General features: G+C 41.0%; 2 protein-coding genes and 1 long non-coding RNA gene across 3 annotated transcripts; 2 read left to right on the top strand and 1 right to left on the bottom strand.

Annotated features, from left to right (window-relative positions):
- The first annotated feature begins 74,242 nt into the window (after positions 1-74,242).
- Positions 74,243-106,625, top strand: OTULIN (OTU deubiquitinase with linear linkage specificity). The gene is made up of 9 exons (XM_032219861.1): positions 74,243-74,368; positions 76,111-76,333; positions 79,154-79,462; positions 86,871-86,947; positions 89,089-89,192; positions 96,590-96,733; positions 97,518-97,643; positions 99,982-100,251; positions 106,250-106,625. Exons 2-9 carry the CDS (start codon positions 76,134-76,136, stop codon positions 106,442-106,444), a joined length of 1,425 nt encoding a protein of 474 aa, XP_032075752.1. The 5' UTR covers positions 74,243-74,368; positions 76,111-76,133; the 3' UTR covers positions 106,445-106,625.
- On the top strand, positions 82,903-86,861 carry LOC116510344. The gene is made up of 3 exons (XR_004255633.1): positions 82,903-83,184; positions 85,154-85,233; positions 86,740-86,861. It is a non-coding gene; the product is annotated as an uncharacterized LOC116510344 (long non-coding RNA).
- A 7,159-nt stretch (positions 106,626-113,784) lies between the features above and the next one.
- ANKH (ANKH inorganic pyrophosphate transport regulator) lies at positions 113,785-220,246 on the bottom strand. Its single transcript, XM_032219910.1, has 12 exons — positions 219,254-220,246; positions 142,805-143,021; positions 141,658-141,776; positions 140,405-140,488; positions 136,562-136,732; positions 135,407-135,541; positions 132,178-132,270; positions 129,819-129,914; positions 121,046-121,175; positions 120,276-120,399; positions 117,583-117,682; positions 113,785-114,967 (listed from the first exon to the last, which is right to left on the bottom strand). The coding sequence occupies exons 1-12, from the start codon at positions 219,347-219,349 to the stop codon at positions 114,851-114,853; spliced, it is 1,482 nt and encodes a 493-aa protein (XP_032075801.1). The 5' UTR covers positions 219,350-220,246; the 3' UTR covers positions 113,785-114,850.
- Positions 220,247-280,995: the final 60,749 nt, after the last annotated feature.

The following is a 280,995-nucleotide window of genomic DNA, read 5'->3' as shown; positions in this document are numbered from 1 at the left end:
TTTCACTACATTTTACAAGTTGGCCACACCCACCCAGTCACATGGCCAGCAAGCCACTCCCACAAAGCAGGCCACACCTACAAAAGAGGTTCTAAAAATTTTTGAAACCTACCACTGAGACAAATGTAGTGCTGGATGGTGGGCACAGAGTAAAAGATGAAATTATAGCAATAGCAATAGCAGTTAGACTTATCTACCGCTTCATAGGGCTTTCAGCCCTCTCTAAGCGGTTTACAGAGTCAGCATATCGCCCCCACAGTCTGGTCCTCATTTCACCCACCTCGGAAGGATGGAAGGCTGAGTCAACCCTGAGCCGGTGAGATTAGAACCGCTGAACTGCTGAACTAACAGTCAGCTGAAGTGGCCTGCAGTACTGCACACTAACCACTGCGCCACCTCGCTACCTATTGACATCTTAGACATCAGCAAATTGAGATGGATTGGATATGGACACCTGCATTCAGAAGATCATGCTCTATACTAGGGTCCCCAATCTTGGACCATGAACTAGCTCCAGTCCACATCCCACTAGGAACTGGGACAAAGCCCCATGCATGCTCAGGAATGAGACAACATGCAAAAACATGCACTCCCCAGTCCATAGAAAACTGGCCTCCCGTGGAACTGATCTCTGGTGCCCAAAAGGTTGGAAGCTGTTGCTCTTAATACTATTCACAACCCTGCAAAGAATCCAGAAAAAGGGCATTGGTATCATAGTGAGGAAAATACAGCAAAGATACTTCTCAGGTACAAGGCAATCTATGAATGTCAATTAGATTTCATAGACAACTGTTCTGACCCCCCTCGTCCTACACTAAAGCACGCCGAGACAAATATACTGCAAGGATTTATTAACACAGAGACAGGACCTTGGCAGCAATCCAGCACAAACTAACCTTGGCAGCAATCCAGCCTGCCAAGCTAGCCACGAAAGTTCTCCAACTTTAGTGAATATGTTGACTCCTGCAAAAGGGCGTGTGCACAATCATTCCTTTTATAGTCTTGAGAGGAGCCTAATTACCACCGGCTGAGTGCAATTATCTCCTGTAACTGCGCAACTGTTCCTTACGCCTATTAGCTCTTTGATGCCGGGCATCCAGGAACAACTCCCTTGGCTCCTCCCCACTGCTCCAATGCATGATGTCCGGATCACACCCCCTTGTCTCCTCTCCACTGGTCCAAGGCTCAGGCGCCTCCTGGTGGCCAACTAGCCTCTCTGCGCCCTACTCGGAGTTGGAACCCTGTCCAGGGTCCTCCACATCCTCCAGAACCGACTCATTGAGGCCCCTCGCTGTCGGAGTCTGGTGGCAGCTCCAACGGCTCCTGCTGGGCCACAACAGACAACCTTTTAATATAGTTATATAAGTTTATGCTTCAACAACTGAGGCAGAAGAAGAAGAAGTGGACAGGTTAAATGTTGAGTTCAATTTGACTTTATACAATTGCATGCAAAATGTGCCATTTGTAGTTTGAACCTGGAATGCCGAAGTTAGAAACAGTAAGGAGGAAAACACATATTGCCTAAGAAACTAAAATGAAGCAGAAAGATTATCGATGTGTGACTATCTGATTATTTCTTAAGAGCTAAAACATTCTTCAAAACCAAAAGGATGCCTATAAACACAGACATCACTGGATGGAGTACACACCAGTGGTGGGATTCAAATAATTTAACAACCGTTTCTCTGCCCTAATGACCATCTGGGTAGGTGGGGCTCGGTGGTCATGTGACTGGGTGGGCTTGGCCAACTCAAGGTCACTCAGTCGATGGGCACTTCGCCTTAGCTGTTACAATGCAATAAGGGTTAACCGGAGAGGCAGTTTCTGTAAGCAGGGCAGTAAAGATTAGGCTAGAAACAACACCAGAATGCTTCCTTCCTGCCTTCCTTACAGGATTAGCCCTGTAAAGTGGGGAGAAAACAAAATGAGATTTCTTCCAACAACCGGTTCTCCGAACTACTTAGAAAGTTACCAATCGGTTCTCCCGAATAGGTGCGAACCGGCTGAATCCCACCACTAGAGTACACCAAAATCCAATGGACTATACAATTGTTAAAAGGGAGTGGAAAAACACACAGCAGGAAAGGCATGATTTGGGACTGATTGTGGAACACATTATGACTTGATCATGTGCAAGTCCCAAATGAAGCTAATGTGGAATAACAAACACAAACACATTCTACGATATAGTCTTGAGCACATAGTCACCATTTTCAAGGAGGATATGAAAATCACTATGAATTCCTCGAACCCCCTTTGACAGGGAAGCGGAGCAACTATGGGTTGGATTTAATTAAGTAGTTGAGGATGAAAGAGGCTGCCAAAGAGCAAGAAGCGCAAACTGGATGTCAAACAAACTATGGACATTTACAGGAAGAGAAGGGGAGCCAAAACTAAGAAAGATAAAGATATGCGGAAGGAACTTAACAAAGAAGAGTTGTTAACAGAGACAATCACTAATCTAAAAGTATATCTGTAAAGACACCGAGATTGGAAACAGACATGGAGAAACAAGGAAGGTCTTTCAATAAATCCCCAAATTCAGAAGGAAGTTCAAATTGGTATGTTAAAGGTTGATAATAACAAATAGTAAAGGATTCCAAGAATATCAGACAAAGATGGAAGAAGTATACAGACAGTTCTCACTGAACAACCTGCATTCAGCAACTGTTCAAAGTTAGGACAGTACTGATCTAGGGGGATTTAAGACTGTTGCTCTTAGTTGTGGCTGTTGCAATGTCCGTCCCGTCCTGTCCCATTCCCCCAGTCACATGAAAATGAGGCGAGTATTGGCGGTTCCACCACAAAACCGCGGTAGACTAAAGCGCGCTCGACGAAAGCGCGTACCTGACGTCATCACAGCGCGACGAAAACATCACGCTGTGAGCGGTAAAGTTAAAATTAACGCGAAAACCTTACCCTAACCCCCCCAAACCTAACCCTAAACCTAACCCTTAACCTAACCCTAAACCTAACCCTTAACCTAACGCTAAACCTAACGCTAACCCTTAACCTAACCCTAAACCTAACCCTAATGCTTAACGTAACCCTAACCTAAACCTAAACCTAACCCTAACCCTAACCCTAAACCTAACCCTTACCTTTACGTGAATCGGCTTGCTTTAAAAGCGCTTTTTAAAGCGCCATTTTTTCTCCGCGGTCGTATTTGTCGCGCTGCTGATGACGTCAGGTACGCGCTTTAATCGGGCGCACTTTAGTGGACCGCGGTTTTGTCGTGCCACGGGTATTGGCAACCAACTCGCAACCACAGTATCTCATAGTCATGTGTGATCACCATTTGCAAGGGTAATCTAATGTCTGTCCCCGTCCCTAAACCCACTGATTTAGATATTGTTTATTGTTGTACTTGCAAAAGCAAAAGTTGAACCTACTGAGCGTTTTCCACTTGAATTCGAGCATCTGATTTCCTCGTATTTATTCAACCTTACTTTTTCCTGTTTTACCTTTTTAATGGACTTCGCTTCCTTCCGAACTGCAAGCTTTAAGGCTCTCGAAGCCTGCTAAAAAAACAATGCTACTTTTGCCCAATTATCATTCACACACAGACACATAGACACACACACACACAGGTGCCTTGACAAAACATCATACACACACACACACCCACTGTATGCTAAAAATAGGTCTGTCTTGAGATAGTCATAATGTAGATAGTTTAAGCAGAAACTTTTGGGTCCTCCCCAAAAACCAAACGCTTTGTTTAAAGTTTCTCATGCTCTGCCCATTAAAACAGACGATGACATTTGGTTTTTCACAAAGAATAAATTCAATGTGCATTCTGACTATGTGTCCCAATCTTCCTGCCCAGCCAAGCTTTCTGGAATGTAACACAAAGGAGACTGCTCAAATTATGCAAAAATGTAGAGTTGGGGAGTAGGGAAGCTAATTTTTTTTCTTTAATTAGAAGTGATTTTTCATTGCATTACCCGAAGCAGGTTTTTTTTTTTAAGGGGAGGGGGGAGACCAGATGCTGAAATGGAGCAGAGCCTGCCTTTTCTGGGCCTCTCCGGGTTTACGTAAGACTTAAAACAATGCAAAACCAGAGCCCTGTTCAAAATCTTTTCACATTGCCTGACCTTACAAGGCATGCAAATCCTGAAGATTTCATTATGCTATACATTCAATGAGAATCATTAAAGCCTAAGATATATACAGTGCAATAAAACATGAGCAAGGTGTTCCAATGTTCCCAAAGTATTGTATTAAGCAATTGCATTCTCTTTTCCATTGATTAAGCAGACAACAGAGTTAGGTTCCAGGTCTTAAATTTTTTGTTGGTTCAGATTTCTGTATTATCCCTATATCATCTGCAGGTCTGTCTGTCTGTTTGTTTGTTTGTTTGTTTGTTTGTTTGTTTGTTTGTTGGATTTATATGCCACCCTCCTCCCAAGGACTCAGGGCAGCGTACAACATTAAAAAAAACCACATATTACAAAAGTTAAAAAAAATAGATAGAATATCCAAAAAACAAGCCAATTAAGATTAACAATAACATTTACAATTCGATTAAAATTAACAATAATCATCATTTATTTTATTTTGTCCAGGCCAGGCCGGCTTGCTGGAAAAGCCAACTTTTTAGGGCGTGTCGGAAGGACCGGAGGTCGGGGATTATACGAAGCTCCGGGGCAGCTCATTCCAGAAGGATGATTATAGATGGTCTTTGCTAAAAAGGAGAAAGAAAGAAAAAAGAAAGAGAAAGAAGAAAAAGAGAGAGAAAAGAGAGAGAAAGAAAGAGAGAAAGAAAAGAGAAAGAAAGAAAAGAAAGAAGAAGAAAGAAAGAAAGAAGGAAGGAAGGAAAGAGGAAGGATGAAGAGGAAAAAGAGGAAAAGAAAGAAAAGGAAGGAAAAAGAAGAAAGAAGAAAAAAGAAAGAAAGAAAAAGAAGAAAGAAAGAAGGAAATTCCCACTCTTAGACTAGAAAAGAAATAATTTTGAAGCAGTTGTTTAAAAAGCCTTCCAAAGTGGATAAATATATAGAGATATAAACAGGAAAATATTTTATTTATGCAGCTGTTCTGTCCCCCCTTCTCCACTCGTTAAACAGACGACAGGCAAACAAACTTAAAAGGAACTCTCTTTATCAGTTCTCGGCTCAGACTGGCTGCGAGCCCAAAAATAAACATAAATAAAGTCTCTAACTAGATAACAGAATACCAAACAAAACTCTTACAAAGCAATGCACTTCTCCAAGTGTCTCCTTGAATCAGGGTTACAGAAAGCAAATCACTTCTCCAAGTGCATCTCAAATAAACCACGACCGATGATCAATCAATGTTGAACGAACCAAGGAACGTTGACTCCTGCAACCAGGGCGTGGCACCATCCGTCCTTTTATCACCAGAATACGCCACTAACGAGCCCCAGCTGCATTGGTAATCTTGCATCCTGAAAGGCTCACAGAAGACGTCGGTTGAGTCACAACATGCAGCTGTCCATCTCATAAAGCAACATTAAAAAAACAATACAAGAGAAAACAATAAATACAATGACAAGGGTAATCTAACCAACTGATATAACAACAGCCACATTTTTAAAAAAACCACACTGACAGGTTCACACTGTCCAGATGCCATGTCCAAGCAAACATCCACATCTTCAAAGATTTCCAAAATGGCAAACACTGAGGGTAGCAGTCAGAGGTGGTATTGAGGCGGTTCTCTCCGGTTTGGGCGAACTAGTAGTGGTGGCTGTGGGAGGCTCCACCCACCCACCCTGATGTAATTTATTTATTTATTTATTTTTTTTTTGTATGCCGCCCACTCCCGGAGGACTCCGGGCGGCTCACAAAAGACAAGGGAAAGGGGGGAACGAGACAAAGATATATTAAAAACAAAACCAACTTCACAATTTCCGTGGAGGTAGATGCTTCTCAGCTCCCCCCAGCCTGCTGGAACAGCCAGGACTTGGTGGCTTTGCGGAAGGCAGGGAGGGTAGTAAGGGTCCGGATCTCAACAGGAGCTCGTTCCAGAGCTGCAACAGAGAAGGCCCTCCCCCGGGGAGTCGCCAGCCGACATTGGCTGGCAGATGGAATCCGGAGGAGACCCAACCTGTGCGATCTAATTGGTCTGAGAGAGGTAATCGGCAGGAGGCGGTCTGTCAGGTACCCAGGTCCGATGCCATGTAGGGCTTTATAGGTAGCGACCAGCACCTTGAAGCGGATTCAGAGACTAATAGGTAGCCAGTGCAGCTTGCAGAGGATAGGTGTAACGTGGGTATACCTTGGTGCACCCACAATCGCTCGCGCGGCTGCATTCTGGACTAAATGGAGTCTTCAAACACTCTTCAAGGGCAGCCCCATGTAGAGCGCATTACAATAATCCAGTCTTGAGGTCACAAGGGCGTGAGTGACTGTCTGAAGGGCCTCCCGATCCAGGTAGGGTCGCAATTGGTGCACCAGGAGGACCTGGGCAAAGGTCCCCCTGGTCACAGCTGACAGATGATGTTCTAGAGTCAGCTGTGGGTCCAGGAGGACTCCCAAATTGCGAATCCTCTCTGAGGGGTGTATAATTTCACCCCCCAGCCTGAGAGATGGAACAGTTGGACAATCTTTGGGAGGGAACATCAGAAGCCACTCGGTAATGCACAAGCACTGCGCATGCACAGAAGGTGGTGCGCATGCACAGACACGGTGCACTTGTGTTTACAAACCAGTAGGGAAGGTAAGTGAATCCCACCACTGAAAACAGTGGTGGACTGAAGACGACTTCACTTTTAGCAGAGTCAATGACAAGTAGAAAGTGGAGCCAGTGAATGAATTGATTCCCCAAACTCCTCCTCCCCAGATTAAGGAGACGACTGGCTTGCCCAGAGTGTCTTTACAGATGCTCCTTGCAACAAGACCATAAAACAGCAGCCTCCACCAGTCCCAAAGATGCTTTTTTTTCAAGAGGTAACTGGACTTTCAAGGTGGCGCAGTGGTTAAATACAGCACTGCAGGCTACTGCTAGATCAGCAGTTCAGCGGTTCAAATCTCACCGGCTCAGGGTTGACTCAGCCTTCCATCCTTCCGAGGTGGGTAAAATGAGGACCCGGATTGTTGGGGGCAATATGCTGACTCTCTGTAAACCGCTTAGAGAGGGCTGAAAGGCCTATGAAGCGGTATATAAGTCTACTGCTATTGGTTATTCTTTGAAGACATTTCACTTCTCATCCAAGAAGCTTATTCAGCTTTGAAAAAAAGCAATTTTGGGACAACCATGACCTGGATGACTGAGAATCTCCATAGACAATCAGTTTCCATCAGGTTTTGCTGGGAGCCTGGATAGTCAGCTCTGTCTAAGCTATGGTTTGGAGCAGTGGTGGGTTTCAAAAATTGTTCGAACCTACTCTGGGTGGTCCTTTGTGGGAGTGGCTTGCTGCCCATGTGACTGGATGGGAGTGGCTTGCCGCCCATGTGACCGGATATGAAGATGCCGACGACACTTGTCAGAACCACCTTAAATTACCTCACACACAGCACTGGCATGCATAAGAATATGATGTAAACTTGTTTTTTAAAAGGCATCTTTGGTTGCGTTAAAACAACTTCAACACACGCAATGTTCTGATTGCACCACAAAACGCAGTAGTCATCCTTACCTTTCACAGAGGCACTGAGTTTATAAATATGAGCATGATAGTGTAGAATAATTATATCCAAGGACCAGTGGTGGGTTTCAAAAAAGTTTGGAACCTCTTCTGTAGGTGTGGCCTGCTTTCCGGGTCCACTGGTGGAACCTCTTCTAACCGGTTCGGTAGATTTGACGAAGCGGTTCTACCGAATAGGTGCGAACTGGTAGGAACCCACCTCTGGTTTGGAGCCTTCAAAGGGACCCTGGGTTCACTGGCTTCCCTTCTTTATCAGCTTTATCAGCTTGTAAATTGGTTTCCAGATATTAAGCACCTTCATAAGGACAAGTTTCATTACCAGGGTGATTTTTCTTCAATCTGAGAAAGACGCTGTTTGTTCGTGTTTCTTTCTTTTTAATTTTTCTTTCTTTTAATGAATATTTTCAAAAGAACATTTGGCAAGATATAATCTGAAATATTTGTTGGTTGGTTGCTGGTTCCTGGCTCTAAAAATGAACAAAAATGTTTCTCAGTTTATCATTTCTATCTTCAATCCTAAGAAAAGAAAGGGGGGGAAATCCAAGTGCCAAGGAAGTTACTGTGTCATTAATTACATTGGAATCTTCTTCTCTTTCTACAAAAAATGCTGAAGAAGTATCTTTCTTACATTATTAGTAGCTGAATAATCAGCATTCATTCATACAGTTGCTGATGTCACAAACGCGATGGCCTCAGTGGTCATTTTACTATACTATAAAATGAAATAAAATGGAGAACAAAGAAAGAATAAAATTTCCTGAAATCCTTGAGATTAAAGAAAAAGGAAAAGAAAAGAAATCTGAACTCTTTGACTTAAGCAGAATTAACCAGTTCCCCCCTTTTACCAGGCTTTTTAGCTCTGTTTAGTTGAGATGAGTTTTAAAAGATAAGGTGAACCACAAATGTAAGTAAATCTGGATTACATTTTGGGGTATTTTAGCAGACAATGTGATTTTGTCCAAGTGATGCCATTATTTCTCAGGAAAATTAAATGCGACAGCTCTCTACTTATGGCAAAGGGTTAAAAGCACGCTCCTATATTATGACACATTAACTCAAATGTACAGGGCTTGCATGGATATATTCCAAATTGAATTCTTGGAATATCTGGTTAAAAGGATCAGGCAATTGGAGAGAACTCAGTTCAAGATTTTAGAATGGGAGAAAATGTTGGCAACTGCAGTCATTATGAGTCTACATACTGTCAAAATCCAGCAGCATAATGACTGAATTATAATACATTTTTTTAAAAAAAATATAAATATAAATGGGTATCTCAAACCACGTGGCCTCTAGGAGTCCATTTTCCTATTTCCACTTGGGAAAGAGCAGAAAACTTCCAAGAGTGTGAAAAAAATAGGCTCAAATTCCAGAATTCTTCCAGGCTTTTAAGGAAAGCTGCCTGTGATCAGGAAGTCACTTGAGGGGACTGAGATGAGGCTGTCAGAACCTCTTCATTAGGTAATTAGGAAAGAAGACCACGAGACGCCATAGGTAGAAAGCAAGTGTACTTTTACTAATTATAAATGATTAAAGGCATAGCGAAGCGAAGACTGATTATTTAGGCGCGAAAGCGATTGATATAGAATAACCCATTCCCCACCCCTTGGCATCACAGCTACAGTCCAATCATAATTCTCCCAAGTGTCAGGTGTGAGATAACTTCAAAGGCATCACGAAGATGGAATGTCGGTGCCGTTACTCCTGGCGGGAACCTCATACGCATGCATAGTCCGACAGGCAGCTGAGCTCCAGAATCTTCCTCCAGCACAATTAGTAACCCCTCCCAAATACCATGCCCTCCCTCCCCGTTTCATGGCAGCCGAAGCGCCAGCAAAGCAGAGGCTGACAGAGGGCTTCTATTCCATAGAAGATGTGCATCTCGTTTTAGCCAGTGAGAGCAAACAATCATTAGATACACAGGGTGGGCAAGGATAATTGACGCGCAAAATATAGCCTCTCATTATCAAGACAACCCCTGCCTTCTCGAGGTGCCCACCGTTTTCCAACAGAAGGGGCTCTGTCACTCTTGGGCCCGGCGAGCTCAAGTAGTACTCAGCCTAGAATCATGGATCCCGTTGATTCGGGATCATGCGACTCTACAGCGAAGGATTGGCGATGCCGTACCGACGCTAAAGACTTAAGTCAAGTCAAGTAGATACACAGCTTTTTATGTGATCTAGAATTAGCTCCCTCTTTAGATCATTATAAACAGTTTAATATGTCTTTGCCAGGTGAATTATTTCACTCACCTGCCACACAAGTTTAAACAGAGTAAAAGTTTGATAGCAAAAGAATAAGAGAGCACAGGCCTCTTTATGAGGTACCCCGATTTAACACCTGCTTGTAATGCAACATTACTCAGAAACAAGATTCTTCTAGCCTGATCTAATCCATAGACAAAATTTGGAGAATCACATTTTTTTTTGCATTGTTAATTGATAAGCAGCATATACAACACTTCATTCTTTTCCCAGCGTTGAAGCAAATACTGTAATTTTTACAATATTTTTGAAAAACTCAGATTAAGCCAAGATTTGATTGTTATGCAAATTATAATTTCATAACAACCAAAAGAACCTCAATGTGCTTACCAATAAATATGTTGGTGCCGCAAAGCAAAAGCAATTTAGTCCTTTGCTCTTGTGAGAAATGGCGCGTGGGCCAGCAGAGAGAGCTCTGTTGCAACCTCTGGCATGCGTGCCATAGGTTCACCATCATGCTATAGACCTTGTAGGGGCATGATTGTGTAGCCTACAGCAGGAGTCCCCAAGCCCCAGTCCCTGGAACAACCACCGGTCCGTGGCATGCCCCATCCACAGGATGCAGGCAGTATGAAAAACCATGCCCCCTTTGATCTGCCGAAAAAACCTTTCTCCATGGAACCAGTCCCTTGTGCCCTAATGGTTGGGGTCCGGTGCAATACAGCATTTGGGATATCAATTTAGTTTTAAATCAACTTAATGGCAGCAGGAATGCATCCACATGGGTAGAATGAAAAAAGTAACGGTAAGCTTTACCCCTTTGCAGAATTCTTCTAAAGCCCACAAAATTATCTTAAGGTCCACCTGTGTAAGTGAGTTAATTGCTGTGTTGTGCACAGATAGCAGCAATTGCCTATCCTTGAGCCAGGGCCGGATTTTCCTATAGGCTAACTAGGCTTCAGCCTAGGGCCTCAAGATCAAGAGGGGCCTACATTCAAATTGTTAGCAAAATTAAAATTACACTATTCTAAAAACAGTGAACACTAAAACACTGAACTGAAAATAAGGAGAAATTCTACGCATATGACTAATAACAAACATAAAATGTATTGGTTAAGATTGTTCCAGCGCCGCGGCAGTTGGGGAGCCCGCCCACGTTCCCGGCACCGGCGGTCGGGCGAGAGGCGCGGTCGCTCCCAGTAGCCGCCCCGTTGATGCGGAGCCCACCAGCGGCCAGGCAGGTGAGGGCGAGCGGGCCGAGCCGGGCAGCTGAGCGCAGCAGGGAGGCGGCTGGCCTCGCTGCCTTTGCCGCAGAGCAGAGCCGCCCTCCATCAGGAGGCCAGCTATATATATTGATATATATTGATATATATCACAGTAATGATGTATTTTATTGTCTCTCATGTAATTTACAAACTAAAAATGGGAGGTGAAAGGGCCTCATAAGTGGAATAGCCTAGGGCCTCTTTTCATCTAAATCTGGCACTGCCTTGAGCTTGGAATGTGTGATGTTCTGGTTAGAGCAACCACCACTGAATTTATATAAATATTAAACAGCCACACTTTCCCTCCTCAAATGATTGGAATGCCTGTGGTAAGATAGAGAGCTTTTTATTTTATTTTATGTATTTATTTATCACGCATGGGAACTGTCATCACCCTCACAGTGTTAAAAGCATCAAAACAAAAATAATATTTAAAATAGAGGCAAGGAGAGTTAAAGTTGACATTAGAAGTTAATTAAAGGGTAGAAGGATGGCTTTCGGGGTTCTAACCAGTCTCATGGCTGCGTACCTGTCTGTGAATTTATTTTAATAAGTTAAGCAAATGGGGTTTCATACAACATCCTAATTAGTGAAAGTATTGATGGAAGGAGAAATTTCCAGTGGTATGTGTTCTGTCCCCCCTTCTCCGCTCGTTAAACAGACGACAGGCAAACAACTTAAAAGGAACTCTCTTTATCAGTTCTCGGCTCAGACTGGCTGCGAACCCAAAATAACATAAATACAGTCTCTGACGAGATAACAGAAATACCAAACATAAACTCTTACAACGCAATGCACTTCTCCAAGTTGATCCTTGAATCAGGGTTACAGGAAACAAAGCACTTCTCCAAGTGTATCTTACATAAACCACGACTGATGATCAATCAAGTGTTGAACGAACCAAGGAACGTTGACTCCTGCAACCAGGGCGTGGCACCATCTGTCCTTTTATTCCCCAGATATGCCCCCTAACGAGTCCCAGCTGCATAGTTAATCTGCGTCCTGAAAAGACTCACAGAAGACTGCTGCTGAGTCACACAGGTATGTATATGTTAGGATGGAATCGAAGGCTGGTTTTGAATTGTTAAAGCAATATATTACTAGCTTCAAGCATATTTTCTGTTGAGAATTGCAAGATGGCACACTGATCCATGGCAGATCGGCCATCTCTGAATCATGTTTGTTCCTCTGCAGGAAATTTCTCTGGTTTCTCCTCAGATTGGATAATTCTGTTGCTTTGGTTCTTCTGCTCATACAGCAACAGAGTTATGATACTTAGAGGCAATTATTGTCATAATATTGGAGCTTGGCAAGCCTCTGGTAATCAAGTACTTTTAAATTCTCTGTCTTTTCCTTTTAAAGTCATATTTTTCCTGATTTACAATGAAGACGCTCACACGCAAAGTAGTAGCTGTTAAAAAATTCTTCGTAAAACCCAGACAGTAACATTATATCGACAAGCACAATCCACAATGCCTCTATTAGGGCACAGCCAGACAACCACATAAGTGTTTTCCCCCTAGTCCATGAGCCAGAAGTACGCCAGCATACTCTGAGCTATGATCACATCCAGGCCCTTTCTGTCTCCGAAACAAGGCCAGTGAATGGTGCTATGCTTACAGTTTTTTAATTAAATTTTTTCGATATAATTACAGTTTCAATGGACAAAATTTAAGGAAATCGGATGGCAGATTGTCCAGCTTTGTTTCCCTTCCACTGAAGGAAAACTTACTGTTGGATAAAGAACCACCATCACTTTCCTAAATACATGGGGAGGTGGGAATGGAAAATCTGGAACTGGTGGTTTCAGTAGCAGATGTAGACTCCAGCCAAATTGCCTAACAGGTTTCAGATTAGCCATGTCAAATAATTGTGAGGAGCATAGGAGCTGCTCTGAGAGTTCCCTCTCATCTATCTTAACATGGCTTTTATATACCTGTGATTTATTAATTGGCTGTTTGGGGCGTGGGATTAGGGTCTTTTGAAAGAACGATGGATCTGTGTTTAGAAGTAACCAACTTGCAGGCACAAGGATGAAAAAGTATTGCAAGACATATTGGAGGTATTCCCTCCTGCTTCACTCTGTGCTCTCTTCACTATGAGTAGGACTGAGAAATGCAGAGCAGAAGTGATGTGGGAGGGAGACATTAATACTAGTGACCTCCATCCTCATGGAAATGTCAGAGCTGGTGGCAAATAGCCATGAGAAAGGGCATATGAGTATGCAAAATTGTCCCCCCCCCTTCTACTCTCTCCTTAAGAAACTCCACTGCAACACAGGAAAACCTATAAAGTACAGTATCCATGCAGTGTTGGGTTTCAAAAAATTGTTCGAACCTACTCTGTGGGTGTGGCCTCCTTGTGGGAGTGGCTTGCTGCCCATATGACCGGATGGGAGTGGCTTGCCACCCGTGTGACCGGATATGAAGATGCCGACGACACTTGTCAGAACCACCTTAAATTACCTCACCCACAGCACTGGCATGCATCAGAATAGGATGTAAACTTGTTTTTAAAAGGCATCTTTGGTTTGCGTTAAAACAACTTCAACACACGCAATGTTCTGATTGCACCCACATCGCAGTAGTCATCCTTACCTTTCACAGAGGCACTGAGTTTTATAAATAGGAGCATGATAGTGTAGAATAATCATATCCAAGGACCAGTGGTGGGTTTCAAAAAATCTTGGAACCTCTTCTGTAGGTGTGACCTGCTTTTCCGGGTCCACTGGTGGAACCTCTTCTAACTGGTTCGGTAGATTGACAGAACAGGTTATTATTTATTTATTTATTTATTTATTATTTATTATTTATTTATTTTTTATTTATTAGACTTATATACCACTTCATAGGGCTTTCAGCCCTCTCTAAGTGCTTTACAGATTTTTAAAGCAAATTGAGTCGGCAAATTGCCCCCACAGTCCGGGTCCTCATTTCACCCACCTCGGAAGGATGGAAGGCTGAGTCAACCTTGAGCCGGTGAGATTTGAAACCGCTGAACTGCAGATAACAGTCAGCTGAAATGGCCGGCAGTACTGCACCTAACCACTGCGCCACCTCGCTCCTCGGGTCTACCGAATAGGTGCGAACTGGTAGGAACCCACCTCTGATCCAATGGTGACAGAGCTAATACACAAATCTGACAGGACACAACTCCATTTTCCCAGCTTGGCTCTGGGGCACCACACATCTAGCAGTCTCTTAATGAATGCTAATCCGGTTTTTCAATATAGCACTCTTCCAAAAGGACACTAAAGTCATGTGCAAAAGGCCTTAAAAGTGCTGAAAATACAAATCAGAGCAGAAGCCAGATGTCTGTGTGATCATTCATTGCAGCTCATGCTGAAATGGCCATGAAGGGCATTGCCCAGAGGGAAGGAAGCAATGCCAGTAGCAGCCTGAAAATTATCAACATTTAGCTAAAGAAATCCCTACTCCTGACGTTGTCCTCAACGACGTGTTCAGTGAAGCATCTATATTGAATCCATGGAAAACGTTTTATGGGACAGGGGGGAAAACCAGTAGGTTAATACTAGAATAGCTCAAAAGAAGTTTAAGCTGCCTCTACTGTGGACTGGGGATGAGATAAGAGAACGTCTAGAGTCACTTGATTGCAGTAGCTGAAAGAAAAAAGAGAAAGGCAGGGCAGGCAGGCAGGCAGGCAGGCAGGCAGGTAGCAAGGGTGGGTTCCTGCCAGTTCCAATCTCTTCTGTAGAAGAGGTTCCACAAATCTACAGTGCTGTTTAGAACCGGTTCCAGTTCCTTCCCTGTCCGTCCACACATCATCAAGATGAAGAGCGAGAGGAGGAATTCTGGGAGTTGAAAGTCCACAAGTCTTAAAGCTGTCAAGTTTGAACACCCCTGGGGGTTTTTTTTCTAAAGGGTTAGGGGAGCAAGGATCTTGTAACTTGACAGCTTTAAGACTTGCACACTTCAATGCCATAGTTCCTGAGCCAACATGGCTGGAGGAGGAATTCTGGGAGTTGAAGTCCACAAGTCTTAAAAGCTGTCAAGTTTGGACACCTCTGGGGCTGTTTTTTCTAAAGGATTAGGGGTGCAAGGATCTTGTAACTTGACAGCTTTAAGACTTGCGGTGCTTCAAATGCCAGAGTTTCGAGCCAAACATTTTGGTTGCTAAGCAAGAGCGTTGTTAAGTGAATTTCACCACATTTTATGTTGGCCATGATCACCCAGTCACAAGACTTCCAAGCCACTCCCACTCAGTCACATGGCTGGCAAGCCACTCTCCACCTGGTTACATGGCCGGCATGCCACTCCCACCCAGTCACATGGCCGACAAGCCACTCCCACAAAGCAGGCCACACCTACAGAAGAGGTTCTAAAAAAATTTGAAACCCACCACTGGTAGGTAGGTAAGTAGTAAGAAGGAAGGAAGGAGGAAGGAAGGAAGGAAGGAAGGAAGGAAGGAAGGGAAGGAAGGAAGGAATGAAGGACTGACCTATAATAGAAAACTCCAGCATTTTATTTCTTCTTTATGATATCCATATGTATCAACTGGGTTGAAATTTTTTTAAAAAAAAGAAGGAAGAAAAATTTCAGCTTCCTCAAGTTTTATTATTTTTTTTCTATTCTGTTTTAGTCAACAGCTGATGCTGATGATTAACATCTTGTCATTGGGGGCAAACAAACTGTTTATCTGCCACGGAGGCTTATGGGAGAGCGCCTTTGCTGTATCCAGATGGTGCTTTTAAAGGCAATGCATAGAATTAATTGTGACAATTTTACATGCCTCAGGTGATGCGATCTTTCTATTGTAACGGAGACCATATTTTACCCCTCTTAGCCAGAAAGACCCCATATACAATTACCAAACAGTAAAGCGAAGTTATAAATTTCTACAGAATTAAATCCATGAGTTTTGGCACGATGGCTAATTTGTCAGCAGTGAATATCATTTTTCAATTACTCATCCTAGTGCCTCCTAGGTAGCTGCCTTAGGTATGCACATTGCTCTTGCATTTATTTTCACACTGTGCAAAATTCAAGAGTGCTGAACTTTGAACAAACAGGGAAAAAAGTGTGTGGTCAAGTAATCAATTTCATACAAACATTACTCAAACATTAAGTGCTGCTAACGGGAAGTAGAGGAGAAAAACACAAAGAGATGTGAGCAGATGAGAAATTAGAAAAATACCTTGTCGTTATCTCTCTAAAAATCTGGACTGAAATACAGAGAGTTTTCAGTATGAATCAGGGTGGGTTTCAGGCTGTTCGCAGGCGGTCCCCGCGAACCGGTTGGTCGGCGAACCCAGAGTAATTAACTTCCGGGAACGCCGAAGGATCCACCTGCCCGCCCGCGTTCTTACCTGGTTTTGACGAGTTCTGCGCTTCCACGCATGCGCAGAACGCATACAGCACCTGCGCGATCCTCCAGGAGCAGCTGGAGCATCGCACAGGCGCTAGTACACATGCGTGCACTGCGCGCGTGCACAAGGACGCCGCCGGCCCCTTTCCAACCGAAACCAGTTGGAACGGGGCGAGAAACCACCCCTGGTATGAATGTATGAACACAACAATAAGAAAAATGGAAACATAATCTCACCGTAATGATTGACATGTTGTTGGTACAACTTAAGTTTTTATTATAGAAAAGACTGATTATTTGTGAGCCTGTGTCTTTCTTCCTTAAAAAATAAAGCAAACAGAAATATTGCAGAGACATCCGGTGCGCTGAATATGAAAAATGTATTGTCTGCAAGAAGAGCAAAATATCCTTCTTTCCTCTTCTTATTTCTGCCGTGCAATGAATGTAAAGAATCTTGGTTACTAATAAACAAGCATGAAAGATTATACTGCTTTTTTTTTTAATCTAATAATTTTACAATGTAAGCTTACACACTGATGGGAACATTTATCTATATAGTGCTAAGATCAAAATGGACTTGCTGGCAAATAATAAATCAATCTTATGCATGGATGGGCTGTATATAAAGGTAGGTAGATGCTAATCATTTCCAAAAACCTGCCAAGGATTATCAGTAAGGATGAAATATAACAAAAGCTCTTTTTGTTTTTAACAGCAGTAAAAAACGGATTTGGACGTGATATAAGTCTATTGTTTTATACTCCCTCGGTAAAGCTCTTTATGCCCCATCCATTAAATGTATAGTCCCTGGCTGATTCCGCAATCCATAATTGAGAAAGTTGAGTGCTGATTTTCGTATACAGGTTTCAGAAATCTTCTATACTATGAGTGACTAGTTGACAAGAAATGACCAGCTTTCAAATTGAAGCCCATGCGACCACCTTTGCAAATTCCTATCCCTCTCCTGTTGAGTATATCCAGATGAGTTAATCATAATAGTTATGTTTCTCTACCATATGATAAAACTAGGTTTTTTTTAATTAATTTTTTCTCTCTCTCCTGGTATACCAAGAAGAAGAAAACAAGAAGGTTTTTTAAAAAAATAATTGATAGTACTGTCTATAGTACAAATACAACATCACACAGTTCTACTGAAGTTCACTAGGAAAAATTGGACTTGGGATGGGCTACTAAATTCCAATCAAAGAAATCTCTGTACATAATATATATAATAAAAGGTCAATGGAACTTTTTCCCAAGTACTCTATAACACATCTCAATGTGAGACCTAAATGGAAATTGGTAATAGCAATGTCCGTGAGAATAATCTGACATACATGACATCAGTTTAAGCAAACTGTCATTTTGATCTATTATTTTAACCTAAATATCAGTATCTTTATTAAAAAAATATTATAACTGCAAAGGTTCCACAGTTTGAAGTAAAATATCTTGAAAGTAAATCCATGGTTATGTTGTTTCATGTGCTACTTTGATATATGATGATTACTAAGTATGGCGTTCTTTAATTCCATTTAATCCCTCCAATTTATATTATATTTTTATGTTATAAATTATTTTATGCTATCCATCTCCTCTTTCTGCACCAATACAGCAGCAAAAATGCCTAAGTATTTTGGCTGAACTCAAAATACTAAGCATGGTCTGTGTTCTGACTCACCTCGTCCCACACCAGCACACTCCGAGCCAAAGATAAGTTTATGGCATTTAATTAACAGACAGACAGGTCCTTGGCAGCAAACTGGCACAGAGAAGCTTGGGCAGCAATAAACACAGATAAGGCTTGGCAGCAATCCAGCCTGCCAAGCTCACAATAATGTTCTCCAACATTCGTTCCTGCATTGACTTCTGCAAAAGGGGTGTGTGCACAGGCATTCCTTTATAGTCTGGAGAGGAGCCTAATTATCACCAGCTGAGTGCAATTACCTTCTATAATTGCGTAATTGTTCCTTACGCCTATTAGCTCTCCGGTGTTGGGCATCTAGGAACAACTCCCTGGCTCCTCCCACTGCTCCAATGCATGATGTCAGGATCACACTCCCTTGTCTCCTCCCCACTGGCTCAGGTGCCTCCTGGTGGCCAACCAGCCTCTCTGCGCCCTGCTCGGACTCAGAACCCTGTCCAGGATCCTCCACATCCTCCAAAGCCGACTCATACGGCCCCTCGCTGTCGGAGTTTGGTGGCAGCTCCGATGGCTCCTGCTGGGCCACAACAGTCCTGACTTGGTTAGGATGTGAAAAGGATACAACTACTGTAGAAATCCCCCTTGGCTAGGAAGTAAAATAAAGAAAAAAGGGGGAAAAAAATCTCAAAAGAAGGAAATGGCAATCCACTTTCATTTTTACCTAAGAAACTACAGAGACATGTTCATAATTCCCCAGGAATCAGCCTTGAATCTCGCTCTTTTCCTCCAGAACACAAAGCAGTGAATATGTGGTCTTATCTATGGTTCTATTTTATCCTCCAAACTCTACCTGTGAGATGCGTTAGGGTAGGAATGGTGATTAGATAATAATTTGAGCCTATTTATTTCCTCTCTCTACTTCTCGTTGAACATTACATATAGTGAGACAGACCTACGGGTTCACATCAATCATACAAAGGAGCATTTTGTGATCATCTTTCCACTCTGTAATGTCTTTATTTACAGGAACTTATATGGCCATCTGTTCTGTCCCCCCTCCTTCGCTCGTTCAAAGACGACAGGCAGACAGACCTAAAAGGAAATAAACTTATCAGTCTCAGCTTACGCTGGCTGCGAGCCCAAAATAAACAGTAGATAAAGTCTCTTGCAAACAAAGGTTACGCAGCAGAAGGCGAGAAACAAACTCTTACAGCACCAAGTTTTCAAGAAGCAAAATCACTTATCCAAGTGTCTCACAAACTCAAACAGGAACGGAACTGAATTCTCCATACACGAACGACGACCCACGAACGAACGATGAACGAAGAGTGAACGTTGACTTCTGCAACCAGGGCGTGGCACCATCCGTCCTTTATCTCCAGAAGACAACACTAACGAGCCCCAGCTGCATTGTTAATCCTGCATCCCGACTCACTCACAGCAACTTCTGCTGAGTCACAACAGCCATCTATCTCATATAATGATTCCAAGCAGCTCACATAATCAACGAAGACAAAAATCCCTTTTCCCCTTCAGATGCCAGACCATATAGTCTCCTAGTTCAAAATGCTTGTGGGGGAATCCAAGGGTTCACAGCCTTTCCAAAGGATAAAGGCGAATCCTTGGGTCCCAAGTGGGGGACTATTCCAAAGAACAACCAGTAAGATGATTTTCCTTCCAAAGTTCCATTAGGCGACAATAATCTAAGGAAGAGAGGACATTACTCACTCTATCTAACCTAGTAAAACAAGCACAGAGGTGGTCCCGCAAATAGAAAGGCATAGTAAGTTATACAGATGTGTACATTCAGTACTGTAATTTCAAGCATTCCAGAAAATGATGGTTTGTTGTTGTTAGTTGCGATGTCTGACCCATCACAACCCCATGGACAACGTTCCTCCAGGCCTTCCTGTCCTCTACTATCCTCTGGAGTTCATTTAAGCTCAAGTCTACTGCTTTGGTGACTCCATCCAGCCCCTCATTCTCTGTCATCCCCTTCTTCTTTTGCCCTCAATCTTCCCAGCATTAGGCTCTTCTACAGTGAGTCCTTCCTTGTTATTAGGTGGCCAAAGTACTTGAGTTTCCTCTTCAGGAGCTGGCTTCTAAGAGCAGTCAAGGTTGATCTCCTCTAGGACTGACCGGTTTGATCATCTTACAATCCAAGGGACTCGCAGGAGTCTTCTCCAGTACCATAGTTCAAAGGGCTCAATTCTTGGCTCTCAGCCTTTCTTATGGTCCAACTTTCGCAGTCATCCATTGCAACTGGGAAAACCATCGCCTTGACTATACACATTTGTGTTAGCAGGGTGATGTCTCTGCTTTTAGGATGCTGTCTAGATTTGCCATAGCTTTCATCCCCAGGAGCAAGCGTCTTTTAATTTCTTGGCTGCAGTCCCCATCTGCGGTGATCTTGGAGTCTAGGAAAATGAAATCTGTCACTACCTCAATTTCTTACCCATCTATTGCCAGGAATTGAGAGGGCCGGACGCCGTGATCTTCGTTTTCCTTAATGTTGAGTTTCAAACCAACTTTTTCACTCTCCTTTCTTCACCCGCATCAAGAGGCTCTTTAGTTCCTCTTCACTTTCTGCCATTCGAGTGGTATCATGATGGTTGGGATTATACATTTCACATAGCCTCCTGCCCATCCCTATTTCAAGCCATGTTTCATTTTTAAAAAAATACACGGTGTTAAATAAAATACATTTTAATTTAAGACTTAAGTAATTTGTGAATTTCTGTACTGCCCCCACAATTACTAAATAAGAGAAATGAGGAAAATATTACAAGTTAGTTTTTCCTCTGGATCTTCGAATAAAACAAGGGAAACTTGGTAACCTGCAATTATGTATGAAAAATCTATTTGGAGGGTGCAATAAGTATTTCAGGCATTTCTGAAATTTCCATGCTAAACAAATGGCATGTGCAAATACTTAAAAGCTGGGGGTTGGGGGATAAGGTTTGGTTGTATCTTAAAAAGAAAATTGTTGATTTTTTTTTCTCCTTGAGTGTTTCTTTTTTTCCAAAGGCATGTTTTCATATTGCATTTTTGCAAAATGCACCCCATTTTTTTGCCATAAACAAGCTTGAATGTGTAATTGAATGTTTAAGTTGTTGTTGTTGTTGTTGTTGTAGTTAAGTCATGTCCAACATATCGCAACCCCATGGACAACGTTCCTTCAGGCCTTTCTGTCCTCTACTATCCTCTGGAGTCCATTTAAGCTCAAGCCTACTGCTTCAGTGACTCCATCCAGCCACCTCCTTCTCTGTCGTCCCCTTCTTCTTTTGCCCTCCATCTTTCCCAGCATTAGGCTCTTCTCCAGGGAGTCCTTCCTTCTCCTTAGGTGGCCAAAGTATTTGAGTTTCATCTTCAGGATTTGGCCTTCTAAAGAGCAGTCAGGGTTGATCTCTTCTAGGACTGACCGGTTTGATCGCCTTGCAGTCCAAGGGACTTACAGGAGTCTTCTCCAGCACCATAGTTCAATGTGCAATTTAACAATCCTCAAATATAGTTGGTACATCTATTGAAACTAAAAAGGCAGCTGTTGTGTCTTTTTTATTGGTTGAACAACACACCCTCCGAGCAGAAGTATGCTAACTGAAATGCACACAAGCAACCCAAATAAATTGCATAACAAGAGTAGAACATCATAAGCATGTTTAATCAACGTATAAGAACCATAATAACTCAATACTTTATAACAGCTATAAGAGAAATAAATTGCTGATCCTCACTTAAAACAGTTCATTTATCTAGAGCTGACCAACAGGAGATCGAGGAATTAAGTACTCTTCTGCACATGGAAAGACAAGATTTGCATGTCCATATAGCATATTATATTCTTGCAGCAGAAGATTACGAATGATCATAAATTTTACTCTTGGTACACTTTAAAATAAAATGGCTGACCCAATTCATCTTTCTTCCTACTGCGTAGAAGAAATCTTAAAAGTGGCAGAATTGATTGCAACACAATATGCAACTCTTACTCAATCATTTTATGATTTTGACCATCTCCCTTCCTTTCAACATTTCATTTGCAGTCCTGTGTGATGACTTCATTCTTAGACAATTCGTTAAACAATTTGATTTCAGCCAACCCTACTGTCGATTTGGGTCTTCTCTCTCCACTTTCCCCATGCATGAGTGGGTTTTAGCCTTCTTTAAGTATGTGCTTTGTATAACTTTTTTCTATTCAATAGCTTGCTACGATTCGGCCTACGAAGGAAATCACCTACTGAGCTCTGAGCAGATTACATTATAAAAATGTTAAAAATCCTAGTTTGGAGTTTTGTACCTAGGAGAGGCAGAGATCTCTTATCCCTGTTCGGCGGACACAACGGTGGGAAAACCATGATAAAAAAAATGGTGAATTAGGCTGTGTCTTCTACTGGTTTATCTTTTAAATTTATTGTGCCTTGTTTAAGCGTGTACTCCTTATAGTATAAACCTTTTGATGCTCAAGGTCCACATTTACCATTGCAACTTGTGTTATAACAACACAATTTGCTTTTATTAGAGTGAGCCTTTTGACTTTCTGCAGAAATTGCTGGATGAGTCTTACTATGTATGTATGTATGTATGTATGTATGTATGTATGTATGTATGTATGTATGTATGTATGTATTTAGTGTCACAACCCCTGGTATGCCCAAATATGGGAGGAAGCTTACTGCTTCCTATCTCTGTCTATCGGCTCGTCACAAGAGACCATCCAGACAGAAAGCCAATATTTTTACTGTTGCCTTTGTTACATTTGTGTTGTATTTGTGCTGATAAATAAATAAAGGGAGACTAGTATAGATCTATTTCAAGCTATTTAGTTCTCATCAGCTAGCCATACCCTTACTGGGATTCGAACCTGCGCTGTATTAGAACCTGTGCTGTATAACACATAGCTTGAAATAGATCTATACTAGTCTCCCTTTATTTATTTATCAGCACAAATACAACATATATACATATACATATACATATACATATACATATACATATACATATACATATACATATACATATACATATACATATATATATGAATGAATGAATGAATGAATGAATGAATGAATGAATGAATGAATATGAGTATATGCTTAAGGCACTATGTGTGTTTGTGTAGTATATATGTCAGTGGTGGGTTTCTGCCGGTCCTCACTGGTTCTCGCGAACCGGTTGGTCACCGGACCCAGAAGTTCCGGAAAGCCTGCCCCCGGCCCTGTATACCCGGACGGTATTTTGTCCCTTCTGTCTCCCGGTGCTCAGAAAAGCAACTTCGGGAAGGTCCTTTGCTAGCAGGCAGGTTCTAGGACCTTCCCGGAGTTGCTTTTCTGAACACGGGGAAATGGATGGTATGTGTTTGTGCTTACAAAAGGCATACATACATAGAGATCATTTACACACAGAGCGATACACAGAGTAGACATACGTGCAAAATTAAATTTATGTGCACAAGGTAAAAGCATCAAATACACATGGATGCAGGTACAAATACCAACTATAACATAAAAATGGCTTTTTAAAATCCTTGTTTATCTCTAATGTCTCCTAAATCTACATTTCTCCAGTAATGCTACAATAGCACAGGGATTGCAGCATCTTGAATAGAAGATTGCAGTAGAAAAACCTGATAGAAATCTTTTCTGGGCTTTTTTGTAAAATAAAATAAAATAAAATTCAATGATGTATCACTATGTTATTTCTCAAATGGGATTCAAATGGCTGCATAAATGACAATACCAACTTTCTGTTTACAAAGGAAGTGTCATAGCCCTTGTGCTATTGTAGTACTATTGGTAAAGACAATTCTAGAAGACATTTAGAAATTATAATCATCTTGGATTCAGTTGTGACGGTATATTCCCCCCCCCCCCCGCTGCAATATTGCCACTGAATTGCTTGAGTTAGCGTGTATCTTGATGTGATATAGAAAGGAAAAAAGCGCTTGAGACCATAGCAGGAAAATGAGCACAGGGATCACACTTGCAATGGGAAGATGATATGAAAATTTTACTCATTTATTTTTCATTTTGTGTAGCCATCCCTCTCAGTCCAATCGAGAGGGATGTCATTCTGCCTCCGGAACAGAGGTGGGTTCCTACCAGTTCGCACCTATTCGGTAGAACCGGTTCGTCAAATCTACCGAACCGGTTAGAAGAGGTTCCACCAGTGGACCTGGAAAGCAGGCCACACCTACAGAAGAGGGTCCAAATTTTTTTGAAACCCACCACTGGTCCTTGGATGTGATTATTCTACACTATCATGCTCATGTTTATAAAACTCAGTGCCTCTGTGAAAGGTAAGGATGACGACTGCGTTTGTGGTGCAATCAGAACATTGCGTGTGTTGAAGTTGTTTTAACGCAAACCAAAGATGCCTTTTAAAAAAACAAGTTTACATCATATTCTTATGCAGGCCAGTGCTGTGTGTGAGGTAATTTAAGGTGGTTCTGACAAGTGTCCTCGGCATGTTCATATCCGGTCACATGGGTGGCAAGCCACTCCCATCTGGTCACATGGGTGGCAAGCCACTCCCACAAAGGAGGCCACACCCACAGAGTAGGTTCGAACAATTTTTCAAAACCCACCACTGCTCCGGAAATGCTCATTGGCCCATTTTGTCAATGGGCAACTAGTCAGTACAGAAAACCCCTAAGACAGGTGTCAAACCCAAGGCCCAGGGGCCAGATCCAGCCCGCAGGGTGCTTAGATCTGGTCTGGCCCGTGGGGCCGTCCTAGAAACAGCAAAAACATCATGTTTTATCTTTTCTAATATTGGTAGAGCCACAACTACAGTCTCATTGCCTGTTCAGAAACAGATACCATCTAGCACATCTGGTGGTAGTTTACAAAACAATGTGCATATTTGTTCAACATGTTAATGCTCTGGGTGAGTGGCAAGAATGCAAACAATGTTCTAATATATTTAAAGACATTTACAGTTTAAACAATTGAATTGTTTCTCCACATCAACATTTTTTATTTTCAATACAAAAAGAAGAAGACGTGTTACTTAATTGAAAAGAAAGAAAACTAGGGGAAAAGCTGACATTGAACCATTAGAGTCAAAATATAACATAGCTACAAATATGAAGACATATTTTTCCCTGTTGGAATGTTACCAAGCAATTATTATTTGAACGCAGAGACAATTTTTATGCAAGCCAATATACAATGATTTACATAGAGCTGAGTACACATGCCTTTTGTTTTAATTCCACGGGGCCTTAACATACCATTTAAATGTTAAACTTTAAAAGAAGTATGGGTTTGCAGCATGCTATTCTTTCACAAGCAATCAACATCTCTCTTTTTCTCATTCTCTCTTTCACACCATTTGATTTTTCCTTCCACCTTTTGTTCTGGAACACAAAGCAGCCTTAATGCTCCGTTTTCTCACTTTCCCTCATAACAACCATCCTATGAGGTAGATTGCAGAGGGGGGTTCCTACCAGTTCTCACCTATTCGGTAGAACCGGTTCGTCAAATCTACCGAACCGGTTAGAAGAGGTTCCACCAGTGGACCCGGAAAGCAGGCCACACCTACAGAAGAGGTTCCAAGATTTTTTGAAACCCACCACTGGTCCTTGGATATGATTATTCTACACTATCATGCTCCTATTTATAAAACTCAGTGCCTCTGTGAAAGGTAAGGATGACTACTGCGATTGTGGTGCAATCAGAACATTGCGTGTGTTGAAGTTGTTTTAAACGCAAACCAAAGATGCCTTTTAAAAAACAAGTTTACATCATATTCTTATGCATGGTAGTGCTATGTGTGGGGTAATTTAAGGTGGTCTGACAAGTGTCGTCGGCATCTTCATATCCGGTCACATGGTCAGAAAGCCACTCCCATCCATCACATGGGCGGCAAGCCACTCCCACAAAGGAGGCCACACCCACAGAGTAGGTTCAAACAATTTTTGAAACCCACCACTGGTAGGTTGGCTGAGAGAAAGTGATTGGCCCACTGTCGCCCACCGAACCCCCCCAGTTGAGAATGGATTAGTATGTCAAATAACAACCACTACACCACTCTGCCTCTTACACAGACTCATTGGCAAAAACATGTTTCGTGGTAAGCAGCATAATCCTGCCTAAATTGTGCATACATTCAGCATTGGTTTTGTTCTCATCATCATTTCCCCCGTTTTTAATATCTATTCGAAGTCTTTTATCTCCCCCCCCCTCCCAAAAAAATGGCTTTTGGCTAGCTAAGCCACATCACGGAAGAAAAGGCGCATCTTCTTAAATGAAAAAAAGGTAATTTTTCTGGACTGCCATCCTATCAGAAAGGGATCTTGATATAGAGGTTTGGATGGGGTAGCCTTTGGTTAGATGTTGATGTTTGATGTTTAATGAATTTATAGGCCACCCAATCCTGAAGGACTCCGGGCGACTTACAACAATACATTTAAAAAAATAGAAAAGTTAAAAACACAGAAAAATAGATTTAAAAAAGACCACAACATACACCCAGTCTAATCGGGGCTGGACCTCAGTCATGAGGTCAACAGCCCGAGGCCTGCCGGAATAGACAGGTCTTAATAGCCTTTCGGAAGGCCATGAGAGTGGGTAGGGTCCGGATCTCTGGGGGCAGTTTATTCCAGAGAGTCGGAGCGGCTACAGAGAAGGCCCTCTCCCGGGTGGTTGCCAGCTGACATTGTCTGGCTGACGGCACCTGGAGAAGGCCTACTCTGTGCGATCTTATCAGTCGTTGGGAAATATGTGGCAGAAGACGGTCTCTCAGATATCCAGGTCCTATCATGTCTGAAATATATCCTGGTCACATTTATGACTTTACAGTAATGGAGCTCAGAATCTCAGAACTAAGAGTTGGTCTCCTAACAGTTTTAAATAACTTTGCAAGCAAAAGCTAAAATATCTGTTAGAAAAAAAGGTAATTTCTCCTTTGCTCATATCAAGCTTCCTTGGCTAAACTCCCCAAAAGTGAACTACTCAAGAATGCCATTTGAAGAAGCACCTTCCAAGAAAAAAAGGCATGGCTTTCTAACCTGATATTAGCATTTTTTTTTTTTAAAAAAAAATGTTTCCTTAGTTGTTCCTGAATTGGTGGGGGGGGGGGGAGTTAGGGAAAAGTAGTGTGAAAATCCTTCCATTGAGCTTTTGACTGTTTCCAGATGTTCGAGGCGTTTAAGTGAGAAAAAGAACTATGTGGTGAAATGAAGTAATTTTCAATTGTGTAATATTATAAAAAGGAAATCCATGTTCCTTCTTGTGCCAAGTCATCTTCATAACAATTTGACATATGCTTGGTCATGGGGACTGATTGTTTAAAAACCAGATGTTAATAAGTAATGGCTAGTTTATTTATTTTTTTGTCCTCTCCATCACCTTCAATAGCAATAGCAATAGCAAACCAAAGATGCCTTTTAAAAAACAAGTATATATCATATTCTTATGCATGCCAGTGCTGTGTGTGAGGTAATTTAAGGTGGTTCTGACAAGTGTCGTCGGCATCGTCATATCTGGTCACATGGGTGGCAAGCCACTCCCATCTGGTCACATGGGTGGCAAGCCACTCCCACAAAGGAGGCCACACCCACAGAGTAGGTTCGAACAATTTTTGAAACCCACCACTGCACCAGTATATAGATAATTTCAGTTTGCCTAATGAGTTGAAGATCAGATGAAGGCAGCATTATGGGAGCACAATAGAAAAAAAAAACAGAGCATATTTGAACTATGATTAGGCTAGATATTTATTTATTTATTAAATTTATAGGCCGCCCAATCCCGGAGGACTAGGGCTAGATAGAAATGGACACAGGCTCTAGGATAGCCAATACTTGCCAAGCTTCTTCTGATCACAATACCTTTAAGGAAACAAAAATTCCATCTGAATGAGCACCTACCCCATTATACTTCAGTAAAAGTTTCAGATGAAAGCATATGCATATGTTTTTAGTTATGAGGCCATAGATAATGAATATAGGGAAGGAATGTGATGATTTCCATATCATTCAACAAACTTGAGAAGAAATTCTATGTAGCCTGAGTTGGAAAGTCCTTGATTTAAGTCCTTGAACTCACTATGTTTTTAAAGCATACCATAAGGTTGCAAGATTTAGTATCTGTTTTTTACAATATGAAAATTTAGCAATGGACTCATTATAAAGCCTCTTTAAATTAAAAGGCAAACCATGCAGAATAATGCTCCTGAAAGCAGTGTTATTCAAAAACTAGTTTTACAATGCTTAAATAGGATTGTAATCTATTTAAAGCTATATATGACAAAGGAAACCCATAAACATTTCAAATTATCAGACATGGATAGACTTAAGTGGGGACTTAAAACAATAGTAACCATGACAGACTAACCCAGAGTACTGGGTGTTAAACTGTATACAACAGGGAATAAGGGTTAAAAGATAATAAAAAAAACTTATACGGCTACTATAGAAAAGATGACCAAAATGGAGGGTGGACAAAATGGAGGGCAAATTGAAATGATGGGTTTTATTAGATGGGATCTATACTAAGGTGACCAGATGTCCCGATTTTGGCGGGACAGTCACAATTTCTAACAATTTGTCCCGTGTCCCGGGGCGTTTTTAAAAAGTCCCGATTTTCTGGCTTCATGTTGAAAGCCCAGTAGTTTGAAATGTTTTACTTCAATTTATTCTGTGTGGATTATTTTTTTAAATTGTCTTAGACAAATTTAAAAAAAGATTCTATCCAAAATACAAAATACCAGCTGCAGTTATTCACTTACGAAATGTGGCAAGAAAGTTGGTATAGTGACCAAAGTTACAATGGCATTGAAAAAAGTGACCGATGACCATTTTTCACACTTAGCGACCATTTTCACACTTAGCGACCATTGCAGCATCCTCATGGTCACACGATCAAAATTTTGATGTTTGGCAACAGTTACAATTTATATTTGTAAATTGTAGTTATGTTGAAATAAAAAAAAATATTACAATACTATTTTTGCGTTATATGAAAATTTTTGTTGCTCCGTATAAAATTTTTAATCAAGCCCCCCCTCCCCCCCGGGTCAAAGGTGTCCCTCTTTACTAATCTGAAAATCTGGTCACCTTAATCTATACAGAAATGCAGGTAGTAGCATTCAAGATACAATCAGAGCAAGCCTCATGAACAATCTCATAAAATGTCTATATTTGGATGAGAGTATATATTTGTAATATAATATTCCATAAATGCGGCTAAGTGACAAGAATTCATATCAGAATTTATCATGCGGTCAGAGCCTCAAACAGATTCTCAGGCACGGAACAGAGAAAAGTGAGGGTGAAGAATTATTGGCCAGATTACTAATGAGACATTTAAAATTGCCTATCTTGATTGAAGAGTTCTACAGAAAAAAACTATGGTAACTGTAGCTCCTACGAAAATATTTTGAATTAGTATCGGTAATGGGACTGTTTTCCTCATCTTGATTTGAAGCAGTCAGTTTAGTCCACCGCCGTGGCTGCTAATAATCATGATGAAATTGTGTTCAAAATTTCCTGGTAACTCAGAAACCCAGAGCTGAAATTTAATGCATGGATTTATTTATTTTTTTGGCCGGTGTAACAGCAAAATAAATGTCAAACCTTTCAGTTTAAAATTCATTCTCATGCTTACAGTTATTCCTGCCTAGTGTTTTATTTCCTTATTGGTGAAGCTGCATGCAGGAATCATCAAGCCTAAAGTTTCTGACTTGAGAAAGCCATCAGTCAAAATGAAAGGGAGTAATTTAATACTAACACCAAATAATAAGGTTGGTTCTACCGATCCATCAAACAGTACAATATGCTGCTCAGGCTGAGTTTTTTCAGCTAGCTGATTTGCAGAAAATTCTCTATTAATATGCCCACTACCAGGAACTCTTTTAGTTAATTAAAATGGCAATTGTAAACTTAAAACTAAAACATGAAGAATGTAATATACGTAGGTGGCTGCCATCTACCACAGTTTTGTCCCTAAATGTTGTCTACAAATTATTCTTGAGTCAAAATAGCATTACATTGAGTGAAATTAACTTTTAAGTAGTTCTTTAGTATTGCAAAATTCTAATCAGACAAATTAGCTATTAATCCTATGGATGACTACAAAGTTGAAATATCATTTTATGTGGAGAAAAATACGAAGAAGCCATTCTAGAGATAGTGGTGTAATTTGAAATAAACTCAAGAAAATCTAGATGGAATAACTGAATGATAGACATTAAGAAGGTAGCTTACTCCCAAATCTGTTCTAACAAAGTTTGCCATACATAAACTGCAAAGATCCAGGTGATCAATAGATGGCAGCAGAGACCTCTGAAATGTATTACATTGTGCCATCATTTCATCCCAGATGTGCAAACATCATTTTTCCAAAAACAAGCAATACAACCAATTGCAACCAATTTTATATTAATTAAGGTACTACTGAAAACAAATTTCATTTACTTCAGAAGAAGGGCCCCATATATGAAAACGTGCTTTATATATATATGCTTTCAAATGGGGACTTTCATACTAAAATAGCAATGGCTCCTTCCCATATCTTTGGAATCACAACTCTCACAAACTCTTGCTATTACTCAGCTAAGGTCACCACATTGCCTTTTTCCATTTTCAATGAAGGTCTGCCCAATCGGGGCATCCCCTTGAAGTGTAGACTAGAAATCCCAGAATTTCCCAGCCAGAGTGACTATTGGGAAGAGTTTTGAGATTCACGTTTACTCATCTGGAAATTGTCAAAGTTGGAAAACATTGGTTTAATCGGAAACATTTAAAGGTCCAGATTATTCTGTTTAAGGATACTCAGATATCTGCTTAATTGCCTGGATGGAAAAACACCTAACTATTCTGATTAAATTATTCATATTCAAACTGCCAAATTATTTTTCCCAGTTACTATCCCACAGTTGAGACGTGCTAGAGTCCACCATAGGTTAACAATATGTATGTGAGCAAGCAGCTTCTAACTATCAGCGTCCATATCAGAAGCAATGCATCATTATCAATCAGCTGTTATACCAACCACTGCCCTAACTCACGCTCATTCACATATTGTCTGATTTATTTTGTAAGAAAACGTTTATATTGTTTTAGTTCAAAAAGAATGCAGTAATTGAATCGATTCAATAGTTCTCAAACTAAAGAATGCTGTACTGCACATGTAAATTTTTTCTGAGGCTTTGAGAATGTACTGTATGCTCCATCTAGATCAATGTTTCTCAATCCAGAGGGGGGTTTCAAAAATTGTTTGAACCTACTCTGTGGGTGTGGCCTCCTTTGTGGGAGTGGCTTGCCACCCATGTGACCAGATGGGAGTGGCTTGCCGCACATGTGATCAGATATGAAGATGCCGACGACACTTGTCAGAACCACCTTAAATTACCACACACACAGCACTGGCATGCATAAGAATATGATGCAAACTTGTTTTTTAAAAGGCATCTTTGGTTTGCGTTAAAACAACTTCAACACACGCAATGTTCTGATTGCACCACAAACGCAGTAGTCATCCTTACCTTTCACAGAGGCACTGAGTTTTATAAATAGGAGCATGATAGTGTAGAATAATCATATCCAAGGACCAGTGGTGGGTTTCAAAAATTTTTGGAACTTCTTCTGTAGGTGTGGCCTGCTTTCCGGGTCCACTGGTGGAACCTCTTCTAACCGGTTCGGTAGATTTGACGAACCGGTTCTACCGAATAGGTGCGAACTGGTAGGAACCCACCTCTGGGTCTATCTCAGCAACTTTAAGATGTGTGGATTTCAGATCTCAGAATTTCCCAGCCAGCATGCTTAAAGTTGCTGAAACTGAGAAACAGGGATCTAGATTAATGTAGCCACAGTCACCTAAGACTTGAGAAGCAAAGGCATCAATTATACTCAATCCTCTAATCTGTTTGGCTCGAAGCCTGATGTAGGGAATGATACAGAAGTAAGTAACTAGTATTGTAAATCTCTTTCATTTTTGTAGACCAGAGATGCATAATTTATTTCAGGCTTAAGACCACAGTTATATGGCATGATATACTAGAGCAGTGTTTCTCAACCTTGGCCACTTGAAGATGTCTGGACTTCAACTCCCAGAATTCCCCAGCCAGCATTCGTGTTAATAAATCCTTGAAGTATCTTTTTCTCGGCGTGCTTTGGTGTAGGACGAGGGGGGTGGGGTCAGAACATTTTAAGTACACCTAAAACATCCTTTCAAAATTCCAAATGTGTTTATTAGGCTAAAAAAAGAAACCTACCCCATCACTTGCTTTTCTAAAGACCAACCTCGCAAGATTCATGCTGTTCATCTAGAACAGGAGTGTCAAACTTATCACGGAGTCATCACGTGACTTATCACAACTTTTCCCACTCCGCTAAACCAGCTGTGGGTGTGGCCAGTGCATGACGTATCTGGCCCATGTGCCACGAGTTTGACACCTTGATTTATGTAAACTAGCTCTGGATCGCAAAAATGTGAATGAAAGCTAGATGGCAGCACAGTGTATTTTCTGCCATCTAGTGGTCATATAGATTTCTGTAGCTCCATTCTGATAGACTGCTATTCTTCATCCCTCAAATCTATTGATACTATTAAATTATCACAATGTAAGAAAGTGACTATTTAATTCAACATTTATACTCAATTCCCACAGTAAGGATACAACAAAATATGTGTCAAATATTAACCTTGCTCCTATTTCAATTGTTTAAGCTACAGCCACATTGACTTTTATCGTATCTCTAAATTTATTGTGCTCAATAAATATATAAGAGTTTGTATATAGTAAAACTGAGGAGATAATTGCCACTGTGACACATAGCATGACTTCATAAGATAACTTTAGCAGAGCTAAGCTTTTAAAAATGTGACAGTCTTTTCTACAATGAACTTTCCCAGCCCAGGTTTGAAACTTGGCAATAACCATGAATTGTGTTTAAAAAGCAAGGACATATAGAATTATGTGCTGGCACACTGCCCCGGAGCTATGAAAGTTTTCTTGGACCCTTTTTAGAAATCCTGCAAAACTTTCTCCGTGTTTGCTTGTTACACTTTTCCTCTTTTACAACGCACACTGGATAAAGCCCTGTGCTCTTAATTCTCTTCTCCCAGTTTTGCTTCTGAAATCGATATGCTAATCTGACATCTTTTGTATTGAGCAAGGTGACAAACTTGGAGTTTTGAACAAGTTGGCGGCATGAGGATGAGACAGGTGTCAGGGTACATATATGATAGAAGCTCTGGTCATGACCATCATTCATTCCATAACTTTGGTCGCAACCCGATTTGGTCATGGCCCGAACCTAATTTTGGAAATCTGGCGTTTACAAAAAAAAAATGGTGCGGAAGGGGAAATCGGCCGGGGCGGGGGGGGGGGAATAGTGGGGTTTTTTTTGGCCAGAACCCAATTTGATCATGGTCAGAAGTGTTCGTGACCAGAGGTTCTACTGTACATAAAACTCATTTACAATAAGACAAATTCCTGAAGTGATGAGGATCCAAATCCTCAATTTAATTTATTTTTTAGTTGTAACTGATTGGACTCTCTTTCCAACAGAATGTGGCTACACCACATTTTATACTGAAAGAATAAAATGATCTCTCTGAAGTTCAGAGAAAAGATAGATTGCGTTTCAGAGTGGTCCTTTGTAGAATAAATGTTTCCATATTTTTTTTAAAAAATGAAAGAATCTTCAAACATCAGGTAGGGTTAGGGTTAGGGTTGGGGTTGGGGTTAGGGTTAATTTGCCCCACCCGAGTGTTGAATGTTGAATGCAAGTTGTGTTTTTATTACTTTATTTTGCTCACATATTGTTTATTTTGAATTGCACCCCCTCCCTAATGATTGTAAGCTGCCCTGAGTCCCCTCAGGGAAAAGGGCGGCCTATAAATCCTAATAAAATACTAAAAAAAATACTAGGGTTAGGGTTAGGGTTAGGGTTAGGGTTAGGGCTAGGGCTAGGGCTAGGGCTAGGGCTAGGGCTAGAGCTAGAGCTAGAGCTAGAGCTAGAGCTAGAGCTAGAGCTAGAGCTAGAGCTAGAGCTAGAGTTAGGGTTGGTGGGTTAGGGTTAGGGTTAGTGTTCTAACCTCCACCTTGTCCGTTCAGAAACGAAAGCCAAACAGAACGTTCAAAGGAATGTCTTTTTATCAGTCCCGGTTCTTGCTGGCTATGAGCCCAAAATAAACACAGATAATTGCTCTGGCAAAAGTCCTATAAATCATAAACTACTGCAAAACAGGATTATATAAATCAAGTCACTTATCCAAGTGGGCTTTTCTTGATGTTTGCATGCAAACGGGGAACGTTGACTTCTGCAACCAGGGCGTGGCACCATCAGTCTCTTTTATCAGCAGGAGGAGATCCTAACAAGCAACAGCTGCTCGTTATCATCTCCTGTAAGTACTTCGTTGCTCTTTACGCCGGTCAGCCCTTCTCCTGCGTGCATCCTGAAACAACTCACAGGAGGTTTCTGTGTCAGTCTCTCTTGTCTCCTCCACACTGATCCCAGACTCAGTCGTCACCTGGGGACCATCTAGTCTCTCTGCCCCTGCTAGGAGTCAGAATCCTGTCCAAGGTCCTCCGCCTCCTCCAGGGCTGACTCATATGACCCCTCGCTGTCGGAGTCTGGTAGCAGCTCCAAAGGCTCCTGCCAAGCCACAACAGGTTAGGGTTAGGGTTAGGGTTGGTGGGTTAGGGTTAGGGTTAGGGTTAGGGTTAGGGTTAGGGTTAGGGTTAGGGTTAGGGTTAGGGTTAGGGTTAGGGTTAGGGTTAGGGTTAGGGTTAGGGTTAGGGTTAGGGTTAGGGTTAGATTGGTGGAGCTCACTAAATGAAATAGTGATGGGCACATTGGTGCCTACAACACTATTGTGTTTCAAAACACAAAATTGTGTTTCAAAACACAATTTTGAAACCTAGTAATAATTTTACTTTGTCGTGTCTGTTACATTGTGACTGTTGTGCTACATTATTTCCACATGTCCACATTAAGTCCAAGCCAAATGCTAAGTGATCACTTTCTGGTCAATCTATAATATCAAAACATTATATACTAGTGAAATCAATAAGGGCAACATAAATATATAATCAGTAACAGCTCCTCCTCTGGCAGTAAAAATCTCCAAACTGATTCCATTCTGATCCATGTAAACTATAGATCTTATCATGTGATAAATGATCTAGAGGGAAAATGAACCCATTTTTTAAAAAAAGCTTTTATCCTTTAATTTCAATATTTCCAAACCTTAGCTGATTTTAAAATACCCACAAATAATTAAATCTGCATTTGTGGAATGATGAAACATAATTTCTGTTCCATGTGATCCCAATTTATCTGTTGTCTAGGTGGTACCAAAATGTTAACACATATTAACTTTCTGACTTTATAACTATTTTTACTGTATGGTCATTAAGCAAACCATCATAATCATTAAGCAAATCACATGGCTGAGTGGATCCAGCTTGCCCAATTCACTTTACTTGTCAGAAGCTATCTGAGAAGGTCGCAAATTATGATCACATGAGGGCAAAATGCGGCAGTTGTTGTAAGTGTGAGCCAAGACCCAGATTTAATCACATGATTGTGGGTCTATACAGGGGTCCTCAACTATGACCCGTGGGCCGCATACAGCCCTACATACAAAGCCATCAATCTGGACCACAAGGCTGTCCCGCCCACATCTCCTCAACCTATTTGCAGGCCCCCACCTCTCTTCTGAAGGCAGAGAAAGCCAAAAATTGGAATGCTCAGAGCAGGCCTCAGGAGACCAAAAACGGGCTCATTTTTGGATGGCAGAGTGGTTCTGGAGGGCAGGGAGCAGGGGTGGGTTTCAACCGGTCCGTGGTAGTTCCCGCGAACTGGTTGGCCGGTGAACCCGGAAGTAAGTAACTTCCGGGAACGGCGAAGGGCCCACCCGCCCGCCCGCGCTCCTTACCAATCTTTGAAGGCTTCTGCGCTTCCACGCAGGCGCATGGCACATACAACGCCTGCGCGATTCTCCGCGGGCAGCTGTATGGCACATACAGCACCTGCGCGATTCTCCGTGAGCAAGACACATGCGAACCGGTTGGAATGGGATTAGCAACCCACCACTGGCAGGGAGGCCGAAAATGTGATGTACAGAGGCCTCAGGAGGCCAAAACGACCTCATTTTTGGACAGCAAGTGGTTCTGGAGGCTGAGGAGGCCAAAAATGGTCCCTCCCCAGCCGAGAGAGAGGGGGAAGAGGGAGGGAGAAAGTGAGAGAGAGAGAGAGAGAGAGAGGTCCCTCAAACATACCCCAAGGCAGCCACATCCCTTCACTAACCTGCTTTCCACCCCCAGGAGCGTAACAAATTAAAGTTTAATTTGTGTGTATTGTTTAATGGACCGCTAAATTGGCCACACCTACCCAGTCACATGTCCACCTAGCCATGCCCACCCAGCTGGTCTGGGCCCCCAACAGTCTGAGGGACCGTGAATTGGCCCCCTATTTAAAAAGTTTGAGGACCCTTGGTCTAGTACAAAATTTGTAACTTCAAGGATGGGCTGTGAGTCACTCTTTCCACGGCTGTCACAACTTCAAACCATCATTAAATATAATGGGTGTAAGTTGAGAACTTCCTGTATTAGAATTTCATCTTTTTATCATAATTTCCAGGATTTGTTTCTTGTATTCTCCTAGCGAGCTGTACTCTGCAGCAAGCTGCCTTTAGCATTCCCCACCTTTCGTTCCCTCTTGGCCCATTTATAGAACACATATGGTCAATTAATGCTATCACATTATTTTCCATTTCTTGGAGAGAAATCATGCTGTAATCTTGTAGAAATTGAAAAACAAGACATCTATGTATTTATCTGCCCAACCAACAATGTTGCATATTTCATTGCAAAGTATTTGCTTGTTGAGTTGTTTTGCCAACTCTGCTGATTTAACCACATTTTGAATTTGGATGTCATGTGTATTTTGTCTGTTTCCCTGCAAATCTGTTGTTGTGTTGGAGTACAATATATCTTTTGGCCTCTGATACTTTTTTTCCTTTGAAATATTTGAGTCATCCTCCGACCATCTCACTTGCTTTATTACGTTTAAAATTCCTTGAGCGTCTTCACAAAAACAGAATTATTTTTGTAACCCCAGGGATATTTGGAGTAAACTTATATGTTGTAGCCTGGGCTGATTTGAAGCATCTGGAATTCAATTCTAGTTCTAGTTGCTTTCTTCATTGCACTTCTACAGTAGTCTTATAACTTCTGCACTATTCATCTCCTTTGTCTTATCTTTCTCAGCTGGCAGTAGATTTGGTGACGCTCTATGAATCACCTGCTGTTCCAGATTATGTCCATTTGTATAACTCCTTTCATGGTCATTAAGAGTGTTCACATTGCTTTGTCAGAACTCTTTTGATAACACACTGATTATTGGGAGATTTACTTCCGCACGAGTTAGGTTTTCCCCATCTTTGTTTTTTTCAATCCATCCACTTACTTAGCCGAGGTGTTATGTCCAATGTCCCCCCCCCCTCTTGTAATAATATAAAAGTCCAGTTGTTTATGTTTTTGGTATTTATTGATTCATATTTTCATAAACTTCACGGAGAATGTAGTTTTGGAAGTATCTTGTTACCCCAGTGGAAAATTTGTTTAACACACTCCTTCACCACCAAACTAAGTGTTGCTATATAGTCGTGATGATGAACCTTTGGCACACCTGCCACAGGTGGCACATGGAGCAATATTTGCTGGCATGGCAGCCTTCAGCACCGGTGCACTGGGCAGCTGATTTTCAGCCTTCCGGAGGGCCGGGAAAGGTTGTTTTCAAACTCCCAGGCTTCAGAAAAGCCTCCAGAGCCTGGGGAGGGTGAAAAAAAGGCCCAGCGGGCCAACCAGAAGTTCATTCCTGGGAATGAACTTCCGGTTGGTCCATTGGGCCATTTGTTCCCAAACTTCCAGTTGGGCCCTTGGGTCATTTTTTGCCCTTCCCAAGCTCCGGAGGCTTTCCTGAAGCCTGGGGAGGGTGAAAATGGCAACAGCAATAGCAGTTAGACTTATATACCGCTTCATAGGGCTTTCAGCCCTCTCAAAGTGGTTTACAGAGTCAGCATATCGCCCCACAGTCTGGGTCCTCATTTCACCCACCTCGGAAGGATGGAAGGCTGAGTCAACCTTGAGCCAGTAGGATTAGAACCGCTGAACTGCAGATAACAGTCAGCTCAAGTGGCCTGCAGTACTGCACCCTAACCTACTGCGCCACCTCGGCTCATTAAAATGCCCCCACCCAGGTTTCAGGGGGGTCACACGTGCATGTGGAGGGGCCGCATATTCATGCGCAGTTGGGGGGTGATGCGCACATGTGCAGGTGGGGGGCACATGTGCATGCGTGATGATACGCACGCACACAATTTGGGCACACCTTTAGAGAAAGATTAGCCATCACTGGTATATAGTTTCAAATTTCATGTATGCTTTGGCATTTACATAGTTATAAAATCCATACTCAATTTCACATATCTTTTGAGGAGAAGTGAATTACATTTGAATCAGTGGTGGGATCCAAAAAAATTTACTACTGGTTCTGGTTCTGTGGGCGTGGCTTGGTGGCAGTGGTGGGTTGTAGGCGGTACACCCTGGTACAGGTGTACCGGTGCCTGCCCGGAGCACTGAGTACCGTTCCGGTATGGTGCTCCGGAGGGCCCGCCCGCCTGCCCACCCGAGCTCCTTACTTGAGGAGCTCTTCAGTGCTTCTGCGCACGTATCTGAGCTCTTCAGTGCTTCTGCGCACGTGTACGGAACACACGGCGACTGCGCGACGCTCCACCAAGCAGCTGGAGTGTCGCGGAGGCATCGGAAGAGGTAAGGATGCATGTGCGCACTGCGCGCTTTCATGTAGTGAACGCCGGGCGCCGTTGCAACCATACCGGTTGCAATGGGATCCGGAACCCACCACTGCTTGGTGAGCATGGCATGGCTGGGTGGGCGCGTTACTGTAAAATCTCCCTTCCCTCCCCACTCCAGGCTGGGAAGGTTACTGCAAAAAGCCCATTTCATCCTGATCAGTTAGGACTCAGGAGGCAGAGAAATAGATGGCGCAGTGGTTAGGGTGCAGTACTGCAGGCCACTTCAGCTGACTGTTATCTGCAGTTCAGCGGTTCAAATCTCACCGGCTCAAGGTTGACTCAGCCTTCCATCCTTCCGAGGTGGGTGAAATGAGGACCCAGACTGTGGGGGCGATATGCTGACTCTGTAAACCGCTTAGAGAGGGCTGAAAGCCCCATGAAGCGGTATATAAGTCTAACTGCTATTGCTATTGCTAAATGAAAAATATTTTGTTCAATCCTAATACTTATTGCACAGTTCTTAAAAGAGTTTACCGTATATACTCGAGTATAGGCCGACCCGAATATAAGCCGAGGCACCTAATTTTACCACAAAAAACTGGAAAAGTTATTGACTCGAGTATAAGCCTAGGGTGGGAAATGCAGCAGCTACCGGTAAATTTCAAAAATAAAAATAGATACCAATAATGTTTTTGAATATTTATTTCGAAGAAAAACAGTAAACTAACGGTGTATTCAATGAAATACTTCACTCACCTCATGATGCTGATGTCCCGCTGTGATGATGATGTCCCGTGCAGCCGCGGTAGCGATGTCCCGCCTCCTATGACACACGGCACAGTGATTCCTATCATTGGATCACTGTACCAGAGGAGGTGGGACATCGCTATGTGGCTGCTTGCCATAACAAGGAGGAGGTGGGACATCGTTGCAGAGCGGCAGGAGGGGGAGGAAGGGGAATCGTAAGACAGCCCTGCATTACATTAGAACGTGAGGAGGGGGGATGGTGCGGTGCGCGCTGCGCGGCAAACTGACACAGAGGGAGGGGAAACTCACAGGGGCACTGGGCCATTCACGAGTGTCACCCAGCGGCATGGCCCCGCCCCTTTTTCTCCTCCATTTCGGGCAAATTTTTCACTGACTCGAGTATAAGCCGAGGCGGCTTTTTTCAGCCCAAAAAGTGGGCTGAAAAACTAGGCTTATACTCGAGTATATACAGTACTTCAGTGGAATAAACCTGTGTGTTAAATTTGTTAAAATCGAATGTCGTTTTTCTTGATTGCCTCTACCACTCTTTGTATTCAATTGTTTTTTTAACTGCTTCTCATTATTCCCCTTTATTATTCTTACTTATTACATTGCTAATTATATCACGGACCTAAAGGTAGATTCTTCCTGTCTTTGTTAATCGACTGAATCACTCTGGCTTAGAAGAAAGAAAGAAAAACCTATTTCCTGCTCATTGATGTAGAATTGTAGATGAACACGTAACAAAGCAAGCTGCGTTGTTTTTAATGACTGCCAGGAAAATACAAAAACGGATTTTGATAGATGGTGCTGTTAATATTAGAGGGGAATAAAGTGAACTGACCTCCGAGGTCCCTTCCAGCTCTGTTTTGACTGATTGATTGATATGGACTATTGCAGTTTTATATGAATTTTGCGAAAAATCTATGGTGGCTCAGAAATTTGTAGACAATTTTACTCTAGGAAAGGACAGGCTGTATAATAAAAGGTTCATCGGTAACTTTCATAAGCAGCTGGCAATCTTGGGATTAGAGAAAAGGATACTCCAACAGTAAACATCCCTGATTGGTCCTTGATGGGACCATGTTCTTCCAAGTGCTAAAGTCAGGTCTGTATTAAAATCTTATTGTTATTGTTATTAAAAATCTTATTATTATTGTTATTATTATTGTTATTAAAATCTTGGTTCCACCACAAAACCGCGTTCGACTAAAGGGTGCTCGACGAAACCGCGTAGCTGACGTCATCACAGCGCGACAACAGCGCGGAGAAAAAAGCACGCTGTAAATGCTAAGCCTAAAATTAACCCCTAAACCTAAACCTAACCCCCCTAAACCTAATCCTAAACCTAACCCTAAACCTAACCCTTAACCTAACCCTAAACCTAATCCTAACCCTTAACCTAACCCTAAACCTAACCCTAACCCTTAACCTAACCCTAAACCTAACCCTAACCCTTAACCTAACCCTAAACCTAACCCTAAACCTAACCCTTACCTTAAGTTGAATCGGCTTGCTTTCAAAGCGCTATTTAAAGCGCCCTTCTTTCTCCACGCTTGCTGTTGTCGCCCTGTTGATGACGTCAGCGACGTGCTTTAATCGGGCGCGCTTTAATCGAGCGCGGTTTTGTCGTGCCACGAAAATCTTATTATTATTGTTATTATTATTATTGTATACCGAGTCACTTGCTATTTTCTAGGCTGTCACCTTGGGGAACTCTAAGTTACAGGAGAGATCAGCCGAAATGGAAGATCTTTTGTATGAATAGGTTTCATTGAACCTCTTGCTTGTACAGATAAACCCACTGAACAGGGGGATTATTTTCTGGGTTTATGTGCCTTTGGAGCTGACAGTGTTATACTTCAGACTTATTAAACATTAATTTGCCAGTGAAATCAGTTGTATTGAACGGGAGTGCTCAGACTAGCAAGCAACTTTGTCGAAAGGGCAAAGATATATTTTGCAATCCCAGCTGCTGTAGGAGCGGGAGAGGTCTTGGAGCTGCTGGGAGTTGGACAGCTTACAATTGTAACAAATATTCTAATAAATAAAACGGGTTTTTTGTAATGAAAAAATCCTAAGCATCAGATAATGGCTGTAGGACACAAACAGCCTCCAAAATATAGCTGTGCTCTCCTCTGTTCCCCTGTTCATGTTCATGGGAAATGGAGGGACAGCCTCCCTTCCCCCAGGCCATCCTCTGCCTAATCAACACTCTGGCGGGCTCTTTGCCAGGCAGTATCTGTCGGTGATCATTCCGTTTATTGTGCATTTGCTGCAACCCCCCACTCCCCATATTCTTCGGCTGTACAGTACTTGGCGGGCATCTGTTTTTCTTTTCTTTAATACTGCAGATTGGCTTGTACAGGAGCCAGTGGCCCGCGGCCCTTTCAGTGGAAGCGTGGATGGACAGACGCTTCTTCTCAATAGCTTAATTGCCTCCTGCTTCATCAGCTCTGTTGGCTGCTTGGTGCAAATTGCAATGCCTCCAGTAGCGAGGCCTACTTTTTGTCAGTTGGGTTAGCAATTTTATACGGTACCGAAAAAAACGTTTCAGCCAAAATGGAAGATCTTTTGTATGAATAGGTTTCATTGAACCTCTTGCTTGTATTCAGTGTATAAGACGCACCCAAATTTTTACCCTCTTTTTTTTTTTAGGGAAAAAGGTGCATCTTATACTCTGGAAAATATGGTAGTTATAGAGAGCAATATGAAGGACAAGAATCTAAAAACCAATTTATAAATTCACCAGATAGTGCATTCTTTTTCTTTCTTAACATAGCAATAGCAATAGCAGTTAGACTTATATACCGCTTCATAGGGCTTTCAGCCCTCTCTAAGCGGTTTACAGAGTCAGCATATTGCCCCCGAAAATAATCCGGGACCTCGGAAGGATGGAAGGCTGAGTCAACCCTGAGCCGGTGAGATTTGAACAGCCGAACTGCAGAACTGCAGTCAGCTGAAGTAGCCTGCAGTGCTGCATTTAACCACTGCGCCACCTCGGCTCAGTCAATGCTTAAACGCTGCGCTAAAACACTCATTTTGTCTAAGGCAGAGATGGCGAAGAATTCTTACAGACAAACAGGAAAGCGGGGTGTATATGAAGCAATTAGCGCGGCGGTCGGCCACTGTGGTACATTGCAAACAGCAAATATGGTTTTTCCAACCATTCCAAAATATACATTTTTTCAATCGTGGTAAAATGGCTTGATTCAATTCTAGGGCTTAAAAGCAATCTCATAGTCATGAATCCTAAAACTACAGACCCCCCGCCCCCTCACTCCTAGACTTAAGCTGGTGAATTTATAAATTGGTTTTTAGATTCTTGTCCTTCATATTGCGCTCTATAACTACCATATTTTCCAGAGTATAAGATGCACCTTTTTCCCTCAAAAAAAGAGGGTAAAAATTTGGGTGCATCTTATACACTGAATACAGCATTTTTGGCCTACCGAAACCCCACCCCACCCCCTTTGCAAAAATGGACATGCAGAGGGTTTGGGAGGCTTGCAAAGCCTGGGGGCTGGGGAGGGCAAAAATGAGCAAAAAAATGGGCCGTTTTTGCTGGTTCCCCCCCCCTCCAGCCCCCAGGAGCACTCTACATGCCTCCCAAAGCTCTACATGTCTCCCCCCCCATTTTTTGCAAAAAACGAGGCGTGCAGAGGACTTGGGAGGCATGCAGAGTGCAAAAACTTTTTTTAAAAAAAAAATTAGCTCTTCAAAATCATGGTGCATCTTATAGTCCGAAAAATACAGTCAATCAAGTACAGCTGTGTGTCTTTCCAAGTGCGTACTTCGTATTTCAACACATGCTCTATGCATATACTAGTAGCCATAGGGATACGACAATGGTCATGCAATGGTAAGAAATATCCATCTGGTTCAGTTCCGAGCTGGGAGGAAGAACTGGAAACATGGAGGCTGATTGAAAAGAGGGTTTAATGATGAACAGAACCACCAAGCACACGGTTCTGGTTCAGCTGACAAAATGGAGTTGAGAGTAGCTAGATTTTATACCTTCTTTTGGGCTTTGTATTTGAGATTCCTGTTCCTGTGCAAGAACATGTATTCTATTGGTTGTTGTAGGGGTTATGTAGGATCCTAGCCGGTCCTACAGGTTGTCTGAGCTCCCAGCTTCCCTCTGAAAACTCCATTTGCAGTTTCCTGGGGTGGGGGTATGCAACTAAAAGGGTGTGGGGCAATTCCTATTGTGGCTGAATTTTTACATATTTAGTTTGCTAATTTAGTTTGCTAATTTACACATGTATTCATCAAGGCTATACCGTAGATTGGTGATATATATATGGTATTTTTCTTTTTTCTTTGGCAACTTTCTTTTGTCTAGAATTATTTGGAAGAGCACTTCCACATCAACACCCCTAACAGAGAGGCACAATGTGTTCTTTTTTTATTCTTGAGTATTCTTCTGACCTTAGGTGATGTTACAGTTTTTGGTCTTTGCGATAAAACAACCAAAGAATGCCATTTCTAGCAAAATTGTCTTAGGCAAAAATATCCAATGCACAAATATACTTTTCTCTGTCACCCATTAACTTTCGTTTCCCCACTCTCTGATACATGCATTTTATCTCTCCCACACATTTTTTTTCCATTTATTCCTCTTCCACACATGTGTGTGTGCATGGAGAGAGGGGGAGGGAGGGAGAGAGAAAGAGAGAAAGAGAGAGGGGAGAGAGAGAGAGAGAGAGAGAGAGAGAGAGAGAGAGAGAGAGAGAGAGAGACTGGGATTTTGGGCATGTCAGCTGGAAAGAAAATAGAAGTTTCTATATCTCTTTGTTGCCATCTTGTGGTTGATATTAATGAGATTTTGAAAGATTTTTCTCACTGTGGTCCCTGGTGACCATACAGTTCAGTAGGCAGGACAACACAGATCTTCCCATTCTTGAACAGTGGCTGAGTGGTTCCACCACAAAACCGCGGAGGACAAAATCGCGCTCGCCGAAAGCGCGCATTTGACGTCATCACAGCGCGACGAAAACATCGCGCTGTGATCGAAAAATGTAAAAATAAAGCGAAAACCTTACCCTAACCCCCCCAAACCTAACCCTAACCCTAACCCTAACCCTAACCCTTAACCTAACCCTAAATCTAACCCTAAACGTAACCCTTAACCTAACGCTAAACCTAACGCTAACCCTTAACCTAACGCTAAACGTAACCCTAATGCTCTAAACCTAACCCTAACCCTTAACCTAACCCTAACCCTAACCCTAAACCTAACCCTTACCTTTATGTGAATCGGCTTGCTTTAATTTTAATTTTATTTCAATTTTTAATTTTTTTCGTTGCGCTGTGATGACGTCAAATGCGCGCTTTCGTCGAGCGCGATTTTGTCCTCCGCGGTTTTGACGGGTCACGGGCTGAGTACCAGGGCTGAATTGTTTTCTTTGTTTGTTTTTAATATATTTTTATTTTCAAAACAAACATACAAATCCTCCTCCTTCACATACTGTAGAAAGTGCATCAGTTGGTTACAAAAGGCCTTTGTGCATCTCTTCCACCGTCATCAAATATAATTCATATTAACTCTAACATCTTAACTTGGATATTTATTATATTACCATCATCATACCTCCACTTTTATTTGACTATGATTATTTAAACGCCCTTCACCATAAAATATACCAAGATTTAATACATAACCACATACTGGCATTTCATTTACTTATTTATAAAATCCTCCATTAACATTAAATCCTCATATCCTATTCTAGCTAAACATCCATAATATTTAATACCAAATTTTTCGAATCCTCCTTTCCAAATCCCTGTTTACCATTTACATCCAATTCCCTTATATCAGTGTTTCTCAACCTTGGCAACTTGAAGATGTCTGGACTTCAACTCCCAGAATTCCCCAGCCAGCGAATGCTGGCTGGGGAATTCTGGGAGTTGAAGTCCAGACATCTTCAAGTTGCCAAGGTTGAGAAACACTGCCTTATATTATACTCATAGCATGTATATAATTTATTATCATTATCTTTTCTTTCTTTAACTATATCCGATATCATAACATTCCCCCCCCCTAATAGTTAAAACTTAGCTGTGTCTAATTTTGTTCTTTTTTTAATTGTTATTGTTATTAATAACCTTTATATATAGTCCAAAAGTATTTATAACCTTCCCGTCACGAGTAACACTCAATATTCATATCCAATTATTACTTATCATAACACTAAACATTGTATACATTACTATCATTATCAATTTTCATTTCTTCCCATTCTTGAGCAGTGGCTGACTACCAGGGCTGAAAGGTTTTCTTCGGGGTTTTTAAAATATATTTTTATTTTCAAAACAAACATGCAAATCCTCCTTCTTTACATACTGTAGAAAGTGTATCAGTTGGTTACAAAAGGCTTTTGTGCATTCCTTATGTAGATGAGGCACGTGGTTCTCTTGCCTCCTCCTGTAGAGGGCACTTTTTTTAGAGGCTTTTTTAAACAGTTAAGCAGAGTCATCCATTGGAGGCTCTGGCAGCAGCTAAACCAGCCTGACCTCAGCAGCTCTTGCCTTTTTCCTTTTACATTTTTACATTTTCATGACGGCAGACAAGAGCAGAGTTTAAAATCTCTGTGAGCAAGTAAGTAAGTGAAAGGGACAAGCATGCTCAAGACAAAGATGACAGAGCAAAAAGGCTGCGTGAACACAACAGGCAAGAAAGAGAGATGAGCGGGGGCCTCCCCGAGAAGCAGAAAGCCACCACCTCCCTATCTCCGTGGATCAAGCCCTAACAGATCCTAAAACTATTGGTCAAATCCCACTTCTTCCCCCACTTTCATCCTCACATTCCCATCCCTCCTAACATTATGGAAGGCAATATGTCAGGTCCCCCCCACACACACACTCCTGTCAGGAAATCCACCAATCAATTTCCTTGTAGAAATTGATAGAGCCGAGGTGGCGCAGTGGTTAGGGTGCAGTACTGCAGGCCACTTCAGCTGACTGCTATCTGCAGTTCGGCGGTTCAAATCTCACCGGCTCAAGGTTGACTCAGCCTTCCATCCTTCCGAGGTGGGTGAAATGAGGACCCAGACTGTGGGGGGCGATATGCTGACTCTGTAAACCGCTTAGAGAGGGCTGAAAGCCCTATGAAGCGGTATATAAGTCTAACTGCTATTGCTATTGCTATTGTTCATATTGAACTGTCAAGATAGCACCGTTTGTCCTTTTCACTGAGGCCAAACAAAAAACAGGTTGTTTTAGGAGGAAGCAAATCATGCCAGCATACTAAGAACTGCCTTCTAGACTGGAAGAAAGCGCATGAACAATTTCGGCAGAGCGCGGCACAGGAGACTAGTTAAAATAGCAACAGCAAGCAATTGTGTTGGCAGCAGGCAGAGCATGAGAAAGACTGAGGCACCAATATGGGAAGTGGGAGAGGTCCCAATTTTTCTGAAATCTAGGGCTGCAGCATATGATGTGACTCTCACGAACCAGCTCTGAATAAGGAGAACCAAAAGAAGATGCTATAGATTCGTGGCCCCCTCCCCAACCTTTTGGGTACGAGGGACCGTTTTTTTTCACAGACTGGAGGGGTGTGTGGCCATCACACAAACACTGTGAATTACATGTTTCTGTCAGATGTTCAGAATATACATAATCAAGTTTAGATGACAATCACCACCAACATTTTGTCATTTGGGCATCACTTTGGACTACTGCCAATGCCCCTGGCCTTTAATTTTCAGAAATTAAAAATGAGATTCAGATTTTAACAAAATGGAAGTTCCCAATCACACTTGGCCAATAAAGAATTCTATTCTATTCTATTCTATACTATTCTATTCTATTCTATTCTATTCTATTCCATTCCATTCCATTCAGTGGTGGGTTTCAAAAAAATTTGGAACCTACTCTGTGGGTGTGGCCTCCTTTGTGGGAGTGGCTTGCCAGCCATGTGACCTGGTGGGAGTGGCTTCCCGGCCATGTGTTTTCTTTCTTTCTTTCTCTCTCTCTCTTTCTTTCCTTCCTTTTGTCTCTCTGTCTCTTTTTTCTTTCATCTCTCTCTCACTTTTTCTTTTTTTTCTTTTTTTCTTTATTTCTTCCTTCCTTTCTTACTCTCTCTCTCTGTGTCAGTTGGTCTGTCTTTGTGTGTATGTGTGTGTGTGTGTGTGTGTGTGTGTGTTTAGCAGTGGTGGGTTTCAAAAATCTTTGGAACCTCTTCTGTAGGTGTGGCCTGCTTTCTAGGTCCACTGGTGGAACCTCTTCTAACCGGTTTGGTAGATTTGACGAACCTGTTCTACCGAATAGGTGCAAACTGGTAGGAACTCACCTCTGATTCCATTCCATTCTATTAAGATAAGATAATGCTTGTTCTCCTTATGGAGGCAATCATTTAATTGTATACACCGAATTTTAGAAGATTAACAAATAAAGCAAAAGGTAACCCAATCAAAACATCAAGCTCATTTGTTATATTTTATTCTGAGGAGTGATTCATCACTGAAGCCGAAAGGATTAACCAGCATTAGCTGACAAAGTAATGATCTCTACGACCTTTCTGTGACTACAGGAAATAAGGTCCATCAATTCAGATTTAGCCTCACTTAGAAAGTGGCAGGATTACTGCCTTCACTGAATCTTGTAAAGAAATTAACTTTTAACTGAAACGAACTAGGAGTTTAGAGTGATTGAGCAATGACCTCTTGGCCCTTTAATCCACAATTTCCTCCAGCGCTGAATCAATGCTGGTACTTATTATACAGAAATAAAAAATGCCAAGTTCATATGTGTGTATCCATGTCCATGTCCAGATCCAACAGGAATTGTGATGATGCTTTTCTGAACTTTAAGCAGTCTTACTTTACATCACATTCCCTGATGTTATTACATCTTACAATTAGTAAATTAATAGCTTGTGAATTTCACCAACAACTGAATCTAAGTTAATTTAACTTACAGCCCCACAATTACTGCCTGTTGAATACAGCCTCTGAAAGGATTTTAAAGACTTAAAATAAAAATCGCACAGCTATGAAAAACAACGTGAAATATGGTATTTTCTATTTGTTTCTCTTTTCAGAGGAGCTTTATATTTCCTAAAAAGATGGCACCCAAAGTGGATATTTAGAAAAAAATTTTTTTTACTAAACACAACAATAATTGAAAATGTTAAACCCATGCAACATGAATAAATAGAATAAAATAATAATATGTTCTCAGGTTCATCACTCCAAATTCACTTGCTGATATATTGTACTTCTCCAAGAACTTAAATCATATATCTAACTAAAATAAATACATTAAAAAACCTTTCCCTCTGTTTAAAAAAAAGCATATGGCATCCAGCTTGGGCTTCAAGTTCCAGACAGCTGAAATCAATAAACCACCCAGAATAATATTAAGATGGCCAAAATACCCAGCTATTATTAAATGTCAATGCTGTTAGAGTCTGTTTTTTATGCAAAATACTTGAATACTTTTGCATTCTGTTCACTGAGAAACAGTTAACATTGTAAATTCTCCTTGCAGTTTTTCCTTGCTCAGCTACACATAATATAATTGTCTCACTTGTTGATTTGCAATACAAGATTCTTAAAATAAAATATGGAGAATTATACCAAATGTCACTTAATATATAGCATATCTTTCGTAAACTGAATCAAGTTCATTGGCAATCAAACCAATGTATTACTTGAAATAAAGGAGGAAGGGAACAGAATATCTAGCTTGAGATTGAAAGCCTGAGATTAATATTAAAATGGAATGGAATGGAAACATATAAGCAGAACAAATTATGTAGTGGAATTGATGGAGTCCTGTAAAAAGGAATCAATAAAGAGATGTGATTTCACTTTTCCAGAATCTTTAGAACCATCTGACATAGTTATGTGTTCTGACCCCCCTCGTTCCACACCAAAGCACACTCCGAGCCAAAGATAAGTTATGGCATTTAATTAACAGACAGACAGGTCCTTGGCAGTAAACCGGCACAGACAAGCTTGGGCAGCAATAAACACAGATAAAGGCTTGGCAGCAATCCAGCCTGCCAAGCTCATAACAATGTTCTCCGACATTGATTCCTGTGTTGACTTCTGCAAGAGGAGCGTGTGCACAAGCAGTCTTTTTATAGTCTGGAGAGGAGCCTAACGACCACCAGCTGAGTGCAATTACCTCCTGTAACTGTTCCTGACGCCTATTAGCTCTTCGGTGGCATGCATCCAGGAACAACTCACTGTTGGCGTCCGGATCACTCTCCCTTGTCTCCTCCCCACTGGTCCAAGGCTCAGGCACCTCCTACTGGCCAACCAGCCTCTCTGCACCCTGCTCGGAGTCGGAACCCTGTCCAGGGTCCTCCACATCCTCCAGAACCGACTCATAGGGCCTCTCGCTGTCGGAGTCTGGTGGCAGCTCCAACGGCTCCTGCTGGGCCACAACAGTTATGCAACCATGAAGAAACGAAAGATGGTAAATAGGAAGTGTATCAGCTACCTTCAATATGATTTGTCAAATGAAGGAACTAATAAGATTTCTTCAACCACTCCCACAAGAAATGTGGAGTCATTGAACTGTGCAATGAACTGCACCTCTAAAGGGGCATTTGTAAACAAAGGATACTCATCTCAAGAAAAGACCTGCTGACAATTTTAAATAACTGAAATCAGCAATAAATCTCAAAGGAAAGAAATAATGACTTTGCTTTAGCAAACTGTAACCCTATAGCAATAGCAATAGCAGTAGACTTATATACTGCTTCATAGGGCTTTCAGCCCACTCTAAGCGGTTTACAGAGTCAGCATATCGCCCCCAACAATCTGGGTCCTCATTAGCAATAGCAATAGCAGTTAGACTTATATACCGCTTCATAGGGCTTTCAGCCCTCTCTAAGCGGTTTACAGAGAGTCAGCATATTGCCCCCAACAATCTGGGTCCATACTATACTCCATGTATCTTTTTAAAATTATTTGCAGATTGTCGAGTGTAAAAAGCTGGATACAATAAGAGAGACATTGATAAAGCCATCAGTATCAGATGCTCAGAGTCCTTTGAGCTTAAGTAATAAATACAGTAACTAAAATTCTCTATTTAACAATGTGACAAATTAGAGCACCTTTCGGAAGAAAAACACCAGCCGTCCTCAGCCACCATGCCCACTCCTATGGACCGCACCTGTTTGAACCAACAGGAGGCCATTGGACCCTTCCTCATAATGGCACATTTTTTCTTGATGTTATGTACTGGGATATAGAATGATATTTTATCCTCAGTGGTTTATAAATTATAATTTTCAACACTAATGGATTTTTTATTTTATTTTGCAGTACAATTTACTTAACTTCACTGCATTTTTATTTTCTTAAAGCTTACTTTAAATAATTAACATAGTAACAGAATTCATTTAAATGTACAAAGAAAATTGGGCTTTTAGTTTGGGTCACAATGGAATCCCAGTCCTTTGATTTAGGGATTGGGGGATAGAAGATAGAATCATTAGTGTAACAGACATTCTCAGGGTGTGTCCCTAGGAAGTTCTCTTCTTCATCATTTCTGACGTCGAATCAAAGAGTCTGCTTTTTGAAAATGGTAACGAAGAATGGAAAATCCAGTGATCTATGTTCCATTGTTTAAAATTCATCTGAGCTTGTTCCACAAAGTAGAAAAAAATAGTGTGTTTTTAAAGTATTTTCAAAATGCCTTTATCACATTTACATTTTATTTTTACCCTTAGATCAACGTCAGCGTACAAATTTAGCACCCACCCTTCTCCCAGAGGAATGAAATATTCTAGGAAATATTAAAAAGCCAGAAAATTATATTTCCCTGGATGATAAATGGAGAAACATGTTTTTAGGCAGGAAGCAGGCCAGGGGTGGGTTTCAACAGGTTCGCGGCGGTCCCTGCGAACCGGTTGGTCGGCGAACCCGGAAGTAAGTAACTTCCGGGAACGGCAAAGGGCCCACCCCCCCGCCCATGTTCCTTACCCGGTTTTGATGAGTTCTGCGCTTCCACACATGCGCAGGACGCATACAGCGCCTGCGCGATCCTCCAGGAGCAGCTGGAGCATCGCACAGACGCTAGTACGCATGCGTGCACCACGCGCATGCACGAGGATGCCGCCCGCCCCGTTCCAACCGAACGGGGCGAGAAACCCACCCCTGAAGCAGGCTCACTCTTAATAGCCCCCACCCTCCTCAATAGCCCACAGCAGATGTCGGCATTTAAGAGATAAAGAGATGGCTGGGTCTATTCATAAGCAAATACCCTCACCCAAGATCTAACAAAGGTAGGATTAGCCCTCAGCCATAATAGGAATTGTCCAACCCCTCTTCATTATATCATCACCCAGCAAGATTCAAACAAGCCTGGGACTCAATCTACAAAGTTACCCCTGCATGGCCCCATGGGAATCTGACAACCAATCAGGATATCTGCTCTTACACAGGAAGAGGAAGCTCTAAGGCCAAGAGAGAGAGGGCGGAAAGGGAGAGTGTATTCTCCATTTGTTCAACTGCCCAGGACCTCAAACCCTGTGGTCCTGTCCATCTGTCCAAACAAATCTATTTAATTTCCTTTTAATACAGGAGACTTTTCATTGGTACAAAAGCAGTATTGGGTTAATGGGTGGATTATTATTGTAAATCTACATATCATATAAATTCATCTGAACAAACAAAACAGAAAGACATGTAGTTCACGAAACCGCGGCAAGAAAACCGTGAGTTCGAAATTGCGCCGACAAGGAGCCGAGGTGGCGCAGTGGTTAGGGTGCAGTACTGCAGGCCACTTCAGCTGACTGTTATCTGCAGTTCGGCGGTTCAAATCTCACCGGCTCAAGGTTGACTCAGCCTTCCATCTTTCCGAGGTGGGTGAAATGAGGACCCAGACTGTGGGGGCGATATGCTGACTCAATTTGCTAAAAAAAATCTGTAAACGCTTAGAGAGGGCTGAAAGCCCTATGAAGCGGTATAGAAGTCTAATAAATAAATAAATAAATAAATAAATAAATAAATAAATAAATAAATAAATAAATAAATAAATAAACAGTGCGCCATCAGCAAACAACGCGAAAACAAGGTAATAACCCTAACCCTAACCCTAACCCTAACCCTTACCTTATCCTAATTGTGCTTTTGTCGGCGCGCTGTTGTCGGCGCGATTTCGAACTCGCGGTTTTCTTGCCGCGGTTTTGTCAGCGCGCTTTTGTTGTGCGCGCATTTGTCGGGTCACGCTATCAGAGATACATCATTCCAAATGTAGGCATTATGTAAATAATAACAAATCTTTTGTGACCCTGCATATTGAAATAAAAATAAAAAAGTGCTTTTTAAATGTATTCCAGCACATTGTGTTAATCAAAATGTCTCATTTCTTTACCCAAATTTGTTTTCTTAGCAAAAATTAGAAAAATCTAAGTTCCCCTTTATTCATGGAATCCCTTCCCTTTAGTTCATTATGCAACGTTGCATAGGAACACGTTTCTCCCAAGTTAAGAAGACAAATCCTGATTCTCACTGAAATGGTAAATTAAATTAAAGATTCAATTTTAAAATCCAGTAATGGCCTTCTGAATATAGAAGCAGATGCTATATTTACAGCACTTTATAGGTGCAATAAACATTGGTCTGTTAAAAAAGAGAGGAGTTAGGGGATTTGTTTTTAAAAGGGGGGGAAAAAACTTTACATGAGGTATGATTTAATGACTCCCTCCCAGATTTCTGAGGAAAGTCACAAAAATACTTGTCCACTTTTATTGCTGCTTTCTAATAGTGCCTTTATATATGGGTTTGATATGTAATTTCAATGTGTGTAATCATTCATTGAAGCATAACTTATATTTATTGCTAATCTAGCAATTTCTGCTTTTTTTGCAAAATATTCTTATTAAATTTAATAAAATACAACATGCAACTGAAAATAAAGATATTGGGAAAGGGGAAAACCAAAGAGTAGGGTAAAGTGAAAAAAAAAAGAGGGGGGAAGCATTAATTTCCAAATCTTTTCAACACAATAGAATAAACTTAATAACATTGCAGTCTCGGTTCTTTTTCTTTTAAATACCGCACAATATGATTTCAAAGTCAAACCCATAATATTTTTATTTCATTTTTTTACAATGTCAAATCCATAAACTTAAAAAAAAAAAATCTTATCTGAATCTTTCACTCAATTCTAAGTATGTAAGGGAAGTGTCAGAAATGTCCTTCTGACTCCAATTCTTATTTGGATTTGAGATTAGGTCATCTTGATTAAAAAATATTATTTGGTATAAATCCACCAGTCTGTCCCTCACCCTTTTTTTAAAAAAAAAAGCCCCTTGAAGTGATACCCCAAGAGGTATCTTTGTAGAAAACCTTATTTTATATTAATTCCAAGCCCTTAAGATGGAAGACCTTAACAAGAATGATTCTTAAATCAGTGTTTATTTTAACCTTGTAATACCATAAGTGGGTGCGCCATTCAAATCTTAGTTCATGGATCTCTAGTTCAAGTAATCTCTTGTTTTGGGAAGGAACGCAATCTTTTATCCATTGCAAACAGAAAAACACTTTCAGATCTGGTAAACTCAAACTTCCGCTTTCTTTAGCTAATTCTTCCTTTTATATGCCCCTACAACTCACAACAATCTAATTTTTAGGTTGTAGGTTTGTAGGTTTATTGGATTTACATGCCGCCCTTCTCCCAAGGACTCAGGGCAGCGTACAACATTTTAAAAAAAAAAGATTTTAGACTGTGTTTGTTAAAAATCCATACCGTGTACGGGTTCTGGGAAGTCGGGGGGGGGGAGGAGGAGGGGGGTTGGGGGAGGGTGGAGGGAGGGAGGGGTATACATTAGGCTAGACAAGAATTTGGTGGTAAACAAGAACTATTTTGACACACAAAAAAATTGTACTCCGATGTCTCACTGATTGAGGAATGATGAAATGTTTGTTTTAAAAGAAAATAAAACTTTTGAAACACACAAAAAAATGGAAAAAAAACCTACATATTACAAAAGTTTAAAAAAATTAGATAGAGTATCCAAAAAACAAACCCAATTAAGATTAACAATAACATTTTTTTAAAAAATTCGATTAAAATTAACAATAATCAATAATTTATTTTATTCTGTTCAGGCCAGGCTGGCTTGCTGGAAAAGCCAAGTTTTTAGGGCGCGTCGGAAGGACCGGGGATTATACGAAGCTCCAGGGGCAGCTCATTCCAGAGTTGACCCTAGTAGTTGAATTCACACAACACTCTAGGTCAAAGCTAAATAAAGTCCTAGCTTATCTCAATGTGTGAACCTAATCGCTATCTTCCCTTTCACTTAGAATCTAGATGATGGGTGTAAAATTCAATCATGTCATGGACTGGATCATGAAGTATCGTGACATTTTTTGCCTTTGCGGAGCTGGGGTCGATGTGGCGTTCACGTGATGTATCCGGTCCTGTGGGCCACCAGTTTGACAAGGCCTGGCTTAGATAGTCAAAGAATCTTTTGAAACCCCACCTTCAGGTTGTGAAATGAGGACCCAGACTGTGGGGGCGATATGCTGACTCTGTAAACCGCTTAGAGAGGGCTGAAAGCCCCATGAAGCGGTATATAAGTCTAATTTAAATAAATAAATTCTCAGCTGGTTCAGTCATGATATGTTGGTTAGAAATTCTGCAAACTGTAGTCCAGGGGTCGTCAACCTTTTTATACCTACCGCCCACTTTTGTATCTCTGTTAGTAGCAAAATTTTCTAACCGCCCACCGGTTCCACAGTAATGGCGATTTATAAAGTAGGGAAGTAACTTTACTTTATAAAATTTATAAAGCAGAGTTACAGCAAACCCTTACCGCCCACCATGAAAGCTGGAACGCCCACTAGTAGGCGGTAGGGACCAGGTTTGACTACCACTGCTGTAGTCTAAAACATCTGGACAGGACTAGATTGAAGGAAGCAATAAGAACAAGAACAAGAACAAGACAATAACAATAAGCTAACTCTGCCATGGAAAAAAATATTACAAAAGTTTGTTTTCCACATATATTTCCCTCTTTCCTTCACTTATGCAGAATAATAAAGTAGACACTTTATGATGAATTGGAAATCCAATGGCATTTTACAAAATCCATGATGATTATGCCAAAAATTGCAAATGTGTTTACGGGAGGGCAATTACTGAGCAATATTTAATACTGCTATTAAAGCTTTATCCTGCCTATCTAACACATCGATTCAAGGTGGGGAACGTACCTAATCCTTCAAAGTCCTATTTTACCCATAACAACCACCCTGTAAGCCTGTAAGTAAGCGCTCTACATGGGGCAGCCTTTGAAGAGTATTCGGAGACTTCAACTCGTCCAGAATGCAGCCGTGCGAGCGATTGTGGGTGCACCTCGGTACACCCACGTTACACCTATCCTCCGCGAGCTGCACTGGTTACCGATCGGTCTCCGGATTCGCTTCAAAGTGCTAGTCGTCACTTATAAAGCCCTTCATGGTATTGGACCTGGGTACTTGAGAGACCGCCTGCTGCCAATTACCTCCCAAAGACCCATTAGATCACACAGGGTCGGCCTCCTCCGGGTTCCATCCACCAGTTCATTCCAAAGGGCCGGAGCGGCCACAGAGAAGGCCCTCCCCCGGGTAGTGGCCAGATGACATTGGCTGGTGGATGGCATACAAATAATAAAATTCTATTCTATTCTATTCTATTCCCAGCAGTAATGCGGAAGTGGGTGGTGTGGGGAAGCGCTCCCTTCCCCCGACTGAGTGCCAAGCACAAAAGCCCAGGAAACCCTGCAGAAGTGCCCCCATTGGCTAGTCATACAGTGGAGAGGCCTGGCCTGGCCCTCACAGTGGGATACTCTTCGGCACCTCCAGACACAAGCTGTCACCTTTGAAATGCACCGTGCCTTTGAGGAAGCCAGGCAGCGATGACTGTAGCCATTGGGGGGGGGAGGGAGAAGCGGAGGTGTCAGGGATGCTCCCATCCCCTCCTCAGCAAACTGGGTCTGGAGGAATGTGGAGGGTTGCAGGCCAAGTGCCGAAGGGTCAGAAGATGCGCTCCGATGTCACCCCAACATGCATTTCCAGCACACGCTCCTCTGTCCCGAAGTGGGATTGAGTTGGGCGTAGAGGGAAGGGGAGGGGATCTTCTAGAAGAAGAAGCCCGGCTGGCTTTCCTTTTGGCATGGGGCGGAGAGACACTGCGCAAAATGTATGCTTAAATCTCATGCCGGTGCAAAGTCCTGATTACGAAAGACAGGGATGGGGAAAAGATGCTGTTCCTTTCCCAAGGACCCAGGGAAAGCCTAATAAAAATAGGTGTGTGTTCTGACCCCCTCTTCGGTCCAGTAATGAATGCCGAGAGAAGCTTAACTGGAATGTACTTTATTAGCACGAAACCAAAACCTCGGTGGCTGAAAGCCAAGCATAACAAACAGGTAAGGCCCTTGGCAGCAATCCAGCCTGCCAAGCTAGTTACAAAAGTTCTCCAACTTTTAGTCAATGCGTTGACTTCTGCAAGAGGGGCGTGTGCACAAGCAGTCCTTATTATAGTCTGGAGAGGAGCCTAATGACCACCAGCTGAGTGCAATTACCTCCTGTAACTGCACAACTGTTCCTGACGCCTATTAGCTCTTCGGTGCCAGGCATCCAGGAACAACTCACTGCTGGCGTCCGGCTCACTCTCCCTTGTCTCCTCCCCACTGCTCCAATGCATGATGTCATGATCACTCTCCCTTGTCTCCTCCCCACTGGTCCAAGGCTCAGACCCCTCCTGGTGGCCAACCAGCCTCTCTGCGCCCTGCTCAGAGTCGGAACCTTGTCCAGCATCCTCCACATCCTCCAGAGCCGACTCATAGGGCCCCTCGCTGTTGGAGTCTGGTGGCAGCTCCAACAGCTCCTGCTGGGCCATAACAAGTGGTGGTGGGGGTGGGGGTAAATAACCGCCCGGGATAGCCACAACCAACAGCTGCTGTTATTTTTGCTGAGAGCTTCTAAGCAACACAACATTATTTAGTAAACACTAACAATAATGAACCATAATATATAGGATTAAAGGAAGGAAGGGTGAAATCAGAGGAGAAGGAAGGAAGGAAGGAAGGAAGGAAGGAGGGAAGGAAGGAAAAAGAAAGAAGGAAGAAAGGAATAAGGATGTGATAGCCCTCCAGAGGCTACTGCACTACACTCCCATCATTATTCAGGTTAAATTGCCGTGTTGGCACTTTGTGATAAATAAGTGGGTTTTGGGTTGCAGTTTAGGCACTCAGGCCCTAAAAGGTTCACCATCAGTGCCTTAGATTGTATTTTAGATTGTATCTCTGACAATCGGTTCCATTCTGGTCACTTAAAACTGAAACACAGTTGGAATGGATTTCTTCTTGAACTAATGCCCCTTGACGATTCTAACTTTGCTAAGGATGACTTGACTGATTTGTGAGTGAAGGAAATATTATAACTGAGTTATAAAAATTGGTAATTTCTGGTGCTTCCTAGCTGATGCTTATAGTTCTCTTGGGAAGCAAATCTTGGAACATCCCATTTGCCACAATTTGTGACATCTGGATTTTTGGTGCTAGTTTGATCAAAAATAAATATTAGGTCCAACTTAGTATTTGGGATTGTAGTATATGCACTTAGTATATAGCAATAGCAATAGCAGTTAGACTTATATACCGCTTCATAGGGCTTTCAGCCCTCTCTAAGCGGTTTACGGAGTCAGCATATCGCCTCCACAGTCTGGGTCCTCATTTCACCCACCTCGGAAGGATGGAAGGCTGAGTCAACCTTGAGCCGGTGAGATTAGAACCGCTGAACTGCAGATAACAGTCAGCTGAAGTGGCCTGCAGTGCTGCACCCTAACCACTGCGCCACCTCGGCTCTTCTCGATATGTACATTGTTATGGAGAAAAACAGGAAAGTAAGGCATTTTGAGCTTGGGAAATATTGATTTTGCAAAAGTTGCCCTGACTTTAACCATTCTGACTGAAGAAAAACAATATCAATATTGCCACTAAACCCTTGAGGGTGGTAAAGAGATGAGTATTGCAATATATCCATTCTTTTCTTTGTTTGTTTTTTTAAAAAAAAACCTGGGAGCTTGTCGCTGTTTTACTTTCATAATTAACAAAAGCAAAAAAAATCTTTCAGGCTATGGAGATTTAGGTATTTCATGAAATTTGTTAACATTAAAGTGCAAGCAGCTTTTGATTTGATATCTGGTGATAAAGGAAAGAACGAAAGAAAATTGGTTTAAGTGCTGGTGAAAATCAAAGCTGCCAAATCTACACCTTTTAGGGCAGAGGCACAAGGAATTGGCTGGCTTCCCTAAGGATGGAAGAACCATGGAAGTTTGGGAACCTGTGAATTAGAATAGAATAGAATAACAGAGTTGGAAGGGACCTTAGAGGTCTTCTAGCCCAACCCCCTACTTAGGCAGGAAACCCTACACCACTTCAGACAAATGGTTATTCAACATCTTCTTAAAGTGTATTAAGGCGTCTTACTTTCTGAAATACTACATAAATTAATAATTGTTAATTATTTTAAAAAGAATAAAAAAATTAATAGAATGAAACAGTGTTTCTCAATCTTGGCAAGTTTAAGATGTAGGGACTTCAACTCCTAGAATTCTTCAGCCAGCTGGATGGGAAAGATTGGTAACAAATGCTAATTCTGAAATCAAAGACAATACTATCAGTACGTAACAAATTCATATTTTAAATATATATTGGCTCAGCATACACTTCATGAACAAATCCCCCAGCCTTCACTCTTAGTAAACAAAATGACAGATTTACGATGAAACGTGTTGTATATTATATTGGACCAATGAATTTCCTTAAACACTTCTGTCTCCCTGATATTTATGACATGGTATGCTTTCTCTTTTTCACACTTTACTTTTTCTAGGTATAACTACAATATGTGAAGCCCTCAAAACTGAACAGGCTGTCCATTAGGCACGAATAGCAACGATCATTCCATTAAGCAAAAGTTTTGGAGAATGTCCCATTTCTCCTCTAGTTGGGCTAATCTGGTTTTTCTGGGGATGATCCACAGATTTCCTGGAAGTTTTTTTTTTAATGGAAACTTTTTTTTTGGGTTCCAGACATGTTGAATCCCCTAACCATCTCTATTTTGCTCAGAATGTCACATTTAGAGCATCATAGAATTTCCCCCCCAAAAAATAACATGGCCACCCAAGAAATTGTGCAGCCAGGAGAAGAAAACCAGACATTCTGAGAGTTTTACAAAAAATTGCTACCCATATTTTCAAGCAACATTTTAAATCTACAGTAAGTATAAATTGATGTTAACAAGGTTTCCGGAAACTCCCCAAAAGTTTCAAGTTGAGAGTTCCCCTTTCCCAAAACTGAATTTGGGTAAATGAGGATTTAAGCAGTAGCAAGACCACCCTTGCATAACAGTGTAAAGGAGTGTGACAATGTTTTCCTCAATTTCCTCTCTTGCCTTCTCAACAGAACCTATGGGGTATGAGTTCAGACTATTTTATCCTATGTGTTTTAGACTAAGCTTCAATAGCTTACACAATTACCAAGAAAAGACTTTAGTTTGGACTTCACCCAAAAGAAACAGCACAGCCTACTAAAATATTATTGCCAGTACTCCCTCCTGGAATTCACTTGGCCTGTGCAAATGTTTGGCACAATGACATTGTAGTGAAGTTTGTACTTTAAGTATTACAGCTTTTAAAAATATAAGGGGTACAGTTAATAAGTTTTTAATGCAGTTAGTTGAAGCCTGTGCAGCTAGGAGAAACCTTACAAAAATCTAGCATGAAGAAAAATGTTCACTGGAGACAGAAGACGCTCTGTGTTATTTTGGAGAAGCAGATCACTTTGGAATAGCATGGTATGTCCAATAAGCAGGTTGCCATGCCAATCCAGGAAATAAGAGCAATCTAGTTTTAAGTGTCATCCAAGAGAAGGAATACCTAAGTATGTTCATTAGTCGGAAGTTATGTGTGATGAATTGTGCAGCCGAAGGAGGAGGTTCCACCACAAATGCACGAACGACAAAAGCGCGCCTGACTAAACCGCGGTGACAAAACCGCACCAACAAAACCACGCCGACGAATGAGCGCTGAAGCGTGCCAACAACAGTGCGCCGACAGAAGCGCGCTGTAACCTAACCCTAAAAATAACCCTAACCCTAACCCTAAACCTAACCCTAACCCTAAACCTAAACCTAAACCTTACCTTAACTTAAATCGCGCTTCTGTCGGCGCGCTGTTGTCGGCGCGCTGTTGTCGGCGCGCTTTTGACATCGCGGTTTTAGTGCCGCGGTTTTGTTGGTGCGCTTTTGACGTTCGCGCTTTTGTCGGGTCACAGAAGAAGGAGAGGGAGGGGATGTTGAAGTTTCACTAGAGTTTCCCAGGGAGAAGGCTAATTTTTTGTTAGTGCATTGCAGTTTTCTACAACTATTCTGCTTCTTTGTTCATAACATCTGGATTTTCAGCAGCTGGCTTTCGTTCTGGATAACAGACAGAAATATTAACCTCGGTTATTTATTTTGGTGTGATTTGTGAACAGAAATCATTTTTCCAAATGAAGCTCTACTTGAGTTTGGGCAGATGAGACGTAAGCAGGACATCTGTGTACCATTCTGATTATTTCTATAAACTGCTTTTATAGGAGGTAGAGATTCTCAAGGCAGTTTGCTACCAAGCGATTCAAATAATTAAAAGCTGGACAGAATAATCTTATATTCAGATACGGTTATGAGCTCAACTCAGTTCTCCTAGAGTAATCCAGAAATTCCCCGCTCACTTTTCCAATCCAATTAAAAAAAGTTTATAAGATCTCAGTATTTAATATATTTCCCAAATATTTCCAGGCATAAAGGTTGCATTGCTTTTGATTTGGACAGTGTTTGTATTTCCTGAATTTTACTCGTATATTAATATCTGTTTATTCCTTTCTTCCAAATCCCTTCGGTGAATTTTTACCTTTAGATGGAATAAACAAATCTGTTTTGTAATCTCTAACTGCTTTGAGATCCACAACAACATCTAGAATATGATGTCTGGCATGTGGACGTGAAGATGATTTTTCAGTCTTACCCTTAAATGACAATTTCTAACCTTTCTCGCAATGAATCTATCCTCTTTTTCCTCCTTATTGCTGATTTATTCATATTCTTAATTCATTCTTAATGATCCTACAAATCCTTTTGTCTTCAACTTAAGCTTTCTTATACTTCTCGTAGTGCCGTAAGAGATAGAAGGATAGCTATTACAGCAATTGTGACCTACTATTTGGTGGAAATACATGTTTCTCTTCTTATAAATTGAGCACGATTTTGATTTTAATATAATAGGAAGAATGCTGTTCTTTGGCAGTGTGGTGGTCAAATTCAACTAATTAATTGAATTTTAGCCTTGAAAATCTTCATGACTTACAAAACAGCTACATTCTAAAAGCTAAGAGATCAAAAAAAGCTGTTTGGAGCTTCCCCAACTATTAGTCTACTATTCTGGAACTGCTCTGAGATTCTTTTTAAATTGGAGGCAATATAACATGATGGTAAAATATACCTCCCATTCACATATGAGCTGCATTTGCTACTAAACCTATGAGATTCTCACATACTTCCACACAATATATGTGAATTGTTTAAAGTGTCCTTGTAAGAAAATATTCACAGCAAGTGGATATTTAATTTAATTAATTAGCGATGGTTGGGGGGGGAGATTCAGTTAGGGACCTGTTGCTCAGTAAATCTTATCTCAAAGACCCCCAACAGTTTTGTGCTGTGAAACAGAACAGAAAGACGTGGTTATTGATATCATGCCATCTAGCTAAGACCAGGAGATTGCCAGTGATACAAAACTTCACTTCAATGCTTTCTTCACATTCAACATTTATTTTATATTTTGATTCAGTGGGATTATGTTTTAGAAGCTCAAGTCCACTATCATACTCAGACACAAAGTGCTTGAAGGCAAAACCAAATTGGTGAGCATCAATAATTTACTATCTCATCTGGTCCATTCAGGTCTCGTTTAAGCGAATTGCCGTTAATGCAGCTGCACTGAATCCAGTGGTGGGTTTCAAAAATTGTTGGAACCTACTCTGTGGGTGTGGCCTCCTTTGTGGGAGTGCCTTGCCACCCATGTGACCAGATGGGAGTGGCTTGCTGCCCATGTGACCAGATATGGTCGGTCCAAGTAGCTATTCAGAAGTTAGTGGTTAGAAGCAATCGTAAAGCAAGATATGGAATTGAAACCAGAAATATTTTGTTGGCTATTTGAAAGGGAGTATAATATATATTTAATTTTACAAACGTTAGCAGCTGCTGGAATTGTGTTTGCACAACAGTGGAAAAACAGAGATATGTAAATGAATAAATATTACAATGGGCAGGAATAAATAAATTGACAAATAAATAAATAAATCGCCTTTGTGGGTGCGCTGTCAACATCGCGGTTTTATTGCCATGGTTTCGTCGGTGCGCTGTTTTCGGGCGCGCATTTGTCGGGTCACGAATTCTCACTCAAGGCACAAATGGCAGGATTAGATTATTGCATCTTTGGACATATTATATGATCTAGCTTTCTTGAGTTGCCTGTATTTAGTAAAATAGATGGAAAAGAAAGGGGGTGGCAGCAAATTGTGAGGATACAATTACAGCAGTTTTGGGGTGTAATGTGCAGTACATGAAGAGGTAGGTTAGGGACAGCTCATCCTGGAGAAGCTCTATCTATGTGGTAGCTAATTGTCTATTACAACTTAGTGGCACATAATCAAATATCAGGAAATAAGTATAAATATTTTCACACAAGGTTTATTCTGTATATTGTTTTGGAATTAAACAATACAACTATGTCAAGATTTACATCATTTATTAGATTAAAAGTAATCTTGGCTAATTTATTTTGAAGATTTGCTCAAGGTTTCAAAAGGCATAATAGAACAGATTAGATAATGTACATACTTAAATAAGCTTTCTTTATCTTTTTCTTTAACTAAACAGTATGTTTACCTTGTATCATCTGTGTTCATCCACAGAAGAGTTATTGACATCTTGTGGCAGAGTTTAGAAATACAAGTTTTTTTCTCATTTGGTTCTTTGGAAAGAAGTATTGGATTCATACTGAATAATGCAAGCACACATATCTATTTGCTGAGAGACTGAATTCTTCAAAACTTACAAAAATATCTCATAATCTTCCAGAATACTATTGATATTTACTTGGTATGTTTGTTGGTTGATGCCTTTATACTGCTGTTTAGAAGTAATAAAGTTTTCTTTTGATTTGATTCCACAGTGTTATTAATCTACGGAAAACCATGGAATGATAATAGAGCAATGTTGTGGCCCAGCAGGAGCTGTTGGAGCTGCCACCAGACTCCGATAGTGAGGGGCCCTATGAGTCAGCTTTGGAGGATGTGGAGGACCCTGGACAGGGTTCCAACTCCGAGCAAGGTGCAGAGAGGCTGGTTGGCCACCAGGAGGTGCCAGAGCCTTGGATCAGTGGGGAGGAGACAAGGGAGTGTGATCCGGACGTCAGCAGTGGGGAGGAGCCAAGGGAGTTGTTCCTAGATGCCCGGCACCAGAGAGCTAATAGGCGTAAGGAACAATTACGCAATTACAGGAGGTAATTGCACTCAGCTGGTGGTCATTAGGCTCTTCTCCAGACTATAAAAAGGACTGCTGGTGCACACGCCCTTTTGCAGAAGTCAACACAGGAACTAATGTTGGAGAACATTATTGTGAGCTTGGCAGGCTGGATTGCTGCCAAGCCTTATCTGTGCTGGATTGCTGCCCAAGCTTGTGTGTGCCGGTTTGCTGCCAAGGACCTGTTTGTCTGTTAATAAATGCCGTAACTTATCTTTGGCTCGGAGTGTGTGTTGTTGTGGGACGAGGGGGGGGGGGTCAGAACAGAGCAATATGAAAAGTAAAGACAATGATGTGCAAAAAATAATAGTGGAAATTGATTCTAGAGCTCCCCCCAACCTCCCCCTTCTTTGCAATGTGTGTTTCCTCAATCTGCTTGTCAATGAAACAGTGAGATGCTGGCTCAGAGCAAGCAGTATGTTTTACTCAATGCAGTATGTTTATAGGATTTTCTCAAGCTCAGTATGCTATTGGGACGTTGTGACTCACCATGTGAATTCTCCAACTTGGCTTAATAGACAAGATAAGAAAGTTTCATTCATACTTTGCAGCCTACGAGTTTGGAAACATTAACTTCCAATAATACTATCTTTGTTGGGTCATCTAGTAATACAGTATGCTCAGAGACAGCAAGCTCTTGAGCAGATAGCATTTCCAAGTCCAGATTTATGACTTCACTCATTATCTTTTCTACGATTACCCTAAAAAGAAAAAAAAAATGGAACATTTGTTCTACTATTCAAAAGATGCAGCCAACTTTAAAAAATTCTAGAGGAAATCAGAGTGACGAGATTCAAAAGAGGAATGACAGATTACTTTAGGCTTTCCAAAGAACTGCGTTTTCTGACCAAATCTGAACCACAGTCCACATTCATCCAAAATGAGCAGTTTTCACATGAAGGCAACACACCCATTCGGAACCCGAGCAAAGATTCGAAATGAATTTAATATTGCCGTTTCCTCAGTTGATCAAAGATGTCAATGGATGTAGTTGCTGGACTCCTATTTGGCTTTTTCTAAAATATTCATAATTTATTAAAGAGAAAAGCAAACAAGATTTTTGTATAAAACTGGCTATGGGATTAACGCTTGGGAATTCATAAACATTTGAGGCTAGAGTGAGTTATAGGCTTTTTCAAAATGACCTAGGAAACGCTTCCTTCCTTGAGAAGCAATAGTGTTTGTAAAAATAAACTCATGGTCGATCACTACTGCAATGTGCTGTACATGGGGCAGCCCTTGAAGAGCATTCGGAGACTTCAGCTTGTCCAGAATGCAGCCGCGCGAGCAATTGTGGGTGCACCTCGGTTCACCCACATTACACCTGTCCTCCGCGAGCTGCACTGGCTGCCTATTGGTCTTTGGATACGCTTCAAGGCGCTAGTCGTCACTTATAAAGCCCTTCATGGTATTGGACCTGGTTACTTGAGAGACCGCCTGCTGCCAATCACCTCCAATAGACCGATTAGATCCCACAGATTAGGCCTCCTCTGAATTCCATCCGCTGGCCAATGTCGACTGGCGACCACCCGGAGGAGAGCCTTCTCTGTGGCTGCTCCGGCCCTCTGGAACGAGCTCCCTGTGGAGATTCGAACCCTCACCACCCTCCAGGCCTTCCGCAAAGCCCTCAAAACCTGGCTGTTCTGATAGGCCTGGGGCTAATGAGCTTTTGTCCCCCCTCGAATGGTATGGTTGTTGTGTGCTTTTAAATTGTGTATTGTTCTGTTCGTCTTTTTTTATCCCTTATTTGTAAACCCCCCCCCCCGCCCCGACTTGGATTGTGAGCCGCCCTGAGTCCCCTTGGGGAAAAGGGCGGCATAGAAATATAATAAATTCAATTCAATTCAATTCAATCACTGGAGTCTTTAATTCTGCTTGGTTCTGTAGCATGTGTAGAACATACCTGCTTAAAGTTAAAACTGATAAAAAGAAATCAGTGCAACAATGATGCACACAAGGCTTGTTGGGCTCACCATAATAACAATAGGGCATGAAATAACTGGAAAATTATTCTAAAGGAACTAACAACTAAACAAAACTTAAAGCAAGAAAAGTTATGTTTGAAAGTACAATTTTTTTTTTTAAAATTCAGGTTATTTGGTAATTTCTAGGAGTCTTTACCCATCCAATTCAATCCAGCAGATTGGACGCAAATCCTGTCAGTCAAGAGTATTTATTCGTGGGAAAATAAAAGACGAGCTTCTTTGCTATAAACCCTGCTTTCTCCCCCTCGAAGATGAGATTATGATTTTATAAACATAAATGCACTTGAGGGTCAGAATGTGTTAAGGGCCCTGTTTCTTGGCTTTACTGTTGTTGGTTAATTAACTACCTTGGCTGCTGTACTATTATTATTTTTTTGCATGCCTGTATGGTTTTATTGTTTGACTGTTTTATGATTTTAGAATTGTAAAGTACCCAGAATCAATTGTTTGAGATAGGTAGCTGTTGTGGCCCAGCAGGAGGCGTTGGAGCTGCTACCAGATTCTGACAGTGAGGGGCCCTCTGAGTTGGCTCTGGAGGATGTGGAGGACCCTGGACAGGGTTCCGACTCCGAGCAGGGCGCAGAGAGACAGGTTGGCCACCAGGTGACACCTGAGCCTTGGACCAGTAGGGAGGAGACAAGAGAGAGTGATCCAGAAGCCAGCAGTGAGTTGTTCCTGGATGCATGCCATCGAAGAGCTACTAGGCGTCAAGAACAATTATGCAATTACAGGAGGTGATTGTACTCAGCTGGTGGTCATTAGGCTCCTCTCCAGACTATAAAAGCTACTTGTGCACACGGTCCTCTTTGCAGAAGTCAACGCAGGATTGAATGTCGGAGGACAGTACTGGGAGCTTGGCAGGCTGGATTGCTGCCAAGCCTTATCTGCTTGAGTTTGTCTGAGTAGCTGCCAAGGTGCTTATTTGTTTGTTATGCTTGGCTTTCAGCCACCGAGGTGTTGGTGTCTTGCTATTAAAGTACATTCCAGTTAAGCTTGTCTCGGCATTCGTTACTGGATGGAGGAGGGGGTCAGAACAGGTAGCTATAGGAATTGAATAAATAAATGCAAATTAATATTGATTGAATAAGGTTCTTTCATCTTCCTGTTGTCGAGGCTTTTGCGAGTTGATACCCATACTGAATATGTGGGTAACTAATAAAGAGTCCTCTATCTTAAGAAGATTATGATGAGCCATATTCCACTGACAAATAACAATTTGCCAGATGGAGGATGTGTGTAATTGTTTCCTTTCGTTTCTGCGATAAGAAGTGAGAAAAAGAGAAGATGCTTAGAATATTAGGAATAGGGGGAACATGTAATAAACAAATTTCTAAATGATGGAGATAATTTGAAGATTTAAAACTGGAAGAAATGTATCCACTGGTTAACTATAGACTGGGATTGTGTTGCAAAAACTACTAAGCCTTAACCACACTTTATTGAAGCAAGCTATTCCCAAAAGTGGTTTAATAATTTGAGTTATTTCAATAAAAAACAACAAAAGAGAAGACGAAAGAGAAGAATGGCTAGAATTCAGATTATGGATATAATAATAAAAATGGATCAACACAAAATCAAACCAAAAGCCAATCTTCTTTGATGTTGTGGGGAGTTATCACCCAGCCCTCTCCCAGAAAAATGAAATATCCTAGGAAATATTGAAAAAGCAGAATATTTCTCTGGATGTGAAAAGAAAGAAACATGCTTTAAAAGACAGAATAGTTGCCTGTAGCTTCCTGCCCATCCACACTTTGTCAATAGGCCATTGAGAAGGCCAGGCTAGCCCACTTTACGTAATAAAGACTTCTCCACTGCAGCTGTAGGGGGAAGGGATATTACTCAACTCTCCACATGGCATCTGAGAACTCATCTATGGATTCAAAACAGCCTAGAGAGTAGCCCCTTGCATGGCACCATGGGAGCCTGACAACCAATCAGAATACATTTCTTACACAGGAACAGGAAACAGAGAGGTGGGATTAAACAGGTTATAAAAAGCCTAACAAGCCCCTCCCTCAGCCCTTCTCTTCTACTCCACCAACATTGAAGCATGTGATCCCCTTTTCTGTTCAGGGCTCAAGCCATGTGGTCCTGTCCACCAATAAACCATCTTTCCAAGCAGCCTCCATGTCTCCAGTGTCTTCTTCCCCACTTGGAGCTGAACCCAGAAGGATGTTTCTTTCAACAATAGAAAATCTTCTTTACCCTGTAATATGTCTGTCCATCCATCCGTCCGTCCATCCATCCATCTATTCCCCCCTCCACCTCTCTCCATCCATCCATCCATGTCTGTCTATCACTGGAGAAGCACTTGCCATATTTATTCTTGTATAAGCATACAAGTACCGAATTCTAGCTGTGCTGGAATGGTTCTTCTAGCCTTGAAAACCTCAGATGCGAAGCGAGACTGGTATCATGTGAAGATTCTATGTATTTCAAACAGTTTGGATTACAAATTGCACTTCCAAACTCTCTCTCGAGGGGAAAGCTAATTTTAAAAACACACACAACAGCGATGTTTGCTCCTTCTGCTTTCCCCATGACATTATAGGAAAGCAATTTAGAAAGAATAACATTGGTCGTCTAGACATACTCTGGTGGATTCCCCAAAGCTGGAATTTAATTAAGTCAAACGGAATTTCTTGGAAGAGGAAATCACTATTTTACTCTGGTTTGTTATTAAAGATACAGCCTTGTGTGAGGATCTCTGTTTTTGAAATCTGATATCTGGTCAAAAAGGAGGAGAGATTGTCTTGGGATTAGGGCACATGTGTTGCAATTTCTAGGAATTATACTTTTTATTGGAAACAGATGGTGGAACTGAATTATGTTTTGTGTTTGTTAATAGAAAGCAATGGAACCTTTGGGGTGGGGGAAGAACATTCTGCTTTTCTTGTTCTTTTTGTAAAATCTCTAGTGTTTTCCACCTCTGTTGTATACTCAGCTGCACTTTACACTTAAAACACTAGTAGGCTAATTTGAAATCGACTTTCAAATAATAAAAGGGAAAGATACTTTCAGATTAAGGTCAGTTCTTATGACGAGATGGAAAGCAATGAAAGCAGTAATAAGTGGGAAGTATATTAAGCAAAGAAACATAATGAAATAGAAAACTTAATGCTTCTCTGGTAAACTACATTTTAAAAATTAAAGAATTGGTAGCAAAATATGACAACGCTCAAAACCGAAAAATAATTAGATATCCTGATGATCAGTACAATGTATTGCAGCTTCTATATTCCAAACCCATATGCTGTGAGTATGATAAATAGAATTCTACACTATTAACCAATACACAAAAAGGTAAAGTAAAATTATTCATGAAAAGAACCTAAAGGTCAAAGAATTATTAGCATTGATAATAATAATATTGAAATTGTAAGTTTATTAATATATATATATATATATATATATATATATATATATATATATATATATATATATAGTCTTTTTTTAAAATTTGTGCTGATAAATAAATAAAGGGAGACTAGTATAGATCTATTTCAAGCTATTTAGCTCTCATCAGCTAGCCATACCCTTACTGGGATATTTATTTATCAGCACAAATTTTAAAAAAAGACAAATATAACAAAGGCAACAGTAAAAATATTGGGTTTCTGTCATGATGGACTCTTGTGACGAGCCGATTGACAGATGATGGAAGCAGTTAGCTTCCTCCCATAATTGGGGCTTACCAGGGGTTGTAAAAATCTAATATATATATATATATATATATATATATATATATATATATATGTATATGTATATGTATATGTATATGTATATGTATATGTATATGTATATGTATATGTATATGTATATGTATATGTATATGTATATGTATATGTATATGTATATGTATATGTATATGTATATGTATATGTATATATGTGTGTGTGTGTATATATATATATATATATATATATATATATATATATGTATATATATATATGTATGTGTGTATATATATATTTATTTATCAGCACAAATATAACACACACACACACACACACACACACACACACACATATATATATATATATATATATATATATATATATATATATATATCCAAAAATCCAGCACCAATGGAACATTAGAACTAATTAAATAAATTGGAATATTGGCTTTATCAACAAGACATTCATTGTTTAGACTAACCATTCACACAATCTGACTTAACAGCTTTGTTACAGTAGGAAGTCACCTGGACCAGATTAATTAAGTAATACCTTCTATAAAGAAATATCTAGAGTTAGGATAGTTAGGAAATACATTGTCATTCTTATAAACCTATATACACACACACAGACACACACACTAATGCCAGTTATAAAAGTTTTGCATACCGAAAGAATCAAGCTAGACTCACCACAAAAAAAGTGATAGGTTTGCTTACTGTTCTGAAGATTGAACTTTCTAAGGATAAGCATGGAAAGAGGTTTCCACTCTATAGGTTCATTCTTAACCAAGATCAAGTTTGATGGGAGTTTTATACATTCTGGGCCTTCTTTGCCTATCCCTTCCTAGTCTTCCATGAGACAGTACAGTATAGGAAGGGAATTTCCTTCCTAGCTTTCCTTAAAAAAAAAAGAACAGCTAAAAGTAACAAACCTAGCAGAGATGGATAAAATATCAGCATATCTCAAGGACCACTCCAATGAGAGATATAAATTGGAGTGGAGAAGATGGATTGACTATACTCAAAATAAATATGGGACTAAGAAATTCCAGATAGTTTATGACTGAAGAAACAAGGAATGATATAATCTGTTTAGAGTTAGCCTAGCAAAGAGGAGTTAAAGCTCAAATGAAAGATTAAGTTTATTTTAGAATATCTTTGTTAAAGATTTATACCCTGTATTTGTTCTGGGAAGTGGGGGGGGGGGGAGGTTGGGGGGGTTCGGGTGGGGAGACCAGGGGGGGGGGAGGTAAATATTTGCAAAAGGTTTTTTTTTTCTAAAAATTTTCAATAATAAAAAAAAAGAACAGCAACCTTTCTACCTATTGCAATAGTGATACTGGCGTGGAAACTGCACTTAAGAGAGAACATTGCTATTTCCTAAGCCTTGGCTTCCAGGAGGCGGGTAAAGGATTCTGCCAGGGAGAGGGCAACGCTTCCTAGGGCTCCACTCCGCCTCCAGGATCCGCCTTTCCCAACTTACTTACAGTTTCCCATTGTAGTAACTTTACTTGGTCTTCCATTGTAGTAACTTTACTTGGTCTTCTTGGGGCTTACTTACAGTTTCCCATTGTAGTAACTTTACTTGGTCTTCCTTTGTAGTAACTTTACTTGGTCCTCTTGGGGCTTACTTACAGTTTCCCATTGTAGTAACTTTACTTGGTCTTCCACTGTAGTAACTTTACTTGGTCTTCTTGGGGCTTACTTATAGTTTCCCATTGTAGTAACTTTACTTGGTCCTCTTGGGGCTTACTTACAGTTTCCCATTGTAGTAACTTTACTTGGTCTTCCATTGTGGTAACTTTACTTGGTCCTCTTGGGGCTTACTTACAGTTTCCCATTGTAGTAACTTTACTTGGTCTTCCATTGTAGTAACTTTACTTGGTCCTCTTGGGGCTTACTTACAGTTTCCCATTGTAGTAACTTTACTTGGTCTTCCATTGTAGTAACTTTACTTGGTCTTCTTGGGGCTTACTTATAGTTTCCCATTGTAGTAACTTTACTTGGTCCTCTTGGGGCTTACTTACAGTTTCCCATTGTAGTAACTTTACTTGGTCTTCCATTGTAGTAACTTTACTTGGTCCTCTTGGGGCTTACTTACAGTTTCCCATTGTAGTAACTTTACTTGGTCCTCTTGGGGCTTACTTACAGTTTCCCATTGTAGTAACTTTACTTGGTCTTCCATTGTAGTAACTTTACTTGGTCTTCTTGGGGCTTACTTACTTTCCCAAGTTCCTATCCAGCTCGGTCTTTTCGAAGCTGCTGCTATCCAAGGCCAAAGGGAAGAGTGTCCAGCTGGCCCCCCCAAATCCAAATAAAATAAAATAAAATCCTTTATACCAGGGAGAATCCAACCCCTAACAGGGCTCAGGAACCTACAACTCAGATGTCAGAGTTACAAGAGGTAGCTGTGAATGCGGAAATCCTAGAGATGGGGAAAGAGGAAAGTTGCAAAAGGGTTGCTTTGGGGGGTTGCTTTAGAACAGGGCTCTCCAAACTTGGGAACTTTTAAGACTTGTGGACTTCAACTCCCAGAATTCCCCCAGCTGGCTGGGGGAATTCTGGGAGTTGAAGTCCACAAGTCTTTAAGAGCTCCCAAGTTTGGAGACCCTTCCTTTAGAAGGAACACTCATCCTGTTCTATAAAATCAAATTAAAAATAAAAATAAAAACTGACTTTTATTTCTCTTGGGGGGGGGGGGAATAGAAGTCGCGCCAATTAAAAGGAAACCCTAAAACCCGGTATTTTAAAGACTCCAAACCTGGAGTAAACAGTATATATTTACTGTTAACTATTTAATCGTGGGTTTCAATGCAATTCTCTTCCTGTCCAAAGGAAAGCGAGATTTCGTGCATTTGGACCGTTGCAATTTGCAGGAAAGCTTTTTTTTTTAATCTAAAAAAAAAAAACACGTTGTTGCAAAGATCAAGGATTCCAGTAAACGCTATTTACCATTACTATTTAATCGTGGGTTTCAATGCAATTCTCTTCCTGTCGAAAGGAAAACGAGATTTCGTGCATTTGGACCGTTGCAATTTGCAGGAAAGTTTTTTTTAAAAATTTTTTTTTAAAAAAACACGTTGTAGTAAACGCTATTTACTATTACTATTTAATCGTGGGTTTCAATGCAATTCTCTTCCTGTCGAAAGGAAAACGAGATTTCGTGCATTTGGACCGTTGCAATTTGCAGGAAAGTTGTTTTTTTTTTAATTAAAAAAAAAACACGTTGTAGTAAACGCTATTTACTATTACTATTTAATCGTGGGTTTCAATGCAATTCTCTTCCTGTCGAAAGGGAAACGGGATTTCGTGCATTTGGACCGTTGCAATTGCAGGAAAGTTGTTTTTTTTTTAATTAAAAAAAACACGTTGTAGTAAACGCTATTTACTATTACTATTTAATCGTGGGTTTCAATGCAATTCTCTTCCTGTCGAAAGGAAAGCGAGATTTCGTGCATTTGGACCGTTGCAATTTGCAGGAAAGCTTTTTTTTTAATCTAAAAAAAAAACACGTTGTTGCAAAGATCAAGGATTCCAGTAAACGCTATTTACCATTACTATTTAATCGTGGGTTTCAATGCAATTCTCTTCCGTCGAAAGGAAAACGAGATTTCCTGCATTGGGACCGTTGCAATTTGCAGGAAAGCCTTTTTATTTTAATTTAAAAAAAAAACACGTTGTAGTAAACGCTATTTACTATTACTATTTAATCGTGGGTTTCAATGCAATTCTCTTCCTGTCCAAAGGAAAACGAGATTTCGTGCATTGGGACCGTTGCAATTTGCAGGAAAGCTTTTATATATATTAAAAAATTAAAAAAAAAACTTTCCTGCAAATTGGCAACGGTCCAAATGCACGAAATCTCGTTTTCCTTTCGAAATATATATATATATATATATATATATATATTATATATATATATATATTATAATATATATATATATATATATATATATATATATATATCATCTATATCTATATCTATATCTATATCTAATCTATATCTATATCTATATCTATCTATCTATATCTATCTATCTATCTATCTATCTATCTATCTATCTATCTATCTATCTATCTATCTATCTATCTATCTATCTATCTATCTATCTATCTATCTATCTATCTATCTATCTATCTATCTATCTATCTATCTATCTATCTATATATATATATATATATATATATATATATATATATATATATATATATATATATATAACACGTTGTTGCAAAGATCAAGGATCCCAGCTTGATTTATACCTGGCGGTGTCCGTGGTGCACACACTGAAGACACACACTTTTCTGCTTCCTGCTCTGGGCTATTCTCGTGGCTGGTTTTTGTGTGTGTGTGTGTGTGGTTGTTGTGTTTTTTAAGTACATAGTAAACTCTCTCTGGGTAATTCAGAGCGAACTCGGAAGTGAAGCTCTGCTACGTGTAAGGTCTGTCTACCCTCGGCAGTCTACGGAGAACACGGAAGCAAAAGCGATTCCGCAAAACGCCCCTGCGATCCTTTCTGCTCTCGCCCCACCAAACCGGACTTACTGCAATAAAAGGTAACGTTACAGATGCTCCGCTTAAGCTGCGGTTTCCGTTCCGGTCGCGCTTTAAGGGAGTGTGAGTAATTCGGGGGGGTCTCAGAACACAGCCCCCCCCCCACCCGCCCACCCCGGTGGATTCTTTGCAAAAGTTTCCTGCCCCTTTTGCGCCTAATGGGACGTTTGCAAACGAGAGCGAGCAATTCAGATCTTTTGAGTTTTGAGGTTCCCCCTTCGTTCCTTTTCCCACGCAGTCCTTACAACGAGGACTTCCTCGGCTTCAATAAAACGCAGTTTACTTAATAGTAACTTGACTTGGTCCTCTTGGGGCTTACTTACAGTTTCCCATTGTAGTAACTTTACTTGGTTTTCCATTGTAGTAACTTTACTTGGTCTTCTTGGGGCTTACTTACAGTTTCCCATTGTAGTAACTTACTTGGTTTTCCATTGTAGTAACTTTACTTGGTCTTCTTGGGCTTACTTACAGTTTCCCATTGTAGTAACTTTACTTGGTCTTCTTGGGGCTTACTTACAGTTTCCCATTGTAGTAACTTTACTTGGTCTTCTTGGGGCTTACTTACAGTTTCCTATTGCAGTAACTTTACTTGGTCTTCTTGGGGCTTACAGTTTCCCATTGTAGTAACTTTACTTGGTCCTCTTGGGGCTTACAGTTTCTCATTGTAGTAACTTTACTTGGTCTTCCATTGTAGTGACTTTACTTGGGGCTTACTTACAGTTTCCCATTGTAATAACTTTACTTGGTCCTCTTGGGGCTTTCTTACAGTTTCCCATTGTAGTAACTTTACTTGGTTTTCCATTGTAGTAACTTTACTTGGTCTTCTTGGGGCTTACTTACAGTTTCCCATTGTAGTAACTTTACTTGGTCTTCTTGGGGCTTACTTACAGTTTCCCATTGTAGTAACTTTACTTGGTCTTCTTGGGGCTTACTTACAGTTTCCTATTGCAGTAACTTTACTTGGTCTTCTTGGGGCTTACTTACAGTTTCCCATTGTAGTAACTTTACTTGGTCCTCTTGGGGCTTACAGTTTCTCATTGTAGTAACTTTACTTGGTCTTCCATTGTAGTGACTTTACTTGGGGCTTACTTACAGTTTCCCATTGTAATAACTTTACTTGGTCCTCTTGGGGCTTACAGTTTCCCATTGTAGTAACTTTACTTGGTCTTCCATTGTAGTAAACTTTACTGGGGCTTACTTACAGTTTCCCATTGTAATAACTTTATTTGGGGCTTACTTACAGTTTCCCACTGTAATAACTTTACTTGGTCTTCTTGGGACTTACTTACAGTTTCCCATTGTAGTATCTTTACTTGGTCTTCTTGGGGCTTATTTACAGTTTCCCATTGTAGTAAATTTACTTGGTCCTCTTGGGGCTTACAGTTTCCCATTGTTGTAACTTTACTTGGTCTTCCATTGTAGTGACTTTACTTGGGGCTTACTTACAGTTTCCCATTGTAGTAACTTTACTTGGTCTTCTTGGGGCTTACTTACAGTTTCCCATTGTAGTAACTTTACTTGGTCCTCTTGGGGCTTACTTACAGTTTCCCATTGTACTAACTTTACTTGGTCTTCTTGGGGCTCCCTTAACGTTTTCCAAAGGCTTATAGGGTTGTTATTTTACGGAGCCCTGTTAATTCCCTGTATGCATTACTGTGTCTATTATATATGATGTGACTGGCTGGTTTTCTACTTCTTGTAAGCTACTTAAAATCCTGTGTTTTTGCCGATCTTCTCCTATTAGTCATTGGGCCAACCCTCTTAGAGATGAGCACAGATAAAGATGAATTGTTACGCAAGGTAGTTGATGATGAAAAAGTTGCTGTGATAGAAGATGAGAATAAACTAACGAAGCAGAAATCTCACCCCGAGAGTCGGGTTTATGCTGGTCCCCACAGTACCATGGTGACAGAGGATACTAAGCGATTTAAGTCGAGTAGCATCCAGGTACCATCCATCCAAGAAAGGTAAGCTCCATCATCAACTAAACGAAGTAGTACCTTTAAAGAACAAGCTCTGCTTGTATTATTTATTTATTTATTTATTTTGTGTGCCGCCCACTCCCGGAGGACTCCGGGCGGCTCACAAAAGACAAGGGAAAGGGGGAAAACGAGACAGAGACAACATATTAAAAACAAAACCAACATTCACAATTTACCAAAATTGTATTGCCAAAAAATCACCATATTTTGGTTTGGGAGGAAATGTACATTAAGTAATAGTGACCACTTAATAAAAACCCCAAAAAAGAAACACCACCACCAAGATTTATGGGAAGGGATACTTTTTGCTGTTTCTTCTATCAGATTCTCTTCTCATTTCTGGTCTGAATGGTTTAAACAAGCTTAGCTACTGAATTCTTTGGATATTTGTAGAATGGCAGCTGAGAGTCCACCTTGGGCTAGTCCCTGCCTCTCAACTAGATTTAGATTTAGATTTAGATTTGTTTTATTTATATGCCGCCCTTTTCCGGGAGGGACTCAGGGCAGCGAACAACTCAAAGGGGGGAAAGGGAACATAAAACACAATACAAGTAGTTAAAATAGCCAAGAATCACAAAGCCACACAGGTCGAGAGGGGAGGGGAACTCGTCAACCCCAGGCCTGCCGGCACAGCCAGGTTTTGACGGCTTTTCGGAAGGCCTGGAGAGAGGTGAGGCTCTGAATCTCTGCGGGGAGTTTGTTCCAAAGGGCCGGAGCTGCCACAGAGAAGGCCCTCCCCCGGGGAGTAGCCAGATGGCATTGGCTGGTAGACGGAATCCGGAGGAGGCCGACCCTGTGTGATCTAATGGGTCTTTGGGAGGTAATTGGCAGCAGGCGGTCTCTCAAGTACCCAGGTCCAATACCATGAAGGGCTTTATAAGTTACGACTAGCACTTTGAAGCGAATCCGGAGACCGATCGGTAGCCAGTGCAGCTCGCGGAGGATAGGTGTAACGTGGGTGTACCGAGGTGCACCCACAATCGCTCGCGCGGCTGCATTCTGGACGAGTTGAAGTCTCCGAATGCTCTTCAAGGGCTGCCCCATGTAGAGCGCTTACTTACAGGCTTACAGGGTGGTTGTTATGGGTAAAATAGGACTTTGAAGGATTAGGTACGTTCCCCACCTTGAATCGATGTGTTAGATAGGCAGGATAAAGCTTTAATAGCAGTATTAAATATTGCTCAGTAATTGCCCTCCCGTAAACACATTTGCATTTTTTGGCATAATCATCATGGGTTTAGTAAAATGCCATAGGATTTCCAATTCATCATAAAGTGTCTATTATTCTGCATGAGTGAAGGAAAGAGGGAAATATATGTGGAAAACAAACTTTTGTAATATTTTTTTTCATGGCGGAGTTAGCTTATTGTTATTGTCTTGTTCTTGTTCTTATTGCTTCCTTCAATCTAGTCCTGTCCAGATGTTTTAGACTACAGCAGTGGTAGTCAACCTGGTCCCTACCGCCCACTAGTGGGCGTTCCAGCTTTCACGGTGGGCGGTAGGGGTTTGCTGTAACGCTGCTTTATAAATTTTATAAAGTAAAGTTACTTCCCTACTTTATAAATCACCATTACTGTGGAACTGGTGGGCGGTTAGAAAATTTTACTACTAACAGAGATACAAAAGTGGGCGGTAGGTGTAAAAAGGTTGACTACCCCTGGACTACAGTTTGCAGAATTTCTAACCAACATATGACTGAACCAGCTGAGAATTTATTTATTTAAATTAGACTTATATACCGCTTCATGGGGCTTTCAGTCCTCTCTAAGCGGTTTACAGATTCAGCATATCGCCCCCACAGTCTGGGTCCTCATTTCACCCACCTCGGAAGGATGGAAGGCTGAGTCAACCTTGAGCCGGTGAGATTTGAACCGCTGAACTGCAGATAACAGTCAGCTGAAGTGGCCTGCAGTACTGCACCCTAACCACTGCACCACCTCGGCATTGGGGAGTAGTAGTTTAATATAACCTAAGGACAATATGTTGGAGAAAGCTGCTTTCCTTATTCAGAAATATGAATGGCTGATAAAATATGGCACTGATTTTAAAGTTAAAACTCATAAAAAACAAGATTAATTTTCCAAATCTTGAATGGCATCTTAGATATCCATCAATAGACTGAATTTTTTCCTAGTTTGTTCCTTGTTCCTAGGCCAATAAAGTTATATTCAATTGCAATTAACTTTTAGTTTCCCCATTTTTGTTACAATAATCATTTGAAGAGTAAACATCATATAACTTTCAAAATGATAAATTTTCCTGTGCTGGAATATTTTCTAGCCGTATCTCTGTCTCTACTTTTAGTCATTTCTGGCAATACAATGGATGTTGATTGATTAAGCCTACGGCACGGTTCACCGACAAAAGGGCGCCCGAGAAAAGCGCGCCCGACTAAACCTCGGTGACAAAACCGCGAGTTCTAAATCGCGCCGACGAATGAGCGCTGAAGCGCGCTGACAACAGCACAACGACAGAAGCGCGCTCTAAACCTAACCATAAACCTAACCCTTACCTTAACTTAAATCGCGCTTCTGTCAGCGCGCTGTTGGCGCGTTGATGACGTCGCGGTTTTAGCGATGCAGTTTTGTCGGCACACTTTTGTCGTGTGCGCATTTGTCGGGTCACACTACGGCACGGAACTAGCCACAAGTGACAAACTGAGAAGCATCTGGCCATCTTCATCCTGGGGGATTTGGTTGGTCAGGTCTGGCCAATCCCCTCCCCTCAGAGGCCTAACACTTGCCTTAAATTTAATTGTATAAGTAATGCAGCACATACCTATATATATGCCTGTTTTTCTCATAGCCCTGGAATGACACAGCCAAAGGCAAGGAAGGCATCAGGGCCTCCGGTTATCCCCGAAGAGAAACGGAGAAAAGGGATTTTTAGTCTATCGTTTTCTAAAAGCAAAAAAGAAAAAGGCCCTCCTTGTGATAAAATGACAAGCACGAGCATCAGCCACAAATTAATTGCCAGTGAAGATGGTGCGTATCACTTGCAGAGGGCTCAAGCCGATGCCTTGAAATCATCTGCAGTCCATCAAGAGAATTCTCTCAAAAGGAAAGAGCTGCCTGCATCCATCGTCCCTTGCCCAATGGAGTTTTCTGCAGACTTGTGAGTCCCTGCGATCAGTTTTGTTGTGAATGTATATTTCAAAGTTTGTGACTTAGTTAGTAGAGGTTTTCTAGGTGTTTAATATATGCATGAAGTATTCTGGTGGCTTATATGATGGTAGGATCAAAATGTTGCCTGTCTGCGGGCTGTTGTACGAAAAAGAAACATCAGTTGCTGTATAGCAATAGCAGTTAGACTTATATACCGCTTCATAGGGCTTTCAGCCCTCTCTAAGCGGTTTACAGAGTCAGCATATCACCCCCCACAGTCTGGGTCGCCATTTCACCCACCTCGGAAGGATGGAAGGCTGAGTCAACCTTGAGCCGGTGAGATTAGAACCGCTGAACTGCAGATAGCAGTCAGCTGAAGTGGCCTGCAGTACTGCACCCTAACCACTGCGCCACCTGTCTCCACTTCCTTGCATAAATTCTGTCCACATCCCCATTATTATATTTAAGATTTCAGACCATTATTAAGTGTATGTATGTATGTATGTATGTATGTATGTATGTAAGTAAGTAAGTAAGTAAGTAAGTAAGTAAGTAAGTAAGTAAAATCTTTATTACGGTCAAAGACCAGCAATACATATTAGTTTTTACACTATATTAAAAAATACTAACATTAAAATATAATTTAAAAGTATTGACATTAAAAGTGGATAATAATAACATAATGGTCCAAAGATTGTTAGAGGTATGTCCAGATAATTGGTACAAGATGACAACTATACTTCTGTAGACAATTTTTTCTTATGGACATTGCAGCAGCACAGAACTTTGCCACTGCATACGTGGTAACCGGGTTAGTGTCCTAGAGGAGAAAGCCTAGATAAAAATTGTCTGCCTTCCTTGGCAATCTCTCTAATAAGGGGAGAATGTGTGCAGACCTACAAGCTCTGTTATTAAGTGTATATATTTATTAACTTGCAGTTCTAACTCCTTTGAAGCCTTGTTTTTAAATCTAAAATTGATTTAGATTTGTCTATTTTCGTTTCCTTTCATTGAATTTCTCTATATAGGGATTAGATTTGGGGGAAAACCCTATTTTCAGTAAGTCTGCCTATTTGTCATTCTAATTCTTTTTGATCTTTCAGTAATTACTAGTATTTTAATGACTTGTAAAGCTATATAGGAGGGTAAAGATTTGTGTGATAACACCCTGGTTTTTTTCCCCTTAATCCAAAATGTTGAGCCATAATACAAACTTTTTCAAAGCCATTACTACAAATATAAAGAAATGTAAGACAATGTGAAGCCTCCACAAACAGTTGTGGCCAAAATTTCTCCAATAGTGATATATGTAACTTATTATACAGTCTGTTTTCTCTAAGGTTCAATCTACTAAAGATTATCAAGAATTAACTGTCGCCAAAAGAAAACTATATTTTGCTGTTCTTTACACTGTTCCAGTGGTGGGTTTCGAAATTTTTTGGAACCTACTCTGTGGGTGTGGCCTCCTTTGTGGGAGTGGCTTGCCACCCATGTGACCTGGTGGGAGTGGCTTGCCGGCCATGTGTTCTCTCTCTCTCTTTCCTTCCTTTTGTATCTCTGTCCCTTTTTTCTTTTTTTCTTTCATCTCTCTCTTTTTCTTTCTTTTTTCTTTTTTATTTATTTATTTCTTCCTTTCTTTCTCTTTCTCTCTCTCTCTCTCTCTCTCTCTCTGTCAGTCTGTCTGTCTGTCTCTCTCTCTCTGTGTGTGTGTGTCAGTGGTGGGTTTCAAAAAATTTTGGAACCTCTTCTGTAGGTGTGGCCTGCTTTCCGGGTCCACTGGTGGAACATCATCTAACCAGTTCGGTAGATTTGACGAACTGGTTCTACCAAACTGGTGCGAACCAGTAGGAACCCACCTCTGCACTGTTCTTACATTTACTGTTGATCTAGCATTATATTCGAGAGATCCCTTCATCAAACTACCATATGCGTGTTTCTGTGTGTGAACATACATGCAAGGATTGATCATAAAGTTACATTTTCAATGCAGCATAACTTCAAATGGTTGCTAAATGAGATGGTTTGTCATGGTCATTTGTATTTAGAGATATACACAGACATACCTCTCTAAATACACATGACCAACTATCTCATTTAGCAACCTGTTCTGACCCCCCCTTCTTCGCTCATTCACAAATGACAGTCAGAAAAACTTAAAAGGAAATAACTTTATCAGTCCTGGCTCAAGCTGGCTGCGAGCCCAAAATAAACATAGATAAAGTCTCTGGCCAAAAGGTTACGCAGCAAAATGCAAAAACAAAACTCTTACAGCAAACCAGGTTTTCAGGAAGTAAAATCACTTATCCAAGTGTCCCTTTGAATCAGGGTTACAGAAAGCAAATCACTTATCCAAGTGCATCCCACGAACAACGAACCACGACCGATGAACGACGTTGACTTCTGCAACTAAGGCTTGGCACCATCCGTCTTTTATCTGCAGAAGATGACACTCATTTCGTTTTGTTTATTGGTTTTGTATGCCACCCACTCCCGAAGGATTCCAGGTGGCTCACAATAAAACAGGGGAGGGGATAAATAAGACAATACAAACAATATTAAAATACACAACAGTCACAATTGAAGCGGGGCTGGATACTTCAATAGCCTCCAGCCTGCCGGAACAGCCAGGACTTAGTAGCTTTACGGAAGGCCGGGAGGGTAGTAAGGGTCCGGATCTCCACGGGGAGCTCGTTCCAGACACTAATGAGCAACAGCTGCTCATTATTCCTGCATCCCGACTCAACTCACAGCAAACTTCTGCTGAGTCACAACAGCAACCATTCGATGTTATGCTGCATTGAAAATGTAACTTTATGATCAATCCTTGCTTTTATAACCTGGCACAGGGTCCCTGCAGGCATGTATTTGCTGTTTGGACATTTGGCAACTAGAACCCATTTTTTAAGACCATCGTAGCATCCTGTCATTTGTGTACTTCACAACTGGCTAATCAAAATTGTCAAGAACTGTCCAGATACATTGGAATGCAACTTTTGAAATTTCTAGTGAAGATCGAAGTAAAGTCTGAGGATGCTAGACTGGTGAACATTGAAGTCAACAGCTGATAAAAGGGTTCCACCACAAAACCGCGGTAGACTAAAGCGCGCTCGACGAAAGCGCGTACGTGACGTCATCACAGCGCGACGAAAACAGTACGCTGTGAGCGATAAACTTAAAATTAACGCGTAAATCTAAACCTAACCCCCCTAAACCTAACCCTAAGCCTAACCCTTAACCTAAACCTAACCCTTAACCTAAACCTAACCCTTAACCTAACGCTAAACCTAACGCTAACCCTTAACCTAACCCTAAACCTAACCCTAACGCTTAACGTAACCCTAACCCTAACCCTAAACCTAAACCTAACCCTTACCTTTATGTGAATCGGCTTGCTTTAAAAGCGCTTTTTAAAGCGCCCTTTTTTCTCCGCGGTCGTATTTGTCACGCTGCTGATGACGTCAGGTACGCGCTTTAATCGGGCGCGCTTTAGTGGACCGCGGTTTTGACGGGTCACGGATAAAAGGAGTTCAGGTGCTTCTTAGGGATTTAGGCTTTTAGACAAAGAAGTGGAGTATCAGCCTGTGAAACCTAAAAGCTACTTTTGTTTTTCAAGTCTTTAAAAATCACAGATTGCTGTCTTCTTCTGTCCAATGAGATGACTTAGCATGCATTTTGATGGTGATGGTGCAACTACTATTGAGCATCCTTGCAATTTTGCTCATTAAGACTCCTGTAAGTAATTCTATGTTTATTTTACTATCTGATGCACATGGTAACACTTTGACACCAAGTTGGATGTTGATATTGTTTTTTTCCCTTTGAAAATAGCTAAATTATTATTATTATTATTATTATTATTATTATTATTATTATTATTTTGAGGAGGAGGAGGAAGTGGAGTGGATTCAGAGATACATTTCTCAGAATTTAGAGAGTATTATTAGTATTATTTGAGAACTATGGAAGATTTATTTTTTGTGATACAGGCATGTTGGACCTCCATATAACTTGGGGTGCTGTGCAAGCGTTTGTGCAGCAGCTTGATGCAACAAAATTAAAATTGGTTTTCCTGGACAATAGCAATAGCAGTTAGCAATAGCAGTTAGACTTATATACCGCTTCATAGGGCTTTCAGCCCTCTCTAAGCGGTTTACAGAGTCAGCCTATCGCCCCCACAGTCTGGGTCCTCATTTCACCCACCTCAGAAGGATGGAAGGCTGAGTCAACCTTGAGCCAGTAAGATTTGAACAGCCGAACTGCAGAACTGCAGTCAGCTGAAGTAGCCTGCAGTGCTGCATTTAACCACTGTGCCACCTCGGCTCGACAAGAGTTAGAGAGGTTAGAGGAAGGTTATAAAAATACCAGTGTTACTCCACTGTTGTGGGTCATTACAACATTTCCCAACGACCACCAAGATCGCACAGGTTGGGCCTCCTCCGGGTGCCGTCGACCGGACAATGCCGGCTGGTGGCCCCCCGGGGGAGGGCCTTCTCTGTAGCTGCACCAGCCCCGTGGAACGATCTGCCCGTGGAGATCCGGACTCTTACCACTCTCCCAGCCTTCCGTAAAGCCACCAAGACCTGGTTGTTTTGACTGGCCTGGGGCTGTTGATCAATATCCAGCCCCACTTAGACAGAATGGATGGTGTGCAATTTTAATAACTGTATCTTTTATCTTTAATTTTTTTTAATGCTTTTTTTCTTGCCTGTAAGCCGCCCAGAGTCCCAAGGGAGTGGGCGGCATACAAATCTTATTAAATTGAAATTGAAATAAATACAACAACATTTGAATTATTACTCTGGGTATTCATTAATATTTTACCTGCCCAAATCCAAGTTATTTTTTTTAAGCTTCATATTAAGTTGATATGCTAACTAAAAAACGTTGGGAGTTATTCTATCTTCTAGCAGGCTGCGAAAGTTTCATTTGAAACAATGTGGGTTTAGGATGCAATTTGTTATTGTTTATGAGTCAAGGATCCAGTTTGGGAGTGACACTACTGAGATGCTTGTGTAAAACACAGTCTCTCTCCCTCCCTCCCCCCCCTTCTCTCTCTGCTAATTGCATAATTTGAGACTGAGAAAAGGAGTAATAGGGTAGTACAGTTTAAGAACTTTTGATTTAAAATGACACAACGTTGCAAAATACCATAAATCTACCTGTGGGAAAATTAATCTTCCTGTAACTTCCTTTGAACTAAATAAGAATGTTTTTTTCCCCTTCATCTGATGTATTTAAAAGGACTATCACCAAAAGTAAAAACGGGAAAATATTTAATGCAATATTCTGTTAAAGCTTTTCAGATGCACCAATAGGATTCTGTGTTCAGAATATCATGTATTCTTATTTAAATTATTTAAATTGATTAGGAGCTCAGCTGCTCTCGATTAACTGAACATCCAATGTAGAGCACAATCAAATACTCTAAGAGTAGAACATCAGGGCTTCCTTTCCTTTCTCTTTCGAGGATGGTATTTTTTCTGCATTTTTCCAAATATACTATAGAGGTGCCAGTGCTCTGGTATTGATTTTGAGGTTATATTAAAGTTAAGTGTGAAATCATTTTCCTCCTCATTCCTTGGATGGAAGGCATTTTATTGTGCCAAGAGATTACTAGGGCAACATTATTATATTTATGTATGTATTTTGGTGGAGTATTAGCTGCTTTCTTAATAAAATCTAATTTTAATTCCCCTTTAAGGTTTTGCAATCACCAGCAAAATGCATTCTAATCTGGGAGGCAACAATCTGTTAGAGATTTTATAGTCCAAAGGAGTAAAGGTATGTCTTCAAATTATTTCCTTTTGAGGATATATAATTTGGAGTACTTGTAATGTGTTTAAGGAGTTCCCCCTCCCAATAAATAAATAAATAAATAAATAAATAAATAAATAAATAAATAAATAAATAAATAAATAAATAAATAAATAATAATGGATGGATGGATGGATGGATGGATGGATGGATGGATTAGATAGATAGATAGATAGATAGATAGATAGATAGATAGATAGATAGATAGATTAGATAGATAGATAGATAGATAGATAGATAGATGATAGATAGATAGATAGATAGATAGATAGATAGATAGATAGATAGATAGATAGATAGATGATAGATAGATAGATAGATAGATAGATAGATAGATAAATGTGTGTGTAGGTCTTTGGTTATTCGGGTTTTCTCCCGCGTAAAATTGGAAGTGTCTTGGCGATGTTTCGACGAAGTCTCATTCGTCATCTTCAGGCTGGTTTGCTCAGCTTGGTCCTTCCAGGAGCAATGTGAGATCTCGGCTGTTTCTTCCTTTTAACTGGCAGTGGGGGTTTGAGCTGATTGGGTGGGAGCTTGGCTGTGTTCTGATAGGGTGGAGGTGTGTTCTGATTGATTGGGGGTTTGTGTTTCATGTAAGGATAGGAGGGGTTTAAAGTGGCTACTGGTGCAGTTGTGGTCTGGCTTCTGGTTCTTGGTCGTGCCTCATCATCAGTGTAGATTTCAGTCTGCTTTCTGCGTGGATGTGTGGTGGTGACGTCCTGTGTGGCTCTTGTGAGTGTGGGTCTGGTGTCATTCCTCATGTTAGGGACTCGTTTGTCAATAAGGGCGGGTTTCCATCAGAACACAGCCAAGCTCCCACCCAATCTGCTCAAACCCCCACTGGCAGTCAAAAGGAAGAAACAGCCAAGATCTCACATTGCTCCTGGAAGCACGAAGCCGAGCAAACAAGCCTGAAGATGACAAATGAGACTTCGTCTAAATGTCGCCAAGACACTTCCAATTTTATGCGGGAGAAAACCCGAATAACCAAAGACCTACATACTAACACCTGCGAAAACCTCAGAAAATATACGTGTGTGTGTGTGTATATATATATATGTATGTGTATATATATGTATATATATGTATATGTATGTATGTATATATGTATATGTATATGTGTGTGTGTGTGTGGTATATGGTTATGCACTCTTTGCAAATAATTCAGAAGCAGTTGAAAAATGAGATTGCTACTTTAATTGAGAATAGAGTAGAATAGAAATATGTGCTTTCCTAATACCCGTTACACATGGATTTAAATGAGGGGATCGGGAAAAATTCTTCAATACGCTGGAAGAACTCCAAATTATACATACGCCTGGGGAAAAAAAAAGATGGGTCTGCTTTAATTGTCACCCAAGTCGTCTCTTTTTTGTTTTCAAGTTTGGGCAGAAGCTTGAAAAATGATTCAGTTGCTTTAATGAGCCAAAGAGGAGGTGCTGCATGAGTTCTGAAGCCTTTCTTCCAAATCAGTTTTGCAGTCCTGACCACCTTAATTTGCAACTATTGCCTGGGAAAAGCTGCCTAGCTCCTCTTACTGAGAAAGCTATCTCTATGAATTCAGTCTTTCCTGTTACGTGAAGTGTATATCAATGTTGTTGCAGTGAGGAAGACCTGTACCGTGATGCGGATGAAATAGAGAGAGAGAAAGTGTTACTTGAGATTGGGACAGATGCTTCAGGTACATTTCAAAACTATTTCTTCATGGCGTAAGGCCTACGCTGGATAATGCATAAATCAACACCTAGCACTGGTAGATTTTACTGCTCTTCAAAATCAAATGTTTTTTTCTTAGGGCAGCTTACAAAATAAAAATTTGGAATAAAGACTAGAATTACATAAAGAGGGTCAAACAAATTGAATTCCACAATGTACCGTGTTTCCCCGAAATTACGACATGTCCTGATAAGACCATGCCATATTTTTCCTGTGGGCAAAAATATACGCCCTCCCCCAATAATAAGCCCCCTGGACAACTCCCCCCTCCAGCCAGGCAGAGTGCCACTCACCAACCTAGCTACCCCAAAGGTGCAAAGCCGCAGGAACCGGGGGGAGGGGGGCAAAGGCACTCACATTGCTTGATGCCTTTGGGATACCACTAGGTTGGTGGGTGGCACTGTGCCCAGCTGGAGCGGGAGGTTGCCGGGCAGCTGCTCTCACGAACAGCCACCTGGCAACACCCCTTTCCAGCCAGACAGAGCACCACTCACCGACTCAGTAATATCCCAAAGGTGCTAAGCCGTATGGCGTTCTACCCAGCTGGAAAGAGAAGTTGCGCGAGCACTTGTTCTGCCTCCAGCTGGGCCAAGGTGCTGCTGCCACCACCGCCCCGCCGCCACCGCCATGCTCTGAGCATAACCGGCTTCCAAACTGGAGATCCGCTGCCGAGTCAGTGGCCGCTGCCGAAAGACTTGGCAGTGGATCTCTGGAGTTTGGAAGCCGGTTTTTGTCAGAGCATGGCGGCGGTAGTGGGGCTGTCACGGCAACGGAGCCATGGCAGCGCCGGCGCCCTGGCCCAGCCCTGTAGGGAGAATTGGGCATGGTGAGGCAGGGAGGCACACGAGCTGGAGGCAGAACAAGTGCTCGCGCAACCTCTCTTTCCAGCCGGGCAGAGCGCCACGCGGCTTAGCGTCTTTGGGATATTACTGGGTCGGTGAGTGGTGCTCTGCCTGGCTTGAAAGGGGCATTGCCAGGCCTCTGCTCATGAGCGTGGTCACCTCATGATGGCTTGGTTGCGCTGCTGCGACAGCGCAACACAGCCGTTTGCCCCTGAGGCTATGCCCGGCTCTTCGGGAGCCCACTCGCAAGAGAGTAGCCACCCGGCAACCCCAAACCAATAAGCCCCCCTTGATAATAAGACCCAAGCAAAATTTGGGGGGGGGGTCAAAAGAAAATAAGACTCTGTCTTATTTTCGGGGAAACACGGTAATAAATAATAAAATAATAATTAGATTCCTATGCAAATATACAAGGCATACTGAATTGGTCAGTAGTTTATCTAAACTATATCATCATATTAGAATTTGTAAGTGTCAGAGAATAAGTAAGTTACAGAATAGAGCTGGAAGGGACCTTGGAGGTCTTCTAGTCCAATCCCCTTTTAAACCAGGAGATCCTATTTCAGACAAATGACTGTCCAGTTTCTTAACAGCAGACTTAACAGCACTCAAAGTTACTGCACTTAAAAATGTTTGCAAGTCATGTGTCAAACTTGTAAAAAAAAGTTTAGAAGAAAACAATAGATTCCAACATTTTATTTGATTTATATTGTCGATGACTTTAATGCACCCTGTATATTTAATACTGTTTACAAATGACCACTTTGCAAGGCTGTTTCAAAGAGGTATTTCATGCAAATATTCAATACCGGGAAAGCACTTTTTCAAAGATCTGCACAACTGTCATTCAAAGCACTCAGTTCTAATTAGCACTCTTGATGCAAATTTACGTACATAAAACATTGCAATGTTTAAATGAGTAATATTGAAATTGGAATTTTTAAAACCAGACACTGGATTTTTATCATGGAATGCTTTGGGGTGAATGCACATTTGTTTTCATATTTGTTGCATCTGTACGCAAGAAACACCCTTATGCTAGCAAATGAATGGGAAGACGTAGAATGGGAACACATTTGACAGATGAAAAGGGTAAGTGTTTTATTTCAAGGAGGACCAAACATTCAAGATTCAGGGAATCTGCAAATGATGGGAAAGCTTGCCTATCTCCATCTGCAGGTGGAAATTACATTTAAATAAATGTAGAGTGGAGTTTTGTGATGTTTAACTTAAAACGTAACTTTCTTGTCTTAATTAAATTCAGATTTTCTAGAAAGTAAACTAAGTATTGAACCTGAAGTAGATATCATGGATTATTGCCAAGAAGAATGGCGAGGAAACACGTCGCAGGCTGAATGTATTCGGAAGGTCTGTTCTGTTTCTCTCTGTAGGGAATTTCTCTTTTCAGGATCTAAACCCAGATTGTTCTGTTCTTGAAAACATAGTAATAAATATAGACATATATAGTAATGAAACCTCAATGATTAGTATTTTTTTTTTAAAGACAGTGTATAAATTGCTTATCATGTTGTTCTTTGCAAGATTGAAACATTAAGTTTATTTTTGGAAGTTGTAAAAGATATGGCCTTTAATTTAGATTTAATCTAATTTATATGGTCATTTCGTACAAAGATGCAGTGTAGGAATTATTATTGCATGCAAATAGTTCAAGGTGGACCCAGCTCTTCTCATTGTCAGTAAGTAAGTAAGTAAAATCTTTATTACGGTCAAAGACCAGCAATACACATTAGTTTATTAAAAAATACTAACATTAAAATATAATTAAAAAGTATTGACTTAAAAGTGGATAATAATAACATAATGGTCCAAAGATTGTTAGAGGTATGTCCAGATAATTGGTACAAGATGACAACTATACTTCTGTAGCCAATTTTTTTCTTATGGACATTGCAGCAGCACAGAACTTTGCCACTGCATACGTGGTAACCGGGTTAGTGTCCTGGAGGAGAAAGCCTAGATAAAAATGGTCTGCCCTCCCTGGCAATCTCTCTAATAAGAGGAGAATATGTGCAGACCTACACGCTCTGTATAGCTCGCAGTGTAATAGAACATGTGAATTATCTTCCACTTCTCCTTCACCACATATACAAACCCGTTCGGCTATAGGTGTTCTCTTATACCTGCCCTGGAGGAGTGCTGAAGGAAGAATGTTAAATCTGGCTCTGAAGAAAGCTATCCTTTGTTTTGGGGGAGATCAGGTCATTTAGATATCAGCTCTTCTCATTGTGATGTTTCAGTGTGGCTTATGTTTGCAAAAGATGCGGTCGTGATTGGATTCCTTTTTGTTAAGACTTGAAGGAGAGGTTTCTCTGAATAGATGAGTTATAAGACGTTAATTATTTAATTTTATCTAGCTACCCAATTTTAAAATTGCATCTCTGACCACCTGGAGGATTTAAACACACAGAAAAAGATACGGCATGGATATGAAAACCATGAAAGCCACTACATAAAACGACATAAATTGAGGCCAAAGCATTTTTCAAGAGAGGGAGTTTGATATAGTGGTTAAGATACCAGGTTTATAAACTCAGAGTCGATGAATTCTAGTAATGCTTGAGGAACAAAGCCATCTTGAGTGATCTTGGGCCAATCACTCTGTCTCAGCCCTAGGAAGCAGACAATGGCAAACCACTAATGAAATCTAACCTCTCCCCCCCCCCCCCAAATGCAGGGACTTATGTAAGCAGTTGCCAGAAGTCAAAAACTGACTTAAAGTTACAAAAAACAAAAACGTTTTTTTCAGACGGGTTTTAAAAGAGCCGACGTGGCGCAGTGGTTAGGGTGCAGTGCTGCAGGCCACTTCAGCTGACTGTTATCTGCAGTTCAGCGGTTCAAATCTTACCGGCTCAAGGTTGACTCAGCCTTCCATCCTTCTGAGGTGGGTGAAATGAGGACCCAGACTGTGGGGGCGATATGCTGACTCTGTAAACCGCTTAGAGAGGGCTGAAAGCCCTATGAAGCGGTATATAAGTCTAACTGCTATTGCTATTTATCCAAAATCCTGTCCCAATGCTCGGGGGGGAAGGGGGGGGATTTAAATCCTTGCAGAAGCCAACAAGCACACGTCCATCCAAAACTTAGGGCAGGGATGCTATTCCAGGTGCAGTGACACAGATGCCATAGTTTTAAAGAGGTAATTTGAAGCATAGGCAGATCTTCCAGATCTTGTGGGATAGGCAGACACAAAAGTGACCCTTCAAATAATCCAGGCATGATCTCTTGACCTGGGCATCTTTAAGAATTTTGCAGATTTGAAAAATATAGGAAATGGCTAAGGCATCATAAAGAATTGCTATCAGTTTTGATTCACATAGTAACTGAGAATCAAATCTTGCTTTTAATATGTAAAAATATAACTCCGGGGGTTTCCAGTTTTGGAAGTGGGTGGGGATTTTTTTTTAATTTTTTTTTAGCAATTGTAATTCTACTTGAAGCGGTTTGTCAAAATGTAGAGCAATGTTTATCAAATTTGGCAACATTAGGATATGCAGATGTCAGCTACCAGAATTCAGAAAAAACACTGATGTAGACCAATTATGCAAGTTAGCTATAGAGCAATTGTTCAAGTAAAATATTTATTTATTTATGTATTTATTAATAAAATTTATGGGCCGCCCAATCTTGAAGGACTCCTGGTGGCTTACAAAGCAAAAGGAAAGGCGTTAAAAATAAAAGAAAGACAATTTAAAAACATCACACATGCACTCAATCTGAACGGGGCTGGACCTCAACAGTGAGGTCAACAGCCCCAGGCCTGCCGAATAGCCAGGTTTTAACAGCTTTCCTGAAGGCCATGAGAGTGGGCAACGTCTGGATGTCTGGGGGAAGCTCATTCCAAAGGGTCGGAGCAGCCACAGAGAAGGCCCTCCTCCGGGGAGCCGCCAGCCGACATTGTCCGGCTGACGGCATCTGAAGGAGGCCCACCCTGTGGGATCTCACCGGCCGCTGGGAGGTATGTGGCAGTAGGCGGTCTCGCAGGTACCCTGGTCCTAAGCCATGTAGGGCTTTAAAGGTAATAACCAGCACCTTGAATTGCGTCTGGAGACCAATAGGAAGCCAGTGCAGCTCGCGGAGGATAGGTGTAACGTGGGTGTACCTTGGTACACCCAATATTGCTCGCGTGGCTGCATTCTGGACTAGTTGCAGTCTCTGAACACTTTTCAAGTATGGGAGCCAATTTGGTCTAGTGGTGAAGGCACCAGGCTAGAAACCAAGAGATTGTAAGTTCTAATCCCACTTAGGCATGAGAACCGGCTGGGGTGACTTTGAGTCTCTCTCTTAGCCTAACTCACTTCAGAGGGGTTGTTGCAGACAAAATAGGAGGAGGAAAGAATATTGGGTATGTTTACTGCCTTGAATCTATATGTAAAAAATAATAAAAATGGGATTTTTAAAAAAAGGTTTATGATTAGAAAAAGAGTCTTTCTGCATCAGGCAAATATCTCAGAAGTGTTTATTTACAGCCTCATCTTCTTCCATAGCATAGTTCTCTCATCATCCCTTCCCAAAGGTGATTCGTGATTCCCAAATCTTGTTTTGTCATAACAAGATTGTTTAAACTGTTACCAACTTGAACATATATCAAATTACTGCTTTATCTTGGCTTGTTTAAAGATTAGAGCTGAGCTTAGAGTGAAGCTCAGGTTCTTCTTCATGTGGTTAAATGAAAAGTGTCATTTATCTTCACGTCCAAAAAGAAAAGTTGAAGTAGGAGGGGAAGTTGTGATTCTAAGGCCTCTCCGGCTTCATTTCCAAGTTGGGTCTAAATCGGGAATTAGATTATTGTTTACGATTGTATAAATGGAGCTGTAACATTAGTAGCAGTCTTTTCAGGGTGTTGTGGCAGGATTTGAATTTGTATGTGACCCGTCAAATGCACGCCCGACAAAAGCGCGCTGACAAAACCGCAGCGAGAAAACAGCGAGGATGAAATCGCGCCCACAGAAGCGTGCTGATAAATGCGCGCCGACGAAAGCGCAATTAGGGTTAAGGTAAGGGTTAAGTTTAGGGTAAGGGTTAGGGTTATTACGTTGTTTTCGCGTTGTTTTTTTTTTTTTTTTTCACAACTTAAGGTTCTCAAAACTTTATTTTTTTTTTATTTTTTTATTTTTTTATTTTTTTTAAAAATATATTTTATTCATTTTTCACATTCCATTTGCAATCACTTATATACAGGGTATTTACTATAAGAAAAGAAAAAAAGAAAAAGGGAATAAAACGAACAAATAAAAAGGAAACACAACTCATCATTCACAACCCCACCTAACCCTTCCATCCTCCATACACCCCATCTACCCCCTCCAACTTTCCTTTCCTCCCTCTAACACTCCCCTCCTACTTCCCTTTCCCCTCAAGCCTTCCTTCTCCCCTTACTCCCCGGACACCCTCCTTACATTCCCCTTACTCCTTCCTTACTCCTCCCTCTTCTTTCCCTCTACCTCCCTCCTTGGTGTATGCCTTTATTCGAGTGTTGTTTGATCTGTTAAAAGTAAAATGAACCAAGGGAAAAAAAAAAAGAAAGAAAAAAAAAACCACCGTATATAAATACATTCTTGTTCTTATTAAGACTATGTTAACACCCCCCCACCCCCCCCCCCCACAAATCCCCATCCCCAATCCTCCCGACTTCCCAGGGCCCACACCTGGCACTACCTTCTGTCTAAAATATCTTGTATACATATGGATTAAAAAATAAAAGTAATATGTCAAAAGAAAGAAAAACAGAAAAAAAGAAGAGAGAAAAGAAAAGAGAAAAGAAAAAAGAAGAAAAAAAAAGAAACCACTCTTTGTGTTGATCTCAGCCCCCCATCTTTATCTATGCTTAAATAGTATAAATCATTCTATCTATATTTTATTCTCGTCTCTTACTTCTTTGCTATTTACCCCAACCTTCTGTAGACTCTCCCGTTCCTCTTCCTAAACCTCATGATCCCTTCCGATAAGATTTAAGCAACGTGGTTCATGCCACATATTCAAATATGACTTTACAGAAGAGTAATCAAACTTTCCCTTCTAGTAAAATTTAAACAGCGTAAATGATCTTTCTTAACCTCCTTTTCAAACAGTAATTCAAAATAATCTAGCCAAGCTTCCCCTTCTTAGTAAAATTAAGCAGCGTAGATCAAATATTACTTTACACAGAAATCAATTTCTATCTTAAGATAATTCCAACCGACTTTCTCTTCTAATAGGATTTAAATAACGTAGTTCATTCCACATGCATTTTACCCTCATCCCTTACTTGTCTGATATTTACCACTATCAAATTTATACTAGCATTTGTTTAAAATCTAACTCAAAGCAATTTCAACCAACTTTCCCTTCTAATAAAAGTTAAATAGCATGGATCATTCCACATATTCAAATAATACTTTCAGCAAGAGTCAGTTAACCTTCTGTTTTAAAATAGTCCCTTCTAACAAAGTTTAAACAACATAAATCATTCCGCATTCTTTTTACACTTATCTTAAGATAATCCCAACCGGCTTTCTGTTCTAATAAGCCTTAAACAACGTAAATCATTCCACATATATTTTACCCTCATCCCTTGCTTGTCTGATGTTTACCACTATCAAATTTATGCTAACGTTAATTTAAAATCTAGCTCAAAGTAGTTTCACCCAGCTTTCCCTTCTAATAAGAATTAGTCCGCTTTTTCTACCGGAGAGAGGTCTCAAACCCCCATTCAGTCCTCAACTTTGGCGAGTATTTTAAAATGTCTAAATTCTCGATCTCCGTTTTTCTGCTTCTCCGAGGGAGGAAGGGCTACCCCCTCCATCTTGCAACCACATGGCCTGCCGTTTGCCTTCTCCTTCCGCTTGTCTCTCCTCTCTTCCAAGCGAGTCAGGAAGTCCCGCCTTCAGAATCCTGCAATAGAAATCTTGAGCCTCCGAAACAGAGTTAAGACGAAATCTTTGATTCTCAAATGTAACCGTGATGCCGGCAGGGGCCTCCCATCTGTATCGAATCTGTTGACTCCTAAGCTCCTTAGTTAAAAAGGTGTAATCCCTTCTTGCTTTCAGCATCTGGAAAGGAATATCTTTGAAGACAATCAGGTCTTGGTCATCAACTCGGAGACTGTTGTTATGAAACTTTTGCACAATCGCGTTTCTAGATTCTTTTGTAGAAAAATGTATAATTATGTCCCTCGGGAGCTGTCGCTGTTCCGCTATCAATGAGTTCTGGCGATAGATTTTCCGAATCTGCCAATCAAAGTTAAGTCCCGGGCTTCCCACCGCATAGCTGAAGGCTTCAGCAAAGGTCTGTTTCAAATTCTCTTGCTCCTTTTCACGGAATCCTCTGACTCTTATTGCAAATGCCTTCCTATTAAAATTTATCATCATGAGCTGTTCTTCATTGTCTCTAATTTTTTGTTGTAAAATTTGAATATTGGTAGTCAAATTAAAATTAGCCTTCTCCAAACTTTCCAATTTGTTCTCTATTTCAGCAGAGTAATCTGACAGGGCAGACACGGCTGCAAACGTATTCGCCTTCATTTGATTAACTTTAGACTTTAAATCATCATATAGTTCCAATACAAATTCCTTAATTTCTTGTTTAAAGGCATTAAACATTTTAAAGAAATATTCCTGTGTTAGAAATTCTCCAGTAGAGGGCATAGGAGACAAAGGCTGTGGTTCCAGTAAAAATTCTTTAAATTCTTTAGACACATTTGTAGCAAGACGCTTCTTTGACCTGGGTGCCATAATAAATAAACAAGTAAGCAGCGCTTTGCTCCCCTCTATTTCCAAAGAAGAAGAGTTTATTTTGTTAAGGAGCGGTCTGCAGGAAGGTAAAACCGGCTAAGTACATCCACTATCAATCATCCACGGAGAGAAATCGCCATTTTGAAGTCCATTTAGACAAAGAAGTCTCTAAGACAAATGGTGCTGGTATTTAAGATAGTAATAAAAGCATAAATCTCACAGGGGTGGGACCCGCCCGTATCAATTCTAGCTTGAAAAAACTTTGTTTTGTCCTGGGGGGGGCTAGCCTGTCTGGGGCTGCCAAAAAAAAAAAGGCAGCTGAGAAGAACTGGCTGGAGATAAAAGCTCTGCTCCGGCTGGATCTAATCTCTGTCCACAGCCAAAAAAAAAGAAAAAGGCTGTGGCTTACGAATAGACCCTAGCCTACAGAGCTACTCCCTGCCCCTTTTTTAGCCAAAAAGGGGTGCTATCTATGATCTTATTTAGATATACAGACCAGATCTCTGAGGAGCTCGGTGGAGCCCTCCTCGGCAACAGGCCACGCCCCCAGGAAGCCCGTTTTCGCGTTGTTTGTTGATGGCACGCTTTCATCGGCGCGCATTTATCGGCGCGCTTCTGTGGGCGCGATTTCGCCTTCGCTGTTTTCTCGCCGCGGTTTTGTCGGCGCGATTTTCTCGAGTGCGCATTTGTCGGTGAACCGAATTTGTATGATGGTAATGATGCAAATGTCTACAATTCAGTCAGATTTTGTAGATTGCCAAGTCTCAGAAGATTTCAACCAGTTCTAAATACTTGTTTTATTTCATATTATTTCGGGAGGGTGTCCAAACATGACATTTGGGGATTCTATGGATGATAATAGTCATAGCGCATGTATTCAGCAACAAGTTAGCCCTTATAGTTTAATGGGTGATTGTCAACTTCTGGCAAATGTTGAGGATTGGCTTAGAACTCTAGGTAACTTCTACAGTTCCAATATTATGTTGAGTTAGGATCATCTAATCTATGCGATCATGATTTTTATTTTTAATACAGGGCTATGAAGCTGTTTCACATAAATTTATTTCAATAAGAAGAGTGCGAGGAGATAATTATTGTGCTCTCCGGGCGACACTATTTCAAGCCCTCAGCCAAGCTTGTCACCTTCCTCAGTGGCTCCAGAAAGAAGATCTAATATTGGTAAGCCTCAGATTCAACCACTTTATTGCATAGGCAGACTTAATATCATTTCTGCTTTGGAGTTTTGTTCATCAGCCCTATATGTGTACTGGAATATTTATGCATTACAAAAACCTTTAGATGGCATATTAAATATCCTTAGGCTTCTGGGAATAAGAAACTTAATTAAAGTGTGATACCTAATTGTTCTGACCACCCTCGTCCCACACCAACACACACTCTGAGCCAGAGATAAGTTACGGCATTTAATTAACAGACAGATAGGTCCTTGGCAGCAAACCGGCACAGACAAGCTTGGCAGCAATAAACACAGATAAGGCTTGGCAGCAATCCAGCCTGCCAAGCTCATAACAATGTCCTCCGACATTCGATCCTGTGTTGAATTCTGCAAAGAGGGGCGTGTGCACAAGGAGTCTTTTTATAGTCTGGAGAGGAGCCTAATGACCACCAGCTGAGTACAATTACCTCCTGTAACTGCTCAAATGTTCCTGACGCCTATTAGCTCTTCGGTGCCGGGCATCCAGGAACAACTCACTGCTGGCGTCCGGATCACTCTCCCTTGTCTCCTCCCCACTGGTCCAAGGCTCAGGCGCCAACCAGCCTCTTTGTGCCCTGCTCGGAGTGGGAACCCTGTCCAGGGTCCTCCACATCCTCCAGAGCCGACTCATGGGGCCCCTCGCTGTCGGAGTCTGGTGGCAGCTCCAATGGCTCCTGCTATGCACAACACCTCATCATTTTTTCAACTTTCTAACACATGCTAATATTTAATATCTGAACCTTTTAGTTACCAGAGAAGCTGATGGTCAGATATGAATGGATCACTCAGTGGCGACTGAGGCACACATGGCCAAGTAAAGTGGAGAGCCTGATGGATGAAATTAAAGATTGTTTGATGTTACTAAAAAGAAAGGTATGAGAAATGATGTATGAAAATAAAATAGTTGCACATTAGCAGTCTTGTCTATGCAACTTGATTTCAAAAGAGATAAAAAGTAAAGCGTGTTGGAATTAACTAGTTCCATAGTTAATTAACTGGATTATAATTAATTATATTATGTATTGGACATAATTGGGTGGCCCTTTGTTATATTGTTTTTTTAGATCCTCTTCCAAATGTATATTTAGTTAGTAATACAATCAGAATTTTGTAGTATCTTAAAGAGAAACCAGTTTATTATTGCATTTCATCCTAGTAAACTTGGTCTTTTTCTGGATTAATAAATCTGCAGTAAGTACATTATTAAGGGAATGATTGTCAGAGAGAGATGAAATGCAGAAAGTACTGGTGATTATTCCTTATTTATCATGGTTGCTGTCCAAGTAGTTTTGGATGATCCTACAGCCACTCTCTTATTGCTGAGCAGAAATATGTGTGCCTCGAAAAAACACTTGGACTCGTACCACAGATTGGACATATTGATGAATCCCAGGGTTTTTCGTAATGGAATCTACTTTAAATTCCTTGTGTTCAAAAAAGGTTACCAAAAGTCATTGACAGTGTAATGAAAGGTTAAAATGATCTCCCATTTAATAAATATCACACTTTTTTTTTAAATATACTTTTTTATATTCCATTTTCATAACATACAATCACATGTATACTATTACATAGCCAGTATCCTATTGTATTAAGTAGTAATTACATCAGTTCCTCTTGTCATCAATGCCCAAAAAGATAACAACCCATTATTAGCTCTTCTGCTCTCCATACACCTCTTTCTTCTACCTCTCTCCTACCTCCTTTCTTCCCTCCATCATCCTTTCCTACTCTACTTGCCCTTCCTTTCTCCTTCTCCTCTCTCTGGATTCCTTATCCTCCTTATCTTCCCCCCTTACCCTCTCTCCTATCCCTCTCTTCCCATCTTTCTTCTCCCTTCTGTTTCCCACTCTTCCTCTCATTGGTGTATTTCCACTTCTGAGCAAACTCCAATCTATGTTGATGGTATTATACTTCCATAACAATATACTTAACATATCCTAGTTTTAAAGAAAAAATAAGAGAAGACAGTATACATGTGCAATCATATTACATTAAAATCTAAATAAATATCACACTTTTGATTACAAATCCACATCCATGTATTGTTTTGTACAGAACCTAACAATGTTATCCTGGGTTAAATGCAGTTGGGCATTGCTGACAAATAATGGAATATATTGGAAGAGAAGAATATCCTTCAAAGTGAAATATAATTCAGAATTCTAATCTAAAACTCCTTATTTTAATATTTAAAATGAGAGAATTTATATGCAATACATGCATATAAAAAAACCATGTTTCCACAAAAATAAGACAGGTTTTTTTTTTCTTTTGACCCCCAAAATAAGGGCCTTATTTTCAGGGAGGTCTTATTATTTTTGAGGTGCAGGAGATGGTGAGCTGGCTGTCACCTCATGGCTGCTGCTGTGTTGCAATATTTTCAGGAGGGCGTATTTTGGGGGGAGAGCCTATTTTAGCGTATGCGCTCAAAAGCCCAATTGTGCTTAATAGTCTTATTTTCAGGGAAACAGGGTACATGCAAATGTTTATCAAAGCTAATCTTAAATTTAAATGCTAAATAATTTTTGCAACACATATTTCTGCATTCCATCATGATAAGTCAAGCTGTCATTAACGATATGGAGTTCCTTCTTAATATATAAGGCACATGCCTTTTTAATAAGAGATATATTTCATAAAGTAGTTATAGCTGATCACGACAATTCACAATAATTGGAGAATGATAAATTGCAATTGGAAGGATTTTTCCCTCCTTTTCTCCTCTGGATATTTTAAATAGCTTGAATTCATGGGTTGGAAATGAATTCATTAGCATATTCAAATAATATTCAAGGGTATCAATTGATTAAAGATGTTAAGTAGTTGATGGGCTTCAAAACAAGGTCTGAATACCAGTTGTCTCAGTTAGAACGTGACCCGACAAATGCGCGCACGACAAAAGCCCGCCGACAAAAGCGCGGCACTAAAACCACGACGTCATCAACGCACCGACAGAAGCGCGATTTAAGTTCAGGGTTAGGTTCAGGGTTAGGTTTATGTTTACAGCGCGCTTCTGTCGCTGTGCTGTTGTCGCCGCGCTTTAGCGCTCATTCGTCGCCACGTTTTAGAACTCACGGTTTTGTCACCGCGGTTTAGTCGGCTGCGCTTTTGTCGTTCGCCCTTTTGTCGGTGAACCCAGTTAGAAGGATCTCAGTTAGTTTCATTAGGAGCATCTTTTCATCCCACTTACGTTTATTTCCTGTTGTAGTGGAAAAATATGAGTGACATAAAGACCTTTGTAGAGAGACAAGCAGCCTGTGATGAGCTTTTCAGAAGCGAAGAAGAAGAATACAAGCTGTATGAAGCAGTAAAGTTTCTTATGCTGAGCACTGCCATTCAACTGTACGAAGACAGTGAGAAGGGCAAAGAGGTCCCCGTATTCTCTTGGCTTTTGTTCGCTCGAGACACATCTAGCAGTCCTTCCCAATTAATGGAGAACCACTTGAATCAACTTGGTCACACGGGAGGTCTTGAACAGGTAAGCACAATTCTTGCATTTATGGAACCGACTGTTTTAATTCCTACTGTAATGTTAAAGATTAATCCAGTGCAGTCAATAGCTGTAACAGAATCTGGGAAAGACCTTGGGAGAATGGGTGAAAAGCCATGCTAAGGGAACAGTCAGATAAAAGACAGCATAGTCTGAAGATTGATAGTGGGCAAGGTTCAGAAGACACACACACACACACACACACGTGTTGTAAAAAAAGGCTGCAAAGGAGAATTGTCCTTTCAGGTTTACCAGATTATGTCAACGTAGCTTTACGATAAAGTAGAATTAGCTCATCCGGTTGTGATTCCTGTCTGGTTTTATCTAATGAGGCCGACAGTAACTTGGTTTGGTTTATTAGATTTATATGCCGCCCTTCTCCCAAGGACTCAGGGCGGCGTACAACATTAAAAGAAACGCATAATACAAAACTTTAAAAAAAAATTAAATAGAATGTCCCAAGCAAACCCAATTAGAATTGATTCTTAAATCAGTGTTTATTTTAACCTTGTAATACCGTAAGTAGGTGCGCCATTCAAATCTTAGTTCACGGTCCTTTAGTTCAAGTAATTTCTTGTTTTGGGAAGGAACGCAATCTTTTATCCACTGCAGACAGAAAAAGACTTTCAGATCTAGTAAACTCAAAACTTCCTCTTTCTTTAGCTAATTCTTCCTTTTATATGCCCCTACAACTCACAACAATCTAGGTTGTAGGTTGTAGGTTTGTAGGTTTATTGGATTTACACGCCGCTCTTCTCCCAAGGACTCAGGGTGGTATACAACATTAAAAGAAACACATAATACAAAAGTTAAAAAAAATTTAAATAGAATATCCAAAAAACAAACCCAATTAGAATTAACAATAACATTTTTTTAAAAAAAATCAAATTAAAATTAACAATGATCAATAATTTGTTTTGTTTTGTTCAGGCCAGGCTGGCTTGCTGGAAAAACCAACTTTTTAGGGCGCGTTGGACGGACCGGACAGAAAGTAGGGGGGTAGGGGGGCTGATCATCACCAGAATCCAAACTAAGGAGCTGCCAGAAATTTGTATAGCCATTGGCCTAGTTCATGTGATAACCTCTTGGCTATGCTATAAACACCTGCCCTTTTCTCCATTCCGTCCAATAAGGGGGAAAAATTAAATTATTTAAATACCAAATAATGCCACCTATCTGTAAAATATTCCCAGACGGTATTCAGTAGAGATCACTTCTAATCCAATTAAATAATTAGTTCCAATTACATTCGGAAAAAGGATACATCTATGGGTGTGTCCAGGTCACTGGATAATTCCATATACATTTGATTTGATGATTCAGTTCAACTTGCCAGTTTAGCCAGATGGATCTGGAGTCTCTATCGGATGAGCCCGTGATCTGATTTTTGGATCAGTGTTTAAAAGTACCATTAATATAACATAAAATATAAGCTGAAAGAACATGATAATGGCCATGAGTTATATAATCAGATGCCGAATAGAAGTGTCTTCTGCATACATCTGAGATAGAGCAAGATTGGCTTACGGTGCAATTCTGCTGGAATGCTGTTCCAGAGAATAAGCACCACAGGATAGATTCCAGGTATGAAAAGTGTTGTGGCCCAGCAGGAGCCGTTGGAGCTGCCACCAGATTCCGACAGTGAGGGGCCCTATGAGTCGGCTCTGAAGGAGGTGGAGGACCCTGGACAGGGTTCCGATTCCGAGCAGGGCGCAGAGAGGCTGGTTGGCCACCAGGAGGCACCTGAGCCTTGGACCAGTGGGGAGGAGACAAGGGAGAGTGAGCCAGAAGCCAGCAGTGAGTTGTTCCTGGATGCCCGGCATCGAAGAGCTAATAGGCGTCAGGAACAATTACGCAATTACAGGAGGTGATTGCACTCAGCTGGTGGTCATTAGGCTCCTCTCCAGACTATAAAAGCTACTTGTGCACACGCCCCTCTTTGCAGAAGTCAACACAGGATCGAATGTCGGAGAACATTGTTATGAGCTTGGCAGGCTGGATTGCTGCCAAGCCTTATCTGTGTTTATTGCTGCCCAAGCTTGTCTGTGCCGGTTTGCTGCCAAGGACCTGTTTGTCTGTTAATTGAATGCCGTAATTTATCTCTGGCTCGGAGTGTGGAACGAGGGGGGTCAGAACAGAAAAGAATACCCAGAGTATATCAAGTGGTCTAACTAGAAGCAGGAGTAAATGGAAGCAGAAGTCTCCAATAATTCTGTTTCCAGATTAAAACCTTGTAATTACATTTCCAAAAGTTTACACGTTGTAGCAAATGGATCACAGTGCAGTTCCATCCAATGCAGTATTCAAGGTGGCCGTGTGCACAGAACAACAGTCTTCAAGTTGAATGTAGTTTTTATTCCTATTTTCACACCGTACATGCAGGCAGCCCATCACGGAGAACAAAATAGCAATCAAGATGTGACATTGTGATGTCGGAGTCACTGCAGCTAAGCGATTTCTGTCCGGAATGACAATAGGTAGCGTATACACTCAGTGTTGTAAAAGATGTTAGTGTCATCACAACCACCTGGATCCCTTGAAGCAAGGAGTTGTAGGAGTAGTCTGCAAATTCGCGACCCGACAAATGCGCGCACGACAAAACCGCTGCGACAAAACCGCGCCACTAAAACCACAAAGTCATCAACGCACGCCACAATGTCATCAACGTGCCGACAACAGCGCGCCGACAGAAGTGCATTTTAAGTTAGGGTTAGGTTTAGGTTTACAGTGTGCTTTTGTTAGCGCGCTGTTGTTGGCGCGCTTCATCGCTCATTCATCGGCGCGGTTTAGAACTTGCGGTTTTGTCACTGCGGTTTAGTCGGGCACGCTTTTGTCGGGCGCCCTTTTGTCGATGAACCTGCAAATTAGATATCCTTTATTCCGCATCAAATTCAACGTTAAGATTCAGGAACTGCACATTCTCCGAGTCTTTGTTTCAGTAGGCTCAGTTTCTAGTCCCCATTCAGTCCATTGTATCAGACATTTTGGAACCTGCATAGTGTGGTTCTAATTTATGTGGTACTCGTTGATAACCCGGCGTTGCCCAGGTATTTATTTAATAGGGGGAAAATGTCCGCACCAAACGTAATTTCCAATGTTGGATTTTCCCTCTTACCAAAGGGAGACCCCTTGTGAAGTACTGTGAAGTCGTTACCATGGCAACTGCACTGCGCTGTACGGTAGAAGCCATTTTATGGCAGTACAGTAGAAGCCATTTTAAGGCACACCAGGCTGTATCTTAACAGAACGCTCACCCCGAGGGGTGTTAGAGGTGTCTTACCCCCGCAGTATTTTTTTCCCAGAGAGTAAGTCATCTGTGTACTAAGTTTGGTTGAAATTGCTCGAGGTGTTCCAGAGTTATGCTGGAACACACACACACACACACACACACACACACTTGCATAGTACAGAGTCAGCATGCTGATAATGCTGCTCCAAATCTCTTGGTGACTTCAAAGGTGGGGGGGAAACGGTACATGTAACAAGATGATACCTTGTTGAAATCCCTCTCAGGATTAGAGATTTTAAAAATTGTCCAAAGGCTTATATAACGCTGAGTACCAGAGCAAAGAAAACTGCCTGGCACAGATTTCTGCACTTAAAACGTGCCAATGAAGATCTTTCTGCATATATTGCAAACCCATTGACAGTGGGTGGTATGCTGGTTACAAGTCAATAAGGCAGATCATCACAAATCTTTACAGAGATTAAACTGTAGAAGAGAGTATATTAGCTTGGAAATATCTTAGTTATAGCCTTGTTGAAGAATCGTTCCTTCGTGTGAGGAAGGAGCAAATATTTGAAGAGTGGTAATCCTAAAGCATTCTCTCTTGCCACTAGTGGGGGGGGGGGGGACTTTGCATGTTGTTGTTCTGGTCCCGAGAGGTGGAGGGCACGGATGCTCTCAAGAGCCTGGCGGGCCTTCTTTATGCATTCCCTCCCATTCCCCTCATTCCCCGGACGGTCAGAAAGATAGTCAGGGAACGGGCCCAGATCATCCTACTCGCCCCCTACTGGCCCAGGAGACCGTGGTTTGCAGACTGGTCCAGATGTCGGTCTCCTCACCATGGAGGATACCTCGGGAGGAAATCGCCCTGTGTCAGGGGGTCCTGGTACATCTGGAGCCCCAGTGGCTCCACTTGACGGCCTGGCACTTGAGCGGCAACTCCTGAGGACCGCTAATCTGTCAAGATTTATACAGGAGCAAGGTTTTGGTTCACCGACAAATGCACACTCAACAAAAGCTTGCCGACGAAACCGCGGCGAGAAAACTGTGAGGTTGAAATCGCACCAACGAATGCGCGCAGAAGCGTGCCGACAAAAGCACACCAACAAAAGCGCGCCTTCAAGAAACAAGTAATAACAAGCTAATAACCCTAATCCTAAACCTAACCCTGAACCTAACCCTAACCCTTACCTTAACTTAAATCGCGCTTTTGTAGGCGCGGTTTTGTCGGCGCGTTGTTGTGGGCACGTTGATGTCATCGTGGTTTTCTCGCCGCACTTTTGTCACCGCTCTTTTGTCGTGCGCACATTTGTCGGGTCACGCAAGGTTTCTACTTCAGTAGTATTAGTAACAGTTTCTTATATTAAAAGTGAATGTAAATTTTCTTAAGAAAGCAAAGGATTAGAATATGAGTATGAAATTTGTTTTGCCAATAGATTGGCATGATTGACTAGAAGTAAAAACGAGCACAAAAAGAACAGGTATGCCTAGTACATTTAACTTTTCTTTCCCTTTGGGTAGTCAATCTGCTTTCATACTTCGTATGAAAGTACCTCAAGAGTCATTATTCAATGTTTGAACAGCAGTGTGTTCATGCTTTTTTGAATAAGAGATATCAGAGCATTGTTTATGAGTCCCCTTTTTTTAAGTGTAAGAATTGGTTGCCTTTAAGTGTCGCATGGTTTACTAACAATAGTTTTATGCACTATGAGGTTATTTGGGGTTCTTGTATGAGAGCCAGCCGATGAGAACGGGAGCCAAATTTTTGCATTCTACACAATTTACAGCTAGGTGGAATTTTAAAGGTCACCCCATGAGAAAGTGTTCTAATTATATTCCTTGGCAGTTACAAATAGACCCGTGAGTTTGCAGACTCCCACTCGTTAAAAAAATGATTGAGGGCTTTGGCCAGGGAAAACGAAAAGTTAAACAACACGCAGAATCGAAAGCCTGACAAAGAAAAACTTGAGGTTAACAAAAAAGCGTCAGTGGAGTTGGAAGATCAGGAGCTATAAAGAAGAAGCAGAGCTGCAGCTATAGAACAAATATCTGGGTGAGAAGACTCAGATGTAGGAAGGTCTCCAATCAGATTGTTAACTGAAGGGGGAGTTGGCTTTCAGAAGTTCATAGGAGTCGTAATAGAATTTAAGGTAGTTAGCTTGATGGCCGCCAGATGTTGTCGGGGTAAAATTATCAGTCTTTTCTCCTTTAGCGTACTGCACAGAGGCGAGGTGGCGCAGTGGTTAAATGCAGCACTGCAGGCTACTTCAGCTGACTGCAGTTCTGCAGTTCGGCTGTTCAAATCTCACCCGCTCAGGGTTGACTCTCAGCCTTCCATCCTTCCGAGGTGGGTAAAATGAGGACCCGGATTGTTGTTGGGGGCAATATGCTGACTCTGTAAAACCGCTTAGAGAGGGCTGAAAGCCCTATGAAGCGGTATATAAGTCTTAACTGCTATTGCTATTGCTTAGACTGATGGGAGTTGAAGTCAAAATAGCCAGAAGATACCAAGTTATTTATCCTTGCCTAAACTATACAGTGATGGTTTCTTCTTGGGACGAGTCATAAACTTAACTATATCCACATATAGTAGGGCAAGGTGCAGCCTTGCATGCTTGACACTGTGTGTAAAGCTTCCTACCTAGATCAGCAGTCCAAAAGCATGGGGAGAAAACTTATTTACCTATTCAATTAAATCAAAACGACCTCAACGTTTGCCTCTTTATAACATCAGATTTTGTTCTCCCTCCCGTCACTCAGGTTGAAATGTTTCTCCTCGCCTATGCTTTGCAGCACACCATCCAGGTTTACCGATTGTATAAGTACAAAACGGAAGAATTCATCACTCTTTATCCCAATGATCCCGAAGAAACCTGGCCCATGGTAACCCTTATAACAGAAGATGACCGACATTACAATATTCCTGCCCGAATGTGTGAAGAGACCAGTTTATAAGCAATATGATTCCCGTCCAGTTACATAAAACTGAATAAATGATGTAAAAGCAAACTTCTTAGTTGGTAATATTATTTGGATTGTGACAGTTAATTTAACAACACTTTGGAACATTGAATTCAGTTAGATTTACTCCCAGATTGGTCAATGCTTTAGAGGTAGAGGGCATCAATTGGAAATAGGGTATCTCATTGTTGATCATATTGCATTCTCTCCTTCTCTTTCTCTCCCTTCCACCCACCTCTCCTTACCTCTTTCTTCTTCCCTTGCCTCTCCTCCACTCTTCCCTTCCTACTATCTCTCCTCTTTCTCTCCCTTCCACCCTCCTCTCCTTTCCCTTCCTTCTTCCCCCCTTCCCTACTTCCTTCCTCCTCTCCTTCTTCCCTTACCTCTTCCCTACTCCTGCTCTCTCTCTTCCTCTTCCTACCCACTCTTTCTCTTTCTCTCTCTTCCACCCTCCTTTCTTTACCTCTTTCTTCCCTTCCCTTACCTTAGAGCCGAGGTGGCGCAGTGGTTAAATGCAGCACTGCAGGCTACTTCAGCTGATTGCAGTTCTGCAGTTCGGCTGTTCAAATCTCACCGGCTCAGGGTTGACTCAGCCTTCCATCCTTCCGAGGTGGGTAAAATGAGGACCCGGATTGTTGTTGGGGGCAATATGCTGACTCTGTAAACCGCTTAGAGAGGGCTGAAAGCCCTATGAAGCGGTATATAAGTCTAACTGCTATTGCTATTGCTATTACCTCTCCTCCACTCTTCCTCTTGCCTTCCTATTATCTCTCTTTCTCTTCCTTCCACCCTCCTCTCCTTTCCCTTCCTTCTTCCTTTCCTTCTCTACTTCCTTCCTCCTCTCCTTCTCCTTCCTTCTTCCCTTACCTCTCCCCTGCTCTTCCCCTTCCTACCCTCTTCCTCTCCCTTCCACCCTCCTCTCCTTCTCTCTTCCTTCCTTCCTTCTTCCTCTCCTCCTCTCCTCCTCTCTCCCTTTCTTTTTCTGTTGTTACAGGTGTCACTTTCAAATCTCAGTTTATGTTTTCTTGGGGATGGTATTTCCACAAACCCAGATACAGTTTCATATCATTTCCTTTTTTTCTCTTTCGTTCTACAGTCTATATGCCAGCCATCGTCCTGATTTGTTGGCTTGTTCAAAATAATTCCATCTGACTACTTTAATTTTCTGGGCTAATTCCTTTTGAGTTATTAAATTGATCTGCCTACTCATTTGTGTTGGTCACATTGCAATTATAGTATCATCTGTGGTCAATTTTTACAGGGCTTTTCTTGGAGGAATTGTACCCCAAAAGCGGGGGGGGGGGGGTGTTGTTGTCCATTCCTCCAATATAGAACCGCTGAACATTGTTATTTGGGGGACTTGCCAGTAGGTGTCACTGCAGGAAAGAGAGAGACTTATATGAAAAGTTCCTGGTGGCCTTCATAAGATAAGTTTCATAAAATTTCCATTGGGGAGCTCATGTTTAAAATAAAGCTTGTTTTCTTTTATGATTGTCTACTTCAGTCTATAAAGTGTGACTAATCCAATGCACAGAATGGATTATCAACACCACAACAATGGCTGCTTGTTCAAATGTTTGCCAAGCTGCCCCCATCCAAACGTGCATAATCCTATTTTGTAAGGATGAAATCATCGGGATTGAAATCCGTTGTCTAAATCCCGAGCGTATGAGGAGAATTGGCAATAATGGAACCGGCTCATTGGAAGGGCGAACTATTATCTTTAACTATTTCAAGGAGATGGATCCAGAGTGCAAGAGGCTTGAGTTTTGGATCTTTACAAATTCTCATTTAGATAAAACAATTTTCTTCTATAAGTGAATTATTTTTAGAAGCATTCAAACCATTCAATATCTGAATCAAGACTTACAATTGGATTCTTTTTCCTCCGTATAATTTAAGGTGATCTTGCTGGTTTCCTTTACAAAAAAAAGCCCTCTGGCTTTTTTTATAAGCCATACAGGGTCCTCATCAGTGGTGGGTTTCTGTCGGTTCGCACCAGATCGGGCGAACCGGTTGGTGAATTTTACCAATCCGGCGAGAGGAGGTTCAACCGATGGACCTGGAAGTAACTTCCAGAACGCCTGCCCCGGCCCTGTCGTTCACTCGCCTGTCGCAGCTCGCTCGCTCCCCCGCCCGTCCGCACTAAACTAGGCTAGCCAAGCCCAACGCTCACTGATTGGCTGGAGCCAATCAGTGAGCAGGCTGGAGGTGACCCATTTAAAAGTGGCGTCAACGGCCAACATTTCTCTCTTGTTCCTGAGCTGACAGCTTGCTCATCGGTCCTCCCTTCGCTTCGCCTTCCTCTGGTAAGCAACTAAGCATGAGGGGGGGCGGGGGGAGGCTAGTCCATAGCAACAGCACCTAGACTTACATAGGTATTAACAGTGCTTTACAGCCCTCTCTAAGCGGTTTACAGAGTCAACATATTGCTCCCCCCCCCCCCAATAATCAGGGTCCTCATTTTACAGACTCGGAAGGATGGGAGGCCGAGTCCATCTTGAACAGGTGAGGATCGAACTCCCAGCAGTGAGCTGAATTAGCCTGCAATACTGCATTCTAACCACTGCGCCACCCCAACTCCATCATGTTCTTCAGCCAGGCCTCGAAGAAGTCGTACTATTCAAAATGTGGCCAAAATGCGTGTCTCTGCTTAACGTCACGAATAATTTTTTTTAGAGATTCACAAGATTGGTAGTCTGGACTATAGTTGATTAATTTGTGGATCAGGGCTTTGTACAAATTCAGACTATTCAACCAGTATGGATAGTTGGTAATTCTGTATACATTGCAAATATTGGAAGTTGGGTTAATTCAACAAGCCATGAAATAACCATGGCTCAAGAGTGTTCTGCAATCATGGCCATTCTACATTTATTAATCCTGCCTTTATTTTTATAAGTGACTCAAGGTGGGCAATATACCTTATATACTTCCTTCCTATTTCCCACATGAACAATCCTGAGAAATATGTTCGGCTGAGATAAATGACTGACTCACGGTCACCCAGCTGGCTGTCATGCCTAAGGTAGGACTAGAACTCACAATGTCCTGGTTTCTAGGCCCACGCCTTAACAGCTGCTCCAAACTACAGATAATCTTCAACTTACAACGGTTCATTCAATGACCATTTGAAGTTACAATGGCCCTGAAAAAAGGGACTTATGACCGTTTTTCACACTTATGATCGTTGCGGCATCCCCATTCTCAAGTGATCAAAATTCAGATGCTTGGCAACTGACTCATACTTATGACATATGAACTGTCCTGAGGTCATATGACCACCTTTTGCGACCATGTGACAAGCAAAATCAATGGAGAATTACTGATTCGCTTACCGTGTTTCTCATTTAACAACTGCAGCGATTCATTTAACTGTGGCAAGGTCATACAATGGCACAAAACTTACTTAACAACAGAAATTCTGGGCTCAGTTGTGGTCGTAAGCTGAGAACTACCGGGCACCTTAAGACTAATTTCTAACAAATATGTTGGGCTCTGGTGTAGTAGTGGCACGTTTTCTAAAGATTACTCTGTTCCCTGCATCATTTACACTGTGCTGCGTGTAGAGATAGCCTTGGCCCCTTTGGGAAGGCAGTGAAAGTTCTTTATTCCCTTTCTTTTCTATGATCTGTTACGGAGGGGTGTTCTGACCCCCCTCGTCCCACACCAAAATACTCCGAGCCAAAGATACTTTACGGAATTTATTAATAGACAGACAGGTCCTTGGCAGCAAACCGGCACAGACAAGCCTTGGCAGCAATCCAGCCTGCCAAGCTAACAATACAGTTCTCCAACATTAGTTAATGCTTTGACTTCTACAAGAGAGGCGTGTGCACAAACATCCCTTTTATAGTCTGGAGAGGAGCCTAATTACCACCAGCTGAGTGCAATTACCTCCTGTAACTGCGCAACTGTTCCTGACGCCTATTAGCTCTCAGGTGCCGGGCATCTAGGAACAACTCCCTTGGCTCCTCCCCACTGCTGACGTCCGGATCACACTCCCTTCTCTCCTCCCCACTGGTCCAAGGCTCAGGCGCCTCCTGGTGGCCAACCAGCCTCTCTGCGCCCTGCTCGGAGTCGGAACCCTGTCCAAGGTCCTCCACATCCTCCAAAGCCGACTCATAGGGCCCCTCGCTGTCGGAGTCTGGTGGCAGCTCCAACGGCTCCTGCTGGGCCACAACAGAGGGGTAATATTTTTATTTCTTTTTTTAGCTATGTAGCACAAGTAGTCCTCAACTTACAACAGTTCATTTAGTGATGGTTACAACAGCACTGAAAAAAGTCACTTATGACAATTTTTCGGGCTTACAATCTTTGCAGCATCCCCATGATCATGTGATCAAAATTCTGATCCTTGACCACTGATTCATACTTATGACCACTGCAGTTTCCCAAGGTCATATCCTTTTGCAACGTTTTGACAAACAAAACCAATGGGGAAGCGAGATCCATTTAACAACAGTGTTACTAACTTATCAACTGCAATGATTCACTTAACAACTGTGATAAGTAAAGTCATAAAATGGGGCTAAAACCCACTTAACATAAATTGATGGGCTCAAATGTGCTTGTAAAGCAAAGACTGCCTGTATTTTTATTAACTCTATTAATAATTGCTTTTATTAGTGCAGTTTGGAGATTATTGTTAACCACTGTTGATTTAGTCCGATACAATTTATATACGAAATAAATAAAATATCTAGTTAAATAGTAAATCATTTCTGCGGAGAACCCATCTTACAAATGCTTCCCTTCATTTAAGTTCAAGTCATAATGCAGGAAAATGGGAACATTTTGGGTGTGCATAAGCAAATTAAAATAATACCGCACATATATTCACATTAACAAAATAAATTTTTTAACAAAGAACCCGATTGTTGAACAGATCTGAAAGTTTTTATTTCACTAGGGGTGTTTTGCTTAAGCTATTAATCATCAAACCATTTCAGTTGACCGCACATTCAATAGTGATTGGTTGATTACCCAGGATCCTCTTGGTTTTGGGGCATTCACTATTATAACAAAGAGTCTCCTCCACATATTTTTCTTGTTCTTGGGTTGGCCCTGGTGGGTTGGGTAATATTATTTGGGTGGGACAGATTTAGCTCTGAAGTTTCAGAAGCTGTTCCTAAACTGAATGTATTCACCACTTATTCTTATTTCTGTGTGCAGAACACAGTATTGATTTGCCAAGATAGGGTGGGGGAAAGTAGTACAATTAGTAGTATCATTTAGATCCTAAAAAACTGGCTTTTATGTATTCGAATTTACTACCTAAATCCTGGAGATGTGACTGTGTTGATGCTGCTTACTTTTATATATGGTGGACTTGCAAAAAGGTTAAAAGCATTTTGGCTAAAAATATGGTGGATTATGCAAAATGTTCTTTAAAAAAGGATAAAGTTTATCCCTCAGTTATTTTTGTTAGGTATAATTACTGATTGTACAGTTGTAGAGATTAACTTGATTTTGCATTTAATAACCGCAGCTAGACTCTTGGGGGCGCAATACTGGAAGAAGGAAGATTTGCCTACGATTCAAGAATGGACATTGAAAGTCACAAACCTAGCTGAGATGGCTAAAATATCTGCATATCTCAAGGACCACTCCAATGACAGATATAAACTGGAGTGGAGAAGATGGATTGACTATACTCAAAATAAATACGGGACTAAGAAATTTCAGATAGCTTATGACTAAAGAAATTAGGAATGATATAAATTGTTTAGAGGTAGCCTATCAAGGAGGAGTTAAAGCTCAAGTGAAATATGTTATTAACTTTTTTTTTCTTTTTAAGCTTATTTAGGAATGCTTTTGTTAAAGATTTATACCTTGTATTGGTTCTGGGAAGTCTGGGGGGGGGAAGGTTTGGGGGGGAGGGTGGGGGAAGGGAAGTAAATATTTGTAAAAGTTTGTTTTTTAAAATTTTCAATTAAAAAAAAAAGAGTGCTCCCAATGGTTTGTGGCTTCGTGTTCTGGCAGGGAGGAGAGTGGGCTATGTGAGCAACAACACACGAGCGGTGGGGCGGCGCACAGGCAGCCCACCACTGCTGCAAGTTTTGCAAGTTGAACTGCATGCGCATATGCGCCGGCCCGCTGCTCATGCGAGCAAAACTGTGTGTGTGCACCAACCTGCCACTTATGCAAGTCAAACTGTGTGTGTGTGTGTGTGTGCACACCAGCTTGCTACTCAGGCAGCCTGCTTCCCTTCCCCTCCTCAGCCAAACTTGCACGTTTGAGCTGTGTGCGCCGGCCATTGTTTGTGGAAGTCAAGGTGTGTATGTGTGCGCACCAGACCGCCATTCACATGGCCCGGGAGTTGGGGGGACCCCGTAGTACACACTTGCAGGAGGGAGGAGGGGGTCTTTCCCAAAGACCAGAGGCAGCTCAGTATGGAATCTTTGATCTATAGGAAGCGAGTCAAGAGTTTTGCAGATTGGCGCTTTAATCTAGCAAATTTCTGTGTATAGATGAGCTGCAATAATTTAAAAAAAAAACATCTGGAGTAACTCCCATCATTCTTGCTTCCTTGCGACAATTTACCAAAAATAATATATATCTTTAGTGTTAAATTTCACCACACAAACAAGCTCCGTTTTGCATTTTTTTTTTCTTTTTACTGAGCTTTGGGAAGAAAAAGACATTGCAACCTAAAATAAATTACATATAATGTACAATATATATATATATATGTATATATATTTATACACATCCAGTATGTATATACACACATATATTGATATAGGATCTTTAAAGATGTCTTCTGATCAAAACTATCCACTTCCAAAAATCTAGAAAACAGCTTTGTGCAAAATTAAATAAAATCATTTCACGGTTTGTAAAGCTTATAGAAAAATATAATTTTGTCTAAAGAAACCTTGAAATGTTTCCGTGTGTTTTGTTGTGTGTTAAGAGTGTCATGTGAAGTTACCAAATTAATCATGGGCACCGAGGGTCCCACTTTAGCTCCCTTAATAGTGGACAGCTGCATGATTGACAAAAAAACAGGAAGTTCCCCCGAGCAGCAACTACGGGGAAATCATTTTCACTTTCCACATCAAGAGCTGGAAGCTGGGGGTTTTCCCCGTGTTAAAGCTGCGCTTGGATTGCAGTAACCCACGTTAGCTGTATAACTGCCAATCCATGAAAGCCGATGGCCTGGCCAAGGGCGAGCTCCGTAGCGCATCAAAGTCACCAAAGCATTAAGTAGTCCGATCAGGTGAGAATGACTGACAAATGAAAACACTGATTCCACTGACAGAGACCCTTCCACAGCACCGCAAGATTTCCGTTTCGACCATTTTCCCAATGTAGGTTTTGATTTACTTAACAAGCATATTCCTATCCAAATTTTTCTCAAGGAAGAAGATATATTATTATATTCGTTGTACAAGTTAGCACATATAGCCGTTTGTACAAATAGCCTTATTTCTCCCCCTCCCCTGTCCCACAAGAGATTACTACTTTGGTTTAAATATTGATGTGCGTCTGTGTGTGTGGCCACATTTCTTTTTGGAGAGACCCCCTACTAACAAATGCTTGTCCCTCACCTCAACTACAGTATCCTGCATAGCATCAAATATGAGAACAACACTATCAAATATAAAGTTTTAGATAGGACACCAATATTGTAATAGAGCTTCTGATTTAAAGGTCCACAATTGTTTTTAGGAAACAGTTACAAGGTTAGTGTAATACAGATGGTTCACGGTTGACTACCAAAGGGAAAACTCTCTTTTGTATTATAGTAGATAACAATTAACCTTAAACAGAAGCGTTACCCTGTATTTAGTGTTATTCTGTATTTATCAAAAGTCTCTTTTAAGATATTTCATCTCTCACTCTTTTTTCGTCTTAGGATCCTGTTTGGTAGTCTTAGCAATATACAATATATTACACTGAATAATAATAAGAAAGCCAATCTCGGGGCTTCACCATGATACAGATCAAAGGAGTAAGGTCATGTTTCAGCAAGCAAAATAAAGCTAATGTTCCCCCCTCCCCACAATCCCCAGTTGTATCTTGATATTTCATTAACAATAATAAAAAGAAGCCGGGCAGGTATAAGAAGATGATGCAGGATGGCAACACAATCCATGAATCAACAGAGAGACTTTGGTTGACCAAAGATAAAAGATAAGGTCCTCAAGAACGTAAGTTTCCTCTACTGAATAGCTGCATTGTCTTTTGCTATTGCGTGAAATGAGAAAACAAAATTCAGTTGGAAGGGGAAGAAGAAAAATAGAGACTGTTCCTTTAAGTTCCTCATCCATGCCAGCATACTTGGTATGCTATGAATTCATTATCTGAAACCTTCAGAAGCAAGGCCTCGTCATTAAAAGTAAAGTGTGGGAGGAGGAGTAAACTTCCAGTTTTCCCTTGCAGAGTGTTCATTTATTATTCATTCTCTTCTCTCATTTCTACAATGTCCGTTATTTCTTCTGTTGGAGGCATGTCGGTCATTGCTGAGTCTTCACCTTCCGTCGCAGTCTCATCATCATTCCTCTTCTTTTTCTAGGGGTGGGGTGGGGAAACAAAACAAGTTTTGTAGAAGATGACCTGCAGGCAAAAGTTGCTTCCTTGCCTGCCTGCCTGCCTGCCTGCCTGTGTTCCAGCCATTCCTAGATCTCTAGATGGCTTAGATAAACCGTGACCCGACAAATGCACGAACAACAAAAGCGCGCCGACAAAACCGCAGCGCTAAAACCGCGATGTCAAAAGCGCGCCGACAAAAGCGTGCCGACAGAAGCGCGATTTAAGGTAAGGTTTAGGGTTAGGCTTAGGGTTTGGTTTAGGGTTAGGGTTACAGTGCGCTTCTGTCGGCGCGCTTCTGTCGGCGCGCTTCTGTCAGCGCGCTCCAGCGCTCATTCGTCGGTGCGGTTTAGTCAGGCGCGCTTTTGTTGTTCGCGCATTTGTGGTGGAACCAGATAAACACACACGTAAGACATAAAATTATAAAGTGCTAAAAGTAAATGCCAAATCATTGAACTCTTAAAGAGATTTTAATCTCTTTTTAAAATATTACTATTTAAGAGGAAGTCAGCCTCATCTGCAAGCGCAATTCATTCCACCATGATTGCCTTGCCTTAGAAGAAGCAGAATTAGTTACTAAAGTTGGACCTATTCATGGTGAGTTCTATACAGACCATGCTCTTGAGGAGGGCAGAGCAGACTTTACAGGGGATCCTGCAGGTAACTTGGCCACGTACATCTTTATACTAAAGTGAGCAACCTCAACTGGGTTTGGAAAACAAATGGCAGCCTGTGTAGATTTTCCAACACATGGGGTGAAATGGTATCACCTAGGACATCTTCTAAGGTAGGTAGGTTTTCAACTCCTGCACCCATTTATGGGGAGCTTTTCCCTATGGAGATGTATCTGAAAGGTTGTAAGTTCCTCATCTCTTTATTAGAATCAGATGAGCAAAGCTTCTCAAGGATTCAGGTAAGAATGAAATATAAGCTATGCTCTACTGCAGAGAGGTCACCAACCAGTGGTCCGCGAACAACTGGCGACCCACAGCGCAGACGGGCTGAAGCAACAGGTGTAGGCAACTTGCATTTCTTTCTTTCCCCTGCGGTGGCTTCCAGTTGGCTTAACCCACCCATGGCTGGACTCACCCCTCGCCCTCCCCGCCCACTCACTCCCCACCTGGCCTGGGAAGGGAAGGGTGGGAGATGGAGATTCGCTCCATATTCCAGAACGGGGACGAAGCTTCATTTCTTGCAGGGTCTCACAGGCGTTTCTTCCAGGCCTTGTCGGTGCTCTGCACACCTCGGTCCCTCCGGTTGATGTGCAACTTCCTCTCAGCCCTGAGACACTGGCCCGGCCCGGCCATTTCTCTCCGCTGCTGCTGTTGGCACCTCCATGGCCTGCCCGCTGCTCTTGCAGCACAGTTAAATTTAGCGTGATTGACAAATGGGGGAAACGGCATCTCCTCTTCCTCCCGGAGTGCCTTATGATCTGGAGCATGGCTGCAGCCGGGTCAGGAGAGTGTGTCAGGACAGAGAGCAGGCCGTGCGTCTCCCTGAGCAACCGAGATGCATCGCGCACCAACAAAGGCCAAAGAAGCACCTGCGAGACCCAGAGAGGGCCGGAAAAGCAGAATGAGAATGAGAGAGAGAGAAAGATGAGAGATAAGAGATAGATGGGCGGGGGCAGACAAAGATACGGGGGAAAGTGACAGACAGACAAAGAGAGGAGGAGCAAGAGATAGAGATGAGAGAGAGAGACAGAGAGGAGGAGAAAGAGATGTGAGAGAGACAGAGGAGAAAGATGAGAGAGTCAAAGAGGGAGAGTGAGAAAGAGAGAGGGAGAGGCAGACAAAGATACGGGGAAAAGAGACAGACAGACAAAGAGAGGAGGAGAAAGAGATGAGAGACAGAAAGAGAGGAGGAGAAAGATAAAGATGAGAGAGACAGGAAGAGAGGGAGAGGGAGAGGCAGACAAAGATACGGGGGAAAGACAGACAGACAAAGAGGAGGAGAAAGAGATGAGAAAGAAAGAGAGGAGGAGAAAGAGAAAGAGATGTGAGAGAGACAGAAAGAGGAAAAAGATGAGAGAGACAAAGAGAGGGAGAGGGAGAAAGGGAGAGGGAGAGGCAGACAAAGATACGGGGGAAAGAGACACAGACAAAGAGAGGAGGAGAAAGAGAAAGATGAGAGAGACAGAAAGAGAGAGAGAGAGAGAGAGAGAGAGGCAGACAAAGATACGGGGAAAAGTCAGACAGACAAAAAGAGGAGGAGAAAGAGATGAGAGAGAGAGAGAAAGAGAAGAAAGAGAGAGAGAAAGAGAGAGAGGGGAGAGAAAGAGAGAGAAACAGGTAGCCAAGCTAATTGCCTGAAGGATCCCATCCTGTCACTGGGAATCCAGGCACTTCAACGAGCAGTGCTCTGGATTCGTATTAGTGGTCCGTGGGATTTAGAATGATGAATTCAGTGGTCCCTGAGGTCTGAAAGGTTGGTGACCCCTGCTCTACTGTACACATCAATAAATTCAGTAACATGCCTGTAGCAAACAGTCTTCAGCTCAAAAGACCATTTCTGGTCTTCAGAAGTCATCACCGTTACTGTAGGCTGAAGGTACAAGCAGATAAACAAGAGGTCTGTTCCTCGAGAGAACGTCTTACCTGTTTTTGATAGACATAACAAGCTGCTATTGCAACCATAGTTGATTCTCCTACAAAGCCAGCGAGAAGTGATCCTACTCCTAGAGTAGCTCCATGGACCCTAAGAACATCAGAAAGAGATACATGCTACTCTCTCATTTCAACAATAAAGATTACTAGAATGATCAAAGTTTGGTTACATTCATTGTCTAATGTTCTTTCCGTATAATGTTACAAACTAAAACAATTGCCTCAATACCAGTCCCCAAAATTTCCCCAGGTACAGTCATTGATTGTAATGTTAAAGTTTGATTACTACCAGCACAACAACATGCAGAAAGGTTGTTCTGGTTATTGGGGGCGAGGGAATGCAGGGCTGGGGAAACCATATCTTCATGATGGGAGAGAGGCCCCAGGTAGGAAGGACCTCGGGGGCCAAACTGATGACTGGTAATATAGACAATGTAAGGGCTGTGGATGTTATAGGAAGGAATAGGCTATTAGGGGGGGAAAAAAGCAAAATTTTCAAATATTGAAACAAAAACTGTATGGCCAAAGAATGTGTATATACAATGGAGGGCTAGGTAGCCAAAAAAGGACATGTGGTAGTGTCATAAGCAATAATACAGCGTGACCTGACAAATGCACGCCCGATAAATGCCCGCCGACAAAACCGCCGTGACAAAACGGCGACGTTGAAAGCGCGCCCGCTAAAGCGCGCCCACAAAACCGCGCCCACAAAAGCACGGTTAGGGTTTTTAGGTTAGGGTTAGGGTAAGGGTTGTTAACGTTGTTACCATTGTTTTCACGGTTTTTGGTGATGCGCTTTTGTCGGCGCGCATTTGTCGACGCGCTTTAGTGGGTGCGCTTTCAACGTCGCCGTTTTGTCGCGGCGGTTTTGTCGGTGAACCATAATATAGAACTACAGAAGTGCTCTACATAGGTTGCATTCCATTTTGTTCGCAAGTCCGAACAAGTATATGTATGTAATGTGCTGTAAACTGATCTTCCAACTTCTGGGACCTCCTAGGTTAAAGTTTCAGACAGATCTGTCCATATTGATGAAAGTTTGTAACTCAAAAATTCATAAATAGTACTAATGTCTGATTGCTTATTCCTCCCAGCTGCCATGTAGATGAGAAAGTGAGTACGAATAGCGGGTGCTACCATGTATGTATGCCTGATTCTTCGCCTGCCACACAACCTAATCACAAAATCTATGCTTTAGAGCAGTGTTTCTCAACCTTGGCAACTTGAAGATGTCCGGACTTCAACTCCCAGAACTCCCCAGCCAGCGAATGCTGGTGGGGAATTCTGGAAGTTGAAGTCCGGACATCTTCAAGTTGCCAAGGTTGAGAAACACTGCTTTACAGTCATCTTCCAATATCTTGCAATAATAGTTTTCCTGACAGAAAGAAAGAGAACTATGCTCACTCTTACAATTCTGAAATGTGTTTCCTCCATGCAGGAAAATCCCTGCCCCTCCATCATATTACTACTGTATCTGGATTGGGGTTTCCATTTGAAAATTGAATATCTATATCTATATCATCTATATCATCTATATCATCTATATCATCTATATCTATATCTATCTATCTATCTATCTATCTATCTATGTATATATATATGTGTGTGTGTGTGTGTGTGTGTGTGTGTGTGTGCGTGTGTGTGTGTATGTTTTATTTGTGCTGATAAATAAATAAAGGGAGACTAGTATAGATCTATTTCAAGCTATTTAGCTCTCATCAGCTAGCCATACCCTTACTGGGATTCGAACCTGGGCTGTATTACATCTTAGGCAGATGTCCCAAAGTCATAATCTAATCAGTCATTTTAGTGTGGCCAAAATGCAGCAAAGCCACACATTTGGGAAATAATGCACAGAAACGAGTTTCTTTATCAAAGCTTGTTGCAGATAAATATATATATCAGCCAAAATTAATGCGGGGGGAAATAACTGAGACAAGCAACAGTTTCAATCAACTTTTAGGGGCACTTCATCAACTCTAAACCTCAACTGCAACTAATTCTAGATCCAAACCAAGTTTGCTTGGCCTAGACTTAACTACTTCCAATTCTTTGCAATTCTTTGGAATGTTCCTTATGGGTTTACAAAGCTCCATCCCCATTGAAAATATTGGCTCTGTCCCGGAAGAAATGCAGAGTAGTCCTTTCCATTTGTGAAAGCAATTGAGAAAAACAGAAAGGTGGCCCATGCTCAGAAAAAGTTTGTCTGCTCCAGCTGAAACAAACCCTGATTTAAATTATCACCACATACACAAAGCATTTAATGTGGAAAGCTATCACTATGGGGTATAATTGTTGGGCAGTTTCCCAATAAATCTTTTCTGAGATGACAGCATTCCTCCCTCCAGAGGTGGATTCCTACCGATTCGCACCAGTTCGGTAGAACCGGTTCGTCAAATCTACCGAACCGGTTAGAAGAGGTTCCACCAGTGGACCCGGAAAGTAGGCCACACCTACAGAAGAGGTGCCAAATTTTTTTGAAACCCACCACTGCCTCCCTCTCTCTGTCTTTCCTTTCAACCAATAAGCAATTCTATGCCGGGTTGAACTGTGACCCAGCCAAGTAGCAATTGGATGTGGATGGAGAATATTGTGGTTGAATGCAATGGATAGTATGACTTTGTGTTACAGAAGACATGGCATCATTGACAAAAATACAAAAGGCTAATAAGAGTATAACTTACCCTAAATAAGGCAGGACAATCAAACTGGTGATGAGCACAATGATGCGCAGTACTGAGCTAGGAGCTAGGACAAAAGTCTTTTTCAAGGTCATCAGCCATCCAGTCAAGTGCGCTCTCACTGTGACTAAAGGAGAAGAACACGGAAAGAACGATTACTGGTAGCAAAAGCTCGGATACATGCTCAACCTCTAAGAGACAATTCTAGTTTTTCCTCTAGGAAAAAAATACATGATTGCCTTCCTTTCTCAGGTGTCATGTGAAGGTCTGAACTACGTAAGAAAATGAGCATTGTTCATGATTAAAGAAGCTGCAAACACATAAGTAAATACCTGGAATTACGATACACTATCGGTAGCAAAATCTGATTTCTCCTGTTGCTTAAAAAATAGGATTTTCCAATTAAAAAAACCCTTTGGCTAATATGCTTCTAAACTAAGATCCTTGTAATATAGTTTCATGCCCTCTCAAAATAATACATTTCTAGTAAAGGTTTGAGCCACCTTCTTCAACCTAAACGATGGGGCATTAACACAACTGACTCCAGGCTTGGGGAACCTTGAAGAAGTCATTTTTTCATGAACGGGTCAAGTTGGGGACCAGTGGTGGGATTCAAATAATTTAACAACCGGTTCTCTGCTCTGATGATTTCTTCCAACAACCAGTTTACCAAACTGCTCAGAAAGTTTTACAACCGGTTCTCCCGGACTGATGCGAACTGGCTGAATCCCACCACTGGTGTGTACCATTCATTTCTTCTGTTTTCTACATACCTGGAACTGGAAAGAAGGAGAAGATCCGAAGAGGAATGACACAGAGTTCTGCAAAAGCAAAATCAACTCCAATGATGTCGATCAAGATCTTCTCCGATACATTAGGCGTCCAAAACATCACAAAGCAGAGCTGGAAGAATCAGAAAATAATAGTTCATGATTAGATATTGTCTCTTAATTAGCTAAATGTCCCATTGGTTTTTGAAATATAGAACTTCAGCTTTCAAACCACCTCCAACTTACAGTATGTTTAGGGATCTGCTATGATCACTGGAGGTAAGTCATTAGACTTACAAGCCTATTATTTTATTTAAAACAAAATTAATATTTTATTTACAATAATATTCTTGCTCCATATTGCCAATATTTCTACCTGCATGAAAAATTCCAGGTTTAACTTCCCCTTTGAGAGCCCCATAACTCCATTTTGCCTGCTGACCTAAACTTCCCTGTTAAAATGTAGTGAATATGTGCTTTTAAATCCAGATTAACATTTCCTTGTTATATTTTTGACTTAATCAATATGCTGCTAATGTTCTTTTATTTTAATATCTTCGGTCATTCATTTTCAAGCACAATTGAGAGGTTTGCAGATTTCATCAAAAAAACACTTCTAGTTTTTAAAATGAAATCTTCCAAGAATATCACATTGCACAACCCTACTAAATATGTTTTTAAACTTATATAAGTACAACCATACATGCATTTATAATAATATATGAGTCTTTCTAAAATATTGAACACTTCATACATTTCTTGTAGCAGTTTATTTATTTTAGTTTTTTAGGCTGCCCATCACCACCTAAATCTGTAACTGTCAGAATCTAATAACCATTTAAAACATAAAATTAAAAGTTTTCATACTAAAATAGAATTAACTTTATTTTAGAAAGGTTGATGTTCCTCTTGTTTTTGGCATATGTTCCTTCCCTTTTTAAGCTTAACTTAAAACTTTAAAACTGTAACTTGGTAACTAAAACAGTTTTATAAATGTAGTTAAATTAACTAAAATAAGATTAAGAAATTGCCTTTCTCTTTTGGAAGTTAAGTATATTTCCTTTTCTAACTTAACATGAGAATGAATCTACTTTCTAATGACTGAAAATGAAGAAACTGTTGTTCATCTAATTCAATTTAGATAACAAACTGTGGGGTTAAATAGGGTTACTTCTTTATTAAGAAATAACAAAAAAAAAGGAAATTCCAATAGGAATATCTTCAGACAAAATGATTCATTATTTGTTGATCAAGATCTCAGGGTGAATTATTAAAATTAATTAGACTGAAGTGAGCCATAATCCACAGAGTTCTTTGATTTTAAGGATTTATTATAGATTCAGAGATTTGTTTTAATGATCTGACTAACTCTGGATCTGAGCCACACTATTGAGAAAATATTTGGAGAGACTTTTAGCCAAACCAATCAGAAAATATTTTAAGATAGAATATATATATATATATATAGTTGTTCTGACCCCACTTCTTCGCTCGTTCACAGATGACAGTCAGACAGACTTAAAAGGAAATAACTTTATCAGTCCTGGCTCACGCTGGCTGTGAGCCCAAAAATAAACATAAATAAAGTCTCTGGCAAAAAGGTTATGCAGCAGAATGCAAAAACAAAGAGCTCTTACAGCAACACCAGGTTTACAGAAAGAAAGCAAATCACTTCTCCAAGTGTCTCTTCGAATCAGGGTTACAGAAAGCAAATCACTTATCCAAGTGCCTCTCACAAACAAACCATGACTGATGAACGACGAACGACGAACGAACGTTGACTTCTGCAACCAGGGCATGGCACCATCAGTCCTTTTATCTCCAGAAGACACTAACGAGCCCCAGCTGCATTGTTATTCCTGCATCCCGACTCAACTCACAGCAAACTTCTGCTGAGTCACAACATATAGTATATCATTTCATTTAATTAGGCTACAGCTCTTCTCATGTGAAGTAATGTATGTGGCAACGTTCACACATCTATGTCAATATGGCATGTATTAATTCTTTCAACCTAAAAAGGTAAACTAGTGCTAAGAAATGAACAAGTAACATTTTTTTTAAATGCACCTTTATCTTAACACAAAGAACACAACGTATACAATCAGGACTGCTTCAACTTGATGAGAGGCCTAAGCACAGAACAAACTGTTCAGCCTACAAATCTGTTATGTCAACTTGTACACATCCATCTCATAAATCATTCCAATGTCCAGCAGATACTCTCTCATTACCTAATGCAGTTTCTTCCATCTGTTTCTCTCTACAGAGAAAAAACAAAGGCTTCTGTCTGATCATATCAAGTCAGCCTATTCTCTCGTCTACCTCAACAGCTTCTGTTCAACAGCTCTTTAAAGCTTCAGACTTTTCCAACTATCTGCACATAGGAGACTTTTCCTACTATGTGCAAACACAGGACCCCATAGTGATAGTTAATTTCTTTTTTTTTTTAAATATACTTTTTTATTTTCATTTTCATAACATACAATCACATGTATACTATTACATAGCCAATATCCTATTGTATTAAATAGCAATTACATCAGTTCCTCTTGTCATCAACACCCAAAAATATAAAAACCCATTATTAGTTCTTCTGCTCTCCATACACCTCTTTCTCCTACCTCCTTTCTTCCCTCCAGCATCCTTTTCTACTCTACTTCCCCTTCCTTTCTCCTTCTCCTCTCTCTACATTCCACTCCTCCTTATCCTCCTCATCTTCCCCCCTTACCCTCTCCTATCCCTCTCTTCCCATCTTTCTTCTCCCTTCTGTTTCCCACTCTTCCTCTCATTGGTGTATTTCCACTTCTGAGCAAACTCCAATCTATGTTGATGGTATTTATATTTCCATAACAATATACTTAACATATCTTAGTTTTAAAGAAAAAATAAGAGAAGACAGTATACACATGCAATCATATTACATTAAAATCTAACACCCCTCGTCAAACCTCCCTCCCTTCCATCCTCCCCCACAACCCCCCCCCCCAGCCTTCCCTCCCCTGTCCCAGAACCCATACACGGTATAAATCTTTAACAAAAACAGTCTAAAATATATTGGAAAAAAGAATAGAAAATTGATAACATCTTTACATTGAACTTAGCTCCTCCTTGCTAAGCTAACTTTAAACAATTTATATCATTCCTGATCTTAATCGTAAGCTATCTGGAATTTCTTAGTCCTGTATTTATTTTGTATATAATCAATCCATTTTTCCCCGTCTCATTTATATCTCTCGTTTAAGTGGTGATAGTTAATTTCAACATACATATCCCCCCCCCCACAAAAAAATTATATGCAGCTTGCACAGCTGACAGGAAAAGCTCTTCACAAAATAGAAGAGGGTCTTGCTTATGCTCCTCTGAAGCTGATGAGGTTGACTGAAGGACATCTCCTCTCCTGGCTACTTATGACCCTCCATGACATATGTCACTGCCTAATTCGTTTTCTTTCCAGATTAAAATTTGATCTTCCTTCCAATAAGAAGGGAAAGAAGCTCAGTGGTGAAACTGCACCACTTCCCATGACTTTAGACTGGATAACCTGGCCTTTCAGCCCCCCCCCCCCCCCACAAATGATTATGTGATCAGAAATCAGAAGCTTGGCAACTGGTTCATGCTTATGACGGTTGCTGTGTCCCAAGGTCATGTGATCATCTTTTGCAACCTTCTGACAAGCAAAGTCAATGAGGAAGCGAGATTCACGTCATAACCAGGTTACTAACTTATCAACGCAGTGATTCACTTAATAAACTGTGGCAAGGAAGGTCATAAAATGGGGCAAAACCCACTTAACAACATAAATTTTGGGCTCAATTGTGGTTGTGAGTCGAGGACTACCTGTGCATTTAGAATTTATTTAGAAATTTTACTTTTTAAGATACAACTGTGTTGTGGCCCAGCAGGAGCCGTTGGAGCTGCCACCAGACTCCGACAGTGAGGGGCCCTATGAGTCTGCTCTGGAGGATGTGGAGGACCCTGGACAGGGTTCCAACTCCGAGCAGGGCGCAGAGAGGCTGGTTGGCCACCAGGAGGCACCTGAGCCTTGGACCAGTGGGGAGGAGACAAGGGAGTGTGATCCGGACGCCAGCAGTTCCTGGATGCATGCCATCGAAGAGCTACTAGGCATCAGGAACAATTACGCAATTACAGGAGGTAATTGCACTCAGCTGGTGGTCATTAGGCTCCTCTCCAGACTATAAAAAGACTGCTTGTGCACATGCCCCTCTTGCAGAAGTCAACGCATTAACTAATGTCGGAGAACATTATTGTGAGCTTGGCAGGCTGGATTGCTGCCATGGCTTATCTGTGCCGGTTTGCTGCCAAGGACCTGTCTGTCTGTTAATTAAATGCCGTAACTTATCTTTGGCTCGGAGTGTGTGTTGGTGTGGGACGAGGGGGGTCAGAACATAACTGCTATCAAAATGGCTTACAAATGTCATTTACATTTCTCTATACATCAAAACTGCAGAGAAAAATCTGATCTCCTTCTTCCAAAATTATGTGTCCTGGGGAAGAGAAAAGGAAGAGTCCATTTAGTCCTAGAACAAGACTCTGGGTTAGTCTCTGTCTACCTTTCTCCTTCTTTTCTGCAATGCTTTTGGCAATTTCTATGTGAAAGCAGTATTAAGAAGCAAGACAGAAGAAGGAAAACAGTATGATCAAAATAGAAAAATTTCCTCCTTTTCTTCTCAACATTAGGTATGGGGTCAGAATAGAACATTTTCATTGGAAGAGTCAGTTTGAGCTAACAGAATAACAAAGCTGGGAGGTACCTTAGAGGTCCTCTAGTTCAACCATCTCCCTGTCCAAGACCCTAGATAAGTGATGGCTAACATTTTTTGGCTCGGGTGCTAGAAGTGCATACAATAGCGCGCATGTGCATGCCCACACCCATAATTCAATTCCCCCCGCATGCCCCCCACACATGCACACACGACTCCCCCCCATGTAAGGGTGCACAATTCTCCTGCTGTCCCCCTGCACATGCGCACGCCCACCCTTCCTCCTGAAGCCTGGATGGGGCAAAAACGGCCTCCCACAGCACCCCAGAAACCGAAAACAGACCATTTCTGGCCTTCCAGTATGTCTGGTAGGCCCGTTTTTTGTTCCCCCCAGGCTTCAGACACTTTTCCAAGGCCTGGGGAGTGCGAAAACAGCCTCCCCCCCAGGAAGTGGCCCATTTCCAAACTTCCGGTAGGCCTGTTCTTTGCCCTCCCCAGGCTTTGGAGGCTTTCCTGAAGCCTGGGGAGGGCGAAAACAGCCTCCACTGGCGGCCCTCTGGAAGCCAGAAATGGATCGTTTCTGAACTTCTGGTAGGCCTGTTTTTCACCCTTTCCAGGCTCCGGAGGCTTTCCTGAAGCCTGGGGAGGGTGAAAACAGCCTCGCCCGGCCCTCCGGAGGCTCTTCGAAGGCCAAAAATGCAGCTGACCAATGGCTCACATGCCCTCAAAGACACGCATGCAATAGGCTCATCATCACGGCCCTGGATTGAGCAGGAAAACCTAGAAGAGAACGCCTTGGAAATTCTGGGGCAGGGGGGAGGGAAGAGTCACATTCTGTGTACGGGGGCCCTGTTGTAACTTTGAATGGTCGCTAAGTGACCAGTCATAAGTTCAGGACTACTTTTAGAGAGAGAAGAATGTGTCCCAAAAAAATAGAAAGACCAATTATAATGGGGGAGCAATATGCTAAACAATCTCTTTTTTTTTCTTAAAAGTACACCTGGAAGTTGCTGAGAACTATCCAAGCTGTTTGATTCCTAGTCCAAAAAATGGATTAAGAACCTGTTTGACTAGAATGTAGGCACTGTGTGTTTATTATAAGGGTAAAAACCAGACTTCTCCTAGTCCAATAACATAAAGTACTTTGCTAAAAGTAAAATATTGAAGGTAGCATTTTATTGAGTTCACCAAGCTTCCCAAGGTAGCTCAGGATTTCACAAATATTGATAAAGAAGATTATTTATAGCTCTGGGTTGAAATGAGGGGTCCTTGGTGCTCTACAGGAGAACAAAATGACTAAAACACCTCCCCATTAGCAATCAACCCCCAGGTGAGCATAGATTAATCAAGGGATTGCCAAACGAGCTAATAATAAACAGCTCAACCAAAGAACCTCCAAGGCCACTCCCACCAACGCTGCAGGACAAAGTACTAGAATATAAATTGAGAGCAAATCCTACTCTCTTACTAGCACTCAGTGTTACCTAGTTTGGGTAATGAAATGTCTGCAAGAAAACAAATAAACGCAGAAAGCACCAAAGACCTATCATTCCACATATTGGAAGGCCCAGGATACCTGCGAGACCACCTACTGCCACCGGTAGCCTCCCACCGTCCAGTGCGATCCCACAGAGTTGTCTTCCTCAGGGTGCCGTCGGCCAGACAGTGTCGACTAGCGACCCCCAGGGGGAGAGCCTTCTCTGTGGGAGCCCCTTCCCTCTGGAATGAGCTGCCCCCGGAGCTTCGCATAATCCCCGACCTCCGGTCCTTCCGACGCGCCCTAAAAAGTTGGCTTTTCCAGCAAGCCGGCCTGGCCTGAACAAAACAAAATAAATGATTGATTATTGTTCATTTTAATCAAATTTTAAATGTTATTGTTAATCTTAATTGGGTTTGTTTTTTGGATATTCTATCTAATTTTTTTTAACTTTTGTAATATGTGGTGTTTTTTTAATGTTGTACGCTGCCCTGAGTCCTTGGGAGAAGGGCGGCATATAAATCCAACAAACAAACAAACATATTGTTTAGGATTTATTTATCAAATTGATATAGCTGTCCATCTCATAAATGTGACTTCAGGTGGTGTGCAGTAAAACCAACAATGACAAAGTCTTAAATAAATATTAAAACAGGAATCAGTAATCAGCGATCATATTTAGTAGAAGCCAACACATTTGTACGTGTCTTATTCAAGGTTTTCATACACAAGCATTTTTAATTTATCAACTTAAAAGACTTCAGGCAGATAATGAACAGCTGGGAGACTCAAGGGTAAATAAAGGTCCTGTCTAATTAAGAAGATTAATGAGATTTTTGATGAAGAATAAGCCCTAACTCACAATGAATATCTATTTTTAGAAGCCAATCCCCTATATATAGGCAACCACACTTGCTGAAAAGGAAAGAGAAGGTAATGGGAAGTGTTAGATGGGGTGATAGAAAGGCACACTCAGGCTTAGGCAACAACATCTCTTTATTGTAACCGAACGAGATTGAACCTCTGTTCCCGCCGGAACAGAGGACCTTGGTGGAAACTATTATAACAGTTGCTAATATCTAACAAGAAGATTAGGGATGGAGGTCAACTGATAACTTTTTCATAAAAGGTTTGAATGTTATCGTTGTGCCGTCTTATGCTATAATATAACAATGATAACAGTCTAAAATAGCCAGTATTTATTAGCAAGAATACCGCATAACTATGAAGTTCCTTTTCACTTTTTTATTTACTCAAGAGGGGCTGCATTGCAATTCCTGCTTGTAAGATTTCAGAGACCAATATTAAGTCCATCTGAATTCTTTAAAGTTAAATTAGGGAGACATAACAATGTGCACATTATATTCCTGTAATTATATTACAGGTTTCTTTTATTCGGATTCCGTTTGCTTTTGTCTGATATTTATTTATTTTTTTTCTCAGTAAAATTGCCTTGTGACTGATTTGAAGGAGAAAAGACAAATTTAGAAGGATTTTAACATCAAATTCCCAATGTCTACACCTGTAATTTAAAAATACTATTCCGAGGAACAACATCCTAAGAAAGCACCTGCTTTGCAAACAAGGACAGTTCCAAGCATCTCCAAGTCAGGATGGAAAAAATCCTTGTGTTTTGTTAATCAACACATACAATCACTGCTCTTTTATTTACTTTTGTATTTTGCATTTTATATTACTTTATAACCTAATAAAAATTTATTGTGGTGAAAAACAATAAACTCAAGGTAGCTTGACTTTGAATAAATCTCTTGCTATACAGGTCTTTCTAATTTACAGAAAAGGGTGAATGATTCATTTTGCAATCAGTTCTTGGAAATCTGAATGCTGAACGTGGCAATCGAAAGAGAATCCAGCGGCCTGAAAACATCGAATAGCACAAAAAATATTTCAGAACATCACTTTCACCATATTCAATAATCGAGTTTGCTAGCAATATAGAGAAAGGTAAACATTCTGAAACTAATTTTTATTCTCCATATGAGAGGCTCCATCTATTTAAAAGGGAAATTGTATCTGAAATCTAATGCAATTGGATTAAAAAAAAAGTATTTTCAACGATTTCGTTGTATCTTGTAGAGATTTACTGTTTTTTTGCTTTCTCAAATATACTGAACGGATCAAATTCATAATCTCAGTGGCAGCATTCTTTTCTGCAGACTGTCTAAAATGAAGAACCACAACAATAGTGGCCAAATGTAGGGATTGCAATCAAACAAATATTTGGTGCTGACCTATTCAGTAAAAGCAAGAGGACAGATCCTACACGTGGTACTTATGCTCCAAAATGTAGTGTTTACTGCCAATGGAGACACTGACAATGGTTCTGGAAAATAATGGTTACAGAATTTCCAGCCTGGAAGGCTATCAGCCAGTTTCCTGATAATTCTTCTAGTATTCTTCTAGTAGTTCTGGAAGATTAGAATAAAATGTTGCATACCTAACAGAGGTGGAGTAGTGGATAGATACCCATGTATATCCTGGTACAGAATGTGGAAGGAGAGTGGTTTAAATGGGGTTAATTTTAAAAGCAGTAATAAGACAGTTGATTCCTTACCGTTAGCGAGAGGGCCATGCAGACAAAAGTGAACTTCTTGATGTGGGTTCCTGTGACAGTACTGCTGGAATTCACCATTTTATTGCTGGGATTGTTCTAAGGTGAAAGGGAGAAAAACCAGTGCCATTAGTCTTAGGAGAGCAAATGTACCGTATTCTTCGGACTATAAGACGCACCTTTCCCCCCCAAAAAAGAGGGTGAAAATCTGGGTGCGTCTTATACACTGAATACAGTATTTTTGGCCTGCCGAAATCCTGCCCCCTTTGCAAAAATGTCCATGTAGAGGGTTTGGGAGACTTGCAAAGTGCTTACTGCAGATTGCAGCCACAAACTCATAAAGCTGTTTTCTATAGATCCACATCATTTCTTTCTAATCAGTGCATTTGCAGTATTTCATAATTAGGATCCTATATGTAGACAGGCCTCTGAATCTGAGCTGGATCTCTTCCATTCAATAAATTAAAGCTTTTCACATAGCCACAGAGCAGTACCTTCCAACATATTGCAGCATAAGTGATAACGCTGATTTAGTGGGACTTTTCTCTGTTGATTGGTTACTGCCACTGAACGTCTAAATCGAATACATATAAGAAATGGGAGGTTGTTTTTCAATGCCAGTCACTGTTGTATAAATTGGTTAGAGATCTGTTGTGGCCCAGCAGGTGCTGTTGGAGCTGCCACCAGATTCCGACAGCGAGGAGCCCTCTGAGTTGGCTCTGAAGGAAGTGGAGGACCCTGGACAGGGTTCCGACTCCGAGCAGGGCGCAGAGAGGCTGGTTGGCCACCAGGAGGCACCTGAGCCTTGGACCAGTGGGGAGGAGACAAGGGAGAGTGAACCGGAGACCAGTAGTGAGTTGTTCCTGGATGCACTCCATCGAAGAGGCTCAGGAACAATTACGCAATTACAGGAGGTGATTGCACTCAGCTGGTGGTCATTAGGCTCCTCTCCAAACTATAAAAAGCTACTTGTGCACACTTCCCTCTTTGCAGAAGTCAACGCAGGATTGAATGTCAGAGGACATTACTGTGAGCTTGGCAGGCTGGATTGCTGCCAAGCCTTATCTGTGTTTATTGCTGCCTGAGTTTGTCTGAGTTGCTGCTAAAGTCCTTATCTGTTTGTTCTGCTTGGCTTTCAGCCACCGAGGTGTTGGTGTCTTGCTATTAAAGTACATTCCAGTTAAGCTTGTCTCGGCATTCGTTACTGGACGGAGGAGGGGGTCAGAACAGAGAGCATTAAACCTTCTCTGCTTGTCCATCTTCTCTCCAATTTCCTACACTTTAATGGGAATTTATCCAAACCCAGCCCTGCAGTTTGATGCAGCAAGATGCTATAGCAGATGCTGAACACGCAATATAGTAAGCTCTTATTTATTTATTATGGTAGGGGTGTCTGCCTTATTATAATGTACCTACTGAATTTTCAGGCAAAAGTTTCCAGATTCCTAGAGATCTATTAAGCCCAATCTGATCTATATAACAGTAGTTGTTTTCATAGAGAAATATCCTCTCATCTCTCTCCGAAAGATCTAAATCACTGTGATTTATCCTACCCCTAATTAGCAATAAAAGAAACCCAAATAAAATGAAGGCCTGAACATCTGGTTTGCATTCACTCTAATGATTTGTACACATACTAAGTGACTTGATGTTCTGTTCCTAACAAAGAAATTCCAGATATCCCTATGCAAATATTTAAAAAAAAAAAAACCATTTCTCTCTCCCTGAACCCACCCTCTATCTAGCTAGACAGATGGAGCTTCTGAAACAGAAGAAGCTCCATCCTAGAACAGAAGAAGTGTTCATCCCAAAACAGCTGAAGCGCTGATGTCATTCTTAAAGGGAGCTATCAATAAAAGGAAGCTCAGGGACATACGCATTTGTATACCCATCTTTGTGGCATCATTTTCTTAGTTTATTAGTTGTAAGTCAGAGACTCAAGGGAAAAAAATACCCTCAATAGCTCTTTTACAGTACAGTGTAAGAGAAAGTTTGTTGCCCAGCACAGAGGCTCTTCTTATATTCCATTTTATCCTCTGTGCTCCATATCCTTTGTGGACACATAGAGACACAACAGAGAAACAATTACCTTACAATTTCTTAAGCAAACAAAGGATTAACCTTTGGGCCCGGAGGTCATTGTTCCAATCTCTTCGTAAGGAATAAAAGAGGTGGAGTTGTTGAGCAGGATGGGACAAGATCCATGTATAAGTGACAGTATCAGGAAAAGCAATCAGACTAGTTTTTTTGTTGTTGCAAATTCACTCCTCACAAAGCCTATTTCTTACAGAGACACCTCTTGGCCAAACTGCACTTGAAAGGAAAACTAAGGATTTGCTCTCAACGCAGAAAACAAGCTCACCTTGTCGAAAGCAGGGTAAACAGCTCGGATCTCTGTCAACCAGCCATATGGCATGTGTCCCACTGGATACGTAGCTGTCAAAATTGCAACTGCCTAAAGTGTGAAGGAAAGACAGAAGATTACAGATCAAATCTTCAGAGGCAACTTGCTCTTTAACTAATAGTTGAATACTTCCATCACGGTTAAGAGCAGCAGTAATTTAAGACTGCCAAGCACGCACCTGCTCCGTGACTACAGTAGATGCCAACAACTGGCACTAAGTAAATGAATACCTGGATTCACGTATTATATTAAGCCATAATATTACTTTCATGTTGGCTTAATATGGGTGAATCCCATAATTATAGGATTTACGGCTGAGTACGCGATGGCTTCTCTAATAAAAAGCAGTTAAAGCAGACCACAGCGCTGGTGAACCTTTCTTGGCTTGTGTGCCATAAGCGGGGGGGGAGCGCAGGGGGGTCGTGCGCGGGCATGCCACACCCATAATGCAATGCACAACACCCACCCAGCGCGCATGACAGGTGCTCCCCCCCCATTTTTTGCATGCTTTTTTCGCCCTCCCCAGAGGTTTTATAGGAGCCTGGGGAGGGTGAAAACAGCCTCCCCCCCCCCCCCGGAGGCCCTCTGGAGGCTCCAGGAGCATCCTCCGGAGGGCTAAAATCAACCCTACGAGCAATCCGGAATTGACTTCCAGTTTGCTCATAGGATAGTTTTTTGCCCTCCGGAGACTTCAGGAAATCTCTTCATCTTTTCAGTTTCGTTCTAAGGGAAATCACTTAAGAAAACAATAACAACATAGTCTTATGGCTTAGAAATAAATTCTATTTAGGCTTGCCAATTAAAATATGCTATGCAAAGTAGCAGCACACTTCTCTAGGAGTGTAAATAAATATTGTTATACACAGCATGGTTATTTAATCAATTGCAGTGTTGCGTTTGAAAAAGGGAAATGGATTTCACAGAATTGCAAAGAGCAGTTTACGCCATCAAGTTGAACTCTCTGATCAGTACAGGAATCTAAACTAAAAAAAAAATCTCTGATAGCTGTCAACTTTGCTTGAATACAGCCAGTGAAGAGAAGTCCTTCGTAGCTAAACAAGTGCACACTCAAATTGATTTTTGCAATTATGAATAGGAGCTTTTTCTGATATTCAATCATAATTCATGGGACCTAAATGTACTCTGAATTAAATAGACCATTTTATTTTTTCAAATATTTGAAAAGGTGTTTTGCATGCAAGAAAGAAGAAGTAATATATGAGCCAACAACATATGCCTCATAGTCTAACTGTGGTTAGAAATTCAGAAGCATTAAACCTGAATTGGGCCCAAAACACCCATCAAGTAAATCCAGCAGCATTTATAAGGTGAGAATTGCAGTTACACTCTGCTTGTGTGCCAGGATTTTCCAAACTGTTAGCGCTACCAGTGCTTTCTCTTTTAGCAACGATGTTTTCAGAAACAGAAAGCATCAGAACACATGAACAATAGACAGCGATGAAGTCAGTTATCAGCTGACAAGATGGGGACACATTTCAACAAGAGAACGTTGAAAGGCATTCTTTGCTTTCACAACGGAAAATATGTCCAAATGGGTGGTTTAAAATATTAATTACACAACTTGTACCCAGTAAAAATTAACTGTTCAATTAAGTACATGCTGAATGTCTTAATTCTAGATTTTACTTCTTTACATTACTTTGGTATACAAGTATATTAGATAAAACCTCAAAGGCCTTCATTTCCATGAAACAGAATTATATTAAATATCATGCTAGAATAAAGGTTGCACGTTTATACTGATCCTATAAATGTGAGTGATTTCATAGTGGGGCAGAATTCTAAGTATCTGATCAGGTACCATATTTGCAACAGTGGAAAATATCTGTAGAAATATATAGAAAAGGTGCAGCTCCTATACTGCCTCAAGTCTGAAATTATTGGGGAAAATACATAAAGTTTCTTTCAGGTACAAACAAAAAAATCCAGTGTAGGTTTTTTTTTAATCTCCATCTATTTCTTTGGTCACAAACTTTTGGGAACATTGCCCACCTGCAAAGACCAAGTGTAATCTTCAATTTGGAAAAAAAAATGTGCATCCCTCTTCATTAAGTGAAAAGGAAGTAGTAGTCAAGTGATTTTTTCCTGAGTCAAAATCACACAGAAAAATAGCAATAGCAATAGCAGTTAGACTTATATACCGCTTCATAGGGCTTTCAGCCCTCTCTAAGCGGTTTAGAGTCAGCATATTGCCCCCAACAATCCGATAGATAGATAGATAGATAGATAGATAGATAGATAGATAGATAGATAGATGATAGATAGATAGATTGCAATAGCAATAGCAATAGCAATAGCAGTTAGACTTATATACCGCTTCATAGGGCTTTCAGCCCTCTCTAAGCGGTTTACAGTCAGCATATCGCCCCCAACAACAATCCGGGTCCTCATTTTACCCACCTCGGAAGGATGGAAGGCTGAGTCAACCTTGAGCCGGTGAGATCTGAACAGCCGAACTGCAGAACTGCAGTCAGCTGAAGTAGCCTGCAGTGCTGCATTTAACCACTGCGCCACCTCGGCTCTAGAGAGAGCAAACTTAGTTAAATAAAAAAGAAGACTTGGTGACAATTTTGATTGTAAAGTCTTTCAGGGATCCTAATAATATCAGAAACGAGAAAAGCCAAGTCAAGTCATGTTGGCTAGGAACTGCAGGAAATAAATCCAACAGAGCCAGTAGCATGGGTAAGCTACCAACGGAAAATTAATATATTTTCAACAGCTTGGCGTGATGCGTTTTTAAAGGACTGGGAAGAAACATAGTTCTTCTCTGCATAAATACCATATTTTCTGGCGTATAAGACAACTTTTTAACCCCCAAAAATTATTTCAAAAATTGGGGGTCGTCTTATAGGCCAGGTATACCAAAAAACCAAAACAAAAGAAAAAGCAACACAGCGAAGCAAAAAGCCGTGCCGCCACCAGCTTTTCAATTGATAACCTTGGTGCTCCTCGGATGGATGAGCGCTGGAATGACTTAGTAAGGTCTGGCTGGAGGTCTGGAGGAGGAAGGCGCTGAGCTCAAACTACGAAAGCCCGCCAGCGCGGAGGCCTTCAGCCGGATCGTGGGTGCCTGAAAGTAGGGGGTCGTCTTATATGCCCAGAATATACGGTATAGATCTGCTATTAGGAACAAATATTAGAAAATGAAAGCAAATTGGACTCATACCTCCGTGGCTGCCGAACTGCCACCAAGATCACGGGATACAAAGAGGTTCACAATGGGCCGACTGATTCTCTGAGTGGCTAAAATTAATGCCAAAGGCCACCAGAAACCTAGCATCTTTTTAATCGTAGCATCTCCCTGCAGATAAAATGAGAAAAGTCAGTGTTGTTAAATCACAAAGCCAGAGCACACTCATTAGAGGAGCTAAAGAAATTATTTTACAAATGCTCAGACAGTTTCAATAAATAATATTAAATAAGCATATAAATAAAAAAGGAACTACAGATTCTTAAAAAACTTTGCCTATGGAAGTACAGGAATATTACTGTACTGGGGCATTCAAACCGTGTTTAAGGATTTGCTGAAGAAAAGTATTGTACTTTAGCTACAATTATGCAAGGTGATATTTTAAAAGACAGTTCTTCTCATACATTTTTCTGCAAAGAAGCATCTTCGAAGATTAATGACTTTCTTCACTTCACTACTGGTTCTGCATTTCTTTTAGTTCTATGCTCATTTCCTTGGCTTGATGCTGATTTGTTTCTTAGTGTCAATACAAATAAGAATGAGACAAAAACTATCGGAAACAGAACCACAATATATATACTTTGGTTTTAGAGATATTTAGGAGAAGAATGATCAAGTGGCCTTATATATACAAGACCTAACATATGCTACTGAAACTAGAAAAGAATAAGTTACATTGAAGCCATTGCCTAGCTATGAGTATATAACTACTACTACTACTACTACTACTACTAGTAGTAGTAGTAGTAGTAGTAGTAGTCTTGTACTCAACAAAAACCCACAGGCATATTTATAGGAACTTTCCTAAATACAATTGATTACTTACTATTATTATATATTTTTTATATTGGATTATTTTTCTCATTACATTTTTCAAACCTATCGAATAGCAAAATACCAATTAAATTTAAGGAACATCTTTTAAAAAGCATCCTTTAGTAGCTAACAGGAAATACTAGAAAGTTTTGGACATTTTTTTTAAAAAATCAACATTGCAGTACTCAATCTCTATAAAAAAATTTTTTTTAAAATCTAAAGCAGCATTACCGGAGTTTGAATTATAATGCTATAATACAAATGGATGTATTAGATGCAATTCTACAGGTAACGTATTAATTTATCCAAACTTACTCCCATCTCTGGCCCGCTATGGTCAGGAATGATATCATGAATGTTTCTGTAATAACCCAGGCATAACGTGGTACATCGGACGAGGGCTCCCATGTACAAAGACAGGATTGGGATGAGAAGTGGTTCCCGGCATTCCAAGTGACTATGTAGCAAAATAGCCACAAAAACCACCTATCCAGAAAAAAAGAGAGGAGGAAGACAGCTAAGTTAGGAACAGCTAAGACAGTCACAAGGCTAAGTCACTTGGGGCATCATTTTCCAAACATGAGATATGGCTTCATTATAATCTCCGAAGTGGCTAAATGCAGATGGTATATATTGGTTTTCCACCTTGACAAGAAATAATGATTGATTTCTCTTACATGTCTACCGGGAGGCCCTACCTAGACCGGGAGGCTCTCACAACAGTCACTCGAGCCCTTGTGATCTCTAGGCTGGAATACTGCAATGGGCTCTACATGGGGTTGCCCTTGAAGTGCATCCGGCGGCTACAGCTAGTCCAGAATGCAGCCGCGCGAGCGATAGTGGGCGCACCGCGGTTCGCCCACGTTACACCCATCCTCCGCGGGCTGCACTGGCTACCTGTTGGTCTCCGGGTGCGCTTCAGGGTACTGATGACCACCTTTAAAGCACTCCATGGTAGTGGATCTGGGTACTTGAGAGACCGCCTTCTGCCGATTACCTCCCTAAATCGACCAATTAGATCGCACAGACTGGGCCTCCTCCGAATCCCATCTGCCAGTCAATGCCGACTGGCGACCACACGGAGGAGAGCCTTTTCTGTGGCAGCTCCGACCCTGTGGAACGACCTCCCCGTTGAGATCCGTACCCTCACCACCATCCAGACCTTCCGCGCAGCCCTCAAGATCTGGCTCTCCCAGCAGGCCTGGGGATAGGTTCCTAATTTACCCGCCCGAGTGTTTGATTGCTGAACGAAAGTTGTGTTTTTACTATTTTTTCTTTGTTCACATTCTGGTTTTTTTTTTTTTTTTTTTTTTTTTTTTACGCTGCACCCCCTTCCCTTGTGGTTGTAAGCCGCCCTGAGTCCCCTCAGGGAAAAGGGCGGCCTATAAATCCCAATAAAACTCTAAACTCTAAAACTCTAAAACTCTACCACATTCATTTGAGAAATTGCTCCTACATGGGGCTGCCCTTGAAGAGTGTTCGAAGACTTCAGTTAGTCCAGAACGCAGCCCCGTGAGCGATTGTGGGTGCACCCAGGTACACCCACGTCACACCTATCCTCCACGAGCTGCACTGGCTACCCATTAGTCTCCGCTTCAAGGTGCTGGTCGTTACCTATAAAGCCCTACATGGCATCGGACCTGGGTACCTGAGAGACCGCCTCCTGCTGATTACCTCTCTCAGACCAATTAGATCGCACAGGTTAGGTCTCCTCCGGATTCCATCTGCCAGACAATGTCGGCTGGCGACTTCCCGGGGGAAAGCCTTCTCTGTTGCAGCCCCGGCCCTTTGGAACGACCTCCCCGTGGAGATCCGGACCCTTACTACCCTCCCGGCCTTCCGCAAAGCCACCAAGTCGTGGCTGCTCCAGCAGGCCTGGGGGCTTGTGAAATATCCAGCCCCACGGAAACTGTGAATGTTGCGTATTTTAAAGTGTTGTTTTGCTTATTTATCCCCTTCCCTTGTTTATTGTAAGCCGCCCGGAGTCCTTCGGGAGTGGGCGGCATACAAGATCAATAAACTCAAACTCAAACATTTCTGTAAGATAGGTTATCTCAATATTGCTGATGAATGGCTGAACTGAGAGTTCTGCTTAATTAAACGAATTAATGATTTCATTAGGACTCCAAAATACTGATATTTAAAAGGCATAATGGGTTCTATATGATCTGTGCAGAAACCAAAATACATGCAGTACATTTTGCAACAGAGCACATATTTTTACACAAGGAGTTTAAACCTGAATTTTTGGTTCATTTTGTAGTAGTCTGCTTATCTATGTGAGTCAAGATAATTCTGGTTATGTTCTCCCTATTTCACAGGATTTTCACAGGACATAAAAATACAACGTATTTATACAAATAATCAGAACACAGATGAAAACTAGAGTTAATTGTTTCCGCAACAGTTTGGGGAACACAGTTTAGCAATTGTGTTTAAAAGCTAAAGAATGGAACAAGAATAGTCAGTGTCCCGTTCCTTTCCATCTGATGACATACTCTTTATATTTAGTATAATTATTTTAATTGCAAAGAGCAACTCTTCAAATAAATATAACCAATAAAGTAGGTTTGGATGATTCTCTTGAGAAAACTTTACAATTCGCAGCTAATGCATGTGAATCTTGACACATTCCACATATCTCCAAAGAAAGAAAAAATTAACATCCACGTGGGCTAGTTAATGAATTACTGAATTAATGTCTTTAATGAGAGTGATTACGATTTAATGGAATATTTAAGCAAATATACTGCAGTCTGTTACATTCCTATCCACTTAGCTTTATATATTGTTTAATATGCATTGAAAGCATTAACTGAGCTGAAAGATCACGTTAAGATCTTTCTTAACCTGTTAAGAAAACCTGTTAATTTGGAGTATTGGGCAAAGGAACAAAAATGAAGTGCACTTAAAGATCAATTGTTAAAACAGAAATCTTGAGGTAATCATATTCAGGATGTGGTAATTTGTAGGTTTCTGTCACAAAACTGTGGCGATTGAAAACTAACAGAGAAAATCTCTCTGGGTTGCCTTTCCGATCCAAAAATTATTGTGTGATTACTCTGAGAGAATAGTAGGGGGAAAAATAAAGGTTGAATTATAGCATTAGTTTAAATACAGTCAAAAGTATATGTAACAGCATCCATTTTATCACCATCTAACAGTTAGATGAGTCATTAATGGCTATTATGACACAAATGAAAAAGAGTAAGCAACAACGCTGTAATTATAACATTATAGTATAATAGTACATGCTGATGATAAACATAGAGATCAGTAACATTATGTATATTTGTGTGTGTAGTTATGTATAAATGTGTGGTGTGTGTGTGTCTAGTCTTCAATAGATGTAGCAACGCCCAGTAAAGCAATATCAAGAAGAAGGATTATGAGAAACTGGAGAAGTACTAAGTCCCAAAGGAGGAACTGGAGCCAAAATGGTCCCATTCGTGATAGGAGCACTCAGGTCTGTGACTCCTAAACTGGGACAGTGGCTCCAATAAATCTCAGAAATCTCCCTGTCCAGAAGATTGCAGGCAAAGGAACAGCTAAGGTCCCATGCAGGGCCTCAAACCTCCAGGCCTCTGGTAGAGGACCTTAGACTGAGGAAGACACAGATCTTAAGGCTGAGAAGTAATTTTGTTTCGTGACCCGTCAAATGCGCGCCCGACAAAAGCGGGCCGACAAAACCGCGGCGAGAAAACCGGGAGGTCGAAAGCGCTCCCACAAAAGAGCGCCGACAAAAGCGCACCCACAAAAGCGCGATTAGGGTTAAGGTAAGGGTTAGGGTTAGGTTTAGGGTTAGGTTTAGGGTTAGGTTTAGAGTTAGGGTTGTTATGTTGTTTTCATTGCTTTTTTAATGTCATGCTTTCGTTGGCGCGCATTTGTCGGTGCGATTTCGACCTTGTGGTTTTCTCGCCGCAGTTTTGTCAGCACGCTTTTGTCGAGCGCGTATTTGTCGGTGAACCATTTTGTTTCAATATTAGCTCCTTCTTGCCAATGTCCAGGAACGGCAGCCCAGAACGTCTAGCATCAATTCATGTGTGTTCAAACATATAAATTAACAAATACTTTTTCAAACATGGAAATGGTATTCATTTAACTGCACACTTCCCAACTAGTTGGGAAGCACTAGTTGTAACTTGAACAAACTCTTACCTGAGCAATGACATCTGAAATGGAGGCACATCCAACCAGAAAGCTGTATTTGTGTTTCAGAAGGATCCCTGCGTGTGTCCAAGCCTAACAAAAAGGAAGAAAAACAGATCATCAATCGGGATGAGTTTTAATTCTGGAATACCAGTAAAACGAACACAGATTGCACAACCACACTATCTGGTGCAATGGAACCAACACTAAAAGCCATCATTTCTTTCTCTGTTCACAAAGGTATGAATCTCATTCTATTGTACATTAAGATGGGAAAATGCTTTCTAGCAAGTTAACATTGTTCAGCCTTGAACACCAGATGTTTGATTACAAGTTTTATCCTGCCTAGCATGATTACTAGTCAGGAATTACAAAGGTTAACCCCCATAATTATCTGGGAAAGATTCCATAAGCATACAAAATAAACTATAGATACAGGCATATACAGCATTACTATCAAGTTATGTATAATTATTTGATTATTGTTTGGGACATAAGCAAACTATTTAAACTGACGGGGAGGATGGACATTTGTTGTTGAATTACAGTCAAGGAATGAGACCAGAGTAACTGGAGCGAATTAACTTCTGAAAATTACAATAAACCCTCAACAGACTGGACTGTGAATATAAACAGCACCTGTTAACGCAAAATGTCCATTAAATTCAAACAGAATTTTATACATGCAGACATCTACAGTGAACAGACAGATCTTGACCACCGTATCTGAAACCCACTCAAGGAAGGCCCATTAAAACAAGGGTTTGTGTAATAATTACTTGTGAAATAAATGAGAGATAGTGAGGCAGTTATTTTTGTTTTTTTAAAAAACCAAACAAGGCCTTTATAGACATCTTTGAAGAGGCTGGGCTTGTACTAAAAAAAAAGACCAGAAGATGGAACAAAGTTAATTTCGTGGAACAAACTACAGAACCTAAAGTAGAGCCGAGGTGGTGCAGTGGTTAAATGCAGCACTGCAGGCTACTTCAGCTGACTGCAGTTCTGCAGTTCGGCTGTTCAAATCTCACCGGCTCAGGGTTGACTCAGCCTTCCATCCTTCCGAGGTGGGTGAAATGAGGACCCGGATTGTTGTTGAGGGCGATATGCTGACTCTGTAAACCACTTAGAGAGGGCTGAAAGCCCTATGAAGCGGTATATAAGTCTAACTGCTATTGCTAATAAACCAAAGCTGTAAAAAAAACCCCACCCACTATTTTAAAAGATCTCCGAGAACAAGAGAGCAATCTCTTCCGCAGACTTACCATGGCATCCATGAAAGGAAAAGCTGCAAGATAAAGGAAGGCCTTGCGTGTTTTACTTCCCACGGAATCATCAACATGATGCAACTTGTTAATGATGTAGTATCCAAGATCACTGTATGCTGCAGAATAATAACAATAATAGGAGCAATGGGAATACTTCTGAGTAACAATAATAAGTAGCAATAGCAGCGATGTTCAACAGTTCGGTATTTTAAGACAGAGACAAAAACAGGAGTATTTTTCCATCGGAGATGCTGAGTTTCTCTGGACAAAATTTCAGTACTTAGTAGGTTGTAAAAACCTATTACAATAGAACCCAAAAATGAGGGATCATCCATTTTTCTTCCATGAATTACAACTGATGGAAGGAAAATGAGAGTCGTTGAATGAAGTAGATTTATGCTCCTTTCTTTGGCACAATTATGTATTAGAGCCGAGGTGGCGCAGTGGTTAGGGTGCAGTACTGCAGGCCACTTCAGCTGACTGCTATCTGCAGTTCAGCAGTTCTAATCTCACCGGCTCAAGGTTGACTCAGCCTTCCATCCTTCCGAGGTGGGTGAAATGAGGACCCAGACTGTGGGGGCGATATGCTGACTCTGTAAACCGCTTAGAGAGGGCTGACAGCCCTATGAAGCGGTATATAAGTCTAACTGCTATTGCTATTGCTATTATACTATAAAGGCTCTTGACTAAAAGCAAATAGCTGTTACAATGGAATAAGGGTTAACGGGAGAGGCAGTTTCTGTAAGCAGGGCAATAAAGATGAGGCTAGAAACAACACCAGAATGTTTCCTTCCTGCCTTCCTTACAGGATTAGCCCTGTAAAGTGGAAAAAAACAAAAGGAGATTTCTTCCAACAATCGGTTCTCTGAACTACTTAGAAAGTTACCAACCGGTTCTTCCGAATAGGTGCGAACCGGCTAAATCCCACCACTGCTTGGAACCCAAATATATTGTTATTGGTGACAACATGAGGATGCCTGAGAGACCTGGCTTCAATCAAAATTTGGGGAGTAAGGGAGGGAATTTCTAGTTCTGGCAAAATTATAATGGACAAATGCCTAAGGAAACTGGATGAACAAAAAGATGTTATGTGTTAGCCAATCATTTGAGCAGAAGTGCCATTTCGATAAAAAAGCAAACTTACCTATCAAGGTATGAAACACTGCAGCCACAGCACCAGCCACAACCATACACAACACTGCTTTGGTTCTATCTCTTTTACTGTTGACAAAAACCAGACCCACGTTTTTGAAATCGCTCATCGGTCCTGTGAAAAACTTCATGAGGGAGTATGCCAAGCCATAGCTAGCCAGCATTTCCACAGCATCTTCCTTAACAGCTGCGATGCCTCTATTCAAGGCCTAAAGAGACACAAGAAAACAGAAAGGAGAAGACAATTAACATACGCGGAATATTACTAAACATGATTCCTAATTTTTAATCAAATAAAATAAAAAAAAAAAAGACCCGCACGTTATTTTATGTGGCTCAGAAAAGGGACGGTTTCCGCATGATACGTTGGTGCGTTTCTATTTCTTTATTCATAAAATTTAAAAATATCACTATCTTCCATTTGCAATCCTCCTGTTTTCTTACCACAGAAGTCAGCAATATGGAGTAGCATAGCACCTGTTGCTCCCAAAAAAAAAATGCAATCCTAAAATTCAGTCAGAGGAATAGGGCAAAATCACACATGGAACCTCTGGACATTTCAGTTCTCACGTGAGATCTTAGAAGCTTTATTTTGGCAGGTCGTCAAATACATTACATCACTGATCATCCAACCTTGGCAACTTTAAGACCTGTGGACTTCAACTCCCAGAGTTCCTCAGCCAGGAACTCTGGGAGTTGAAGTCCACAAGTCTTAAAGTTGCCAAGGTTGGAGACCACTGCATTACATGAAAGCATCCAAGGGCTGACAAAACTGTTACCCAAAAGTATAAACTATGTATTAAAAAAGGAAATAACATAACAATTGATACATATAAACATCTGCTTTATGAACTATGAACCTAGAAATATCCTTGTATATTGTACCATATACCTGGTGCTCTGCTTGTTTTTTCTTAAAACAGTTATATATGTAGACAATTAGAGATACGACCTTGACACAAATACAGATAGTCCTCGACTTACAACAGTTCAATAGTGACCGTTCAAAGGTACAATACTGAAAAAGCGAATTTGGTTGTTTATCATTATTATATACGACCATTGCCGCATCCTCTTGGTCACATGATCAAAATTCGGATGTTTGCAACTGGTTCATGGTATTGGACCTGGGTACTTGAGAGACCGCCTGCTGCCAATTACCTCTCAAAGACCCATTAGATCACACAGGGTTGGCCTCCTCCGGGTTCCGTCTACCAGCCAATGCCACCTGGCTATGACCCAGGGGAGGGGCTTCTCTGTGGCAGCTCCGGTCCTCTGGAACGAACTCCCCGCAGAGATTCGGACCCTCACCTCTCTCCAGGCCTTCCGAAAAGCCGTCAAACCTGGCTTTGCCGGCAGGCCTGGGGTTGATGAGTTCCCCTCCCCGCTCGACCTGTGTGGTTGTATGATTGTTGGCCATTTTAACTATGTGTATTGTGTTTTATGTTCCCCTTTCCCCCCTTTGAGTTGTTCGCCGCCCTGAGTCCCTCCCGGAGAAGGGCAGCATACAAATAAACTAAATCTGAAATCTGAATCTGAAATCATATTTATGATGACTGCAGTGTCCTGGGATCATATGATCACCTTTTAACACCCTTTGAACAAGCAAAGTCAATGGGGCATCCATGCTACTAATTTTACAAGTGCAATAATGCACTCAACAACTGTGGCATGAAAGGTTGTAAAATGGGGCAAAACTCACTTAACAAATGTCTCAGTTAGCAACATAAATTTTGGTTTTCAACTGTGGTCGTAAGACGAGGGCTACCTGTACACAAGAAACTCACATAGGCAAAGGAGGCCGATGCATTCTTTAACCTTGTAACAAGGTTAAGGCATTTGGAAACACACTTCAGTTAAACTAAACACCTCCCTGAATCAGTGCAGACACAGCACAAGGAGACTTGCAGAAAAATGTTAATATAGCCTATCTCAAGAAAGTGTTCAGCTAATTTGATGTCCTTTTCTCTCCAAAAGAAAATATCGTGACCCGTCAAAACCGCGCTCGACTAAACCGCACCCGATTAAACCGCGTCGCTGACGTCATCAACAGGGCGACAACAGCCAGCGCGGAGAAAGAAGGGCGCTTTAAATAGCGCTTTGAAAGCAAGCCAATTCCACTTAAGGTAAGGGTTAGCTTTAGGGTTAGCTTTAGGGTTAGCTTTAGGGTTAGATTTAGGATTAGATTTAGGATTAGGTTTAGGGTTAGGTTTAGGGTTAGGGTTAGGTTAAGGGTTAGGTTTAGGTTTAGGGTTAGGTTTAGGTTTAGGATTAGGTTTAGGGGGGTTAGGTTTAGGGGTTAATTTTAGGTTTAGGGTTTACAGCGTGCTTCTGTCTCCGCGCTGTTGTCGCCCTGTTGATGACGTCAGCGACGCGGTTTAGTCGAGCGCGGTTTAGTGGCGGAACCAGAAAATATATCTCAACATACAAAGTGAGGAAAACTAGTCTATTCGTAGAAATAAGTTACATTTTCCCACTCTAAAATGTTCATGAAAAATGAAAGCACGCCAACTAAACTTTATATATTAAGCATATATATTAAGCAAACTTCTTTTGTGTGCCAGCTCCCCAGAGTTTCAATAGTGAAAAACGCATTAATATTGCTTTATTCCATTATACGCACTACATGATGTTAATAAACAAAATATAAACCATTCACAAGTGCAATGTTTGTTTCCACCCACATGTAACCATTTTTTCCCCCGTCTCGCTTGCTTTTAAAACAAAATCACTGGATTCACCCAGGAGCATTTATCTCCCTTCTATTTTCTATTTGTCTGCTGAATTTCTGGCTGTCTGACTTTTAAGATAAAAAGATTTAAAGACCATTTCCCTGTTCCATGCTCTAAAGTTCTCTTAATGTTCCTTTATATATCTGTACCTACATTTGAGTAGTACAGTCTTTTCCATCCTTCCAACAATATGATTCAGTGTCAAAGCACATAGAAAGTGAATTTATTACTAGCAAGCTGGCAGCCTGATGCAATTCATCTGACATAATACTCTTGCTCTCTGATTGCCCAGATTAAAAAAAATGATTTAAGAACAGGATTTAGAGCATCAAAGCACAGAGAGAAAATGACTGACTCTTCGCATAGTATTTTGCCAACAGCTGCAGGAGAAGAGTCATACTGTAGTATGGTAAGAGAGGTGGGGAACCCATGATGCAATGGAAGAAAATAACAAGTGTTAATTTGGCTGTGACTTTACAATGACCGCAGAAGCCTTCGTGTAGAAAGTGTTCCTTTCACCTCTGGCTGCCCTGAGTTTCAAAACATTAGTTTGAAAGAGCAAAACCAGTATGTATTTCCAAGCGAAGGAAAGATGATTACTTGATGATTTTCCGGGGGAATTTAGGGATGAAAAATGCTTAAGAGAGAAAAGGGGGAAATAAATTATGAGGTATATAATTCTCCTCCCCTAACTTAAGGTACTTTGGAGGGACACAAATGTGTATGAATTCAATTTGCTTCGGAAGGTTCGAGCCCTGTAGAATAAGCACTTTTTTCAATTCAGCACATTAAAACTTTTGAAATTCATTGCTACAAAATTTGGAGATAGGTTATAAGCTTAAACGGTTCGCCGACAAATGCGCGCCGACAAAACTGCCGCGACAAAACGGCGACGTTGAAAGCGCGCCCACTAAAGCGCGTCGACAAATGCGCGCCGACAAAAGCGCACCATCGAAAACAACGCGAAAACAAGGGTAACAACGTTAACAACCCTAACCCTAACCCTAACCTTAACCCTAACCTAAAAACCCTAATCGCGCTTTTGTGGGCGCGCTTTCAATGTCGCCGTTTTGTCGCAGCGGTTTTGTTGGCGCGAATTTGTCGGGCGCGCATTTGTCGGATCACGGCTTAAACAGTTATATAAATTCATGACAACTATAGGTTTCAGAAGGTAATTACCCACAACAGCTAAATGGAACCTCTTGTGTTCACAGAGAGCAATTATTATTATTTTTTTTTAAATATATTTTATTCATTTTCACATTCCATTTTACAATCACTTATATACAGGGTATTTGCTATAAGAAAAAAAAATAAAAAAAATAAAAAAAAATAAAAAGGAAAACACAACTCATCATTCGTAACCCCACCTGACACTTCCATCCTCCATACACCCCATCTACCCCCTCCAACTTTCCTTTCCTCCCTCTAACGCTCCCCTCCTACTTCCCTTTCCCCTCAAACCTTCCTTCTCCCCTTACTCCCAACACGCCCTCCTTACATTCCCCTTACTCCTTCCTTACTCCTCCCTCCTCTTTCCCTCTACCTCCCTCCTTGGTGTATTCCTTTATTCAAGTGTTGTTTATTATAATCTGATAAAAAGTAAAATAAACCAAGGAAAAAAAATATAAAGAAAGAAAAGAGAAAAAAAAGGAAAAAAAAGAACAACCGTATATAAGTGCATTCTTGTTCTTATTGAGACTATGTTAACACCCACCCACCCCCCATAAATCCCCATCCCTACTCCTCCCGACTTCCCAGGGCCCACACCTGGCACTGCCTTCTATCTAAAGTATCTTGTGTTCGTATGGATTAAAAATAAAAGTAATATGTTAAGGGGGGGAAAAAAAAAAGAAAAGAAAAGAACAAAGAAAAAAAACAAAGAAAGAAACTCTTTGTGTTAAGCTCAGCCCCCCATCTTTATCTATGCTTAAATAGTATAAGTCATTCTATCTATATTTTATTCTCGTCTCTTGCTTCTTTGTTATTTACCCCGGCCTCTTGTAGACTCTCCCATTCCTCTTCCTTAACCTTGTATTCAGATAAACATTTATCCAAATTTGTATAGACATCAATATACAATCTAGCTCAAAAATAATCCCTTCTAGTAAAATTTAAGCAGCGTGGATCATTCCACATATTCAAATATTATTTTACAGAAGAATAATCAAACTTTCCCTTCTAATAGGATTTAAACAGCGTAAATAATCTTTCTTAGCCTTAATTTCAAACAGTAATTCAAAATAATCTGACCAAACTTTCCCTTCTTAGTAAAATTTAAGCAGCGTGGATCAAGTATTACTTTACTCAAAAATCAGTTTGCATTCTATCTTAAAATGATCCCGACCAGCTTTCCCTTATAATAGGATTTAAACAACGTAAATCATTCCGCATGCATTTTGCCCTCATCCCTTGCTTCTCTGATATTTACCACTATCAAATTTATGCAGACATTAGTTTAAAATTTAGCTCAAAATAATTTCACCAAGCTTTCCCTTCTAATAAAAATTAAATAGCATAGATCATTCCACATATTCAAATAATACTTTCAACAAGAATCAATTTACCTTCTGTTTTAAAATAATCTCATCCAGCTCTCCCTTCTAACAGAATTTAAACAACATAAATCATTCTGCATTCATTTTACATATATACATTCAGTATCACCCCACCAATATATTAAATAATAGAATACAAAGCAGGCCAAGAGAGGACATTTGTACATATAAACATCAGAAATTGAGCAGGATACAGAGGAACCTCTGGTCATGAATGCTTCTGACCATGACCAAATCAGATTCCAACCAAAAAATTCATATATATTTTTTGTTTTGTGGCCGATTTTCCCTTTTGCAGCCTTTTTTTTTTTTTGGGGGGGGGGGGGTAAGTGCCAAATTTCCAAAATTAGGTTCAGGTCACGACCAAATCGGGTCGTGACCAAAGTTATGGAACTAATTATGGTTGTGACCAGAGCTCCTACTGTATATTTTTAGTACCTGATTCATGAAGCATAAATAAAAAAACAGAAATATTTGTGTTTGATTTATAACAATTCTAAAATGATTGGCCAGGAATCACGTTGTAGAACTATATGACATCCTGACCTTGTGTGGCTGTTTACTCCTTGTAGGTTTTTGCTAATCATTAATCGTGAGATAATGTCTCAGCTCAGTTTTTCCAGAAGGAATAGTCCACTGGAGAAATTATGGAAGATCTGACACTGTAATGATGCAATGCAAAGGCTGGTTTTCCAGTGGGTGGCTACTAAAATAAAACTTACCCGGACGTTGGTTGCTGAGTTTAATTAACTACCTCCAGACAAACCAAATGTTTTGACTGACCAGTTCAGCATTTCCTTTTTTAAAGCCAAAGAGAAAGAGCTAATAAATCAAAAATGTCAAATGTTCACTGGTATAGTCTCTAGAAAATCAGTTTTTCCCCAAGCGCTGGAAAGCTGGGTTAGTTCCTTGACCTCATCCAGGTTAAACTTGGAGGATTCATGTCACTCCATATAATGTAGCTGTTCAGATCCTTGTCTAAATGTTTATTTATGTGCCCAACATGGATCTCTCTTTGGGAAAAATTATTCCTCTTTGAACAAATTTTGGAATCTTACAAAGAACAGGGACTTCATGAAAATAAGAAAATAATTCTTATGATTAATAGGCATTTTACTCAAATAAAGATGTTGCAAGATAATTTAGATCCCACCAATAATATTACTTCAATCACAGGGTATACAACAAAAATAACAAAGATTTATGAAAACCAAAACAACACCCGAGGAAATATTAGTAATCCTTACTCTTGGCTACACATGGATAAAGTATTCTTGCAATGAGGAAACTGACTTTTACTAATTTACAGTGATATATACCGGCAGCTTAATATGGTAAGTAATTAGATAGATAGATAGATAGATAGATAGATAGATAGATAGATAGATAGATAGATAGATAGATAGATAGATAGACAGACAGACAGACAGACAGACAGACAGACAGACAGACAGACAGACAGACAGACAGACAGACAGACAGACTAGGGATAGGGATAGGGACAGACAGACAGACAAGGGATAGTGATAGGGATAGGGATGGGGATGGGGATAGGGAGAGGGAGAGGGAGAGAGAGATAGATAGAGAGAGAGAGAGAGAGAGATAGAGAGAGAGAGAGAGAGATAGATAGATAGATAGATGATAGATAGATAGATAGATAGATAGATAGATAGATAGATAGATAGATAGATAGATATAGAGTTAGAGAGAGAGAGATGATAGATAGATGATAGATAGATAGATAGATAGATAGATAGATAGATAGATAGATAGATAGATAGATAGACAGACAGACAGACAGACAGACAGACAGACAGACAGACAGACAGATTAGGGATAGGGATAGGGATAGAGACAGACAGACAGACAAGGGATAGGGATAGGGATAGGGATAGAGAGAGAGAGAGAGAGATGAGAGAGAGAGAGAGATAGAGAGAGAGAGAGAGAGAAAGATAGATAGATAGATAGATAGATAGATAGATAGATAGATAGATAGATAGATAGATAGATAGATAGATAGATAGATACTGGTAGCTTAATTGTATTTTGGGGGAAAAGTGAGATATCAATGTACGCACTTTTTCTATTTCCTTCCAAACTAATTAGATAGATAACTGTCATCCTTATCAGTCCTAAGATCAATTTAAAACTGTAATGGATTGGCATCTACAATAAGGTTTTATGTCTTCCATTGCATAATATATACCCATCAGCAATACAGAATCTCATCTTGCTCCTTGGCTGTTAAAAGCAATCAGATGAAATCATTATCTAACCACTATCTGTAAACAAGTCAAAGTAGGTTGCTGTAATCATTCCCTAATGTGTGGGAGTGAGCCTTAATTTAAAAAATGGCATCTCAAGGTAAGGTAATGAGCATCTTACCTTAACAATATAGGATCAGGAAATCAATAACGGCCCTCAAAGGAAAGCCATCCCAGAAATTAATAGGTGTTAGGCTACAAGAGGCAATACTTGGTTTGCTACTGCCAATCAGACATGATGGGAAGACGGGTAGTTGATGGGAATCGAAAACTTAATTTTGTGCAACCTCAGAGAGACAAGAAAATTACTTAGAAGGCAAAATGCTTTATTTTCTGAGCCAAGAGCAGTTCTCTATATGAAATGTTCATATCTGCTGATAGCAAAAATATTAAGGTGGGCCTGGGAAAGACTATAACAACGGTCTAGAACAGTGTTTCTCAACCTTGGCAACTTGAAGATGTCCGGATTTCAACTCCCAGAATTCCCCAGCCAGCATTCGCTGGCTGGGGAATTCTGGGAGTTGAAGTCCAGACATCTTCAAGTTGCCAAGGTTGAGAAACACTAGTCTAGAAAGATGGAACAATTTCTGGCAAAATAACAGAAAAAACATTATTATACAGGTAATGATGGCATTTTCCATGGAAAAAATAATTTGTATATGTCTCAGTGTGAAATGTTTCATAAAGTTAAAAAATAAATGCAAATAAGTGTAGAAAAAAAATCAAGAAAGGAAGAAAGATAAAGTAAAAAGTGTTCAAATAATGGAGTGGGAAGGGGAAAAAAGGAACTTCCCATCTTCTTTACAGAACTTGTAGACATGCTTGATACTGTAAATTTAATTTGAAAATCACATTATGTAGTTCCCTTCTTTCCAGGTACAGCTCATTTTCATTGATAAATCCAAAAATCACAATTTTTATCCATTTTCAGCACACACACAAAAAAAATACACAGGGAGCTTCTAGTCTATCACGAAAGTTGTTGTTGTCGCTTCCCTAACAAAAAGACACTTTTAAAAATATCTTTCATCACTTTTACAGGTAATCCTTGACTTACAACCCTGACTGAGCCCAAAGTTTCTGTTACTAAGTGAAACATTGGTTAAATGAATTTAGCCGCCCAGAGCCCCTAGGGAGTGGGCGGCATACAAATCTTATTAAAGTTACCCAATTTATGACCTTTCTTGTCACAGTTGTTAAGTGAAACACTGCAATTATTAAGTAACACAGTTGTTAAGTGGATCTGGCTCCCCCATTGACTTGATCAGTAAAAGGTGATCACATGATCCCGTAACCCTGCAACCATCATTAATGAGTCAGTTGCCAAGTGTCTGAATTTTGATCCTGTGACCATGGGGATGATGTAAATGGTTGTGTTGTGGCCCAGCAGGAGCCGTTGGGAGCTGCCACCAGACTCCGACAGCGAGGGACCCGATGAGTCGGCTCTGGAGGATGTGGAGGACCCTGGACAGGGTTCCGACTCTGAGCAGGGTGCAGAGAGGCTGGCTGGCCACCAGGAGGCGCCTGAGCCTTGGACCAGTGAGGAGGAGACAAGGGGGAGTGAGCCGGATGCCAGTAGTGAATTGTTCCTGGATGGCCGGCACCGAAGAGCTAATAGGCGTCAGGAACAGTTGTGCAGTTACAGGAGGTAATTGCACTCAGCTGGTGGTAATTAGGCTCCTCTCCAGACTATAAAAGGACTGCTTGTGCACACGCCCCTTTTGCAGAAGTCAACGCAGGAACTAATGTCAGAGAACATTATTGTGAGCTTGGCAGGCTGGATTGCTGCCACGGTGTATCTGTGCTTGATTGCTGCCCAAGCTTGTCTGTGCCGATTTGCTGCCAAGGACCTGTCTGTCTGTTAATTAAATGCCATAACTTTTCTTTGGCTCGGAGTGTGTGTTGGTGTGGGACGAGGGGGGTCAGAACAGGTTGTAAGTATGGAAAATGGTCATAAGTCACTTTTTTTTTCAGTACCGTTGTATCTTTGAACTACCACTAAATGAACTGTTGTAAATCTAGGATTACCTTTATATGATAGGTATTTCAAATTATATTTAGCATAAATTATATTAAATGTATATAAATTTCATTGTATACATTTATTATATAAACATTTGATTTAAAAACAATTTTAACACAAATGGCAGATCCCAGATTAGGTATTGCAGAATCATTTGACGACAGAGGTCATTGTGTGGGACGTTTACCAGACAGGCAACCAGCCAGTCAGGGGGAGTTTGCTGCCAGGAAGAATCAAGGTGGGAAACATCTTTGTCCTCATTGCCAAAAATAACATATGATCCCAACACAGTGAGTAAATATTTTTAATTCAAGTAGTTTAATGAAGAAGCACCACTGACGGTTTGCTTGAGAATGGCTGCTGCTGAGATACATATCCTATATATCTGCTGAGAAATCTCAAACGGAAGAATCTTAATCCCTCACGATGGACAATTTTACAAAATGTCAAAAGTAGCAATAGCAATAGCAGTTAGACTTATATACCGCTTCATAGGGCTTTCAGCCCTCTCTAAGCGGTTTACAGAGTCAGCACATCGCCCCCACAGTCTGGGTCCTCATTTCTGGGTCCTCATTTCACCCACCTTGGAAGGATGGAAGGCTGAGTCAACCTTGAGCCGGTGAGAGTTGAACCGCCGAACTGCAGATAACAGTCAGCTGAAGTGGCCTGCAGTACTGTACTCTAACCACCGCGCCACCTCGGCTCCTCAAAAAGTCCCATTAGGGGTTGAGGAATTGTAGTACAACTTATTTTTCCCGACTGATGTGCATTGTAGTTACAATTTGCCAAACTCCCTGCTTTGGAACATATATAAATCTATAAGAATATTTGTCCATTTAGTATAAAATATTGGTCTATTTGTGCAGCAGTGTAGCCTGGACAGTTGTGGCTCTCCCAGGTTGCCGGAAGAGCTATTTCCCAGTTTGCTGTGCAACCCTAACATTTAATTGCAGACGTAGGAACTGAACCAAGTGAAATAATTCAAGATTATGATTTGTGTTGCCCTACAACAGACTTGCTACAGTAGTATTGATGTCCCCAGTATTATCTATCTATCTATCTATCTATCTATCTATCTATCTATCTATCTATCTATCTATCTATCATCTATCTATCTATCTATCTATCTATCATCTATCATCTATTTTGTATGCTGCCCACTCTCTAGAGACTCAGGGCGGCTTACAAGTAAAAAAGGGATGGGGAAGACATACAAAAACAAAACAACATTAAAAGGTGCACAACATTCACAACTTAGGATGGGGCTGGACAAAATCAACAGCCCCAGGCCTGCCGGAACAGCCAGGTCTTGGTCGCTTTGCGGAAGGCCGGAAGGGTAGTAAGGGTCCGGATCTCAACGGGGAGATCATTCCATAGGGCTGGAGCAGCTACAGAGAAGGCCCTCCCCCGGGGAGTTGCCAGTCGACATTGACCGGCAGATGGAATCCGGAGGAGGCCTAGTCTGTGTGATCGAATCGGTCTTTGGGAGGTAAATGGCAGGAGGCGGTCTCTCAGGTAACCAGGTCCGATACCATGTAGGGCTTTAAAAGTAACGGCTAGCACCTTGAAGCATGTCCGGAGACCAATGGGCAGCCAGTGCAGCTCGCGGAGGATAGGTGTAACGTGGGTGTACCTAGGTATTATTCTTTGATTTGTGACAGAATGTAAACAAGACATTTCTTTTTCCTGGAAAAGCCAAGATATTCAAGAACCTTCAAGAAAGCACATCACAGTGAACATGGAATGGTTATCAGTGAACTAGTTTGATTTAAAACCAAAATAAAAAGTACAGAATAATACTGAATCTCACAGGATAGGGGGTGACGCCTTCCTGAATGTTTTCCAAGGTATTATTCCAGTATACACGCCAAATTATTCAACGTTCTGTAAATCAGCAATCTCAGGGTTGCTATATCTTAGCTAAGATTTCACCAGCTGTTATTCAACATGGTTAAAAGGAAACTCAATATTTAAAACATCTGTTATTTAGTTTGTTTGTTTATTTAACTAATTTCCATGGCTGTCTACCTTAGCCAAGGATGCTAGGGCAGGCTTACAATTAAAAAAACACATGTTACATTTAAAAATACTAAAAAACATTTTAAAACAGTACAAGTAGCCGAGGTGGCGCAGTGGTTAAATGCAGCACTGCAAGCTACTTCAGCTGACTGCAGTTCTGCAGTTCGGCTTTCAAATCTTACCGGCTCAAGGTTGACTCAGCCTTCCATCCTTCCGAGGTGGGTGAAATGAGGACCCAGACTGTGGGGGGCGATATGCTGACTCTGTAAACTGCTTAGAGAGGGCTGAAAGCCCTATGAAGCGGTATGTAAGTCTAACTGCTATTGCTAAGTAGTAAAACCAATAAGAACTCTACAAAACATCCAAATTAAATATGCAAGATACTACCTGGCCAGATTACAATACAGCCAGGAAATAAGGCCCTTGACACCTTCAGCCTCCTATGTTCGTGAATATAGCCAGGTTTTTAAGGGCCTTACAAAAGGCTAACAGCTTTGGAGTCATTGCGATCTCTAAAGTCTTCCATAGAGCAGAGGCTACTGTGGAAAATGCTCACCTTCTGGTCTCCACCAGCTGTCATTTTTTGGGTTAACAAGATCTATAACATGATCATCTTGTTTGAACAGGTAGAGACTCTTTAAAAAAGGCGACCTCTTTCCAGGTATAAGTATTATTTGCTGCGTTTGTTTGTATGCTGTTGCTGTTGTACACTTTGTGGAGTAAAGGCCTTTTTAGAATTTTTTAGAATACATTCTGCAAATAAATAAATAATTTCTAGAAGCAACATCAAGAGAGGCAATTGCTCCCAAGATGCAGTTTAGGAGTTTCTCAGAAGTAGGTGGAACAGTAATGTTCAGGAAGGAGAATTCCAGATGATGTCTTCAAGCTGAAAAACTATCATATGCACCCATGTAGAGCTGTAGCCAATTTTAGCAATAGCAGTTAGACTTATATACCACTTCATAGGGCTTTCAGCCCTCTCTAAGCGGTTTACAGAGTCAGCATATCGCCCCCAACAATCCGGGTCCTCATTTCACCCACCTCGGAAGGATGGAAGGCTGAGTCAACCTTGAGCCGGTGAGATTTGAACCGCCGAATTGCAGATAGCAGTCAGCTGAGGTGGCCTGCAGTACTGCACTCTACCCACTGTGCCACCTCGGCTCTGTGAACAATGCTTAATTCACAAGCCACTTTGAAGTTTTCACACTTGTCCTTCACTCCACCCTTTCAAAATGTGGCATCTTTGGCCATATTGACTAGGAATTCTGGAAGATTTGGACGCAACAACAATCAGAGAGCATCAGTTGGTGAAGTCTATGCTATTAGGAAAAAACAAGAGGTAATGGTTTCATTTCACAAGGAGTGAATGTTTCATTTCACAAGGAGTGAATGGTTCATTTCACAAGGTGAATATTACCACCTCACTCACTGTTAACTGCTGTAGAGAAAACTCTCACTTGAATTATGGTTATTTTAACCGCCCTTGTGTTCCAGGATCATGAACATCCATGTCACAGTTAAAATAAAACCATTATAACACAATGACCTTTCTTATGAAAGCACAATGTACACCACCAGAACTTTTATATTGTGTTTTTAAAAAAAAAACTAAAAAAAAAACCTAGACTATTTGAAAACTGGCAGCTTTTGCTAGCCCAGTATGACATCACATCCTGTATTTCTAAAGCCATTTTTATCCGACATGATCATTCTTCTGTATATTTTTTCTAGTAGATGTCTCAAGGTTATTAAAGTTCCAGACCATTACTGAACTCATAAGAACTTTTCCTACTGAGGACATCGCACCCACAGAGTAGGCTGTGGTTGTTATGAAAGATCAACATATTAAATAAAGTCTCAAGAAGATTCAACATGTACCTTAACAACTCCGTTACTTGATGCCTGTCATCGGGATTATCAACCAGAATTCCAAGAAGGAGAATGGCAAATTTATACTACACTTCTTCCTTAATGGTGAATCTGCCAATTCTCATTTAAATATTTATTATGTCATTTATTAATGTAATACCAAATATAAAGAAAACAAATATACAAAGTTACAGAAAATCAAAAGAAAATGAAAGAGAAAAAGAAAGAAATGAAAACAGTATATTCATACATAAGATATTCTACACAAGCACATTAAAGACTGAGGTCATATTTCTTTACAATCATCCATCTCTAATCTACATCAATAAAGTACCTTATTTTAAGACGCACATTTTCCCCTCAAAAGAGAGGCTGAAAATCTGGGTGCGTCTAATACACTGAATACAGCATTTTTGCCTCCCGAAACATCACCCCTTCACCAAAATGGCCACGCATAGCTTTTAAAAGGCTTTCAGAGAGCTCCTGGGGGCTGGGGAGGGCAGAAATGAGGGAAAAACTGACAATTTTTTGCCCCCCCAGCCCCCAGTAGCACTCTATAAGCTTCCTAAGGGTTATTCATAACCCTTTTTTTTTTTTAAGGGCCATTTTTGGGAGGTTTGCATAGTGCAAAAACTTTTTTTTTTTAGATTATCCTCTTCAAAACCTTGTTGCATCTTATACTCCGAAAAATACAGTAATTCAATTGTTGGTAACCTCACTTCTGCAGATCATTGAGTAGTGGTGTGTGTTTGTGTGTTTGTGTGTGTGTGTGTGTGTGTGTTTATCATTCCAATGCTGGAAAAAAAGTCTCGGCTATAAGTATATACCATATTTTTCAGAGTATAAGATGCTCCGAAGTATAAGATGCACCTAGCTTTTGGGGAGGAAAACAAGGAGGAAAAATCTGCCTCTGCCTCCCAGCAATTTGCCTCCTTGCAGCAAACAGCAAACAGCACAGATGATATACACTGCTCGTGGTGTTACATTTCAGACTATACTTGTACAGATGCTGTTAAAATTGATGTGGCTTTCTAGAAATACACATCTCTGCTTTTTAAAAGGAGATACAATAGCACTGGGCCTCCTCAGATCAAGCATTTATTTTAAAAAGCCGCTTCATTTTGTTAAGTTGTCTAGAACAATAATAAAGCAGCCTTTTAAAAAAATGAGTCTAATAATTTAAACATTCTTTAGGCATCTATAGTTATTGCCATACCTCCTTGCAGCAACCAGCAAACAGCCTGTTTCAGTTTAGCCTGATTAGCACAAGAAAAAAAAATCTGTCCCTGCCTCCTAGCAATTTGCCTCCTTGCTGGCAAACAGCAAGTTTCACTTTCAATTTCAGTTTCAGCAGGGGCCTCCTGATCAGCTGTTTCAGGCCGCAGGATTGCCATAGCCTATATTGCTACTTCTGCAAGCCCCATTTTCCCCGCTTGCTGCAAGGAGGTAAATTGCTGGAAGAGGCCAAAGGATGGGGGCCAGAGGGGAGGCAGGGCTACATTTGGTGTATAAGTCGCACCCAAATTTTCACCCTCTTTTTTTTGGGGGGGGGAGTGCATCTTATACTCCCCAAAATACGGTACTACATAGCATTCACTTTGTTGAGAAGCCCTTTCCTTGCAGTCAGAACCGAATTCAAAGGGATATGATTATCTTTTGAATATATGTAATAATCTCCTTCTAAAATTTAATCAGAGGACATGTCTCTAAGATCGGGTAAAGGAAAGGCTTAGGCAGCAACAGCTCTTTATTAACAGACGTCAACTATGTACAACCCAGCGATAATTCAGTCTGACAACAGCCCTTTTCATAGGGAGCTGTCAGACCCTCCGACCAATCAGGTGGAATCTCTGTTCCCGCCAGAACAGAGGACCTTGGTGTAAACCATTGTAACTGATTCTGGTATCTGACAATGTCTAAACGTGTATTTAAATGAAGCAATAATTTCATTCCATCCCCAATGGCATCATGATCTACTCAAGCTTTTCCGTACAAATACAGCAGAATTTAGTAACTCACAGCTAAGTTTCAGATTCGCCCCATGTTTTGAATTCATTCAGTAAAGAAAACGAGCTGGGAGCTAAATGAAAGTTAATAAATGACATGGAATTTGTGAAGACCTGAGGAATTAATATGATTCATCCAATAGTCTGTATATACAGTATCTATGTAAGAATGCGTTTATGTTTCTATTTGTTTTTGCACATGCATGCACACCAGAGGTGGGTTCCTACCAGTTCGCACCTATTCGGTAGAACCGGTTCATCAAATCTACCGAACCGGTTAGAAGAGGCTCCACCAGTGGACCCGGAAAGCAGGCCACACCTACAGAAGAGGTTCCAAAATTTTTTGAAACCCACCACTGGTCCTTGGATATGATTATTCTGCACTATCATGCTCCTATTTATAAAACTCAGTGCCTCTGTGAAAGGTAAGGATGACTACTGCGTTTGTGGTGCAATCAGAACATTGCGTGTGTTGAAGTTGTTTTAACGCAAACCAAAGATGCCTTTTAAAAAACAAGTTTACATCATATTCTTATTCATGCCAGTGCTGTGTGTGAGTTAATTTAAGGTGGTTCTGACAAGTGTCGTCGGCATCTTCATATCCGGTCACATGGGCGGCAAGCCACTCCCATCCGGTCACATGGGCGGTAAGCCACTCCCACAAAGGAGGCCACACCCACAGAGTAGGTTCGAACAATTTTTGAAACCCACCACTGATGCACACACTCTTACATGTAAAAGACACTTTGCACTGACTAAAAAGGCCACTCTTCCTAGGACTGAGAAAAAGTGAGTAGCATAAAATCACCCAGCTGGCTTTGTGCCTCTCCTTCTCTCTCCCTCTCCCCACCCTCTCTGTCCTATATATCCATGGGGTGGGGTGGGATTATTGCACTGTAACTAAGAAAAGAGCCAAATATCCGTTCAAAACCCTACACAGAGCAGAACAGTCTTCCAGACATCCTATTCTGATGTATCGGTTATCTTGAACGAAGAAACCAATGTTTGCAACATACCAGCTTGATCTCTTCTTGCAATCTAATTTCATATACCAAACAGGAAATTAAACCTCTCTTTAAATATTCTCTATTGCTGAAGGATGTAACAGGACTGGAAGGGCAACTGCCCCTTCTGTCATCTTTCCCTTTAATGTTAACTATGACTGCAATGGAAATTAATCCATTCAGTTTTCTACTAGTGTGACCTGCATTTAGTCCAAGCTCTTGGCACAAAAGCATTTTATAATTAAAATTAAACTGGAAACTATATTCTTCCCCCTTCCTCCACATAGGGACTTTAAAAGTTCAGTGGTGGTCTTGACCAATAAATCAGTCATTAGTTTTGTGGTTTTTGTGTGCTTTTGGCTTATTCTGTTGTGTGATCCCAGCTACTGCTGTTTATAGACAGGATTTATGATTACACGTAATGTGAAACTATCATAGTTTATTCATTAAACTATAGTTAAAAGCAACAGTTCAATATAATGTGTAACCTCAGATATTTTTTTTATTTTTTATAATGCAATTTTGATGATAACTCAAACATTACTTTTGAAATTTAAGAAAATGCCATTAATTTATATAGCTGTGTATAAAATAATGTTATGCATATAATAGCAATAGCAATAGCAGTTAGACTTATATACCGCTTCATAGGGCTTTCAGCCCTCTCTAAGCGGTTTACAGAGTCAGCATATTGCCCCCAACAACAATCCGGGTCCTCATTTCACCCACCTTGGAAGGATGGAAGGCTGAGTCAACCCTGAGCCGGTGAGATTTGAACAGCCGAACTGCAGAACTGCAGTCAGCTGAAGTAGCCTGCAGTGCTGCATTTAACCACTGCGCCACCTCGGCTCTCTAAAATTACAGAATTAGCCATCTATAATATTTATAATCAAGATTTTTTTTTTCCTGAACAGATATAAACAGATATCCTGCTTTTCTAGCAGAGTAATGCTTCAGAATAGGGCTACAGTACAGTTTTTCTCCTCTCAGGCTGACTCCAGTAATAAAGAATATGAATATTTTTTTCTATGCCACCCTCAAATGCCCTCTTTTCCCTAACAGGATGAGATGTTTTAGAAATTGAAGGCATTTAAGCTAAGCTTCCCATTGTGGAGACAACGTTTTCATTTAGATAGCAATATGGATCATAAGGATTTATGTAATCTTTCTTTGAATATACTTTAACCATTATAATTCACTCTACAAAACATTTATTATAGTCAAAGCTGCTTAACTTGTAGGGTTCTTTTTTAATGATCTTGCTTTAAACTTCCCCTCTAATTGGTGGGTTTGGGTCTTCTATGGCTGCCTTGCAAAAGGAAAACAGCCTCTGACATGTTATTGAGTGGCAGCTGAGTCTAGTTCAGCCTAGCCCCACTTGTAATCAGGCTCCCAGCCATGCATAGCAAAGTCAATAAACCATCTATCTCCTTATGTAGGACAGCAAAAACAAGAAGGCCATTTAGCCTCCGATGCTCCTGCTAGCCTGATCTACGTTGAAAGGAAAAGCACACGAACAGCAAGGAGAATGGATTCCATTAATGCAGTAATAAAAACTGAACATCTAGGGTAGACAAATCATATTGGGCGTCTCCTACGGCGTTGCTAAGAGTTGGCGGTGATCTGACAAGACATTATCCATCAACGCCCTTTTGAAATAGAACAAAATTACAAGCAGGTACGTTCATTTTATCTGGAATGCTAAAAAGGTTTCATTTTCCTTCAAAAGGTAGCCCTCAATTTGCGAACACAAATATCTGTGTGAGATAATTTGTTAAATGAATTTTGCTTCGTTTCATGACATTTCTTGACACATCTGTTAAACCAGTGTTTCTCAACCTTGGCTACTTGAAGATGTCTGGACTTCAACTCCCAGAATTCCCCAGCCAGCAAATGCTGGGACTTGAAGTCCGGACATCTTCAAGTGGTCAAGGTTGAGAAACACTGTGTTAAACGAATCACTGCAGTTGTTAAGTTAGAAGCAATAGCAATAGCAGTTAGACTTATATACCGCTTCATAGGGCTTTCAGCCCTCTCTAAGCGGTTTACAGAGTCAGCATATTGCCCCCAACAACAATCCGGGTCCTCATTTCACCCACCTCGGAAGGATGGAAGGCTGAGTCAACCTTGAGCCAGTGAGATTTGAACCGCCGAACTGCAGAACTGCAGTCAGCTTTAGTAGCTTGCAGTGCTGCATTTAACCACTGCGCCACCTCGGCTCACAGTATCCTGGCTATTAAGTGAATCTGGCTTCCCCATTGCTTTGTCAGGAGGTCACAAAAGGGGATCTTTTGGGATTCTGCAACTGTCATAAATAAGAATCAGTTGCCAAGCATCTGAATTTTGATCACATGACCATGGAGATGCTGCAGTGGTCACAAGTGTGAAATGCAGTCATCATTCACTTTTTTCAGTGCCGTTCTAAGTCAAGGACTACCCAAATGACTTTCTCATCTCTCCTTCAACCCATCTGCTGCCCAAATTATATAGTGCAACCTTCTTTCTGAATGTCTATTGCTCTCAAAAGGCTCACAAAGATTGATTGAAACTTGATGCATTATGAAAATGCAAGTATGGCATGAAACTAATCCTTCTCCCATTCATTTGTTAAATGAATGTGGCATTTCACATTTGATATTTATCACTAGAAGATGTGGTGGGATTTATTTCATAGGCGATTCAGATATCCCTACTTATGACCAAGAATCTCTAATGGTTGGAATGAGAATAGGGGATAAAGGGGGGGGGGGGACTTATTCAACTTGACTGCTTGTATCCTAAGGTTTTCCCTTTATTTTTAGATTGGCTGCCGGCTGTTTGTTTTTTTCTGCCTTTGGTTCTGTGATATGCCAGTAATTTTAATTGGTATGAAAGGAAAACGGATTAAACAAAACTAGGGAAAGAGAGAAGTGGCACAAGACTCGCAGCTAGCTCTAATTCAATCACAAACTTACACGAGAGGAGTTGTTTTAAATATTTACAATCCCACTACGTTTGTGTGATGATTAAAATTGAGATGTTAGGTGGAATATACCGAGCAATTGCCCAATTAGCCATTACAATCTTCCCTCATATTAGACACGAGTTCAAGGTTCCTCTCCTCTCCTTCTTTATGCACTTTCTCACAAGACAAATACAGCAAAGGACATGCAAGAGGAAATGGATACAAAAAATAACCAACACAAGAGCATTCTGAATAGGGTTCAGAATGCTGGGAACTCAAGTACACAAGTACACAACTCACTAGGTAGCTGTGGAAGTCATTCAGGTCATTCTGGATCAATGTCTTGTTGCAGTGGTGGGTTTCAAAAATTTTTTGAATCTACCTTGTGGGTGTGGCCTCCTTTGTGGGAGTGGCTTGCCGGCCATGTGACCTGGTGGGAGTGGCTTGCCAGCCATGTGTTCTCTCTCTCTCTCTCTCTCTCTCTCTCTCTCTCTTTCCTTCCTTTTGTCTCTCTGTCCCTTTTTCCTTTTTTTCTTTCATCTCTCACTTTTTCTTTCTTTTTTTCTTTATTTATTTCTTCCTTTCTTTCTCTTTCTCTTTCTCTCTGTGTTGAGTGTGAGAGTGAGTGAGTGAGTGTGTGTGTGTGTGTGTGTGTGTGTGTTGGGTTTCAAAAAATTTTGGAACCTCTTCTGTAGGTGTGGCCTGCTTTCCGGGTCCACTGGTGGAACCTCTTCTAACCGGTTCTGTAGATTTGACAAACCGGTTCTCCCGAATAGGTGCGAACTGGCTGAATCCCACCACTGGAGCCGACCCACCACATGAAAACTAGAAAACCACCGCAGAGTAAGCAAGCATATCTGCCTGACTTCATTTTTAAAAGTCACTGAGTACAGCTCAGGATTTGTAAAAATGCTTTTGTATGACAAGGCCCTATAATGTGGTATGTTGCTTATGTGCAACTGTCTGACACACGGAGCTAATAATGCCCACAGTTCCGTGCTAAAGTACATGGTTTATATCCAGAGGAAAAAAACATGTCAGTTCAGTCCATGGCAATTACGTTAAGAGGACCTGGGTTACAAAAGGGATCTCTACCTAAGCCTTCAACAGCTACTGCAGGTCAATAACATACAGTGAGAAATAAGCTGGCTTACTGTTTTAATTTCATATGTGGCCGTTTTATAAACACCACAATGTGCAAGGCCCTTTTTTATTGGTTAAAATTTGCCCTACCAGTGGCTGCGTACTATTAGTAATGACTTCACCGTGACTATTCCATGTGTTTGTAGACCACTACCAAGTAAACACTGTTTCAATCCTCCTTAATTGTCTGCCTGAAGGAAGTTGATTTACCAAAGTAAAAAAATCCAAAAATAATGGCTTGTGGAAGCAAGGCAGATGGCACCTGTTAATTACTATGCTGTTAAAGCAGCATCTTAAAAGCATGCTTTGCAATAAAGTTCCTTTTCTCCCTTCAAATCATTTTTGAAGAAGCATAAGTACAAACATTAATAAATTTCAATTTAGTTTACCTGTAGGGTAACCAGTATTTTGGGAGTCAACGGGGACACATTTTTGAACAATAAATAAAATGTAAAGTAAAATATAATCCTACGTAAATTGGGACTGTGTATAATATAGCATGAACATATTAGCAATAGCAATAGCAATAGCAGTTAGACTTATATACCGCTTCATAGGGCTTTCAGCCCTCTCTAAGCGGTTTACAGAGTCAGCATATTGCCCCCAACAACAATCCGGGTCCTCATTTTGGTTTCTTTCCTGATTATTAAATGAAGTAGCATCTGACAGGAACTTAAGAATGAGTTTCACATGGCAGTTAAGAGCGCCAAGAAATAAGATTTCAACGACATCTGTAAAGAGACTAAAGACATGGAAAAATGGGAAGTGCCTTTCAAGAGACTTTCTGAATTCAAAGGGCGGTTTCAACATCAACTTGGTATGTTAAAGGATGCTATATACACATATTAACTGATTACAATAAGATCAAGTGAAGAAAGACAGAAAGAGCATACTGAAATATCATACAATAGAGAATTGTATTAGAAGACTTCTAGGTGAAGTCTGAACACGCCCCCACAAAAGCGGAGCCAACAAAGAACAAAGAATCTCTTTGGAAGATCTCTAGACAAAGGGAGGATGGGTGAGCATCCACGTGCGTTCCAGATGGATGGTCCTTGCAAGGAGCATGGAAGACAGTGGTTTCCTGCAGGTTTGAGCACTGGGAGGTGACAAGAATTCCCACCTAGCTCACAACTGCAGTCTCTGTGCTTGAAATGATACTAAGTTCACTAATCTCACTTGCTGGTCTCTTTTGGAAATTGTTCACTAACTACTTCTTCTTTTTAATTTTTTTTAAATTAATTTTTATTTTAAACACACAAACACATCAACAGAAACAAACACATGACTTAAAAACAACATAGGAACAATAAGTTCCATCGTATACCATACAGCAGTTCTGTATCGGTTTCTTTGCAGTTAGTGTTTTCCCTTCTATACATTTCTATCTTGCGTTCATAATCTCGTTATTCATTATCCATTTTTATATGCATTTCTTTCTTTATTTATACTTAGCTACTTATGATCAAGTATTATTTACCTATATTGTGCTTTATATTTTTACTGTCATTTATTCTCTTACAGTTATAGGTATACATTCACATAGTTATTCTTTTTCTTTGCCATTCTTATATTATCATTATTCCATTTAAAAGGTTATAAGGTATAATTTGGAGTGCTTTGTTTACCATCCTTCGCACCTGCTATGACACCACCTTATTTTCTCTTTCTTTTCTTTTCTCCCTCCCTTCCTTCTCTACTTCCTTCCTTCCCCTTCTTCCTTCCCTTACTTCTCCCCTACTCCTCCCCTCTTTCTTCTCCTTCCTACCCTCTCTCCTTCTCTTTTTCTCTCTAACTAGTTCACTAACTACTTCTAAGCCCTTACAGACCTTCAGAAGTATGAGAACACCTAAATAACAAATCACCATCTTAGGAATTTAAAGTATCTGAAATAAATAGCAAAAAAACTAAGTAAGATTTGCACCCTGGAATGTTATTTACAGAGTAAGGGTCCGGATATATTTAAAATATGGAATCTGAAGATTTTGAAAATCAAGACCTTGGAATTATTTATAAAGAATAACTGTTCTGTGGGAAATAGATCCCGTTTCAATTTTTTGCAAGGCACAACAATGATAATTTCATTAAAATTAAAAACTGGACATTAGAGTAGATGAAAGACCTTAAGTAAAGAGGATTCTAGAAACATTTCAGGTTTCTAGAAAAACAAGAAACCACCAATATACTCTACAGAAAGGCAGCCTCCTTTCTTTCTATTCTCTTTCTTTCACTGCAATTTGAAGAAAGAATGATGTTTGTTATGATACTTGCCTTTCTGCTCCAAGAAAACACTTATCGCTACTGAAGCAGTTTTGTTTCCACCCTGCCTACGCTGAATGCTCCCCCACCAAAAAAACCCATTATTTACCTCTTTTCACCACTAACTGTTCCCATAAAATAGCAGGGGAAAGGAGCTTAATCATTCTTTTTGTTAAAGCAACCTTTTCCGAGTGTTCTTTTTATAGATGTTTATCTGCCTAGTTTTTCCCCACAATATGGTTATGCCTCCCTCCTCTTCTCTTTTGGCTTGAGAGCTCTTAACGCCTACATAGCAAGAAGCTGGCAGTGTGGCAGCTGTTTGGATGAAGCCCATTATGAAAGGAAAAGTTTAATTATACATCCTCTCCTGTTTCCTTTAATATAGGAGAAATTATGTTTACTATCCAATTACTACTATACAATCCTCTCATTTTCTCCCCTCCCCTCTCCAGGTAAGTTATGACTACTTGTCTGCTGAAACTTTCAGTCCCATAATTAAATTTCTGAATGCTGTTTAAGCCAACAAACTTATAATAAATGAAACAATTCTAAATAAACACAAATAAACCTTATTTCCTATTTTGACAGGTATATTACTGATACCAGCAGTAATCATGCAGGTGGATAGCAGAGGTGGGTTCCTACCAGTTCGCACCTATTCGGTAGAACCGGTTCATCAAATCTACCAAACCGGTTAGAAGAGGTTCCACCAGTGGACCCGGAAAGCAGGCCACACCTACAGAAGAGGTTCCAAAAAACGTTGAAACCCACCACTGGTGGATAGGTTCTATGTTATCATCATTTTATTTCCACCCATCCTAAAATAAGACGCCATTCACCCTTGCTGAAAGATGTTGGCCGACACCTGCTTCTAATCTCCTCCTTTTTGTGTGCAAGATTTCTGAATTTCTGAAGGAAACAACAAGCTATTTGGACAAATTTCAATTGTGGTTCAGTATCAATCTCTGTTTGTTACAGAGTCAGACTGAATTCATTTGATTGGTGGGCAGGGGAAGGAAGTCCCTTTTAGTTGAATCTACCATGAAATCATCCTAAATTATCTGGAGAGAGAACATTTGCAAAGCAGTTACAGTGGCATAGCATTTATTTATTTGAATTTTTTTATCATGCCTTTATTACTTTATAACTAAATCAAGGTAGTAAAGGTCAGTGGTGGTTTTCAAAAATTGTTCGAACTTACTCTGTGGGGTGTGGCCTCCTTTGTGGGAGTGGTTTGCTGCCCATGTGACCGGATGGGAGTGGCTTGCCGCCCATGTGACCGAATATGAAGATGCCGCTGACACTTGTCAGAACCACCTTAAATTACCTCACACACAGCACTGGCATGCATAAGAATATGATGTAAACTTGTTTTTTAAAAGGCATCTTTGGTTTGCGTTAAAACAACTTCAACACACGCAATGTTCTGATTGCACCACAAACGCAGTAGTCATCCTTACCTTTCACAGAGGCACTGAGTTTTATAAATATGAGCATGATAGTGTAGAATAATCCTATCCAAGGACCAGTGGTGGGTTTCAAAAATTTTTGGAACCTCTTCTGTAGGTGTGGCCTGCTTTCCGGGTCCACTGGTGGAACCTCTTCTAACTGATTCGGTAGATTTGACGAACCGGTTCTACCGAATAGATGTGAACTGGTAGGAACCCACCTCTGGTAAAGGTACATAATATTCATACCTCCCATTTTCCTTACAACAACAATCCTGTGAGCTGAGAATGTGTGACTGGCCTAAAGTCACCCAGCTGGCTTTCGTGTCTAAGTGGGACTAGAATTCATACTATCTTAGTTTCTAAGACCAGCACCTTAACTACTACACCAAACTGGCTCTCTTTTCTCTCTCTATCTCTTTTGGAGGTGCATATGTGTCCTTCAAATCAATGTTGGTTTCTGGAGACCAACAAAACTCTTTTTGTGTGATGCTAAAGTGATGCTTGTGCATTCTTGTTTGACACTACAAATACTGTTCTGAGATGCCTCTTGGGGACACATTTTTCCAGCATCTATATGAAACCATTGGAAGATATTAGGTGGCTAGAAGCAGAATGTCATTTGCATACAAATAACTAGCATTCATAAGACATGTGTCTGCTTGTCCCCATTTTGTGAAACTATTTATTTTCTGAAGCGTCTCTAACTTCCTCAATTTTTAGTTTTTGCTGGTCTCTTTTAGGTGATTTAGTAACTGGTTCTCAGCCTTCTTAACTTCAGTCAGTGGTGGGATTCAGCCAGTTCGCACCTATTCGGGAAAACCGGTTGGTAACTTTCTAAGTAGTTCAGAGAACCAATTGTTGGAAGAAATCTCCTTTTGTTTTTTTTCCACTTTACAGGGCTAATCCTGTAAGGAAGGCAGGAAGGAAACTATTCAGGTGTTGTTTCTAGCCTAATCTTTATTGACCTGCTTATAGAAACTGCTTCTCCGGTTAAACCTTATTACCATTGTAACAGCTAAGGCGAAGCGTCCATCGACCTGAGTGACTTTGAGTTGGCCACGCCCACCCAGTCACATGACCACCGAGCCCCACCTACCTAGATGGTCATTAGGGCAGAGAACCAGTTGTTAAATTATTTGAATCCCACCACTGACTTCAGTATGCTAATGAGACTGCCCTGGATGCTGAACAAGACTACTATGGGCAATACTTACACATGGGTGATGAATTCCAAGTTATAAGTCATACATAAAACAATGCAATTTTAATTTTCTCCTCTCTATGGACATAAAAGGGGCCAAATCAGATAAAAAAAAGGGATGCAGTGAATACAGAAAGGGGAACAGCTATATTTCCAGCTGCACAATCTCTCTTTCACATAATATGCAGTCACTGAATGGCTACTTCTTATATCATTGCATCATCAGAGCAAAAGGGAATGATCAGAGCCTGAAGGACCATATATCCCTGTTGTGGCCCAGCAGGAGCCGTTGGAGCTGCCACCAGACTCCAACAGAGAGGGGCTCTCTGAGTCGGCTCTGGAAGATGTGGAGGAACCCTGGACAGGGTTCCGACTCCGAGCAGGGCGCAGAGGGGGTGGTTGGCCACCAGGAGGCACCTGAGCCTTGGACCAGTGGGGAGGAGACAAGGGAGAGTGTGCCGGAGGCCAGTAGTTAGTTGTTCCTGGATGCACGCCATCGAAGAGCTACTAGGCGTCATGAACAATTACACAATTACAGGAGGTGATTGCACTCAGCTGGTGGTCATTAAGCTCCTCTCCAGACTATAAAAAGCTACTTGTGCACACGGCCCCCTTTGCAGAAGTCAACACAGGATTGAATGTCAGAGGACATTATTGTGAGCTTGGCAGGCTGGATTGCTGCCAAGCCTTATCTGTGTTTATTGCTGCCTGAGTTTGTCTGAGTTGCTGCCAAGGTCCTTATCTGTTTGTTCTGCTTGGCTTTCAGCCACCGAGGTTTTGGTGTCTTGCTATTAAAGTATATTCCAGTTAAGCTTGTCTCGGCATTCATTACTGGACGGAGGAGGGGGTCACAACATATCCCTAAGCTTCTAAAAAATAATATACTTGTAAGCAAGTTTTGTTCACAAATGATTTATGGTCACATTAAGCACTTAGAGGGAACAATTGCTAGCAGAATAGTTGTCAATGTGACCGGCTGAATGAGTTTGTTGTCCTGTACTTTGATATACCTAACAGAATAGCTCCGGGCCTCTCAAAGGTTCTCTAAGGAGATTTTAGAGAGTATCTTCAAATGTAGGAAATTAAATCTTGACTACTAAACAATTTCAGACTAGCAGCCTGCAAAACAAGCATTCTTCTTATCTGAAATTCACTATGCAAATGCAACCTTCTGCAAGGAACAAACATTTCCAGAAGCTGCCAAATAAATAAAATTAAATAAATAGCTACATACAATAAATCCTTTTTATGGCTCCTAAACAAGAATACACAACATCTATCAGTATTCCTTATACTCCTAAAGTGCCACGTAGAAGTTCCATGCTGCTGGATTTCTCAAATCACTCTATAAGGCAGGTCAGCATGACTATTCCAATATGGCAGACAAAGTTCTGAAAGAAGATGATTGTTTTCACAAAGCCATTTCTTATATTTGGTTCCACCACAAATCCGCGAAGCCCTTATCCGTGGAGACATAAGCGCGAAGACTAATTCGCGCCGTTCTAAGCGCTAAGGAAAAATGCGACCCTACCGCGATGACATAATCGCGGAGGGCAAATTCGCGCATTCCCAAGCACTCAGTACCCTAAACCTAACCCTAAACCTAACCCTAAACTTAACGCTAAACCTAACCCTAAACTTAACGCTAAACCTAACGCTAAACCTAACGCTAAACCTAACGCTAAACCTAACGCTAAACCTAACGCTAACCCTAAACCTAACCCTAAACCTAAAACAAACCCCTAAACCTAATCCTAACCCTTACCTTAATTGAAGTCGGCTTTCTGCCGTGGCGCCATTTTAAAGCGCCCTTCTGTTGCCGCGCTGTTGTCGCAGCGGTGATGACGTCGCGGCTTTAGCGCCGCAATTTTATCACCGCGATTTTGACTAGCGCGGTTTTGTCGTGCCACGCTTATATTTATAGCAATATCTGATCCAGAGTTTTCCTGAGTTCTTCTCAAAACTTTTATTAGGAGAGGAAGTATAATAAAAGTTTTGAGAAGAACTCAGGAAAACTCTGGATCAGATATTTTACTATAATATTTTAATGAGAGACAAGGTCCACCATTGAGAAGGGAGGGAATGTGTGAGATTGTCTTGAATTTTCAAGACAGTGACAAATGGGTTAAACATTATAACAAATCTATTCCTTAAACAATTTGGTGTAGCAGCAAAATGCCCCAGCAAACTTCTACATACCAGCAATGGTGCATTTTTCCATTACAAATCTGAGAGGGAAGTGGTTTTGTAGTCCTCCATTACAAAGAGGTAGAGGAACATGTGAGGGCTTAGCACCAGGACTCCCCAATTAAAATATGCAAATCTGTCAGTTACTATATAGTTGAGTCCTGGGGTTATTAGAATATGTATTCTCAGTAAAAAAAAATAGCCATTACTGGACACATGTTGAATATTTATAAAACATTTTGAAATGCACTAAATTATAGCTTGTGCATGTTTAATATGGTATTATTATAGATTGTGTATTTCTCTATTGAAATATTACAATAGAGATTTACTTTTTCCATCAATGCCCTCTATATGCAGATATACTGCTTCATTTTTCCCTTTATTTAAACTTTGGGTCTAAAACACTAAAATGCCACTCAAGGCTGTTTAATGATGGCTTAAGCCAAAGCAGGTCTAGGGAAATTTCCTACTGTTCATTGTTAAATGTAGTTTGAAACCAGATGTTCAGAAACTGCCCTTTGTTAGTTTTGGATAGAGTCACACCAGTCCAGTGGTGAGATTAAGCCAGTTCGCACCTATTCGGGAGAACCGGTTGGTAACTTTGTAAGTAGTTCAGAGAACCGGTTGTTGGAAGAAATCTCATTTTGTTTTTTTTTTCACTTTACAGGGCTACTCCTGTAAGGAAGGCAGGAAGGAAACATTCTGGTGTTGTTTCTAGCCTCATCTTTATTGCCCTGCTTACAGAAACTGCCTCTCCAGTCAACCCTTATTACATTGTAACAGCTAAGGCGAAGCGCCCATCGACCTGAGTGACCTTGAGTTGGCCACGCCCACCTAGTCACATGACCACTGAGCCCCACCTACCTAGATGGTCATTAGGGCAGAGAACCAGTTGTTAAATTATTTGAATCCCACCACTGACTTCAGTATGCTAATGAGACTGCCCTGGATGCTGAACAAGACTACTATGGGCAATACTTACACATGGGTGATGAATTCCAAGTTATAAGTCATACATAAAACAATGCAATTTTAATTTTCTCCTCTCTATGGACATAAAAGGGGCCAAATCAGATAAAAAAAAGGGATGCAGTGAATACAGAAAGGGGAACAGCTATATTTCCAGCTGACCACTGAGCCCCACCTACCCAGATGGTCATTAGGGCAGAGAACCGGTGGTTAAATTATTTGAATCCAACCACTGCACCAGTCTCATGAAAGCCATAATTCTCCAGAATACCCTATCCCTTGACGATGAGGTTATATTCTTTCTTTGTCACAAAGTCAGTTCATCTGAAACTATGGATGCTAAACTGAGTAGATCAGTTTCCTGACCACGATTATACTTTTCAAAAATTATTTCTTCTTTCAAACTACAGGAATTGCCAAGAGATAGTTGCCTAGTAAGCCTGCATATTTCTCTAGAGCCTTATTCAGTTGACGTGTCCACATGTAAACCCTCCAAAATCAAAAATAAACTAAACCTTGCATTCCAAATAAAATTGCCCTGTGACTTCAGTCATTCCTGTGTGTGGCGGCCCAGCAGGAGCTGTTGGAGCTGCCGCCAGACTCCGACAGCGAGGAGCCCTCTAAGTCGGCTCTGGAGGAGGTGGAGGATCCTGGATAGGGTTCCAACTCCAAGCAGGGTGCAGAGAGGCTGGTTGGCCACCAGGAGGCACCTGAGCCTTGGACCAGTGGGGAGGAGACAAGGGAGAGTGAGCCAGTAGTGAGTTGTTCCTGGATGCACGCCATCAAAGTTCTACTAGGCGTCAGGAACAATTACGCAATTACAGGAGGTGATTGTACTCAGCTGGTGGTCATTAGGCTCCTCTCCAGACTATAAAAAGCTACTTGTGCACATGGCCCTCTTTGCAGAAATCAACACAGGATTGAATATCAGAGGACATTTACTGTGAGCTTGGCAGGCTGGATTGCTGCCAAGTCCTATCTGTGTTTATTGCTGCCTGAGTTTGTTTGAGTTGCTGCCAAGGTCCTTATCTGTTTGTTATGCTTGGCTTTCAGCCACTGAGGTTTTGGTGTCTTGCTATTAAAGTACATTCCAGTTAAGCTTGTCTCGGCATTCGTTACTGGACAGAGGAGGGGGTCAGAACACCTATGTAAAGCAGGACTGTCTGTAACAGGAAGTGTTTACCTCCTTGACCCCAACTAGCCAGAATTCTTTAGCCGTCAGGGTCCAGAGTAGCCTCCTTTTTGTGCGTGTGGTCCCTGCCTTGTGGAACATTCTACCACTAGAGGTGTGAACTGCTCCTACCCTTTTGGTATTCTCAAAGGGTATCAAATATGGTTTGCCAGTTTGGCTTGGAGCCCCAAGCTCACTGCTGAAGTGGTTGACGAGATAAGGACAGGATAATTCTGTAATATTAATTTTGATATTTCTTTTATTAATCAATTGGAACCAATATAATACCTTATCTGTAGAATTAACTTCTCATACGATCCATTTATTCCATGCTGAAACTTTGTCTTTCCTCATAGGTTTTTGAAACATTAAACAATTTGTACTGAATATTATCCTAATTTACCTTAATTTTAGTGCATGTGTTTATATATTTTTAAGCTGTCCTTATGGAATTAATTTCTTATGAAATTAAGTCATTATGAAATGAAATGAAACTATAATGTATAGCATATAGCTTAATATTATAAAACTTTGCTATAAATTCAAAGTTGTCTCTGTCAAATTAAAAATATATATAATTCAAAAGTCACTTATGAAAAAGAAAAAAAACTCTAGTTACTGTTGCAAGATCTGATTAGTTCCATAGTCTTCCATAATGTTCCATGGTTCCATAATGTTCAAATCAGGTCTTCAATTCAATTGTATAGAACGTGAAGGATGTGTGTTTGAGTTTTATTTTTATAGTTATAATGTACACTGAAGATGGCTTTTAATTTCGTTGTACGAGGTGCAATGACAATAAAGTAAACTAACTAACTACCGGTAACTAACTAAATACAAAACTTACAATGGACACTTTTCTCTAAAATATGAATACTTACAAATAAATGGCCCAAAAATAAAAATTAATTTTAAAAGCTCCGTATTTTCTTCCTTCATTATCATGGGAGATGCTTGAACATCTGTTGAAATAGGATTCTAAAGAAACATTTTCAGAGATTCTAATAAATGTTGGCAACTTATGTTCTTGAATGCAAATAGATGAGAAAGGGCATCTTTTTTAAAATGATACGACCTTTTACAAAATAATTTTGGAGAGGACAACTATGGTTTCGTACTTTGGCAGTTAAACTTTAAAATGCCTGTTGCTAAAATGAAAGGGAATGTATGTTTCTTCTTAACGTGTGTTTGAAGAAACATGAGAAAAAATAATCTAATTTGTTTGTGGTTGGCAGTATAGAAATCCTCAGTTTTCCAATACTTGTATTTTGCTGCCTTACTCTAACAAGCCACAGTAAAATAAGCCACTCTTTTAAAGTCTGAAGGAGCGGAACATCAAACCAAAAAAACAAGATCCATCATTTTGTCTGGATTTGTGAGTAATCATCACCGAAGGCAGCTTTTCCACAAAGGACACTCTCTTTGAGTTTCTATGGCCAGGATGTTTTGCCACCAGTATGAAGGTGGAGTTAAGAATTTGTTCTGAGGCTTTTGTGGGTTCATTAATGTGTTTTCCAATTTTAATTTTTTTTTACAGGGCAGAAACACTTCAGTTTCTCTAGATGCAGGCAGGCAACTTGTATTTTTTTTCTGTTGTTTATGCCAGCTCAATCCAGACGGAAAGAGTGCCTCTTTGCAAGAGTCTCCAACTGACTTTAATTAGCATGAAATTGTGAAGTAAAAGTAGCTTTGGCTCTGCTTCTTGGACAGATGTGTGTGTCAGACAGAGGTATTACCACTATGGTGAAAGTGTTTAAGTTGTAGGAAGTTTCTCTTTTTTTTTTTCATTTGATGGCTTCTTTTTTTAATTATATACACAATTGGATTGACCCAGACTCAAAAGAACCACAAAACCACTGGATCTTGGACTGTAGTCTTTATATATCACTAAAGATGGAGGAGATGTTGCATTTTGGGGGGGAAAGCAAGAAATAAGTGAATTATAAAACTTACAATCCATATGTGACTGCTTTGTAATTTCAATTTCTCTGTCTCCTTCCTTCCTTCCTTCCTTCCTTCCTTCCTTCCTTCCTTCCTTCCTTCCTTCCTTCCTTCCTTCCTTCCTATAGTTCAATTATCATACATTGAATTTCACGTGGCACGACATAACCGTGAACGTCAAAAGCGCGCCGACAACACCGCGGCGCTAAAACCGCAATGTCAAAAGCACGCCGACAACAGCACGCTGACAACAGCGCGCCGACAGAAGCGCGATTTAACTTAAGGTAAGGTTTAGGGTTAGGTTTAGGGTTAGGTTTAGGGTTATTTTTAGGGTTATGTTACAGCGCGCTTCTGTCGGCGCGCTGTTGTCGGCGCGCTGTTGTCGGCGCGCTGTTGTCACGCGGTTTTGACAGTGCGGTTTTGTCACCGCGCTTTAGTCACACGCGCTTTAGTCTACCGCGATTTTGTGGTGGAACCGAATTTCATTGTTGTGGAATTATACCATTCTCAATTCTTTGCTGTCTTCAGGATCCATGAAGAGAAAAAAGAAGAAATTTCACTTGCTAGTTGGGTCTAGAATTAAATGTCTGATATAATGATGGATTTATCCTTGAATAATCATAGCAGGATTTAAACCATTTCTCATGGGAAGGACTTATTTGACACTAAACCTGTTTTTGCAATAGAGCCTCACTGTTGCTATAAAACATTAGGTAGAGGTTGCAATTTATCTATCCTGATCTTTCTGTTCATACAGTAGAAATTGGTTGGTTTCTCAAGGGAACAGGAATGCATGCCTATGAAGAGAGACTTTGTCCATGGCAGCAACCTCAGCAGAAATATGTTGTGCAAGATGTGCATTTGTCTCACTCTTACACTGTTGAGGTCTTATTGAAGGTAGGTATTTCTTGTTTGGAGGAATTCTCAGTGTTTGTCACAAATTCTTGAGAATTCTCTTTCCTCCTCCAACTTTTCTTATCTCCTCATTCTGTACCTTTCCTTGTGAAGACATTAAGCCCTTTAATCCTCAGAGTAACTGTTATGTGACCAGAGCAGCGACAGCTTGAAGCAGCCACAATTTTTCCAAACTTCCATTATTCCAGGAGTCATTGGTCCTGGATTATGGACACATTTTGTAGCTTAGCCCATTTGACGTATGTTGGTTCAAAAACTGTTGGCTTATGATGTACCCATTTCACCCAATAAATGGTAAAGACATATAATAGCACTGGCAGTTTTTTGAAGGCAAAACCCACTAGTGAGAAAATACATAAAAATTATGAGCAACACACTCCTACTGGTGCATGCCAACCTTCCTCATTTATTTGAAGACTCAAATAAATATTTGAAGACTCAAGACTCTTCCTCATTTGAAGACTCAAATCCAGGACACCCCCACCGGCATTGCACAACATCTGCCCAACAACTTTCACATGGATTCCCAGTGGAAAGCCCAATGGGTCGCTGAATGCCCAGAGACAGGAAGATGTTCTGACCCCCCCCCCTTCTCCGTCCAGGAACGAACGCCGAAACCAACGTAAATGAGAATGTTTTTTAATCAGTCCAGACTCTCGTTGGCTGCAAGCCACATAAACAAAGAGATAAGCACTCCAGCAGCAAGTCCTACAAAACTTGGCAGCAATTCGCCAAGTTGGTTTCTTTTAATCGTGAACGTTGACTTCTGCAAAAGGGCATGGCACAAGCAGTCTCTTTTATAATCAGGAGAGGATCTTAATAAGCATCAGCTAAGCCTAATCATCTCCTATAATTACGCAGTTGTTCTTTCAGCCGAATAGTCCTTCGACAGCGTGCATCCCGTAACAACTCACAAGTGTTTTCCTGATCACTCCCTCTGATCCAAGGCTCCGGCGCCACCTGGTGGCCAACCAGTCTCTCCTCGCCCTGCTCGGAGTCGACACCCTGTCCAGGGTCCTCCACCTCCTCCAGGGCCAACTCATAAGACCCCTCGCTGTCGGAGTCTGGCGGCAGCTCCAACGGCTCCTGCCGGGCCACAACAGGAAGACATATAAATGACCCCATAAAAAAGGTTCCAGGCTTTGAACTACCATGTCAGCAAAGGAAAATCCCAAATAGGATTTGCATCTCACATGGCATCTGCCAGGACACTCTGTGTAAACAGGGCATAGTATCCTCCCCTCAGTGTAACTAGAGCAGACATCTGCAACCTTAAACACGCAAAGAGCCATTTTGGACCCATTTCCCACAGAAAACACTGGGAGCCACAAAAACTGAGTGGACGTGGCCAACTCAGAGTCACCACCACTCAGTCACATGACCTCCCCCCAACCACGCCTACCTAGGTTTTGTGGCTCCCGGTGTTTTCTGTGGGAAATGGGTGGCGCTCTTTCTCTCTCTCTCTGATTTCATTCCTCCCTCTCATTCTCTCTCTCCATTATTTTCTCATTTCTCTCCCCCCTTCCTTTCTCTCAACTCTCGTGTCTCTCTCGTGTGAACGCGCACAAGTGGGATACCTTCCTGGGCCTGGATTATTATGGTGGCAGCAGCAACTCCTCCTCCTGCTGTCACCGCTGTGTGCTCAGGTGTGTAGCCAGCCACACTGTGCAGGAGAGCCGACACAAAGGAGACCGCGGCTGATGCTGCGCGGGAAGGACGCAGAATCGTAAAAAGCAGCCGGGCGCATCGGCTGCGCAGCTCTGTGGAGAGGCTTGCACCGGGTCAGCAGGAAGCAGCAGGAGAGGCGTCACAAAGCCACATACGGCTCTGGAGATGCAGGTTGCTGACACCTGGACTAGAGGGCGCAACATCAAACTGTGATTGGCTGTAAGTTGAGGGCATATACTGGTCCAGTTATCCGAGGTGGCGCAGTGGTTAAATGCAGCACTGCAGGCTACTTCAGCTGACTGCAGTTCTGCAGTTCGGCTGTTCAAATCTCACCGGCTCAGGGTTGACTCAGCCCTTCCATCCTTCCGAGGTGGGTAAAATGAGGACCCGGATTGTTGTTGGGGGCAATATGCTGACTCTGTAAACCGCTTAGAGAAGGCTGAAAGCCCTATGAAGCGGTATATAAGTCTAATTGCTATTGCTATTTTCAAAAAATATATAAACAATGCTATGCTTTAATGTTAGATGGTCTAGTCACTGGTATTTGAACATAGATCTTTGCAATGTTTATATTTTATTGTGTTTTACTAATCTAGGTGAAATGTTAATATTTACTGCTAGTCCATGATATGCACATATGCTAAATAAATTGTAATGACAACAAGAGTTTTAATAGCACATAGATAGATATAACATTTTACACCCAGCAAGGAAAGGTTTGAATAACACATTATTAGAATAACACAGAATAAGAGAACATATTTTATATATGCTTATAAAGATATTACTCACTACAGTTGCCTATAAAAAATAAATAATGTATCACTTGGATTATCAAAAATCCTAAATCAGGCTTATCATTTCTATACACCGATCTAAAAATCAGTAAAAGAAGGCTTTAAGAAGGAGAAACAAACAATAAGCTGTTTCCAAAATAACCCAAATCTTTGTATTTAATGAGAAAGCAAATAAATGTTTCTACTCAAATTCTGAAGTCGTTTAAACATGCATATATTTCTAAAAAGTAACATTGGAAGGACATTCGCACATGATGGCAAGAAATGGCATCTGTGGGTGAATAACTACCAAAGATCAAGCTTTGAACTCAGATGACATTTCTTCTTAACTCCTCTACCGAGGTATTTTATTCACACACATGCCAGACTGATTCATAATCTCCAGCTGCATTCCTATAGATCATCAGTTGGGGTCAGGTGGTTTGCATTATGTAACAATAATTTTGAGAATATCAACAGCACATTTCACTCGGTATACACAACAGAATTGTGCAATCCATGCACACAACTTAAAAATAGTTAATTGAGCAGAGTCTATTCAATTCTTTTACATATTATATTTACGGGACCGCAAATATATACAGTATTTATGTGATGTTGTATTTGTGCTGATAAATAAATAAAGGGAGACTAGTATAGATCTATTTCAAGCTATTTAGCTCTCATCAGCTAGCCATACCCTTACTGGGATTTGAACCTGGGCTATATTACATACTAGGCAGACGTCTTAGCCATTAGGCCACAGGCTCTTATCTGTTATCAGCGAAGCCAGGGTGAAAGGTATCTATTAGATTTTTATTTATGTGATTCATCTACATCTGCTTATCACATATTTTATGGGGGGGAAAAACAATATTGTTTTCTTTTAAGTCCATCCTTGTCTGGTCTGGCTTCAAACTTTGCTATCACCCAAATACTAGAATATCAGAAATCAATCTTCTTTAAGGGATAAAGAGATTCATGCCAGAAAATCCAGGCCGAAACCAGGATCCCATTCCTTGAACTACTAGAAATCTCTGAGACACCAGGTTAGAAAACAGAGGATCCTGAGTTCTAATCCTGCCTTAGTCATGAAAGCCAGCTGGATGACCTTGGGCTGATTGTTTTTGCTTTCAGCCCAACCAACCTCACAAGATTATTGTGGGGAAAATAAGGAGGGAGGTGTGTTGGATATGTTTGCCATCTTGAGTCATTTGTAAAAATAATAAAGGATACAAATAAATAGATTCATAGAGAAAGAAAGGAAGGAAGGAAGGAAGGAAGGAAGGAGTGGGATGCCCACATATTTTTAAGATTTAAGAGGAAAAAGAGAAAAATCTATCCTTAATCCTCTACGATTAATTTGGGAACACCACTGGCAGTAATATGTATATTAAATGAGACATTAGATAATGTGATAGAAACAAATTCCATGTTAGGCATCAGGCTAACATATACTCTAGTGAGAATTTCATTAAATTTCATTACTTCATCAAATGTTTGTTTCTAACAGTTAAAATGTGTATAAAAACATCACATTAACGATCACATTGAAACTAATAATGAAGACAAAAAAATATCATTATTATAAGTCACTGAACTGGTGACTGCAATTATGGGAATTAGCATACAACAGTATAAGAAATTTATTAGGAAAGTTCTCCTGATCTAGTCTTTTGATACTTACTTACAAATCTCTGCAATACTATGTAATCTATGCTGCTCTTCTCTAACAACACTTAGAGAGCCAAGGTGGTGCAGTGGTTAAATGCAGCACTGCAGGCTACTTCAGCTGACTGCAGTTCTGCAGTTCGGCTGTTCAAATCTCACCGGCTCGAGGTTGACTCAGCCTTCCATCCTTCCGAGGTGGGTAAAATGAGGACCCGGATTGTTGTTGGGGGCAACATGCTGACTCTGTAAACCGCTTAGAGAGGGCTGAAAGCCCTATGAAGCGGTATATAAGTCTAACTGCTATTGCTATTGCTATTTTCTTAAATGTAAAAAGAGGGGGAAAAAATCATCTAACAATCTTTGGGCAAAAGAAACACTAAATAAATTGTATGATCCACAGAATTCTGCATGCTGTATTGCGAGCCTATGAATTGGAAATATTTTGAGGCATTTTAAATGGCTTTTCAGATTAGGAAATATGCATTTCCCTTAGCATGAATCCTTTAGTATGTAACATCTGCATTATGCCTTCAAGTCTATAGCAATGCTGCATTACACGACAGGGTAAATTTTGCCATCTGCTGCTTCTTCCTGTTCAGTATCGCTATAGCAACAAGAAATCTGAAGGAGATGAATATATTAAGACTGTACATTGATATGGATTTGAGGAGAGAAAATAAGTTTTATATGTGGTGGTGGGGAGCAATTTATGTCACACTTGTTGGCAACCTATGTAAGCAGCTAAGTTTTCATGGTGTCACATGGCAGACATACGATTTAAGAGGTGTCGACACATATGATATTTGTGTGCTTCAGATCATTGTACCCCTTCTGAATTACTGCATATCCCTAGGAAATGTTAGGCCCTGATAAGATAAAAAATCAGGAACACCTGGGAGATTTTTTTTGTAGAAGTTATTTTTAAATATTTTTTAAAAATATCTTTGTAGGGAGAATAGACTAAAAGTTATTAAATATAAGAAGCCTTATCTGGTTAGTTTTCAGTACACTGAGAGAGTTTAGATCTTCAAACCTTTTGCTCTTTCGCTAATAAAATCAGCTTTGGTGCTAGCTATTTTGAGAATTATTAATTTACAAGAGAACCACTTCTATATTTCTAATTGAGGAAATATTTCTAAACATACAGGGGTTAGCTTTTCCGGTTTACTCCTTCCCCCTTTCTATAGTACTATGTATGGATCATAAACAGCCAATTCCAGTTTGCAAGAAATGGAAGAGTCGGGCTTTAATCATATACACTCCCACTTCAACCAAAGATTTTCATTGAAACTTAAAGCACAATGTGAACGTGCATTTTTATTAGTGTGAAGAAACCCACTCTCTGTTTGAAAGCACAATAGGAGAGAGTTTAGCATGATTTTTCCAGGTGAAAATGGCTGAGCTACTTCACTAAGTTTTATATGGAAATTGCACGTTGCAAATATCTTTTCTTTAAAACTGAGTTAAGAACACAAGAAACATTCAGAAGTAATTAAGATACCTTGAAGATTCAAGGATCTGTTTACAAAGATGGCTGGGGCAATTAATCCTAAACTGAAAAATAGGTCTTTTAAGGTTCTTAATTCTAAAGACAGATCTTTAAAAAGAATTCCCTTTTTCTCTCTTTCTTTTGACAACTCCAAGATTTGAAACTTCCAAGCTTCTGGGGGGGAGGGAATCAAACCAGGAAATCATTGATCAAAATTTGCACGTAGGCATGCTGAGACTTGTTTTACGAAGGGAATGTGAAAAGTGAGGCTTGTGAAAAACAATCATCTCCTAAATTTGCACAACACACTTGTGGCTGATAATAAATTAGCAGTGTGCCAGTGTGTGCGCTCTTATCTCACCCAAGAGCTCATTCTGGAAGCATGACAACATATTGAAGCATAGGCTCTGTTTACAATGTGTTTAGGACACATGTCAGTGTTGCACAGCTTCAGGATTTGGTTGCGGAAGACATCACACAATGATGAAAGTCTTAGTGTAGTTCTAACATTGTTTAACCCCCCTTTCCTCAACAGAACTCCTGCAACAAGGAGAGGGGAAAAAATCTAGCTCCACCCACGTAAGAATTTATTAAATATATTAACCAGGAATCAAAAGGCTGTTTTCCCTGCTTAGCAGGTTGTTTGAACCTAAGACTCCAGCCAGGGAAAGAATCCAAGAACATGTTTTGGTTCAGAGTATCACCTGCAAGGATTCTGAGTAGCAAAAATATGAGATGGGAAAAGTATTGCATGGTGGGTGTAGCATTCTATCTTATTTCGCCTACTAATAATTACAGCATGAAGTGGATGAATTTTACAATATTCCTCCAAATAAAAGATAAGCCAGGCCCCTCTCCATACTGTACGCCAAAAAGAAGAACTGTGCAGTATAATGAAGCTGCAGAGCAGAATTAAAACAAAGCAAGAAGGTTGCCTACACAAGGGCAAAAATAACTTTCTCTATCACTGATCACAATCACTTCTCCCACACAATAGACTTGCTAAAAATGCATGAAGTCAGAGACTTAGTTCTGGTTTTCATAAAAAAGACACATTCTCACGTATCCGTTCACTTGTGTTTCCTATATACAGTGGTGGGTTTCAAAAATTTTTCGAACCTACTCTGTGGGTGTGGCCTCCTTTGTGGGAGTGGCTTGCCGGCCATGTGACCTGGTGGGAGTGGCTTGCTGGCCATGTGTTTTCTTTCTTTCTTTCTTTCCTTCCTTCCTACCTTCTTTCCTTCCTTCTTTCCTTCCTTCCTTTCTTCTTTCCTTCTATCTCTTTCCTTACTTTCCTTCCTTCCTTCTTTTCTTCTTCCTTCCTTCTTTCTTTCCTTCCTTCCTTCCTTCCTTCTTTCCTTCCTTCCTTTTTCTTTCTCTCTCTCTCTTTCCTTCCTTTTGTCTCTGTCCCTTTTTCCTTTTTTTCTTTCCTCTCTCTCTCACTTTCTTTCTTTTTTTCTTTCTTTATTTCTTCCTTTCTTTCTCTTTCTATCTCTGTGTGAGTGTGTGTGTGTGTGTGTGTGTGTGTGTGTGTGTGTGAGTGGTGGGTTTCAAAAAATTTCGGAACCTCTTCTGTAGGTGTGGCCTGCTTTCCGGGTCCACTGGTGGAACCTCTTCTAACCGGTTCGGTAGATTTGACGAACTGGTTCTACCGAACTGGTGCGAACTGGTAGGAACCCACCTCTGCCTATATACTACTTGAAGGGTCCTAGAAGACAGCTTCATTCCTGCACAATTAATGAAGTCAAAAGCAATCCTGTGGCTACTCAGTAAAACCTTCACAAACTCAAAAATGTGTCTGGCTTTCTCCCTCAACGTGTTAGATTTTATGAATCTTTTCGCAATAGCAGACTCTGTCCACATAAAAAGTACAGCCTAGATTGCAACTTAATCAAAAATATAATTTAATCAGATATAGGAGAATCACTAAATGACATTACCAGTGGAGATAATTTTATTATATTTATTTATTCTTTCATTTATATAATGTCTTTTATTATTTTTTATAAATAACTCAAGATGCCAAATGAACCCAATACTCCTTCCTCCTCCTATTTTCCCCACAACAACAACCCTGTAAGGCAGTCACCCATCTGTCTTTCATGCCTAAGTCAGGACTAGAACTGGCAGCCTCCAGGTTTCTAGTATGGTCCTTAACCACTAGACCAAACTTGTTTTCTATTTGTTTGTTTGTTTGTTTGTTTGTTTGTTTGTCTGTCTGTTTGTTTAAATTAATATCTTCTGTGGAGATGATTATCCAGATGACATCAGTAAAAGAGAAGATTTCCTCCACCTCTCAGTCTTTACTAATGAAAAAGTGCTTTTGATATTGTTTTCCTCTATGGAAAACTGCAAATAAATAAATTCATATGTGCACCATATTACACTTGGGATCAATCATGGCATATCCTTAGAAATTATTGTTTTGATTTTTAGGAGAGAGAAATGTATATTCAGTACACATCTGAGACCTATAAATCAGTGTACACCCATGACTTCATGCTGCAAACGTCATGAGATATATATACTTACTGTCAATATAAATGTCAACTCTAGAATTAAACCATGAATCAAGATAGGATATGTATTTACAGTATGTTAGCTTATTTTATTCCTCTAAGAGGCAGCAAAATGATTGCCGGGGGGGGGAAGGGAAGTTAGTTTACATGTGTAGATAAAGCAGATGTAAGTTATCATGTAAGGAGTAGTTCAAAAATTAGCTCAAAGATTAATATAAATAAAAAACTCTGAACAGTACGGGAGTGGGAGAGTTAGACAGTAGAAAGTTCTCACAGTTAAAACAAAATATCATCAGAAATACAAACAAAATGGCTATCAAACTATCAGCTGATCAGTTAGTTTATTTAGCATACGGCGTATCATAAATAGACTACCAATATGTATATTAAGATTTCACCTACGTTAGTAAAACACAATTAAAAATGTTAAAAAGATCTATGCTCAAATATGAATATCAAACATCATGATCTACAGTTTGACATGGGACCCCGCAGTCACACTGAGGGGAGGATACTAAGCCCCATTTTTCACTGTGCGTCCTGACCGACACAGTGCGAGGTGCAAATCTTATTCAGGATTGTCCATTGTTGACCTGGTAGTTCAAAGCCTGGCACCATTTTTGTGGGGTCATTTATAGGTCTTCCTGTGTTCGGGCATTCAGTGACCCATTCGGCTTTCCATTGGGAATCAATGTTAAAGTTGTTGGGCAGATGCTGTGCTAGTGCCAATGGGGGGGAGGGGGGCGCTTCCTTCATTTGAGTCTTCTGGTTGATAAATGAGGAAGTCCTACACCACCAGTAGGAGTGAATTGTTCACAATATTTGTGTATTCTCTCACATTTTGCCTTTGTAAAGCTGGCAGTGCTACATGGGTTCAGAACAGGAGGCAGCAAGCCAGAACGGTTTTAATGCATCCGCTTATAATCCTCAAGGTGTTGTTGACCCTGGCATCTAACTTACTAATAAGGCAGCTCTTAAGCCATACAAGGTCACAGCATTCTGCTTATTCTGCTGCGGTGTAGATCAGCCCTAGGGCTGATGTCCTGAAGGTGGTAGCTGAAGCTCCCCATTTAGTTTTGCATAATTTCTGGAGTACGTTGTTCCTAATCATCAGTTAGGCCACTATAGAAAGGATCAAAATGACAGAAGCTGGCACAATAGCTAGGGTTTCTAGATTTAAGAAACATATGGATTACAGGTGGTCCTTGATTTACAACTTTAAGAGAGCCTGCTAATTACAGTTTTATGTTAGCAATAGCAATAGTAGTTAGACTTATATACCGCTTCATAGGGCTTTCAGCCCTCTCTAAGCGGTTTAGAGAGTCAGCATATCGCCCCCACAGTCTGGGTCCTCATTTCACCCACCTCGGAAGGATGGAAGGCTGAGTCAACCTTGAGCCGGTGAGATTAGAACTGCTGAACTGCAGATAACAGTCAGCTGAAGTGGCCTGCAGTACTGCACCCTAACCACTGCACCACCTCGGCTCTTGCAACCATCTTAAAGCAGGTCATCACTTGGCCAACACTATTGGGGGGGGGGACATAAATCGCAGTTATGTAACACTGTGATGCTTCAAATGGCGTAAATGCAGGCCAGTTGCCGAGAAAATGTGGTCATGTGATAATTGGGAAACGGGGGAGTGTTTGGCTGTCAGAACTTCAGAACTGGCCCATTAGCATCTTTTGGGGATACACTGCAACTTTGAATGGTTAATAAGTGACTAATCATAAATCAAGGACTACTTGTAAGCTGTATGAAAGCTTTGACTATGGAAACCTAAATTGATAACTGTAATTTGCTTCCATTCATTTCCAGGTGACTGTTCCTTACACAATGCTACCCTGTTTTATTTCATTGCAAGCTATCCTCTTATTGCTTTTTAATTTCTTGAGTGCTCATGTGAAATGAAGTGTTCTGATATTTACAATCATAAATCACAAAGGGGGAAATCTGTTCAAAGCTCAGCATGTCCCTATTCCTGGACAAGGCTCAACAATCCGCTGCTCAACAACAGCAACTTAAAAGATTGGCAGAAAGACAGATGCACAAAGAAAGTAGAATTCCAACGCATAACTTTTGAGGCTGCAGATCTGCTCTGAACACAATGGAAAGACTAGTAACCTTATAGATACTTTGTGCAGCACGGGAGTCCGTTGTAGACGGAATTCCTGGAATTCTTTTGGAAGGCAAAAGAACATAGCAAAGTCCATCACCAACGAAGCAAAACCCTGAAAAGGTGACTGCATATATTCACTGTACTAAAAGCTGTTTCCTTTCATAGATTCCTCCTTTAAGAGGGTTATGCCTGGAGGGATCTTTAATCAGGCACAGGGAACTTCAGCAAGGCAAATTACAGAAAGCTATGAAAATGTTTAGTAATACCGTGTGTGTAGAAAATTAAAATTAGAACATTGCACTAATAATGCAGCACAGCATTATCTCGTTTCCCTGAAAATAAGCCCTAGCATGTTTGTTATATATGCATATTCAGACAAAGTGAGCAAGGAAAAATTCTAAGTATCAACTGTCCAATTCCGTTATTCTATTATATGCAGGCAGGCAGTGCAATAGCCACGATACCTTTTGCTTCCATTCTTCCTTTCTACAGAATTTCAGTACTTTAAGAAGTAAAAGATGCAGACTTCATTGGGCTGGAAAAAACCCAGATCAGCTCTATCTCCCATTGTTTAAGAGAATATATTATTATAACTAAAGAATCAGTATGAGCACCATCAAGGTTAGCTAAAATCTCAACAAATATCTCCCCAAAATGCTGGAAATGCAAATCAATACACGGAACATATTATCATTTATGATGGACCTGTGAGGAGGCAAAAATTTTTTGGAAAAGGATCAAAAATTGGCTGGAGGCAATAACAGGGGTTAAAATAGAATGGAAACCTGAAGGTTTTCTATTAGGAATTATGTCGGTGAAATACAAAAAAGAAATCCAATATTTAATACTACATATACTTACAGCAGCAAGGATTGCCTTTGCCCAGAAATGGAAAAACAAATTAACTCCAAGCGAAGATGAAATAATAAGAAAGGTTATGGATTGTGCCGAAATGGATAAACTAACTAAAGAAATCCAGGGAAAGGAAGAATCAGAATTCTACCAGATATGGGATAAATGGTATAGGTGGATGGAGGAAAGAAACAAAAATCAATGAAAGAATATAACAACACTCAAAAATAATAGTTATGAGTAAAATAAGAGGGTTAAGAATGGTGAAATCTAGATGAAATACGATAGAAGGGGAAATAATGTAAGGTGAGCGATATCGATTGATGATTGCTAATATAAAAAACAGGAATAGCAATAGCAATAGCAGTTAGACTTATATACCGCTTCATAGGGCTTTCAGCCCTCTCTAAGCGGTTTACAGAGTCAGCATATCGCCCCCACAGTCTGAGTCCTCATTTCACCCACCTCAGAAGGATGGAAGGCTGAGTCAACCTTGAGCCGGTGAGATTTGAACCGCTGAAGTGCAGATAACAGTCAGCTGAAGTGGTCTGCAGTACTGCACCCTAACCACTGCGCCACCTCGGCTCTCGGAACAGGAAGTTCCTGTTCGCACTGTATTGTATAAATGTGGCGTACGTCTAATTTTTGTGTGTGTGTGTATTTTACATGTTTGTTAATAAAAATCTTTTTTTAAAAAAAGAATCAGTATGAGAAAATATATGTACCTGAAATACAATGCAACATTTTAAAAATCTCCCTATTGCTCTCTGTTCAGAATCCTTTAGTAACATACTGTGTAAAATACACCGTGCTCAGCTAACTGAATTGCACAGGGCCAGTAACGAAGGGCCATAATTGTTAAGTTTTGAATTATTAGTTCAGCCAGAGAGTTATGGTATCCCCTTCTTCCAATTGAAACTGTATATTTGTCATGTCAGTTGATAATTACTGTACATGTTGGAAATTATATGGCACCAAGCCCAAATGACATCTAGTTTTCCTATATTGTTTTGCTACCATATAATGCCAATTTTTTTTGCAATTCGGACCTGGCGATGTGTTTGGTTGACCTCACAATAGTCTTACTGCTTTTTCCACTTTGACATCAGGCCCTTTGCAATAAAATTAACCTGCCTCCTGCAGCATTGAAAAAGCACTTCTGAAAAACCATGGCGTTTTCTTCCTCCTCTCTTTATTATGTTTCTTTCTCAGATTCTTTGTAGAAAGATTCAGTAGGAAAAAAAAATCTCATAGTGGTTTCTCTGTAATATTGATTGCAACATGTTTTTTAATAACTAAAGCCTGGTTTCTGCGGCTTAAAATGAGTTTATGAAAGGGATGAAATTGCCCACATAACGCATGCCCTTTGGGTATTCAGAATGCCTGCAATCCAGGTAGGTCAGAAATGAAATCCCAGTAACTTGACCCAGGAGATTACAGATCATTTTTTTTAAAAAATTAGTGTTTTGGCACTGATGCCTGGTGCACCAGTTGCGTCCCTACCTGAACCGGGAGGCCCTCACAGCAGTCACTCATGCCCTTGTGACCTTTAGACTGGACTACTGCAACGTGCTCTACATGGGGCAGCCCTTGAAGAGTATTCAGAGACTTCAGCTAGTCCAGAATGCAGCCGCGCGAGCAATTGTGGGTGTACCTCGGTTCACCCACGTAACACCTATCCTCCGCGAGCTGCACTGGCTGCCTATTGGTCTCCGGATACGCTTCAAGGCGCTAGTCGTTACTTATAAAGCCCTTCATGGTATTGGACCTGGGTACTTGAGAGACCGCCTGCTGCCAATTACCTCCACCAGACCGATTAGATCCCACAGATTAGGCCTCCTCCGAATCCCATCCGCCGGCCAGTGTCGACTGGTGACTACCCGGAGGAGAGCCTTCTCTGTGGCTGCTCCGACCCTCTGGAACGAACTCCCCGTGGAGATTCGAACCCTCACCACCCTCCAGGCCTTCCGCAAAGCCCTCAAAACCTGGTTGTTCCGACAGGCCTGGGGCTAAAGAGCTGTTGCCCCCGTCTCGAATGGTATGACTGTTGTGAGTTTTTAAATTATATATTGTTATCTTGTTGCTTTTAAATCTTTTTGTCTGTATTCCCCTCCCCGGTTCGAGTTGTGCGCCGCTCTGAGTCCCCTTCGGAGGAAAAGGGCGGCATATAAATTTAATAAATTGAATTGAATTAATAAATTAAATTGAATTGAATTGAATTGAATTGAATTGATACTAGAACATAGCCTATCATTATAGGCTGAAGAATTAAGCAGGATGATAATGCAGGAATTCCTTTCAACTTTAAGTGTTGATTGTAGGGTTGTTTTGAATAGACCTCACAGCGTTGCCTCCCAAAAGTCAACTACTAAAAATATAACATTCTGTAAATGTAACGTTCTACCTATGAGTAGAAAGAAAATTGGTTCAGGGATGGATAAGCATGGTTCCTACTTCTGATTAATCAAAGGCGACATAATTATGAGTGCAGCAGGAAAGTTAATTTGGGCTAAAATTGAATCTGAAAATAAGGCCGAGGTTGATTTTTGCAGGTGGTTCTGAGTTGCCCTTCATTTCATTTATTTTTCATTTTCCCTTTATTTGTATGCCGCCCTTTTCCCTGGGGGGACTCAGGGCGGCTCACAGTTCAAAAAAGGGGGGAGGACAAAAAGTTTCCAACATACAGACAATACAACATATTAAAAAACACAACAGCCACACAATTCGAGTGGGGTTAGAGTCTTAACCCCAGGCCAGTCGGGACAGCCAGATCTTTAGGGCGGCGCGGAAGGACTGGAGGGTGGTGAGGGTCCGAATCTCCATGGGGAGTTCGTTCCAGAGGGTCGGAGCAGCCACCGAGAAGGCTCTCCTCCGGGTAGTTGCCAGTCTACACTGGCTAGATGATGGAATTCAGAGGAGGCCTAATCTATGCCCTGTAAATAAAACAGAGAAAATAGCAGAATAACAGAGTTGGAACGAACCTTGGAGGTCTTCTAGTCTAACTCCCTGCTGAAGCAGGAGACCCTATTCCATTTCAGACAAATGGTTGTCCAATCTCTTATTAAAGACTTTCCAGTGATGGAGAACCCAGAACTTCTGAAGGAGAGCTATCCCACCGATTAATTTTTCTGTCAGGAAACTTCTTCCTAGTTCTAGGCTGCTTCCATTCATTGCTTCTTGTACTGCCTTCAGGTGCTTTGGATAATAGGTTGACACCAGTGGTGGGTTTCAAAAATTGTTCGAACCTACTCTGTGGGTGTGGCCTCCTTTGTGGGAGTGGCTTGCCGCCCATGTGACTGGATGGGAGTGGCTTGCCACCCATGTGACCGGATATGAAGATGCCGACGACACTTGTCAGAACCACCTTAAATTACCTCACGCACAGCACTGGCATGCATAAGAATAGGATGTAAACTTGTTTTTTTTAAAGGCATCTTTGGTTTGCGTTAAAACAACTTCAACACACGCAATGTTCTGATTGCACCACAAACGCAGTAGTCATCCTTACCTTTCAGAGAGGCACTGAGTTTTATAAATAGGAGCATGATAGTGTAGAATAATCATATCCAAGGACCAGTGGTGGGTTTCAAAAAAGTTTGGAACGTCTTCTGTAGGTGTGGCCTGCTTTCCGGGTCCACTGGTGGAACCTCTTCTAACCGGTTCGGTAGATTTGACGAACCGGTTCTACCGAATAGGTGCGAACTGGTAGGAACCCACCTCTGGTTGACACCATCAACTCTCACTTCACATCCAGAAATGAATGGGAAAAAGAGTGATGGGGTTAGAAAATGAAAGGAGAAAACCATTCTCACATGAAGCATTTCTGATAACCGAAAACAAGCAAGGTTGCTCTTGAGGGGAAGAGGTTGTGTTGGTTCCAGAGTCTCCACAAAACACTTGTTCAGGGCCTTCAACCATGACACACTGTGGTACAAAACTAACTTAAATATACCTCCTGGGTATATTTATTTTTGCTTTGATGTACCTTACATAAGAACGTAGGAGGATTACAAATGGAAGGCATCCTTCAGAACCACCCATAACAAGCCCTTAATAAGCCTGGGCAACTGATAATCAGGTTTTACGTAAAAGTGCATATGAAGGGAACACTACCACTAAAAGCTAAAAAGAACTCAACTTCCTTCCCTCCAGCCTCGTTTCTTGTTATGTAAGATGAATATTTGCCTAATTCGTTGTTCATTTGATTTTCGCAGAATATACACAGCATTGGAATGGACCACCTACCTAGGCTATAATATTGAAAATAATGAATGTAATATGAATGCAGTCAGATAAAATCTTAAACCATGCCCATGAAGATAATGGAGGCATTTATCATCCATATAAATAGCCAAAAGTATGTGGCTAAAACACTCTTAATTCCAGCAAGACATGACTCGTGAATTCCTTTTGCATCACGTTAGAAAACATGCAGATTACAAAAAATATTGGGTACTATATTGTTTAAGATGCAAATGTTTTGCTCAGAAGCGGAAATACACCAATGAGAGGAAGAGTGGGAAACAGAAGAGAGAAGGAAGATGGGAAGAGAGGGATAGGAGAGAGGGTAAGGGGGGAAGATGAGGAGGATAAGGAGGAGTGGAATGAAGAGAGAGGAGAAGGAGAAAGGAAGGGGAAGTAGAGTAGGAAAGGATGATGGAGGGAAGAAAGGAGGTAGGAGAGAGGTAGAAGAAAGAAGTGTATGGAGAGCAGAAGAGCTAATAATGGGTTTTTATCTTTCTGGGCGTTGATGGCAAGAGGAACTGATGTAATTACTACTTAATACAATAGGATATTGGCTATGTAATAGTGTACATGTGATTGTATATTATGAAAATGGAAAATAAAAAGGTATATTTGAAAAAAAGATGCAAATGTGAGGTTTCTCTTTTTATTTTATCTTGTAATAATCCTAAAATTTTATGCCTATTGTTGGCTTAGACATACTTGTACAGGTGCTATAGAAAAAAAAATCCCCCTTATAAACGCTATATTAAAACTATTACCACTGTGATCACTTCAATCTTCTATGCCTTGCACAAAGATCAGTGAAATTTAGAGATATTATCTCAATAGACGTTAACATCTTTTTCCCATTCATCAACTTTTTTTTAATTTCTTCTCCCTACAGCTTGTCACAACCATTTTATGATACTGAATCTCTTGCTATTATGCTTACCAGTAGTGCAACATATCAGTTTTAGACTAAGCCAAAACTGTAACGTTAAAGAATAAAGACTGTCAACTCCAGACTGAAATACAATGGATGGTCTCCGTGAGTGGTATCCGTGTTTGAAAGGATTTACTAGCATCTCCTTAGAACAAATGCCAAGTTTTTTTCCAAATAGGAATCATACAGTAGATTCAGTAGGATTGCATTCTGTGGAGTTTGGGGAAACCTGGACTCTGGCGTTATTCCCTTTCCTTCTAGCACAGGGGTGTCAAACTCAATTTCACTGAGGGCCGGATCAGAGTTGTGTTTGACCTCAGGGGGCCAAGGCGGGTGTGGCCAGCTTGACATCACTCATGAAAAATGGGCCATTTTGGGGAGGTTTGCAGAGTGCAAAAACTTTTTTCCCCTTTTGTAAAGCTCTTTAACTGATTGATGAGAAATACATTGATCAAGTGCTGGGCCAGCAGAAACAAAGTCTTAGGTGCTGCAGATTGTCAGTGATTTCCTTCTCTAGCACATGGACAAATACACCTGGAAACATCTACCTACCTATCTATCTACCTACTCTCTCTCTCTTTACCTACTTACCTACCTATTGTATTTCTCTCTCTCTATCCCTCTATCTACCTACCTACTCTCTCTCTCTTCCTACCTATCTACTGTATTTCTCTCCCTCTATTTGTTTCTCTATCCCTCTACCTACCTACCAACCTACCTACTCTCTCTCCCTACCTATCTTCTATATTTCTCTCTCTTTCTATTTCTCTATCCCTCTACCTACCTACCTGCACACACACACACACTCCTTCCCTACCTACTGTATTTCTCTCTCTCTCTCTCTCTCTCTCTCTCTTTCTCTCTCTCTTTCTATCCCTCTATCTACCTACCTACTTTTTAATTTGCCTCTTCAAAACCTTGGTGAGTCTTATACTCTGGTGCATCTTATACTCCGAAAAAATATGGTACATGTTATCTAAGGCTATCTCTTGTATTTCCATATTACCTTTGTATTCTTTTCGATTTTTAACATTGCTATTCTTGGTATTACATTTTAGTGTGTTAGCTAAATTATATTTAATTCAAACCATGTGGAGAAACTAGCTCCCTTCAGTAAAGCTTAGTTATGATTCATCACTTTGAAAAACAGTTTTGAACTCCTTGAATCTGCTCCGGAAATGAGAGTATGTGCATCTAACAAAGTCTGTTTAGAGTAAAGTTCACTCATCCTTAAGAAACTCCCTGATATCTAAGGCTATCACTTGTAGTTTCATATTTCCTTTGTATTCTTTTAGGTTTTTTTTTTCAAATTGCTATTCCTGGCAGTCCTCTCCTTTACTAGCAACAGCAATAGCAGTTAGACTTATATACCGCTTCATAGGGCTTTCAGCCCTCTCTAAGCAGTTTACAGAGTCAGAATATCGCCTCCACAGTCTGGGTCCTCATTTCACCCACTTCGGAAGGATGGAAGGCTGAGTCAACCCTAAGCCGGTAAGATTTGAACCGCTGAACTGCAGATAACAGTCAGCTGAAGTGGCTGCAGTACAGCACTCTAACCACTGTGCCACCTCGGCTCTTTACTAACAATATTCACTCTACCAACTCTACAATCAGTCACAGGAAAATCTGTGTAGTATTTCATGGTATTAAGGTTAAATTTCAAGAGTTGGCTAATCTACAGATGGCCTTACGCGTGAGTATATACAGAACATCTTGCCACCTGCCAAAATTAATAACCAACAGATGACTTCTCTGTTGACTCATTTGAATATGGGCAATAATACGAATTTATTTATGTAAGAGATTTAAATGTTTGCGTCTCTTACACAATAGAACCCCGGCCAGCTAACAGTTAAAAACACGAGAAAAGAACCTGTCACAAGAAGACAGGTTTTATTACTAAGCCACAGAATGCTCCTCATATGTAGAAAATATTTAATTACATGTTCATCCATGCAGCTGCTATAGGTCTGAAAGTAGATTTATGTTGTTGCATGTCTGTCTGTCTGTCTGTCTGCCAAGGAACTGATTGACCTAGAAGAAACTGTTCCTGTTTCCTCTTGTGATTCTGCATGATGAGGCATATCTTATGAACTTTCACTGCATTCTGCATTCCATGTAAGAAAGCTTTTGTTCTGAAAATGTGATGACTAGTGTACTGTTGTTGTTTTTTAAAGCAGTGTTTGAGCTGCTTGATTTAAGGAATTCTTTCAAGCTGAACACTATTTTTTTTCCCCTCCTTCCTTCCGTTTAGAATAAAATTTGTCCATTCAGCCATAGACATAGAACCTTTCCCTCTTATCTCCCCAAGGCAAAAGTAGGCTATTGAGAAGAATAATTGGATTACCTTATATGATACTATGTTCTTGCTCTTCTTAAATACATGGAACGGTTTAGAAAAGACAACTGTTCAGAGGAAAATTTCAATGGAAATATCTGGGCAATACGAAGATGTTTTAGGCATTGTGTAGAATCAGATTCACTTCATTTAGTCTTGGAATAACTCTCAAAAAGTGTTGATCCACCAATGTTTGGTACAATGAATGGAAAATTTTAAGGTCAACCAACTATTGCACACGTTGGTTGATGCCACACTAATCAAATCTGTTAATTTAATAAATCCATCGTAATATTTTCACTCACTTTTGGGACTTCTGATGAAGATTCATGTTAAGTCAGTCATCACCAAAGGAGCAAATATGGCATTGTGTCGAGATTCCAGACAGTGGTTTCTGGGTGGCTAAGTCTCATTTCTTAATCACTTTTGGAAATTGCTTTTTAAGAACGTATCAACTATAAGGAACCTTTGGACTGGCAGGTTTTACAATATGCAACGAGTAAGGTTCCTTGAATTCTTAGTGAAAGGAGTTTTAAAGATAGGTTTAAGAAAGACATAAAATAAATATACAGAAAAGGGGAAGTTAGAATATTGATTTTCTAAATAAGATTTTGAAATTAATTATAAGAATCCTACCTATTGGGAAATGCTGTTGTTTTGAATACTTAAAAGAAAACATTATAAGATGAGAATTTGAAAGATGGACACTAGAGGGAACTATAAGGAAGATTATAATTAAAGAGGACATAAATTTGATTTACCGTATTTTTCGGAGTATAAGACGCACCTTTTTCCCTCAAAAAAGAGGGTGAAAATCTGGGTACGTCTTATACATTGAACACAGCATTTGTGGCCTCCCAAAAACCTGCCCCCTCTGCACAAATGGCCATGCATAGCCTTTAGGAGGCTTCCAGAGTGCTCTGGAGGGCTGGGGAGGGCAGAAATGAGCAAAAAGCGGGTTGTTTTTTTGCTAGTTTTTGCCTCCCCCCCCCAACCCCCAGGAGCATTCTATAAGCCTCCTAAAGGCTATGCATGCCCTTTTTTTGACCAAAAAAATGGAGCAGTTTTGGGGAGGTCTGCAGGGTGCAAAAACTTTTTTTTCAAATTTGCCTCTTCAAAATCTTGGTGTGTCTTATACTCCGGTGCGTCTTATTCTCTGAAAAAAATGCGGTATTAAGTAGAATGAAGGAAAATCTTTTAATCTTAAAAGTCTCTGCCATTATAAATAGACTGTATTCAAATGTTAAAGAAAATAGTAAGTTTTACTGGGTAAGAATGAGAGAGATCTAAAGTAGTTTTAAAAATGACAGTCTATGAACAATATGGAAAAATCTGAATTAGATGCACAGATATGGGAGAAAAGGATCATTTACTGTACTTTAAGAGAAAGTGACAAGTTGTTAAAATTATTTGCACTTGGGAAAAGGAGGTAGTCATTTCTTTATACATTTTCTTTATTCTTCTTTTTTTTCTTTTTAATCTGCACTAAACAAAGTAGAGTAAAACTTTATTTTCAGTGCACTGAAGATTCTGTAATTAACATAAAACAAGCCTCTTATTTTGGTATTAAAAAGCAATTCACCAAGGCCTAGATAAATATGTCATTTTCCTTAGCTATGGTCTGCAACATAGCATAAATCTGGGTTTGAGTCCTTTATCTATATTTATAAATCAAAAACCAGCATCTGCAGTGAACAAGCCATAATTTATACTAGTGGGGATGTGCAAACTTCTAATTACATTTGGGAAGCTTGGATTAAATTTATATTTGCCATAGTTCTACTTTGGCTTCTTAAACTGGAGCCAACATATACTATAATTATATTATGAGTATCTTTTTAAAGTACTGTGTCCTCACCAAAGCTAACGAGCAATTACATTCATTTGATTAACCTCTGTTTAAAGCATCAGTTCATAATGTAGAAACTTGTATAAGTCACATAGGAACTTGTGAAATATTTAATGTCTGCATAAGAGTTTTAGGTGAAAGAGGCTGCGACTATAAAGCCAATTCTTCTCTAAACACATCAATAACTTAAGGCATGATAATTAGCCCCAATGGGTATGAACTGCATTATCTGAGATCATCCCTTCAAATGATGTTTATGGGGAAACAGCTAATGTAAGCAACCAGAAAAATTATTACTGTTGTTTAAAATGTTTGTCATCTTCTTGCCTTCGATTGAAAATTGAAATGAAAAAAAATCTGATCCTTTGGAAAGATATTCATTATGCAAATGTAGCTAAGTGAGTAAAAGAGGCAGAAACAATTTCCTGCTAACAATGAATGTGGTTGGATTTGTGCAGTACTAATGTTAGGCAATCATGCTATGTTCTGGGATTTACATTATTTTTTTAAAAAAAGAAGTTTGGTGGAGCTGTCCCGCTTGATCCATATGCCTGAAATATGAGAATGAAACACATGGAGGACTGGGAGGGAACAGCTTTCTAGCAAAAACAGCCTTCTTGCATGTGATGTTCTCGAATAGGACTGCACAAGAAGACAATAAGATACCTCTTTCCCAGCAAAATAGAAATGTTGGCACAAGGTGAAAGCACTTAAGTGCCAGCACTAAGAAATAACATTGATATCCAGACCTCCAAATACAAAAACTAATTTTCTAAAAAAGAAATTACTGTTTATATTCTACAATTTTTAACACAAACTACCGATTTTCAACAATCTCTAAAAGCAAACCCATGTAATAGTGCACTTCACCAGTCAATCTTAGATGTTACTCAGAGGTGGGTTCCTACCAATTCGCACCTATTCGGTAGAACCGGTTCATCAAATCTACCGAACCGGTTAGAAGAGGTTCCACCAGTGGACCTGGAAAGCAGGCCACACCTACAGAAGAGGTTCCAAACTTTTTTGAAACCCACCACTGGTCCTTGGATATGATTATTCTACACTATTATGCTCCTATTTATAAAACTCAGTGCCTCTGTGAAAGGTAAGGATGACTACTGCGTTTGTGGTGCAATCAGAACATTGCGTGTGTTGAAGTTGTTTTAACGCAAACCAAAGATGCCTTTTAAAAAACAAGTTTACATCATATTCTTATGCATGCCAGTGCTGTGTGTGAGGTAAGTTAAGGTGGTTCTGACAAGTGTCGTCGGCATCTTCATATCTGGTCACATGGGCGGCAAGCCACTCCCATCCAGTCACATGGGCGGCAAGCCACTCCCACAAAGGAGGCCACACCCACAGAGTAGGTTCAAACAATTTTTGAAACCCACCACTGAAACCCATGTAATAGTGCACTTCACCAGTCAATTTTAGATCTTACTAGACAGAAATATAAAAGAAGATTACCCCAGGATTTCTCAAATCCATAATCCAAAAACCATTCTACCCAGTTGACACGTGTGTGACGGAGAGGATCTGCTTTGTAAAACATTGGAATGATTCTCCAAAGTCGGGCTTTATTTTCCCTCCATACACCATTTAACAAATTTCTCTAATAGCAGAACATGGTTACAATATAAAACATAATGCATATCTACATTATGTCTTAAAACATTGGTGGGTAAATATATTGGCACTGCTGCTATTTAGGTCCGCTCACCTGTGCTCATCATTTCCTTAAATTAAAAAAGAGCCATGTGTCACAGTGCAGTATTGCAGGCTGGCTATGCTGCTGCCAGCAGTTCAATTCTGATCAGCTCAAGATTGACTCAGCCTTCCATCCTTCTGAGGTCGGTAAAATGAGGAGCCAGATTGTTGGGGAAAATATTCTGAATCTATAAACTGCTTTTTCACAATATTCTAATTTTCTGAGATTGTGGATTTGGGGTTTTCATGAGCTGTAAGCCATAATTATCACAATTATGACAAATCATGGCTTGAACTATCTTGCTTTGCATGTAATGAGTATCTCATATATTAGTTTCACCTTTTAAATTGCATTACTAAAACAAATTGCACGATATTCTAATTTTTTGAGTTTCACCTGTATTTGCACTTTACTTTTTAAAGATGTATATGTATAAAGGGACGTAGTGGTTCAGTGGCTAAGATGCTGAGCTTGTCGATCAGAAAAGTCGGCGGTTCAGTGGTTCGAATCCCTAGTGCAGCATAACAGAGTCCCATTACTTGTCCCAGATTCTGTCAACCTAGCAGTTTGAAAGCATGTAAAAATGTAAGTACAAAACAGGGACCACCATTGGTGGGAAAGTAACAGCACGCTGTCGCCTTCAGCATTTACTCATGCTGGTCACATGACCACAGAGACGTCTTTGGACAGTGCTGGCTCTTCGGCTTTGAAACGGAGATGAACACCACCCCTAGAGTTGGGAACAACTAGCACATATGTGTGAGGGGAACCTTTACCATTACATACATACATACATATATACATACATACATACATACTCATTATTTCCCCCCCCCCATTTTCTTATTGCCCCCTTTGTAAAATTTCCGCCCTTAACTCCTGAGAAAAACACTGCAATACACTACATTCTGGGAATCTTGTATATGCTGATCCCTTTCAATGAGTTATAATTGCCCAACACATAAAACATAACTCGTAAGAGACATGTAGTGATCTCATTTCAGAAAGATCTTCAAAATTAGATCCCTTTTGCTATTTTGGGAGAAATGTGATAAAACTTTTCGGGCCTATGCAATCTTTCCTAGGATTATCATTTTTAAGACTAGGTAACAAGGCTGGAATTGAGCCTAACCACTGGACCATTCACAGTATCTCTCAAACTCTTTAAAGATTTAGAAAAGTCGTTATGCTTTAGTGGACAGAAAGAAAAGACCAAAAAATGTGAGGAAAGCTTTCGAACTCAAAGGTTATAAAGAATATCCATGTAGTTATAACTTTCTCATTTAAAGACACGTTTACCAGAACTGGAGTAAAGAGGCCTTATGTATAACAACACAGAAAATTGTGCAAGAAAAATTTCCATTGATTGCATATTTCAAGCAGATTAAAAGCAAACGGCATGTGCAACTCTTTGGAGGTGATATATAACTGTTATTTTGTTTTATATTCATGTAATAATAAGTATCTAGAATCACTAAAATAACCTTCATTCTGGAATAATTTAAAAGCATAATCAATTATTATTAACATCATTGTTAAATTACTTTCATTGAACACCAAAAAGAGAAAGAATAATAAATGCACAAAAGTATCAAAGAGCACTTAAAATCTAAGACATATATTTACGGAAACAGCATTTAGGTTCTGCAGGAGCATTTCAATGAATGGTAGTCATATCTCATTATAATGAATCTATGAATGTAAGTTCGTAAGTGGTAATAATGTCAACTCTGTAAACTGGAGCCATATAACTACCTTTCTACTAGTGAAGAATAAGCCTTTTAGGTATAAGTAGGACAGAGAATTATTTGCCTAGGTGCAAATTCCTTACAACAGCTATATATTTAAAAGAATATGATCATCTGAAAATCTGAACAAGTGAATGAATGAATGAATGAACAAACAAGATGACATTGTTTAACAGAAGGACCCAGAGCATGACTTCTCTAGTAGGTCTGGTTGCACAAGTAGCTTGGCTCTATGCCATGAAGGCCTTTATAGGTAATGACCAGAGTTTGATTTGCACCCGAAAGCCTACTGAAAGTCAGTACAGCTTGCGGAGCAGTGATGTTTTATGCATGTAATGAGGAATGCCAAATGTAAAATGACTCTGTACAGAGCCAAATATGTGTTGCATTTGTAAATAAGTTATTTCATATATTATTGTTGTCATATAACTCCTTGTATAGATGTGGCGGTCACCCATGGCCCAGTGCATAACAGGGCATGCAGAGCCATGCTGAACCACACAGGAAAAAACAAACTCCATAACATCCTGATAGTTCATAACGTAACATCCTGATAGTTCACTCTAGATGTGCCTTACCCAACGACGCCCAGGATTTGACCATATATAGACAGAACTTCCCTGAGCAGTAGATTAGCAATTGTAGTTTTGACAGGCTGTCTTAAATCACATGCTGATTGCTCCTCCTGCCTTTGTCCTATCTCAATAAAAGGGGCTCCTAGACTTCAATCTGGGTCGCCTCATCCCGAGAGAGCTCGTGTCCGTGTCTTTTCTCAACATTGGCCTCATGAGCGACCCGCGGGTATTTCACATATTATCTCAACTTTGAGATAAGATTTATTTTTCTATAGCTGCCCATTTCAATCAATCACTCTGTGATGCATACAATTAAAAATAATATATACTGCAATTGAAGCAACATTTTTTTAAAAGCAAAAATTTTTAAAATTTGAAAATCTAAAAGAAATACACATAGCAGTCAAGATACTTAGCCAGTAACAATAAAGCTATGAAACAGGACCAGTGGTGGGATTCAAATAATTTAACAACTGGTTCTTTGTCCTAATGACCAGGTGGGTAGGTGGGGTTTAGTGGCCATGTGACCATGTGGGTGTGGCCAACTCAACATTACTCAGGTTGATGGGCACTTTGCCTTAGCTGTTGCAATGTAATAAGGGTTAACCGGAGAGGCAGTTTCTGTAAGCAGGGCAATAAAGATTAGGCTAGAAACAACACCAGAATGTTTCCTTCCTGCCTTCCTTACAGGATTAGCCCTGTAAAGTGGGGAAAAAACAAAAGGAGATTTCTTCCAACAACCGGTTCTCCCAACTGCTTAGAAAGTTACCAACCGGTTCTCCCGAATAGGTGCAAACTGGCTGAATCCCACCACTGAGCAGGACCCTTCATACATTCAGAGCCTCAAGATCGGGATCACAGCCAAGTTTTTAGAGCCTTACGAAAGGCTAACAGGGATGGGGCCATTCTAATCTCTAAAACAGGGTTGTCAAACATCACATTGTGGGCTGTATCATGACATATTTTTTGCCTTTGTGAAGTTGGGTGGGTGTGGCCTGGGCAGGCTGTATTAGACCCACGGGCAGTGGTGGGATTCAAATAATTTAATAACCGGTTCTCTGCCCTAATGACCAGCAGGGTAGGTGGGGCTTGGTGGTCATGTGACTGGGTGGGTGTGGCCAACTCAAGGTCACTCAGGTCGGTGGGTGCTTGGCCTTCACTGTTACAATGCAATACGGGTTAACCAGAGAGGCAGTTTCTGTAAGCAGGCAATAAAGATTAGGCTAGAAACAACACCAGAAGTTTTCCTTCCTGCCTTCCTTACACGATTAGCCCTGTAAAGTGGGGAAAAAAATAAGATTTCTTCCAACAACCGGTTCTCCGAATGGCTTAGAAAGTTACGAACCGGTTCTCCTGAATAGGTGCGAACCGGCTGAATCCCATCACTGCCCACCGGGCACCAATTTATAAGTTAGACTTATATACCGCTTCATAGGGCTTTCAACCCTCTCTAAGCGGTTGACAGAGTCAGCATATCGCCCCCACAGTCTGGGTCCTCATTTCACCCACCTTGGAAGGATGGAAGGCTGAGTCAACCCTGAGCCGGTGAGATTTGAACCGCTGAACTGCAGATAACAGTCAGCTGAAGTGGCCTGCAGTACTGCACTCTAACCACTGCGCCACCTCGGCATCTTTGACAGGCCTGCTCTAAGGGGAGGATATCTAGTCCCTACCAGCTCACACTTTTTAATTGCTGGGTTCTGCAGCATGCCGAGAAACCCCTGGAGTCATGCCTTCTTCAGTGATAATGCCTGTCTACCCTATGAAACAGCATCCCATCAGAGATTTGAATGGCACCAACCCTGCTAGCCTTTTGCAAGTCATTAAAGACCTTATTGATCCCCCAAGAGCCAAGACAGTTGGACCAGATGTTAGCTGAGCTCCACTGTTGACAAAGGCTAGCTTGGTAATATTACGGAGCTTGGTAATGAAACATCTGGAAGAAAAGAACCAGACTCAGAGAATGCCAAGGACTCCACAGTATAACCCCAAACTACAAATATGCTCTTCTATTATATGGAATTCCATGCAAAATATATTCTAGAAAACATTCTAAAAGTACTAGCCTTCCCCCAAACCAAAAGGTAAAATCTAAAGGTTGATTGTTGTTTATCAAAATCTAAAGAGATCTTCTTCTATGTATTATTTAAAGTGATTATCTACGAAATATCAAACCATAAGAACCCCATTAGTTAATTAATCATTATAAACACGAAACTGAACGGAAAAGAGTTAATCAACATGGTACTCTATAGATTTGTTAGATTTGGACTTCCTGGGAAGAGGATTATTTGAGAATTGCACTCCAGTATATTTGGAATCAAGAGGTGGGTTCCTACCAATTCGCACCTATTCGGTAGAACCGGTTCGTCAAATCTACCGAACCGGTTAGAAGAGGTTCCACCAGTGGACCCGGAAAGCAGGCCACACCTACAGAAGAGGTTCCAAAGATTTTTTGAAACCCACCACTGTTTGGAATGTACCAAGTTGAAAAAGCGGCTTTAAAAATATTTACAAGGGGTAAATATTATTGAAGTTTAAAAATGGATTTGATAGTTGTATACTTCGGTTTCTAATGCTAGAATGCAATCTTGGGAGAGTATGTAAAATAGAGAAGGAAGGCAGCCAGAATCATTACACCTAACAATTCCCTTATAATAAAAGCAAGAGAGTACATCTTGTACCTTCTGAACTTCAAATACTATCCACCACTCTGTATCTGTGAAATATCTGACAACGTTCTATTCCTGGAAATCCTTAGAAGCAATAAAACCACAGTGCTTATCTAGTCTCTGCTGCATATATAATGGCTGGGTTTAAGATGGGTAAGTCCCTAACTGTGCAGGACTGATATAATAGGTCATTCATGAGAATTGCACATAATAAACTGCCCCAGAGTTATATTAAAATTTTAACATATTCCTTGTTCTCCCACTCCCTCGTATCTTCTCCATTCAATTCTGGTGTATCTACCATTTGTCTTCTTTTCATCCTTAAAGCTGCACCAACCCTACCTTTCTGGTGAGGTTTCTCTACCTCTGTGATGGCGAACCTGTGGCATGCAGAGCCATATTTGCTGGCACACCAGCCTTCAGCTCTGGCGCGCATGTGCGTGCCAGCCAGCTGATTTTCAGCCTTCCGGAGGGCTGGGAGAGACCATGCCAGCCTCTGTTTTGCTGCTTGCTTTTCGGCTGCCATTGAAACGGGGAGGGAGGGCATGGTATTTGGGTGTGGGAATGAATCTGTACAGGAGGACTGTTAATTGGGAGCTGTTCTCACCATCTACTGTGCATGTGGCAAGGAGGGATTTTCCCGCCAAGGCCAACTGTCCTGCATACCAACCTGATGATGATTTTTGAAGATGTCTCCCACCTGACAGCTGTGGAGATAGCAATAGCAGTTAGACTTATATACCGCTTCATAGGGCTTTCAGCCCTCTCTAAGCAGTTTACAGAGTCAGCATATCGCCCCCACAATCTGGGTCCTCATTTCACCCACCTCAGAAGGATGGAAGGCTGAGTCAACCTTGAGCCGGTGAGATTTGAACCGCCGAACTGCAGATAGCAGTCAGCTGAAGTGGCCTGCAGTGCTGCACTCCACCCACTGCGCCACCTCGGCTCCTCTATTGGAGGAGGATTGGACTATGGGCTGGGGTTACCAAGGGGAGGGGAATGGGTCATGTATTGATATCTAATGCTTTCGCGCGCTTTTGCTCAGATCCAGCTTTGCTTAGCTTCTATTTACTTATAATCAGTAAAAGTACTCTTAATTCTGCAAAATGGAGTTGAGTGGTTTCTTTCTTGGTTAATAAGCGAAGCAGTCTCGACAGGCCGTTTTCACCTTCCCCAGGCTTTAGCAAAGCCTCCAGAGCCTGCAGAGGGTGAAAAACAGGCTCCATGGGCCAATCGGATGTTGTGGGCGCTTTGCACAATTTTGGCACACCTTTACAAAAAGGTTAGCCATCCCTGCTCTACCTAATTTAATCCACCAGAGTGTATAACCCAGCAGTTGATCACGTTCTACTTTTACCCTTGTTCAACGTTCTTTTTTCCCAGCTAGTATACTTTCAGGGAGTTTGAAGCAGCATATAGAGTTGACCTCTAAGCCAATAGTGGGATTCAAAAAGTTTTACTAGCATTTCTGTGGGAGTGGCTTGGTGGGCGTGGCAAGGGAAGGATATCCTTGAGAGACTGCCTCCTGCCAATTACCTCCCAAAGACCGATTAGATCGCACAGACTAGGCCTTCTCCGGATTCCATCTGCCAGCCAATGTCGGCTGGCCACCCCCCGGGGGAGGGCCTTCTCTGTTGCAGCTCCGGCCCTCTGGAACGAGCTCCCCATTGAGATCCGGACCCTTACTACCCTTCCGGCCTTCCGTAAAGCTATTAAGACCTGGCTGTTCCGGCAGGCCTGGGGCTGTTGAAGTATCCAGCCCCACTTTAAAGTTATGAATGTTGCTGTACTTTTAAATTGTTGTATTGTCTTATATGTTCCCCCCTCCCTTTTTATTGTAAGCCGCCCGGAGTCCTCCGAGAGCGGGTGGCATACAAAACTAATAAATACTTTAAAATACTTTAATACTGCAAAATCTCCATTCCCACCCGATAAGTTGGGCCTCGGGAGGCAGAGAATAGATGGCGGTGGGGCCAGAGGTGGTATTTACCGGTTCTCCAAACTATTCAAAATTTCCGCTACCGGTTCTCCAGAACTGGTCAGAACCTGCTGAATACCACCTCTGCTCTAGGCCCCTGGTTCAGTAACGGAAAGAAAGGTCAAAGGGCAACAGATCCAAAGCTGTAGCAGAAAACTGCTTAGGTTGAAGATGACAAGAAAAATAAAGGCCATCTTAATAGGAAGCTCCACATTTGGAGAGCTTCAGAGGCAGGGAAAGCGTACAGCCAGCCATAACTACAAAAGCAGAAGCTGTGCGCCTGTCCACTGCCTTTCCCAATCAATACACTACTGACAATTATGGAGAATGCAATCAATCTTGTGAATCAAAGGAGGAAACCTACATATCAGAAAGAGGCACACCAGTGCTGTATGCTCTCTAATATCTGGGCAATACGAAGATGTTTTAGGCATTGTGTAGAATCAGATTCACTTCATTTAGTCTTGGAATAACTCTCAAAAAGTGTCGATCCACCAACGTTTGGTACAACGAATGGAAAATTTTAAGGTCAATCAACTATTGCACACGTCGGTTGATGCCACGCTAATCAAATCTGTTAATTTAATAAATCCATCGTAATATTTTCACTCACTTTTGGGACTTCTGATGAAGATTCATGTTAAGTCAGTCATCACCGAAGGAGCAAATAGGGCATTGTGTCGAGATTCCAGACAGTGGTTTCTGGGTGGCCAAGTCTCATTTCTTAATCACTTTTGGAAATTGCTTTTTAAGAACGTATCAACTATAAGGAACCTTTGGACCGGCAGGTTTTACAATATGCATCAAGTGAGGTTCCTTGAATTCTTAGTGAAAGGAGTTTTTAAAGATAGGTTTAAGACATAAAATAAATATACAGAAAAGGGGAAGTTAGAATATTGATTTTCTAAATGAATAAGATTTTGAAATTAATTATAAGAATCCTACCTCTTTAAGGCTGGCCCAGATTTTGTGCTGATGGAGGCAACCTTCTCAAGGAAGATAATGCCCCCATAGCCAAGGCATCAATCTAAAAAAAAAAAAAACCTCTCCCCAGGCCTAGTAATAAAAATCCAATACAAACAAATTAAATAACAAATGATTTGTTGCCTTTCCATGCTACTTAGAATCTGCCGCCTTAAGGCAGCCTGCTTGATTTTGTGTCATGTTTAGACCCTTCATGCCTGAAACAACATGCTTTTGATGTATTTCAGCTGATCTTGTCTGCTCTCTTCGGCTGCAAAACTAGCAAAGGATGATCAGATGTGAAGAAATGATGGGTAAAATCAGTGGTCTCCAACCTTGGCAACTTTAAGACTTGTGGACTTCAACTCCCAGTGTTCCTCAGCCAGCAAAGGAACTCTGGGAGTTGAAGTCCACAGGTCTTAAAGTTGCCAAGGTTGGAGACCACTGGGTAAAATCACCCTGGCTCCCAGATTACTACTAGTGGGAAAAGAGCTGTGGGAAGCAGCATCAAAGTAATGGTGGATGAACATTAAACACATCTCTTGTCTAATCCACAGTCTTTCTTTGCTGAGCAGTAAACAGGAAGGACCAGGACAGTGTCTTAAGAGGAATTATGTATTAAAAACATTTGGAATATGCAGACAAAAAATGTCTTTAAAATGCTCCCTGATCTTAACTAAAACAGCCAAGAGGTTTGTTGTAGTTACTTGAGAGACCGCCTGCTGCCAATTACCTCCCAAAGACCCATTAGATTACACAGGGTTGACCTCCTCCGGGTTCCGTCTACTAGCCAATGCCACCTGGCTACTACCCGGGGGAGGGCCTTCTCTGTGGCAGCTCCGGCCCTTTGGAACGAACTCCCCGCAGGGATTCAGACCCTCACCTCTCTCCAGGCCTTCCGAAAAGCCGTCAAAACCTGGCTTTGCCGGCAGGCCTGGGGTTGATGAGTTCCCCTCCCCTCTCGACTTGTGTGGTTGCGTGATTCTTGCTTATTTTAATTATCTGTATTCTGTTCTATGTTCCCCTTTTCCCCTTTTGAGTTGTTCGCCGCCCTGAGTCCCTCCCGGAGAAGGGTGGCATACAAATAATAAAATTCAATTCAATTCAATTCAATTGTTTGCGGAATGGTATACCGTTGGAAGTTTTCACTGCAACAAACTAAAGTAGCAATCCCCTCTAGGAATAATGCTGACAAGTAAAAAGAGAGAAATATAGAGTTCTAACCGATGACACACACAAGCCTTTTGAAAACCAGACAGCAAAAACACAATATGGCTTCCTTGGTATAGAATGAAATCTACTGGGAGCCACCTTGTATAAGGCAGGCTCTGAGTCTCTCTAACCAAAAAGTGTTTATCGATAGAACAGAATATTTGGAGCTCAGGGTTGAACTGTGGGGGGTCCTTGGTGCTCTCTGAGCTTGGTGGTTTTCTTGAAGACGTTTCATTACCAAAGCAGGTAACATCATCAGTGCTGGAAGGGAGTGGAGTTTGCTCTTATTGTCATATACTAGTGGATTACCCATGTCCAGGGTTGATCAGTTGCTTCACAAACCATGTTTTGATTGGTGCCAGGTCTCTACAGCCTCCGGCAGAGAAGGCTTATTCTCTGAACCCCTCCCTCAAATGTTCTTTAAAATAGTCTTTCCTACCATTCCTGTAGGAACCTCCAACATGTAAAGTGTGGTTACCTGGAGCTTCAAAATTTGCTGTTTGCTGGGAAGATGGGTAGCTAAAAGTCAGTCTACATTTAGGGTACATCTGACTTGGGGGATATTTCTTCATAATCAAACAAAACTGTATTTTCTGTGCAGCTCACACCTCTTGCTCACTGGATCTGAATGTCACAAAGCAAAGCCCACATTTTATAATTAACCCCCACACCCTGTTTTGACTGGCAGAGGGCTGCAGGAGACTGAATGCTGTCACATACCCTGGCCATGCCCCTGGCCATGCCCAGCCAGCCAGTCATTAGGGCAGAGAACCGGTTGTTAAAAAATCTGCAGCCCACCACTGGCTATAGATACATGGCCGCATCATTTAGATTATATTCAAGAGAGACTTCAGGCATTGATTTAGATGAGGTCTTGTGGGAAGTTATCATCCAGCCCTCTCTCAGAAAAATGAAATATCCTAGGAAATATTGAAAAGGCAAAATATTTCTCTGGATATGAAAAGAAAGAAACATGTTCTAAAAGACAGAATAGTTGCCTGTAGCTTCCTGCCCATCCCCACTGTTAATGGGCCATTAAGAAGGCCAAGCTAGTCCACTTTACATAATAAAGACTTCTCCACTGCAGCCCCAGGGAGGATGGGAGTAAAGGCATGATAATATGGCCCTTTACTCAACTGACCACATGGCATCTGAGAACTCAACCAAACCTGGATTCAAAACACAGCCTAGAGAGTTGCCCCTGCATGGCCCCATGGGAGTCTGACAACCAATCAGAATACATTTCTTACACAGGAACAGGAAACAGAGAGGTGGGACTGAACAGGGTATAAAAAGCCTAGCAAGCCCCTCCTTCAGCCCTTCTCTTCTTCTCCACCAACATTGAAGCATGTGACCACCTTTTCTGTTCAGGGCTCAAGCCATGTGGTCCTGTCCACCAATAAACCATTTTCCAAGCAGCCTCCATGTCTCCAGGTGTCTTTTTTTGGAGCCGAGCCCAGAAGGACATTTCTTTCATCGGCTTATTAATGGGTTAATGATGATCATACTGGACTTCACCTTTTGCCATCCATGTTTTAAACTGAGAGAGCCTTTAACTGTGGTAGAAAAGCTGCAGATTCCAAAGAGGTAAATGTGCAGTGTAAGGAGAAGAAATGGTTGAGACAAAGAAATCTTTGTGAATGTTCACCAGTCAGCAGTGACAGATACACAGGCATGGCACATTATCCTTTTGCAAACTGCAGCCCCCATTTAATAGAACATCCTTTTCTCCAGTAGCAAGAGAAGAAAGAGAAAGCCGCAATGGCATCAGGAAAGAGATTAATTTGCCCCTATTAGCTGTATCCTAGCATGGTAAAAATCTCTACCAGCCATATGTCCAAAGAAGTGACAATGGTTTAGTATGGACTATTTTCACTAGAGAGGAAGGGACTTCTGATAAGGCCTTTCCCTTGCAGCTGCCTGGAGTATGACTACATCAGCAAAAATCATCAGTATTCTGGTACAATTTCTGATGCAGTTCAACTACAAAATAATTATTAGTCTTGTAAGGTACTCTGTGAACCCACATGGCTATATAGAGATCAAGGTGTTAATATCCTGCTGGAATATTCTTGTAGAAATCTAATTATTTCATTAGAAAGTAAGCCATTAAGTAGTATAATTCAACCAAGCATTGTGAATAAGCCAAATCAACATCGTTCTCTTGTATCTACAGTAAGATAACTGTTCTGACCCCCCGCCTTGTCCGTTCAGAAACAAAAGCCAAACAGAACGTTCAAAGGAATGTTTTTATCAGTCCCGGCTCTTGCTGGCTGCGAGCCCAAAATAAACACAGATAAATTCTCTGGCAAAAGTCCTCACTCATAAACTAATACAAAACAGGATTAAATAAATCAAGTCACTTATCCAAGTGCATTTTCTCGAAGGCTGCACACAAACGGAAAGCTTGACTAGAACAGAAATGGAACGTTGACTTCTGCAACTAGGGTGTGGCACCATCAGTCTTTTATCCGCAGGAGGAGATCCTAACTAGCCACAGCTGCTCATTATCCTCTCCTGTGAGTCGGTCAGCCCTTTTCCTGCGTGCATCCTGAAACAACTCACAGGAGGTTTCTGCCGAGTCACAACAGATAACATATAAGCAACTGTGGCTGCTCCGGCCCTTTGGAAGGAGCTCCCCGTGGAGATCCGGACCCTCACCTCCCTTCAGGCTTTCCGTAAAGTCGTTAAAACCTGGCTGTTCCGACAGGCCTGGGGTTGACGAGTTCCCGTCCCCACTCGAATTGTGTGACTGTTGATTGTTTTAAATTTTCTCTGTATTTTGTTTGTTGTTTTACCTTGTCTGTATTACTCCCTCCTCTGGGTTTGTTAGCCGCCCTGAGTCCCTCCGGGAATAGGGCAGCATATAAATGTAATATACTTCAACCTCAACCAACTGTTGCCAGAACACTTTATTTTATTTATAGTATCTTTAGAGCATTTTTCATGTAGGCATCTTAGACATAACAGAATATTTAAAAAAAAATCCCAAATAAATATGCTAATGAGGTTATGGCAACTCCAAGAAGAAATAATGGGAAAACGTGCTAAAAACTCACTAAATCTTTACTGTAATTGTTCTCAACTTTAACCAAGCTGCAAAATCGCAGGTGGGCCCTACTGAAGGGAATATAAATTTGCAAAGAAACTGTGCAGGTACTACTTAAATCTCCCCTGCAAATTCTCCCCCTCTCTGTTCCCATGGGTTCCACAAAACTGCGGACGACAAAATCGCGGTCGACGAAAGCGCGTATGTGACGTCATCACAGCACGACGGAAAAGATCGAAAAATGTAAAAATAAAGCGAAAACCTTACCCTAACCCCCCCAAACCTAACCCTAAACCTAACCCTAAACCTAACCCTTAACCTAACCCTAAACCTAACCCTAAACCTAACCGTTAACGTAACGAAAAACCTAACGCTAACCCTTAACCTAACGCTAAACGTAACGCTAACGCTCTAAACCTAACCCTAACCCTTAACCTAACCCTAACCCTTAACCTAACCCTTACCTTTATGTGAATCGGCTTGCTGTAATTTAATTTTTATTTCAATTTTTCGATGTTTTTCGTCGCGTTGTGATGACGTCACATACACGATTTCGTCGACCACGCTTTTGTGGAACGCGGTTTTGACGGGTCACGGTTCCCATGACATTGAGCAAGCACAGAGTTGAATTAAAATGTTGGGTAACACAATGTTTAAGTAATCCCAGCTCTTCAGTATACCTGCCACACAGTTATCTGACTGTGTTCTTACATAATGGGAAAGTCTTCCCATTAGTGGAAGTCTCGGGTGAATGGCGTTGGCTGCCGTTGTCATTGTTCTAGTCATTTCTTCCTCTGCTTCCAGCCCCCAACTAATTCCTCAAACTCCAGAACAAATTTCAACAGAGGAGTAGAAAAGTCTCTAACTTGAATCAAATTTTGTGAATGAAAAAGAAAAATAACATTAGGTATTACTGTTTTTGGAATGCTGGAAAGTTTCATAAATGCTAATTAAATTGAATGGATTGGATTGATAAACTAACAATCAAAATGGAATTAAAAACTTTTAGCATTGCATCTGTTAAACCTTTTGCTAAAAATGAGTCCTCCTAATCTTCAGTTCTTCCCTGAAAACCCTGATATACTGTATATACTCGAGTATAAGCCTAGTTTTTCAGCCCACTTTTGGGGCTGAAAAAAGCCGCCTCGGCTTATACTCGAGTCAGTGAAAAATTTGCCCGAAATGGAGGAGAAAAAGGGGCGGGGCCATGCCGCTGGGTGACACTCGTGAATGGCCCAGTGCCCCTGTGAGTTTCCCCTCCCTCTGTGTCAGTTTGCCGCGCAGCGCGCACCGCACCATCCCCCCTCCTCACGTTCTAATGTAATGCAGGGCTGTCTTACGATTCCCCTTCCTCCCCCTCCTGCCGCTCTGCAACGATGTCCCACCTCCTCCTTGTTATGGCAAGCAGCCACATAGCGATGTCCACCTCCTCTGGTACAGTGATCCAATGATAGGAATCACTGTGCCGTGTGTCATAGGAGGCGGGACATCGCTCCCGCGGCTGCACGGGACATCATCATCACAGCGGGACGTCAGCATCATGAGGTGAGTGAAGTATTTCATTGAATACACCGCTAGTTTACTGTTTTTCTTTGAAATAAATATTCAAAAACATTATTGGTATCTATTTTTATTTTTGAAATTTACCGGTAGCTGCTGCATTTCCCACCCTAGGCTTATACTCGAGTCAATAACTTTTCCAGTTTTTTGTGGTAAAATTAGGTGCCTCGGCTTATATTCGGGTCGGCCTATACTCGAGTATATACGGTAAAAGGGCCTTGACTTTGACATACAGTATAGTTTTTTATTACTAAAGAAATCAGTTAGGCATCCAATGCTCTCTTTCAAGTTAGACTTCCACTACTATTGGTGTAAATGCTCATCTATCACAAGACCAAATAACTTGAAACTTCCAAAGAAATACCAATCCCAAGTGATATTAACATGGGCAAATTAATAATAATAGCGCTTCCTGTATGTCAAAAAGCCCAGATATAAAAACTCTTGCTAATTCAGGTAGAGGATACATCATTGAAATAGTTCTGGAGTACATATAAGAGCCGAGGTGGCGCAGTGGTTAGGGTGCAGTACTGTAGGCCACTTCAGCTGACTGTTATCTGCAGTTCAGCGGTTCTAATCTCACCGGCTCAAGGTTGACTCAGCCTTCCATCCTTCCGAGGTGGGTGAAATGAGGACCCAGACTGTAGGGGCGATATGCTGACTCTGTAAACCGTTTAGAGAGGGCTGAAAGCCCTATGAAGCAGTATATAAGTCTAACTGCTGTTGCTATTGCTATATAAAAAGAGGAACAGCTCTGTTCTGGCATTTGTCTTAATCTATGGCATTTAGAAGAAATCTACTGTCACAAGCATAGAGGTTCTATTTATCTTCGATGGTTTAAAGAATTTGTATAATCCTTAAGTACAAAGGCAGTCTGCACAAAATACACACAAAAACCCAATGTTCCAGCGTTCCCTTGCATAATTAAAGTTAAGCTTTTATTTACTTATGTCACAAATGGACCCATGTTAGGTAGAAGAAGCAGGTATCCAAAAGGAAGTTATGACAGGTTTAGAAGAAAGAGCTTTCAAAACTGACATTAAAAAAAGGGTTGCGCGTTTATGATTGAACAAAATGTCTACAAGGAAACTGCAATGTTTTGCCTAAAAAAAAGAATGAATGTAGCCAAACTAAAAAAATGGCTCATTTCTTAATGTCCACAGGCAGGAGATTTTATATCATTTGTCTGAAATGTTTGAAAATTGCCTGAAAATATTGCAGCCCATCTCACCATTGTTGGACAGTGTACAACAATCAGATAAAATTGTATTCTTTCTGCCACTTACCTCCCAACGACCAACAAGATCGCACAGGCTGGGCCTCCTCCGGGTGCCGTCAACCGGACAATGCCGGCTGGCGACTCCCCGGGGGAGGGCCTTCTCTGTTGCTGCGCTGGCCCTGTGGAACGATCTACCTGCAGAGATCCGGACCCTTACCACTTTCCCGGCCTTCCGTAAAGCCGTCAAGACCTGGCTGTTCCGGCAGGCCTGGGACTGTTGAGTGATATCCAGCCCCGCTTAGATGGAATGGGTGATGTGAATTTTAATACTGTATTTTTTTATTTCTATTTTTAAATTTAAATGTTTCTTGTCTGTTGTGAGCCGCCCAGAGTCCCCCTGGGAGTGGGCGGCATATAAATTCTAATAAACTTGAAACATGAAACTTGAATTCTTTCTCCAGCCTCCCCGAGTTCACACATAAACACAAGCACATGCACACACACACACACACACTACACCCTCTTTCTTCAGCTTCCCCGAGCTCATGATGTTGGCACCCTCTGTGGCTACCCCATGTTCCTTACCTGATATCCCCTCTGCTTTCCGCTTAACCACTCACACACCTGGAGTTACAATGATAACTGAGACTGCCATGATTGCCCTCACTAAGCAACACAGTCACATCACATCACATTTTTCGCCCTCGTTGCCTAGTGATGGAAACCCCAGTCCCAACTGTGCCGTAATTTGAGGACTACCTGTGTAGTGCAAAAGGCACCAACTAATTCAGTATTCGTCAGTGACTTAATTCCCACTTTGAGCTAAGCCCTGGATTACTAAATAAATCACACTTGTACGAATTCGCAAGGCCAAAGTTTGTTGATTAAATGGATTCACGTGTTGCCATATTATAAAATAACTCTAACTTTGCAAATTAGTTAAATGCTGTGACGTATGCAAGCTACAACGGCAGAGTTTAAACAATACACTAAGTAAAAACCTCAAGGGGTTGTATATACCTGTTTGTATAACTTAATATACTCAGCATTATATTATGCATGGCTATATCTAGCAAGCTCCGGCAGTTAATTGAGCCTATTGTGAATATCTCATCCTATTCATGGTGGCTCCCACATGGATGTCCAGGGGCAGAGGAGAGGCAAGTGATTAAATGTTCTGATGCAAACACTTGCATCATAATACTGTACAGAAGTATGAAAGGGTTGGACTTTACATTATGACACACAACCCAGATTTTATCCTTTTGATGAATTAGTGTGGATGCCTCCAGAGTTCTGTTTCCAAATGACCACGTCATAGACATTTCCAAATGTCTTCTGGTTTTGACCACTTTTCACCAAACCAGTCTAGTCTCACTCCCAGTATGACCTCTGCAAAAAACCCAAAACTCCAAAATTCAAGAGGTAAGAAGTAACTAGTTCAGACATTTGTTTATCTGTAACAAGAGTTCTGCCTTCCCTCTTCTTCCCCCATTTGGCTTGACGTTATTTTTATATCTAAGAGATTTGATTTTATCATTGTAAATAAAGGAATTTGTCATCGAAACTTCCTCCACATAAAAGTCTGCATAGTTGCACAGCTTTAGGGTAGGCACAAAGCAGTGGTGGGTTTCAAAAAATTGGCGAACCTACTCTGTGGGTGTGGCCTCCTTTGTGGGAGTGGCTTGCCGGCCATGTGACCTGGTGGGAGTGGCTTGCTGGCCATGTGTTTTCTCTCTCTCTCTCTCACTCTCTCTCCTTCCTTTTGTCTCTGTCCCTTTTTCCTTTTTTTCTTTCATCTCTCTTTTTGTTTCTTTTTTCTTTTTTTATTAATTTCTTTCTTCCTTTGTTTCTCTTTCTCTCTGTGTGTGAGTCTGTGTGTGTGTGTGTGTGTGTGTGTGTGTGTGTGTCAGTGGTGGATTTCAAAAAAATGGAGGGTCGAAGAGGTACATTGGGTTTCTATTTTGGGGGGTATTGTTGACAAGAGGAATGGCTGTGTTTATTGTTTAAAGTTATAAGGCCCCGGTTCTGCACAGTATATATGTGACTGTATGAAAATGAAAATGGAAAATAAAAACACATTTACATAGGGAAAAAAAATTTTTTTGGGGAACCTCTTCTGTAGGTGTGGCCTACTTTCCGGGTCCACTGGTGGAACCTCTTCTCACCGGTTCGGTAGATTTGACAAACCGGTTCTAACGAATAGGTGCGAACTGGTAGGAACCCAACTCTGGCACAAAGTTTGTTTACTTCTGTAATAATAGACCATCGTCAGGAAAATCCAAACTGCAATACTTTCTAAATTTTTTTTTGCTCCAAAGCCTGGATAGCAGGCAGAAGTCTTTGATAAGAAGGTTAAGGAGTCATCATTTGGACAAAGTACAGCACGTCAGTGAGTTCAATTGCTTGGGAACAGCCTATTGTAAAAATCCTTAAATAGGAATCTGGCAGGCTTTGTATCTAACTTGGCTATGTCTAAAGGGCTCCCGACTCTGAAATTATTATTCAGGACTTTGTTATTGGTGGAAGACTCACAACATGACTCAGCAAGGCTAGTTACTTTATTGCAGTATTGGGGGGAAATGCTATATACTGTATAACAGATTGTGTTTACTGCAGTGGCCAGCAATCAGCGTTTTATATATAGGCCTACAATCCAGGATTTCAGTTTTAGGCTTCTTCTTCCCATCTTTCTAAGTCAACAGATATTTTGCATCTCTCTTCCTGTTCCTGAAAGGCACCTAAATGTGTTGACGTTAAGGGTTGCCTTGAGTTTAGGAACTGTCTCACAAAATTCTTCTCTATCAGGACCCATGGGAAAAAGAGATCCACTAGGGAAAAAAAATAGATTATTTCCCCCCACCCCTTTATTTTCTGGTTTCAATGCACAAAGAGAGATTCAATCATACAAAGTTCAGTGAAATTTACTCCATGTGTAGCTTACATATTCTAAATTGCTGCGTACCAATGAAATTATCAAGCAGAAAAAATAATAATTATAAATGCAATGCATGCTTTATGTAATGAACAGGATAAAACGAAGTGGAATTTAATTAATTCAGTTATCTGGTGGGGAAAAGATATGAAAAGAAGAAGGCAAGATACTTCATTTTTGCACACTTTTTCGTAATTTGATCATTACGCGCAACATCACACGATTTGCCATTTGCAATCTCTTGCTGGTTTCACCATATTGACTCTGCTTGTCCAAAGCCAGCTGCAAATAGTGATCACATGATCCAGGGGGACACAGCAATTGTCATAATTATGAGTTGATTGCCAAGTGCCCAAACCACAATCACATAATCATGGGGATGCTGCAATAGCAGCAATTTTGAGAACCGGCCATAAGTCTCCGTGTTCAGCAGCATAACTTCAAATGTCACTAAATGAATCGTTATTAATCGAAGTCTGTTTTTTTAAAACATTCCCCAGCACATGATTTCACATGGACATTTGAAAAACTAGACCTTTAATCAGGTTAGACAGAAAAACACTGCCAGTCAGTTTAAATTGACATTAAAATTTTATTAACTGGGAACTTCAAATTATATTTGGGAATCATATACTTCCCATACATTAAAATCGGCCAAAGGGAAGTAATTTTTAACTATTAAGTTCCAGGAAAAAAGAAATTCATTTTTTTAAAAAAAGTTTGCTTATTTGTATGCATGTGATTGAAACTCCTAAGTATTTATTTATTTATTTATTAGATTTATACCGCTTCATAGGGCTATCAGTCCTCCCTAAGCGGTTTACAGATTTTTTTAGCAAATTGAGTCAGCAACTTACTGTAGAAGAAACCACATACTAATATGTTTATTGAGAACATCCCAACCTCCTTCCATTTCAGTTTAAAACTAAGGTTTTTTATTTATTTTGGATGTTACACAGTTTACAATTCCAAATATATTATCAATTATTACAAATCAGACTGAACTCTTAAACAACTATGTCATAACCAGAATTAGACCAGTAAGTGGATGGATCTTCCTCAAGAGTTTCTCAGTGAATTTGTTTCTAATCCAAATTGAACATGAAAGCTATACTCCCATCCACAAGTACCAGTGAACTAACAGGCAAGCTTCTGAGTAGCTATGTATAGGGTTACACTATGAACAAATATAGAAGTGGAGTAGCTACTACTCTGAAATATTTAACTGATATATTCTTGTGTATACTGTAGTGTATTTTATTCTATATGGGATAGAGGATATAGGGGAAAGCATTAGTAGCCATTTATCTTCCAAATTAGTACAACAAGATCCATTTGAGAGCTACACATAAGAACTGCTGAAACAGATCTATCCCATTTAGTGTATGCCAATAAATATTCAGAATTTCCTGAAATCTCTAGAGAATGTGCACACTAGTTATGTTGGCCTTTCCAATTTAGCTACAATACACATAAGTAAAAACAGTGTAATTATCCAGCAGACTATCAAACTTTGAATATTTTTTAATATCAAGAACTTGACATTTATCTTAAACCAAGATATACTGGTTTGCAAAAAGAGCAGTTTCCTGAATGAAGGAGCGAGTAAACTCAGGTAATTACAGAGTATAACTTAACAGCCACTGTACCAGAGAACATTTGGGTCCTTAAATATTGCTGAACTACTACTAAGAGAACTTCAACCAGCATAGCAAGTGATGAGCAACATTAAGACCTGTTGTCGAGATGCAGGTTCTCTGTCCTTGCTGTAAGTAATCCAACATTCTGATTAATTGAGCTGACAAAGTGAAACCCATTTGTTACATTTATATTTTATCAGTGGCTAGGGAGTAAAATATACATTTTGAATCACAGGTGTGTTAAGCACAGTTCTTCGAAAGGAGATGCCCTACTTGGATGCAAATACCGAGAGAACACAATTGGCTTTCCTTCTATTACACTGACAATAGTTAAAGGCTGGCGCCCAATTGAGTTCAGAAACAGACAAGCACATCCAAAAGTCACAAACCTTGACTGCAACACGCCAGTCCTCAAACAACAAGCTGATCGATTAAATCTACTAAGCCTTAGTTTGCCAATAGAAACTAACAGGTGTGGCCAATCTTAAAGCAACAGCACATTTCCCACAAGCTCTAGCAAAGCAGACCTTGCTCCTAAAATAGATCTCTGTCCAGGTTTTAATCTCCCCTCTCCCAACACACCCCTTTCAAATGCCATTTAATGGCATCTTCAGTCACTCAAGGACAAATTAATTGAAGCAGCGGGGATTGGGAGCCGGTTTGACTTTCCTACCACATGTAGCAACGGCAAGGTTGTAGCACTACTCAGCTTCCTACTCTATGAGTGGCAGGGAGACAAATATGATAAACAATGAAAGAAATCCCAGGATGTTTAATGGTAACCCATTCTTTCAAAGAACCGAGGAAGGGGTATGCAGGAAGAAATCAATAACCCTAGGCTGTCAATCTCTCTGTATTTATTGGAGGGGGGGGGGAATTCTCTTCAGCTATTAAAGCAGGGTTTACTTCCAAGGAAACAAAAGGTGAGCTGTGAATGAGTTGGGGGTGGGAGGGTTAACAAAACCTTGAGCAATTCCCTTACATGAATGGAGGGCCTGGGCCTAATATTCCCTGCCCCCCCCCCAAGCCAGAGAGGTCAATCACGCTCAGGCGTTCCAATCAATGAATACAGCTGCAACCTTTTAATCGAATTGCAGGCAACTTCCATTTCTCTGCAGGCTGCAAGCAGCTTTTCGGCTTCTCCTAGCAATTACATAACATTGCTTCGAAATACACAACAGTAGCCGAACCCATGGGAGCCTCCCCTAAAGATAATAATGTAACAAACTGTATGCAACCGGGGTTTTTAACCTAACCTCGTTCATCCCACCACGACCACCACCCGATGCGCGCTCTGCTATTTCTAATTTTCTCTTCTGCAGCTTTATTTTTTGGGGGGGTGGGGGGTGGGGGGAGAAAGCGTTTTGCAAATAATCAACCTTAAGAGGTCCAAACCCCACCGGTTCGTCCTCCGCTTCCTAGGGAAGGGCAAAGCCGGCTTTGGCCTCCTGCAAAACTCTCTTAAGCCGGCATTGTTGGTTTCTTTTGCCAGCCGGGCGCGAAGCTGGTTCTCCAGGAAAAATAAAAAGGGAGCTTCGTGGTGGCGTTTTTGTCATCGCTCGGCGTTAGGCAGCCTAAAAATAGATTGGCACGAAGCGCCGCTTCATTGGCAAAGCTTGCAACTCCCGGTAGTTTCCCCTCCTAAAGATGTTAATCTCAGAAACGATGAAGTTTCCCAATGAAAACGATAACAAAAACAAGGCAGGAGAAATTGCTGGGCTAAGAACCGCTTCTCTCTTTCTCTCTCTCTCTTTCTTTCTCTCTTTCCCTCTCTCTCTTTCTTTCTCTCTTTCCCTCTCTTTCCCTCTCTCTCTTTCTTTCTCTTTCCCTCTCTCTCTTTCTTTCTCTCTTTCCCTCTCTCTTTCCCTCTCTCTCTTTCTCTCTTTCCCTCTCTCTCTTTCTCTCTTTCCCTCTCTCTCATTCTTTCTCTTTCCCTCTCTCTCTTTCTCTCTTTCCCTCTCTTTCTTTCTCTCCCTTTCTCTCTTTCCCTCTCTTTCTTTCTCTCTTTCCCTCTCTCTCTTTCTTTTTCTCTTTCTCTCCCTTTCTTTCTTTCTTTCTTTCTTTCTTTTCTTACCTGTTCCCCGAAGTCGATGGCGATGTTGGTGATGCCCAAAGGGACCAAGAACCGGATGAGGGGCCAATAGTTGGTGAGCGCAGGAAATTTCACCATAGTCCCAGCTGCGCAGAGACCCCAAACGCATCTGCCGGAGCGAGGGAAGGCTACCGAGGAAGCAAAGAGAGCGGCGAAGGGCGGAAGAAGCGGAAGGCTCCTTTTATAAGCGAGGCTGCCGGCTTCCCTTAATAAGGCGGCGGGGCATCAGCGGATCAGCTGCGGCTCCGCTGCGGCTCCACTCGCGTCTGCCTCCTCCTCTGGTCTGGTGCGCGGAGCGGCTGCGTTGCTCCCTTTAGCGAGAAATCCCCAGCACCCAAGTCCATCCCTGTCGCCGCCGCCGATGCTGCTCCGGCCCTCCTCCTCCTCCCACACGATCATCTGCCGCTGGTGGAAAAAAAAGGAGGAGGGACACCGGTGGCACCGTCCTCTCCACCGCCAGCAAGATCCCCGGGCGTTTTTTCCATTATCGGAACCCCCGCAAGGAGTGGAAAGGAGAAGGAGGCGAAAAACAACACCGCGTCTCCACCCCACCCAACTGGAGCGAGCTCGGAGCGCCCCGCCTTTGCCCGAGGTGGGCGAGCCGGCCGCCGGGAAGTGATGGGAGCCGGAGGGGGGGTGGCAGCGGGCAACCACCACGCATCCCCGGCGTGGGGAGATGGCCCAGGATCGGCGCTCTTCTTTCCTCCGCCGCCTCTTCTTTCCGGGCCTGGGAAGAGGGGGAAGAGCTTGGCCGCTAGGGGAGGGAGGAAGCCGGCTTAGGAAAAAAGGCCACGCCGCTCTTTCTTTCTTTCTTTCAAAAAGAAAACGCTTCAAAATGCGGCTCCTTTTTGCCAGCCGCTGTTTCCCCTTGGCGCGTTAAGCACGTGGCCCGGTCTACCCAGGCTGGTCTCTTGTGAGTCTCTTCTTCTTCTTCTCCTCCCTCCCCTTCCTTCCTTCCTTCGCGTCTTCCCTGGAGAAAGCAGGAGCCGCTGGAAGGGGGGAAAGAGAAAAGCTCTCTCGCTGCTGCGGCTCCTCCTAACGCCGCGGCCTGGGCACAGCACCAGCCGAGCTGCATGCTGCTTGCCCGCTCGCTGCAGCAGCGAGGTGCTTAGGCCGAAAGCTCTCAAGGGCAGTGAAAGGATCTAGCCCAGCACGCGGCGTTTGCGGGGTGACCTCGCTTGGGGGGGGGAGCTAGAAGGGTTTGGGGACCCCAGCTGAGCTTAACAGTGTAGGAAGCCCCCTCCCCACTCCTCAGATTAAAATATTATTTATTCTTAATATTCAAAGAGGCAGGATGGAATATTCCCCCCCCCAAGGAGAAAGAGAGAGAAAACGTGTTCTAAAAGGCAGAAAGCAGCCCCCAGTCTTTCTCAATAGCCTCCAGCAGAAGCCTCAAGTCTAATTTAGAGATGGATATTTGGTGCCCTGATGAAAGAAATGCCCTTCTGGGTTCGGCTCCAAGTAGGGAAAAAGACAATGGAGACATGGAGGCTGCTTGGAAAGATGGTTTTAATGGTGGACAGGGCCACATGGCTTGAGCCCTGAACAGAAAAGGGGGATCACATGCTTCAATGTTGGTGGAGAAGAAGAGAAGGGCTGAGGGAGGGGCTTGCTAGGCTTTTTATAACCTGTTCAGTCCCACCTCTCTGTTTCCCCGTTCCTGTGTAAGAAATGTATTCTGATTGGTTGTCAGACTCCCATAGCGCCATGCAGGGACAACTCTCTAGGCTGCGTTTTGAATCCAGGTTTGGTTGAGTTCTCAGATGCCATGTGGTCAGTTGAGTAAAGGGCCAATATTATCATGCCTTTACTCCCATCCCCCCTGGGGCTGCAGTGGAGAAGTCTTTATTATGTAGAAGGGACTAGTTTGGCCTTCTTAATGGCCCATTAACAGTGGGGATGGGCAGGAAGCTACAGGCAGCTATTCTGTCTTTTAAAACATGTTTCTTTCTTTTCAAATCCAGAGAAATATTCTGCCTTTTCAATATTTCCTAGGATATTCCATTTTTCTGGGAGAGGGCTGGGTGATAACTTCCCACTTCCCCATTAAAAGAAAGACTAGGTCAATCTGTTCATAACCAAAACACCTTCAGCTCCAGCTGATGGGATTAAGAAGGACAGGAGATAATTTTAGGACATAATAGGATTAACCCACCACCATTGGAATAGAATAAGGGACAAGGCTCCCAACAGTGCACAAGTCCTAGGAACATCTCAGAAGCCTCTAAAAATCCATGTACTCATCAAACCAATTGGTCAGCTGTCCCAGAACTGCACGCTGTTGTTCTGCTCGTCAATAAACTTTCTTTCTTAAGCAGCCTCCATTTTATTCCTGGCTTGGAATTGGATCTGATTTTTCTTCCTACAGCAGGTCTACCTTCTTCAGAGCCAATACTCTAATATCTGTCCCTTTCCCAATTTGGCAGCTTGTCACAGGCCCGCGGAAATGATGGGAGGGAGCAGGAAGCTGGTTTAAAAAGCGAAAAGCAGTATAAACTGTCACCAAATCTCACAGCAGAAAGATTGCTCTGCAATAAGTTCTTCAAAAGATGCCGTTAGGTCGCATGTAATAAATGTTTTGAGTTATGAAACCCCCCCACCCCCCCCAAAAAAAGCTGTAAAAGATGACTGGAATAGTTCTGCGGTAAGAAAATGTGCAACTTCAGGGAATTAAGAGCCGAGGTGGTGCAGTGGTTAGGGTGCAGTACTGCAGGCCACTTCAGCTGACTGTGATCTGCAGTTCAGCGGTTCAAATCTCACCAGCTCAAGGTCGACTCAGCCTTCCATCCTTTCGAGGTGGGTGAAATGAGGACCCAGACTGTGGGGGCAAGTTGCTGGCTCAATTTGCTAAAAAATTTGTAAACCGCTTAGAGAGGGCCGAAAGCCCTATGAAGCGGTATATAAGTCTAATTAATAAAAAATAAATAAATAAATAAATTTGAAATGCTTTTGCAATTGACAAATTATGGGTGCTTTTTCTTAAAATTTGAAGAACAACATGAAGTGGGAATGAAAGTTTCACAGTAAACTGATTCATATTGCCAGATACAGGAAGACATGGGCAGATGAGAAGGTTCCTCCTAATGAGGTGAACATTTTTCTTTTTATGAACCAGACTTTACAAACAAAGAGCATATTTTGGTATCATTTTACCTGCAGCATCGTTCTCCCCGACCTGGATTTCATCATAAGACACTTGAGAAAGTGGCAGGACTGCATATGAACATAGATGCAAAATCCATCATTCCAAGCAAGAATATAGTGAGGAAGTTCTAAGAACCAAATCTAGAAGATGGCTTATAATGCCAATACCTTGTGTAACCACAGCTAACAGTGCAATACTGTACATACCTACTCAGAACTAAGTTGCATTGAATTCAATGGGACCTTTTCCCAGTTTGTAGTTGAGGGATATAACCCATACATACTAGGATAATAGAATGGAATTTACTTGGATTTAGTCCAAGTAAAAAAGCTCCAGGATAAAGAGTAAACGTATAGGCTTATTTGATATACCAAGCAGTTGACAGATTGTAAAAACTTGTACCCGGTGTAATCAAATTCATGCAGAAGTTTAAATACCAAATTAGTACTTGGTTTATATGACAGAATATTTATTTATTTATTTATTTATTTATTTATTTATTTATTTATTTATTTATTTATTTATTTGACTTGTATACCACTTCATAGGGCTCTCAGCCCTCTCTAAGCGGTTTACAGATTTTTAGCAAATTGAGTCAGCAAATTGCCCCCACAGTCTGGGTCCTCATTTCATCCACCTCGGAAGGATGGAAGGCTGAGTCAACCTTGAGCCGGTGAGATTTGAACCGCCGAACTGCAGATAACAGTCAGCTGAAGTGGCCTGCAGTACTGCACCCTAACCACTGCGCCACCTCGGCTCCTATCAGGAAATATCAGGAAATTCAAGAACTAAAGGCTAGAACAGCACGCAAAGAAAGACAGAATGGGCCAACGTGCCTTGGCCAACTCAATCACAGTCAACACCATGGCCAACTTGCCACATAACAACTTGCTGCAGGGCAATTCAACAATTTAATTAAATTATTTAAAATAATGCAAATATTACTTAAAATATTTTAACTTTAGTCATTCACATTTTATCCCTCTTTTGGTATCCTTTCTTTAATGATTCTATTCGACTACTTGTTCAATATTAGTGTAAATCTTGCCCCTTGGTGAGTTGAGTTAGCCATAGTGAGTTGTTCCATGGCCAGTTGGCTGTGGCGAGTTGTTTTAGACGCAAAGATGGAGCAGCCTTTCTACATGTGTAATCCAGGGGAAAGACGTGACTGCTTTAAGGGGTTGTTGTTAGGTGCTGGATTTGGAGTTGTCTCATACTTTCCAAAGCTCCTATTCCGAAGGATTGCAACCCCCCACCCCCAATGATCAATCATTTCTGGATCATTGCCAAAGAAACATGGCAGTAGCTTCCTGTACTTCAATACAGAGACTGCTAAGTATAAATGAAGTGGTACAGAATTGCTAGAATTGCATTTTAAACATTTATTTATTAACTTTATTCTCATGTTAGAATAATCCAGATGTTTGTCACTGTCTAAACTTGCAACAAGACAGTTATTTTGGCTTCCTAACATGTTTGCAAAAGTATAATCAATACATTCATTATTTGTAGTTTTTAGGGAAAATTTTACAAGAAAACCCTTAGCTGTGAGAAAATAGGGCCCCTATTTCTTTGGTTGGGCTGTCCCAAGCAATTGTGCTACAAAAGTGGCAGGGCAATCTATAATAGTTTATTATATATGCCAATACAGCCAAAATCTAGAATAACCCAGTCAGATTATTTTGGCTCTTCAGACTGAAAATCCCAGAGGCTTGATCTGGACTGTAGAAATGTAATAATAATAATAACAATGACAATAATAATAACAACAACAACAAGAACCACCAACAGCAAATGTCGCCTCTGTAATGAGAAAGACGAGACAGTCGACCACTTGATCAGTGGGTGCAGCAAAATTTCACAAACTGACTACCTACAACGCCATGACCGTGTTGCTAAGATCATTCACTGGAAATTGTGCCCAAAGTTTGGATTTGAGTACAGCAAAAACCACTGGGAACACCAGGTTCAGAAGGTTTTAGAGAATGAGAAAGTCAAGATCTTGTGGGACTTCAGAATTCAGACTGACAGGCACTTGGCCCACAACACACCTGACATAAAAATAGTTGAAAAGAAAAAAGCATGTTTCATTGACATTGCAGTACCTGGAGATGCACGAATTGAAGATAAACAGCAAGAAAAAATCACAAAGTACCGGAACTTGAATAAGTTGAGCGACTGTGGAAAAAGAAATCGTGTGTTGTCCCGATTGTAACTGGAGCCCTTTGAGCAATACCTAAAGGGCTACCTCGCTATTTGGAAATTCTAAATTTATCAGACCTGAACATTCTGACTCTACAAAAAACCACCCTACTTGGAACAGCTCCGACATTACCTTAACAGTTCCTAGCCCCTTGGTTAGGACTCGAGCTGTTGAGCTACCAACCAGCGCCAAAGGCTGTGAATCTCACCAAAGATTAACATAATAATAATAATAATAATAATAATAATAATAATAATAATAGCAGGTACATTAAAGAAAGAAACAGAGTCACTAATCCTGGCTGCGCAAGAACAAGCTATCCGCACAAATGCCATTAAGGCCAAAATCGAAAAATCCTCTGATGATGCCAAATGCAGACTTTGCAAAGAAGCTGATGAAACTGTTGATCACATACTCAGCTGCTGTAAAAAAAATCGCGCAGACTGATTATAAATTGCGGCACAATTCAGTAGCACAAATGATCCATTGGAATTTGTGAAAAAATTATAATATTAAAACAGCAACAAAATGGTGGAAACATCAGCCTGAAAAAGTCACCGAAAATTAGATGGTCAGGATCTTGTGGGATTTTCGCATACAAACGGACAAAATACTGGCGCATAATACACCAGACATCACATTGGTTGAGAAAAATAAGGTCACAATCATAGACATCACAATACCAGGTGATAGCAGGGTCGCCGAGAAGGAACATGAAAAAATCACAAAATACCAGGACTTAAAAATCGAAATTCAACGACTATGGCACAAACCAGCAGTGGTAATTCCAGTGGTAATTGGCACACTGGGTGCTATTCCAAAAGCACTGGAATTACATTTAAAACAGTTAAGAATTGAGAAAATCACCATCAGTCAAATGCAAAAAGCCGCACTGCTTGGATCTGCACGCATATTACGAAAATACGTTACGACGTCCTAGGCCCCTGGGTGGGGCCCGACTAGTAACCAATGCCAATGCCAAATCCGGCGAAACAACTGGCCGCTGTGATACAATTGTATAACAACAACAACAACAACAACAACAACATGATGATGATGATGATGATGATGATGATGATGAAGAAGAAGAAGAAGAAGAAGAAGAAGAAGAAGAAGAAGAATAGCAATAGCAATAGCAATAGCAATAGCAGTTAGACTTATAGACCGCTTCATAGGGCTTTCAGCCCTCTCTAAGCGGTTTACAGAGTCAGCATATCGCCCCCAACAATCCGGGTCCTCATTTTACCCACCTCGGAAGGATGGAAGGCTGAGTCAACCTTGAGCCGGTGAGATTTGAACCGCTGAACTGCAGATAACAGTCAGCTGAAGTGGTCTGCAGTACTGCACCCTAACCACTGAAGAAGAAGAAGAAGAAGAAGAAGAAGAGGAAGAGGAAGAGGAAGAGGAAGAAGAATTAACTACAATTAGTTTGGGCCTTCCCACACTATCCAAAGTAAGTTGTTTCATCTTCCCTTTGATGACGTCTTCCCAGCTTTTTTCAATTTGTTTTTCTTCCCCAGGAAGGTTTTCAAATTGGATTAAGACCAGCTCTATGTAGGAGTGTGAGTGTGTGTAAGCACAAACATCTAACTGGAATGGGAACATTTGTAAGAAAAAAATGGGCACAACTTGGTTTATGAATAACATAATCCTGCCAGTTCTCTGTAAGTGCTCACATATAAATTCTTACTAATTCAGCAAACACGATTTAGAGAACTCTTAAATAAATATGCACTGGGGAGCCCCAGGTAAGCAAAGAAAAAAAGCCTTTTTCGTGTTGTTGTTTTTTCCAGATTGGTTCCTTTACTAAGATAATTGTTGGCTTCCCAGGAGTTTAACATGCAAGTGAATGTGATCTTTTTATTTTCACAGTGAAAAGGTGATGACGTGATGGATTTATCTGTGCAGAGCTCAAAGGCAAGGACAATTGCAAAACCAAAATATAACTGATATTTGCATTGGACCGCTGTCATTAGCCAATGTTCCAGTCTGTGTTTGTTATAATATTGATAAGGTTGTTTTATTATAATCCTCTTATATTCAAAGTTAAAAATCTTATCTGAGGAATGAATATACTGGATTACTTTTTAAAAATCACTTTAAACCCCAAAGAATGTTCGTTTTCTAACAAAAAGAGATTTTTTTCCCCCCTTTGGGTTTGACTTCTAATTTTGAAATAATACGGACATAATATCCATTGAGCCATAGAAAATAAATTCCAGTTAAATCAGCGGACCAAATTAGACACAAGCAAATTAAAACTGAAGTTTTACGTTTGCTTGCAAGGAAGTAAAACACTTTGGACACAGACTTTACAAAGATGCAAAGGATTTCACTATAAAGGTTATTAGTTTTATGAGCTAGTTAATTAATAACTAATTTTCTTATGACTGGAGACAATGCATTTAATTCATTTGGAATATGTGAGAGCATTTTTTTGCACCCAACTGGGGTATCGTAATCTATATATATCTCAGATGTCGTAGTTTATTAAGACATACATAAACATCTATTCCTTCAAGAATTTTCAGGACTAAAATCTACATTGGTAGCCCAATGAATATCACTGGGGGGAAAAAATCCTAGTGGGACACAATGAAAGAATAAAAAGAATGGGAAGAAAGTTACATATTCTGATTTGTAAGCCATATTTGTTGTCAACTGGGAAACTAGTCAATGGCAGCTTATGCAGTAAATTACCCTTAAACAAATCAGTGGCTCAATCTGATTCCTCTTTCATCTTGTTATTCATGAACTCTGGGAATTAAGGGCAGAGGTAAGAGAAGATAAATGAAAGGTTAAAATGAAGGCTATATGGTATTGGATGCTCTTTTGCATGATTAACCTATAAAATATCTTTGCCGGGCAGGGTGGAAAAAACTAATTATAATTGTTAATGAGAATAATCTCTTACTCTTTCTGTTTATGGAATTTTCCTTCTCCTGAAAAGATTACTCAACATTTTACGAGAATATTTCTTGCTTTTTCCTTTGACTTAAGTATACAGTGATTTTAGAACAGTTGTGTGTTAATAAGGTAAAGGTAAAGATTCCCCCACACATGTGTGCTTGTTTCCAGCTCTAGGAGCAGTGCTCATCTCCATTTCTAAGATGAGGCACTGTCCGAAGTGGTCATGTGCCCAGCATGACTAAATGCCAAAGGCGCACAGAGCACTGTTACCTTCCCACCAAAGTGGTCCCTATTTTTCTACTTGCGTTTTTTATGTGCTTTTGAACTGCTAGGTTGGAAGAAGCTGGGACAAGTAACGGGAGCTCACTCCGTTACGTGGCTCTAGGGATTCGAACACCCTGAACCGCCAACCTTCTGATCAACAAGCTCAGTGTTTTAGTCACTGAGCCACTGGATTCCTCTGTGTGTTAATAGGAAAGTCTGAATAGGTATAAAAATAGCCACCCATATTCATTATTTCTGAATAATTCCTAGCTGGTTAGAGTTTAGTTTGTATGGAAGCAGCTTCTTTTCAATTGGCTCAGGTTGTACCCCTGGAATGAACAAGTCCATGGCCTGGGTTTTTTCTGGACTCACAGGCCCTTCTCGAGCAGCAGCTGGAGTATTTGGAGTTGGAGTTGGAGTTTATTCAATTTGTAGGCCGCCCTAGTCCCCGAAGGGACTCAGGGCGGTTGAACAAAAGCCAAGGGAGGGGAAATTCCAAAAAGTAAGACAGAAACAATCAGACAATACGAACAACTTAAAAGCACAACAGACACAGCAAATTCGAGTAGGGGGGGGGGGACTCAACCCCTGGCTTGCTGGGACAGCCAGGTCTTCACGGCCGTCCGGAAGGCCTGAAGGGTGGAGAGGGTCCAAATCTCCACGGGGAGCTCGTTCCAAAGCCCATCTTCAGCAAGTCTCTCAGTTATTGCCCATTCTGGACAGAGAAAGCTCTGTCCTTAATCACAGGTTGTAATGTGTTTTACACGGGGCATCCTCTGAAATCAACCAGAAACTACAGTTGGTCGAACAGTAGTAGCTTAGCTGCTGACAGATGAGAATTGTTTCACCAACATAGCACCAGTGTAATGGTTACGGTATTGGCTATTAACAGGTTTCCAAATCCAGTTCAAAAGCTCCAATTCATTTATGGGTCACCTTCTGGATATCTCCTTTTGTTTTTTCCGCAGTGATTCCACCCACACATTGCAGACATCGAGAGAGGGAATGTTTGGGACCCCAAACCTACAAGAAGTAAAAGAGTTGGAAACTTGAAGCCAGGCTTTTGCTGTGTTAAAACCTTACCTTGAGGAGAGATGAGGGTCTTCTACAATATATTGGGCCTGCTATAAGGCCAGAAAGATAATTTTATTCAAGCAGGCATTTGGAAATTAAAAATAAGGCTGGATCTTTACATGGCTTGATTTTGGAGCTGAATCTGTGCAGGGACAGTGATTTATGACAGTAATTTATTATAGAATAGTATAGAATTCTTTATTGGCCAAGTGTGATTGGGCACACAAGGAATTTGTCTTTGGTGCATATGCTCTCAGTGTACATAAAGAAAAATTAAAATATATTCATCAAGAATCATAAGATACAACACTTAGTGTTTAGTCATAGGTTACTAATAAGCAATCAAATCATACTAGGAAAAAAAATAAAACAATATAAATTGTACCGATACGTTTTGTGATTATAATTTCGTGATTGTTGCTTTCATGATATCATTAATCACATTGAGTCTCTGGAATAGCTAGTATGATATATAAATAGTTACAATAAATAAAAACATCTAATACAGGTATTCCTTGACTTACAACAGTTTGTTTAGAAGCCGTTCAAAGCAGTGGTGGGTTTCAAAAAATTTTAGATCCTCTTCTGTAGGTGTGGCCTACTATGTGGCAGTGGCTTGTTGGCCATGTGACCAGGTGGGAGTGGCTTGCCAGCCATGTGACTGGGTGGGCGTGGCTAACTTGTAAAATGTGGTGAAACTCACTTAACAACGCTCTTGCTTAGCAACCAAAATGTTGGCTCAGGAACTCTGGCATTGAACTGTGCAAGTCTTAAAGGTGTCAAGTTACAAGACCTTTGCACCCCTAACCCTTTAGGAAAAAAAACCCCCAGGGGTGTTCAAACTTGACAGCTTTAAGACTTGTGGACTTCAACTCCCAGAATTCCTCCTCCAGTCATGTTGGCTCAGGAACTCTGGCACTGAAGCACACAAGTCTTAAAGCTATCAAGTTACAAGACCCTTGCACCCCTAACCCTTTAGAAAAAAAACCCCAGGGTGTTCAAACTTGACAGCTTTAAGACTTGTGGACTTCAACTCCCAGAATTCCTCCTCTCGCTCTTCATCTTGATGACGTGCGGACGGACAGGGGGAGGGAGCTGCAACCGGTTCTAAACGGTACTGTAGATTTGGGGAACCTCTTCTATAGAAGAGGTTAGAACTGGCAGGAACCCACTCCTGGTTCAAAGTGACAACAGAAAAAAAGTGACTTATGACTGTTTTTCACACTTACGACATTTTAGCATTCTCATAGGAACACAATCAAAATTTGGATGATTGGCAACTGGTTCATATTTATGACCGTTCCAGTGTCCCGTGGTCATGTGATGACCTTTTTGTGGACTTCTGACAAGCAAAGCCAATGGGGAAGCCAGATTCACGTAACAACTGTGTCACTAACAACTGCAGCGATTCACTTAACAGCAGAGGCAAGAAAGATTGTCAAATGGGACAAAATTCACTTAAACCAATGTCTCACTTTGCAACACATTGCAAATGTGTTGTATCACATTGTATTGTGAAAGTGGGTTTGGTTAGCTCCCCACATTTCCATCGAAATCGAGTGATGTGAAAGCAGCAAAGAAATCTTATTTTCTTCTTAAACAATACCTTTTTATGGGGAAAAGAGAAGAGATTCTTTGAAACTTTACCTGCATTGTTTGATTTTGTAACCTTTTAAATTATGCCGTTTTCTTTTAAGAGTGGACTCAATACTTTAGAAGTCCAGTTATTTCGGACAGCACATCCCCATTTTCAACAACTTTCTTTTCCTTTGTTCTCCCCCCCCCCCACCCCGTGTTAATATGTACATAAGCATTTATTATGAAGTGTACAAAGAAAATACATACAGAGCCAAGGTGGCGCAGTGGTTAAATGCAGCACTGCAGGCTACTGCTAGATCAGCAGGTCAGCGGTTCAAATCTCACCGGCTCAGGGTTGACTCAGCCTTCCATCCTTCCAAGGTGGGTAAAATGAGGACCCAGATTGTTGGGGGCAATATGCTGACTCTCTGTAAACCGCTTAGAGAGGCCTGAAAGGCCTATGAAGCGGTATATAAGTCTACTGCTATTGCTATTGCTACATACGTTTCCATAAAAATCTTTTTGATCACAAGATGGTTCATGGTACAACCATTTTTAGGCTCAAAAAGTTTAATTTTTTTTTCCAGTTCCGTTTTGGGGAGGAGGCGCACATCAGCATGAAAATGCCACTAGCTTTCTCCTGTAATAGAAGACTTATCTGCAGGTTTGATGAACTAACAATCCCTTAATTCTTTAGCCAACATTATCAGTGAAGTAACTGGCTGAAGCCTTTAGCTTTCAAACAATGGAAGAATGGAACAACGTACAGGTTGTCCTTGACTTATGACCACAGTTGGGGGCCAGAATTTCCATAGTTAAGCAAGGTGGCTCTTAAGCACCAATTTTATGACCTGTTTGCCACAGTTATCACTGCAGTTGTTAAGTGAATCGAACAAGCATTAAGGGAATCCAGCTTCTCTCAATGACTTTGCTGGGAAGATCTCAAAAGTGTTCACACAATCTTGGGATTCTACAAGTGGTGTTGTAAATATACACCAGTTGCCAAGTCCCTGTGACCGTAGGGAATCTGCAATAGTTGTAAGGGTGAGGACTGGCCATAAGTCACTTTTTTTTCAATTGTATGGTAACTTTAAACAGTTGCTAAACAAATGGTTATAAGCCAGGACTACCTCTGTTTACCCATCTCTAGCTAAATATATACTCCGAAATCCAAAACGTTCAGCTAATTATAGTGTAGTGATGACGAAGCTATGATACATGTGTCAAAGCTGACATGCCATGACATTTTGGGTGGTATACCAGTGTTCATCATTCATCAAGGTTCACCATCATTGCTGTAGTGTTAAAAGAGGAACGTTGTTATTTAGCTAATGACGCTGCCAGATTTGAGAACATAATGCTTTTGGTGAAACCCTGCTGCTACCACCATCCCAGTGGTGGGATTCAGCCAGTTCGCACCTATTCGGGAGAACCGGTTGTTAATTTTCTAAGCAGTTCGGAGAACCGGTTGTTGGAAGAAATCTCCTTTTGTTTTTTCCCTCTCTACGGGGCTAATCCTGTAAGGAAGGCAGGAAGGAAACATTCTGGTGTTGTTTCTAGCCTCATCTTCATTGTCCTGCTTACAGAAACTGCCTCTCCGGTTAACCCTTATTCCATTGTAACAGCTAAAGCGAAGCGCCCATCGATGTGAGTGACGTTGAGTTGGTCACGCCCACCCACTCTCTTGACCACCGAGTCACGCCTACCCAGCTGATCATTAGGGCAGAGAACCGGTTGTTAAATTATTTGAATCCCATCACTGCACCATCCCTCCCTCTATTGCCCGGTCCTAACTTAAAAACAATTCTGCATATATTACTTCTTTTGTGATGCACTGATTCGTAAGAGAATGAATTGGGGGAGAGGTGTCCTTTTTTCTAAGAATCCCATGCCTCCATCCACCCTTCCTATTTGATAGGCAGGCAGACAGCAGCAGTAGGGCAACTCCATCCAAGAGCCGAGGTGGCGCAGTGGTTAAATGCAGCACTGCAGGCTATTTCAGCTGACTGCAGTTCTGCAGTTCGGCTGTTCAAATCTCACCGGCTCAGGGTTGACTCAGCCTTCCATCCTTCCGAGGTGGGTAAAATGAGGACGCGGATTGTTGTTGGGGGCAATATGCTGACTCTGTAAACCGCTTAGAGAGGGCTGAAAGCCCTATGAAGCGGTATATAAGTCTAACTGCTATTGCTATTGCTAACTCCCAAAATGTTGTAAACCGTATTACATCTTCCTTTCCTCATTAAGGTTCTCACAGCAATCCAGCATCTAGGACATGAAGATGGCTGGCATTTTTCTGTACATTAGTACTATTGTGTTTTGTTGTTTCTGTTGCTGTAGTAGTTTTGGATTGGTTTGATGTTGTTTTTGCTTTTTTTTTTTTTTTTAGATATTGTGAATCCGTGTGTAGTTTGGACCCACGGATCTAGCAGTCAGTGCACCTCGTATTTCAATTCAATTCAATTCAATTTATTAGATTTATAGGCCGCCCAATCCCGGAGGACTCCGGGCGTATTTGTTTGGTGACTCTGGAAAACAAGACACAGGATTAACTAGGTCATTAGTGTAATCCAACAGGGCTAGTTTTACATTACTCCTGTCAAATGTGACGGGATTCACACTTCATTCATTCATTCATGCATTCATTCATTCATTGAATTTATATCAGTGGTGGGATTCAAATAATCTAACAACCGGTTCTCTGCCCTAATGACCAGCTGGGTAGGTGGGGCTCGGTGGTCATGTGACTGGGTGGGCATGGCCAACTCAAGGTCACTCAGGTCGATGGACGCTTCACCTTAGATGTTACAATGGTAATAAGGGTTAACCGGAGAGGCAGTTTCTGTAAGCAGGGCAATAAAGATTAGGCTAGAAACCACACCAGAATAGTTTCCTTCCTGCCTTCCTTACAGGATTAGCCCTGTAAAGTGAAAAAAAAACAAAAGAAGATTTCTTTCACCAACCGGTTCTCTGAACTACTTAGAAAGTTACCAACCGGTTCTCCCGAATAGGTGCGAACTGGCTGAATCCCACCATTGATTTATATGCTGCCCATCTCACTCAGCAAAGGATCACATTCTGGATTTACAAAATATGCTAAGTCCAAACAAAGCAAATTGTATGACATGGCTTGGGGAAAGAGAGAGCATAGGGGGGTTTACACAACTTAATATCAATTCTGCCTCTAAATTCCAAATTTAGAATGCTACCACGTTTTCAGAGTGTTCCCGCTATTTCGGAAGCATCTGTTTCGGTTGCAAGTGTTTTCTCTTTGCGTTTTGCATTTAATTTTTAATATTTTTTCTTGAGGAAATTTCAAGGGAAGCATGGAGAAATACGTTACGAATAATAAAAAATGTTTATTAAACAATGTTTTTTAAATTATTATTGCTAGCCCAAAATTAACTTCATCTCGTGTTTGGACAGAACGTTTCAAGGGTTTAAAAGGAAGCTTCCGGGAGAATTGCAAAATTTATTGTGTGTTTTGTACACCCATAGATACCCAAAAAAGAATTGTTGGACCAGGAAAGTGGATGCAGAATATATATGTGTATAAAGCAATACATGAAGGAAGCAAAATAACTGTGTCAATTCTTTCTGGGTTACAGGAACCATTGCTTCTTTATTTGCTAAAACAACTGGTTCTCTCTCTGATGCAAGAATTAGTGTGGATGGTATTGTCCTTGTAAGCCAAGGCTGTGTTTCAAGGTAATTGTGCAGATTATTGAAGACCACAGAAACTCGTAAACAAAGTGATTTATATTGTTAGAGTCAATATGAATTAACTGGGACACACTAAGGCTCAAATTAATATGGGCGGGATCCAGTGTTTAATTACCTAAGTCCTAACTGCCTTCTAAAACTTGCTAGGCTTGCGAAATTGACGAAAGAATTTGGGACGTTCCTTGTGCACAACAAATCGTTTTACTTCTGCAAGCTACCATGCTAATGTTTGATCATCCATTTCTAATGTGAGGGGGGGGAGAAGCTCTATTGTATGGCGAGAAACCGCTGCCTGGGGAGATCAAACCAGCGATTTCGACTCACTCTATCTAATTAATATAAGAGTACCTAATTAACTCTTGAGATTTATGCTAGATCTACCAAACTGGTGGAGAAAAGTAGTATCTTAAAAGAAGTGATAGATCGCTAGAGCAGTGTTTCTCAACCTTGGCAACTTGAAGATGTCCGGACTTCAAGTCCCAGAATTCCCCAGCCAGCGTTCGCTGGCTGGGGAATTCTGGGACTTGAAGTCCGGACATCTTCAAGTTGCCAAGGTTGAGAAACACTGCGCTAGAGGCATTAAAGTACTCCAGTGATTATGTGAAAATTCTGCAAAAAACCCCTAGGGATTTCCCCCCTACCAGTTGAGGTAAAGAGACAGCATTGGACTCTAACTTATCAGCAGGGCAATTTTATAGAATGTACTTTAACATATGGAGGATTTCCTTAGGAAAAAATGACAAATGTAATCTGGTATGGAAAGTACTTAAAAATCACCCCATTTTGCCCTCTTTGTTCTTTGAGTCATAGCAAAGTTTATGTGCCCTTTACCTCCATCATGTGCCTGTGTAAATGTTACAATAATTACAGGTGTAGTAGCCTAAAGGCCTGCTCTGTGCTATTTTCTTTTACCATCTTTATATTATTATTATTATACAATTGTATCACAGCGGCCAGCTGTTTCGCCAGATTTGGCATTGGTTACTAGTCAGGCCCCACCCAGGGGCCTAGGACGTCGTAACGTATTTTCGTAATATGCGTGCAGATTCGAGCAGTGCGGCTTTTTGCATTTGACTGATGGTGGTTTTGTCAATTTTTAACTGTTTTAAATGTAATTCCAGTGCTTTTGGAATAGCATCCGGTGTGCCGATCACCACTGGAATTATCACTGCTGGTTTTGCCATAGTCGTTGAATTTCGATTTTTAAGTCCTAGTATTTTGCGATTTTTTCATATTCCTTCTCGTTGACCCTGCTATCACCTGGTATTGCGATGTCTATGATTGTGACCTTATTTTTCTCAACCAGTGTGATGTCTGTTGTATTATGTGCCAGTATTTTGTCCGTTTGTATACGGAAATCCCACAAGATCTTGACCATCTGATTTTCGGTGACTTTTTCAGGCTGATGTTCCCACCAGTTTGTTACTGTTTCAATATTATAATTTTTGCACAAATTCCAATGGATCATTTGTGCTACTGAATTGTGTCGCAATTTATAATCAGTCTGCACAATTTTTTTACAGCAGCTGAGTATGTGATCAACAGTTTCATCAGCTTCTTTGCAAAGTCTGCATTTGGCATCATCAAAGGATTTTTCGATTTTGGCCTTAATGACATTTGTGCGGATAGCTTGTTCTTGCGCAGCCAGGATTAGTGACTCTGTTTCTTTCTTTAATGTACCTGTTGTTAACCATAATCAAGTTTGTTCACTGTCCACTTTATCTTTTATTTTTTCCAGAAATTGGCCATGCAGTGCTTTGTTCTGCCAACTCTCCATTCTTGATTTTATCACATGTTTTCTGTATTCTTGTTTCGTCTGTTGGGCCTTCAGTAGTTTTTTGTTCTTTACTTCGATTAATAGATGTTCTTGACTTTCTTTTAAATAATCAGCTAGTGCATGTTTTTCTTCTTCAACTGTTTGCTTCACTTGTAATCTGATTATTATACAATTGTATCACAGCGGCCAGTTGTTTCGCCGGATTTGGCATTGGTTACTAGTTGGGCCCCACCCAGGGGCCTAGGACGTCGTAACGTATTTTCGTAATATGCATACAGATCCAAGCAGTGCGACTTTTTGCATTTGACTGATGGTGATTTTGTCAATTTTTAACTGTTTTAAATGTAATTCCAGTGCTTTTGGAATAGCACCCAGTGTGCCAATTACCACTGGAATTACCACTGCTGGTTTGTGCCATAGTCGTTGAATTTCGATTTTTAAGTCCTGGTATTTTGCAATTTTTTCATGTTCCTTCTCGTTGACCCTGCTATCCCCTGGTATTGCGATGTCTATGATTGTGACCTTATTTTTCTCAACCAGTGTGATGTCTGGTGTATTATGCAATTATCATTATCATTATTATGAACGCATCACATAAAATGTGTCCAAAATATGGTAACTTGGTCATTCGTACCTCAAACAGAAATGTTGGATTAATTTATTTTAAGATACATTTGAATGTTTCCCTGTCTAGTCATTCTCAACTCTGGGAGGTGGTACTCATCTCTGTTTCTTAGCCAAGGGAGCCAGTGTTGTGTGAGGACAATTTCTGTGGTGATGTGGCTGATGTGCACTGAATGCTGTTACCTTCCCACTGAAATGCTATCTATTTATCTACTCACATTTGCATGCTTTCAATCTTCTCGGTGGGCAGGAGCTGGGGCAAGATCATCCCCTTGTGTGGTGCTTGGGTCTCAAACCCAGACGGTCAGCTTTCCAACTGACAAGCTGAGCATCCTTAATCGGTGAGCCATTGTGCTCCAACACATTTTTTTTTCTTGGCTACCATAGTATTTTCAAGAACCTTCTCCAATACCAGAGTTCAAAATCATCAATACTCTTTCTGTCCTTTTTCTTCAGACTCCAACTTTCGCTTCCCTAGAGTGTTGCTTCTTCAGAGTCCAACTTTGACTTCCATAATTCACAGGAACAATTAGTGTCTTCGTTATTCTGCTATTGACATGTCATGATACCTGAACATCTTTTCCAAAGCCTTATCTCTATGGATAGACTGCTGGTTCCTTTGCTTGCTCCGTGACCCGACAATTGTGTGATAGACATATGCGCGCCGACAAAATCGCGCCTATTAAAACGCGACGTCAAAATCGCGCCCACAAATTCGCGACGTCAAAAGCGCAATGACAAGCACAATAAAATCGTACACTCACTGGCCTGTCTATAGAGTTAGGGTTAGGGTTAGGGTTAGGGTTAGGGTTAGGGTTAGGGTTAGGGTTAGGGTTAGGGTTAGGGTTAGGGTTAGGGTTAGGGTTAGGGTTAGGGTTAGGATTAGTTTGTTGATGATGCGATTTTGTCAGCGCGCATTTGTCAGCGCGCTACTGTCGAAAATCAATTAGCGATTTTGACGGCGCGATTTTGATGGTGCGATTTTGACGGCGCGATTTTGACGGTGCGCATATGTCTATCGCGCATATGTCTATCGCGCATTTGTCAGTGAACCTGCTGCTCATAGCTAATCTTAAAAGGAAAAAACTAACCACCGCTTTATTACCTTTATTGTCAAATTCTACAGCTGTCTGCTGTACTTTTTGTTATTGGTTCTTTTTTATATTTAATCTTAGTCCCATCTTTTCACTGTCATTCTTGATTTTCCTTACTACAGCTTCCAGATCATTTGCATTTTAGCTTTCGGGGTAGTATCATCATCTTAGTTCAGGATATTGATGTTTCTGCATCCAATTTTAAAACCATCCTCCACTTTTTACAATCCAGCTTCCTCAATATATATTCACCAGGTAGGTTAAATAAATAGCAATAGCAATAGCAGTTAGACTTATATACCGCTTCATAGGGCTTTCAGCCCTCTCTAAGCGGTTTACAGAGTCAGCATATTGCCCCCACAGTCTGGGTCCTCATTTCACCCAACTTGGAAGGATGGAAGGCTGAGTCAACCTTTGAGCCGGTGAGATTAGAACCGCCGAACTGCAGATAGCAGTCAGCTGAAGTGGCCTGCAGTACTGCACCCTAACCACTGCGCCACCTCGGCTCTAAATAGAGCTGCCTTTGGAAACAATGCTGAAGTAGTAGCCATATGAAAAGTAGTGGTAAGATCACTGGCAAAGTAACCCACTGTAGAAAGTCATATTCAAGACCTGCTGAAAGTTCCCTCCCCTCATGAATTTTGCAAGGCCTGGCTAAGATGACAAGATTATTTCTCTGTATAGTAATAATTCCCACCTTGTGGAACACTGTCCCTCCAGAAGTCTATGTATTCTCCATTCTTTGCAATTCCATCAGCAAGCTTAATTTTTTTTATTTCACTGTACCTTTGGTCCCACTCAGAGGTGGGTTCCTACCAGTTCACACCTATTTGGTAGAACCAGTTAATCTACCAAACCGGTTAGAAGAGGTTCCACCAGTGGACCCAGAAAGCAGGCCACACCTACAGAAGAGGTTCCAAAATTTTTTGAAACCCACCACTGGTCCTTGGATATGATTATTCTACACTATCATGCTCCTATTTATAAAACTCGGTGCCTCTGTGAAAGGTAAGGATGACTACTGCGTTTGTGGTGCAATCAGAACATTGCGTGTGTTGAAGTTGTTTTAACGCAAACCCAAGATGCCTTTTAAAAAACAAGTTTACATCATATTCTTATGAATGCCAGTGCTGTGTGTGAGGTAATTTAAGGTGGTTCTGACAAGTGTCGTCAGCATCTTCATATCCGGTCACATGGGCGGCAAGCCACTCCCATCTGGTCACATGGGTGGCAAGCCACTCCCACAAAGGAGGCCACACCCACAGAGTAGGTTCCAACAATTTTTGAAACCCACCACTGGTCCCACTGCAAACTGATTGTGAGAGACGTTTTATTTGTGTTTTATTCTTTTTTATGATTATTCTTTATTTATGATATTCATTTGGGTCACTATTATTATTATGTTCTGTTTGTCATATATACCACAAGAGTACTTTGGACTGGGGCAGATTATAAATCCAATAAAATGATAAATCCCTCCATCCATCCTGTTTGTAGATTCTTCAATAACTCTCCTATGGGAGAATAATTCAAAACATTATTTGCCACCAAGTGCTCCGAGAAGCCCAAAGCATGCCAGTAACGCATCAATGGTATGGAAGTAGAGAAACTCAGCTTGACACTTCTTTTCATATTCCTTCTGCCCTAGTTTCTGTCCCAGTTCCAGATATTCCTCTTTCCCCCCCCCCACTCAGATTTTTCCAATCTTGAAAAGCTATGGCTATTGAAGTTGGTTGGGAATATTGGCAGGAAATCAGTCATCAGTTCCAATTTGAACCAGCTCCGATAATTTATCCAAGGTAATAATACAAAGGTAATCCTGATCCAAATCCTGATGTAACATATGGGAAACAAATACGATATTACATAATGTAGTATTGCAAATCAGTAATTTGGGGAAAGGTGGGGGGTCAACCTACAATATTATGAGCTGAAAAATGCCAGATCTAATAAAAAGATGTAAATACTTCAATTACAACAATGAAATCTTCTTTAAATGGATTTCTACTAATGAACCTTGGGTATAATGGATCTAATTTCCATGTGAACAACCGCCAAAAGTAACAGACAACTCCGTTGCATCCAAAGTAGCTCGGGCAAGACATTTTTGTTTCAATTAGCTTATTTCAATTTTAATTGCATCCATGGTGATTTACTTCATTCATGCAATGATGTCATTATACAACTGATATTCAAAGACGCAAATGATGTGAATCACCACTCTGAGGTACTTTCATATTAGGGAGAAATGGGCACATTATTTTCTCCGTGGTATTTTAACATCAGTTTTTATAGCACTTTTCTTTCTTTTTTTTTTAGCCATTTCACCCTGACTTCCTTTAATTTCCCACGCAGCTAAAAGCCGCGTGTCCTTTTTAGAGAAGTGCTGAGGTAAATCCTATTGAAATCTTCTCCATTCGCTGTGGTCCCTGTTTAGCAGAGAATGCATGTGCAAATATACCTCAAATATCAAGGAATAAAGGTGAAAGATCCTAAAAAAGTGTTTACTCCGGAAATTACACTCTCCAAGAGAACGCCTGAATCTCTGAACTTGCTCTCCTCCTGGTGGGGGAAAGTGAAAAGGGAGAAATTTTTTTTTTTTTTTAAATATTTTATCAATTTCATATATACATTCACAATTATATGATCTCATAACTGTTATTAATAATATGTATTTATAACAATTTTTCCCTACAGTTGACAATATACTTGAAGATTGCTTTCTTACCATCCCATAGATCCATTTTATCTTACAACGGTCCTACTTCTTCTTCCCTCCCTCCCTCTTTCCTTCCCTCGTTTCTTCTCTCCTACTCTCCTTCCTTCCTTCTCTCCTTCCTTTCCCCCTTCCTTTCCTCCTCCCTTCCCCCTTCCTTCTTTCCTACATTCCCTCCTTCCTTCCCTCCTTTCTTCTCTCCTTCTCTCCTACCTTCCCTCCTTCCTTCCCTCCTTTCTTCTCTCCTTCTTTCCTTCCTTCCCTCCTTCCTTCCCTCCTTACTTCCCTCCCTCCTTCCCTCCCTCCTTTCTACCCCCCTTTCTGGGAGAAAATGTTTTATTCTTCCTATAGGAATCCATCGGAAGAGGTAAGCCTAAACTTCTTCTAATCAAGAAAAAGCAGAAAAGGAGAGACAAAAAACAAATAAATAACTCCCTCTTTGTTCTTTTGTCTCTGCTTTCATGCCCTTACTGGTCAACTGAATAAAAAATACAAAAGATTGGCATTTTTTTAGGGGGGGGGCATGCTACCTGGGGAATTCTGGGAGTTGAAGTTCATACATCTTAATAAAACTTATTAAGTTTTTTTAAAAAAAATACTGGCATAGCCTGTGAAAAAGGATTAGCCTTTGAATTAGTGAAACCAGGATGCTTAATATAAATCCCAATTCACATATGGCAGGGGGAGTGAGTAAAATAATGTAGTTTTAATTTTTTAAAATAAGGGCAGGATTCTGAAGAATCCAAACTTAAAATTACATGTGAATTCAAGGAAAAAAAATGGAAGGGCAGTGAGATAAAAGGTAAGAAAAGTATGGCCTTAAGTCTCCCTCCTTTTTTATTTAGCCAAGAGTGGGCAATATTTAACTGTCCAGATGTTACAGAATTACAGTTTTTAGTAGATGCAATCAGCATACTGCAAGTTAAAGTTCAGCCTTTGAAAAGTAACAAGTTCCCCACCTCTAGAAGACCATGCCCCCCCCCCCCCCAAATATATGTGAACAAGTCAAACATATATTTAGGACACACGAGGTTGCCTGGTATGTATAATTTAGCACTAATTGTACAAACAAAATAGGTGCCATATTGGCTGGGGTTCGTTAGTGGTTAAAGGCTGGGTACCATTTTCCCTTCAGACATCAGTGTAGGAGGTAGACTGTCTGGTTGCATATTCTTGTTTTCTTTCTCTACTATATAGAGATTATGATGTGTCCATAAAAAAAACAAAGCAAAATGACATCAGCAAAGCACGAAGCTTTCAAGTCCAAAATAGCCCTGGAATAATGCTTTTTAGAAAGTATCAGACTTTTATTAGTAAACACTAGCATAAGGAAGCCAGATTACTTCTTAGGCTGCTCCTAATCTGACAACCTTCTTAAATAAATTACTCATAAGTATTTTCTGATTCTATTAATTGGGTTCTGCATACAGTTTAACTCTACATAACAGAGGTGGGTTCCTACCGGTTCGCACCTATTCGGTAGAACCGGTTCGTCAAATCTACCGAACCGGTTAGAAGAGGTTCCACCAGTGGACCCGGAAAGCAGGACACACCTACAGAAGAGGTTCCAAAATTTTTTGAAACCCACCACTGGTCCTTGGATATGATTATTCTACACTATCATGCTCATATTTATAAAACTCAGGGCCTCTGTGAAAGGTAAGGATGACTACTGCGTTTGTGGTGCAATCAGAACATTGCGTGTGTTGAAGTTTTTTTAACGCAAACCAAAGATGCCTTTTAAAAAAACAAGTTTACATCCTATTCTTATGCATGCCAGTGCTGTGTGGGAAGTAATTTAAGGTGGTTCTGACAAGTGTCGTCGGCATCTTCGTATCTGGTCTCATGGGTGGCAAGCCACTCCCATCCGGTCACATGGGTGGCAAGCCACTCCCATACGGTCACATGGGCAGCAAGCCACTCCCACAAAGGAGGCCACACCCACAGAGTAGGTTCGAACAATTTTTGAAACCCACCACTGCCACATAAGCAACGCAGCTGAATTTGACGGCTGTTAGAAATGGGCATCACAATATGAACCAAAAATGTTTCTTGTTCATTTAAAACAGTAATACTGTCTATTCTCATTTGTGGCTTCAGACAAATTAGAATGTCTATGCGATAAACCTCAGCTAGCACGCTTTTAAAAATTAGCAGCATGACGACTCCAAAAATAAATTTCTATCAAAGGCCTGAAAAAAGTACATTAGCGAATAATAAATTATTGATTCCAATTCCCAATATTCCCAGGGAAAGGCCATCCCTGCCCAGGAGAAGGAAAAGAAGTGATTATATTAAATAGATCTGTGGAAGGATATGTAGATCTATGTTTTAAATAGATCTGATGTGTAATGTATCTTCACAACGTGACCCGACAAATGCGCGAACGTCAAAAGCGTGCCGACAAAACCGGGGCGCTAAAACCACGATGTTAAAAGCGCGCCAACAACAAGCGCACCGACAGAAGCGCGATTTAAGTTAAGACAAGGTTTAGGTTTAGGGTTAGGTTTAGGGTTAGGTTTAGGGTTAGGTTTAGGGTTAGGTTTAGGGTTTGGTTTAGGGTTTGGTTTAGGGTTACAGCGCGCTTCTGTCGGCGCGCTGTTGTCGGCGTGCTTCAGCGCTCATTCATCGGCGTGGTTTTGTCGGCACGGTTTTGTCACCGCGGTTTAGTCAGGCGCGCTTTTGTCGTTCGCGCATTTGTGGTGGAACCTCTTCACAAGATTTAAAAGGTGGAGACCACTACACAGAAGTAAGTAGTCCTGAAAGTATGAGTATAAATGTGAGAGCGATCTGGCTGCGACATCTGTCACCTCATTGATCGCCAGGGTTGATTTGGCTGATCTGGCTGGCTAGGCGGGTGTCCCCTTCCTCCCTCACCGCTCCCAAAGTTGCGTGCTCGGTGGAAGAGGACGACCATCCCAGACAGAAGGAGTGTACCGATCTTCGGTCAAGGGTATGTGCTCCCCTGCTAGAACCTCCAAACAAGCTCAAGGAAGTCCTGGAAGTAATTTAGAAGAAATCTGCATAATGATCTTGAACTGGAGTAAGAAACCAACAAATTATCAGGGTTACTACTTATCATTGTAGGTTGCCTGCAGTCTCTGATCGCCTTTAAAGGCTATGCCATTGAAAACACAATGGAATCATCCGGTCTTAGATTTTTATTATATGAATTTACAAATGCCAGGTTTCCATTCTCTAAGAATAGGGCAACTGATTTGTCAGCCAAAGCCAGTGGTGGGATTCAGCCAGTTTGCACCTATTCAGGAGAACCAGTTGTTAACTTTCTAAGCAGTTCAGAGAACCGATTGTTGGAAGAAATCTCCTTTTGTTTTTTCCCACTTTACAGGGCTAATCCTGTAATGAAGGCAGGAAGGAAACATTCTGGTGTTGCTTCCAGCCTAATCTTTATTGCCCTGCTTACAGAAACTGCCTCTCCGGTTAACCCTTATTACATTGTCACAGCTAAGGTGAAGCGCCCATCGACATGAGTGACATTGAGTTAGCCTCGCCCACCTGGTCACATGACCACTGAGTCCCGCCTAACCAGATGGTCATTAGAGCAGAGAACCGGCTGTTAAATTATTTGAATCCCACCACTGGCCAAAGCTGATGTGAATCCCATCGTCACCACTATCATTCATAAAATGTGCTGTCTAGAATAAATCGTTCTAGATATAAGAGAATCTTCTTGAGCTACAAATCGATTTTTAAGCAAAGGGCAACTACTTGAAAGTCCCCCGCCCAACATCACTAACAACTCCATCTTGTTCAAATACAGATTCATCTTATTCTCTCATTGAGTTTATACATTCCAAAAACATGCGGTAGTTCTTAAGACATCCACCTCTTCTCATACATTTTGTATCATGAGAGATAAAGCATAATTTTATTGGGAAGGGCATTGGATAAAGTCTAACAAGCTGAACAAAAATACAATTGTAGAGCAATGGTCAGCAGTATAAAATAATAATTATTATATTATATAATAGAGAATTTTGGGATACATGGCCAGATTCACACAATAGGCGTTGCAAAAATGATGCTAATGTTGTAGTTTGAGTATAAGGACATTTCTACACTAGTAAGCTATAGAATCATCTTGCCCAGATAATATAAAATCTTTCAACAAAGGAAAATATTTACAGCCGAGGTGGCGCAGTGGTTAAATGCAGCACTGCAGGCTACTTCAGCTGACTGCAGTTCTGCAGTTCGGCTGTTCAAATCTCACCGGCTCAGGGTTGACTCAGCCTTCCATCCTTCCGAGGTGGGTAAAATGAGGACCCGGATTGTTGTTGGGGGCAATATGCTGACTCTGTAAAGCGCTTAGAGAGCGCTGAAAGCCCTATGAAGCGGTATATAAGTCTAACTGCTATTGCTATTGACATGAGGCCCTGTTCTTATTGCTCTCTGAGCGTGGTTATTTTCTTGCAGACATTCCATTATTATCCAAACTAGACATCATGTTCAGTACACCTGTGGTGTTACCTAGTTTAGGTAATGAAAGATCTGGAAGGAAACAACGAAGCTCAGAGTGCCCCAGAGGACCCCTCATAAAATCTTTCATTATTGTAGAATAGGAATGTTGGATAACTCAAGAAAAGTAAGTAGCTAATTGGAAAATGGCTCTAAGTCTGTTAGCTGTTGAATGTCACATATATAGTAGCAAATGGGGAAATGTTAGTTCTGAACAGAATTGTGTATTGGGGACAATACAGAGTTTATTTCTCATGGAGGAAAGTATACTTTCCGAGGTGGCGCAGTGGTTAAATGCAGCACTGCAGGCTACTTCAGCTGACTGCAGTTCAGCAGTTCGGCTGTTCAAATCTCACCGGCTCAGGGTTGACTCAGCCTTCCATCCTTCCGAGGTGGGTAAAATGAGGACCCGGATTGTTGTTGGGGGCAATATGCTGACTCTGTAAAACCGCTTAGAGAGGGCTGAAAGCCCTATGAAGCGGTATATAAGTCTAACTGCTATTGCTATTGACATGAGGCCCTGTTCTTATTGCTCTCTGAGCGTGGTTATTTTCTTGCAGACATTCCATTATTATCCAAACTAGACATCATGTTCAGTACACCTGTGGTGTTACCTAGTTTAGGTAATGAAAGATCTGGAAGGAAACAACGAAGCTCAGAGTGCCCCAGAGGACCCCTCATAAAATCTTTCATTATTGTAGAATAGGAATGTTGGATAACTCAAGAAAAGTAAGTAGCTAATTGGAAAATGGCTCTAAGTCTGTTAGCTGTTGAATGTCACATATATAGTAGCAAATGGGGAAATGTTAGTTCTGAACAGAATTGTGTATTGGGGACAATACAGAGTTTATTTCTCATGGAGGAAAGTATACTTTCCGAGGTGGCGCAGTGGTTAAATGCAGCACTGCAGGCTACTTCAGCTGACTGCAGTTCAGCAGTTCGGCTGTTCAAATCTCACCGGCTCAAGGTTGACTCAGCCTTCCATCCTTCCGAGGTGGGTAAAATGAGGACCCGGATTGTTGTTGGGGGCGATATGCTGACTCTGTAAAACCGCTTAGAGAGGGCTGAAAGCCCTATGAAGCGGTATATGTCTAACTGCTATTGCTATTGCTACTCTTAGTTTTGCATTTAGGCATTATTGGTGAAAAATGGCTTGGAATACAAAACCTTTTGGCAGCCACTATCCTCCCTGGTTGTTTTTATTTCACTTACGCCGGAAGGGTAAAACGTTGTGGCTGTCTAGACTGCAGATGACTGTCATACAATTTGCTTCCCAGGAAGTGAGTAGCCAAATGTGGTTCAGTGTAGTTCCTGTTAACCGGTTGAAGTAGCTACATTTTCCAGAGGAGTCACAGTTTGGTAACTGCCCATTCTAGCAGTATTTTTATAATATCAGTTTAAGTGAATTTATAATCCAAGAAATTCCATTGTTCTGTTTCAATCTCCGTTGAAATTGCCAATACATTTTTAGAATAAACTTATTTGGAAAGCAGGGCCTCGCCATTTGGAGTGGAGAGGAGGGAAAGAAATTGAGGACATTGAGGGATACCTGATACTTCCATGCAGTGGAGAGCATTCTTCACATCTATGGGATCTAAGTTATTTTAATAGCAGACTTGGTCAGATGGAGTCCTGTGCAAAAAGATACTGAACTTTAATTCCAATTTTGTTTGTTGGAAATTCCGGAGTGGAACTGTGGTCACAAGCCTTCTGATCTCTTTTGTTTTTTTTCACACTTTGGATGTGAATTATTGTAGGAGCTGCCAATTTGGTTTCTGTCTGAGGCAGATCCCTTTGATAATAAATAGCCTGATAACAGGTACTGTTGTACGCCAGAAAGGTGCTATTTTCCAGCCACATAAGGATCTACAGAAGGCTTTGTCCTTTTAGTGACATCTGTAGGTAAGCTGATTTGTAAATGAATGAGTAGATCTCTCCCCTTTGTACGGATAAACCTGAACTTCTCCAACAGCCAGAGGTGATTTGATTGAAGCAAATGGTAATTTAAGCAATACTTCTGGTGCTGATATAGAAAACTGCGCTAATTTATTGTCATTGGGAATATGTGGGCTTAAAATGAAGCATGAAACATTAAAGTGAAAAATGAACATGAAATTTGATGCATTGAAACCACACATTTGGCGTGCAACACAATGTTCACATCAAACTGATTATTGAAGTGATGAAAGAAATGTCCCTCTGGGTTTGGCTCCAAGTGGGGAAAAAGACACTGGAGACATGGAGGCTGCTTGGAAAGATGGTTTAATGGTGGACAGGACAACATGGCTTGAGCCCTGAACAGAAAAGGGGATCACATGCTTTCAATGTTGGTGGAGAAGAAGAGAAGGGCTGAAGGAGGGGCTTGCTAGGCTTTTTATACCCTGTTTAGTCCCATCTCTCCATTTCCTGTTCCTGTGTAAGAAATATATTCTGATTGGTTGTCAGACTCCCATGGGGCCATGCAGGGGCTACTCTCTAGGCTGTGTTTTGAATCCAGGTATGGATGAGTTCTCAGATGCCATGTGGCCAGTTGAGTAAAGTTCCAACATTATCATGCCTTTACTCCCATCCCGCCTGGGGCTGCAGTGGAGAAGTCTTTATTATGTAAAGTGGACTAGCCTGGCCCTCTCAATGGCCCATTGACAAAGTGGGGATGGGCAGGAAGCTACAGGCAACTATTCTGTCTTTTAAAACATGTTTCTTTCTTTTCATATCCAGAGAAATATTCTGCCTTTTTAATATTTCCTAGGATATTTCACTTTTCTGGGAGAGGGCTGGATGATAACTTCTCACAGAAGTAACTCATTTTCTGAATTGGCTCAATTAAAAAAATATATGACCAAATAGGCTGAATTCACAGGGCATTTCAGCCACAGAAAAAGTTAATTAATTTAAAACAAGCCAATTTAGCATGTTGGTTGAATGTAACCATTAGGTTTGTAATGGTGGCGCAGTGGTTAAATGCAGCACTGCAGGCTACTTCAGCTGACTGCAGTTCTGCAGTTCGGCTGTTCAAATCTCACCGGCTCAAGGTTGACTCAGCCTTCCATCCTTCCGAGGTGGGTAAAATGAGAACCCGGATTGTTGTTGGGGGCAATATGCTGACTCTGTAAACCGCTTAGAGAGGGCTGAAAGCCCTATGAAGCGGTATATAAGTCTAACTGCTGTTGCTATTGCTAATTGCCTTACTTAAGGCACATGTAATCACAGGAAATGGGTAGAAAACCTATTCTTTTCAGTGGTGCTCACTAACAATATTGCCATAAAGCTAATGTCAAGGAACTCCTGTTCTTCATTTCCCATATATTGTTAAATCTCCTTCTGTTCCAGTGGTTCTTAAGAACCTAAGCAGTTCTTGTAGGGGCAATAGCAAAACCCTGAAAATCCTATCTGCCTCCATAAAGCTGCCCTTTCCTGCCTATAGAAAAAAAAGACAATATTGCTCACTACAGTTATTTGGCACGGTGTGTTGAGTGAACTAGGCAAACAGCAAGAACAATGGTTTATTAAGCCCCGATGGATTTTTTGTGGTGGTTCAAAATAGACAATCTAAAAAGATTCCAAGGACATCAAGAGTCAAGAGTCAGAGGTGAGTACGTATTCTCAAGATACAGGCCAAAACTTAAATCCCAAAAGCAAATACTAGAGCGACCAGAAGTGAAAACCAGAAGCTGGGGACATCAAAAGAAAGTTGGATGGACAGAGATAAGTTGTATGAGAGAAATCATGTAGGAGATAATAATGCAAGGGGGCAACCTGAGAGTAGAGTTTGATAGTGGCTAGAATTGCTTTTTGTGTTCAGCTGATTGGAGTCTTAAGTCTAGGTCTTCAAAGATATAGCTACTATCTTCTTTCCCCTAGTGATTCAGAAGCAAACATTAATAGCAATAGCAATAGCAGTTAGACTTATATACCGCTTCATAGGGCTTTCAGCCCTCTCTAAGCGGTTTACAGAGAGTCAGCATATTGCCCCCAACAATCCGGGTCCTCATTTTACCCACCTCGGAAGGATGGAAGGCTGAGTCAACCGTGAGCCGGTGAGATTTGAACAGCCGAACTGCAGAACTGCAGTCAGCTGAAGGACCCAGTTTGGATCATAATCTTGGTGTGAGGAGGGGAGTGAGGAGAGAAGAGCGAGGCGCTTTAAACTTTGTATCAGCTATGGCTCTAAACTGGATTGAGATCCTTGTTTTGTCAGACTGAAGAGTTTTTGCCCCTTCTATGTAACTATTTTAGGATCACAATCTGGGCCAATCCTTTCAATTTATATTTGAATAAAATGCAAACCCTTGCTATGCCTTTCTTTTTTTATTGAAAATTTTTAAAGCTTTTATGAATATTTACCTCCCCTCCCACACCCGAACCCACCTCTCCCCGCCCCAACCTCCCCCCCCCCCCGAACTTCCCAGAGCAAATACAGGGTATAAATCTTTAACAATCATATTCTAAAATAAACTAAAAGAAACTTTAGCAGCATCTTTCATTTGTGCTTTAACTCCTCTTCTGTTAAGCTAACTCTAAACAGATTATATCATTCCTCACTTTTTCAGTCATAAACTATCTGGAATTTCTTAGTCCCGTATTTATTTTGAGTATAATCAGTCCATCTTCTCCACCCCAGTTTATATTTCTCATCTGAATGATCCTTAAGATATGCTGATATTTTAGCCATTTTACTTTTAATGTCCATTCTTGAATAGTAGGCAAATCTTCCTTCTTCCAGTATTGCGCCACCAACAGTCTTGCTGCCGTTGTTAGGTTCAAAATCAAATTAGTCTCTATAACAGTACAATCAGTAGTTATACCTAACAAAAATAACTGTGGGGTAAACTTTATCCTCTTTTTAAAAATATATTATTATAAGAGCCGAGGTGGCGCAGTGGTTAGGGTGCAGGACTGCAGGCCACTTCAGCTGACTGTTATCTGCAGTTCAGCGGTTCTAATCTCACCGGCTCAAGGTTGACTCAGCCTTCCATCCTTCCAAGGTGGGTGAAATGAGGACCCAGACTGTGGGGACGATATGCTGACTCTGTAAACCGCTTAGAGAGGGCTGAAAGCCCTATAAAGCGGTATATAAGTCTAACTGCTATTGCTATTGCTATTTTGCATAATCCACCATATTTTTATCCAAAATTCTTTAACCTTTTTACACGTCCACCATATATGGTAATATGTAGCATCAACACAATCACATCTCCAGCATTTAGGTTGTAAATTCGGATACATGCAAGCCAATTTTTTAGGATCCAAGTGCCATCTATAAAACATCTTGTAAAAGTTCTCTCTCAGATTTTGGGCTTGCTATGCCTTGTATGTCACACAAACTTCGATTCTAAGGGTACTTATAACCAAAGGACTGTTAGCAACTACTAATCAAAATATGTAGCGTCTTTCCTCCCACTTTGTTGAAGTTTTAAGAAGTATTAACTTGAATAAATGCCAAGGGGAAAAAAAGTGAAAAGCAATAGGTTTACAAATGGACGGTGCCATGAAGAAAAGAGGGCAAGTCCAGATTATACTGTGAACCTTATCAAGAAACAACTAAACTCTGTACTGAGTTAGAAGGTGGGAATGGAGGAAATAACTGAGCTTAACTACTTAAACTCAGTTTGAAATTCCTTTTACAGCTGAACATCAGCATGGCAGGTCATAGGAGCCGAGGTGGCGCAGTGGTTAGGATGCAGTACTGCAGACCACTTCAGCTGACTGTTCAGCTGACTGTTATCTGCAGTTCAGCAGTTCAAATCTCACCGGCTCAAGGTTGACTCAGCCTTCCATCCTTCCGAGGTGGGTGAAATGAGGACCCAGACTGTGGGGGCAATTTGCTGACTCAATTTGCTAAAAATCTGTAAACCGCTTAGAGAGGGCCGCAAGCCCTATGAAGCGGTATATAAGTCTAATAAATAAATAAATAAATAAAATAAATAAGGTATGCAAGCATATCTCAGACCAATCATTACAGTTCATTTGTTTTTCTTAATGGAAAAGCTATCTGTTTATTCCTTTTTGGTGATAATTACATTCAGTTATTCCCCTAAAGTTGCCTGCTGCTTCAGGTCAAGCAGTGCATCGTTTCAGTCAGGTTGAAAGAGTTCAGCTCTTCAACCTATATTTTTCATTTACCCTCAGTTGGCTTTCCTTCCTCTTGTGGATGTATGAGTCTTCTCATTTGGTAAGGAAAAACAAGTAATAAAAGAGGGCAGAACTTGGACTACATTTACACCCAGTGTGGTTTTTGTTAACTGCAGTGGTACTCTCCAAGGTCCCATAAACTTGGATGGAATTCACGACCTACACACATAGGACTATATTAACTATCAGTGTTTTAAATGTAGACCAAAACATACAGATATCCCCAGGAAAGAGTCTTTAAGCCATACACCTTTCTCCTGGGAAGTCTCCAACACATGCATGCACATGTATTTGGGTCTCTGTTCCATGTGCCTGGCTCAGAGGTGGGTTCCTACCAGTTCGCACCAGTTCGGTAGAACCGGTTCACCAAATCTTCCAAACCGGTTAGAAGAGGTTCCACCAGTGGACCCGGAAAGCAGGCCACACCTACAGAAGAGGTTCCAAAAAATTTTGAAACCCACCTCTCTCTCTCTCTCTCTCACACACACACACACACACACACACACACACACACACACACTGACTCACACAGAGAGAGAAAGAGAAAGAGAAAGAAAGGAAGAAAGAAAGAAAGAAAAAAAGAAGAAAAGAAAGAAAAAGTGTGAGAGAGAGATGAAAGAAAAAAAGGAAAAAGGGACAGAGAGACAAAAGGAAGGAAAGAGAGAGAGAGACAGAGAGAAAACACATGGCCGGCAAGCCACTCCCACCAGGTCACATGGCCGGCAAGCCACTCCCACAAAGGAGGCCACACCCACAGAGTAGGTTCGAAAAATTTTGAAACCCACCACTGGCCTGGCTGTATCCAAAGTTAGGGTTTCTTGAAACCCATCCAATAGCAATAGCAGTTAGACTTATATACCGCTTCATAGGGCTTTCAGCCCTCTCTAAGCGGTTTACAGAGTCAGCATATCGCCCCCAACAACAATCCGGGTCCTCATTTTACCCACCTCGGAAGGATGGAAGGCTGAGTCAACCTTGAGCCGGTGAGATTTGAACCGCTGAACTGCTGAACTAGCAGTCAGCTGAAGTGGCCTGCAGTACTGCACTCTACCCACTGTGCCACCTCGGCTCTCAATACATGCATCCAATACATGCTTTGCTCATCAACCTTAACAAAGAGCTGAGTTTCAGTGATGGAGAGGAAAATACGTATATTTCAGGTGAAATATTTCTCTTGGCTTCAATCTCTAGGAGGCTTAAATCACTCAAATAGTTAAATTGGGTAACAATCAGTTCCTGATCAGTAACGGCAGGGCAAGTTGAGCAGCAGGAGGCAAGACCATTAGGACTTATAAACAGGGATGGCTTTCCATAGTGGGAGTTGTTTCCCTTCCCACTTAACTCTACAGTTGATGGAGGCAGCGGCTCACCTTGTGCTTAATTCCAGGTGCTTCTGGACTGACATCATCTTTGGAGGAGCTAGCCTGGTAATCTTTTACCCTCAACATGACCAGCCAAAAGATAAGTACAGCGAGTTCTTGCAAAGGAGAGAGCACTGTCCTTTAAGGGGAGCCTGAGTCTGGATACAACCATTTTCTGGTTATGGGTTATGATCAGGGTTGCTGCTGGTACCAGTTCACAACACATGAACTTGCTTGACTTACACGTGCATGCATGTGTACTGTTCAATGTAAATTGTTCTTCGCACATGCACAGAACAATTTACAGTGAACTGTGCATGCGCAGTCACTAAAACCCAAAATGGCGGTAGCCTAGCGGCAACGAGGGAACCAGTTCAAGGGCGTGGCAGACCTGGGTCGCTGCCAGTTCTGACATTCAGGCCTGAGTGACTGGTTCGACACAGGCCGACCCGGGAGCAACCCACCGCTGGTTATGATAGATGTCAGACTGCCATTATTCGCAGCTGACACTGGAACATCATCTGTCGGCTGTGACCAGGGGGGGGCCTTTGCCCAGGTTCGCCTGGTGCACCAATTGCGGCCCTATTTGGATCGGGAGGCCCTTCAAACGGTTACTCATGCCCTTGTCATCTCAAGGCTTGATTATTGCAACGCGCTCTACATGGGGCTACCCCTGAAAAGTGTGCGGAGACTGCAGCTAGTCCAGAATGCGGTCGCGCGAGTGATATTGGGTGTACCGAGGTCCACCCACGTTACACCTGTCCTCCGTGAGCTGGACTGGCTACCAATTGGTCTCCGAACGCAATTCAAGGTGTTGGTTATTACCTTTAATGCCCTACATGGCTTAGGGCCAGCCTACCTTCGAGACCGCCTACTGCCATATACCTCCCAGCGGCCAGTAAGATCCCACAGATTGGGCCTCCTTCAGATGCCATCAGACAGACAGCGTCGGCTGGCGGGCCCCAGGAGGAGAGCCTTCTCTGTGGCTGCTCCGACTCTTTGGAATCAGCTACCCCCAGAGATCCGGACCATACCCACTCTCGTGGCCTTCAGGAAAGCTGTAAAAACCTGGCTGTTCCGGCAGGCCTGGGGCTGTTGACCTCACTGTTGGGGTCCAGCCCCGATTAGAATGAATGCATGTGGTTTTGTGATTTTAAACTGTGTTTTTTTTTCTTGTTTTTTCTTTCTCTTTTTTTTTCTTCTTTTTTGTAAACTGCCTGGAGTCCTTCGGGATTGGGTGGCATATAAATTTTGATAATTAATTAATTAATTAATTAATTAATTAATTAATATTCTTTGCTTTTAGAAACATTTGCATTTATAGGCAAATTAACAACTGGCTTGCATGAATCCCACTGACTTAGGCTAATGTGAGATTCACTTTTCATTGCTCATCTAAAGCCTGGTGACCTCAACTGAGCTTCAGAAAGGGAAGATCTGGTCCTCCTATATACCATTCCCTGCCCTTTGCCTCAAAGATCAGCAAACAAGAATCTTATCATATAAAAACAAACAAACAGAAAGCTACGTGAATAATAAATCTGTTTGAAAGGTGAGAAGCTATATGGCTGTTTCTATTTGCTGGCTTATTTTCTTGTTCTTTGAATAAGGAAAAAAGTGTATAAAGGGGGGGGGGAATAAATTTTCAAGTCTCAATCTGACTTTAAAGTAGTCACTAACCAAGCTATGAAAGCCAGTTTGTTGAGGTGGTTAAGGTGCAGGCCTAGAAACCAGGAAACTCAGCTCTAGTTCCACCTTAGAAGGCAGCTGGGTGACCTTGGTCCAGTCATTCTCACTCAGCCGAATTTATTGTACCTCACAGAATTGTTGCTGTGAGGAAAATAGGATGAGGAAGGAGTGTTAGATATGTTCACTGCCTTGAGTTATTTGTAAAATTAATAAAGGCAGGATAAAAAAAATCTAATAAAGAAATATCAAACAACTGCAGGGACTTATCCAGACAATCTCTGAGAATCGAACACGATTGAAGGGAAGGGGGGAAAAAATCAAAGTATGCAATTTGCAGTCTGCCTTGATTCTTATTATACTATTATTTACACACTATTTTTGGTGAGTGCAATAATTAATTTTCTGGATTCACACATTACCTTGAATCATAAGATAACTGTCCAGACTTGGTTTTCAACAATATCTTAAATCACACCATACACACAATAGCAATAGCAGTTAGACTTATATACCGCTTCATAGGGCTTTCAGCCCTCTCTAAGCGGTTTACAGAGTCAGCATATCGCCCCCACAGTCTGGGTCCTCATTTTACCCACCTCGGAAGGATGGAAGGCTGAGAGTCAACCCTGAGCTGGTGAGATTTGAACAGCCGAACTGCAGAACTGCAGTCAGCTGAAGTAGCCTGCAGTGCTGCATTTAACCACTGCGCCACCTCGGCTCTAACCAAGCTAAGCCTATTGAAGCAGTGCAACCCCCAGGTCTTTAACTGACGAAGCTAAATGTGTTGTGTGAATCCTCCCATGGGATCATAGATGACTAGTTCTTGCTAAAGCAATAAATATTGGAAGAGTGACAGTAGAAGAGTTTGGGTTAGGTCTTCCACAACTAATCAAATGTGATGTTTTTTAATTAAATGAAAGAAAGCCACAGTTTTAATCAGAGGTGGGTTCCTCCCAGTTCGCACCTATTCGGTAGAACCGGTTCATCAAATCTACCGAACCGGTTAGAAGAGGTTCCACCAGTAGACCCGAAAAGCAGGCCACACCTACAGAAGAGGTTCCAAAATTTTTTGAAACCCACCACTAGTCCTTGGATATGATTATTCTACACTATCATGCTCCTATTTATAAAACTCAGTGCCTCTGTGAAAGGTAAGGATGACGACTGCGTTTGTGGTGCAATCCGAACATTGCGTGTGTTGAGGTTGTTTTAACGCAAACCAAAGATGCCTTTTAAAAAACCAGTTTGCATCCTATTCTTATGCATGCCAGTGCTGTGTGTGAGGTAATTTAAGGTGGTTCTGACAAGTGTCGTCGGCATCTCCATATCCAGTCACATGGGCGGCAAGCCACTCCCATCTGGTCACATGGGCAGCAAGCCACTCCCACAAAGGAGGCCACACCCACAGAGTAGGTTCGAACAATTTTTGAAACCCACCACTGGTTTTAATGCATTATAACATCAAGGCAAATAACTGTTTCAGTGTGAAAGATATAGAGGCTTAAGGGAGAGGTGTAACTTTAGAAATTCTTTACATTGGCCATTGATATCTTCCTTCAATATCCATTCATTCTCTCTCTCCCGCCCCCCTCCACACACACACAAATATATCCTCTTTCTGTGCAATTTCTCCGTGGCATAGTTATAGGTCCATCGAAGGGAAAATAAAGTCTTGCTGTTTTCCAGTTCTTGAGAGTCTGAGCATCAATTATTAATCTACAATTTGATTAACTGCTGGTAGCTCTCTAGGGAACATAAACCTGGCATTCTCAATTCCAATGATCGTAAGTTTTTATTACTTGGCACTTTCATACCGCATTATTGGTTGAGATTGCTTCCTGTTGTTTTATGCAGGAGTAGATGGAAAGGTTTTTTTTTAAAAAAAAAATGTTTTTTTTCCTAGACATACTCTGCCTTTCTAACTCTTTAAAAACACGGAGAGGAAGCACATTGAGTTCATTTCCTTTTTGAATCTAAGATTGCTTCGCCATGAACCAGACAGTATCCACGCATACCAGAATGTAAATATACTTAAAATGAGCCATCCTAACCACTGCAAATGTTTGGGTGGATTATACCAGATAAATTATCAATCAGTGGCACAGCAGATGAGTGCCAAGCCAAGTAAGGATTCTTATACGTCTGGCCCTTCTTGTCCGTAATATTACATTTGTGAAGCATCCTTTATTCTTGCAAACCAGGCCAGAAAGAATCAAATCCCAGAGCACAACAACAGAGAGGAAATGTGTGGGCATGTGGGTAAAGTGAAAGACCCACAAACGCCATAACTCTCTTCCGATCATGGTCGAATGACAAGGGTATGCATCACTATGAAATTATCCAGAGGCAAAGCTTAAAAAACCTTTCAATTTCTGTTTTAAGGTGGTTTCTGCCTAATTGGTATATTCCCTATAGCTAACGTAATAGGCTAAAAAAGGGAGGAAAAAATAGATGCACCGTTAGACGTGTGTTGATCTTTTCTTTCTAGCAACTTCTTACTTGGAAAATATGACTTATTTTACTTTTATCTGCCATACAGTTTCATTAGTGAACTTACCTTTGTTCAGAGGTAATGAAAATTGCCCTTTATGGCCATGAGGTTATATGTTAATGTAAAACCATAGTGCTGGATGCTTTAAAAAGTCTAAGCATTTATTTATTCTTGAGGTTAAAGTTGTGACGTGTTTGCTTTCTTGGGTTACTCCATTAAGGAATACTTTATATAGTAAACCTAGCATCGGTATGTGACCACATCACCATCTCCACCCATATAATCCATTTCCTTCAACATTATGTGCAACCAGACATGTCGTAATGGTCCTTTGCACATTGATGGTAATATAAGAATAATCTTTGAATCGGTTTCGGCAATGTAATTCTAAAATGTGAGCAAAGAACATTTTACACATCTCCAAAAGATTCCTTGTATGTTGAACCATAATCTCTAGACGGGTATCGTATTTGAGGTTTTGTTGATATATTCCCAAGTGAGGTTAATAAATGGGGACCTCTTAAGTATCACTGTTGTCTCTTTTATGTATGATAATACATATGTTGTAAGGAATTGCATAATCAGAGATGGACATACTGCCTTTTAGATGTGATTTGCTCAATTCCGACATTGTTATTCACAATGAAAAATCTTTTCACTTATAGATTTCCAAAAGAGACTGAAATGTACAATGGGATTATAGGCATTTTCAGGATTATGGTGGTAATCTGAGAAGACCTGCTAACATTTCTAGCGTTTTTGTCCTTGGATAAATTTTTGTTCTTGGAGAAAACACCAAGATCATTTTCTTGAGCTACTCAAGCTTATGAAAGTTGACTTACAGCTCATTTTCTATTGCAGTGAAAGAAGTTGCTCCTTCAGAACCATTATATCGGCATAACACTAGCCAATACTATGGTTTTGTCTGATATATTATCATCTTCATCTAGGTTGAGCAATGAACTGGTGGAATGGAAACCTATCAAGACCAGTCTGCTTTGCATTTTGCAAATATATTTTCAGTTGTATACCTAATTCTTACAGTTACATATAACCCCTTAATTGTTACAGATATTGTTCAGTTTCTGTTGAAAATAGCAATAGATTTGAAAGGCCTGCTTCTTAGCAGGGCCGTGCAGTCAGGGGAGGCAGAGCCTCACCACTGTCATCATGAAAAGAAAAAAAATGTAAAAGGAAAAAGGCAAGAGCTGAGGTCAGGCTGAGCTAGTTGCTCCCAGAGTCACCGTGGATGACTCTGCTTAGTGCTTAACTGTTTAAAAAAAAGCCTCTAAAAAAGTGCCCTCTACAGGAGGTGGTAGGGGGAGAGAGGGAGAGAGGGAGGAAGGAGGGGAAGGGAGAAGAAAAAGAAAGAAGGAAACTTATTTAGCAAAGGAGAAAAACAAATGCTGTCACTTTAAATTGGAACTAAGCATGCCTGGCTGTGGAATTCTGGGAGTTGAAGTCCACAAGTCTAAAAAAATTGCTGCCTCACCAGCCATAAACCTCACTGCACGTCACTGCTTATTAGAATATTACCCTTCCTAGTTACCAAAATTAGCCAGGATTGTACAATCAATTTTTACCTTAAAAATTACAAACAATAAATTGTAAGGGTTGGTACCTATCATCTTGAAGGACACTATGGTTCAACATTTATTAAAGATACATAATTTGCTCCTATTATTTAGATAAATATCAGTTCTTGAACAAGGTATGCAACAAGTGGTGATTACTCAGTTCCATATTATCCTGTACAGCATTGAATATTTTTTTCCAGTTTGGTTTCTCACATGTTTTCATAAGATAAAGATTTTTGCTTGTTGTGATAGATGACAGTTCCTCTAGATATCTCAGCAGCTAACAAGATGGGATTTGAAAGCATAATGGCTATAGTCTTTCTTAAAGAAAAGATGAAAAGGTTGCACAAGGAGATATTTGTATCACTTTATGTATGTTAATTGTGTCAAAATCCTTTCTTAATCCCATTTCCTTTTACATCTTTATGCATCTATGAGAAGCACCTATGCGAAGCTTTGGGGAAAAAGTAGAAGGACTTAGAAAATGAGCAAATCCAAGCACTCTATTTTTAAAAAATAATAATTTTATTTTCATTTTATCATCAAAGGTAAAATACAAGAGAAAAACAACAAAGGAAAAAATAGATTAACAAACATCAAACACTAACAACAGAGAAAAGAAATTGTGTACAAAGTAAATTGTGATTCTAACATTAAATATAAAAAAATCCACCCTAGATGAATGCTGAAAGATACATCAAAAAAATAATATGTTCTCCTTCTCTTATGAATGGTTGTTCAAATAGTTATAAACCTTCCCATCCATATTTAACAGAACTGCTATATTAGATAAACAAATATAATGGAATATCCCAGATGTGAAAATCTGTTTGTCAAATAGTCAAATCGGCCAGTGGTGGGATTCAAATAATTTAACAACCGGTTCTCTGCCCTGATGACCAGCTGGGTAGGCGGGGATCCGTGGTCATGTGACTGGGTGGGCGTGGCCAACTCAACGTCACTCAGGTCGATGGGCGCTTCGCCTTAGCTGTTACAATGTAATAGGGTTAACCAGAAAGGCAGTTTCTGTAAGCAGGACAATGAAGATGAGGCTAGAAACAACACCAGAATGTTTCCTTCCTGCCTTCCTTACAGGATTAGCCCTCTAAAGTGGGGAAAAAACAAAAGGATATTTCTTCCAACAATCGGTTCTCCAAACTGCTTAGAAAGTTACCAACCGGTTCTCCCGAATAGGTGCAAACTGGCTGAATCCCACCACTGGAATCGACCCATCTGTTCACAATATATATGTAAAAACAAAGTCAATAGGTTACTCCAAACGTAAGCACCCTATTTTAATATGACAAAAGTGAAACAGTCTGGTGCCATTGCTGTCAATTCTAGAACGCCTGGAACTAAACGGCCATTAGTTCCAGCCTGTCTTAGGAAAGGACTTTCCTGTCAAATCTGATGTAGTCATTCTATTTTATGTGTATGCTTTAATTATGCTAAAAGAAAAAGACGTTCTGGAGGTGAATAATAGCGTTATAAAGCAAATCACACCTGTTAAAATTCTATTGCTCTTAGTTATGATATCAGGATTAACAGAAAAATAGGTTGCAGACCTGGGAATTTTCCGTGGCATGACAAAACCGCGGTCCACTAAAGCGCGCCCGATTAAAGCGCGTCGCTGACGTCATCAGCAGCACGACAACAACGACCGCGGAGAAAAAAGGGCGCTTTAAAAAGCGCTTTTAAAGCAAGTTGATTCACATTAAGGTAAGGGTTAGGGTTAGGGTTAGGGTTAGGGTTAGGGTTAGGGTTAGGGTTAGGGTTAGGGTTAGGGTTAGGGTTAGGGTTAGGGTTAGGGTTAGGGTTAGGGTTAGGTTAAGCGTTAGGGTTAGGGTTAGGGTTAGGTTAAGGGTTAGCGTTAGGTTTAGCGTTAGGTTAAGGGTTAGGGTTAGGGTTAGGTTTAGGGTTAGGTTAAGAGTTAGGTTAAGGGTTAGGTTTAGGGTTAGGTTTTGGGGGGTTAGGTTTAGGTTTACGCGTTAATTTTAGCTTTACCGCTCACAGCGTGCTTTTTTCATCGCGCTGTGATGACGTCAGGTACGCAGTTTCGTCGAGCGCGCTTTAGTTGACCGCGGTTTTGTGGTGGAACCGAATTTTCAAGTGGCAAGTGGGCATTCTTATGTATGCATTGCAGATGTAATTCTGGAAACCTATTAAAATAGAGTTTCAGTGAGAACTGATTGTGCAAAAAACTAGGCAAGACAATTCTCACTTTTTCCACCTGTTCCCTGCAACTGATGCAGCAACCGTGAAATCGAAGTGCATTATAGAAGCACAATAGCTACAGAAGGGAAAATTGGGTGGTTGTGTGAAAATATGATTTGAAAAACTAAGCTACCAGTAAATGCTCATTTACAGTCTCTGGCGTGTATTGTAAATATGGATAATTGGCAACTTTGGAAGCTTAGATGGAAAAATAGGCTTTGATCCAGAGACTACTGCCGGTTTGCTCAGGGATGCGCCACACACATACGCACTTGATGCATGCTGCACATGCACGCACAGCAGAGGTGGGTTCCTACCAGTTCGCATCTATTTGGTAGAACCAGTTCGTCAAATCTACCGAACCGGTTAGAAGAGGTTCCAACAGTGGACCCGGAAAGCAGGCCACACCTACAGAAGAGGCTCCAACAATCTTTTGAAACCCACCACTGGTCCTTGGATATGATTATTCTACACTATCATGCTCCTATTTGTAAAACTCAGTGCCTCTGTGAAAGGTAAGGATGACTACTGCGTTTGTGGTGCAATCAGAACATTGCGTGTGTTGAAGTTGTTTTAACGCAAACCAAAGATGCCTTTTAAAAAAGAAGTTTACATCATATTCTTATGCCTGCCAGTGCTGTGTGTGAGGTAATTTCAGGTGGTTCTGACAAGTGTCGTCGGCATCTTCATATCCGGTCACATGGGCGGCAAGCCACTCCCATCCGGTCACATGGGTGGCAAGCCACTCCCACAAAGGAGGCCACACCGACAGAGTAGGTTCGAACAATTTTTGAAACCCACCACTGACTCACAGTGCAACTAAAATTGCTCTGAGCAGAAGCGGAAAACAAGATGGCGGCACCTATAGCGCCGCCGGGAGAACTGGTTCCAGTGACCCAGGCCGCCAAGCTACTATTGGTACTGTCAGGTTTCGAAGGGTTAACGAAAAGAGCCAAACACAGAGATGGTTTGAAAATGCAGTTTATCTCCTCCTGCATGAACTGACCAACAAAACACTAAGGCAATGAATAAATTGTCAGAACTGACATCTGGTGTATGTGTATTTATCTTTGGTGGGGTTTTTTTGTTTCTTTTAAAAGTGTAATCTTTTGAGTGTCCGAGGATGAAAATATGGTGAAAAATTATTGTAAGAAATAAGGCTGCAAAGGTATTCTCTTTCTGTCAAAATCTTATTCCCAAGAAGAAACTAAATTGTGAAACTGTTCAGGTCTGGTTAATACATTCAAGCTCAGTCCCGAAAGAGGGGATCCTACTACATCAGGAGCAGGGCCGGATTTTCCTATAGACTAACTAGGCTTCAGCCTAGGGCCTCAAGATCGAGAGGGGCCTACATTCACATTGTTAGCAAAATTAAAATTACACTATTCTAAAAACAGTGAACACTAAAACACTGAACCGAAAATAAGGAGAAATTCTATGCATATGACTAATAAACAAACATAAAAATGTATTGGTTAAGATCGTTCCAGCGCCGCGGCAGTTGGGGAGCCCGCCCACATTCCCGGCACTGGCGGTCGGGCGAGAGGCGCGGCCGCTCCCAGTAGCTGCCCCGTCGATGCAGAGCCCACCAGCGGCCAGGCAGGTGAGGGCGAGGGGGCCGAGCCAGGCAGCTGAGCGCAGCAGGGGAGGCGGCTGGCCTCGCTGCCTTTGCCGCAGAGCAGAGCCGCCCTCCGTCGGGAGGCCAGCTATATATATTGATATATATCGATATATATCACAGTAATGATGTATTTTATTGTCTCTCATGTAATTTACAAACTTAAAAATGGGAGGTGAAAGGGCCTCATAAGTGGAATATCCTAGGGCCTCTTTTCATCTAAATCCGGCCCTGATCAGGAGTCTCCACTAAGTCACATGAGCCTGGTAGATAAGGGGGAAAGCTATAGTTGCCTGGTTACCAGAGAGCCACCAAAATGCAAGGGAACAGAGTCCATTGTAATCTCTGAAGAACCCTGATTATGGGGGGAAATAACACAGTCACATCATATATTCCAGTAATGGAAAAACACATCCCATTCTGAGAAATTACTTTTATGTACATTACCACCTTTGCCGTGGTATTTGGCAAAGGTAGTAATGATATTGTCTTTGGCTGCAAACAAGCTGATGGGTGGTATGACCAGTTAGAGGAGGGTAAATGAGTTTATAGTGGTTATTAACCAGCACAAAGGACATCAATATGTCAATATTTGAAGCTGAATCGACAATAAGAGAGAAGGGGTGTAATGCTGTCATACCATAAAGCAGCCGTTCATGACTCCTGAATCCTGAATTGACTTACAGGATTTTCTTTCTGCTTGTCAAAAAATCTCCATGAGAAATGTGACCCAGTGGGAGGGTGAACTGTTCCATATTTACAGTCTAAAGTGCAGGCGCTTTGTGGGAGCATGTTCTGTTCATGAAGAAAATGCTCTGTATCATGTAGTTCTGAGAATGATTTCATACGCAAGAGATCTCTGGACAGTGCTAAGAGCTTTATATAGGGTGAGGGTGGATCCAAAGGATTTTATTGTAACCCATTCACTAAGCCAAGGAATGCCACCATAAGGTAGGAGAAGGAAGGAGATTGCTGTGAGACATACTGAGGTATCTCAACTGCATGATCTTCATATTAAATCTAGCAAGAGGGTGATCGAAATTGCTGCCATGTGACCAAAAAGCTTCCGAACTTTAGCATGATATGAATTGATTTGATATTGAATTGACCCAAAGATGGAATAAGGTGGAGAAATTCTTAGAAGAAATGCTTCATTGAACAATACAATACAATACAATACAATACAATACAATACAATACAATACAATACAATACAATACAATACAATACAATACAATACAATACAATACAATACAATACAATACAATACAATACAATACAATACAATACAATACAATACAACACAACACAACACAACACAACACAATACAATACAATACAATAGCAGAGTTGGAAGGGACCTTGGAGGTCTTCTAGTCCAATCCCCTGCCTAGGCAGGAAACCCTATACCGTTCCAGACAAATGGCTATCCAACATCTTCGTAAAGACTACCAGTGTTGGGGCATTCACAACTTCTGGAGGAAAGCTGTTCCACTGATTAATTGTTCTAACTGTCAGGAAATTTCTCCTCAGCTCTAAGTTGCTTCTCTCCTTGATTAGTTTCCACCCATTGCTTCTTGTTCTACTCTCAGGTGCCTTGGAGAATAGTTTGACTCCCTCTTCTTTATGGCAACCTCTGAGATATTGGAAGACTGCTATCATGTCTCCCCTAGTCCTTCTTTTCATTAAACTAAACATACCCAGTTCCTGCAACCGTTTTTCATATGTTTTAGTCTCCAGTCCCCTAATCATCTTTGTTGCTCTTCTCTGCACTCTTTCTAGAGTCTTCACATCTTTTCTACATCGTGGCGACCAAAACTGGATGCAAATATTCCAAGTGTGGCCTTACCAAGGCATTATAAAGTGGTATTAACACTTCACGTGATCTTGATTCTTTCCCTCTGTTTATGTAGCCTAGAACTGTGTTGGCTTTTTTGGCAGCTGCTGCACACTGCTGGCTCATATTTAACAGAATCAGAAAAACTCAAGATGAACTACATGGACTGAGAAGGCCAGATCCTTGGGATTGGCATAAAGTCTAAGAAAAAGAATATTGTCTATATATTAGAGTAATGGGTACAGGGGGCATGCATGCTACTGTCTTCATTTATTTGTACCCATTTACTGTGTTGATATTTATGTTTATACTTATACCTGTTATCTTTTACATGTTTGACAAACTAAATATAATAAAAATAAAAAGTAAGCAGAACAGTGAGAAACAATCAGTATATGGATATGTTGTATATGAATACCCAGCAATCAGAGGTATGTGATCAGTGTTTGGTGAACACTATTACTTTAAGAGGCCAAGTGGGGAAAAAAACAACATTGGAAGCATTTGCTGATGGCTGAAAACTACAGGAATTGATTCTACTTTGGGTGAAATGGCAATCTGGGAGCCAGTTTGGACTAGTGGCTAAGGCACCACATTAGAAACCAGACGACCATGGGTTCTAGTCCCGCCTTAGGCATGAAAACAGGCTAGATGTCAGGCCTGCAATTATATTCCTTTTAGAATTGTGGCCTGCCACACTTTCTCTTATTTCATTATGCTGTTTCTTTAGTATAGTTGATGGGAGGAGGGAATAGAAGGAGTAGGATTGTGGAATGTATTGTTATCATTCTTTACTAGAAGCCAAGGTCATCTTTTGTCTCCGTACTTTGACACCTGACTGGAAGCAGCTGGGTGTGGATGCCAGTGTGGAAGAAGAAGATTGAACCATGTGATGGATTGTGGGTGGGGGGACAAGATCATGAACTTTTAACTGGGTGGAATTCTGATGTCATTTCCAGAATTGGGATTTCCACAGATGTGCTAAGATGTCTGCTTTATTAAATTGGAACTTTAAGGATCGTTTTGCCTTGGACTCTGATTTAATTCTACATGATACTTGGAACGCTGATACTAGATACTTGGGCCACTCATTCACTCTCAGCCCAACCCACTTCACAGTGTTGCTGCTGTGGGGAAAATAGGAGGAGGAAGGACTCTTAGGTATGTTTGTCACTTTGAAATATTTCTAAAAATAATAATAGAATGTCAATAAAATAGGAAAGCAAATGACTTAAATCATGGGTCCTGAAACTAAAGCCCACAGGCTTCATGCAGCCCACCAAAGCCATTAATTCGCCCTGCACTGTATCACAAGGCTGCCCCCCACCCCACATCACCCGCGCCCCACCCTTCAGCTGAGTGCAGGACTTGCCCTTCACAAGCCCCATGGGCTGGAACTGAAAGGTGACAATTTTGGCCTGCAGAGACATTCTGGAAGCGGGGGGAGGTGAAAAATGGGGCACCCCTAGCCATGCCCACCCAGCCGGTATGCCCCCCCCCTCAACAGTCTGAGGTACCGTGGATTGGCCCCCTGTTTAAAAAGTTTGAGCATCCCTGTCTTAAATCAACTCAAGCAAACTAATTTGTTCACTGGAAAGACCTGATAAATACCCTGGAAAACACAACCATCCATAATTTAATATATGAAACCCCTGGAATTTTAATATTAGATTCCAGAAATGTAATATAAGACAGAGCTCATTTATTGGTCTATGAAGGTACACGCCCCTGTGCAAGTTCTATAGCTGCTTAGATGGAGCTTTCTCCCAAATATCTGTTTTAACAATGTTGAAAGAAGATTGATATCTTTTGAAGAGTTAGACTTAGCTGATAATCATCCGGAATAAGTAACATATTTATAGAATGAGGCTTAGCAGCTGTAAGTCTATGGATCAAATTGGAAAGCTAAAACTGTCTATGTTGGTAATTAATTCTTTGGTTGAAAGAAATGAGGCCTAAATCCCCAAGAAGCTGTGATATGAATTACCATGAAGAGACGGAGCAGACTGTCAATGCTGCTTTTGATTTCTTACTGAAAATAGATCTGAGGGGAAAGGTGAAATCTAACTTGTCATTACCGTCAAATATCTCCATCTCTAAAACATTTCTATTAAGGGCTATATGCAAGTAAATAATCCTAAACAAAATGAAACACAAACATCATGAAGTTGATTTTTATGTATTAGGAGACAAATTTGGGAAGAAAAAACTGATATATTGAAAACTGAAAACTTTAAGTTTACCTCGTTAATCTTATATCTAAAACTTGTTGAACAGAAGCCTAAGTTTTGATACTCTGGGGCAGTGCTGAAAAAGGGCAATTAGCAGCCACGACAGAGTTCCTAGGCTATTTAGGACTGATGATGAAAGGAGATTCCTGGTTCACTGACAAATGCGCGCTCGACAAAAGCGCACTGACAAAACCGTGGGGAGAAGTTCAAAATCGCATAGAAGAATGAGCACAGAAGCATGGCGACAACAGCATGCCGACAGAAGCGCGCTCTAAACCTAACCCTAAAGGTAACCCTAAACCTAACCCTAACCTAACCCTAAACCTAACCCTAAACCTAAACCTAACCCTAACCCTAACCCTAACCCTAACCCTAACCCTAACCCTAAACCTAACCCTAAGCCTAACCCTAAACCTAACTCTGAACCTAACCCTAAACCTAACCCTGAACCTAACCCTAAACCTAACCTTAAACCTAACCCTAACCTAACCCTAAACCTAACCCTAAACCTAAACCTAACCCTAAACCTAACCCTAACCCTAAACCTAACCCTAAGCCTAACCCTAAACCTAACTCTGAACCTAACCCTAAACCTAACCCTGAACCTAACCCTAAACCTAACCTTAAACCTAACCCTAACCTAACCCTAAACCTAACCCTAAACCTAACCCTAAACCTAACCCTAAGCCTAACCCTAAACCTAACCCTAAACCTAACCCTGAACCTAACCCTAACCTAACCCTAACCCTAAACCTAACCCTAAACCTAAACCTAAACCTAAACCTAAACCTAAACCTAAACCTAAACCTAAACCTAAACCTAAACCTAAACCTAAACCTAAACCTAAACCTAAACCTAAACCTAAACCTAAACCTAAACCTAAACCTAAACCTAACCTAACCCTAACCCTAACCCTAAACCTAACCCTGAACCTAACCCTGAACCTAACCCTGAACCTAACCCTAACCCTAAACCTAAACCTAACCTTAAACCTAACCCTAACCTAACCCTAAACCTAAACCTAACCCTAACCTAACCCTAACCCTAACCCTAACCCTAACCCTAACCCTAACCCTAACCCTAACCCTAACCCTAACCTAACCCTAAACCTAACCCTAACCCTAACCCTAACCCTAACCCTAACCCTTAACCTAACCCTAAACCTAACCCTTAACCTAACCCTGAACCTAACCCTGAACCTAACCCTAAACCTAACCCTAAACCTAACCCTGAACCTAACCCTGAACCTAACCCTGAACCTAACCCTGAACCTAACCCTGAACCTAACCCTGAACCTAACCCTTACCCTTACCCTTACCCTTACCCTAACCCTTACCTTAACCATAATGGCGCTTCTGTCGGCGCTCTTTTGTCGGTGCGCCTTTGTGGGCACACTATCGACATTGCGGTTTTATCACCGCGGTTTTGTTGGTGCGCTGTTGTTGGGCGCGCTTTTGTCAGGTCACAAGATTCCCCTCCCTCCCTTTTCAACTGGTCAAATGAGATGCATCTCAAAAAAAAGCAATATTGTAACTTTCAATAGGATTTTCCCCCAGAGTGAAAAGTATATCATGTTGTAGAATTAAAATATATTTGAGCTAAATAATGATAATTTATTCACAGGATTGAATGGCATACCTTTAATTCTATAATCAGTTTAAACTTTGGTCTGAGATACAGTTTATTTACTTCAAATTGGACAATTCAATACATTTACTTTAAAAACTACAGGAGAATATTCATAGGAGTAATCTATTATTTATGAGTGACACCGGCTGTATATAGTTTGCGAATATGATTTTTTTTTTTTAAAGAAATAATCCGTGAAAACAATGTGCTCCATGAAGCCCTAGCAAAGAAGTCCAGGGGGTGAGTAAGGGCACCAGGATTACAGGAGGAATAAAATATAGTAAGGAAACAAAATAATCAACTAAATACAAGTTGTTTAAGTTTCTGTCTCGGACTCAGTGCCAGGTTGCAATGACATTGCCAGAAATGCAGCCACATCCTGATGATGACTGGTGAAGAAATGTTCAATTTGTGTTCTACAGTAACCAAATAAGCCTTATTTTAAGTTATGCTGGTTTGGTCATAGATCAGAAATCCCTATGGTTTCTCCCCCCCACCATCTTCTAAGCCTCAGTAAAAAAAAACTTAAAGACTGTCAACATTTTCATAGATTGGCAGAAAAACAGCGGGTAGTCAAAAGATATGGTAAAAGTTTGGTTTAAACATAAACAAATTTATAGATCCGGAAATGTTGCGCATTTGTCCTGGGTTCGTTTTATAATGATGCCCACTATTCAGAACTACAATATGCTATTCTGTGCAGTATCAGAAAAGAAAAGTCATCCTTACCAGTGGTGGGTTTCAAAAAATTTTCGAACCTACTCTGTGGGTGTGGCCTCCTTTGTGGGAGTGGCTTGCCGGCCATGTGACCTGGTGGGAGTGGCTTGCTGGCCATGTGTTTTCTTTCTTTCTTTCTTTCTTTCTTTCTTTCTTTCTTTCTTTCTTTCTTTCTTTCTTTCTTTCTTTCTCTCTCTCTCTCTCTCTCTCTCTCTTTCCTTCCTTCCTTTTGTCTCTCCGTCCCTTTTTCCTTTTTTTCTTTCATCTCTCTCTCTTTTTCTTTCTTTTTTCTTTTTTCTTTCTTTCTTCCTTTCTTTCTCTTTCTCTCTCTGTGTGAGTCTGTGTGTGCGTGTGTTTGTTTGTTTATCAGTGGTGGGTTTCAAAAATTTTTTGAATCTACTCTGTGCGTGTGGCCTCCTTTGTGGGAGTGGCTTGCCGGCCATGTGACCTGATGGGAGTGGCTTGCTGGCCATGTGTTTTCTTTCTTTCTTTCTTTCTTTATCTCTTTCTCTTTCTCTCTCTCTCTTTCATTCCTTCCTTTTGTCTCTCTGTCCCTTTTTCCTTTTTTTCTTTCATCTCTCTCTCTTTTTCTTTCTTTTTTCTTTTTTCTTTCTTTCTTTCTTCTTTTCTTTCTCTTTCTCTCTCTGTGTGAGTCTGTGTGTGTGTGTGTGTGTGTGTGTGTGTGTGTGTGTGTTTGTTTATCAGTGGTGGGTTTCAAAAATTTTTGGAACCTCTTCTGTAGGTGTGGCCTGCTTTCCGGGTCCACTGGTGGAACCTCTTCTAACCAGTTCGGTAGATTTGACGAACTGGTTCTACCGAACTGGTGTGAACTGGTAGGAACCCACCTCTGACACAGACACTCCTTCACCCTGGTTTATTTTAAATGCAAATATTAAATCTCTCTCTGGTAGGGCACTGTTAGTTTTCAGCAGCTTTTTTTAACCATATTCAGATTTTAATTTTCAGCAAGGGAGAGAGTTTTGTTGAATATGTATATGAGACTAGATGAACTCTACCTCCCCACTTTTATTCAGTTCTTGGACATTGACAATCCTGATTCCTCTTTGACAACATTTTTGAAGGATTAAATCCTTGGCTTACACCATTTCATTTAGTGACTATTCAAAGTTACAACATTGAAAAAAGGGACTTATGACTTTTTTTCCACACAATTGTTGCAGCATCCCCCATGGTCATGTGATCAAAATTCAGTTGCTTGGCAACTGATTCATGTTTATGGCAGTCGTGGTGTCCCAGGATCATGTGATTCTCTTTTGCAACCTTTCCGACAAGCAAGGTCAGCAGGAAAACAAGATTCACTTAACAACCTAACGTAACAAGTGCAGCGATTTACTAAATAACTGTGGCAAGAAAGGGTTAGTTAAAATGGGTCAAAATTCACTTCACATCTCTCTTGCTTAGCAACAAAAATTTTGGGCTTAATTGAAGTTGTAAATCAAGGACTACCAGTATTATAGCCAGTATACAATTTTTATCCCAATAAGATTATAACAAAAATTCATTAGAGATAAATTGTGTGTGCCAGACTCTGACTTCCAGAAATAATGAAATATAAACCCCAGGCAGAAGATTGTTTACTCTAGCTGGCTTTTTCATTAATATTTTTCCTATTTTGTACAGAAAATTGTTTTTGTTGGCTGATTACCACGATGCCATCTGTGGTTCTGGAGGGCAAGTATAACAACAAGATCACTACCTTTTTGAGTCCATTTATTGCATTTTGCTGTGTTGGCCCACGTGTCAAACTACACTATTCTATAACGGTTCCACCACAAAACCGCGGTAGACTAAAGCGCGTGTGACTAAAGCGCGGTGACAAAACCGCACCATCAAAACCGCGCGACAACAGCGCGCCGACAGAAGCGTGCTGTAACATAACCCTAAAAATAACACTAAACCTAACCCTAAACCTAACGCTAAACCTACCCTAAACCTACCCTAAACCTAACCCTAAATCTAACCCTAAACCTAACCCTAAACCTAACCCTAAACCTTACCTTAAGTTAAATCGCGCTTCTGTTGGCGCGCTGTTGTCGGCGCGCTGTTGTCGACGCGCTGTTGTCGACGCGCTTTTGACATCGCGGTTTTAGCGCCGTGGTGTTGTCGGCGCGCTTTTTACGTTCGCGGTTATGTCGTGCCACGAACTGGTCCTCCTGGTTAACCCCTTGCATTGGCAAGATGATAAAAATGTATTCGTGCTTTGTGTTAGAAGACTCTCTCTTGGAATAAGTAGGGAGGTGCTAAATTTTGTTCAAACAGCCATTGCTTGAAGGATTTCATCTTATACATGCATATTTCTTAAAGGACTTCTTTCAATCTGACTTTTTATTTAAAAAAAATATTAAGGAGGCTGTCATACAGGTAGGCATAGAAAGCAAGGAATGGAAGAATTTTGTCTTCAGCTTCTGGGTTTCACAAAAATATTGGCAACAACCACGAATGGAATGAAAAAGATGGGAATTTGCATATCTCAAGCAAACCATCCCTACTCCATCTGTCCACCTATCTACCCAACCGAGATTTCTTAGTCTTTCTTCAACATCTCAGTACTCTAGTAGGATTATGCTGTTCAGCTTCAATATGCAGCCGGAAGGAAGAGGGCCAACCACATTGGGGCATTGAGGTGGGGGAGGCTGCAGGGTGATGCACGCAAGAAGGCAAATTGGAAGACACAATGAGATATGTGCATATAAGAAGGTTGTGTGAAGGGAATGCACGTGTTCCAGTGATTTTATCTTCACCCACCAGCAGGCTTGTCCATTACAGTGTTCATGAATCACTGACACTCCCTTCCGCTTGATAAGTTTACTTCTATTTATTTACTTGCCTGGAAGAAAATATAATTGAATTTACCAAGTCTTAGAATGAAAGTGGATAGGACTGCAACAACGTCACTTCCATTTCCACTTAGCCTATTGGAGAGAATTGTTAGTCTCATTTCCAAGTACAATAGATGTAAAAGATATTTTGCTCTCTTTTTCGCCTGCTTTGCAATGTAGGTTATTGTGCTCAATTTATGGCCCAAAGATCAGTGCATTGCAGTGATGGAACACTGCCTCCAGAGATGCTTAAAAGTAGGCCATGGCTTTATTCATAGAAAATGTTAATCATGCTCTTTTTGCCTCACCCTGGAATCTGAGAGCGAAGGATACAATAAAATGTGCCTAATAAGCAAGAGAGCTTTTTTAAAAAAAGTTCAAGGGGAAATATTTGCAAGAAGAATTGTCAAATTGTCAAAGGAAAATATCCTTACCTGCCCAACGAGTGGACATGAGAACAGAGAAGTTTCATTCTGATTGTAATGTAAAAGTATGTGTATATATTTTCAGTTCTCCTTTGGGAATATGTGCAGATGTCAGAGGTTCGCGGTTCAAGGCCTATTCAGTCAGTTACTAGAACATCCATCCAGAATGAAGTTCAACAAGGACATCTCACAAACCACCCCCTTCATGTTTGTTTCAGGAAGCCAGCTATATAGGATGCTCTTTTCCCCTCCCCACTTATATTAGATGTGCAAACATTTACTTTTTCTTGAAAAGTCTCTCTCTTTGAGAACATCGCCTTCCCTCCCCCTCATCAAACACAAATTAACCATGTAGGAAGAGAACCCTTACCCAAGGAGATTGCTGTTTTGTAAGCCTTTAAAAGAGGAAAACAACTGTTGACAGAATCACAAACTGTTCTGATTTTGTTGATGTAGAAAGGATCCAACTGAAGCAGCCTCGCCAAATCAGGAACTTTCAAGGAAGTCTTGTCTTGGTTTACCAAGAGGAAGCAGCAAGGAACATAGCTTATTATTAACATGCAACCCGCATTTTCCCTTTAATGTCTGTGGAGGCGTTTAAAACTGGAATCTCTCATCAAAAAAACAACAACAACAACACGGCTTTGTCCAAAGGAAGTGTATTAAAATTTAAATGAATGCATTATGTTAGGAGCTTACAGTGATTTCCTGGTCAGTGGTAGACCATAATTTCTTTATGACACATACTTGAAGTTAGTACCATAACACATTATAGTAAACCTCCTCTTTTTTTTTTTTTTAAGAATTTATTTATTTTTTATTTTCAAAACAAACAACACATAAAATCTTCCTTCTTTACATACTGTAGAAAGTGTATCAGTTGGTTACAAAAGGTTGTCCGTGTAAATATGTTTTATTTCCATTTCATTTCGTACAGTCACATATATACTGTGCATAACCGGGGCATATAACATTGAACAATAAACACAGCCCTCCCTCTTGTCAACAATACCCCCCAAAATACAAACCCAATATACCACTTCGACCCACCATACACCCTTTCTTTCGCCCCCCTCCAACTTTCGTTCTTCCTTCCAACATTCCCCTCTACCCTACTTCCCCTCCCCCTCTACCACTCCTCTCTCCCAGTCCACTCCCTCCCTTCCTTCTCACCCTCCCTCCCATCCTCTCTCCCACCCTCTCTACCCCTCTTTCTTCTATCCCGCTACTCCTCCCTTCGGTGTATTTCTACTATCTATCAATATATTCAGCTTGTCCTATTTTTACACTAGAATTAAAGAGCAACAGTATACAAGTGCAATCATGTTACTTTAAAATCTAACACATACTATATTTCCCCCCTCCCCCCCCTCCCCCCTAAGACCCCCCCTCCCTTCCCCCCCCCCGACTTCCCAGAGCCCATACACGGTATAGCTTTTTAACAAACACAGTCTAAAATATATTAAAACAAAAGAGATTAAAGAAAAAAAAGAAAGTCAATAAGATCTCTACGTTGAACTCAGCTTCTTGCTGTTACCCAAACTTTAAGCAGTTTAACTTATAGTAAACCTCCTCTTGTCGTACGAGGGAAAAATAGTTAAGAACAAGTATAAAGTAAATCCCATAATTCTGTAGTAATCCTGCCTATTTAAACCTGCTTCAGTTTTGAATGGTCTGTGTTTGTCTCTCATTGCAAGAATATAGATACAGTAAATGTAAGATAAAGGTTCCCCTTGCAGATATGTGCTAGTCATTCCCGACTCTAGGGGGCAGTGCTCATATCTGTTTCAAAGCAGAACAGCCAGCACTGTCCAAAGACGTCTCCGTGGTCATGTGGCTATCATGACTAAATGCCAGAGGTGCACAGAATGTTGTTACCTTCCCATCAAAGGTGGTTCCTATTTTTCTACTTGCATTTTTACATGCTTTCGAACTGCTAGGTTGGCTGAAGCTGGGACAAGTGACGGGAGCTCACTCTGTTATGCAGCACTAGGGGTTCAAACTGCCGACCTTTTTGATCGACAAGCTCAACATCTTAGCCATTGAGCCACTGCGTCCCCCATACAGTAAGTGTAACCTATTCTTAATCAGGTTTTTCAAATTTCTCTCAAACATGAAGGAAACAACTACATTTCAATACTACTGTCATTTTTACTTCTCAGAAACTTTGTAAATTATAAGTCAGATGGTAATCTTCCCCACTGCTGTTGATTCTAGAATGCAAAGGACAGCATGCATCCCCCAGCTAATCAATCAGTTGGCACAGAAAATGGTATGAAACCAATAATCTGCCCCAATCCAGGTTCTTAGCTCATGACGTGTTTGGCATTTGGTGCTTTGCAAAACATCTGAGCATTTGTAATGATGGGGAAAAAAACTCAAGCAGGAAGGCAGAGTGAGGCAAAAGTAGCTACTATGAAAAAATGGCCCACATCCAATTGCTCAGATCTCCAGATTTCCATTAGAAATTGGCTTGAATTATGGGGAACTTTTGAGGAACTCTAATTGAGCCGAGTGTTGAGTTGCCTAAGACATAAAGTTATGGAACGTGCACATGATATGGAGCAGTGGTGGGTTTCAAAAATTGTTCGAACCTACTCTGTGAGTGTGGCCTCCTTTGTGGGAGTGGCTTGCCGCCCATGTGACCAGATGGGAGTGGCTTGCCGCCCATGTGACCGGATATGAAGATGCCGACGACATTTGTCAGAACCACCTTAAATTACCGCACACACAGCCCTGGCATGCATAAGAATATGATGTAAACTTGTTTTTTAAAAGGCATCTTTGGTTTGCGTTAAAACAACTTCAACACACGCAATGTTCTGATTGCACCACAAACGCAGTAGTCATCCTTCCCTTTCACAGAGGCACTGAGTTTTATAAATAGGAGCATGATAGTGTAGAATAATCATATCCAAGGACCAGTGGTGGGTTTCAACATTTTTTGCAACCTCTTCTGTAGGTGTGGCCTGCTTTCCGGGTCCACTGGTGGAACCTCTTCTAACCGGTTCGGTAGATTTGACGAACCGGTTCTACCGAATAGGTGCGAACTGGTAGGAACCCACCTCTGATATGGAGGGTACTTTTGGTAAATAAGAACATTTTCTTAAAATACATTTTAAAAAATCTGAATCTAATTGGAACAATAATGGGGAATATGGGAAGTTTGAGGAAAGGATAGTGAACCAAAGATGACTCAGTTGAAAGCAGAGTTGATGAGCAATGGAGTGAGGAGCTGGATCAGCTTCTTGGAATCTGATATGGGATCACCCTCAAGTGCTCCAGACAGTAGGTACTCCTGAGGAGTTATAAGACAGTAGTCTCCAAAGTCCAGAGTTTTAGAGCTCTAGGAAATGAGAGATTGCCTTTGTTGCCCAAGTCATGGTTTGATGAAGAGAAAGAACTAGAGAAGATAACAAAATACAAAACCTTGCAAATAGAAGTAGGACAACTGTGGAAAAAGAAAGCAAAGTTAGTACTAATGGTATTGGCACCTCACATGTATTCCCAAAACAACTAGATCACCACTTGAACACTATTGGCATTGACAAAATCACCATTGGTCAATTGCAAAAGACACCTTTACTTAGAATCACTTACATCCTGCAATGATACCTTTTAACACCATCAAACAGCTACATGTGCCTACCCCACATCCTTGAGAAGGACTGGATAGAGGGATAGAAATGCCAAATCCAGTTCAAATATTTGGCTGACTGCAACAAACCATAATAATTTTTAAATAACATTATTTAAAAATTAATAATTTGAAGGATTATAGAAATAACAAATTAAAAGACTGACGGATTTTTTTTTTGTGCACAAGCAGTCTTTTTATAGTCTGGAGAGGAGCCTAATGACCACCAGCCGAGTGCAATTACCTCCTGTAACTGCGCAACTGTTCCTGACGCCTATTAGCTCTTCGGTGCCGGGCATCCAGGAACAACTCACTGCTGGCGTCCGGATCACTCTCCCTTCTCTCCTCCCCATTGACCCAAGGCTCAGGTGCCTCCTGGTGGCCAACCAGCCTCTCTGCGCCCTGCTCGGAGTCAGAACCCTGTCCAGGGTCCTCCACATCCTCCAGAGCCGACTCATAGGGCCCCTCGCTCTCGGAGTCTGGTGGCAGCTCCAACGGCTCCTGCTGGGCCACAACAGGTCCCCAATAGAGGAGTAGCATTCAGGAGGTGGTTAAAGGAATAGATAGACCCCCCACCTTCTCCCAAGCCTTTGTCTTCATCTTGATCAATGGAATTTTAACCGAATTTTAAATTTATAGTCTTTATTTATTATTAATGTACTATATGCTATTTTTATCCTGTTAGGCCCTTAAAGTTATCCCTAGCGAGACGAGTGGCATAGAAGTTTAATAAATATAAATAAATAAATAATTGTAAACCTATATGGCATTGGTTTCTTAGTCTGGTTTGGTTTAATGGTTTGGTTTGAGCCGAGGTGGCGCAGTGCTTAAAGTGCAGTACTGGTAGGAACCCACCTCTGATACAGAACCAACCTCCCCAAAATATAATATTGTCAAAATCAATTTCGGTATGAATTGCGAGGCAAAGCTGAAAATGCTGATTAACACTCCCACAATTTCAGTGTTTGTTTTTCACTAAATCTTGATGTGCATTCTCCCACGCTGATTTTTAAAAGAAAAAGAAACCATATTACAACTTATCAGAAAGAAACAGGATGCTTTTTTTTAAATTCACAAGCTTCTACCACATATTTAAAAGCTCCAAATTTTCAAAACTATAATCTGTTTACTTCAGAGGTGGGTTCCTACCAGTTCGCACCTATTCGGTAGAACCGGTTTGTCAAATCTACCGAACCGGTTAGAAGAGGTTCCACCAGTGGACCCGGAAAGCAGGCCACACCTACAGAAGAGGTTCCAAATTTTTTTTGAAACCCACCACTGGTCCTTGGATATGATTATTCTACACTACCATGCTCATATTTATAAATCTCAGTGGCTCTGTGAAAGGTAAGGATGACTACTGCATTTGTGGTGCAATCAGAACATTGCGTCTGTTGAAGTTGTTTTAACGCAAACCAAAGATGCCTTTTAAAAAACAAGTTGACATCATATTCTTATGCATGCCAGGGCTGTGTGTGCGGTAATTTAAGGTGGTTCTGACAAGTGTCGTCGGCATCTTCATATCCGGTCACATGGGCGGCAAGCCACTCCCATCCGGTCACATGGGCAGCAAGCCACTCCCACAAAGGAAGCCACACCCACAGAGTAGGTTCGAACAATTTTTGAAACCCACCACTGGATTACTTATATTATCGATATTCCTATAAATGAAGGTGGTAACAATTAAATATGCAGTGTCATCTATTTGCTCACTCTCCACATTTTGGACCCATCAGGATGCACTCATAAAGGAGTTATTCCCTATGCAGGCTTTAAAGTAGGTGGTATTTTAAGAAAGCCATTTGAAGTGGGCGACTTCCTTATGATATTATGAAAATAAGAGTCATTTTAAACGCATGAGTTGGCCAGTGTTTTCAATTTAGTTAATCGAGGAAGGAAGTAACTTCACCAAAACAAGGGGAGTTAAGGAACAGCAGCTCACTGTACAATCTGTAAAAAATAAATTTCTTCTCAAACACCAAAATTCTTTAGAGTTGCTGAAGCTGTAAGGCACTAAGTTGCCAAGAATATCATGCTGAAGTTAGATTAAAGCAACATTTCTCAAAGAGTAATGCTGGAAAAGGGCTGGGAATTAAAATTTGTAATAATAGTCGATCATAGAACTTTCCAATGGATGGAAAATGACTGCCAAACCCATAAGGGACTTGAACTAATATATAAAAAAGCAATGGTGAAGAAAATGCCATTTTAAACCATTGTTCTACTCATCTAAACTAAAAGATGAGGCTCTAAAGCTCATATATTCTATACAACATGGTTTATCAATGGAAAAAGAATTATTTTGGTAACTTCAGTTTACAACTATGCAGCCATTAGAAACTTTTCAAAAGCAGCTTCAGTGCTCTTCAACTTAGTGAAGAGGAACTGGGATCAAGTCTCATCGCTTCATGGAAAATTTGGTGAATATGCAGGATAAAAGTAATCATGGTACATTACAATGCATATCTGTTAGATAGAAGAAATGCCACATTATTGGGAGAATGATCATGGAGAAAACGCCATCACATCAGAGTCTAGATATGTAAGTTTCTACATGAGTCACACATAATCACCACCACTTTGGATACAGATGGGCAGATAGTGAAGAATAATACATCAGTTGGACAATTAAAGACAATAAACAAAGGCACAGATTCAGGGTGGAACTACACTTTATTAAGTCAACATATACCCCACCTCTGGATAGATATTAGTCATGGGTTTAAATAAACAGAAGCCTAGGAAAAAGATGGAGTGATTCAGTCCATAATCTAGATAAACACAGACTTTATCTTTCAAAGGACAAGTTATCTCTTCTCCTCTTGATAACTAGCTTTTCATCCCTTTTGTCTATTGTCCTAGGAGAACATCTTCATTTCTTCTGCTGGTGTGGGGAGGGAGGGCACACTATTCTCAGAGAGAGACATTGAGAGTTTGCTGCAGTTGCTGTCTTATCTGTTTTTCACATGGCAGGTCTCCCAATCTTTGTGGATTATTTCGCCTAATTCTGATTTGGGAAGAACCATATTGTTTTACTTATTATCTACCTTGTCCTGAGAAGATGTATTTCCTTTATCTTTCCTATTCTCTTTTTCAACTTGTATTTATTTTAAGACCCGTTCTTTTTGCATCTGTCGCCTAGAATGGTGCTTTCAGCTTGTAATCTTTCCAAAATTCCTTACAGTTTCCATGTTCATTGTTGGCAAAGGACCTGAAAATTGTAATCTAATAGCATCTAGCAGAACATACATTGCACAGGCTTGGTCTTTGGCACCCACTGAGAGATTTGGTAAGATAAAGAAGGTAATTAATGTCTAAGGTCTTTTGTCTATGTGCATCTGAAGAGCTAGCTTCCAATTGAAAAAACACCTTATAATCAATTTATGTTGCAGAACAACCGGAGCAACAACAATAATACAAATTGTTTATAGTTAGCCTAGCAAGGAGGAGCTAAGCTCAATTCAAAGACATTATTAATGTTCTACTTTCTCTTTAAGTATATTTTAAACTGTTTTTGTTAAAGATTTATACCTTGTATTGGTTCTGGGAAGTCAGGGGGGGAGGTGGAGGGGGTTGGGGGGGAGGGGGGAGGGAGCGGAGTTTACTAAGTTGGAGGAGGAGTGTTGGATTTTAAGGTATTATGATTGTACATGTATACTGCTATCTTTTCTTTTTTATGTATATTGAAATGGAATTATAAATACCATCAACACAAAAGGGAGTTTGCTCAGAAGCTGAAATACACCAAGTGAATTAGAGGAAGAGGGGGAAGCAGAGGAGAGAAGAAAGATAGGAAGAGAGGGATAGGAGAGAGGGGGAAGGGGGAAGATGAGGTGTACAAGGAGGAATGGTAAGGGGAGAGAGGAGAAGGAGAAAGGAAGGGGAAGTAGAGTAGAAAATGATGGAGAGAAGACAGGATGTAGAAGAGTGGGAAGCAGAGGAGAGAAGAAAGATAGGAAGAGAGGGATAGGAGAGAGGGGGAAGGGGGAAGATGAGGTGTATAAGGAGGAGTGGTAAGGGGAGAGAGGAGAAGGAGAAAGGAAGGGGAAGTAGAATAGAAAATGATGGAGGGAAGAAAGGATGTAGAAAGGGGGAGGAGAGAGGGGGAAGAAAGTGTCGGATAAGGTATAAATATGGTGTATGGAGAGCAGAAGAGCCAATAACTGGTTTTTTTCCCCTTTGGTAGTTGATGGTAAGATGAATTGATGTAATTACTTAACAATACAACATGACATTGACTATGTAATAGTATACATGTGATTATATGCTATGAAAATGGAAAATAAAAAAATTTTCTGTGCAAAAAATAATAATAAAAACTTTGTGGCAAAAATAGTTATCTTCCTTTTTCTGGAAATCTAGTTTTTTATTTTCTAGATGCTGAATCAAATATAAATCATGCATTAATTATTTTTTGTTAAATCTCATCAACAAGATAGTACATCAAATATAATTGATTCTTAGTTCAGTTTAACAAGGACAGACATGAGTGACTGACTTCCTCAGAGTTACTCAACCTTCGGCTCACTGAGATCTGACAATACACTGACTGAGTTTATACAGTGCATTAAGCAATAATCTAGTTTGCACCTTGCAAGTCATGGTTTATCACAAACTGTATTCAATAAACCATGTTTAAGCAAACTAAGATTTAGTGCAATATGTGAACACAGCTATTGCTTCCCAGTAAGGAATTGGATGGTATTGGTAAGAATGAAAGTCAAGATATTCTGCCGTTTTATGTAGGAAAAGGTTTAACTTTTCAACCAACTATAATAGGGATTTTCTATAATCAGGTTTCTTAAGCTGAAATTATCACTGCCAAAAATAACTAAAGAAGACCCAGATATTATGAATATGTATCCACACATGTCCATATTATGTGATACACACAGAGATACATGCGGACGCACACACACAGACACACACAGACACACACACTTTTAAAGCCCTGTTATATGTCATCCCTTGCAGCTACTTCAGTTGCTACGCTGTTTCCCCAAAAATAAGACCTCCCCAGATAATAAGCCCAATCAGGCTTTTGAGTGCATGTGCTGAAATAAGCCCTCCTTCGAAAATAAGCCCTCCCTGAAAATATTGCAGCACAGCAACAGCCAGGAGGTAACCATGCTCTCTGCTTCCTGCATCTCAAAAATAATAAGACTTCCTCAAAAAAAGGCTTAGTGTTTATTTTTTTATTAATATAAATTTTTATTTCTCATATATACATTCACAATTATATGATCTCATAACTGTTATTAATAATATGTATTTGTAACAATTTTTCTCCCCTACAATTGACAATATAATTGAAATTGCTTTCTTACCACCCCATAGACCCATCTTATTTTACAACAATCCTACTTCTTCTTCCTTCCTTCCCTCCTTCCTTCCCTCCTTCCTTCCCTCCTTTCTTCTCTACTTCTCTCCTTCCTTCCCTCCTTCCTTCCCTCCCTCCTTCCCCCTTCCTCCATTCTTCTCTCCTTCTCTCCTTCCCTCCTTCCTTCCCTCCTTCCTTCCCTCCTTTCTTCTCTCCTTCTCTCCTTCCTTCCCTCCTTCCTTCCCTCCTTTCTTCTCTCCTTCTCTCCTTCCTTCCCTCCTTCCTTCCCTCCTTGCTTCCCTCCCTCCTTCCTTCTCTCCTTCACTTCCTCCTCTTTTTCCTTCCTCTCCTTGTTTATTTTGTGGGTCAAAAGAAAATGAAACCCTGTCTTATTTTTGGGGAAACACAATATCTACCCAATCCTT

The sequence above is a fragment of the Thamnophis elegans genome, chromosome 6, assembly GCF_009769535.1.
Source record: "Thamnophis elegans isolate rThaEle1 chromosome 6, rThaEle1.pri, whole genome shotgun sequence".
Lineage (NCBI taxonomy): Eukaryota > Metazoa > Chordata > Lepidosauria > Squamata > Colubridae > Thamnophis > Thamnophis elegans.
This window is presented reverse-complemented; position numbering and strand designations above follow the sequence as displayed.

Excerpts from the sequence above, each read along its gene's own strand:
- ANKH (XM_032219910.1), bottom strand. The coding sequence starts at position 219,349 with ATGGTGAAATTTCCTGCGCTCACCAACTATTGGCCCCTCATCCGGTTC. Across the intron at positions 135,542-136,561 it reads ATAGCGGGCCAGAGATGGGA|GGAGATGCTACGATTAAAAA; the intron begins GTAAGTTTGGAT and ends TTTTATCTGCAG. Across the intron at positions 120,400-121,045 it reads CTCCTTCTTTCCAGTTCCAG|TCACAGTGAGAGCGCACTTG; the intron begins GTATGTAGAAAA and ends CTTCTCCTTTAG.
- OTULIN (XM_032219861.1), top strand. The coding sequence starts at position 76,134 with ATGAGCACAGATAAAGATGAATTGTTACGCAAGGTAGTTGATGATGAA. Across the intron at positions 86,948-89,088 it reads GATTGGGACAGATGCTTCAG|ATTTTCTAGAAAGTAAACTA; the intron begins GTACATTTCAAA and ends AATTAAATTCAG. Across the intron at positions 89,193-96,589 it reads AGGCTGAATGTATTCGGAAG|GGCTATGAAGCTGTTTCACA; the intron begins GTCTGTTCTGTT and ends TTTTTAATACAG.